Source organism: Chiloscyllium punctatum, chromosome 2 (assembly GCF_047496795.1).
Source record: "Chiloscyllium punctatum isolate Juve2018m chromosome 2, sChiPun1.3, whole genome shotgun sequence".
Taxonomy (NCBI): domain Eukaryota; kingdom Metazoa; phylum Chordata; class Chondrichthyes; order Orectolobiformes; family Hemiscylliidae; genus Chiloscyllium; species Chiloscyllium punctatum.
The window spans coordinates 85,487,163-85,775,520 of record NC_092740.1 but is presented as its reverse complement, the minus strand read 5'-3'; the positions used below and the strand labels follow the sequence as shown (position 1 = coordinate 85,775,520).

Here is a 288,358-nt window from a genome sequence, read left to right as displayed (position 1 = left end):
GCGTGAGTCTTCAACTGAGTGTTTTAGTCTTTGGTGTAGTTCCTTGGCCAATCTTTCAGTTGGTGTTCTGGGTAGCAAGACTATGGGTCTGAGGGGGGGCTCCTGGTTTGTGAATTTTGGGTAATCCGAAGAAGCGTGGTGTATTGGATCCATCTGGTTTCAATTTTTGGAAGTTGGTCTTAGTATTTCTCCAGATTTCTGAAGTTTTTTGAGTAGTTTCCCAGTTACATTTATGGAATCTGTTGTGAGCATCATTAATCATTTCTCTCAGCATTCTGTGGCCATTTTGCGCTGCTATTCTTTTTGCTAGTGTGGTGTTAAGGGGAGGTTTGTATTTAAGACATTTGGGTGGTACCTGTTTCCTTAGGCATTTGTGTAGGAGGTACAGCTATATTTGTGGATGGCATTTGTGGATGCCAATTCGACGGCTGGCATTGGTTTCCTATTTCTGGGCCAGTTTTAGCGTATTGCACCCACAAATGAAGTTGCATTAGAACATTATTTCAATGAGCCAACACACACACTGCAGCACAGAAGAACTATGAAGAGCAGAGGAAAATCACCTATGCTGTCACAAAGCTGGTCCCTTTTCTTTCTAAAAGCTGATCCTTGGCTCAAGAATACTCTATCCTTGATATTTTTCAGAGGGGTAATAAACCAGGCCGGTCTCAGATCAGTCTGCTTTGGTACAGAGATGAAAAGAATTTTAAGAGGCTTTTTGGTTATATGTAAACACATGAGACTTCAGGCCAAAGTAGTCATGTTTTAGAAGTGACCTGTATAATAGAAGGGGAGAGGTCAGCTCTCTAGCTGAGCAGTTTAGTTCAGTCCTGAACTGGTGAGGAGTTCAACAGAGTGCTATGTTGAAAACCTCTCTCTCTCTTTCTGCCCTTCAACTTCAACCTGTAAATGTGTGTTCCATTTAAACTGGTTTTAAAGGGAGTTTGCTTATTGGGAGTGTTGTGTATAATCTGAACAGCATACATAAGTCTAGTTTTGATAGACTGAGTTCTATAGGGGTTCGTTATTCTGTTCTTTGTGTTTCATTGTGTAATTTTGTTAATAAATTTTTGTCTGTTTTAAAAGCTGGTAGTCAACTTTGCTAACTTACTCTGGGTAATTTTCACTGTACACTTACCGAAACAAATTGCAAAGTTATGGTCTGGGCTGCCTGCTTAAGAATATTTTGAGTGGTCTGGCCTAGTCCATAAAAGACTGGGGAACCTTTGCGGGATTTTAACCAGCAAGTGGTAGGTGCCAGTGTCTTTATTTTGGGTGTTGGTTTGGTTGGGTAGACAAAGCTTAGGATAGGAATGGCTCTTTCAGTCGCCAAAACTTTTCTGGATGTGGATGGGGTGACTTTGGAAGGTTTGCAAAAGGTGAGTAAGGCTGAGTTGCAAGAGTCAGTAGAGAAGCTGGAATTGGAACTGCCTGCTTCTGTGAGGTTAAAAATCACACAACACCAGGTTATAGTCCAACAGGTTTAATTGGAAGCACACTAGCTTTCGGAGCGACGCTCCTTCATCAGGTGGGAGTGGAGGGCTCAATCCTAACACAGAATTTATAGCAAAAATTTACAGTGTGATGTAACTGAAATTATACATTATTATACAATAATATTACACAAAATAAATTATACAAAAGTTTTCAATGTATAACTTCAGTTACATCACACTGTAAATTTTTGCTATAAATTCTGTGTTAGGATTGAGCCCTCCACTACCACCTGATGAAGGAGCGTCGCTCCGAAAGCTAGTGTGCTTCCAATTAAACCTGTTGGACTATAACTTGGTGTTGTGTGATTTTTAACTTTGTACACCCCAGTCCAACACTGGCATCTCCAAATCATGACTGCTTCTGTGAGGAAAGCAGAGATAATTACAGCAGTAGCTCAGCATTTCAACTTCTGGACAAACCATCAGAATCTATAGAGATGGCAAGAATTCAATTGCAAACAAAGCAGCTTGAGTTAGAGGTGAGAGATAAGGAAAGGGCAGCAGAAATGAAACAGATTGAATTATGATTAAAAGCCAAAGAGAGGGAAAAAGAGAGAGCAGAGAAAGAAAAAGAAAGAGCTTTTGAACTTCAAAAACAGACACTTAAAAAGGAAAGTCAGCTTAAAAGGCTGGAGAAAAAGGCTGAGGGTAGGCTTAGTGAGGAAGAGAGTGAGGAGGAGCAAAACCCCGGTAGTCAGAAGCCTAGTAAGAAATTGTTTAAGTATGTTCAAGCATTACCTAAACTTGATGAGAAGTCTTTTTCATCTCATTTGAAAAAGTGGCTAAACAAATGCAGTGGCCAGTGGCAATGTGGGTTTTGTTGATCCAAACGAAACATACAGGTAGGTCTAGTGAGGTGTTCGCCTCATTATCAGAGGAGGTATTTGGGGAGTATAAGGAGGTGAAAAAAGCCATTTTAAGTGCATACGAGCTTGTACCAGTAGCCTACAGACAATGTTTCAGGAATCTAAGGAGGGACCCTGGTCAAACCTAAATTGAGTTTGAAAGGATCAAACAGAGTAATTTTGATAAATGGATAAGAGCTTTAAAAATCAAGCAAACTTATGATGCCCTTAGAGAGTTAATTATTTTGGAGGAATTCAAAAATTCATTGCCTGAAGTAGTGCAAGCTCATGTGAAAGAGGAGAGAATTAAAACATCAAGGTTAGCAGCTGAAGTGGCTGGTGATTATGAGCTGGTCCATAAAACACAGTTTGGCTTCCAGAATCAAGTTCAGTCCATGAGGGATAGAAACTAGGTCAAAGAGAAATCCTCACATGGAAAGGGAAAGGTAGATCTCAGTGTAGATCATAAGGATAACTTACCACAGGGTAAAAACGAAACGTTCAAGGGGGACAAAGAAGTTAAAAGGCTCCGATGTTGTTATTACAATATGAAGGGACACAGGATCCTCTCAGTCTATGATGCTGAAGGGTGAGGATATATGTACTCCTGACTATTGCCAGAGAAGGTACTGGTAACAGGAATTCATGGTGAGACAAAATGTGCTCAGTTATGTAAGGTGGGGCTAGACAGTCTCGAGAAGAGTGGAGAATTTGTGGTAGGAGTATTAGACAAACTCACAGCACCAGGAATACAATATGTCCTTGCAAATGATATATCTGATTCACCAGTAGGTGTGCTACCTATTCTAGTTGAAAAGCCAGTGGAGATGCAGGCAACTGAAGACATGAAGAATGTTTATCCAGGAAATTTCCTTGATTGTGTGATCACAAGATCACAGACGCACAAGCTGAAGCAGGAGGGAACAAAAGGCACAGAAAAGGAAGCTGACATAGCTTTATCAGAAACTTACGTTGATCAGATAAGTGGAACAGAGAAGGAGCAAATAGGTAAATATGCAAGTATCTTTAACTCTGCTAAGCTGATTGAATTACACCTGAAAGATGAGTTAAAACAGTTATATCAAAAGGCATTTACAGAGAAAGAGAGTGAATGCTTTGCTGTGTGTTATTACTTAACAAATGATGTCTTAATGAGGAAATAGAGACCATCTCCTATTCAAGCAGATGAGAAATGGGCAGAGAATCATCAAATTGTTTTGCCAGTAAGGTATAAAAAGGAGGTGCTGTGAGTGGTGCATGAGCTACCACTTTGGGGTCATTTAGGGGTGAGGAAAACAGGCTAAAATACAAAGACATTTTTACTGGTCTGGACTACACTACGATGTAGTTGAAGTTTGCCAGGTGTGTCATGCATGTCAGCTAATCAGAAAAGCACAGGCAGTAATTAAACCTGCACCTTTAATACGTATTCCAGCATTTGAGGAATCTTTCACAAGAGTCTTGATTGATTGGATAGGTCCCCTACCTTAAACAAGAAGTGGGAATAAGTATTTATTAACAATAATAGATGATTTGACTAGATTTCCAGAGGCAATCCCATTACGCAGCATCACAGCTAAATGGGTTGTAGAAGAACTACTTAGTTTTTTTTTAACTAGATACAGACTGCTATTAGAGATCCAGTCAGATCAAGGATCAAACTTCACATCCAAACTATTCAAGGAGGTTATGGATAACTTGGGAATAAAGCGATTCAAATCTACTGCATACCATTCGGAATCGCAGGGAGTGCTCGAGACCATGTTGAGAGCTTATGGTCAGGATTATCCAGATAATTGGGATAGGGGAGTTCATTTGAATGTTTTGCAATCAGAGATGCACTGAATTAATCAACCAAATTCAGTCCATGTGAGTTAATGTTTGGGTATGAAATCAGAGGACTATTGAAATTGATGAAGGAAAATTAGTAAGTCAGAACTCAGAGACCACCCATTTGGACAATGTGTCAAATTTTAGAGAACAATTAAATAGAGCTGGAGAGTTGGCTAGACAGCATTTAAAATGATCACAGCATACAATGAAACAAGAAGGGGATAAGAAATCACAAATTCGCAATTTTGCAATTGGGGATAAGGGGCTGTCACAAAGCTAGTCCCTTTTCTTTCCAAAAGCTGTTCCTTGGCTCAAGGATACTTTGTCCTTTTTTCAGAGGGGTAATAAACCAGGCTGGGCTCTGATCAGTCTGGTCTGATACATAGATGAAACAGATTTTGAGAGGCCTTTTGTTTAACTGTAAACACATGAGATTTCAGGCCAAAGTGATCATGTTTTAGAAGTGACCTGTATAATGAAAGGGGAGTGGTCAGCGCTCGAGCTGTGCAGTTTAGTTCAATCCTGAACTGGTGAGGCGTTAATAAGGGAGTTATATGGAAACTCTCTCTGTCTGCCCTTCAATTTCAACCTGTAAGCATGTGTTCCATTTAAACTGGTTTTTAAAGGGAGTTTGCTTATTGAGACTATTGTGTATGTTTGGAACAAGATACTAGTTTGGATAGTCTGAGTTCTGTAGGGGTTCTTTATTCTGTTTTTTGTGTTTCATTGTGTAATTTTGTGAACAAACTTTTTGTCTGTTTTAAAATCTAGTAGTCAACCTAACTAACTTACTCCAGGTAATTTTGACTGTACACTTACTGAAACAAATTGCAAAGTTATAGTCTGGGCTGCCTGCTTAAGAATGTTTTGAGTGGTCTGGCCTAGTCCATAACAATACAGTTTATTCAAGAAGAATGAATACTGAATGAACACAGCCCGCCGATTTCTCAGCAACAAACTTGAACAAGCAGACAAAATGCATCCAGAAACCCGAACCACTCTCCCCTACATCAAAGACATCTTGGAAATGATTGCCAGAATACTCAGACCTCTTGGCATCATGGTAGCCCACAAACCCATCAACACACTAAAACAGCAGTTAATGAACTTGAAAGTCCCTATACTGACCACAAGCAAAATTAATGTCATTTACAAAATACCTGGCCAAACCTGTAACAAATACTACATTGGACAAACAGGCAGAAAACTAGCTACGAGGATACATGAACATCAACTGGCCACAAAAAGACATGACCCACTCTCACTACAGAGTGGGGTATTTACATACAGATGAGGAAGGACACCACTTTGACTGGGACAACACATCCATCCTCGGACAAGCCAAACAGAAACATGCACGAGAATTCCTAGAAGCATGGCATTCCAACCAGTACTCTATCAACACATGCATTGACTTGGATCCCATTTACCACCCCTTGAGAAAAAGAACAGGAAATGACATCACCAAATCCAAGAAAACCCAAACACATAAATGAGAAGCAGGCCATACCACCAGTGCTTCACTGGCACTCACTGATGATGTTACCTAGTATGGTGAGGAAAAGTCTGAAAATGAACCTTCCTGCTCAGTGAGCAAACTTACATCCAGAACCTCAACCTGAGCTTCATGTCTTCTTTGTAAAAAAAACACATGTCGTACTCAACAGTTTAATATATCTGTAAGTAGTTTGAGGTCATGATCCATTTTCATGATAATGTGATATAATAATAGCAAAAGGAAAGCTTGCATTTATATAGCTCATTATCTCATCTCTTCAAATAATTTGAAAGCTCTTCCCACATTGTTTAGATATTGTTGTTATCTAGATACATATATAATACATTTTCATACATATTATGTCCTCAAACCACAATGGAATTGATGACCAGCTAATCTGTTTTGATTGGTGTGGGAGAAGTATGATTGTTGGCTAGAACACTTTCTGCTTTTCTTAAGTACTCCCACAGAGAGTTTAGTAATCAACTGAAAGGCAAATGAGAACTTTGTTGGTAGATTTAAAATCATTTGTAGTATGTTATCTCCAGCAACACAATATTCTCTCAGTATTATACTGGATTAGTTTCAATTGTGTGTTCAAGTATTGGAGTAAGGATGCTCTGTTAAATACTGCACATCACTAACATATAACAGAATGTATTATATACAGATAAAATGGCCATTTTAATCAATGTAGTCACTTTAATATGACTCATCTCTGACACAATGAACTGACTGCTGATCTGAGATACTCAAACTGCTGTTGCTTCACATAAAGGCATGTTGCAGAAATTCCTGATATTCGAGCATCCGGAAATTGCAATGATGTATGCATTTCTATTGACCCTGCAAGGTCCTCCTTACTAACTTTTTTTTTAATATTCATTCATGGGATGTCAACATGTCTGGCTGAGTTAGCGTTAATTGACCATTCCTGGTTCCCCAGAGAAGCTGCCTACCCAATCACTACAATCCATGTGATGTAAATAGACCTACAATATCTTCAGGAAGGGAGTTCCAGCATTTTGACCCAGTAACAATTAAAGATCAGGTGACATATTTCCAAGACAGATAGCGTGTGGCTTGGAGGGAGACTTGCAAGTAGTGGTGTTGCTATGGTGCTCTTGTACTTTGACGTGGTGGTGGTCATGAGTTTGGAAGGTGCTGTCTATGGAGCCTAAGTGCGTACTGTTAATACTGAGCGAGGCTGATGGAGGGAGTGAATGGTTGTGGATGTAGTGCCAATCAAGCGGGCTACTTTGTACTGGATGATGTCAAGATTCTTGAGTGTTATTGGAGCTGTTTTTATCCAAGCAAGTAGGAATCTCATTTCACTACAGTGCAGCCCCAAGTTTTTCACTACTCTGTCTACATTATTCCATTACTTTCATTTACATAGTTATTGTAAACATTAACAGCATTATTAACATCACCATTATCATTAGCAACATTTCCGCCCACAAAGTCTGAATGTCACAAGTCCAGATGATCTGGAACAATAAAAAAGTCCAGTCTGGTTTGATTATGCGCCGCACCAGAGTAATAGTGTTGTACCATTTCTGGAATAGTTGTGCTAATCTGTGTCAAGATTAGAGTGGTGCTGGAAAAGCACAGCAGGTCAGGCAGCATCCGAGGAGCAGAAAAATCAATGTTTCGGGCAAAAGCCCTTCATCGGGAAGGGCTTTCCTGCTCCTCTGGTGCTGTCTGACTTGCTGTGCTTTTCCAGCACCACTCTAATCTCCAGCATCTGCAGTATGCACTTCCCCCCTGTGCTAACCTGTGTACTGTTTGATATATGATCAGTATGGTTGCCCTATGTAATCACAGTCCCACTCATAGTTAGAATAAGATCAATGCCTACTTATTCCTCCTGTATGTCCCTTTAGGCTTTCTGCCAATATCAAAAGCTCAATTGATTTGTTTAGAACATAGAACATAGAAGAATACAGCGCAGTACAGGCCCTTCGGCCCTCGATGTTGCGCCGATCAAAGCCCACCTAACCTACACTAACCCACTATCCTCCATATACTTATCCAATGCCCGCTTAAATACCCATAAAGAGGGAGAGTCCACTACTGCTACTGGCAGGGCATTCCATGAACTTACGACTTGCTGAGTGAAGAACCTACCCCTAACATCAGTCCTATATCTACCCCCCCTTAATTTAAAGCTATGCCCCCTTGTAATAGCTGACTCCATACGTGGAAAAAGGTTCTCACTGTCAACCCTATCTAACCCCCTAATCATCTTGTACACCTCTATCAAATCACCCCTAAACCTTCTTTTCTCCAATGAAAACAACCCCAAGTGCCTCAGCCTTTCCTCATAGGATCTTCCTACCATACCAGGCAACATCCTGGTAAACTTCCTCTGCACCTGTTCCAGTGCCTCCACATCCTTCCTATAGTATGGCGACCAAAACTGCACACAATATTCCAGATGCGGCCGCACCAGAGTCTTATACAACTGCAGCATGACCTCAGGACTCCGGAACTCAATTCCTCTACCAATAAAAGCCAGTACGCCATATGCCTTCTTCACTGCACTATTTACCTGGGTGGCAACTTTCAGAGATCTGTGTACATGGACACCAAGATCCCTCTGCTCTTCCACACTACCAAGTAGTCTACCATTAGCCCAGTAATCCATCTTTTTATTACTCTTACCAAAGTGAATCACTTCACACTTAGCTACATTGAACTCCATTTGCCACCTTTCTGCCCAGCTCTGCAGCTTCTCTATATCCCGCTGTAACCTGCCATATCCTTCCTCACTGTCTACAACTCCTCCGACTTTCGTATCATCCGCAAACTTGCTCACCCAACCTTCTAACCCTTCCTCCAGGTCATTTATAAAAATGACAAACAGCAATGGTCCCAAAACAGATCCTTGCGGAACACCGCTAGTGACGGCACTCCAAGATGAACCTTTGCCATCAACTACTACCCTCTGTCTTCTTCCAGAGAGCCAATTCCTAATCCAAACCTCCAACTCACCCTCAATGCCATATCTCTGTATTTTCTGCAGTAGCCTACCATGGGGGACCTTATCAAACGCCTTACTAAAATCCATATATACCACATCTACCGCTTTCCCCTCATCTACCTCCTTAGTCACCTTCTCAAAGAATTCAATAAGGTTTGTGAGGCACGACCTGCCCTTCACAAAACCATGCTGACTATCCTTGATCACATTATTCCTATCCAAATGTTCATAAATCCTATCCCTTACAATTCTCTCTAAGACTTTGCCCACAACAGAAGTGAGACTCACTGGCCTATAGTTACTAGGATTATCCCTACTCCCCTTCTTGAACAAGGGAACCACGTTTGCTAGCCTCCAGTCCTCTGGCACTACTCCTGTCGACAAAGAGGACACAAAAATCAAGGCCAATGGCTCTGCAATCTCCTCCCTTGCTTCCCAGAGAATCCTAGGATAAATGCCATCAGGCCCAGGGGACTTATCTATTTTCACCCTTGCCAGAATTTCCAACACCTCTTCTCTACATATCTCAAAGCCATCCATTCTACTTATTCGTGCCTCAGTATTCATATCAACAACAATGTCCTGTTCCTGAGTGAATACTGACGAAAAGTATTCATTCAGCGCCTCCCCAATCTCTTCAGCCTCCACACGCAACTTCCCATTACTATCCTTGATTGGACCTATTCCTTCCCTAGTCATTCTTTTATTCCTAACATACCTATAGAAAGCCTTAGGGTTTTCCCTAATCCTACCCACTAAGGACCTTTCATGTCCCCTCCTTGCTGCTCTTAGCTCTCTCTTCAGGTCCTTCCGGGCTACCTTATAACTCTCAATCGCCCCTATTGAACTTTCACGCCTCATCTTTACAAAGGCCGCCCTCTTCCATTTAACAAGGGATTCCAACTCCTTATTAAACCACGGCTCCCTCACACGACCCTTTCCTCCCTTTGATGACTGTGGGTTCTGACTTTCTGTACCTCAACCAGATCGTCTGCCCTTGCTTTAAAGTTGACATTTGTCGAGGTGGTTTACATTTTGTGGTCTTGAGAGGTTATGTTTGATTTGAGGTTGCGTTCTGAAACTGGTAAATCTGTTTTCAACTTGCTCCACATTAACCATCTCGCTGGTGAATAATTCTGACCCGTTCCCTAGCTTGTGATGTGCGGTTGCAACTTTATCTTTACAGGGTAAGCCCTTGCAAATTCAGATCTGAAAACCATGAATATTTACTTTTTTAAAACATCTGGCTCCCATGCCTTGGCCCCGATATGGTCCATGTCTGTTTTCTGAGGTTCTGAGGAAGGGTCGCTGGACCTGAAATGTTAACTCTGATTTATCTCCATAGACACTGCCAGACCTGCTAAGCTTTTCCAGCAATTTCTGTTTCTGTTTTCAGCTAGTCAGATTCAGAGAGCAGATGAACACTGGCTGTTGCTAGGAAAATGTTTTTAGGACAGTGTTTTAACGAGCCAATTTAGGAATGCAGTAAGTTTGAAGTCACTGTAATATTGTTGACACCAGAAAGAGGCATCCAACTTCATGATTTTGCCACCATCTTTTCCAGGGATCAGCTTCTGTTCCAGCCCATCACAGATGGTGAAAATCCAGCCCCAGGGTCAATTGAGCATTTCAAAAGGGAAGTTTATGAATTTTGTTATTGCAAACAATATGAAGATTTTGCAAGGACAAGAGCAATGTGCATTTAGTTAACAGATTTGACGTAGTCAGCTTCCCAAGGTCCTTCACAGGGATGTTATCAAACAAAACTTGACACCAAGCCAGGAGATATTAGAACAGGAAGGAGGTAAGTTTTAAGGAGTATTTTCAAGAGAAATGTTTTCTGGCCTGATGAAGCGATTTAGTGTGGGAAGTTCAGAGCTCAGGGAAGATGCAGCAGGTAGCACGGCAGGTAATGGTGGAACGATGAAATTCATGGATGCACAAGAAGTCAGAATTCAAGGGAAGCAGAACATTTGGTGGGTCAACACAGGGATTATTGTGGTCAAGGAGGGATATAATCAATGAGAATTTTGAAAACAAAGACAAGGATTTTAAAATTAAGGAATTTCTCAATCAGGACCCGACGTAGGTTAGCATACACAGGGATAATGAGTGAATAAGTTTTAAAATTATTTTATATTTATGGAAATTCGAAAGATGGGGCATTAATCTGGAGAGCATTCAAATATCCAAGTCTAAGTAACAAAAGCATGGATGAGATTTTCAACAGTAGATGAGGAGAAGCAATGTCAAAACAAACAAGATTCAAGTAATAGAAATAGGTAATAGAAAATTCAAGTAAATGGAAGTCAATCATGATCTAATCGAAAAGTGGAACAGGCCCAAAGCACTGAAAGGCTTCATTCTGTAATCAATCAAGGAGGCTAATGGAGCGCTATCCTTTATTACACGAGGAATTGAACATAAAAATAAAGATGTCATTCTTCAGTTATGCAGGCATTGGTGCGACCACACGTAGAATATTGTGTGTAGTTTTACTCTCTTTATTTAAAGAAGGATGTAAATATTTTGGTTAGAGACAAAAAAGCTGCAGATGCTGGAATCCAAGGTAGAGAAATTGAGGACTGCAGATGCTGGAGATCATAGTCAAGAGTGTGGTGCTGGAAAAGCACAGAAGGTCAGGCAGCATCTGAGGAGCAGGAGAATCGATGTTTCAGGCATAATCCTTTCATCAGGAATCAGATTTCCCAATGATGAGCTTAATGCCCGAAATGTTGATTCTCCTGCTCCTTGGATGCTGCCTGACCTGCTGCGCTTTTCCAGCACCACAGTCTCCTGGGATCCAAGGTAAACATGCAGGAGGCTGCAAGAACACAGCAAGCCAGGCAGCATCAGGAGGTGGAGAAGTCAACATTTTGGGTATAGCCTTTCTTCAGGACTGGGTCTAGGGTAGGGGGAAGCATATTTGGGATGAGGAGAGTAGCATCCCACCCCAAAATCCTATCCTGCTTATCTGTAGCTCCCCCTACCCTCACCTCCAGTATGTACATAATGTTAACTTCTCCACCTCCTGGATGCTGCCTGGCTTGCTGTGTTCTTGCAGCTTCCTGTAAATACTTTGGAGCAGGTCCAGAGGAGGTCAACTAGATTTATGTAAAATAAAAGAAAGTTTACAGATGTTGGAAATCTGAAACAAAAACAGAAATTGCTGAAGGAACTCAGCAGGTCTGGCAGCATCTGTGCAGAGAAAGGTCCTGGAGAAGGGTGCACTAGACCTGAGACATTCACTCTGTTTTTTCCACAGATGCTGCCAGACCTGTTGGTTTCTCCAGCAATTTCTGTTTCTAAGTGAGATTTATACCTGAGATGAACAGGTTGTCTTATGAGGATAGGTTAGACAGACTGTGCTTGTTTTCACTGGAGTGAGTGAGTGACTTGATTGAGTATATAAGATTCTGAATGGCCTTGATAAGATGGACATGGAAAGGATGGTTTCCTGTTGCGTGTGAGTCCAGAACTAGGGAGCACTATTTAAAAATCCTGGATTGTCCTATTAGAATATTGAAGAGGAGAATGTTTTTTCTCTCAGAGGATTGTATAATTTTGGAACTCCCTGTCGCAGAAGGCCATGGAAGGAGGGTCATTAATTATTTTTAGGGTGGAGCTATATAGACTCTTGTTAGGTAGGGGAATTAAAGGTTATCAGGAAGGATGGGAATGTGGAATTTCAAACATAAACAGATAATCAGTGACCTTATTGACTGATGAAGCAAGCTTGAGAAGTTGAATAGGTGACTTCTGCTCCTATTTTGTATGTTTGTAGAAAAGTGCTGGAAAGAATCCCATAACATATCAGTCAGAAAATAACAGATAAATTAATCTCAATTAACGCCTTTTTCCAAACTAAAAAATAAGAGTTGAAAAATGGTTGAACGGTGGAGGAGGTCTGAAGTATTGAATGGAATCTTCCGGTTCTTGTGCTTTGATAAATTAAACTCACAGATCAGTTTGAATTTGTAATAGACAGGAGCAGATGTAAGTAACAAAGTGTGTGAGTGACTGAGGAAGTGAGAATCTTGGTAGAAAAGAGAGAATAGGGGCAATAGAAAATATATACAGATAAGAAATTAAATGATGTTTAGAAATAACAATACCTAAAGTCATTTCTGAGGAGCTTTTGTCAAGTAATGGCAATGGGAAATTGGAGAAACCTTGACAATCAAAGGGCCACTTTTCCACCCCATATATTGTTAACTCCAACACGTTAACTGAGATCTATCAATCCTTTACTGAAACAAAAGTCAGGCATATGGTGGTGAGAAAGTTGTGAAAGTTGCAGCAAAAAGCAACTGTGGGTTTAAAGCTCTTCGAAACAACCACAGAAATTCCAGTGGGATGACATACCATCTGCTCACCCTACAGGACAGCTCAGAGAAGCAGGGCGTTGCTCTTCTTGCTGGGTGGTCCTTTTGGACTGCCATTGGTATAGGAACCTGCTTCCTTTGTGGTAATGGCTCTATCCTTGACATTTAGGAAATGGCTGGGGTGGGGGGGTGTGTGGGGGTGGGGGCAAGTGTTGCTTAAAGTCACGTGCTTAAAGCAGCAGTTCTGTCCCTAGCTCTAATGACACTGTAGCAATTTATCCAGCTTTAGGTATGTAATTATCCCAAAATAAACTTCAGTAAACATGAAAAACTGAAAAATACTTCATTGACTGTGAATGCTTTAAGATGTCTATTGCTGTGGAAAAGTACTCAATTAATGCAATTTTTTAATTAACTTCCTAAATCAGTTATCAGCTTGACTGAGTAGTAACATGCCAACCTTCAAATCAGAAACTGTAGATTCAATCCCTACTTCTTAATTTGAACATAATCTGATCTAATATTTATTTACAAAACTTCCACATCAAAATTTGGGAAAACAAATCCGAATGAGAGCAGAGACATTTTCTGGTTAAAACATTATCCCAAACCAAAACCATTGAAATAGATTAGTTATTGTTCAATTAAATTGATGTATGTGAAATGTCTATGAAAACTTTCCTAAATATAATGGTGTAATTATACAATCAAAACTTGGTGTTAAGTGTTTTGCTCATTTTTGGGCAACTCATCTAGTAGTTTAGTGAGAATATTTTGTCAGATGACACCCCCATAAAGGACCCTGGAATATTTTCTTATATCAGTAGTGTTACATTAATTTTTTTTAGCATTTCTTTTTTTTTCTCGGGATGTCAAAGGATGTGAAACACCCTAAATGAAGCCAATCAAATTGGATTAAAATCCCTCCTGGCATTTGTTCCAAAAAGCAGGTGTGTGCTTATATTCTGTTTAAAGCAGGTCTATGTTAATAGCCCACAGTGGTGTCTTTGTCAGGGAGAACTATTTTTCTATGTTTACCAGCTGTTGGTAACCAGGTGGCTCCCTCAGCAGCAATAACAGCAGAAGAATGTCAACTGAAGGATTCCCATCCAAACACCTCTCCACTATTCAGCACAGCATATATAAATAGTACAATACCTCCCAACATTCCTTGTGAAATACTTTCTGAATTATTCATTTTTCAACTGCACAGTTCAGATAGAAATGAATTTATTTTAAAACACTTTGTGTCCATGTCTATTATTTATCATTAACTGGTGTAGATGGAGAACAATAAGCTGGACAAACAGGCGAAGAGCTTCCAGGCAACGTTTGCACCTTGTCTATGATTTTACTTCATATTTGAATAGACAATGAAAACTCTTGCCATAGATAAGCAGAGGAATCATTCTAAGACTTCCATTTTCTTTTTCTCCTCCAAACAAATGGTCTGGATCACCCCTTTGTTAATTTGTATTTGTTGGTCGGGAGGCCTAAGGAGCACAGTTCAGTTGGAACAAATATCAATGAATTGTCAGCAAATGCATTTTCAGCTTTCATTTTGGCCAACTTTTCAGTTTTTTATGCTAAATTGTTGTATTTTAAACATATGTGGGTGGAATTTCCCCTCCCGGGTGTCACATGAGTAATAGCCAGAAAGTGAAAAATGAACTAATCTTATTCTCTGCATTGAGAATGATTTTTTTGATTTTCCCCTCAAGTTGTAAATGGTGAAATCTTGAATCTTACCACGGAGCAATGACTTAGAGCGACTAAGTCATAGAGATGTACAGCACGGGCCTATTGCATCCAGAGCTCCAAACTCCACTGCCAGACCAGGCTGTTCTCTCACCACTCCAGCTGCCCACCTTCCAGATGTTGCCTTGCTAGCATCACCACCATTGCACCATCTCTGTACACTGGCGTAGAAACAAAAGCATGAGGACTATAATGATCTAAAAAGATGGACGTCTTGAAAGACAAAAATGAGTGAAGTAAAAGTCATGATCGAAGAATTCCATGTTTTCTGAGTGGAATTTGAATCGGAAGAAAAGGCACCTATTTCCTCACAAGTGAGCAACACATAGGGCAATTGTTGGATGAGATGCTTAGTCAGACATCCAGGACTTACTGAACACTCCAGACTCAATAGCAAGTCTCATATAGAATGTATAACTTCCCTGGTGACCCTCCCATTCATACATCCTTTCCGTATTTGTGAAACCTGGATGTTTATTGTGTCCCAGAATACACTTCTGAGCACAATGAAGGCTCTCCACTTCTTGGAGTTATGCCTGACACAAAGGAACTTGGTTGCGGTTGTTAGATATCAGTCGACGCAGCTCCAGGATATGCCTGTAGGAGTTCCACTGGGCAGCATCCTAGGCCCAACCATCTTCAGCTGCTTCATCAATGACCTTCCCTCCGTCATAAGGTGAGAAATGGGGATCTTTCTGATGAGTACACAATGTTCAGCACCAAACCAGCATGATGGCTAGAGCAGGCCATGTGCAGAACAGAGGCTTCTGCCGGTGATCTCCTCTGCTTTTTTCTCCCACCATCTGTTCTTGTTATTATTTGTTTTGTTTGTATTACTGCTTTTTGGATGCCTAGTGGACTGTTGGTTTTCTTATGGTGAATTTTCAAGTCTGTAAAGGCTATGTGCTTATATTTGATTCAATTTTGCTCAAGTTAATCATATTGACAGAAATGTGGAGGACATATTGTTAAGGTGAACTTTATGTATTGAAACACTCCTAATTTAACTAATTTTGAGTGGGACAGATTTTTAGCTTCTCCTTCAGGCAATATTCAGGTCTAGTCCATCCCCTGTTTTCATTCTATTGATATGAACAGAATAAAGTTGGAATGGTGAACTACTCTTTATGTTTAGAGCTCAGACACCAAATCCTGTTGAACAAAGGTAAAAAAAATCCTGATACTGAAAATTTGAAATGGATCAGGAAATTCTGGAAATGTGTAGCAAGTCAGTCATTACCTTTGGAGAGGATAAAGAAATTAATGATTTGGGTGGAGACGGGGTTGAAACTGGAATATATTATAACATTTCAAACAAGAACATAACTAGACAGAAGAGGAGAAAAAAGGTACTAAAATATGCATGCAGGAAAAATCGGAATAGAATAATATGAAGTATGTAATTGGAGGACAGGAGATGGTCTGTTGGATGATGGGAGCTTCGTAGATCACAATAGAAGATAAAATGGGAGTAATCTAACTATAGAATATAGACAAGTGACAGAGGACATTTGAACTGGTAAAAAAGATGAAAACTCAACAGGTGGAAATGGAAGCATGAGAGTAGTCTAGGAACATGATAAAAGAGAGCAAGAAGAGCCTCAGTTATTTGAGCAATTCTATTATGTCAGGTCAAGGTAATTGTCATCCATATTTTGAAACCTGATACTCAGATCATAGGTGCTAAATACAAACTTATAAGAAAATATAAAATGCATTCTATGTAACATGCATAAATCTTATGTAAGTAAAGACCAGAGCTGAAAGAGAAGACATTTAGAAATTCATTAAATTTTTAAAAAGTCCTTGCTGTGTCCCCAAAGGTTCAGCATGTAAACAAAATAACTTTTCTCCTTATGTTTGACAATAAATTATATATCAGAGAAGTTATTCCAGTGTGCTGTTTTCTCCCGCAGCAGCATCACATGGAGCATGGCCAAGGGGTCTTGATGCCAAGAGTCGTAGAACTCATTTGATGACTCATTGCCCACTTCTGGCAATAAATCTCTCTTTTGTTTTGCACCACCTGCTCACTGTGTTGTTAAACACAATTAACTATCTCTTCTGGAGAAGCAATCAACTGTTCTATTACTTTGAACACTTTTATCTTACACGTTTGAAATATTTCTAACATTCTTGAAATGAGTTAGATCCTCTAGTTCAAACAAGTGTAATTAAACAAATAAATAAAAAAAGTTCAAAAGGCACAGCAGATCTATAGACAAAAAGAGGATTAGAAAATGGAAAGATTAGAGAAAGGATAGGAAAGTGTTTTGAGATCGGAAGCATTGATGAAGACATGTTCTTTGACAAACGCTGCCTGAAGTCTCAATATTTTCAGCCCTTACTGTCGGCTTTTTGATATTTGTTGCAGATGAGCAACAGGCAAGTGAAATAGACATAAAATCAAATGATTGGAAAACTCAGGCAACATCTGTGGGTTGAAACAAAATGAACATTACTGATCTGGTAACCTTTCATCAGAAAAGAAGCAAGATGGAAATGTAAGAATTTTTACATCAGTGCAAGGAGGCAGGAAAAGCAAAGGAGGAGATTTGTGAGGGGGTGGAGTGCAGGGGTGATTAAATGATAAAAAGGTTTAATGAGACAACAGCCGAGAGTGGCATTAGATTAGCAAAAAAAGGTTGTGTTGACAAAAGGCATACTGTAAATGGCTATATAAGAAAGCCTGAATGTAACATAAAGGAATACAGACAAAAACAAAATATGACCACCCAATCCAGAGAAAAACAGAAGCAAAAAGCACAGAACAATTTAAAGGCAGAGATTATAATCTGAGGATATTGAACTCGATATTGAGTCCAGAAAGGAAGATTCAACCAGGCTATGGATAGAAATTGAGGTCAGTGTGGGAGATTTAAAGTGGAGAATTAAGTGATAAGCAACGGAAGCGCGGGTTTCTGATTGTGGACTGAACTGAGGTGTTATCAGTATGCATTTGGTTTACCTAGTGTGGATGAAATCATATTTTGATCAGTAAATGCAATATAGTAATTTGCAAAAAGAACAAGTAAATCATGTTTCACTTGGAAGAATGCTTGCGGCCTCGGATAATTGAGAAGGCTGTAGATGAAAGGACATCTCCTGTGCTTGCGCAGAAAGGTGCCTTGACAATGGGAGAGTATTGGAGTGAAGGAGAGGGCTAGTGTTTCTCAGAAGGAATACCTCATACTGAACGTTGCAAGGAGAACCCAGGGGAAGATGTATGTGGTAGTGGGATCATGCTGAAGCTGGCAGAAAGGGTGGAGGATGATATTTTGAATACAGAGGTTAGTGAGGTTTCATGAGGATAAGGGGAAGCCCTCCATCTGTTCTTGTTATTATTTGGGGCTCCATATCATGGAGCTGACTTGTAAGGGATTGCATTTTGCTTTAGGTGGATGGGATCCCAATCAAAGGGACCATTTTACTTGGATGATGTTGAGCTTCCTGACTGTTGGTGGAGTTGCATTCATCCAGACAAGCAAAGAATATTCCATCACACCCCTGACTTGTGCCTTCTAGGTGGTGGACAGATTTGCAGAGCTAGGAGGTGTGTTACTTGCTGCAGGATTCCTAGCTTCTAACCTGGTCTTGTGTCCACCTGAAGAACATAAAATGTTACTAACTTATCCTCTTCTGGCCACTTTGCTGCATCCATTCTCTAACACCAAACAATTCCCTCATCCTCATAATTGCTGGTTAAAATCACATTGAAACATGAGTAGCATCAATAATTCATAACTTTTAGATTTAAATTAGCAACAGGACACTTATCCAACTTCAAAGATGTCAAAGATAATGGCATGGTAATATCTCTAAGGTGCATTGGGAAATCCAATTCCAATATTGTGCAGGAAATCCCAAAATAAGTTCAATGTAATTGCCATTGACTTTTTAATTTAACTAGTTCGTTTGTTTTTATCTTCAGGTTTGTTGGCCAAATCTTAGTAGCATTTGACTTGCAGACCTGAATAATGCAAATCTAAGGTTTAAAGAGTCAAACCAATGCTAATATGAGGAGGAGTTGAGAGTTAGAACATAGACAGCAAACCCCTATAAGCTGAAAGCAGGAAATTGATTGTTTGCACCCCTCTTTAATAACATCTCTTTTCATGTTCTGCTGGCGGCTGTAAAGTAAACCACAGCAAAATATTGCTCCTCAACAAAGCGAGAGAAAAACCTAAAGATATAGTGCAGGTATCTCAGAAGGACAGCAGTCTCTTTTTGAAGGATTCAGTGCAATGAGAGCTTTAATGGTGTAAATACATATGAAATTCAAGTATAGTTACACATTTGGTTATCTTCATCTGAAAGCTTCACTCTCCCTTCTCAGATCTTTTATCCACTCATATTCCTCTGTCATTGCACTCCCTTCAGATGTCCATCACACCTTCCACTCACACCCATGCTGAAACTGTTTCCAATCTCCCCCTCTCCCAACTGCCTCATGGTTGATCTGGCAATTTTTGGATTGCCACCTGCACAGGCAATGCCACACGGCACCTGTGGCAAACTAACCAAAATCACAAGCTGAGTGCCTAATCATGGTCATCACAAGTTAGTTGACATCCCTTTGTGAGTTGACATAATTGCTGACATTAGTAAACAAGCCATCAGCTGACTGTCAACCGACCACTGGCTGGGAGACTCTGAACATTTCTGCACAGGAAAAGGACACAAAGACAAAAGAGTTTGAGTAATGGAGTCTTTGATAGCCACTGGAAACACACGGTCGCAAGGTCCAGCAGGAAACCAGTCGTCTTTGAGAAAGCTGCTGATGTTTGTGGCCATGTGATATAAGATTCCAAGCCTGCTGAGGCATTACTGTTTGAACTCATCAAGAAAGCTAAGCTTGTGCCCATGCACCCTATTTTCCTGGGGTGGGGGGTTGGGGAGGGGCGGAAATGGTCCTGAAAGCTACACTTCCCTGCAGTTCTCCCTGCTGCAGCTATAGGTGTCTGAACACAAGCCTGCTTCTGCTTCTGCTGCTCCACGTTTGATTGTTCCTTATCAAGGTTCAACCTAAAATAGGCAGAGCACTACCCATTCTGATGGGATGCATCAAGCATCCAAAAGGTAAAAGATTGTCTCTTAGTAAAAGTATTATGGACATCGCCAGCTGATGATAAAACAGCCACATGAGAATTGGTGATTTGTTTCAGTATTTCCACATTTTGAATTGGTTCCTTCATTGCTACCGTGTTCTTGTCTTGTCACTGGTGAGTTCCAGTAAGCCCAGTAAATCTCTGCATGGCCAGTTAAATGTTAAAGTCAGTTGAAACATTACACCAGTTAAACATTTGACACAAGCAATCTGCTCTTCCTGAGTTTGTTTTATATGAGCTTCCTAATGCACTGCAGGTAGGAGCTGCTTCCAAAGTGCTGATGTTTTGCTGGATATAAGTTTTACTGCTGTCTGCACCTAAACCCAAGCATTTTGCCAGATTAAATGCACCGTGCCAGCATTGGTTCTACCAGGCACAGTTGAAATTGAACCCTACATCTCCTCAGCTTTATCAGGGACAATAGCTCCTCTAATTGTACAATGTCATGAGTCTTGCAATTATATAATTAATGTTTCCATTGCTTCACAATTCTGCCCAAGTTGGAGTCAGTCCAATATGTTAACCTGCCTTTCATTTTAAAGCACATGTGCTCAAACAGAAAAATTTGGAAAGACCTGTCAAATTATAATGGGAAGGTATGGTTGGATTTTTCAGGTTGATGCCTCCACATATTAGGATAGGAGACATGAAACTAATATGCACACAAAACCAAATCAAAAACGATGCTCATGTTTACTGCTGCAGCAAAGGTTTAAACAATAAACTCAAATGTTGGGAGATTAAAACATATCATCCATGCTAATACTCTCTAGATTGTAATTAAGTAGCTTTTCTCCTAACTACTTTTGCTGTAGTTTCATTCCTATTCAATAGTTAGATTCTGAGAGTTTTCTTTTTTTCCTGTGTGCATCATTAGGATGCATTATGATCTCTTTTCCATCCTATTTACGTATTTCACTTACATGGTTGATGTATGCACAAAGCAGTGTAAAGTGCAGCAAATTGGAAAACTGAATTAATAAATGCTTTAAAATGTGGTCAATATACATCAGCATCAAAGATATAGATCATTTTATTTCAGATAAAGGTTACACACTTGCAGTGCATAATAAAAGAGTATAGTAATATTCAGGTGGTATCTTGTACTTTGTGCCAATAAATTGCTGATCATTCATGAATCATTATATCCATAATTCATTAGAAGAGTTTGTTCACATACAGATGCATAAAACAACATCAAACTTATATCGGATGCAATTACATTATGAGAGGATCGAAGGTCCACATGCAGAACTATTTCCAGTCAAATTATTAGCATACGTCATCTGGACAAAGCACATAACAAACATTTGAGTAAATGAAGTAGAGGAGAGCAATCAAACTTAAACACTTCACCCAGTCAAAAATGGGATAGGTGCAATTTAAAACAGCGACACGAATACTCACTGCAAGGTTCCTGTTCCATTAGTGCCCATCATAAACTTAGCTGGATATTTAGTTTAAGTAGATGAGGCACTCACCAAAGTGGGTAGTAATCTCACGGTATATTTTAATTAGGGTCTAATGCAGTCTATAGAGCTCTAATATTATTTTAGCAGCCCTTTAATCAAGTCTTTTTTTGTTGTTTGGCAAGGTCAGTCAATCACTAGGACATAAATGAGACCCAACTATTAAGGTCAGCAGAAACTGCCAGGTGTAAGACTGACAAACAACTTCTGGATTTGAACTAGAAACCATCCTTTCAGGGAACGATTCAGTGGTCTCCAGTCAAGAGTCATAGAGGTACACAGAAAGGATGCTGATCCTTCAGTCCAATTTGTCCATGCTAACCAGATATCCTAAACTGATCTAGCCCCATTTGCGAGCATTTGGCCCATACCCCTCTAAACCTTTCCTACCCATGTACCCTTCCAGATGCCTTTTAAATGTTATAATTGTACCAGCCTCCACCCACTTCCTCTGGCAGCACATTCCATACACGCAGCACTCACTGCCCCTTAGATCTCTTTTAAATCTTTCCTCTCTCACCTCTCACCTAATTTCATTGTTATGTTTGTCCTTTAAACAAACAACACAATCCACGCCCAGTGGTGCACAATGTGCTTCTGCTCCTGTGCTTGAATGCAGCCATAAACATAAGCATACACACAGAAGCAGGCAGACATACCCAGGTACTTGCAGCAAGTAGTCTCTCTCTCTCTCTCTCTCTCTCTCACACACACACACGTACACACACATACACATTCACTCATGCACTCACGTCATGGAGGCAGTAACAAAGGACTTGCAAACCTTAAGCTACTACTCTGAGGGGATGAATTCAATCTTACTATTCAGCTGAGGAATTTTAAATAAAAATAATAAATTAAACTTGGGCAAAATGCTATTCTCATTAATAATTATCAGGAAACTGCTGCATTGTCTTAAAAATAATCCATCTGGTTCACTAATGCCCTTTAAGGGTGGAAATCGGCCACGCGTTCCCTCTCAGGGCAACATGTGACTTCAAACCCACAGCCATATAGTTGACTCATTGCATTCGGAAAAGGCCCAGTAAGCCAATGAGTTCTATCAAACATGCACAGGATAAAGCATTGCAAATGTGTCTAGCCTGTAGAGAAGTGATGGTCTCATAGTATTGTTGCGAGAGCTAGTAATCCAGACACGTGTAATATTCTGTGGATTTGGCTTTAAATCCCAAGATGGGAGATAATGGTTTGAACTAAATAAAAATCTGGAATTAACAGCCTGATGAAACCATTCCTTTAGGGAAGCAAACTGACAACCTTGCCTCCATGTGACTCCAGATCTGCAGCAGTGTGGTTGACTCCTAACTGTCCTCTGAAATGACCGAGCAATCCATTCAGTTATATCCAGGGGCAAGTAGTGATGTTGAATTAATGCTGGCCTAGGCAACAATGTTTACATTCAGTGAGTGAATTAAAAAATAAATTGAAGCACAGAAAAGATATCACCTTCTCAAGAAGATGTAGGGGTGGTCAATAAATGCTGGCCTTGTCTCTGACAGTCACATCCCAAAAACACATTGTTAAAAATCTTGCATTCAAACTTACAGTCACAATCACACAGATTCCCATGCACTCACATGTGTCTGATCACTCACATATATACATATGGGGGATATGTTTCCTCAGAGTTTCCTTTGCCCCTCTGTTGTAATTGCAGAGGAGGAGTCACCAAAATCCTGGAAGAAAACAGCATTACTCTGTTTTGCCTGGATTTCTGTGGTTCTCCTGTTTAGGTTTTGAGTGAATTCTGGCAGAAAACCAGCCCCATGAGTAAATACAAATACATGCAGGCAAGCAAAAACTCACAGCCGAAACACAAACACAATTCATAACCCAATATACACAAATGTGCACCTAACATGCACATAAGTACAAAGAAAGAATACTGGCTAGGACGCCAACAGAAATTCTGTCTACATCAAAGACTCTCATGCAAGAGATTTTGATATTTTTGGTACAATGGTCTGGACTTTATATTAAAGTATGTGCAGATTTGTTCAAAGGTGTCACTTCCACTTCGGCCTGTGGTGGGCTTTCTTGCATGACTACACACTTTTCAACTCATCACATATGCAAGTATCCTGGAAAGTTAATTACATACAGAATCCCCCGTGACTAGTGGGTGAAAGTTCTTGTCCCTGTCAGGACTTTCTTGGCTTGAAGGGTCTGAAATGGGCATCTCTGCACTCACTGCACCACAGGAACATCAGAGGTTGTTCTGTTACACCTTAGTCAGAACCAGTGAGAACAGTTGCAAAAGGAAATTGCCAAAGATGACCACAATAAGAGTTGCAAAAGACCATGATCCAGGAATGAGAGTATTAAAGACGTTACTTTGGATGTTTGTTTATTTTGGTTGCACAGAATAATTTTCGCAACAAGTCACTTTCAAGGGCAAACATGCCCCAATACTAAAAACGTTACGTGTGAATATCATGTCGATGTTACCAGATACAGGGTATTGAACTCACCAGACAACCAGCAAGTGAGTCTGTGCACTGGCCAAGATATTCAACAACTTGAGAATGATTGTGATGCATGCCAACTATAACAACACAAGCAAAGGCAGCCTTTACAACTATATGATGTCCCATCAACTCCTTGAATGAATATAGCAACAGGCCTATTCACAGTATGAGGGGAAGATTACTCTATTGTTATGAATTACTTCTCCAAATATCCCATTGTTCGAAGGCTTGGCAACACATTGAGTGCAACCATCACTAACACAATGACCTCTGTTTTGAGTTTATTCTGCATCTCAGGACGGATAGTATCTGACAATGGACCACAACTCACGTCAAGACATATATTAAGTATGAATGATCCCCACAAACCTCACTCAAATGATCTAGCAGAATGTATGGTACTCAGTATCAATTCAATGATCATCTGATGGCGAGCACAAAGCAAGATTTTCACACTGCATTGCTATAATTTTGTGCAGGACAAATTACCATCCCCAGCAGAATGCTTGAATGATAAGTTGAACAACAGTGCCCAGCAACAAACTGTTCTAACCATTCAGAGACACAGGACATTCATTTTCAAGGACAGAGGAGAATGAAAAAGATAAATAACAATTCAGAAGATAGAGAACTACCAAAACTGAGAATTGGACAGAGAATATATGGTGGAAATACAAACATAAATACATGGATACCACTAATTATAAAATGTGTAACCAGTCCAGATTATACAAATTTATTAGTTATCATTGTACTACACAGTGAAAAACAGAAACCAGCTCAGACCAATCAGCAATGCACTAATCAGACATGAAGAAAGTGAGAGAGGAATCTGTGATGATAATAAGTGTGTTAATGTTGAGTAATAGCGAGCAGAAAGAAAATGTCTAGGTTGTCAAATATGTGCAACAGAGAATAGAATGTCCCTCTTCAGATGGATGCTACAAACCCTAAAATGGGATGATTTATCAAGCTTCCAAATTGTGATTTGAATAGTTAATCTGCTCCCTGTTTGTCATATGCTATTGGACTTGGTGATATTCCCAGTAGACAATGTGCTAACTGCTTGGATGCATTGATTGCACATTGGCAGCACAAGTGAGGAGTGGGAGAATGAGATAGGAACGGGTGGGAGTATGCATAAAATTGGGTGACATGGCAGGAACCATTATACCTGTTGCCTTCCTGCCTTTGTTGATCCATCCCCACTCATGGACAGGACCAACCCCTCACTCCACTGACTGGACCCATGCTGACAGCAGCTAACTATTCCCTGACCCAGCAACCTGAATTCTCAAGCTATTCTAAGGACACCTCCACTTACCAGACACACTATCTCCTCATCCACTTGGAACCCTATCACCCGACCCTCCACAGCAACCTGCAACCTTACTCTCAGTTACCAGCCTCCCACCCCCATGCTTACCTTCCACACTTACGTTCTCTCAATGCTTTGCAAATTAACTGCAGGACCTTGAAATCTACTATAAAAAAAAGGGGAGGGGGGGCCCTGGATGACGTGTCAGAGTGGGGTAGCTGAGAGTGGTTTCCACATTGATCCACTCAGCCCCTGTCCAATTGTCTTTGCTGCTTTCAGTTAGAATACTCCTGGCCAGAAGCTAGTGAGCAGGACTCCTAAGGTGAGGAATTTTTTTGTCTGATCAGGATTGGAATTAGTGGGTGGAATTTTCTGTGCCTTCTTGAAGCTGTTGGAATGGCAGCTGGGGGGCTTGTTTCTCTTGGTCAGATAATCTAAAACAAGGAAGGACAATTTCACCAAAACAGCCTAATTGTTTAGAATTAAGATGTATTGAATTCTATTCGTTTAAGTGTGCTGAATCTATGAAATTCAATCCCCAGACAGTACAGTTGCACTGTCATTCAATATAGTTAAGGCTATGCAGTGCCTAGAGATGTCCTGAGATCATTAAGGCTCCATATCAATGCAATTATTCCTTTTATAACTTATTGTGTTACATGATAACAATGCTGTCATTTGAGAAGGATGAAAAATTGACTTGAACAAGTGTATCATTTCATAAGGGATACACCAGGAACTGCTTGAGTGGTGGACATGTATTTTCCTCATCCCTGTTCATCAACATCATGCCTGAAGTACCAATACCACCTAGTGGCAAATACCCCTGACTAACTCCACTTGTACTTCTAGGCACTATTAAATCCATCCTGAAAGCATTTACATTGTCATCTACAAGGTATGCGTATCTACACATGAATTAATAACAAAAGGGAGAGTGTAAACTACTATTTTTTAAAAACTCTTCCAGGAGGAATCAGACAGCAAGAGAATCAATCATTCAGATAATGAAAGGGAGGTTCTGATTTTCCCTACTCTTTGTTTCCCTCCTGCAAGTCTTGCTCACAACTTCCATCCTACAAAATGCCTTCTTGCCATGGGTCTCAGAGGTTATGAGTTTAAAAGTAGCATCTTTACAAATATACATATAAAAAATAAAATACTGTGGATGCTGGAAATCTGAACTAAGTACAAGATTGTGCTAGAGAAACTTAGCAGATCTGCCAGTGTTTGTAGAGAGTGAAATGTTTTGAGTCTGAGTGACTCTTCTTCAGCACTGTTATTGTGAATTGAAGTATAGGATTGAGCCTTCTTCCAGTGTTTGAAAGACTGTTCTCACAAGGAATGAAATCTTTTTAAGTTGTCGGTGTTTACTCCTGATAGCTAGAGAGCCAGTGAGAGAGCTATGCTGCATTTTCCAGTGAAAATTGTCAAGCCAAGTGCATTGGCGAGGAGGAGATTGGCAGGCCATTCATTGGAAACAAGACCAGGGGGATACACAGTCATCCTGCCCAGAAAGAGTTGCCTGTCAATCAGAGAGAACCTGCATGCTGCATGACGGACGGGGTTGTGTCTGCTGGCAAAAGAACTATTTTCCAAACCCTTCAAGTCCCAGAGCAAGTTAAATAATGTCGTACAGCTAGGGAGTATTGTCATGTGGGGTTCACTGCTGAGAAGGCAGGTGAGTCAGAAACAGGTTCTGGATTAGTGGTGCTGGAAGAGCACAGCAGTTCAGGCAGCATCCGAGGAGCAATAAAATCAAAGTCTCAGGCAAAAGCCCTTCATCAGGAATAAAGGCAGAGAGCCTGAAGGGTGGAGAGATAAGCTAGAGGAGAGTGGGGGTGGGGAGAAAGTAGCATAGAGTACAATAGATGAGTGGGGGTTGGGGATGAAGGTGATAGGTCAGGGAGGAGGGTGGAGTGGATAGGTGGAAAAGAAGGTAGGCAGGTAGGACAGTGCTGAGCTGGAAGTTTGGAACTAGGGTGAGGTGGGGGAAGGGGAAATGAGGAAACTGTTGAAGTCCACATTGATGACCTGGGGTTGAAGTGTTTCGAGGCGGAAGATGAGGCATTGTTGTGGTTCTGTTTGCTGAGCTGGGCATTTGTCTTGCAAACGTTTCGTCCCCTGTCTAGGTGACATCCTCAGTGCTTGGGAGCCTCCTGTGAAGCGCTTCTGTGCTGTTTCCTCCGGCATTTATAGTGGCCTGTCTCTGTCGCTTCCGGTTGTCAGTTCGAGCTGTCCGCTGTAGTGGCCGGTAGATTGGGTCCAGGTCGATGTGTTTGTTGATAGAGTCTGTGGATGAGTGCCATGCCTCTAGGAATTCCCTGGCTGTTCTCTGTTTGGCTTGCCCTATAATGGTAGTGTTGTCCCAGTCGAATTCATGTTGCTTGTTGTCTGTGTGTGTGGCTACTAAGGATAGCTGGTCGTGTCGTTTCGTGGCTAGTTGGTGTTCATGTATACGGATTGTTAACTGTCTTCCTGTTTGTCCGATGTAGTGTTTTGTGCAGTCCTTGCATGGGATTTTGTACACTACATTAGTATTGCTCATGTTGGGTATCGGGTCCTTTGTTCTGGTGAGTTGTTGTTTGAGCATGGCTGTTGGTTTGTGTGCTGTTTTGAGTCCTAGTGGTCGCAGTAGTCTGGCTGTCAGTTCAGAAATGCTCCTGATGTATGGTAGTGTGGCTAGTCCTTTGGGTTGCGGCATGTCCTTGTTCCATTGTCTCTCCCTTAGGCATCTGTTGATGAAATTGTGAGGGTATCCGTTTTTGGCGAATACCTTGTATAGGTGTTCTTCTTCCTCTTTTTGTAGTTCTGGTGTACTGCAGTGTGTTGTGGCCCTTTTGAATTGTGTCCTGATGCAACTTCGTTTGTGTGTGTTGGGGTGGTTGCTTTCATAGTTTAGGACTTGGTCTGTGTGTATGGCTTTCCTGTAAACCTTTGTGGTGAATTCTCCGTTCGATGTTCTCTGTACCATCACTTCTAGGAATGGGAGTTGGTTGTCCTTTTCTTCCTCTCTAGTGAATCGGATTCCTGTGAGTGTGGCGTTGACGATCTGGTGTGTGTTCTCTATTTCTGTGTTTTTAATTATTACAAAGGTGTCATCCACGTATCTGACCCAGAGGTTGGGTTGAATTTGTGGTAAGACTGTTTGTTCTAACCTTTGCATTACTGCTTGTGCTATGAGTCCAGAGATCAGTGAGCCCATGGGTGTGCCGTTGATTTGTTCGTATTCTTTACAACTCCCACAGCTACCTAGATTACACCTCTTCACACCCTACCTCTTACAAATTTGTCATCCCATATTCCCAATTCCTCCGCCTCCGCCATATCTGCTTCTAGGAGGACCAATTCCACCACAGAACACACCAGATGGCCTCCTTCTTTAGAGACCGCAATTTCCCTTCCCACGTGGTTAAAGATGCCCTCCAATACATCTTGTCCACATCCCACACCTCTGCCCTCAGACCCCACCCCTCCAACCGTAACAAGGACAGAATGCCCCTGGTGCTCACCTTCCACCCTACAAACCTTCGCATAAACCAAATCATCCGCCAACATTTCCGCCACCTCCAAAAAGACCCCACCACCAGGGATATATTTCCCTCCCACCCCTTTCCACCTTCTGCAAAGACCGTTCACTCCGTGACTACCTGGTCAGGTCCACGCCCCCCTACAACCCACCCTCCCATCCTGGCACCTTCCCCTGCCACCGCAGGAATTGCAAAACCTGCACCCACACCTCCTCCCTCACCTCTATCCAAGGCCCTAAAGGAGCCCTCCACATCCATCAAAGTTTTATCTGCACATGCACCAATATCATTTATTGTATCCGTTGCTACCGAAGCGGTCTTCTCTACATTGGGGAGACTGGACGCCTCCTAGCAGAGCGCTTTAGGGAACATCTCCGGACACCCACACCAATCAACCACATCGCCCTGTGGCCCAACATTTCAACTCCTCCTCTCACTCTGCCGAGGACATGGCGGTCCTGGGCCTCCTTCACCGCTGCTCCCTCACCACCAGACGCCTGGAGGAAGAACACCTCATCTTCCGCCTCGGAACACTTCAACCCCAGGGCATCAATGTGGACTTCAACAGTTTCCTCATTTCCCCTTCCCCCACCTCACCCTAGTTCCAAACTTCCAGCTTAGCACTGTCCCCATGATCTGTCCTACCTGCCTATCTTCTTTTCCACCTATCCACTCCACCCTCCTCCCTGACCTATCACCTTCATCCCTTCCCCCACTCACCTATTGTACTCTATGCTACTTTCTCCCCACCCCCACCCTCCTCTAGCTTATCTCTCCACCCTTCAGGCTCTCTGCCTTTATTCCTAATGAAGGGCCTTTGCCTGAAACGTCGATTTTACTGCTCCTCAGATGCTGCCTGAGCTGCTGTGCTCTTCCAGCACCACTAATCCAGAATCTGGTTTCTAGCATCTGCAGTCATTGTTTTTACCAAGTCAGAAACAGAGTCAGCCACCAGCAAATCACCTCCTCCCGGCCCAATGTCCAGACCTCTGATCAGGTACTGAGTGCATTTGATCGAGGATTTTCACTCCCGCCTCCCCCTACACCCGCAAGGTAAGAGGCTGCTGCATGTGAGCAGCTGCTACATGTGCTGAATGTGAGGCTAAACCCGGTGATGGCAGGTCGAGAACCCTTAACCAGCCCTTCATTGGCCATTAAAGGACCTTAGATGCTAGAAGGGTGGGAAAATTAACCATGGGCCTTCCCACATGGAACATAATTCTGGAGGAAGTGGGAAGACGGTGGCATTTGGATATACCATCCACCCTCCCTAAACTAATTGACCTTCCTGTTGTTAATCTCACTGCCTCTGGGATTCCATTCAAGATTTTCTGTGAGTGGGAAGGCTGTAGGCCAACTGGAATACAGTTAGTGAAGAGTAGTAGATAATGAATGCAGAGGCAGGCTGAATTTCAGTGTGAGGCACTGATTATACATTATTTCATATAATCCATGTAAAAGCTGCATGTATGTTTAGAGTTTTGTGCTCATTCTTATTAGGTACAGGTCTTTGAGTTTTGGCAGCTCTGAGGTACAACCTAGAAGTAATAATAAATAACTTTTGCATTGGTAGGGTAGAGCCAGAGAATGGGCCCAATGCCCAATGGAGTTGATTTCAGGATCTGCCCCACCTCTGATCCCAGCATTGTCAGGGACTGTAACTCCAGCCACAAGAATCTGCTTAATAAAACACATGAATGATAATTACACATTATTTGCTTCCAAAATAGTTTAGAAACTGCACCCTCCCTAAAGCTCCTGGATATTTCCAATTACATTCAATTAGGATGTACAAACCTACCATTGTCTGGGTTAGTAGCAGTTTCCTGAACATTTGAGGACTTGCCAAAATCTAAATTTAGTTGTGAAGCAATTTTCCCTGTGTTTTATATAGACCAGAATTGAATTCCTTCCCAACTTAAAACATATTTATCATCTGCATCCTGTTTCTTGGAGACATCATCCAAAAACTTGATGTCAGGCTCTACTTGTACACTGACATCACCCAGCTAAACCTTACCATGACCTCTCTACTCTTCCACAACATCTTTATTGCCATATTAAAGAAAAGCCATTCAGAGAATGTGGGTGTCACTGACCAGGCCAGCAGTTATTACTCATTCCTACTTAACTTTTAGACTGTGGTGATGAGCTGCCTGCTTGAACTGTTGTAGTCCATGTGGTGTCAAGGGAGGAGTTCCAGGATTTTGACCAAGCATCAGTGAAGTCAGATTTATGTGTGGCTTGCAGTGCGATTTGCAGGTGATGGCATTCCATATATTTACTCCACCTGTCCTTTGGGGTCATACAGATTACAGGTTTGGAAGACACTGCTGAAGAGGCCTTGGTGAGGTGATGAAGTGTATCTTACAGATGTTATATACACTGTTGCCATTGTGCATTAGTGGGGAAGGGTGTGAGTTTGAAGGTATTAAAGGGAACAGATTGCTTTGTCCTGGATGGTGTTTAGTTGCTTGAATGCTGTGCATGCTGCACTCATCCAGGCAAGTGGGGAGTGTTCCATTACACTCCTGACATGAGTCTTGTCAGTGATAGACAGGTTTTGAAGAGTCATGGAGGTAATTTAATTGCTGCAGAATTGCCAGTCTCTGATGTGCTCTTACTGGTACAGTCCAGTGGCAAGTCCAGTTTGGTGTCTGGTTAATAATAACCATGAAATATTCATATTGGGAATTCAGCGATGATAAAGCCACAGAACATCAAGGGGCAATGGTCAGATTCTCCCTTTTCAGAGATGGTCATTCCTGGCATTTGTATGGCATTAATGTTATTTGTTACTTATCAATCCAATCCTAGACGTTTTCCAGATGTGGCTGCATTTGTCCAATGACCAATCCTGGATGAGTAGCAATTTCCTCCAACTAAACACTTTGAAGATCAACTGTCATCAGATTTAACCACAAACTTCAATGTTTTGTATTTGATGCTATCACTTTGTCAGACTACTAAAGTAGGTTGTTTGAAATCTTGATAATCTTAGCCTCCAAACTCATATTTACTATCTTACAAAAATCTGTCTGCTTCTGTAATATCTTCTATCCTTAGCTTTCTGCATCCATGCTTATATTATCGCCATACTTAATGACTCCAATGTTCTCCTAAATAGCACCTCATCATCCACACTCTTTTGGCTTGAACTCAACTAAATCCTTGCTATGCATGTTCTATTTTCCATCGAGTGTGACCCATTACCATTGTGCTTCAGAAAATTAGATGAGTTCATCATGGCTGCTTGTGCTGAGAGCCCAGGCTCAGGAGAGAATTTTTTTCAGCAAAATCACTTCCATCACTTAAGAAAATAAGAACATACACGCATGATAGGAAATAGGAACAGAAGTAGACCTTTTAGCTCTTCAAATCTGCTCTGAAATTCAATAATATCATTATTGATCTTTTACCTCAATGCCATTTTCCAACACTATCATATCACTGCATGAATATATTGAAAGCTTTCAGTTTCTGCCTTGAATGTATTTAATATCTGAACTTACTCAGCCCTCTGGGGTAGAGCATTCTCATGTTTCGCCATCTGAGTGAAGAAGTTCCTCCTCATCTCTGTCCAAAAATAGTCTGCTTCTTATTCTGACACTGTGTCAAGTGGTTCTAGGTCCCACAGGCTAGGGAACTATCTATCCTGTCGACCCCGTATGAAATTTGCATGCTTGAATGATATGATCTCTCATTTTTCTCATCACAGTCTTCTCAGTCTCTCCTCGTATGAATATTCCACCATCGCAGGGATCCATCTTGTGAGCATTTATTGCACTCCATCTATGCTAAGTATATCTTTCTTTCGGTAATGCGACCAAAACAGTACATAATATTCTAAACTATACACAATGTATGAGGTACAGTTTTAACAATGTGGTGAATAGCAGTGCAGATTTCAACTTGACAGTGCAAGCCCAAAGAAACCAATTCCACGAACATTATTGACATCTGATGAGAAGAAACTGGAATAAAAACTCGAGTCAAAATATTGTGAGTGCATCTTCCAAGTCAGCAACTTAAGGGGGCAGATTTTAAAATGAAAGGAGAAAATTTTGAAAAAGACATGAGGGGCAATTTTTTTTTAACGCAGAGCACGGTTCATCTTTGGAATGAACTTCCAGAGGAGGACGTGGATGTGGGTACAGTTGTACCTGTTGATGCCTGCATGTGTCCAGCAACCACCAGCTACTGTCTGAGTCCAGCAATTACCGGCTGCAGCTGCTGGTGTGCGCAGAGAGGAGAACAATTTACAAGTTACTTTATTAACGTACACTTATCTCTTATATATTCTCTTCCAAACTAGAGCTTATATATTTTCCCACAAACAGAATTAAAAACCTATTTATACACCCACTCAAGTCCCCTGACATTCCCTGAGTAGTCATAGAACACAAAATATAAAACTGGATCTGGTTAACTGTTTTGTTGCTGCTGAGGATGGCTGATGTTGGCCACAACCTGTTTTCTCTCTTTTCATGTCCCTGACGTAGCGTCTTATTTCTGTGATGATGAGTCTCCAGTGTTATCGCTGCCTGTATGCCTTGAGGGTCTTCTTTCACCCTTTCTCCTTATCTTTCTCTAGTCGTGGTGTCTTTTCACCGTTGGCCCAGGCTCATTTGCTTATCGCAAGTCTTTACCTTATTGGCTCTGGATCAAGGAGCTAGATAACATTACCTCATTGCCATTCGACCAAATAAGAGTTCTGCATTACCTCATCTTTCTTATCTTTTTCTGAAGAATATGGTTTTTACAAGAGCACCTGGATTCCAGTCATTCTCAGTTCACAAGCTGGTTTCCCAAGAGGGTCAACAGTTTTTGAGCGTTCCTAGCCCCCGTCAGTGACTGGCACCTCTCGGCAGCCTCCTGGATAACATTTCATTTTCAGGAGCATGTCACTGACTGGCCCCCCTGTCTCTTCCTCTGCAGCAGCCTGGCTAAAAGACATTAAAAGACATTTGATAAGTACTTGAATAAGAAAGGCTTGGAAGGATATGGACCAAGTGTAGGACCAAGTGGGTAGGACTAGTTTCGTTTGGGATTATGGTTGTTATGGACTGGTTGGACGGAAGGGCCTGTTTCTATACTGTATGACTATGACTCTATAAATCTACTCAGACCCTGTGAGTGGAAAGACTGCAGGAACTATGGAAGTTTTAAGCTGATCTGTGAATGCTCAAATAAGCCAGAAACAGTGCAAAATATTTTAAAAGCTGGTAAGCACCAAGCAGAGTCTTATAAAAGTTGCAAGGGGGACAAAATTGTTATTGCAATCCTGAGTACAGCAGTCAACAATGAACATGTAATTTGAGTTAAGTTGCCCAGTGGAAGGGTGAAACAATTTGTATTCAAAAGGAAAATTCAGATGGAAAGGCTGAAAGGAATACTTAATGTGCTTTATTTAGAAAATTAGCTTTGTATTAATGCTTTTTTTAAAAAATCGGGAAACTTTGCTAGAAAAGCTATTGTGAGAAACATATACTTGTTGAGAAAATTTCCAAAATAGCAATATTAATAACTTTTGAATATTGAAAAATTGAAAACAGGAGTTCAGTTAAAACAATGGTTTGAAGTGAAATGATTGTTCAACTGAAATTATTGCTTAAGAGGCAAGATCAATCCAAAGTCATTTTCTTTAATGTAAAATTGTGTGAAAAACTGGTAAAAGAAGCAAGAAGCATGTGAATTCTCCATTGTGCTAAAAAAAAGGCAGGAAACTCAGAGAGGAGAAGTGGAAGACAATATTCAGCTACTGGTTTTCCACCATTTTATACAAAACTTAAAATGCAGTTTCTCTTCACTTTAGTATTTCAATGATATTTAAATGTTGGAAAATAATTTTTACAACAAAACAGGAGGTTAATTCTGAAACATAGAAGTTTTCCAACTTTAAAGAAAAGAAATGAAGGAGAATTTCTGATAAGGAAATCAGGGAGATCTTAACAATCTTAAAAGTCAGCAAAGCTCTTAAAAACAAAGTGCAATTAATCTTCATAATCCAGCAATTAAAGGAAATAATGACTGTATTTGAATGTGATAATTTTGCTGAAGACTGAACATTTAATACAATTTAACTAATTGTAACAATTTAAAATACTGAAGTGTAAAATGAGTTGTATTTACAAAGTTTTTTAAAAAATTCTGCAATTGCTTTCAAACAAATCATTTTAAACCAAATTAGCAACAATAGTTAAATATACGAGCAGCCCTGAATTGTGAATGGGTTCCATTCTGGAGTTATTTTGCAAGTCAGTTTGTATACAAATAGGAACACAATGCAGGGCCGGAAATGTTCATATGTGCTGGACATTTAAAATTGCACCCTCCACTCCCATATGGGATAGCATTCATAAGTCGGATATTTGTAAATTGGGGACCTTCTGTAATGACAGGGGAGAAAGATATGATACCTCCAAGCAGATTTTAAATCACAAGTAGGGAATTAAACTGGATTGTACGAAATAAAAAGACTTCACGAGATACGAAATTGCTTCAGAATTTCAGAAGAAACCCTGAGCAGATCAAGTGAGCACATTGTCTTACTCTGTACATCTGATAGCCCAGCACATTTTAAAATGACAAAATATACAAAAAGTGAGGTACCTCTGAAAATATTCCAACAGCATTTGAAAATTAGGTTAAATCACCACCCCTGTATCATGGAGAGAGTAAGATTGAAAGCAAGAGTACAGCTACCTGGAGAACCTGTAGACAGCATTGAATTCAGGTTGCACTGTTCTAAGAAAATATTCCCAAAAAAGCGAATGAACTTCTAGGCTACTCGTGTAGTCTGCTTTTCCAGCTTGTATGTTGATTAAATTCTGCACGATTATCAGTGAGCCTTCCTTAATGCTTCATCCTACTGGTTGCTTACTGTTTGGAGGGGAGAGGGGTGGGGGGAGTTAGAGCATGTTCACCCCTCCCACAAGTGACTTCTTGTCATTCTGGCTAAGCTGCTGGCATCAGAATTAAAGCTTAATCGCATGCAATTTCAGATCCTGCAAGCAAGCAATAACTTATCAAACTGTAGTGCTCACCACTGATGTTAGAAGATGTTTTTAAGACAGGGATATGGAGCTTCTGGTGGATACATTGATGGAAAAGAGGGCAGTCCTGACAGTGCCAAGTGCCTGGACCCAAACAATAACACAGATCAGTCCTGTGTCCTTCATCAAGTGGGATGCTCATGCTGACCCATGCTGACCAGATATTCTAACTTAATCTCATCCCATTTGCCAGCATTGGCCCATATCTCTCGAAACCCCTCCTATTCATATACCCATCAAGATGGCTTTTAAATGTTGTAACACTTCCTCTGGCTGCTCATTCCATACATGCACCACCCTCTGTGTGAAAACCTGTCCCTGAGGTCTCTTTTAAATCTTTCCCCTCTCACCCTAAACCTATGCACTCTAGTTCTGGACTTCCCCACTCTAGGGAAAAAACCTTCTCTATTTACACTATCCATGTCCCTCATGATTTTATAAACCTCTATAAGACTGTCAGCCTTCGACAGTCCAGGGAAAACAGCTCCAAGCTATTCAGCCTCTCCCTATAGCTCAAATTCTCCAATCTGGCAACATCCTTGTAAATCTTTTCTGAACCCTTTCAAGTTTCACAACATTCTTCCTGTAGGAGGGAGACCAGAATGGTACACAGTATTCCAAAAGTGGCTTAACCAATGACCTCCTAACTACAATGTCAATGCTGTGACTAATTAAGGAAAGCATACCAAATGCCTTCTTCACTATCCTATCTATCTGAGACTCCAATTTCAAGGAGCTATGAACCTGCACTCCAAGGTCTCTTTGTTCAGCAACACTCCTCAGGCCCTACCATTAAGTGTATAAGTCCTGCTCTGATTTGCCGTTCCGAAATGCAGCACCTCACATTTATCTAAATTAAACTCCGTCTGCCACTTCTCAGCCCATTGGCCCATCTGATCAAGTTCCTGTTGTAATCTGAGGTAACCTTCTTCACCGTTCACTACACCTCCAATTTGGTGTCATCTGCAAACTTACTAACTATACCTCTTATGTACACATCCAAATCATTTATATAAATGATGAAAATCAGTAGACCCAGCTCCAATCCTTGCGGCACACCACTGGTCACAGGTCTCCAGTCTGAAAAACAACTCTCCATCACCACCCTCTGCTTTTTGCCTTTGAACCAAAGTTGTATCCAAATGGCTAGTTCTCCTTGTATTCCATGAGATCTAACCTTGCTAACCAGTCTACCATGAGAAACCTTGTCAAACACCTAACTGAAGTCCATATAGATCACATCCACCACTCTGCCCTCATTAATCCTCTTCATTATTTCTCCAAAAAACTCAATCATGTGTGAGAGAAAATACCCAATTGAACAGAGACGACATAAGCACAGATCGGGTGAAATTGACAAGCTGTTCATTACAAGTGATATTGCTGGAAGAGAAATTGATGAAGCTGACACAGAACTGACAGTCCGTATGCGTAGAGCAAGGGTTCTCTTCCTCCAGCAGTGGGCACAGGCAAGTTTATAGGGGTACAGTAATGTGGTGTGAACTACAATACAATCAAGTGGAAAACATAATCAATGGGAGGACAATCAACTGTCTGGATAGTAACAATCAGTCCGTGGTTGAGTTAGGCAAAAGTAACGCTGCAGCTGCTGGAGATTAGAGCCAATAGTGTGGTGCTGGAAAACCACAGCAGGTCAGACAGCATCCGCGGAGCAGGAAAATTGACCTTTCAGGCAAAAGCTTTTCAGCAGGAATCATGAGTGAGTTAGGAGATTACAATCCTCTCTGAGAGTGGGTGCTAATATCTCTCATCCTGGCATCAATGGGTTTCCACTGTGATTAGTCTGCAATTTAGCTACATTGGTGCCTTTCAGTCTGAGCATCTTTTGTGGAGTTCCAATCTGTGTGAGGAGTGAGGCTGCCCTTAGGGCTTCAGGAACAGTTGTACTTACTGAGGGCTAGGAAGTCTATCATCGGGAAGTGTATTTCCCAGTCTGGAAGTGGCTTGAGTCATCTCCGGTTTGCTGCCTAGTGTCTTTGCCTGTTTGGTCAAGACTGAGGAACTCTGGGTAGTTTCTATTGTGGCTTGGGTTCCTTATGTTCTTTGTGGCCATGCTGTGGGTGGACAGGGAAGCAGATATTCTCCCACATCAAGTTAGTGAAACATGATATCCCACGCACAAAACCATGTTGACTATTCCTAATCAGTCCTTGCCTTTCCAAATACATGTACATCCAGCCCCTCAGGATTCCCTCAAACAACTTGCCCACCACAGACGTCAGGTTCACTCGTCGAAAGTTCCCTGACTTTTCCTTATCATCTTTCTTAAATAGTGGCACCACGTTAGTCAACTTCCAGTCTTCCGGCACCTCACCTGTGACTATTGAATGATACAAATATCTTAGCCAAGGGTCCAGCAATCACTTCCTTAGCTTCCCACAGATGTCGAGTGTACACCTGATGAGGGCCTGGGGATTTATCCACCTTTATACATGTTATGACATCCAACAGCTCTTCCTCTGTAATATGGAAATTTTTAAATATGTCAGCATCTATTTCCTCACATTCTGTATCTTCCATGTCCTTCTCCGCAGTAAACACTGATGCAAAATACATGTTTTGTATCTCCCCATCACCTGTGGTTCCACACATATGCTGCCTTGCTGATCTTTGAGGGGCCATGTTCTCTCCCTTGTTACCCATTGATCCTTAATGTCTTTATAGAATCCCTTTGGAATCTCCTTAATCCTACTTGCAAAGCTATCGCATATCCCCTTTTTGCCCTCCTGATATATCTCTTAAGTATACTCCTACTGCTTTAATACTCGAAGGATTCACTCGATCTCTCCTGTCTATACCTGACATATGCTTCCTTCTTTTTCTTGACCAAATCTAGCATTCCCTACACCTACCAGTCTTGCCTTTCAACCTAACAGGAATATACTGTCTCTGGACTCTTGTTGTCTATTTTTGAAGGCTTCCCATTTTCCACCCATCCCTTTACCTGCAAACACCTGCCCCCAATCAACTTTTGAAAGTTCTTGCCTAACACCATCAAAGTTAGCCTTCCTCCACTTTAGAACTTCAACTTTTAGAACCAGTCTATCCTTTTCCATCACTATTTTAAAACTATTGGAATTATGATCGCTGGCCCCAAAGCGCTCCCCCACTGACACCTCAGTCCCTGCCCTGCCTTATTTCCCAAGAGTAGGTCAAGTTTTGCACCTTCTCTAGTAGGTACATCCACATAGTGAATCAGAAAATTTTCTTGTACACACTTATCAAATTCCTCTCCATCAAAATCCTTAACACTATGGCACTCCCAGTCTATGTTTAGAAAGTTAAAATCCCTTACCATAACCACGCTATTATTCTTCACAATCTTTTTACAAATTTGTTTCTCAATTTCCCGCTATCTATTGGGGGGTTAGGAGTAAGGGCCACCATTTTCTTTCTAGTATTTCTTCACACTCAGAGTGACACCATTCACTCCAACACAGTTATTGTGCACACATCTCAACAAGGTTTATGGACCCCAACTCACTTGCATGCATCGTGTTCATTCAATGGCTGTCATCCACCACATCGTCTCACTCAATCTACTATTTCTTTCCTCTATGCTTCTTAATCACCGACTGGGGACATCAGAGTTCTTCTCCTGCTTGCACATGGCCATTAACTACTGTTGCGTCCAGTTCCATCAGACTCAATCCCTCCATTTTATTAAAATGATATCAAAATTAGGTTCACTACTGACCCCTCTCTTGTAGGACTTTCTACATGCTGACTTAAAAAAAACCTCCTCAGCACATTTTAAGATTTCTGTCCTTCTCAAGCTTCTACACTTGTTTTTCTCAGTTAATAATTAAGTTGAAATCCCCTACTATTATGATCCTATTCATTTTACACTTCCCTGAGTAACTACCCTTCCATTCCAACCTCAGTGTTTAAGGGTCTATAGTAAACTCCAAGCAATGTGATTACCCCCTTATTATTTTTAAGTTTCACCCATAAGGCCTAATTTGAGGAATCTTCTATAACATCATCCCTTTTGCAGTTAGATTAGATTAGATTCCCTACAGTGTGGAAACAGGCCCTTCAGCCCAACAAGTCCACACCGACCCTCTGAAGAGTAAACCACCCAGTCCCATTTCCCTCTCACTAATGCACCTAACACTATGGGCAATTTAGCATGGCCAATTCACCTGACCTGCATATCTTTGGACTGTGGTAGGAAACCGGAGCACCCGGAGGAAACCCACGCAGACACGGGGAGAATGTGCAAACTCCACACAGACAGTCGCCCGAAGCCGGAACCGAACCTGGGACCCTGGTGCTGTGAGGCAGCAGTGCTAACCATTGAGTCACCATGCCACCATGATTCTTTGATCAATACTGTGCCATCACCTCCTCACTTACACCCATTCCTCCTCCAATGTGCTATTTGAAGATTGTATATCTTGGAATGATGAGCTGCCAGTCCTGTCCCTCCCACATCCATATCTCTGTGATAGCACTGATGTCAGATTTCCATGCAATAATCAGCACTCTTGACTCATCTCCCTTATTTGCAAGACTTCGTGCATTAAAATATTTACATCCAGCTATACTCCCTTATTCCTTAACTTCACCATTATGCTCTGCCTTCCAGACTGACTTGATTGTTCCTCTATACTTGACTGACCATCACCCCTTATTGTATCTTCACTCTACATACCATTCCCTAAATAGCTTAAACACCAACCAACAGCACCAGCAATCATCCCCACCTTGGCAAAGATGTTGGTCCCATTCCAGTCCAGACGCAACCTGTCAGGTCCCACCTTCCCCTAAAATAGACCCAATGTTCCACAAATCTATAGATTCCCCCCCTCCCACCAATCAACTCTTCAACCACCCATTCATCCACCCTCTCTGCATGTTTTAACACCCACTAGCATGTGGCAATGCGAGTTATCCAGAGATTATACACTTTGTGATCCTGCTTTTCAATCTTACTTAATAAAATAACTCCACAGAGGCTGATATCCAATCACCAAGTCACCTGTATTTACACATGAACAATTGTTAACTTTAGTACTGCCTCTTCTGAGTCAGCTATCAGAGTGTCAGTATCGCTGACACTCCTCATTTTTATCTGTCAGCCAGGGCTCCCTGATTGGACCAGATTAACAGCCCCAATCAGGGAACTCATATTTCATGAGGTCCAGCTGGCTGACTTCATGACAATCATTACATCTAGCTCCCCAACGTTTTGATGCAGGACATGATCACTTTTTTTTTGTTTTATGTCATTGATACCAATGTATACTATGACTGCTGAATTTTCACTCTCCCCCTTCTGAATGCCCTTCAGCTATTCAGTGACATCCTGGCCACAGGGAGACAAGACCCATCTTAGGTTAAATCTGCTACTGCAAGACTCCCTGTTTGTATCCATCACTATTGAGTCTCCTACCACAATTGTTCTTCCTCTCTTTCTCCTCCACTGCCTTATGCAATTGGGTTCTGGCTGCAGTCTCCAGAGGAAAGGGCACTCGTCATTTTTCAATATATGCTCCCAGAAGTGTCTAAAATGTCCACCTCCTTGTCTAACTAATCAATTGACAATGCAGCATTCCCCACTATCAAAGCTGCCTGCCTCTTTTTCTGCACAAAAAGGCAATTTAAATCATAGAGGCTGGCAGAGTATAACAGAACATTAAAGATCCGTGTGCCAAGATAACAATGCAACCAACACAAAGATTGGCAGCCTGTACATGAGTGCAGATGTCAGTGTGAGTTAAGAAAGCAATATGAAATTGTCAGAAGCTAACAGCTTCTAAATAAGCACTAATGTCATTAGGTCTTGCACTGTGAAAGCAAGCCAAATCTTAAGATGCATGTGTCAATGTCAAACACAAAGGCATCCGACATATACTCATGAGACACATTTCTGTCTCTGCACACAAAACCACTTGGCAATCTTATGTAAGTCTCTGAAGTCAAAAGTAAAGAGTTGAAGGGCTGAAGTGATGTGTGATTTGGTCTGAGAGTAGACATGATAATGTGGTTTGCCAATATCGATTTACGTAGATGAAAGGTAAAGGAGGATGGTGACCATGGAGAATGCCGGGACATCGTGGCAAATAAGTAATTGGATGACACCTGGGACAAGAATTCAGTGAAATGCAATTACCAGGTATCTGCTTTCATTTAAATGCCAAAAATTTGCAATGTCGAGTTTCTTAGTGAAGGAGGAGGGAATTGGAAATTTTAAATTGGGTGAATTGGGATTATGATGAGGTGCAAATGCATGATTGTAATGTAATCTCCATCCCAGGGTGAGAATTTGAAATTGCTTGAGGTGAAAATCAGGAAAATATTTCTCGTTGTTGAGAATCTGATTTTTAAAATTCACTTCTTGACATTACTGTCATCACACGGGCAGGCACAGGTCTGTCCAATATGCTGGCAGTGATGTTACAAAAATGGAGTGCAAGCCTGAATCTTTATTCCACATCAGCAAAAACCACATGGGCTCATAATGGGGCTAGATATCCCAGTATTGTTATTATTCATCATTTTGAAATGACTCTGGGGTCTTTCCAACTCTGTGAAAGTCTGTGCCAGAGAAACAGAAAACATACAATCTAGAAGGAGGCCATTTCGTTCATCATGTCTGCAGAGAGTGGGAAAAGAACATTTTAACCAGTCCCATTTTCCAGATCTTTCATTTGTTATCTCCAAATATTTTTAAAAACAAGATTCGTGTTTCCATTGTCCTTTAAAGCAGTGAGCTCCAATCCTTCATTACCTGCCTTAGTGAAACAGCAAACAGTCTCCACTGTCTCCCCCATTGCATCCTTAGCCTTGAGTCTCTTCCCTTTCAGATACCCAACAGCACAAACTGGATGAGAATGGAGGCAGATCTAGAAGACAATGCTGGTGAAGATACAACATCTCCAATTTTACAATCACAGCTATCTGTTCAGACTCTGAGCCTGTGCATATAGTGGATAGAGGTTGGATCAGCACATGGTGAGACGTCCAGCACAGAGGATAACAGACCCCAGCCCCAGGGAGGGGGAGATCAAACTCAAATTCTGCTTCCAGGGATTCATGCTCATTTTGATCTGCTGGGTTAAGAAGAAAACTGCTGGGTGTAAATAATGAACTGCCTGATGCATTAGGAAGTCTCCTGGAAGCTCACATTCAATATCAAAGACCATGGACTCTAGGACTGACTTTAAGGACTGACACAGGTTTTAAGTAAAGCTTGGAGTTTATCCTACAAACATTATTTAGTTTAAAGCCCTACCCATAGCACCAGGTATATGATTCACAAGGACATCCGAACAGCTCACTCTTTCCCCAGTACTGGTGCCAATGTCTCAGAATTTGCACCTGTTTCTCCCACACAAATCTTTGAGACACACATTAATCTCTGTAATCTTGTTTGCCCTGTCCCAATTTGCTCGTGACTCAGGTCATCATCCAGAGATTATTACCTTTTTGGTTCTGCTTTTTAATTTAACCCCTATCTGCTCATATTCCCTCAGCAGAACTTTTTTCCTCTTTTTACCTATATTATTAGTACCTACATGGACCAAGATCCACTCGATCTTTCCCTTCCAACTCCAAGGTCCTCTGCAGCCTAGATGAGATATCCTGAACCCAGGCATCAGGCAGGCAACACAGCCTTCGGGACTTTCCCCTGACTATACTATCTTCGATTACAACTACATTTCTCTTTCTCTCCTTTCTTGAATGGCTCCTTGTACCACAGTGTTATGGTCAGTTTGCTTGTTATCCCTATAGCTTCTACTCTCATCCACACAGGGAGCAAGAATCTCAAACTTGTTAGACAAGCTCAAAGGCTGAGGCTCCTTCAACACTATCTCCTGGATCCCACAACTTGCTTTACTGCAGTCACACCCTCCTTCCCTGACCACTGACCAAATTCAAGGTTGTTAATTTAAGGGGTGTGACTACTTCTTGAGACACGGTGTCCAGGTAACTCATCTCTCTCCCTGATATGTCACCATATGCAAAGCTCAGACTCCAGCTCATCAACTCTGAATCAGAGTTCCTCAAGCAACCAACACTTACCACAGATGTTGTTATTAAGAACCACAATGGGGCCCCACATCATGCAGGTGCAACACATCACCTAACCTGGCATCTCTGTCTTAGTTACTTAGTTGTTAATTTGATTCTCAAAAATTTCATTTGATCTTTTAGTTTGGAACCTGCAAATATTTCTCCTATTTACCTTCAGTCTGAGAGTAACATACAATAGATAGTCAAATTAGTAGATATCAACAAGTAATGAACTTAAATTAGAATTGGCTTTCAGAATCAGATCTGGCTTTATTTTCACATGCACTCAAATGAGTGCAGTGAAAACTTTGGAATGTCCATTGCCTTTGATGCCATTTTAGGCAGAGGATACCCAGGTACTTAACATTTTACATAGAACATAGAACATAGAACATAGAAAAATACAGCGCAGTACAGGCCCTTTGGCCCTCAATGTTGCACCGATCCAAGCCCACCTAACCTACACTAGCCCACTATCCTCCATATGCCTATCCAATGCCCGTTTAAATGCCCATAAAGAGGGAGAGTCCACCACTCCTACTGACAGGGCATTCCATGAACTCACGACTCGCTGAGTAAAGAACCTACCCCTAACATCTGTCCTATGCCTACCACCCCTTAATTTAAAGCTATGCCCCCTCGTAATAGCAAAGTTACAGAATTGAAAAAATAATACATGTGGTGTCACACTTTTGTGGTGAGCCCCTGATCCTGGGCTTCAATTTATCCTGTTAATAAAAACCTTACAAACTATGAGCCAATAAATAGCAAACAAAAAGCTTCTCCTCTGCATTGAATTCGGGGTATGTCAACTCTGGATGTGATCTCTCCTTCTTGACCATGAGAAGCTTACTTTTGATCAAATCCCATTTTAATATGAAAAACAGTTCTATTCTCATTTTGCCTACAAATTCCATGAACTATATACTCAGGCTATGATCTGTGTGACAAAACCCCTTTCTGTCTGAAGGTGGAAAGATGGGGATTTCCTGAGAATCTTCCATTAGATTAAACTATCACACATCCAAGTGGTATACAACACTCACTCAACTTCATGGCAGCAAGTAGTTAAATACGGTTATGTGCATAATTGCAGCTCCTGAACTTGTCATTTGTAATTCTAGTATTTCATCTCCCACATGCCCTTCATGAGTCTCACAGGAAGTGGTGCAGGAGGAAACAAAGAATGTTCCAAGGATGCCAGTCAGTATCTCTGACAATGCACCATCACACCACAAAAGCAGACTATGCATCAAGGTACACACACTTTGATGGGACTAGCAAGACCAGTATGTGATACCCAGTAATGAGTTAACTTCATTAGCAGAGACTGCTGATCACATTCTTGAAGGACAATTAGCTCATTGGAAACAAGTTGTCCTAAATGTGGTATTTCCTGGGTATTGTACAGTAACAACACCACAACAGAACTCATATCTTTTGGAGCCGGGATGTCTCCACCAGGAATGGACAAGGGAGAAGAGGTGATAACCACCAACCATTTCGTAGAATGGGCCCATGTAAAGAAGCAATTAACAGCACAATGTGGCTGACATGTTGGATTTTACTGAGTGGAAGGGAAGAAGGATAAAAATAAGTTTTTTAACCGTTTAATGCAGGAGCTTCAGGAGACAACCCAAAGCTGGGACTTCAAGAAGAGAACCCCTGGGCCTGATTTGATTGCCCTGAGGAAAGATGGGTCATACTATATAAACACTCAATGGTTGTTTAGTTTGTATAATTGCAGTATTTCGTTAGTAAGACACTTCTAATGTAATAAACCATTGCAATTGTGAAAACAGTCATTTGTTTCTCAGGTTTGTGAAGATAGGGACAAAACTGAAGAGCCCTGTCAGAGGGCAAAGATGCTGTAAGCTCTGCACAGTTGGACACAGATTTAAACCTCGAAGACTACTCAGGAAGATGCTAATTCCGGAGGAGCAAAGAAATTGTGTAAGGAACTGTTAATGTTTCCATAGACATTGTGCAAAACTGAAGGGGTCCACCTGTATTATGAGTGTCATGATGTTACAGCCTTTGAGGCTGATATCTATGTTTGCAAGTGGTCAATTGAATGGAGTATCAAATACATTATTCATATGAGTGTACAATGACCCTTGCATTGACTTCCGTACTCTGAATGTCACTTTAAACAGGACTGATGATAGCCCAGTCTTGACCCTTTAGTCTTGCTGTGCAGAACAGTATTCTCCAGGACATTGTTAGCCAGGAGGTGTGGGTAAACTATGAAAGAAAAGATGGAGGAAGAGGATATGGAAATGGAAATGGGAACATGCTGAAAGCTGTTACCCTGTATTTCTCAGTTGTTTCTTGTCATACCGCAATGGCTGAGTCTGTCTTCATTCAGCTGCAGATGAGTAAGTCTTTGGCATAAACTCCCAAGATCTCTAAATTCCAAAGAACAGCAGCTAAGATCATCTGCACAGGGACCTGAGTTGCCTCCATCTAGCTCTGCTGAAACCACAGTGTTGCACTACCTAGGAACAGGTGAAAAAGAGTAAGGAGTTGCATAAAAGTATACGCAAGAGTGTTTAAAGGTAGATAGGCAGTAAAAGAGTAGGAAGACAGTGCAGGTGTCCCCTGCGGTCATCTCCCTCCAAAACAGGTATATCATTGGAGGAGATGGCTCACCAGTAGAGGGCAGCAGTTGTCAAGATCGTGGCACCGTGGCGGCACTGCTGTTCAGAAGGGTGGGAAAAAGACTCGTAGGGCCATAGTCATAGGGGATTCTTTTGTGAGGGGATTAGATAGGCGGTTCTGTGGCCAAAAACGGGACTCCTGGATAGTATATTGCCTCCCAGATGCTGGGGTCAGGGATGTCACCGATTGGCTGCAGAGCATTCTAAAAGAGGAGGGTGAACAGCCAGTTGTCTTGGTGCATGTAGGCACCAACGATATAAGTAGAAAATAAGATGAGGTCCTGAAAGAAGAATTCAGGGAGCTAGGAAAGAAGTTAAAGAGGAGGACCTCAAAGGTAGTGATCTCGGGATTACTACCAGTGTCATGTGCTAGCCAGCATAGAAATGAAAAAATAGGCAGGATGAACACGTGGCTTGAGAGATGGCGTAGGAGGGAGGGGTTCAGAATTGTTGGACATTGGGACTGGTTCTGGGGAAGGTGGGACCATTACAAAATGGACGGTCTACATCTAAACCAGACCGGAACCAATGTCCTTGGGGGAGTTTTTGCTACTGCTGTTGGAGATGTTTTAAACTAATGTGACAGTGGGCTGGGAACAAGTAGGCAGCGAGGTGGAGACTGGAGACTGTAAAGAATCATAAAGATAACATTAATAAAGGGAAGAATAGGCAGAGAGCAGATGAATGCAAAAGAACTTGGGCAGCACGGTGGCACAGTATTTAGCACTGCTGCCTCACAGCGCCAGAGTCCTGGGTTCAATTCCCACCTCAGGCGACTGACTGTGTGGAGTTTGCACATTCTCCCCGTGTCTGCGTGGGTTTCCTCCGGGTGCTCCGGTTTCCTCCCACAGTCCAAAGATGTGCAGGTCAAGTGGATTGGCCATGCTAAATTGCCCGTAGTGTTAGGTAAGGGGTAGATGTAGGGGTATGGGTGGGTTGCGCTTCAGCGGGGCGGTGTGGACTTGTTGGGCCGAAGGGCCTGTTTCCACACTGTAAGTAATCTAATCTATCTAACTTGTGGCCTGAAATGCATCTACTTTAATATAAGGAGTATAGTGTGTAAGGCAGATGAACTTAGGGCTTGGATTGGTGCCTGGGAGTATGACATTATTGCAATTATTGGGTAGAGACTTGGTTGAAGGAGGGGCATGATTGGCAACTAAATTTTACAGGATATAGACGCTTCAGACAGGACAGGGAGGGAAGTAAAAGTAGGGGGGGGGTGGAGTTGCATTGCTGGTCAGGGATGATATCATGGCTGTGCTAAAGGAGGATACTATGGTGGTCTTGGGTAGTGAGGCATTATGGGTGAAGCTGAGAAATAAGAACGGTGCAGTTACATTGTTGGGGCTGTATTACAGGCCTCCCAACAGTGAGCATGAAGTAGAAGAACAAACAGGTAAACAGAATATGGAAAGATGTAGAGGCAATAGGATAGTGGTGATTAGAGATTTTAATTTTCCCAATATTGACTGGGATACACCTAACATCAGAGGTCTGGATGCGGTAGAATTTGTAAGAAGCGTCCAGAAGAGTTTTCTAGAGCAGTATGTCAATAGTCTGACGAGGGAAGGGGCCATATTGGACCTGGTACTGGGGAACGAGCCAGGACAGGTGGTAGAAATTGTGGTGGGGGATTTTTTTGGGAACAGTGACCACAATTCTGTAAGTTTTAGAATGCTCGTAAATAAAGATGACAGTGGTCCTAAGAGAAGAGTACTAAACAGGGCCAAGGCCAATTACATCAAAATTAGGCAGGAGCTGGGAAATGTGGATTGGACACATCTACTTGAAGGGAAGTTCACATTTGAGATGTGGGAGGCTTTCAAAGATAGGTTAAAGATAGTGCAGGATAGGCATGTCCCATTGAAAGCAAAGGATAGGAAGGGCAAGATTCATGAACCGTGGATGGCAGGAGAAATTGTACAACTAGCCAAGAGGAAAAGGGAAGCGTACATAAGGTCTAGGCAGCTAAGAACAGAACGGGCCCTGGAGGAATATCGGAAGAGTAGGACGTCTTAAAAGAGGAATCCAGCAGGCTAAAAGAGGTCATGAAATAGCTTTAGCAAGCAGAATTAAGGAGAATCCCAAAGTATTTTATTCTTATATAAGAAGCAAGCGGGTAACTAGAGAAAGGATTGGTCCACTAAAGGATAATGAAGGAAGGCTGTGTGTCGAACCTGAGAGAATGGGTGAGATTCTGAATGATTACTTTGCATCAATGTTCACTGAGGAGAGGAACATGATGAACCTTGAGATTAGAGATAGAAGTTTGATTAGTGTGGATCACGTTGACGTAAATAGAGAAGATGTGTTGGGTAGGGTAGAGATTATTAAAGTGGACAAATCCCCAGGACTAGATGGGATCTATCCCAGGTTGCTGAGGGACGTGAGAGAGGAAATAGCTGTGGCTCTGATAGATATCTTTGTGGCATCCTTAATTAGATGAGGTGCCAGAGGACTGGAAGGTTGCTCATGTTGTCCCCATGTTCAAGAAGAGTAGTAGGGGTATTCCAATTAACTACAGACCAGTGAGCCTGACGTCGGTGGTGGGAAAGTTGCTGGAAAGGGTACTGAGGGATAGGATCTATTTATGTTTAGAAAAGAACAGGCTTACCAGTGATAGGCAACATGGTTTTGTGTGGGGGAGATTGTGCCTTACCAACTTAATAGAGTTCTTCGAGGAAGTGACCAAGTTGATAGATGTCGGAAGGGCTGTTGATGTCATATACATGGACTTTAGTAAGGTGTTTGATAAGGTTCCCCATGGTACACCAATGGAGAAAGTTAAGTCACATGGTATGCAGAGTGTTCTAGCTAGGTGGATAAAGAACTGGTTGAGCAACAGGAGTCAGAGAGTAGTAGTTGAAGGGAGTTTCTTGAAATGGAGAAAGGTGGCCAGTGGTGTTCCACATGGGTCAGTGTTGGGGCTACTGTTGTTTGTGATATACATAAAGGATCTGGAAGAGGGCACTGTTGGTATGATCAGCAAGTTTGCAGATGACACGAAGATTGGTGAAGTAGCAGAAAGCATAGGGGACTGTCAAAGAAAACAGGAGGATATAGATAGACTGGAGAGTTGGGCAGAAAAGTGACAGATGGATTTCAATCCAGACAAATGTGAGGTGATGCATTTAGGCAAGACTAATTCTAGAGCAAATTATACAATGAATAGAAGAGCCTTGGGAAAAGTTGATAGGCAGAGAGATCTGGGAGTGCAGGTCCATTCTACCCTGAAGTTTGCTGCACAGGTGGATAGAGTGGTCAAGAAGGCATATAGTATGCTTGCCTTCATTGGACGGGGTATTGAGTATAAGAGCTGGCAAGTCATGTTAAAATTGTACAAGACATTGGTTCAGCCGCATTTAGAATACTGTGTACAGTTCTGGTCACCACATTACCAAAAGGATGTGGACACATTGGAGAGGGTGTAGAGAAGGTTTACGAGGATGTTGCCTGGTATGGAAGGTGTTAGCTAGGAAGAGAGGTTGAGTAGGTTAGGTTTGTTTTCATAAGAAGAAAGGAGATTGAGGGGGGACCTGATTGAGGTTTACAAAATCATGAAGGGTATGGACAGGGTAGATAGAGATAACCTTTTTCCCAGAATGAGAGGTCACGTATTCAAGGTGCGAGGTGGGAAGTTTAGGGGTAGATTTGGATCGGCTCAGACTTGGAGGGCTGAAGGGCCTATTCCTGGGCTGTAAATTTTCTTTGTTCTTCGTTCTTTGTTAAAAATGGGTGTCTTGTAAATTAATGAATTGTTGATTTTGTAATTGTTTATGTTGTGTTTGTCGGGTTAGGGGTGGATATGACTGCCAGACAGATACACTGTTTCATTCAAACTAAAACACGCTCTAATCAGGCTAACCCAGCAACCTCCGTTTGTAGACATTTCCCCCCACTATATCCCTCTCCCTGATACTCATTATGGTCCTCCTTATCCAAAGCAGTAATGTACTCACCACATTCTTGCCCCTGAAGCTATAGCCCTCACTCCTAAAATAGAGTAGAACAGAAATTTATTGTTATGCGTACTTTTATGTGAACAATGTAGTGAAACATTTTATAATTCTCTCCACCATGGCACCTACATCAATAAGGAAACTGCAAACATTCTAGTTACTCAAGCTCACACAGTCTGATGAGCACCCTGTATCTGACCAGACACCTTAGTGTCGCAGTTGTTCACTTGATGGTAGCTCTTGTGGTCAAGTCACAAAGTTTATCTTTCCTAGACATCATTGTCTGAGTACCTCACAAAGCTCTTCTCTCCACGGAGGCATCTGTTAACATCTGCTTCTAGAAGTAAAGATCTGAGGATGGTTTGATTGGCTCAGGATGAAAGAATCATAGAAGTTCCCTGGTAACCTTGCACAAACATGCCTGATGAATTTTTTGAGTGATTACACACGTCTTATCTCTAGGTAAATAAACTTTTGCAGTTAACAAAGGCTCCAGAGTGATCCAGGAGGTCATCGATTGCCATATGTGCAACCTGGTCCTTTTGGAAGTCAGCAAGAGCCACAAAACTGAGAACTCATCCATTTTGACCAATATCACCAGCTGAAGTGTGCAAATAAGTCTGGGCAAACATGACTTGGTATGATGGACCAAATAGTTTCTTTTATAGCATAATTATCTTCTAATTCAGTTACCTGTGTGAAAAAATGACCAATTAAAAGAGTATTTGCAAGACTCTGCATATATATTCTGTAGACCTTAGAATGAAACAAAGGTAAAGAAATTAAGGTTAACTTCCACTATGACTAGTAGTTGGTTCAGTTGACAGAATGTCTTCATCTAGGAGGTTACTAATATCCACAGCTATCTCGCAAGCCACTCTGGACCTCCTGAAGCACTGGTGCTTGCTCATGTCTGGAAAACTGATCCTTTTTATATATATCCTCTTTGTATATATCCTGTCTTGGGGTAATACACTCCTATTAGGTAGAATTCTATACTTATCCTCTCCTTCCTGGGAGGTAGCTGACGAGTGAAGGTGAGGATACTGCAGTTCATTCAGGTTCTCCATCTGAGTTCCACAGTAAAATGGCACCCATACTGAACTGAAACTTCAAATTCACTAAAATCCAAAGTAGCAAAAATGATCTTGAAAGTACTAGAAATCTCCTCCAAACCAGTTAAAATACATTCACAGGTAGACAAGCAGGAGGCTGGAAGAACACAGCAAGTCAGGCAACATCAGGAGGTGGAGAAATCAACTTTTCGTGTGTAATCCCAAATACATTCACAGGTAAAACATATGAGAAGGTTCTTTTCAGCCATGATAGAAAACAGTTATGAGGTCTTTAGCTTTAAAGGATTTTTTTTATCTGTTATTTGTTTAACCCCTTCAAATTCCATTCTGCTTTCATTTGGATTTCCTTGGTGAGTCAGCAAAGGTTATAAAATGCAGATACATTTGTTGTATTATGTCTCAGTATGTCAGTTCAACTTTAAGAGACACGTTCATGGTATCAGCACTGAATCATAATATGTGAGCTGAGAGTATAAAGGTCTTATTCTCAATCTTGACTAGGGTCACTTGAGGTATGACATGTTAATGGAAGCATGTTGCCTTTTTGTTACTCAATAGCTAAATATGAGTCCAGATGCTTATGTGCCTGTGAAGTGTTGTTGTATATAATAACTATCCATTATAAACATCTTTAATGTTAGACTTTTTAATACCACAATATCCAAGCCTAGTTTCTTATGTTAACATTAGCACCGCTGCATGTTGTACAGTACTCTGCTGGAGGCAAAAACTCACAGCAACACACAGTTATATTTGAAATTCACAGTTAACCAGCTGTAAATAAGCTTAATTTGTATATTATAATTACCAATACACCTCTCCCAGTGGGCTTTCCCGCCTTTAATCAAATACACAGAAGTTAACTGGTTGCTGCAGGCTTCCTGATGTGCTGTCAATTGCAACTGTTTTAAACATCTGCCTATGTCTGAAATCACTCACTTCTTCAGGTTAAAATGTCTTCCTCTGTGTCTCTTTATACAGCTGATGGATAACATGCTGAGTGTGGCCAAAATCTTCTGTGTTTAGTTGCAGATTTGAGCACTTTAACTCTTTTCCTTTTGGATTGAGGTTACTGTGGTATTTCAATTACTCAAACAAATGCAGCCTAAGGTAAGAAGACACTGCTGGTCCCTTTGCTTTTCTTCCTTTTCCACATCCTCATCCTCATGGTCCTGCTTCTTAATTTTTCATGCTGGCAATGGCCATCTTATGAAGGCAAGGTTTTGTAGCAAGCCTCCAACAATCTTAGCTAAGTACAAGAAGGCTCCTCCAGGACAGTCCAGGCTGAAGTATTGTTCATTCAGCATGCCTGTGAGTGCTCTATCACATTTCTCGCGTACATGCGATTGTGAAGTAGTGATAGACTCTGCAGCCCAGTAATGCTCTCTTAGGCTAGCTTTGGATCAAGTACATCTGGTACCATTGATTGCTACACAAAGAAGGCATTATAACTACCTCCTTAACTCTTGATCTACATGATAATATCTCACATATGGACTGTACATTGAGGAACAGCCAGTGTTATTGACTTTATTACAGGGTTAAGTTGAAATGTGGCATCTACAACTCAATGTGCAATGGGGCCGTTTACAAACTTTGTATTCACTTTGTCCACTTCTGTCCTGAAAAAGTGAATTGAATGAAGCTTTCTCACTTTGCCCAAAGATCCTCAGTGACCTATTTTATGTAACAGTGGGTACAAACTGTAGGATAGTAAATTCTCCAGTGCCAATCTAGAAAGAATGAGACTTGTAAAAGATCACAGCAATGGTCACTTTCACAGCCACTAGCAATGTAATCCTTTGTGTACTTGGGGGTTTCCATTGTGACTGCAGCAAGGGTGGATGTGATCTCCTGCTGAGAAGTCTTTTTCTCCTCTTCCTTCTGCTTCTTGTAGCTGTTTCTTTTACTCTGTGTGTCACTCTACCAGAAATGCTCATTTCCAAATCCCGCATGTCTGACAGCATCAACATTGTAAGTCCTAAAGTCAGCAGAAACAGTTTGAGCATCGGCCACATTCCTTATTGACTTAGGAAGCTTCTGTAGGAAGCACCAAATGACTTAATTGGAGTAACAGCCAGAAGAAATCAACCTAAACTTGCTGATCATGATCCCTTGAACCAATGCTGTCAGATGGTTCTCATGCTCTTTTACACATTTAATTATTTAATTGTGTGAAATTAAGAGAAAACCTCGGGTGAACCCAAAGCTTCAAAAATTGAGTCAAATCAGCTTTGCATGTTTGTGGCGAGTCATTACTTTGCATGAGAATGATGTGTGTGTTTGTCATTTTTAAGTGCATTATTGTACCCAAATCCTTACTCTTTCCCTTCCATGTATTTGTGCCCCTCTTAAGGACTTGAAAATGTAGCCCAATCTGATATTCCCAATATTGCATTAATGAGAGAGTGCTGTGTTGGCGGAGGTGTTATCTTTCTGTATGAGATAACACACGAAGGTGTGGTCTACCTTCCCTTATTAGGCTGCACACATGTCGGGAAAATGTGAGTGGGACAAACTTAGTAGCTGATATGCTCAGGGCAGCTCAAATTTAGAAAGGCCCTTTAAAACCTCCCTCACATATCCAAAGAGATTAATGTTTGCTTTAGGTGGCTGCTATGGATACCTGAAACCACCCCCAACACAGCTTCATACTTTAGTTTTGACTATTGTATGAACAGATACTGAATATTATGAGTTAACTCTAGCAAATAAAGGATGGGGCATTTTCATATGGAGGTGAAAATGCCACTAAACCCAGGAAAGCACACCCAAGTTTCTTACAAGACTTCATCGCATTCCTGGCCAAAAAAAACAGCAGAAGAATGTCATGGAAAAAGAACATTGTTGATATTATGTTGACAATTTCATGTACTAATGGTTTTACTCTTCTGCTTCTTATTACAAACACAATTACGGCCTACTGAGCAAAGGATTTTGGTATGGGTCATGTGAGCAATATACCATGAGTTGGATTTCATGTGATAGCGACTGTTTGCATTTGGCTGTTGCCATGCAGAGTAAAATCATCTTCCACTCAATGAAAACGGTCTACAGTCTGAGCTATTTTCTTGTTAAGCATAAAAAAGCTAAACTATCATTGTGCAGCAACATTGTAGCCACCAGAGCTCCATACAATATTCTATTATTTGGAAACCATAATGGATTCTGTGGAGCAGGATCAAGCCACACCAGTCAAAGTCTGGGTTATACTTTTTTCTAATTATTCTCCAATCTTCCAGGTTAAAAACAATGACTGCAGATGCTGGAAACCAGATTCTGGATTAGTGGTGCTGGAAGAGCACAGCAGTTCAGGCAGCATCCAAGGAGCAGCTAAATCGACGTTTCAGGCAAAAGCCCTTCATCAGGAATATGAAGGGCTTTTGCCCGAAACGTCGATTTCGCTGCTCCTTGGATGCTGCCTGAACTGCTGTGCTCTTCCAGCACCACTAATCCAGAATCCAATCTTCCAGGGTTAATTTAGAACAAAGATCGTTGAAAATCTGTTGAAATATGCCAAATCAAATAGAGCAAAAAACTTTAAGTGCATCAGTAAATGCATATCTTTGGAGCAAAAAGAAAGATTAAGAAAGAGAAATTCACAGACATCCTATTGAAGTGTCAGGTGGCATAATATACACATTGCTGGTGGAGACCTGGCATCCAATATATTGGTAAAGAATTACACAGAGATAGGACAAAGGTGGATATATTGAGTTAGACCATAAAGCAGTCATGAACTCATCGAGTGTCAGAACAGACTTGAAGAAATGAGATTTCCTATTCCTGTCCCAAAGTTCCCCTACAGTTTCCATTATTAGTGGCCAGAGTCCACATCTGCAACATAGGTTAGGCTCTTTGCATGTGTTTACTATCTGTTTGAGGCCCCAATTTCAAAGAATTGAACTGTCCAAAAAAGCCAGCACCACGTCTGCAGCATTCTGGATAGTTGCATCAATTGCAGTCAAATGAGCAATCCTTAGGTGGAAGTTTTAATATTGCTCAAGCTGTTTAAAAATCTTGCCTTGTATTAATTCTGATTCTTCTGTTTGGCAGTGAAGTTGAAAATCAGCCTTCATTTATGTTGCAACTTCCAGATATAGTTTATTCTTTGTAACTCTGAATCCTGATAATATGTTGTTACTTTGCTCTGCAGAGTCTTCTTAAATTATCTGAGTCAAGAAAAGGGTGACTATAATTATATTGAAAGGAAATCAAATAGAGCATTATTTGTTGTCAACTTTTTTTATTTGTAACTTAAGCTATTCTGATTTGAATTCCATTGAAACAGCATGTCCTATTTTTCTGCTATCTTTTGATACTACAGAAATGTAATCAACCTTAAGTTTCATCTCATTCAATTAAGCATTATGGAGTTTATTGAATTACAGAATTATAGAGTCATTGAGGGGTACAGCACCGAAACAGACCCTTTGGTCCAACTCATCCATGCCGACCAGTTATCCTAAATTAATCTAGTCCCATTTGCCAGCACTTGGACTATATCCCTCTAAACCCTTTCTATTCAGGTACCCATCCAGAAGCCTTTTAAATGTTGTAATTATACTAGCCTCCACCACTTGCTCTGGCAGCTCATTCCATACACGCACCACCCTTTGCGTTAAAAATTTGCCTCTTTAAATCTTTCCCCTCTCACCCTAAACCTATGCCCTCTAGTTTTTGACTCCCCCGCCCTGGGGAAAATACTGTCTATTTATCTTGTTCATGCACCCCTTGATTTTCTAAACCTCTATAAGATCACCCCTCAATCTACGACACTGTAGGAAAAACAGCCCCAGCCTATTCAGCCTCACCCTATAGCTCAAACCCTCCAACCCTGGCAATATTCTTGCAAATCTTTTCTGAACCCTTTCAAGTTTTGCAACATCCTTCCGAGAGCAGGGAGCCCAGAATTGTGCACTGTATTCCAAAAGTGGCCACACCAATGTCCTGTTCAGCCGCAACATGACCTCCCAATTCCTATACTCAGTGCACTGACCAATAAAGGAAAGCATACCAAATTCCTTCTTCACTATCCTATCTACCTGTGACTCCACTTTCAAGGATCTATGAATTAATTCAATTATTTGAAACACAAATTTCCGCAGTTGTAAGGCTGACTGGCCAAATACTTGGACCAAAACGATTACAGGGTAAGATCAAAGGGCCATAAATTATGCAGAATCAAGAGCTTTGGGAAACTGGAAGCTACACTTCTGATTGGATTACTAATCATTGACTATGCATTCATGTGCTGTGGTTGCAAAAGATGTGAAACAGATTGCCAGAGTAAACACAGGAGGCAGATAGTGTGGAAATATTAACTGGACAATTGGATGGATATTTGAGAGGCTGATTGGCTCAATAACTGAGGCCTGGAGCTCTCGGGGTCATGCTGCGCTTCAGGTCAGGCGTGACACCACTGTGAGACTGCTGTTCTTCATGCTGGGATAGGATAATTTGTGTACTGTTTGGGTGGGTGGGCTCTGCGCTCGGGTTGGGGACAAGGAGGCGATGCTGTGGTCCAACGATTTCTGTCATTAACCCCTTATAGACAGCAATAAGATTTGGAGACAAAATAGAGAGATTGGTCAATATTTTCTGCCCCATGCTATTCAGCATGTTCCTGATGTGAAAAAGCTAGCTTGAAAGTTAATCACAGATTAGGATACATGACAAAGGCATTTGGAAGTAATTTGAAAGACTCAATGGTAACTCTGTGCAACTTGCTGATGAGATCACGTTTGGAATATTATGTGCAGATTTGGGTATTCATTCTTCAAAAAATGTTTATTCTTTGGAAAGTGTTCAGAGAGGAAGAACAATAAGGATGAATTCAGGATTTAAAGCACCATGTCATGAATAACTATACTTGCAATGTAGAACTTGTTTTAACTGGAGACTAGAGGTCAGAGGGGAACATGATCTGCATCTTTAAAATGTTCAGAAGTATAAATAATGATGAAATAAGTATTTGACTTGGACTCTGAGCACAGACATAGGTCATAGGTTTCAATGAACAAGTCTTAAGCAAAAGGAAAGAAAATTACATCAAAGCAAATGCAAAATGCAGTAGATGCTGGAGATATGAAATTAAAACGGAAAGGGCTGGAGAAATTCAACAGATCTGGCAGCATCTGTGGAGAGGGAAACAAAGTTAATATTTTGAGAAAACATTTTGAAACTCAATTCTGAAAACATCACATTAGATCTAAAACATTAGTTTAATATTTTATGTAAATATTTGTGTAAAATATGACGTGTTTTCTCCTGAAAAGTGAACAAACAGACATCAAGGAAAAGCAGATGATGACTTGTTGATAAATCTTTCAAAGCTGCCTGCCAAAACATTCAGATGAGATCAAGGTTAGAGGTTACACTTAAGAGAATCTGATACTCTACAGGATGCAATGGTTTCTGTGATCTAGGGTCTAAAACAAAAATGTCTGGAAATATCTGCAGAAGAAAGTAGGCTTGTAATTGAGTTGTAGACATGTGTGAACTAATCAATATTCTGATATTTTAGCTTGAATGTATTTGAGGATCTGAGATTATTTATGTGAGAATTTCAGGAGATCAAATGCGAGTGGTTTTAAAGTTCATTATGAGATCGATAACTAATGGACTGTGGAAAGATGGGCTGATTTGGATTTGTTTCTTATTTCCTTATGCTGCATTGAAATTAAATTTGGGCAATTTGAATAATTTTCAAAATGCTGATACTAGATCAGAAAGTCTGATGTACACTCTTGAGATTTTGGGCCCACTTATGGGGAACTTGGGGATTTTACTCACCCCAGGCTTGCTTTGAAAGCTTTGTTGGTAATAGTCTGGGCACTTGCCTATCTCTCTTGGTCTCTCACATCTGCTCTTTTGTTCATTTTACCCCAGTTTATTGAACTTTGAAGTAACGTTTATCACTTTCTCATCATTACAGAATTGTAGCACCATTGAATGGTTAGACAAAGGGGCCATTCAAGTCAATCCAGCTCTTTAGATTAGATGAGATTCCCTACAGTTTGGAAATAGGCCCTTTGGGCCAACAAGTCCATGTCGACTCTCCAAAGAGCAACCTACCCAGACCCATTCCCCTACTCTATATTTATCCCTAACTAATGCAGCTAACACTATGGGCAATTAAGCTTGGCCAATTCACCTGAGCTGTACATCTTTGGATTGTAGGAAGAAACTGGAGCACTTGGAGGAAACCTATACATGGGGAGAATGTACAAACTCCACACAAACATTCATCCGAGGTGGGAATCGAACCTGGGTCCCTGGCACTGTGAGGCTGAAGTGTTAACCATAAGTGAGCCACTGTGCCACCCATAAAGAATATGCAAGAGTAACTCAACCAGAACTATTCCCTCACTCTCGCTTTAAAGCCCTCTCAAATGTTTCTCCTCAGATAGCTATCCAACTTTTTTGACAGCCACAATTTAGTCTGCCATCACCCCACATCCAGTGCATTCCAAATCCTAATCACCTCAGAATACAACTCTCTGAAATGATTAAAATTTTGCTATGCAATATTAGTAATAATATATTCAGGCTGCTATACAAGGTGTCATTATCTGCCTTTATGACAGCAAGTTTAACTGTAAAAAACACCAGCAGAGGAGCATTTGATATGATATAATAGTAACTGGTGTTTTAATATTTAATGTGAGTCATGAAAACCTAGAGTGATATCATAGAATCCCTTCAGTGTGGAAACAGGTCATTTTTGCCCAACAAGTCCACACCGATCCTCCGAAGAGTATCCACCCAGACCCATTCCCCTATCCTATTACTTTACATTTCCCCTACCTTAGGCAACTAACCTACACATTGCAGAACACTATGGGCAATTTAGAATGACAAATTCACCTAACCTGCACATCTTTGGACTGTGGGAGAAGGTGCTGGAATCAAACCTGGGTCCCTGGAACTGTGAGGCAGCAGTGCTAACCACTGAGCCACTGTGCCACCCTATGGTACAAAATAAAACTGACTCTTTGAAAAGTTTTGTCCTGCCACCCCTGCCCCCCCCTCCCCACCGCTCCTCTTTTTCCATAGTGCTGCAAACATTTCTTCTTCAAGCATTCATCCAATTCTGTTTGAAACCTATCATTGAAACTTCCATGTGACCAGCACTCCAGATCATAACAAATTGCAATGTACTTTTCCCCTTTATTTTGGATCTGCCGCTTTTGTAAATTGAACTAAATCTGGCTTCTGATTATTGACTGCTGACAGTGAAAACATTCTCTCCTTTTTGTTGTATCTAAACCTTTCATGATTTTGAGCACTGCTGTTAAATCTCTTAAATTTCTTTGCCTGAAAGAGAACAACCCTATTCCCTTCTCTCTCTCCACATAACTGAAGTATTTGTCTCTGGCACCTTGTTTCACATAGTGCCACTAAAAATGGTCATAAAGCTGTCAACCTGCTACTTTAGACCGCAATAACCAGTATATGGTGGCTTATTTTCTGACAGTCACCACTCCATTCTGAACAAAGTAATAATTCTGAGAAAGACTTGTTCCTTGGCTGATAAATATCAGTGAGGGGACCTACTGCAGATTGCAAATCCAGTGAACTCTGCTGGTAAATGCTATTCTGTGGATTGCAGGCAAGGAGAGGACTGTGTTCAATTGTGAGGTCCTCCACAGATGAAGAGCTTACCAGCATTCATTGCTTAAGCTCATTTCTTGGAGAATGCCTCTGAAACTGTACCGGAAACAGATATACCGTTATCAAGTCAAGAGATTAAGAAAAAGAGTATAAAATGTGGGAAGGGCTCTTGTGGCAGTGGTAATGTCCCTGTCTCTGAGCCAGGAAGCCTGGGTTTATATTCCACCCGCTCCAGAGATGTGTAATAACATCACGGAACAGGCTGATTAGAAAATATCTACAAACGTGGGGAAGGAGTCATAAAAAGGATCTAATGACCAGTAATGAAAATCACAGAAACTAGACCGGAGTAGAAAATTGTACCCTGTAGCAACATTGTGTACATTATATATTGAAAACCAAGTATGCAATTTTCTCTTACAGCAATAACTTTAACAGTCACAAAGTTGAAAGCTGCCTCAGTCATCTTTTATGCTGTAATCAGCTAGGTTACCTTTGGTTTAAACAGTTTTTTAGATGTTTTATAGAGTAATAAAGGTCTACGTCACAGAAGGGTCTCTCCTAGTCAAAAACAAGCAACTAACCATTCTAATCACACTTTCAAGTACTTGGTCCTTAGCCTTGCTTACCTTGCAAGTGTACGTGTAAATTATTCTTAAATTTTATGAGGGTTTCTGCCTCTACATCTCTTACAGGCAGTGAGTTCCAGATTCCTACCATCCTCTGAGTGTATTTCTTTCCCCACAGCTCAAAACATCCCATTCTTTACCATAAATCCATAACTCCTGGTCATTGACCCCTCTACCAAAGGGAAAAGTTGCTTCACATCTACTCTGTCTATGCTGTTCATATTTTTATGCATCTGAGTCATGACCCTCCTCAGTCACCTCTGCATCAGTGATCATAACCCCAGTTTATCCAACTTTTCTTCATAACTGAAACTCTCCAGTCAAGGCAATAGCTGGGTGAATGTCCTCTGCACACACTGCAATACAATCACATCCCTCCTATAATGTAGCTTCTAAAACTGCACACAATAGTCTAATGTGGCTTAATCACCCTTTTATACAAGTCCAGCATAACCTCCCTGCTCTTAAACTCTGTGCATCACCTAATAAAGACAGGGTGCCTCCTTAAACACTTTATTCACTGCCCTGCTACCGTCAATGACTGGTGGACATACTGCCAAGGTCCCTTCGATTCCTGGTCCTTTCCAGGGTTATTGTGGCCTAGACAATATGTTAGTGAGTCAGGTCCCATTGCAAAAAATATTAATAGAAAAAAGTTAGATTTTTATGATTTTCAATGTAACAGCATTTTAAATGAGTTTTGAGATTAGCATAAAAGAATATAAGAACTAGAAGCAGGAGTAAGCAATTAAGCCTCTCAGGCCTGCTCCGCCATTTAATAAACCATGGCTGATCTCATCTTGGCGTCACTTCCACTTGCCTGCCTGCTCTCCATAACCCTTCAACCTATTACTCATTACAAGTCTGTCTAGCTCTGCCTTAAATTTAGTCAATGTCCCAGTATCCACTGCACTCTGGGGTAGCAAATTCCACAGATTCATGTCCTTTCGAGAGAAGTAATTTCTCCTCATCGCTGTTTTATATCTACCACCCTTTATCCTAAAACGATCATCTTTCATTCTAGATTGTCCCCCATGTGAAAACATCCTCTCGAAATGTAATTGTTCAATCCCATTTAGCAACTTATAAATCTCAATTAGATCAGCTCTCATCTTTGTGATTTCCAGTGTGTATAGATCTAAACTGCTCAATTTCTCCTAATAAGACAAGACTTCCATCTCTGGAATTAATCTAGTCGAACCTTCTTTGATCTGCCTTCAGTGCAATTAAATCCTCTCTGAAATAGAGGTACCAGAGTTGGACTGGGGTGGACAAAGTTAAAAATCACGCAACTTTGTCCAACAGGTTTATTTGGAAGTACTAGCTTTCAGAATGCTGCTCCTTCATCAAGTAACTAGTGGGGTAGGGTCATAAGACACCGAATTTATAGCAAATGATCACAGTGTTATGCAATTAAAACCAATACTATTATTAAGCTTTTCATCTTTTAGAATGGGTTGCAGGTTTTGGTTCATTAATATGTAAATCCAAGAACTTCTTAAAAGTCACCTTCTCGAGATAACTTATGATTTTATTTAAAAAAGTGACATTTCAGCTCAGACTATATATTAAAGGTGTAAGGTTAGAGTCTGCCTGTATCCCAATCTTGAGTCAGACTGGTTCTCTTTCCAAAGTAGAAATTTATAAAATGTTACATGGATTGATTGCCTGCATTGACTGCGTTTTGTGTGCTTCTTGAGCAAAAATAGAATATATCTGCAAATACAATTTCCACTTTGGAAATAAAACGAGTGGTACGTATATGGAATGAGCTGCCAGAGGATGTGGTGGAGGCTGGTACAATTGGAAAATTTAAAAGGCATTTGGATGGGTATATGAATAGGAAGAGTTTGGAGGGATGTGGGCCAGGTGTTGGCGGGTAGGACTAGATTGAGTTGGGATATCTAGTCAGCGTGGAAAGCTTGGACTCAAGGGTCTGTTTCCGTGCTGTACATCTCTATTACTCTATGACTCAAGATTGGGATTTACATATCAATGAACCAAAACCTGTAACCCATTCTAAAAGATGCAAGACTTAACAGCAATCTAGCTTTGTCCAATATATCGTTTTAATTGCTTGACACTGAGAGCTTTTGCTATAAATTCTGTGTCTTATGATCCTGTCCCACTAGTTACCTGATGAAGGAGCAGTGCTCTGAAAGCTAGTAATTCCAATTAAATTGGTTGGATCATAACCTGGTGATGTGTGATTTTTAACTTTATCCTCCCTGAGGTAGGAGGATCAAGGCTGTACACAATACTCTAGACGTGGTCTCACAAACACCAAGCATAATTGCAATAATACTTCACTCCATTCCTTTAGCAATAAATCCCAAAGTTCAGTTTACCCTCCTTAGTACCTGCTGTACCTGGGTACTAGCTTTCTGTAACTCATGCACGAGTATACCCAGTTCCATCTGCATTGAAGCATTGTGGAGTTTCTCTCCATTTAGATAATAGGTTGCCTTTTTATTCTTCAGACCAAAGGGGATAACCTCACATCTACCCTCATTTGCCAAATTTTGGCCCCATGCACCTAACCTGTCCTTATTAATTTGTAAATTTCTTCTTTACTCATTGTCACTTACTTTCCTACCTATTTTAGTGTCATCTGCAAGTTCGGCATTAGTTCTATCCCCACATCCAAATCATTAACATGGATTGTAAACAATTAGGGCTTGAGAACCAAAGCCTGTTTCAACCCACTAGTTAAAGCATGCCAACTAGAAGAAGACCCATCTACCCTGACTCTTCTTTCTGATGGTCAGCCAATCCTCTATCCAAGCTAATGTATTGCTCCTAATCCTGTGTATACCTTGTGTGTTAACCTTTTGTGTGACACTTTAGCAAATGCTTTCTGGCAGTCCAGATATACTACATCTATAGGACCCCCAATTATCTACTTCACTTGTTTCATCTTTAAAGCACTCTAGCAAATTATTCAAACATGATTTACGTGATTTCATAAAACCATGCTGACTTTGATGAGTTGCTTTTCTGCTTTTCAAAAGTCCCTTTACAACTTCCTTCATAAAAGATACCAACAATTTCCCAACGATAGATGTTAAGCTAACTGGCCTTAAGTTTCCTACTTCCTCCCTTCAAAGAAATACCCAGAAAGAAATGGATGGTAAAATATAAATTATTTCTGAAAGAATCTGATGGCGTTTATCAGATCAATATCTGATAATTGGCCATTACTTGGCAATGATAAAAAGAAAATTGTTTAAATATAAAAGTATAAATTGTCAACCTCACAAACTCCAGATGACTAAAGAACTTAAAAAGGTAAAGAAAAAGCTGGCAATTGCATAGAACCTTTCACAACCTGAAGGTGTCACAAGATTCTTTACAGTTAAAGTATTTTTGAAGTTTACATACTATTGTTATGTAGTTAAAACATCAGTTTCAAAACTAAATAGAGAGTGTGGAAAGTTGTACGCCAGCTAGTAAACTGATGTGGTGTAATGGCCACCATTACAGACAGGGACAAACAAACTGCAGATGCTGGAATCCAAACTAGACTAGTGGGAGGCTGGAAGAACATAGAAAGCCAGGCAGCATCAGAAGGTAGAGAAGTCGATATTCTGGGTATAACCCTTCTTCGGGACTGGAGGTGAGGGTAGGAGGAGCTGCAGATAAAGCAAGGGGGGAGGGTTTTGGGTGGGGAGAGGGGCAGAAGGGTGACTTAGTGATAGGTTAACATAGGTGGTGGATCCGACCTGGTTGCCCAATGGGAGGGTTGAATCCAGTTGGTAGGTGGAAGGAAGGGTCAGTAGGTGGAATGGAAGGGAGGTGGTGGGGACTGGATAGGAAGGTAGGGTAGAAAGGTTATTTGAAATCGAGTTTATTTGAAATAACCTTCCCACCCATCCCCTGACTCCTTTTCCTCCTGATGCTGCCTGGCTTGCTGTGTTCTTCAAGTCCCCTGCTTGCCTGCCATTATAGATATAGTTCCAGTTTCATTGATATTCAATTCTTCTGGCCAATACAATTCGTAAAGTTAGCAGTTAATAACTTTATGTTTAAACAATATTTACTTTAGCCACTGTCGTACAATTCCTTGAGAACATGCAGGAGGCGGAATCTGATAATCTCAGAAAACAGATTATGGAGATCGTGATGCATGATTAGCTACTGCTATTCAGTAGAAGGTAGACAACAGAGAAATATTCTATTGCCTTAGTTACTGCATTAACTAACCAATACTAACCATGGTGTTCATTGGCTGGTTGTTTTAGCAAGGGTCTAAAGAGGAACCTCAATTATCTGAAGGTCATGGGCGGGGAATATTTTGTTTGGTTAATCAAACTCCAGATAATCAAATGCTGGATAACATAGTTTAGCTAAGCATCGGGAGCTTGCTATCTTGTTGGATAACCTGACATTCGGATAATTGAATGCCGGGCAATTGAGGTTCCTCTGTATTGTGAGTGATAAGCACAACTTAAAGTTACATAGTATTGCTTCACTCTCACCTGCACTTTTTTAAAAGGGTGATGCAGTGTATCTGATTGACATGCTGGGAATGTTAATTGAAGAGAAACTGATCTGTGAAACATTGGGTGGAATCTAACGGAGACCACAGACGTTTCAGCCATCAGCTGAAGAATGAGAGAGGGCATCCTTCCAGAAATCCTGTTGCATCTTATTGCATCAAGCATTTCACAGGTCAGTGGTGGGCCTTTCTCTGGGATCAAAGATCCCAGGAACAGAAATCCCTCTGCTCAATAATGCCAGCTAATCAGAGACCAGCAGTTGTATTGAAAGACAATACCATTGCGAGGCTGTGAGAGTGCTACCATTAGGACATATGTTCTAGGTCGATGTTACTGATCTCAGGAAGGGGATCACATAGTGGTAACAATATAGGAGGGACAGGACTGTCAGCAGTAAGGGCAGAGGTTGCATCCCTATAGGCATCCCCCACTTCCCAATGTCAGGTCCCTCAATCAGGCACTGAGTTCCTATGAGTATTTTTCCTAAGAACCCAGAAGCAATTTTACATTGGTTTGTGTGTCAGTATCTCCCCATGGTGAGCCACTCACCCACATCCGGTTAATTCAAACACTGGAAAGTAAAGTTCAATTGTTTGACTAATCATTAAGTCCTTATAACCATATTTGTTTTAAAAAAAAGGAATTATCCCACATGACAGCATGGCTTCAAAATGACTGTTGATTTTCCTTCTCCCTTCAGCTCATTATTAATTGTCTTTAAGGCAGCAAGTCATGCAAATGTGGATATTAGTGCAAGATTTGCCATGAATACTGATGCAGTCATTATGCCCACATCCCATCAACTGAATGTTTAAAAAGCACTAAGTAGATGCAAATGGCTGAAATTCAAACACTATTGTGTCTCAATCCTTAAATTATCATTGGTGTGGAGAATAGGAAATCAGATATGATACTCATCTGACCAAAAACACACTATGACAAGGAACCCTTAAGAACAAACATTTGGTGGCATGTCAGTCTGGGAGATAAGGAGGGGCTGAGGGAAATAATCCAGCCCAGATCCAACCCAGCCTAGAATTCAGTAACAGGTATAACAGGGGTGGGGAGCCTGCCTTTTATTGACCAATTTGTAGACTCAGGTGAAATCTTCATTATAGAGGTTCAACTAAACCTTGACTCAAGGAAAGCCAGAGACTAACTAGTAAGGCAGTATAAGTTCATCCCCAGAAACCTCCAAATACCATTTCTTCAGTGATCCAAATGGAAAGTATCAGACCTGCAATATTTTAAGACTCAAGTATAACAGTTTTGAATGTATTTAACGTGGAATCACATTCTACCTATTTGTTATCACGTTTTCTTGACTGCACTTGTGTCTGTGAATGAAGTTTGTTGTAAATATATTTGAATGTTAAGAAATAAAAATGATTTCTTCTATTTTTAAAAGAAAATTCCGAAGAAAAACCTGCCTTAGTCTGTTCTTAAGAGTCACAGCATTAAAATCAGTAGAACACTTCTTTTAAAATATACCCATCGCCAGTCAGTTGAGAAGTGAAGAAAGGAGGAAATATCCTATTATATCCCCCCTTTAAGAACAATGTAAGGCAATGGAATAAGTTATTTAGTCCAACTTGTCTGTGCTGGCAGTGATGTCCCACACAAGATTCCTTCCAACCTTCTCTATTAAATCCTCAGATTCTGCCCTTTTCTCCCTCGTGTGTTTGATTTTTTTTTGCTTCCCCTTATTCAGCTTCCCACATTACAACAGTGATCACAGCTTAGAAGTATCTCAATGGCTATAAGGCACTTTGAGACACTCAGTCATTGTGTAAATGCACCATATAAGTGTAAGTCTTTTTTCTTAAGTGCATGTATTCTATGATCCTTTATTCTTAGATTATTTGTCTTAAATATTGTTTGTAGCAGCATGCTTCACATTTCTGGGTAAATGCTTTTCTCTGGAATTCCACTCAGATTTTTAAGTGACGACCTTATATTTATGACCTCAAGTTTCTCAAAAAGAGAAACATTTTACCTTCATCTTGTTTTTCAAATCTTTCCACTATTTTATAGGCCTCTATTAGATCATTTTCTCTTTTCTACACATTAAAGTTCTTTAATATCTTGACAGTTCTGATGAATTAATGCTTTTTATACACACATTTATGTCTGCATTAAACAACCTCACAAGGCACTTAACCTCTCCAAAACCTGGTCTCTCCCAATGGGTATGTGCCATCTCCCAGTGGTAGAAAGTGAGGACTGCAGGTGCCAGAGATCAGAGAAGAGTGTGATACTGGAAAAGCACAGCAAGTCAGGCAGTATCCGAGGAGCTGGGGAATTGATGTTTTAGGCATTAGCCTTCATCAGGAATGAGGCTTGTGGACCAGGGTGCTCAGAAATAAATGGGAGGGGCTGGTAATAGGGGGAAGATAGCTGAGAACACAATAGGTAGATAAAGGTGAGGGGGAAGGTGATAGGTCGGAGAGGAGGGTGGAGCGGATAGATTGGAAAGGTGATGGACAGGTTAGGAGGGCAGTGTCAAGTTGGTGGCTTGGGACTGGAATAATGTGCAGGGAGGGGAAATGAGGAAACTGTTGAAATCCACTGATTGTCTGTGTTTGCAGGGTCCCAAGGTGGAATATGGGGCATCTTCCTCCAGATGTCAAGTGGTAAGGGCTTGGCGATGGAGGAGGCCCAGGACCTGCATGTTCTTGACAGAGTGGGAGAGGGAGTTGCAGTGTTCAGCCACAGGGTGGTAGGGTTGATTGGTGCGGGTGTCCCAGAGATGTTCTTTGAAACGATCCGTAAGGAGGCGTCCTGTCTCCCCGATGTAGGGGAGACCACATTGGGTGCAACAGATACAGAATATGACATTGGTGGAGGTACAGGTAAATATCTGTCGGATGTGGAAGGATCCTTTGCGACCTTGAACGGAGGTGAGGTGGAGAGCGTGGATCTGACAAAGGAGTCATGGAGGGAATGGTCTCTCCGGAACGCAGATAGGGGTGGGGAGGGAAATATGTCCCCAGTGGTGGGGTCTGTTTGTAGGTGGCGGAACGTAACGTGCCCTTAGTTTACATTTGGTGTCATTGAAGACCACATCAGAGCACCAGATACTGTAAACTAGGTTGGAGGAGAGGCAGATGAACCAATGTCTCACTTGGAAGGACTTCTTGCGCTGTCCTGGATGGAGCTGAGGCGAGTGGTGTGCCAGCAGGTTTTGCATCTTTTGTTTACTTTGGATTCCAACATCTCTAATTAAAATCCAAGCCCACAGTTAACTACCCTGCTATTCTTTGATTGATGCCCAAGAAAGTATCTGGAACCTCAATTTGACATAGTAATAATGGTAGTCCAGCATTCCCTTGGTGTTGCTCTGAAGTGTCACTTCAAGCCTCACAATGAATTTCTCAAGTGGGACTTCAAGCCAGAATATTGTGATTCAGAGGCCAGATTGTTATCAGCTGAGCCATAGCTGATATTGAATTGAGGCAAATATTTTAAAATTGTTTCGAATAAAAATGGACAGGTATTTGAAAGTAAGAACATAAAAGCATTGATAAATTTGATCAGAGTAAAAACGAGAACAGCCTCCTAGCAACCAGCCACAGAAATGTCACTGAAGGTTACTGTAACATAATCCCTGACTAAAATAAACTCATGTTCCTGAAGTTGAAATGGGGGGAAAAATGACTCTTGAATTTAGTTGCAACATTTGAGATGGTCTCAAATATAGTATGGGCAATATAGAGGTAAAATTCAACATTGGCAGATTTAAAAATGAGTGATGATATTCGGAAAATCTAAAGGAAGGGGAAGTCAGGCAGGGTCTGCAATTCGTGACCTACCTACCCATGCCTGTTTTGGGATTCTCCTGTGGCTCAGTTTTACCTGCTGTGAATTTTAGGTTGTTCACACTGTATCATTTTTGTTATTAGTACATGTGTAAAAAAAGGTACAACTTGTGTTTCTTAAAACATTAAATTTGTGTGTCTATTCATAAAGAGCTAGTGGAAACCTCTGTCAATCTACTAATGGTCTCCATCCAACTCTTGGTAATTTAGTGTCGGGAATTTTTCCAGTTCCTTAGTTGTGAATATATCTGCAATTCTTTAGCAGCTTAATGGTAGGTATACATAATCCTATTCCCTGTGGTTGAGCAATGGATATCTAGTTCCACTTGCACAGAGATGGATTACAGCAGTTTGATCATCATGCAGACCGCAGGGAAAGTTGGTAATTCATTCCTGGTGTCTAGAAGAAGGGTGTCTATGTATTCTAACTCTCCAGCCTTCAGACAAAAAGCGTTACTGGCCCACGGCGGCCAAGGAAGTTTTAAAGAGGAGTGAAAGTTTGAACATTCTTAACTTTACAGATTTAAAATTATCTAAATTTGTAGGACCGCAAATAAAAATTAAACTTTAAAAACCAATAGGCCAGTGTTGACAGGTGCCATTAGTGAGGTTTAATGAGAGAGAAAAAGATCAGGGAGAATTGAATGGAAAATGTAACTAAAAATACGGAGGCAGCTGCCTTCAATTTAGTTTATTTACTACAATATGATCATGCCAGATTCCCTCATCCCACTCTCAGTGACAGCTGGCATAAACTAGACTCTCAAGCTGGATTTAACTCAAAAATGTAAAGGTGAAACCATTAGTCTGAGACTCTTTCAATTCCTGTGAAGTTAGCCAACAAAATGCTGGAAGAAGAATGAGTATGAAATAAATGGATTGGAATGAAATGTGAATTACTGGAATCTGACCATCCCCTTTAGTGAGTCAGTAAATATGACAAGCAACTATATTAAAATAAATGGAAGGCAAATGTACTTATGGACAGAATTTCAATACAAAGTCAGGCGTTTATTTTAACTTAATGAATTCTGCATGAATCCTTACACATATGTTGTAAGAAAGCACCTTTGCATCCATAACCTTTGTAACCAAAAAGTCATGTAAGGGAGAAACACAAAATTTTATTAGTGCCATGAATGTTCACTACATGAATTGTGTTGGCCTGACTTTTGCAGTTAGTGGTGAAGCAAGGGTGCTCTTCCCTTACCTCAAAGAAAAATGTCAACAAAGATCAGCAGTCCCTGTGATGTGGTTTTCCCTTTCTTCAAGGCAATTTAATTCTGGAGCCAGGTCAAGAGGATATCTTGGCAAGCGACACAGTGATATCAGAAAGCAGCCAAGGAAACAATCACATTGATGTATTCACAGAACAAACAAACACTTAATATCCTCTAATTTCAACTTACATTTTCAAATTGTGAAATAAATTAAGACTGAATTAAGGCAGAAGCTAAAATAAAGATAAACAAAAATGAAAAAAAATTGAATGTTGAATCGTCTAATTATTATGGAGAAATTTGAAAATCCACAAATATAAAATTGACTTTTCACAGCCAGTGAGGATGGTTTGCAGTAATTCAGAAATTAGTATGCTTTAAAATTTCAGTTGCAACTTATCCAATAAGATGCTACATTTTCAATGGTTTTACACCCAAACTAATAATGTTTGAGTTGAAGGTGTGAGTTCAAAACATGATTGAAATAGTGATTGCAGTTTTTGAGAAACTCTACAGATCACTATATGGAGGGGTATGCGAACATGAGCACTAACTTTGTGTTTATGTAATATTCTGCCTCGTGTTGCCATCCATTCAGTGCAGTGAACAGAACAAGGATGGAAAACGGTATCATTGCCACAGCAAAATTCAAGACATTATCTTCTACCAGACAGTTCAAAAGGAGGTTACCATATTTGAAGATGATCTGTCAGCTCTTAGTTATTCATTAAGTCTCAATTTTATCTCAAAATGGCTACCATTCTCTCCATTTTTTTCTGTAGCATGGTCTCCAGTGCAAGATCAAGAGGTTGGAATACTGGAAAACACTCTACCACTTTGTAGCATTTTGTAATATATCGAAGTATAGATTCTTTACCAAGTGTCTCAAACCACCTCTTTATGCAGGACATAAAGCAGAGAAGCAAGTTATTTGAGCCAACCTGTCCATGCTGCGATTTATGCTGCATGTGGCTATCTACCCATTTTTCTCATCTAAATCCGTCATCATAATTGTCTCATTACTTTCCCATGAAACGTACCTGACATATTCCCTGTGGTAGAAAGTTCAACAATCTCACCACTCTTTGGGAAATAAATTTCGCTTAATACCCAATTGGATTTTTTGGCGGTTAGCTTATATTAATGATTTCCACTTCCCCATTGGACCAAACATTCTGTCTGTGTCCACTCTATCAAAATAGTTCGTAACTTTAAAAACCTCTATTAGGTCACTGCTCCGGCTTCTAGTTTCACAAGAAAAGAGATTCAGTCTCATCCTTTGCCTGGATTTTAAACATGCACATTCTTGGCATCATCTTTTGTAGAGTTTTGGTTTGCATACAGCAATTCACTGATTTTAGGTGGTTCAAATCATCCCCAGATCCCTGGTTCTAGACACAACTTATTTAGGGAATGTTAAAAAGAAGAAGGCAGTAGACAGGTGCTTCAGGGCAAAGAATCTCTGCATTTATTTAAATATGAAAGGTAAGTATAATATAACAAATGAAGGCAAATGCAACAAACAGTGAAATTATACAGAGGATAGTAATGAATACTATTCAATTAAACACAGATTAAATTAATCACTATTGGAAACTAAACAGCATTTTTAAGCACAGCAACTTTCATCAGACTTCCTACCCTTGGGGTCCCACACACGGCCGCCAGCTGCCTTTCCCTCCTTGCTAGCGAGGTCGAATATGAGGCCTTGGGTGTTTCAGCTCACCACTGAGGGAAACAGTTTTAAAATGCATCCAGTCGCTGAGATTCTTGCTGTCAGTTCTCATGGTTCGGAACAGGCCTGTGCCTAGAAGCTCTTGTTCAGATAGTGCTTAATTGGTTTCTCTCCCTCTCAATGTCCTTTGTTGCAATCATATTCATCGTTCAGCTTCCCGATTGAGCTTCTCTGTTCAGCCTTTGTAGTTCCTGGTTGAAAAGCTGCTTTTTAGGGCTGGAGATCTGTGGGGAAGCTGTTTCTGCAGAAGCTTGTTGTGAAAAAAGCTCTCTCTCAAGTAAGCTCAAGGCTGGCAGTTATGTGTGCTCCGTTATCTCCCCTCAAATCTGTGCCGTCCACTGTGTTTGTGGTGTTTCCTTCTGAAGTCAATTGGTTTCCCAATGGCTCGAGTATGTGTGAATGGATTTTGGTTGAGGTTAAATGTCCAGTATCTCTGAAGTTCCATACAGTCTGTATAGTGTGGCCCGACATGTTTCAGTCTAGAAAGTTAGGTTTGGTTGATTGTTCTCTTAGAGCGGAGGTGTAAATTGGAATGCCAGGCTGAACAATAGTCGCAGACTGAAATCATTCTGGCTCTGTGTGTGTTTGTTGCAGTCTGAGCTCAGGATATTGTCCATGTTTTTAGATGTTAGAAAGGTGTGGGGTCTTGTCCAGTATTGTAGATGAGGGGGATTTTTGCTCAGTCCCACACCTTTTAAATATGCTCTGCAGCCTTCCAGAGCCTCTATATCTATTTTGCAATATTAGTAAGGACAGGGAAGAAAGGAAAGTCAAAGTGTGCATTCCCTTTTAATAAGACAACTTGCTTTAAAAAAATATTTTAACATCTGAGTTATTTTAAGGACCAAGAAAAGGCAAGTGACAAGTTTTACTAAGTTTGATAAGGAAGAAAAATCTTTTATATTTTCAAGTCTTCTTTATTATATTTGCCTTTCCCTGAGATCATGACTTGAAGTGATCCAGGCCTGTAATCATTTATGCCCAAAAGCTCTGATCGTTTTGATGGACAGACTGATGGTAGTTTTACATTGGCAGTAGCAGATTTCCCTTACACTCCAGTCAAGGTGCAAAAGCAGAGCCCCAGGACAATTTCTCTGAGAGTTCAAGGCCGACTCGAGTTTCTGCCTACATGTGGGGTAGGAACATATATTCTCAGCTAGGGTCTTTTGGCATAGATTATACTGAATTTGGATCATATTGTCTTTTTAAACCCTTAAGTCAGAAATGTTGATTGTCATGTGATTAAAGCATTTTTTAATCATTGTCCTTATGCTCTCAGTGAATATCTCTCATCTTCCCACCATCTTGATAAGATAAAGCTTTTCACACACATTTGCTGAATCTTAATTGTTTTTGGCTAAATTCAAGTGTGTCAGGTTTTTTGGCGGGTAATTCACCTTGAGGTTTAGTGAATTACTTTGCGGTATCTTCCCAAACTCACCTCATTTGTTACCTACTATTCCCGTATGAAGTTGCTCCACAACAATTTGGCACTCAGCAGATATCCACCAATAGACTAACACCCCTTGTGCCCATGACATCTTTGAAAAATCATTGAGAAACTGTTCAGGTGCTGATGATCCTTCATTGCCCGTCACCAGCAGCGACAGGATGCCTCCTGGAAAATCAGTTTTGTCATTGACAAAAAAGGGAAGATAACATGCAAGCAAACAATTGACCAAATAAATGGATTGCAAACAAGGTGGACAGAGCCTGAAAATCACCCACAACGGAACCAAATGTTGTCATTATAACAAAAGATTAGTTTACAATCCACAACAAAAACAGAAGTTGCTGGAAAGCTCAGCAAGTCTGGCAGCATTTGTGAAAAGAAATCACAAAGTTAATATTTCAGATCCAGTTCCGAGGATGGGTCACCAGAACAACATTTTTAATTTTATTTCTCTGTACAGATGCTGCCCGACCCACTGAGCTTTTCCAGCAACTTCTGTTTTTGTTTCTGATTTACAGCATTCGCAGTTCTTTCGGTTTTTATTTTACAGTCCAAGATGGTCTGCTGCACACAGCTCTCATCTATTGAAAGCGAGTGACATTGTGGCTCTGACTAGCTTTTTGCCCTGATGAGCTGAGCTCTGTCATGGACAAGGAGAGCTCTCTCGTCCCCATTGTTCTCTTCCTTTCCTCTTCTCCTCTGAAGACAGCTCCCATTGCCCCATTCATCAGCATCCATTACATCATCTCATTGTTTGCTCCACTTGTGCACAGCACAACACACCAGGATGATATGGCACATGCTGCCAAGACTATACTCAGGGAACCCTTCAGACTGGTCCAAAGATTGGCACTGTCCCATTGTCTGCTCCACCGTGGCACTGGGTGAGACCATTAAACATGCATCCCACATTAACCAGGTGGTTGCACAAATATGTTGTGAGTCATGGCTGCAGTGAGTAGCCCTAGACCCCAGTAAACAGCATTGTATGGCATCTGAACCCTCACAAGTACTAGGTACACAAGAGTGTTCCAAAATGTCAGAGTCATAGCTGCATAATAGGTACACACCTCCAGGAAGTGGTAATGATGATCAAAGGTCACTTGACATATTAACCAAATGGAGCACTTTCCTGTTGATGAATTCCGCAGTGCTGTGATATGGCCTTCTCAGTGTTACAGGTGTGTGCATTTGATGGTACTCTATACCTGTGGAAAGGAGATATGACTAACGTGGTGCCACTATTTAAGAAAGGTGGTAAGGACAAGCCAGGGAACTATATACCGGTGAGCCTGACATCGGTGGTGGGAAAGTTGTTGGAGGAAATCCTGAGGGAGAGGATTTGTATATATTTGGAAAGGCAAGGACTGATTAGGGATAGTCAACATGGTTTTGTGCATGGGAAATCATGTCTCACTAACACAATTGAGTTTTTTGAAGAAGTAACAAAGAGGATTAATGAGGGTAGAGTGGTAGATGCGATCTGTGTGGACTTCAGTAAGGCATTCAACAAGGTTCCACATGAGAGACTGGTTAGCAAGGTGAGATCGCATGGAATACAGGGAGAACTATCCATTTGGATACAGAACGTGCTCGAAGGTAGAAGACAGAGGATGCTGGTGGAGGGTTGTTGCTGTGCCACAAGAATCGGTGTTAAGTCCATTGCATTTCATCATTTATATAAATGATTTGGATGCAAATATAGGAGATATGGTTAGTAAGTTTGCAGATGACACCAAAGTTGAAGGTGTAGTGGACAGCGAAGAAGCTTACCTCAGAGTACAACGGGATCTTGATCAGATGGGCCAATGGGCTGAGGAGTGGCAGATGGAGTTTAATTTAAATAAATGTGAGGGGCCACATTTTGAACAGGCCAATCACGGAAGAACTTATACACTAAATGGTAAGATCTTGGAGAGTGTTGCTGAACAAAGAGACCTTGGAGTGCAGGTTCATAGCTCCTTGAAAGTAGAATCGCAGGTAGATAGGATAGTGAAGAAGGCATTTGGTATGCTTTCCTTTATTGGTCAGAGTATTGAGTAAAGGTGTTGGGAGGTCAAGTTGCTGCTGGAGAGACCATTGGTAAGGCCACTTTTGGAATACTGTGTGTAAATCTGGTATCCCTGCTATAGGAGGAATGTTGTGAAACCTCAAAGGCTTCAGAAAAGATTTACAAGGATGTCACCAGAGTTGGAGAGCTATAGGGAGCAGTTGAATAGGCTAGGGCTATTTTCCATGGAGCATCGGAGGCTGAGGGGTGACTTTACAGAGGTTTATAAAATCACGAGGGGAATGGATATAGGAAATAGACAAGGTCTTTACCCTGGGGTAGGGGAGTCCAGAACTGGAGAACATTGGCATGAGTGAGAGGGAATAGATTTAAAAGGGACCTAAGAGGCAATTTTTTTCATGCAAAGGGTGGTACGTGTATGGAATGAGCTGCCAGAGAAAGTGGTGGAGGCTGGTATAGTTACAACTTTTAAAAGATATCTGGATGGGTATGTGAATAGGAAGTGTCTAGACGAATATGGGCCAAGTGCTGGCAAATAGGACTGGATTAATTTCGGATATCTGTTTGGCATAGATGAGTTGGACTGAAGGGTTTGTTTCCGTGCTATACACCTCTATGACTCTATGACTCAATGTTGCGGACTCTTTCTGCCCAGGCTATCGCACTGACCTCACCATCAGGAAATGAAATGAATTGCCATGAGCTTGTTCAGATAGCGTCAATCGCTGCTCTGATGCGTTTGTTGGTGCATGACTGAGAGAGCCCGCACAGGTCACCCATCGCTTCCTGGAAGAAGCCAACAGCGTAGAAGCTCAGAGCAGCAGGTTCACAGCCACTGGGAGAGGATGAACTCCCTCCCTGCAGCCATCAGATCCCATTCCAACATCCGGCACAAATCTGCCACCGTGGCCAGGAGATATAGAGCATGCATCAGCACTGCGCTTCTCTCATCCTTCGGAAATTGAGTCGGGACCAGAAAACTCTGGTCCACCCCCTATTCATCCTGAGGGTCCCTGCGGCAGCAGCCTCTCACTAAATTAGGTGCTTCTCATCTTCTGTGAGTTCCTGCTACTGCTCCTGGCCTGTCAGCCTTACTCCTCAGCCTGTGCAGTAGCATGGTGAAGGTACTGTACCAGCTGAGTGACCACCTGAAAAGAAAATGCCAGCAACATATCACCACTTTACCAACACTGGACCCACATTAGTAAGATGAGAACCTGTGGTGTTGGAGGTAGTTTTCAACATGGATAGAGGATTGGTTAACTCATAGAAGACAGAGTTGGGTTGAGTGGGACATTGTCAGTCTGGCAACCAGCAACCAGTGGTGTGCAACATGGATTTGTCTTGGGGGTGGGGGGGGTGTCACAAGTACTTATGTATTAATAATGTGGATAAGGAGAGTGCATATACTATATTCAAGTTTGTGGATGACTGATAAATAGTGGGGGAAGGGCAAGTGGTAAGAATGACACAAACCACCTGCAGAGGGTAAACGAGTGGCAATAACTTGACAGATGGAATATAATGTAGAGAATTATGAGGTTAAGCATGCTGGCAGAAAAACAGAGGAACTAAATATTATTTAAATAGAGAAAAGAAATTAAATGTTGGCTTTTATTTGAAATGGAGTGGAGCATCTAAGTGGTGAGATTTTGCTAAAATTGTATTAAGCAGTAGTCAGATCAGAGCTGGAATACTGTGAACAGTTTAGGGTGTCTTATCTTTGGAAAGATAAGAGTAGAGTAGAGAGTAGAGAAGGCTTTGAGTAGAGAAGGTACACGAGGCTGATACCAGGATTGGAAGAACTATCTTATGAAGAGAGGTTGTCTACTCATTAAAATATAGCAGAAGCGGTGATGTTATTGAATCATTAAAGATTCTTAGAAGACTTGACAGTGTAGATCCACTTCGACATTACGGTCAGGAAAGCACACAAATGCCTCTACTTCCTCAGAAGGCAAAGGAAATTAAGCATGACCACAAAGAATCCGATCAATTTCCATAGATGTACCATAGAAAACATCCTATTCGAATATATCGCAGCTTGGTATGGCAATGGCTCTGCCTAAGACCGCAAGAAATTACAGAGAGTTGTGAATGCAGCCGAGTCCATCATGAAAACTAGCTTTCTTTCCATGGACTCCATCTACACTTCCTGCTGCCTCAAAGAAGCAACCAACAAAGTCAATGACCTCTTCCACCCCAGTTATACTCTCTTTCATCCTCTTCCATTTGGCAGAAGATAGAAAAGTTTGAAAGCACATACCAATGGAGTCAATAACACCTTCTTCCCTGCGGTTAGCAGAATTATGAATGGACCTCCCATATATTCGAGTTGATGTTTCTCTATACGTTCTCTGTAGCTGTAACACTATATTCTACATTCTGTTCTGTTAACCTGACGCACTTATGAGAGGCATAGTTCGTCTGGATAGCATGGAAAACAATGCTTTACACTATGTCTCAGTACATGTGACAATAATAAATCAAATCAAATCAAATCAAAGATTTTTTTTCCCCTTATGGAGGAATCTAGGACCAGAGGATATTCAAAACAGTACCAGAGAAGAATTCTCCAAAATTTAAGGGGATATTGACTGCCCTACAAAGCTCTTCTGTCTTCCCTATTCTTTCAATCACTAACCCACTTAGTGCAGAGTTTGACAGGACCATATCTGACAGGTTCAGGGTGAAGAATGGAGTGAAACAGTCCTTCTTTCAGCTATGTTAAGTATCTTCTTCTCAATGCCCCTGATTTTTGTCTTTCCTGGAGGTATTGAGGGAATTTACTTGAATACTCGGTCAGTTACCAAAGCTGAATAAGATAGGGAAGGCGATGATCTCAATGGTATTATCGCCAGACTATTTATCCAGAAACTCAGCTAATGTTCTGGGGGCCTGGATTCAAATCCTGCCTTGGTTGAGAAGAAAAACTTATGGAAAAGGAGCCTACTGATTATCATGAAACCATTTCCAATTGTTGGAAAAATGCATCTGGCTCATTCAGGGAAGGAAACCGGCCATTCTCACCTGGTCAGGGCTACATGTGACTCCAGGTCCATAGCATTGTGGTTGGCTTCCAACTGTCCTCTGAATTGGAATAAGCCACTCAGTTAAAGGGCAGAGAGGGATGGGCAGTAAATACTGGCTAGCCAGAAATGCTCACATTGCATGAGCAAATAAAAAAATGCAAATTGAAAACAAACACAAAACCTCAGCATGTCTGAATCCAGAGAACTCCTCTGGGCTGATTATGCTCTGCTACTCACTCGCACAGAATCTCAGATTCTCAAAAAGAATCAGTGACTGTCTCTTCCATTCCTATAACCTGTTCTCCCTTATTATAAGCATCAAGAAAACCATAGTCAAAGGACAAGGTTCCTCCAGCCTGATCATATTACATAACACCAGTGACTGACAATCCCTGCCTTGATGCAGAACTTGATGTACGCATAGAGAAAGCTGCCACATTTGGCCAACATATGAAATGTGCATGGAATAATATTAAGTTAACTTTAGAACATTTTATTAACCAGCACCTGTGGGACCAGGTGTGCTCCAGTTGCTCAAATATTCCAGTTTGTCAAAAAATCCACATCATCAATGTAAAAACACACACTTAGTTAAAAAAACATAATAATGCAATGGGTATACACATCACTGTTATACTTTATTTACAACATAAATCATCTTAAATAATAATAAAACTTTGTCTTAAAGAAAACTTAGCAGCAGAGAGCTTTCTCTCACTTTCAACTGACTACTCAGACATCAGAGAGATTGTGACAATAAGTAAACTTACAGTGTTTGAGAAGTATAATTTTTGTCAGTTTATTGAAAGTGCCTGTTCATAGGTGCCAGTTAAAACATAGTTTGCTGCTTATAAGTTCCCTGTTCTCAGCACTTTCTGGTATGTCTGTAAATCATGGACATGTTACAACTATGAAGAAAGAAAACCCGAATGCAGCACATTCTGGGCAAATCATGGAAAAGCCAAAATCACAACTGGGACTGTACTCCCAAAAGCAAAACTCACAAGTATGCTGGTAATCATCAACAGACGTGATTTAACTGGCTGAAGCATGTTTAAAGGATGCAAGATAGTCGCATACCTCAGGTTTATATGCATGACAAGGTAACTGAGCCAGATGGCCAATAGTTTTCACTCAAAGTTGCACGTTAAGAATTTTTGCAAGCTTAACAAGAAGGCCCTAAACATTCATTCTCACACTTAACAGATACTAACTGATGCAAGAAGAAAATGGCAACATCACCTGTTGGTTGTTCTACATCATCTTGGTGATCGGTTGCACCAAAACAACACCATAAAATAACAACACTCTTTGATATCCGATAATCACTTCATTATGTGGCATTTGTGGCAGAACTGCCTCTCACGGATTGTTCTCTTTAGCTCTCTGCAAAAGTGTACTATGTCATTGTACCTTCATCACCAGTAGATCTCCTATCCATCACTGAGTGCAGATGGAAAATGCAAAAATGATGGCTTCAGAATGATAGCTTAGTATAATAAATTTCCCATCTCTCAAGATATCCCAATGAACTTATACAGCATAGTTTCAACATCCTTTACATAATGGGATAGCCAAAATAGAATAATTTGTTCTAGATGTTGCCACACCATGCCCTTGGTAAAGAATATAATTTTATTGGCTGGATTTGAACACCAAGGCAGTTGAAGATAATTAAATTCAATTGTTGGTTCCTATTCATTTTTCTTCCTTGACTTTACAGATTTATTTTGAAATTGTTCTTTCTTGTATTAGAAACATACTTTTCATTAACTGCCAAATACTAATATTTCGTCTGACAGAAATCTGTGCTGAACTACGCATTCAAAACCACAATTCAATGAATTAATCAGCATTTCAGAAAAAATACTGGACTGCATTTTTTTAATCACCAATTCACAGAAATAGCTCTCTTGTTAAATCATGATACCAAATGATCTGACTAATTCTCAAGTAAAATCAGTACTACTATGTAAAATGTAGTTAAAATTAAGAAAGTACATAATTCGCTGGTAATTAGTATGTACAGTGACAACTGGTTATGTCTGTGCATTTTCATAATTGTTTTAATTCTTTCTGTGACTACCACCTCATGTCAAAGAGACTGAGCTTTAATATTCCAGATGACATTCTCAAATGTTCTTTCTTCCATTATGTTCACGATCGGACCTTAATATTTGTCCTGTAAGCACCTTCCATTGTTTTGGCAAAGATCGATTTCTTGTCACCTAATTTGTCAGCAATACTGTCCCAATTTTCTGTACATTCCCAATAATTTAACCTTCTTGCCATACCTTTTCTTCAAACTGTCCACACCTTCTCTGTTATTACACGTCTGTTCACTCTTAACCTTTCTCTTCTTTTTTTCTTCTATGACTTTCCTATCCATTACTACCCAGTGCACCTATAAAGTGTACTAGGATTTCATTTTTTTAGAGGGAAAATACTATTTCAAATGAAGAATTATGATTGTAAAGTTGCATTTATCCTTTGGTTTCCTTTGTCTGGGACCAAATAATTTCTTACTACATCAAACAATTACCTTCAATTCTTTTTAACTCCTTTACTAAAATACAATAATGAAAGTATGTTGTATTTGTTAGAAGTCAGCCAACTTTACAGACAAGCCATAAGCTGTATCTGGTAACAGTGTCTGACACCAACAGAGAATTAATTTTGGATACTCTTGAGTTGTAATACTTAGGTAAATGTAAATTGCCATTTTAAGCATAATAATATCAATGGGTTTGAGTGACAAGTAGAACAAATATCACAATGCTCTTGATATAATGCATGTGACCTTATCTATTCATGCAATTATTTAAATTAATGTAATTGCAATACTTTTTTTTAAGATTAGATTACTCACAGTGTGGAAACAGGCCCTTCAGCCCAACAAGTCCACACCAACCCTCTGAAGAGCAACCCACCCAGACCCATTCCCCTACATCTAATACTACGGGCAATTTAGCTTGGCCAATTCACCTAACCCTGCACATGTTTGGACTGTAGGAGGAAACCAGAGCACCCAGAGGAAACCGCAGACACAGGGAGAATATGCAAACTCCACACACAGACAATTCCCTGAGGTAGGAATTGAACCTGGGTTTCTGGCACTGTGAGGCAGCAATGCTAACCACTGTGCCACCATGCCACCCACTTCTAACAATGAAGGTGAACAACTGCTCACTTGCAGTCACCAGAAGTTATGTTAGTTGTAATAAATGATCATAAGTATTTTGGAACAAGATTCATACCCTCATTCTACATTGCTCACCAAAGCAAGACATTGCTAAACTAGTTTATGCAGTTGACAACTAAATAAAAGGCAATTAATAAAACTCTCCACACAAACCAGCACCCATTTAGGCTCTTTATTGAATATTTCTCAATAATTCCCACGAAGTTCTGAGATATAAATTTTTACAGGCCATTTCTGCTGAACTTTGACCTGGAAGTAGAAAGGGAAACTCGTAATTTATTTTGAATGTCTGTAGAATCTAAAATTATATTTAAGAATATTTGAAAAGGACTTTTAAGAGTTCCCATTAATTGTAATTTAGATAGTAAGAGGTGCTGCCCCATGTGCCCTGACAACCCTTGACCTGAAAGCAGTACCAATAAGAAGGAAGTTAAGAAAAGAATCCTTGTGGCTGGCAGATTCAAAGCAGAGCTCTCAATATGAACATTTCAGGCAGAATGGGATCAGCACATTGAAGCAAATATAAGGAAAAAACAGACATAAATAGAAGTGGAACATACAAGCTTCTTCTAAGCGCAAGCATATATCTCTCAGGAAGAAATCAAATATTCTGTTTGTTAAGAAAAGAGATAAGAGCTTCTAGAAACATTATGCAATTTGACTCAAAAACCTAAAATGTGTGTGAATAGCTCAGTAATGCTAAAGAACTGAATGATTTTACAGAACTGAGCAAAGTGTGATCTGGGGTGTGTTTGGATGTGTTTTTTTACAAATACATTAAGGTCAAAAGGGTAACTAGGGAGAGAATAGGGCCCCTCAAAGATCAGCAAGGAGGCCTTTGTGTGGAGCTGCAGAAAATGGGGGAGATGCTAAATGAATATTTTGCATCAGTATTTACTGTGGGAAAGGATATGGAAGATATAGACTGTAGGGAAATAGATGGTGACATCTTGCAAAATGTCCATATTACAGAGGAGTAAGTGCTGGAGGTCTTGAAACACATAAAAGTGGATAAATCCCCAGTACCTGATCAGGTGTACCCTAGAACTCTGTGGGAAGCTGGAGAAGTGATTGCTGGGCCTCTTGCTGAGATATTTGTATCATCAATAGTCACAGGTGAGGTGCTAGAAGACTGGAGGTTGGCTAACATGGTGCCACTGCTTAAAAAGGGTGGTAAGGACAAGCCAGGGAACTATAGACCAGTGAGCCTGATGTCGGTGGTGGGCAAGTTGTTGGAGGGAATCCTGAGGGACAGGATGTACATGTATTTGGAAAGGCAAGGACAGATTAGGGATAGTCAACATGGTTTTGTGCGTGGGAAATCATGTCTCACAAACTTGATTGAGTCTTTTGAGGAAGTAACAAAGAGGATTGATGAGGGCAGAATGGTAGATGTGATCTATATGGACTTCAGTAAGACATTCGACAAGGTTCCCCATGGGAGACTGGTTAGCAAGGTTAGATCTCACGGAATACAGGGAGAACTAGCCATTTGGATACAGAACTGGCTCAAAGGTGGAAGACAGAGGGTGGTGGTGGAGGGTGCTTTTCAGACTGGAGGCCTGTGACCAGTGGAGTGCGACAAGGATCAGTGCTGGGCCCTCTACTTCATGTCATTTACATAAATGATTTGGATGCGAGCATAAGAGGTACAGTTAGTAAGTTTGCAGATGACACCTAGTGGACAGTGAAGAGATTACAACAGGATCTTGACCAGATGGGCCAATGGGCTGAGAAGTGGCAGATAGAGTTTAATTCAGATAAATGCGAGGTGCTGCATTTTGGGAAATCAAATCTTAGCAGGACTTATACACTTAATGGTAAGGTCATAGGGAGTGTTGCTGAACAAAGAGACCTTGGAGTGCAGATTCATAGCTCCTTGAAAGTGGAGCCATAGATAGATAGGATAGTGAAGAACGTGCTTGATATGCTTTCCTTTATTGGTCAGAGTTTTTGAGTACAGGAGTTGGGAAGTCGTGTTGCGGCTGTACAGGACATTGGTTAGGCCACTGTTGGAATATTGCGTGCAATTCTGGTCTCCTTCCTATTGGAAAGATGTTGTGAAACTTGAAAGGATTCAGAAAAGATTTACAGGGATGTTACCAGGGTTGGAGGATTTGAACTATAGGGAGAGGTTGAACAGGCTAGGGCTGTTTTCCTTGGAGCGCTGGAGGCTGAGGGGTGACCTTATAGAGGTTTACAAAATTATGAGGGGCATGGATAGGATAAATAGACAAAGTCTTTTCCCTGGGGTCGGGGAGTCCGGAACAAGAGGGCATAGGTTTAGGGTGAGAGGGTAAAGATATAAAAGAGACCTACGGGCAACTTTTTCATGCAGAGGGTGGTATGTGTATGGAACAAGCTGCCAGAGGAAGCGGTGGAGGCTGGTACAATTGCAAGATTTAAGAGGCATTTGGATGGGTATAATAATAGGAAGGGTTTGGAGGGATATGGGCCGGGTGCTGGCAGGTGGAACTAGATTGGGTTGGGATATCTGGTCGGCATGGATGGGTTGGACTGAAGGGTCTGTTTCCATGCTGTACATCTCTATGGCTCTATGGTCAGTCAGTTTAACAGGGATTTTGCAGAGCTACACCATCAGAACTGTCTTCACCTGGTGGAGAGAGGGTTTAGAGAAGTGTGCCATGATAAAAATTGTACCCTTGAAACTTCGAAATAAAAACTGTTGTCTGACTGTTACTCTGCCTGAATAAACAAAAATATTTTGAGGAGCTGTTTATCTAAATAATATCACACATCTCTGGGAAGGGATATGGTTGGTTATCGTGGAGCAAGATGTAACTGTGTTATATCAACAATTTAAGGTGACACTTTTATGTTAAATATCATTTTCCTGTTAATTTATCTTAACTTTATTATATTGGCTATGTTTTAGTTTTAAAATTGAAGTTACATAATATGAAATCTTGCTGGTATTTTTTTCTTTGGAAAGGATTCAATAAATTTGATTATCTTAAATGATGTTTGCCCTTGAGATTCACAACGCAATGCAGATCATAGTTTCATCATTCCTTGTGAATCATGTAGTCTTTACACTCCTAACGTAAAGGTCATAATCAACAAAACCAAATGCAGTACCTTAATTAACTGGTAACCAAGTACATATCTCAGTAATTAAATAGAATTAGAAGGTCAGCTTTCTTTTACCCTGGGATTATTTTGGGAAATCTAATTAAAGCAAAGCGCTATAGTTTGATTTTAATTATTCCTATCCCTTCTTCATCATGGTAGCATTATTCCCCAAGTACTGGAGGCTTTTCTAGGTTATCAACAGAGTAATGGCCAACTGAACACAATCGTGATTGCAATACAAGCTTGAATATTTCAACACCTTGACCTAAAAAAAATCTCAATGGCTATCACCAAAGGCAAAGCACATGAGCATTAAAAATTGGATGAAGAATTAGAGGAGGCAATGAAAGTTCTACGACAAGCAGAGGATTTGAGATTTTTCATGATTTTTTTGTGGTTAGGATGGGACTTAGGAAAGGAATACCTGGTTAGTGTAGCTTCTGCTGGTGATCCAGAGCCAAACGTAGGATTGAAATCTTAAGATGCAATGTTATTTGATGTATTGATAGCAAGAATGGATTTATCATAGGATTGAGAAATTCAAAGTAAATTCCTTGGATTGAAATTTATTGTGGAGTATTGGGAGATGGGGTGGGATTGGGAGATGGGGTGGGGTGTCGTGGTTAGCAAGAATTTGAAAGTGAAGTTCTTTACCAGATGGATGTTTGAGGGCAATAGCATAAATCCGCTCAAAGTGAAGTAAGATACACACATGGGGCAGAGAAAGGATAGAACAATATATTGATATGATAAGATGAGCTAAATAAAGCAGGAATGGACTTTTGTAAAGGAAAGATCTGTTGAGCTGAAAGGCTTGTTTCTGTAAAATGACATCTAGCCCTGTGTAAAAGTACAAATATTGTGTAGAATGCAGAAGTTGAAGGTTTTGTAGATTGGAATTAATCTTTTAACACAATAAGAGTGAAAAGGAAAGAGAGACAGTGTTACAGTTTATGTGATGTTAGTTTAGGTGAATGTCAACTTGTAACCTTTAGAATTGTTATCATTTTATAGATGTAGCTGATACTTGTTGGACAATATATAAACATAGACATAGAACATAGAAAAATACAGCGCAGTACAGGCCCTTTGGCCCTCGATGTTGCGCCGATCCAAGCCCACCTAACCTACACTAGCCCACTATCCTCCATATGCCTATCCAATGCCCGTTTAAATGCCCATAAAGAGGGAGAGTCCACCACTGCTACTGGCAGGGCATTCCATGAATTCACGACTCACTGAGTAAAGAATCTACCCCTAACATTTGTCCTATACCTACCACCCCTTAATTTAAAGCTATGCCCCCTTGTAATAGCTGACTCCATACGTGGAAAAAGGTTCTCATGGTCAACCCTATCTAAACCCCTAATCATCTTGTACACCTCTATCAAGTCACCCCTAAATCTTCTTTACTCCAATGAAAACAGCCCCAAGTGCCTCAGCCTTTCCTCATATGATCTTCCTACCATACTAGGCAACATCCTGGTAAACCTCTTCTGCACCCGTTCCAGTGCCTCCACATCCTTCCTATAGTATGGCGACCAAAACTGCACACAATACTCCAGATGCGGCCGCACCAGAGTCTTATACAACTGCAACATGACCTCAGGACTTCGGAACTCAATTCCTCTACCAATAAAAGCCAGTACGCTATATGCCTTCTTCACCGCACTATTTATCTGGGTGGCAACTTTCAGAGATCTGTGTACATGGATACCAAGATCCCTCTGCTCATCCACACTACCAAGTATCCGACCATTAGCCCAGTACCCCATCTTTTTGTTACTTATACCAAAGTGAATCACCTCACACTTACCCACATTGAACTCCATTTGCTACCTTTCTGCCCAGCTCTGCAGCTTATCTATATCCCGATGTAACCTGACACATCCTTCCTCACTGTCAACAACTCCACCGACTTTCGTATCATCTGCAAACTTGCTCACCCAACCTTCTAGCCCCTCCTCCAGGTCATTTATAAAAATGACAAACAGCAATGGTCCCAAAACAGATCCTTGCGGAACACTGCTAGTAACTGCACTCCAAGATGAACCTTTACCATCAACTACTACCCTCTGTCTTCTTCCAGCCAGCCAATTCCTAATCCAAACCTCCAACTCACCCTCAATGCCATACCTCCGTACTTTTTGCAGTAGCCTACCATGGGGAACCTTATCAAACGCCTTACTAAAATCCATATACACCACATTTACCGCTTTACCCTCGTCCACCTCCTTAGTCACCTTCTCAAAGAATTCAATAAGGTTTGTGAGGCATGATCTGCCCTTCACAAAACCATGCTGACTATCCTTGATCACATTATTCCTATCCAGATGTTCATAAATCCTATCCCTTACAATTCTCTCTAAGACTTTGCCCACAACAGAAGTGAGGCTCACCGGCCTATAGTTACTAGGGTTATCCCTACTCCCCTTCTTGAACAAGGGAACCACATTTGCTATCCTCCAGTCTTCTGGCACTATTCCTGTAGACAAAGAGGACATAAAAATCAAGGCCAATGGACGCAATTCTGGTTGTGGCAAAATAAGATTGAGTATTCTTATATAATTAGAAATCATTCACTGACAGTAAGGCTTTGAAGAATATAAATCCCTACACTTATTGTTTTTAAGAGTTGGAAGAATGTAGCGATTAATCAGCATCTAAACAAACACATATTAGCCATAGATGATTTCAGAATGTTTACAGCGGATGATACTCACCTAGTGCTTCCAAATAAACCTGTTGGACTATAACCTCGTGTTGTGTGATTTTTAACTTTGTCCACCCAGTCAAACACTGGCACCTCCAAGTTACAGGGGATGAGGCATCACTCTTGACAAGAGGTTAACTAGTGACGAAGATTTGGCAATGAACTCATCAAGAGAAACTATTTTCAGAGCATGGTTGGTTATATTGGAATGGGTAGGAGCAATATAATTCCGAGATAAATCACTTAATCTTTATCCACATTCTAGTACAAACTCGGAAGCAAACATTTAAATTTAGTAGTACTTTGTACTTTCATTTAATGAGAAAGTAACATTGAGTGCATGCAAAGCAACAACTATAATTTGCTTCTGCATCTAATACACTTAATGGTTTTAGAAACTTGGCACTGAATCTTAACTTTTTTGATAAAGTGTGAGTCTTGTCAAGTTCTGTGGAGCAACTCTTGCACTGAAGCCGAACAATTTTCTTGCAGTATTTTACCAAATTCGTCGCTTTAATTGCCATTTCAGGCCTTGTGTCAAGAATCATGTCAGCTTTCCACCCCATCTTATCACACGCAGTTCCTAGAGCAACTTACTGCTCAGCACACGTCCTCCAAAAGACCAACAGCCCTCGGGGCTGCGCCATCTTCCGAAGCACACTGCTCACCTGCAGGAAGCTGTCATTGGCAAGCAGTGCTGCTCAACTGAGGAAGGAACGAGGAGAGATGGTGGAGAAAGGAAAGTTGGCAACATATTTTCATGGAGGGCCTTGTGGATGAGATGATGGAGAGGAGAGGAATCCTTTTTCCCAGCAAAGCTCACACATCACCTATCATATTAACATTTTCAGCGATCCTCACCTGGATCAGTGCTACATCCAGGGTGAGGAGGATTGGGCAACAATGGAGGATAAAGATCTACAATCTCCCTTGCTCTGCCAGTGCAAGTGCAATGCTCTATCCTCTGCTACCTCACACTTACTGGTGCCACTGTACCCACCTCCCACCAATGTGTATGTTCTGATAGCCCCTCTGGTGCACGCAACACCTTCTCTCACTTGCTCTTGTAACCCTCTATCACCCCACCCCACTAACCCTACCTGCTGTCTGTGCTGCTTCCTCACTTCCTTGGAACACCTCGATACCCTTCCCTCACCCACACCAGCCCTAACAGATGTGTCATCCCATTGCATGTTACAAATTCAACTCCTTTATGTCATTGCAGACAAAAAGGTCCCATAACAAATAAGAACAACATAGGACAGGAGCTGAAAATTCGGGTCCTCAATCACTCAGATGAAAAGATGCTTGCTCTGGAGAAAACAGGGACTGCACCTCTCAGGATTAGGAGATATCTAGTCCTGACACATTATAAATGACAATTAACATCCCATTGCAATGGTTACATGAAGCGCGCATCTAACACCACAACTAACCAGTGGCTGCAATGTTGTCTACTTCTCATGCAATATACCCATCCTCCCAAGGATCAGCTCATCTCCCACAAAGTTCTTCAATATTCCCAGATGATAGTGTAGACACATTGGAGGAACCAAAATCACAGATAATGATATCTCAGTAGATTCCAGAAGGGCACACGGTGTGCATCTGCATCTTCTCAGATGGCCAAGGGAGAATTACTTCAGGTCACTGGCACCCAGAGGCCTGCAGAGACCAGGTATCGGCAGAGCCTCCCAGAGGAGAGAAGATTGTAGTCTCAGCAATGAGGGATTTCATTGAGATGCACAGGGAGGAGGAGCAGTGGCAGGCTGGTGTACAAGAGGCACATAACAGAGAAGCTAAAGCATTGCAGCCAGTCCAGCTATGTACTGCCCATTATCTCTCAGACGCTGCAATGCTGCATCCAGTCCTGTGACTGTCAGACTGTGTTCATGAATATGTTGGCAGTTGCCATGGAGAGGCAGGCTCAGTGCCTTCAGGTACTACCCAAAGAGAAGACCACACCTGCACTCCATTGCCCAATATATTGGTCACCAGGACCAAAGGCAAGGTGAGCCTTGAGCTTAGTCTAGGTGCCCCCTCTTCACGAGGAGGCAGGACAGTGCCACAAGATACCAGCCGAGGAGCGGCCTCACACAGGTTCCTCGATGGTCTCCACTCAGGAGACAGTGGAAGTGGCTGGGCTTTCCATTTCCACCCTGCCTGCCAAGGGGTGTCAACTTCCCATGGTAAAAAGACCCTTGACATGTCTGGCCCACCCAAGCACAAACACCCCCGGGGTTACCCCAAACAAATCTCCAGGGCCTATGGGGCTCCAAGGCTCTACAGAGCAGGTTTCCTGCAATCCATTTGGAGAGCAGGGGCGCTCAGTGCAAGACAGCAGGAGAGAGAGGAGAAAACTCTACAAATAGAAAAAGTGGGTGATGGCTGGAAAACTCATGTAAGTAGTTTATGCAGCATACAATGTCATATGAATTTTGTTCAGCATACAATGTGACGTACATTTCTTTACAAAAATTATCATATTGGAAGTTTGTTTTCAAATAACATCAGTTCATTAGTTATTACAAATCATAAACCTTTGTGTTTCATCGTTGATATGGTTATCCCTGTATCTGTTTTGCCTGTAGAGGCTTTGTAGTGTCTGCAGCATCACTCCTGGGCCATTAATGAGGAGAGTATGCTGAGTTCCAAATACAGCGTGGAGGAGTAGGTACTGCAATGTATATACATGCCATTAGCTCATTCCAACATCTTAGCTCCCACAACTCCCATCTGCTGTTCACACAACTGTGTGCACAGGAGTGTGTATCTGAAGGAGCTCCCCATCAGTGATGCCTACAGGGATGGCCAGAGGGTGCACTCCCTGTATAATACATTAGAGGAGAATGTTGTTCACATGTGAACGCCTAGTAATTATGCGCAGATGAAGACCATCCCTTACAAGTTGCCTCACCTACTCACCCTATTCCAAGTCCCATTGTTCTCCTAAACATTGCATGCTAATCATGTGCTCCATGATTACAATGATAGCAAATGGTCCTCTACCTGTGGCTTACAGTCTCAGCATTAATATGCTGTAGAGACCCCAAAAATCACCCGTAAATACCTCCTTCACACTTACAACAGACTCCTAACCATTGGCCACTATCCCTTTCACCACCCCCTTCTCCTTTAATTCTTGTGAACGAAGGCAACAGGATCACTGTGGTCCACCCCCTTGATTGACCTGAACTGTCACCCAGCCCTTAACTCTCCAGGCCCCCGACCGGTGGAAGTCATCCCCCTAGTTTCAATGGTCCTCCCTCCCACACTGACTCCAATGGCTAACTGACAAAAGATTATGACCCGCTCTCTGGAGCACAGAGGCACAGAGACCTGTGCAGTGCCACTCCAACCAGATACCTAATCATAGGCGAAGCAAGGGACTGGTATGGCAGGCTGCCTTTGACTAACTGTGCCTGGGCCCCCATGGATCTCATTATGGGCTCTTCCCTCGGACTTTCAGGCATAATGTACTTCCTGCTGAGATGCTGCCCATGTGCTTGGCTCAAACATTGCATGGTACAGGTTCTGAAGTGGCGTGACACACTGATGTAAGGCAAAATGCAGGTACTGTGATTGAGGACTGCTGCACATCAAGATCACTGACTGCATACAAGGCATGGTAGTGAAAGGCAGCAATGTAGGCTGTGGTTATGCTGCTATCAGAGAGCAAGGGAGGAGCCCTGCTGAGCAGCCTAGTACATGCTATGTAATAGAGTTCGTTCTATGCGCATTACTTGTACCTGATGCAATATACATTGCCCTGTTGTTGCCCTGCCCAGTCTATCCTTTTAGGGTGTCCAATGCAGGAGGATGCCAACGTGATTACATTGCCTCCCTTGAAATGACATGTGCTGCCGATGTTGGTGGATTGTGTCCTGTACTGCAGTTTGTCCATGGTTAGGATGGAGATCTATAAAACCAAGGTGAGTTGAAACCACCGTGTTTCCATGACAAGTTTTCCAAACAGTTTTTTCTGGTGAATTTGGTAAGGTTGTAATCCATGGCAAATTGGTCTGTTGACAAGGCAATTAAGAAGCAGTGATGATCATCAATTGGGAACTCCTCACTGACTAACAAGAATCTTTCCATGGTGCTTGAGAAAAGCAAAAAAGGTATACAGATCAACCTTAGTTATCCGAACATCAATTATCCAAATTTCGGATTTTCCAAACAAGGTCTTAAGGTCCCTGTACATGCATTTCAACCGAAGCAGGAAAATTCTATTCCTCATCCATCTAATGCATCATTTTGTAAATTGGAACAGGAATATAGATGCAAGTATGCTTTAAAAATAATTACGCACAACCACTTGATGAATAAGCAGCACTTCAAAAGCTAGTGCCTCCAAATAAACCTGTTGCACTATAATCTATTGTGTGATTTTTAACTTTGTCCATTCCAGTCTAACACCAGCACCACCAAATCATAACTTCAAATATGCACTCAGCAGCAAGATTCCTTTTCAACATTGATTTGCTCCATTTTGCAAACCCAACAATTTTTTTCCTCAGCTCATTTTCTGGAGATTTAAGTCAAAAAATGGGCTTGCATTTTTTGTTTCCGTTGCTTTTTCCTCCCGTTATCCCATGACGACTCTTTTTCTTCCAACCAAAAAATAGATCAACATCTTTCAGTTCACAAGAAAATTTATGTAACTTTTTTTTGATGGGGAGAGCAAATTGTAGTGAATTGGCACATGTGAAAATAAACAAGAGGAAAATTTGACCGGAGGAAAACGTTACCCCTCTCAAAAAAAAATTGATGAGTGTACGGAAACTGAAGTCAGCCAAGAAACCTTCCCTCTCTCTCATGTTCCCCAGTATTTTGCACCTCTCTGTCTCTCTAAGGGTTCAGCGGTCGCTGAGGAGGGAGGGACAACAATTGGTTAGTCTGGATGGCAGGACAGAAAGATGCTTGCTGCTGTCGAGGACTGGGATAAAACCGAAGAAAATGTCAGTGAAACATTTCACAGACTTCACTCAAACTCTAGCCAAAAAGAGATTTTATTTGTAAAATATCATGAATCTTTAAGCAATGTCCAATGTTTGTACACATTTTATCAATTTAATGAAATAAAAACTCTGTAAACATGCTTTTTTATGTAATTATGTTCAGTACTGTTTCCCTGGTTTACAATCAGATCAGTTATCTGAAAAATCAGTTATGCAAACAAAATACTCCCCACCTGTCTTGTTCCGATAAGTGAGGTTGTTCTGTAATGAGATGGTGTCCACATTGAGAAGGGACTCAGTGAGTATCTCACCTGATTCTACCACTCACATCCAAAAACACACATAAAAGCAAACAAACACCATTGACAAGATTTTCTGCTGCAGGTATGGAGCCACTGCCTTCTACATAACTATCCAGACGTTAGAATTGACCCTAGTATGAGTGGAAGATAGATGAGAAGATTGGAGAAAAAAAAGAGGAAGTTCTCTTAGTGAGCCAGAAATAAGCTGCAAGGAGGTGATGTAATGTGCTGGATCTCATGATCCATTTGTGGTGAAGGAACAGGGAAAGGATTTCAACACAGTACATGTGATAATGACACTTGGAACAGCATGCTAACAGCATGGGTGTAAATCAAAACAGGAGAAAGCCAATTTAACATCGTGTGCATATCAGGTGAACTAGATATCTCCGTAATCAGGTGAATATAAAGTGAAGACTCAAGTCTTGCTGATACACACATAGAAGTAGAGACAGGAAGTAAGTTTAGATGGAATAATTGAAGTACTGTAACAAAACAGATAGAATAAAGAAGAAGTGTTTGTGATGAAATAGGCTCATAACTGCAGCAAGGAGAAGAAATTATGGTAGAAAATTTGCACCAATAAGACTTGAAAAAGACTTGAACAAGGAAGACTCATACAGTCATGGAAACAGATGCTTCAATCCATGCCGACCATGTTCTCAAACTAAACTAGTCCCATCTGTGTGTGTTTGGCCCATATCACTCCAAACCTTTCCTATTCAAATATTTACCCAAATGTATTGCAACTGTACCAGCATTCACTACTTCCTCTGGTAGTTCATTCCACACACCACTCTCTGTGTAAAAAAGTTGCCTCGCATGTCCTTTTTAAATCTTTCTCTCTTATCATAAAAATATACCTCCTAGTTTTGAACTTCTCCCCCTTATGGAAAAAGACCTTTGTCATTCACCTTATCTATATCCCTCATGATTTTATAAAACCCTATAAGGTCACCCCTCAACCTCCTATGGTCCAGTGACAAATGTCCCAACCTATTCAACCTATTTTTATAATTCAAACCCTCCATTCCTGACAACATCCAGGTAAATCTTTTTTGAACCCTGTACAATTTAATAATGTCCTTCCTATAGCAGGGTGACCAGAATTGTACACAGTATTCTAGAAGAGACCTCACCATGTCCTGTACAACTTCAACATGACATCCCAACTCCTATACTCAAAGGTCTGAGCAATGAAGGCAAGCATGCTAAATGCCTTCTTAACCACCTATCTATCTGTAACACAAATTTCTAAGAATTATATACCTGAACCCCTAAGTCTCTCTGTTTTGCAGCACTACCCACAGCCCTACCATTAATTGTATAAGTCCTGTCCTTGTTTCTTTTACTAAAATGCAATGCTGCGCATTTATCTAATTTAAACCCCATCTGCCACTCCTCAGCACATTGACCTAATTGATCAAAATGGCTTTGTCATTTTAGATAACCTTCTTCACTATCCACTATACCACCAATTTTAATATCATCTGCAACCTTACTAACCAGGCCGCATATATTCTCATCCAAATAGTTTATGTAAATGACACACAAAATTGGACCCAGTACCACTCCTTGTGGAACACTGCTTGTTACAGGCCTCCACTCTGAAAAACAACTCTCCACCACCACCCTCTGTCTCTTATCATAAAGCCAATTATGTATCCAATTGGCAAGCTGACCCTGAATACAATGTGATCTAATTTCACTAATTAGTCCACTATGCAGAACCTTATCAAAATCCAAGTAAACAACATCTACCACTCTGCCCTTATCAATCTTTTTGGTTACTTCCTCAAAAAACTCAGTCAAGTTTGTGAGACATAATTTCCCTTGCACAAAACCATGCTGACTATCCCTAATCATTTATTGCCTCTCCAAATGCATGTAAGTCCTATCTTTCAGAATCACCTCCAACAACTTACCCACCACTGATGTCAGATTTACAGGTCTATAGTTCTCTGGCTTCTCCTTACAGCCTTTTCTTAAAATAATAGCACAACATTAGCCAGCCTCCAGCCTTCAGGTTCATCACCCATAGTTATGGATGATACAGATATCTCCATAAGGGGCCTTACAAGTTCCTTCCTAACTACCCACAAAGTCCACTTGATCAGGTCCCAGAGATTTATGTTTTCTAAGACCTCCACCACTTCCTCTTCTGTAATGTGAACTGTCTTCAAAACATCAATATTTATTTCCCTGAGTTCTCTATCCTCCATTGCTTTCTCCAGTAAAAACTGATGCAAAATATTCATTTAATATCTTTTCCATTTCATGACATTCAACATAAAGATGACCTCGTTGATTTTTAAGGGGCCCTACTTCTCTCCAGTTGCTCTTTTTCTCTTCATGTACTTGTAAAATCTCTTTGGATTATCCTTAATGTTATCGGCCAAACTCATATTCTTTCTTTACTTTTCTGATTTCCCTGTTAAGAAAGCCTCTGCACTCCTTATATTCTTCAAGAGATTCATTTGAACCCAGTTGTCTACATCTAATATATGTCTAGAACCTCAATAGCTTTATTCATCCATTGTTCCCCAATCTTACGGACCTTACCTTTCACTGTAACACTCCAATAATGTTTCTGAACTCTTATTATCACAGTTTTAAATGCCTCTTACTTTTCAATCCTCCCTTTACCTGTGAACAGTCTACTGCAATCAAACTTTGAAAGTTCTTGTCTCAGACCATTAAAATTTGCCTTACTCCAATTAAGAACTTTAACTTTTGTGGACGGCTAATACTTTTCCGTAATTATTTGAAAACTAATAGTATTATAAACATTTGCCCAAAGGGTTTCCCTATTAACAGTTCAGTCACTTGCCCTGCCATATTTCCCAAGAGAAGGTCAAGTTTTGTTTCTTCTCTAGTAGCAGCATTACATTATTGAAATGTAAACAAGGTCAGCGTTGGAACGAATAGTGAAAAGCAGTGCAGTGTGTTAGACACCTGAAGGGCTGCATGACATGTTAGTAGCGTATGGACTTATGGTATAAACCTCTTGTGCTGTGGTTGACAAGAATAGGACCTACTCCTGACAAATTTTCTCCTTGTGAGAAACTGTCTGGCTTTTTCTTTTTGCATCTCAATGGTAATAAAGTCAAGTTATTCTGTTGAGATACCCTCAGGATCATTTTTATGAACCTTTGCCCTATTATTAGTGGATTAGAAAGGGCACCACCCATGATGTCATCATATTACTGAGGAAAAAAATCTACTAATAAGACAAAACTGCACATCCATGTGTGAGAGAGATATGAGAAAGTATATGCATTATCCTACAGGGCTGCTGCATAATTCTTAGTGTCTACATTTATAGTATAGCCAAATCTTTAGAGCTGATGAAAATGTCAAGAGACAGTGCAGATTGAGAATCTCACATTAGGTTGTGAGACAGATTTGTTTGTGTGTCAGTGGAATGCTTGAATTTCACAGCTGATTGAAATGTCAGGAGACTAGGTTAGGAAATGAAAGTGACCTATGCTCACAGCCAACTGTTCAATTCCCTGACTCTCCAATTTCCTGTGAATTTTCTGTCAGACGCTGCTGTTCTAACAGTATGCAAATAGAGTGGAATCTCATGACTAATTTAACTGGTCCTGTCTTCTAAGGACTCAGGAGTTGAATTGGAAAATTGACTTTAACTATATTTGACAGACTCCTACATGATGAGTTCCACACTTCTGTCAGCATAAAGATTGTTTCGATTGGTTACAAATGATGAAGAATTTATTGCTGACATTTAAAAGTTTTTACACTTCTACCAGCGGATCAAGACCAAGCAGAAAATTTTCTAGCAATCCAACTAATCAATCACAAATTCCTGGTGATTCCAAGCCCCAGGGGTTTAGGGCCAAGTGTGGATAATGGTCAAGGCCCCAAATTTCTCAGCACTAACCTCAGAGGTGAGAATTATTGCCAGAGTGAAAGAGAAGCTGAACAAGGGAAATTTGAAACATAAAATAGAAACCTGAGAAACAGGTGTCGGGGTCTTTACGGAGGGAAGTTTTGCAGTTGGTGACAATCTTGTGAATGGCAACAGATATTTGATATTTGAAAATCTCCTTTCGTTGCTCAGTCTTTTGTTCCAGTGCAACCTTGTAAGAGACATCTGAATCCCTCTAAATAACCAATTTTTATCTCAATCGCTGATACCTCCAAGGTAATTGGTTGAGCACTTGCCCCAGTATGCTCACTTAGGCAAACATACAGTGAAATATTTCTCATCAACTTATAGCCCCTCAGGGACATCAACTACAAAGGCAACATCAGAGTCAAATGAAACACTGGTGAGACCTAGCTCTGCCTTGCCGGCACTTCCTTTCACAGTTCCATTGTATATCATTTGTCATGCTGCTAGCCTGATACTCAATATAAAATGAAAAAAGATTTCCTCCAAGTACATTTTGGCAGCTTAGGCCTTGATCCTGTCCTAAATTCTCTTCTCAACCCACCAATTCCATCCCCTTCATAGGACATTGAAGCTGAACCAGACTATTCACAATCTGAACAAAAGTGAAACTGTGATGAGTTAAATTACAGGAGATCTACACAGAAATTTGTGTTAAACAGAGTCTTAGGATAGACGAGGAGCACCTATGTAACACATTACAATTTTTTCTTGGTACACAGTCATTCAAGATGTGAGTGAGACCAGTCACTTGTCATTGCTGCCATAATTGTTCCAAATGCTTGAGCATCAGAATAATTGACAGACTCAATAATTGGACTTCCCACTCCTTTGTCATGCCCACCTTCTGTCACAGTTTTCCCTTTGCTTCGGTTTCTCTACAATTGACAACACAATTAACTTTCTTGCAGGTCTAGCCACTTGCTGGGTTTGAATGTTCTTCCACAGGGACAGCCGAGCATCAAATGATAGTTTACCTAGATCTCCATGAGTTCTTGCTCTAGTGTGGTCTAACTTGGAATCTGATTGGCATGGTCATATGAAAAGATTACATGAGGTCAGCTGGTCTGCAATTACCAGTCCACAAATTCAGTTATCGAGGTCATCATTCTGTTGGGTTTGTTATTCTGCTGGTAGTGCTCCTAGTCTGACAACTTCAATACACTGGAATTTTGGATTATTTAAACAAGATGCATCATGATTCCACTCTATTTGGCTCTGAGATAAACTTCTAATCTCATATCTTTCTTAATACCAAGATCCCTTTTGATCTCCATAATATTGCCTGCTTCTGCCCCTTCAGTTACTTACAGAATGGACTATTTAAGATTGACCTGCAGCCTCCCATCATCTAACTGCCATGAACTTCAGTTCATCCAAGCTCGGGTGTCTGTATCATAACTCAAACCAAATCCAATAACTCACACTCAACCATCAGCCTTTGATCTACATTGGTTCCAAAATCATTAAAAACAATATTTTCCTTTGTTGATGAGTATATATAGTATTGTTTAATTTATGAGATTTTGGCTCAGATCCAAATAGAATCAAAACAACAGGAAACAGAATGGTTATATATAGGAGCTTGACTGGAAAGAGGATATGAAAGGGAATCTACCTTGGGACTTCTGTTAACTTTTTATCTATATTAATGGCTTGAACGAAGAATTGGCAAACAATGGATGGAATTTTACCACCCTTTCCTTGCTAAAATACGGGGCCATTTCCAGATAGAAAACTTAAACTGATGAATTGTAGCTCTTTCTGTTGCTCTTTGCAGATGGCAACCACTTAATAAGCTGCCTCTGGGATGTTTTCAGTTAGGCAGTTTGATGCTTTAAAAATTCCATGATGTGGAGGAGCCAGTGTTTGACTGGGGTGGACAAAGTTAAAAATCACACAACACCAGGTTATAGTCCAACAGGTCTAATTGGAAGCATGTGTTTAAAGGGTCAATAGCAGCCTTTGGAGATGCAGCTGTGAATTGCCTTCATAGCTATCACAAGGAGCATTTGCTTCTAATTGTTGTCCAAAAATATGGGAGAAGGCAGAAGATCTCCAGGTGATTGTCTTCCAACATTTTTTTAAATGCTACCCCTCTCTGATCTCAGACCTTTAGTGGCCTGAGAAAATTCCATTTAATATTTCTAAATTTCTAATGAGACTAAAGTAGGACATGAAAAGGTACTATAAGCAATGAAACCAGAGGCTAGGAGGCTGAAATTTAGATTTAGATTACTTACAGTGTGGAAACAGGCCCTTCGGCCCAACAAGTCCACACCGATCCGCCGAAGCGCAACCCACCCAGACCCACTCCCCTACACCTAACACTACGGGCAATTTAGCATGGCCAATTCACCTAACCTGCACATTTTTGGACTGTGGGAGGAAACTGGAGCACCCGGAGGAAACCTACGCAGCTGCGGGGAGAATATGCAAACTCCACACAGTCAGTCGCCTGAGGTGGGAATTGAACCTGGGTCTCTGGCGCTGTGAGGAAGCAGCGCTAACCACTTTCAGATAATCAGGCCATTTGATGTCAAATGTAATTTAATGTTCATCAAATAAGATGATTTGCAGGAGAGGGAAATAAAGATGAAAGATATGTTAATGGTAACAGTGCCATTGTGTATTGCTCAGGAAAATGTTAAATCCTGAAATAATAAAGGCAAGTGAAATATTGAGTTAGAGCACCAGAAAACCTGCTACAATCCAAACTTGTTGCTAGTTGATATGTTAGGTTATATTCAGATAATTTGTATGGCTTTTCTCTTCAACTTCCAATCCAATGAAAGACAGACAGTGCTTAACTTGAAACCACATGGCCTTTACAGGCTTTCTTTGATTCATTCATTTAGTATTTTGTGAGTGCTCACCTTTGAAAAACATTTCTGCTTCAGACTTCATTCATTTGTGGGCAGAATATTGCATGTTTACGCTGGTTGGGATAAAGAAGAGGTGAATTGTTTTTGCATATGTTAGCAATACACAATCTTTTCTTGATACGTTATTGGACTAAGTATGGCCGAGGTGGAAGGCTGTTGACTTCATTGATGGGCAATCAATATTCAAAAAGAACTGCTCTTTGTAACCTATAAATGGGTGCCAATGTAAATGAGGTGCATATTATTCAGCAGATCAGCTGTAATTTGGAGAAATGACAAAAGGTCTCACCAAGTTAGGAAAGCTAGGGTGATTTACAATGCCCATCTTCAAGGCCTATGCTAATTTTCTCTGGAGTTGTCAATCTCCTGGCTTTGGACCAGCGTCATATTGGATAGCTCAGTGGCAAATTGCAGCTGGATCCCAGTGCACAGGTAATGTTGAAAGATTTAGAGTGAAGTGATGATATGGATTGACAATATCCCCCAGTGCTTTTGCGGAGCAAATAGGAGCATTCCTTTTCCATGGGTTAGCACTAAATTATAACAATGGAAAAAAAAATCCTTTGGGAACAATTTTGGGCAGCAAGTGGAAACCTTTCAACATCAGGCTGTTGAATGCTAGGATACTGCCATCACTGTGCTGCTGAGGGTGTCTCATATTTTGATTATAGAATAGATTTTTTTTTAATTGAAAGACAATTAGCTTCTTTACTCTTCTGTAACCAAATATAGCCGAGCCCAGGATTTATAACAGAGCAACTTTACTCTCATGGTATATGTTGTATGCTGCCATATATGTTTTCTTTCCATCAGATAGTTTACTGGACAAAAGCATTGATTTCCATCATAATATACTTCTAATGATCTGTTTAATTGTTAAAATAACCACAATATTTGCTTTCTCTCAGCAAAAAGAAATTGAAGATTGAAATATTATTTAACTGTACAAGATCCTGAGGGGATTTGACAGGGTGGGCGCTGAGAGGATGTTTCCCCTACTACAAGGGTATAGAGCTAGAGGGCACAGTTTAAAAATCAGGAGTCTTTCAGGTAAGACAGAGGTGAGTTTTTCTTTACTCTTAGAGGCTCATAAGTCTATAGAATTCTCTTCTTCAGAGAGCAGTGGAGGGAGCACATTAAGTATTTTGAAGGTTGAGTGGGATTCTTAATTAACAAGAGAGTCAAAGCGTAGGAAAGTGAAGATGAAGACACAATCAGATAAACCTTAATCTTGTCCAATTGTGAAGCAGGCACGAGGGTCCACTCCTTCACTGAATTCACATGAATGACATGACACATGGGAAGACAGTGCAGTGACATCTAGGGGTCCTGATTTGTATAGGAAAGGGGCCCATTACTTGAAAGCAATGGTGTTTCAAGACTTGCATGATGAAGTCACTTGTACAAATGGTAGCAGCTGAAGAGTTGATATGAAGAGGCTTGTGCATTTATCACCCGATATGAAAGCAGTACTGCTCCGTTAATGACTTAAGCTACAATCAACAAATTATTATTCACCCAGAGTGCAGCATTTCAGATAAGAAATGTAGATTTTTAAATCACCTGACCCAGAAGGGTTAGGAATTACTCCACACCGTGCAGTTTTAGTGCCATCATGTGTCCATCACAAACGTTTCACCAAAGTGAGGCATCAGCCACGTGGAGAGGCAGTGACTGATGGCAATAGCAGCAGTTACCACTGCAACAGGAACAAGGGCAGGAAGGGAGCAATAAGGAGGGTTGTGATTGTTATCACGGGTTCACAGGAGAGAACTGCAGCCAAAGAGGGTGGCAGCCAGGCGGGAAATTAGATGTTGCAGCTTGGAGTGTGATAGCATTAACTGGATAGTGTCAGCCAGAAGCTTAGTGGGGGCTCATTAGGGAATGATATTGTGGGGAGGGGGTGAAACTGTTGATATGGAGTCTGAAAATGAATGAGATTAAAGGCCTTGGAGGGGATAGCATGGACAGGGCCCTGGTTGTGGGTGGAAGAAGGGCAGAGGACAAGGAGGAGAGACAGAGGTCATGGTGATAGATTGTAAGGTAGTGAAAAGTTTGGAGGGCAGAGGCCTTTGGGAGAAAGTCACTGGGTGTCCAAAGAGTAGAATCTTCTCAGGCAAGACCCTGGATCCAAATCTTTATCTTAATGAAACTGACAGGTTCCCCAAGTGCAGAATGAGAATAGCAATGAAGGTCACAGCCTCCGAATATATTTTTCTATGATATCATCAGCTCTGCAAAAATGCCCGACACCACACTCGCAAAACAACGTCTCTGAGTGATATGGTTAAGGGTGTTTGTAGAAGATGTTGGAGGACTGGAGGCCTTGAGGAAGTGGTGCAAAAGAGAAGAGTTCTCTTCCTGGAGAATCAGCAGAGGAGGCCACTTCACCAGACTCTGATCCAACATTACCCCAGTCACAGGCATCTCAATGGACTTTTCCTCCATTGTCAACAACAAGTCCCAAAGATTAACTTGGTAAAAACAATGATTGCAGATGCTGGAAACCAGATTCTGGATTAGAGCGCTGCTGGAAAAGCACAGCAGTTCAGACAGCATCCAAGGAGCAGGAAAATTGACGTTTTGGGCAAAAGCCCTTCACCAGGAGTACAGGCAGAGTGCCTGAAGGGTGGAGAGATAAATGAGAGGCTCATTTATCTCTCCACCCTTCAGACACTCTGCCTGTATTCCTGATGAAGGGCTTTTGCCTGAAACGTCGATTTTCCTGCTCCTTGGATGCTGTCTGAACTGCTGTGCTTTTCCAGCACCACTCTAATCCAAAGATTAACTTGCCAAGGCTCCCTCCCATATCATCGGTTTCCTTGGTGCTTACCACCAACCTAACCCCACCCATTTAACCATATCCTTTACCTTTAGTCTTTGTGGGCAGACACAACTGACAGATTGTTGTCTAACTCCAAGGGCAGCTTAACTGGATAGTCCAGATGAGAGTTGCACAAATCCATGAATGGTTATATCCCCATGACCACATTAGCCTTAGCAGCCTCCAATCCCCAATTGACGGGTGACTCCATGGATTTTGGTGAGGACTATTCCGCTAAAACTTTAAGACATGGCTGCTCACTTGCTGCATATCTGCCACCAAAACTGCTGGCACACGGTGTAGGTGTGATTGACGTAGCACACTGGCATACAGCAAGACGCACACTCCATTGACATGACCAGCAATGCAAGCTCCTAGTTGTGTGTCCATACTAATTGGCACAGCAAAGCTGGCAAGGATGCATAGAGTTTGCACAAAGGCGAGTGTGGGAGTACCAGGAGAGAAAGTGAACCACCCTGAGATGCACCCTGGTCTAATCTGTGAGCTGGCTCCTTATCTGTAACAGCAAAGTTTGCCTGCTGTAGCATCTCAATGCTAAACCCTATAATACAAGGCTGTGCCTTGTGAGTGGCCAACACAATGGATAAAATCCTTGCAACTCTATAATGGGGTCAGTACAAATTCAACACAACATTCAGAAGGTCCTGATAAGTTTAAGTTTCCATTACATTTGAATCTTCTTTGTCTTACTTATAAAAATTGGATCTGTCAGAAATTGATGTGGGACTTCCACATCTGGTTCCCTTCCACCACTTTTTAAGGTCTGTGGAGTCTTCTCACTTCTGTTTAAATCTGATTCCTAAGAGTTTGAGTAATTATCACTGCAAAATATAAAATTAGTTTTGGTGTACTTGTGGGGTCAAACTCAGTAACTATGCTGGAAAAACTACACCATGCGAAGTATTTCTGTCTCATTATTAGCAGCAGCACTTGAGAATGGCTGGAGGCACACACTTATCAATGTTGTGCAGGTTTACCCAACTAATATCAGTTGATGTGAGTGGACTTTTTTTGAAAATCATACATTATAGTTTATGCCTTTAATTATAGACCTCAAAGCAAATTTTCTCACTGATAGCAGCTAACTGGAAACTTTTGATTTCACTTCTTGATGACTTGTCAAATATTTACATTATTTACTTTTGTTGAGTTATTCAGTGCAGAGTTCCCAGTCTCTCTCTAATCTGCCATAACAGTAGGTTGCAATAATAGTATTTTTATAGTTAAGCCAATCAATAAATTCAATTATGGAATACAAATAAGCAAAATGAAGTAATTTCATGTCAAAGAATTGAATAGTCAGCTGATTGAAAAATGTGACTTTAAATTAAGGATTGGTTATACTGTGTGACTTATCTAAATTACCCTAGTCTAATCTGTGAGCTGGCTCAGGGTGGTTCACTTTCTCTCCTGGTACTCCCACACCCGCCTTTGTGCAAACTCTATGCATCCTTGCCAGCCTTGCTGTGCCAATTAGTATGGACACACAACTAGGAGCTTGCATTGCTGGTCATGTCAATGGAGTGTGCGTCTTGCTTTATGCCAGTGTGCTACAAAACAAACTGATACACATCTGAGTCCATAAAAGTTCCAGTGGGAATTTCATATTTGAATCAGCTATTAATTACAGCTGGTCTTCTCAACTTTGAATGACTGCTTAAAGAAATTCCATGAGGATTATTTGCTCAAGCATAATTTTTGGAAAGAGGTTTTATTAGCTTGAGGTTGCCAAGACATTGCAAAAATCTGTGTAAATTCTGTGATCACTTCTAATTCATGTTTTAAAAAAACTGAAATGTACAAATTAATAAAAATGCCTCACCATCCTTAAATTGACCACTGCTCCTGCTCTACCTGGTTTTAAAGAAATGTTAAAAGAAAGGTAGTGTAAAAAACTGCAATAAAACACAGGTGCACCAGTATCAGGATCAGAGAAGGTGTATAGTCGTGCAGATGGAACTGGAAGTAAAAAAGCAATCACGTGCCTCTTCATAAATTTGATTGAGATTTTTGAAAAAGTAACAAAGAGGATTGCTAAGGGCAGAGTGGTGGACGTGATCTACATGGACTTCAGTAAAGCATTCAACAAGGTTAGCAAGGATAAATTGCATGCTATACATGGTATAAATTACACTAGACCTACGCCTTCTAGTTCTGGAGTCACCCATACCAGGGAAAATACCTTGTCGATTTATCCTATCCGTGCCCCTCATGATTTTATAAACCTCTATAAGATCACCCCTCAGTCTCCGACACTCCACAGAAAGCAGCTCCAGCCTATTCAGCTGCTCCCTATAGCTCAAACCTTCCAATCCTGGCAACATACTTGTAAAGTCGCTGTTTCGAGCATAAGCTCTTCATCAGGAATGAGGGGATAGCTCAAGAGGGTTGAGAGATGGGCCATACCCTCATTCCTGATGATGAGCTTATGCACAAAATATTGACTCTTCTGCTCTTCAGATGCTGCTTGACCAGCTGTGCTTTTCCAGCAACACATTCTTCAAATCTGATCTCCAGCATCTGCAGTCCTCACTTTCTTCTAACATCTTTGTAAATCCTTTCTTAGACATGGGGGTCAAATGCAACCTGACCAGAGATTTATACAGCCCCAACAATACATTTACACTTTTATGTTCTGGTCCTCTCGAAATGAATGCTAACATTTACCTTCCCAACTGCCAGTTAAAACTGTGTGTTAACCTTAAGATAATCCTGAACTAGGACTCTGAAGTCCTTTTGTGCTTCAGATTTCCAAATCATTTCCCCATTTAGAAATTAACTTATGCCTCTATAACTCCTACCAAAGTGTGTAACCTCATGCTTTCCCATATTGAATTCCATCTGTACTTCTTTGTCTAGCCAGTACAAATCCTTCTGCAGTTTCACTGCTTCTTCAACATTACCTAGCCCTCCATCTATCTTTGTGTCATTTGCAAACTAGCAACTGTTCCCTCAGTTCCTTTGTTCAGATTGTTAATATGTAACATGAATAGTTGTGGTCCCAACATTGACCCCTACGAAACTCCACAAGTCATTGGCTGCCATTCTAAAAAAGGTCCCAATTATTCCCATTCTCTGCCTTCTGCCCGTCAGCCAAACGTCTTACCATGTCAGTACCTTGCCACGAATATCATGGGCTCTTATCTTATGTAGCAGCCTCCTGTGTGGCTCCTTTTCAAAGACCTTTTGCAAATCCAAATGCAGCACATCCAATGGTTCTCTGTTGTCCAACTTGCTTGTTACCTCCTCAAAGAATGCGAATGAATTTCCCCTTGACAAAGCCATAATGAGTCAGCCCGATTTGATCATTCACTTCCAAGTACTCCACAATCTCATGCTTAATAATGGATTCTAAAATCTTATCAATAACTGAGGTCAGGCTAATCAGTCTATAATTTCCTGTCCTCTGCCTCCCTCCCTTCTTAAACAGGGGTGTTACATTCACAATTTTCTAGTACTCTGGGATTCCTGACTCCAGTGATTCCTGAAAGATCACCACTAATGTCTCTACAATCTCCTTAGCTATCACTTTAGCAACCATACAAGAAGGAGTGCCTTGATCGAGTTTTAAAGATATTAACAAGAAAAGACAGTGCAGATAAAAATAAACCATTTCCACAGGTTGGAGGTTCTAGAACTTACGAGCATAGTCTAAAAATTAGGACCAAATCAATCAGAAGAGATGCTAGGAAGCACTTCTACACACAAAGTGATATGAAGGACGGGGTTTTGGAGACAAGGTATTTGTGACTCTACTGCAGTTACATTTTTTGCAATAAAGTGCCCTTTGTCAAAGGTCCAGGCAAAGGCATTAACCCTGCTGACTCCTCACATTACTAAGGAATTAAGCTTCTCATGTTCTTCACACAGATTTAATGGATCTAACCGCAATAGGGGTTATCATCACTGAGGTTCTGGTGCTACAAAGGGGCAATGAAACGAAGGAGGAACAGATGTGACAGTAAAACCAGAAGTAGCAACAACCCCCAAAAGCTGTCGAAAAGATTCCACATGAAGAAGTCGCAGCTAAAGGTCCCCTCAAAATATAGAGAAAGTACAAGAGTTCCGTAGTCCATCATCCTTTAGATGGCACAGTGTCGGCAAAGACAAAGGATGTGCTGGAGCATTGCCACAGTAACTTGAGGGGATGGGAGGGTTTCCTGTACCAGTGGTCAGCAAGGTGACAGCTACGTTAAACTTTTTATAAAATACAATGTTTCCAAGATATGTGTAGGATTTCACAACCCTCAACAGAAAGGGATCAAAGCTGATCCCAAAGTGCTGAATCACAATGCTTTTTCTTGTTTTCTTGTGATGAAGTCATTGTTACAGCCCAGGCAATAGGTTGTGACAACCTATGCTGTGCTCTTCAAAATTGCAGCAAATGAAAAGAGGATTTGACGGAAACTGAAGAACTGGGAGAGTGGCAGCAGTCTTCCACTGAAGAAGATAATGACACCATGCAGGAGGAACATTACCATCAGCATGATAGAGCAGCGTATTATACACCTCTGGGCCAGGTAGGACTTGCAGCAATAACAATGGCATAAATATCAACATCTTTACTTCCCTGAAACTGACAGCACTTTATGAAACATAATTATGCAATTTATGACCAATGAAGCATGGAAACCAAGAGGTTGCTGTCAATAATCTTAATTTTTTGTTGAAGTGTTTTCAGATTGCAATGAATTAAAAGCCATTGAACGAACAAGAACTTTTCCTTTGAACTTAAAGTTATTAAAGTTTCCCTAAAAGTATTACAAATTGTTAATGAGGAAAAACTGGGTTTTTAGTGGTGGATTGAAGACTAAATATTAGTGAATAACCTCTTCAACTATGGAAGATTAATTCTATATTTATGCACCATCACTTTTCTCATTTTGATTAAAAAAGTCCAAACTTTTAAATTTTTTTTTTATTTCTCAAACTTTTCAGAAAATTCAGGTTCTAAGATTAATTGCTATAATTATTAAAATGTATTAATTTTTATTCTTTTTTCTTTGAAGTCCAATAAGAATTCAAATGAAATATAAATTGTTGTATTTTACTTTGTGGTGTCTTCTCTACAAGAATACTTCAATGTCTTTTCTTTTCATCCTACTTGATGGCATCACTGCTGCTGGACATCTGGACAGTTCATTGACTTGACAGCAGATTCAAGCCAATGTTGGGAAACGTGATATCCCTGCCATAGATGTTGCTGAATCATCATTGGGCAGCTTTGTCCAAAGTCAGTGACAAGTGCCATCACTGCTAACAAAATTTGAGCTGATAAAGTCAGTTCCATTACCATATAAGTCATATCAAAGACCTTCAACTTCATCCTTCTAGGAGAGACTCATGCAATTTTTGTATAATTTCAAAAATATAACAACTATATTACTATAATTAATAGGCTTTTGTTTTTATAATAAGTGCAGAAATTACTTTTCTAATTAAAATAATGCATTCTTAAGAATGTCTTTATTCAATAATTCATAATTAAAGTGGTTGGTCATATACTAATTCTGAGGAACTCAACAGATTTAATTTGATTTGATGTATTGTAGTCACATGTACCTAAGTACAGTGAAAAGCTTTGTTTTGTGAGCAGTACAGACAGATCATAACAAGCAAGGATATACAGAACATAGGGTGCTTAGACAGAGCAAGGCATACAGGTTACAACTGCACAGGAGGTGCACAAAACAAGATCAATGTTAGTAAGTTTGACATTACTTGGAATTAGAGAGTCCATTCAGAAGACTAATAATGGCAGGGAAGAAGCTGTTCTTGAACCCATTGGTTCAAGCTTCAAGCTTCTGTATCTTATGCTTGATGAAGGAGTTGTAATGAGAGCCCACCGGGCTGGGAGGTGTCTTTGTTGATGTTGGCAGCCTTGCCACGGCAACGAGAAGTGTAAATGGAGTCCCTGGATTGGAGGTGGCTTCCGTGATGGTCTGGGCTGTGCATACAACCTTCTGTAGTTTCTTACGGTCCTAGGCAGAGCAGAGTGACCAGTAAGAAATATGTTTACATACCTTACAAAATTCTCCAATTGTTGCTCTAATTCATGTGGAAAAGGTAGATTTTATCAATATAAGACTTTGTGGAAGATGTTTTATTAATTAAATATTTTGGGCTTGGTTAACTTCTGTGACTCTGCATTTTCTAATTATTTAATTGGGTTTCTAATTAATTTGTTTAACTTTGTGTTTTGGAACTTAGCATTTGATTTGGAATGATATTAAATGTAACTGTCAAATTATATTTAGTAGCAATCCCTCACATATGAAGCATGGGTCAAAATCCTGGAATGCCTTTCCTATTAGCATTATGTGTGTTCCTAAACCCAAGGACTGCAGCAGTTAAAGAAGATAGCCCACTGTAACTTTCTCTGGGGCAGTTAGGAATAAAAAAATAATTCTGGCCTAACCAGTGACTTCCACATCTGATGAATGAATTTTTAAAAATTATATTTGAACACTGCAATAATTCCTTAAATTAAAACAGCAATTTACTGTAAGTAACAAACTAGCCAGTTAACTTGGTTGGCATTTGCATTGGAACTGAAATATTAACCTATCTTTCTCTCTCAGATTTTGACCAACACACTGTCCAGTTCCAACATTCAGGTTTTGAATATTCGTCAGTTTTTTTTCTCATTTGTAGTTTATACTTCACATTTTGAAATATATTTCCCTTCTACAGGACTTACAGTGGCCCTGTCTTCAGCCATAAAGTTGTATGCTGGTTTTATGAAGGTTTTAAAAACATAATAAACAACTTTGACATTTGCCTTCATGACTCAATCCATGTGTAACACATTTTACTATCATATTTTACCACTGGGAATATATCATAATGGAAACAAAATTTAATATGACCCATTTAATGGAAATAATAAAATCCTGTTATCGTTTGATTCACTGCTACATTTTTATCACCTGCAAACTTTCAACTCTGCTGAAACAAATCAGTCCAGTGTATTTGTCAAATGATTAATTCTCAGTCTTACTCCAACTCTTGCTATTTTCGTCAGAGTTTCCTATGCAGTTCCAATGAAGTTCAACATAAGCTTTAGAAATAGCTCCTTATCTTTCAATAAGGCATTTTACAGACTTCCAGACTCAATACTGAACTCCACAATTTCTGATTATAAATTTGGACAGCAGTGGCTGCTGATGATTCTGATAATCCTTACACCTCCTCTAGATGCATTTTTTTTATTTGTCATGATCATTTCTTTCTGCACTTTGTTATTTAATGCCTTCTGTCTTCCACTCTATCAATGAATTTCCCTTTTGCTTTTTTTTTCATCTTTTTTCTTATCTTGTCACTGGGCTTGGTTATAACTGCTTAAATCCTGAATTTTATCCAGTTCTCACTGACCTGAAAGATGAAGTCTAGTTCTTTATCCTCATATGCTACCACTTACAGAGCATTTTCATCGTTTTCTGATCTTTAACCAGATTTCCAGCATCCACAGTATTTGGCTTGTCAAACTTTTTTTTGGTACAGAAATGTCCAAGATCCAATTAAAGCCATTAAAATTAAAAGAATTCAGTAATCTACGTATTTCAGCCTGAAATTTGATACTTCCTGCAGAAGGACCTTATTTTTATCAGCTGGCAGGGATAAAACATGGAGACAGTGAGGATTACAGATGCTGGAAGCCAGAGTCAATAGATGTAAAGCTGGAAAAGGATTCTGGGTAATCCAAGATGGAGGATGGGGAAAAGGTTGTGGCTGCAAGAGCTGCACTTTGTTAGATGTAATTTCCTTCAATTTCAGGAGCAGTAATGACTGTTTTATAAGCTGTTGCATTGTTTTGGAACTTCAGGGGAAAATTATCAAAACATCAGCACTTTAAAAAGGAGGAAGAGAGCAAAGGCTCTCTTTCACATGGTCAGTGTGAAAGAGAGAGAAATAAACCTACCTACCCACACTGTTGTCTGGCACAGCAGTGAATCTGCACAGCTACTTTCTTTGCTGTTTCAGTTCAAGTATTTCTGGACATCAGAGTGTGTCTAAGAAAAATTAACAAACAGTGAAATTCAAAGCTGACCTTGGAGGAAATTGTGCAGGAGAGCTTACAGCTCAGGAGCAGATAAGTGGATGGCTTTTAAGTGTAAACTTGCTGTTTTTTTAAATAGTGAGTGGAGTGGTTATATATTTTATTGAGATCTGTCCCTTGATTAAAATTAAAAAATATAAAACATCAGTGCTAAGTAAGCCTGGAGCAGTGTTTTTTTAGACAGTAAGGCTGTGCTATTTTCTGTAGATTGTTAAGGTGCAAAGATAGTCTTTAGTAGAGTGATGTGCTCTTCCTGTCAGATGTGGGAGGTTTGGGAGAGTTTTCATGTTACTGATGATTACGTCTGCAGTAAGTATGTTTGGTTACGAATCTTATCAGATTGTATGGATCGGTTGGATCAGCAGTTAGAGGCAATGAGGAATTTACAGGAGCAAAGGGGTGTGATGGATGGCAGTTATAGGAAGGGAGAAAAACTGCAGATACAGTTTAGTAGATGGGTTACCGACAGAAAAGGTAGGAGATGGAGGCAGATAGTGCAGGAGTCTCCTATGGCTATCCCCATCTCAAACAAGTAGGGAGTGGAAAATGTAGGGGGTGAGGGCCTCCCGGGGAATATAGCGCAAACAGCAAGTTTCTGGTACTGAGCATGGCTTAAATGTAATGAGGGGGATGTCAGGTTCCAAGTGATAGATTGTGATAGGGACTCTCTAGTCAGAGGCACGGACAGATGTTTCTGCAGCCGGCTGTGAGAAATCCGAATGGTGTGTTGCCTCTCTGGTGCCAGGATCAAGGATATCTTGGAGAGGGTGCAGAATGTTCTCAAAGGGACAAGCAGAAAGGGAAAAGGATGAGATTGTGAAGGGAGAATATAGAAAAGCAGGAATTTAAAAAGGAGGTCCTCGAGGGTAGTAATATTTGGATTACTCCTTGTGCTACGAACTAGTGAGGATAGGAATGGGAGGATAAAACAGGTGAATGAATGGCTGAGGAGCTGGTGCAGGGGAGAAGGGTTCACATTTTTGGATCATTGTAATTTCTTGGGTGGAAGTGACCTGTATAAGAAGGATGGAAAGCACCTGAGTTGGAAGGGGACTAATATACTGGCTGGGGAATTTGTTAGAGCTGTTCGGGAGGATTTAAACTGGGAAGGTGGAGGGATGGGACTTGGGAAGATAGTGAGGAAAGGGAGAAGTCTGAGGTTGGTACAGTTGGGAAATGGAATAAGCCAAACACTCAGGGGAGGCAGGAATAAAGCAGAGAGCGAGGTAATTAAACTGTATTTATTTCAATGCAAGATGCCTAACAGGAAAGGCAGATGAACTCAGGGTATGGTTAGGAACAGGGGACTGGGATATCATAACAATTACAAAGATGTGGCTCAGGAATGGACAGGACTTAATGTTCCTGGATACAAATGCTATAGGAAGGATTGAAAGGGAGACAAGAGAGGAAGGGGAGAGTGGCGTTTTTGATAAAGGATAACTTTACAACTGTACTTAGGATATTCCTGGGAATACATCTAGGGTGGAACTGAGAAATAAGAAAGAGATGATCACCTTATTGGGATTGTACTATAGACACCCCAATAGTCAGTGGGAAATTGAGAAACAAATTTGCAAGGAAATCTCAGTTATCTGTAGGAATAATAGGGTGGTAATGGGAGGATTTTAACTTTCCAAACATAGACCGGGACTGCCATAGTGTTAATGGGTTAGGTGGAGAGGAACTTGTTAAGCGTGTAGAAGAAAATTTTCTGATTGAGTATGTGGATGTACCTACTTGAGAAGGTGCAAAACCTTACCTACACTTGGGAAATAGGGCAGGTGACTGAGGTGCTAGTAGGGGAGCACTTTGGGGCCAGTCACCATAATTCTATTAGATTTAAAATAGTGATGGCAAAGGATAGACAGGATTTAAAAGTTGAAGTTCTAAATTGGAGAAAGGCCAATTTTAACGGCATTAGGCAAGAGCTTTCAAAAGTTGATTGGGTGCGGGTGTTTGCAAGTAAAGTGACAGTTGGAAGATCGGAAGCCTTCAAAAATAGATAACCAGAGTCCAGAGACAGTATGTTCCTGTTAGGATGAAAGGCAAGGCTGGTAGGTATAGGGAATGCTGGATGACAAAAGAAATTGAGGGTTTGGTTAAGAAAAAGAAGGAAGCCTATGTTTGGTATAGACAGCAGAAATCGAGTGAATCCAAAATGATAAGTAGGAAGAGAATAGGGCCCCTCAAAAATCAGCAGGATCACCAATGTATGGAACTGCAGGAAATAGGGGAGATACTAAATGAGTAATTTGCATCAGTGTTTACTGTGGAGAACGACATGAAAGATACAGAATGTGGGGAAATAGATGGTGACATTTTGAAAAATGTCCATATTACAGAGGAGGAGGTGCTGGATGTCTTAAAATGAATAAAGGTGAATAAATCCCCAGGACCTGATCAGGTGTATCCTGGAACTCTGTGGGAAGCTAAGGAAGTGATTGCTGGATCCCTTGCTGAGATATTTGTATCATCGATAGTCATAGATCAGGTGCCAGAAGACTGAGGTTGGCTAAAATAGTGCCACTATTTAAGAAAGGTGGTAAGGAAAAGCCAGGGAAATATAGACTGGCGAGTCTGACATCAATGCTGGCCAAGTTGTTGGAGGGAATCCTACAGGAATCTGGTGTATTTGGAAAGGCAAGGACTGATAAGGTATAGTCAACATGACATTGTGCATGGGAAATCATGTCTCACCAACATGATTGAGTTTTTTGAAGAAGTAAAAAAGAGGATTGATGAGGGCAGAGTGGTAGATGTGATCTACATGGACTTCAGTAAGGCGTTTGCCGGTTACTCATGGTAGACTGGTTGGCAAGGTTAGATCACGTGGAATGCAGGGAGAACTAGCCATTTGGATACAGAACTGGCTCAAAGGCAGAAGACAGAGGGTGGTGGTGGAAGGTTGTTTTTCAGACTGGAGGTGTGTGGAGTGCCACAAGGATTGGTGCTGGGTCCACTACTTTTCATCATTTATATAAATGATTTGGATATGAGCATAGGTGGTATACTTGATAAGTTTGCAGATGACATCAAAATTGGAAGCGTAGTTGACACCGAAGAATGTCAAGTGTACAATGAGATCTTGATCAGATGGACCAATGAGCTGAGAAGTGGCAGATGGAGTTTAACTTAGATAAATGCAAGGTGCAGCATTTTGGGAAAGCAAATCTTAGCAGGACTTATACACTAAATGGTAAGGTCCTGGAGAGTGTTAGTGAACAGAGACCTTGGAGTGCAGGTTCATAGTTCCTTGAAAGTAGAGTCTCAGGTAGGTAGGATAGTGAAGAAGGCATTTGGTATGCTTTCCTTCATTGGTCAGAGCATTGAGTACAGGAGTTGGGAGGTCATGTTGCAGCTGTACAGGACATTGGTCAGGCCACGTTTGGAATATTGCGTCCAATTCTGGTGTCCCTCCTCTCAGAAGGATGTTGTGAAAATTGAAAGGGTTCAGAAAAATTCTACATGGATGTTGCCAGGGTTGGAGGATTTGAGCTACAGGGAGAGGTTGAATAGGCTGGGGCTGTTTACCCTGGAACCTCGAAGGCTGAGGGGTGACCTTACAGAGATTTACCTTGGGGTGGGGGGAGTCCAGAACTAGAGGGCATAGGTTTAGGGTGAAAGGGGAAAGATTTGAAAGGGACGCATGGGGCAACTTCTTAAGGAAAAGGTGGTGCATGTATGGAATGAGCTGCCAGAGAAAGTGGTGGAGGCTGGTACAATTGCAACTATTTAAAAGACATGTAGATGGGTATGTGAATAGGAAGGGTTTGGAGGGATATGATCCAAGCGCTGGCAAGTGGGACTAGATAGGTTAGGATAACTGGTTGGCATGGACAAATTGGACCAAAGGGTTTGCTTCTGTGCTGTACGTTTGTATGACTATGACTGTGACAGGTCAGATAGCATTCGAGAAGCAGGAAAGTCAATATTTTGGACCAAAACCCTTTGTCAGGACTGGGGAGGGGAGGGGAGCCCAGAGGTAAATAAAGAGTAGGAGGTATGGCTGGGAGAAGGGTAGGTGAGATGGTGATAGTTGAAAGCAGGTAGGGGGTTATTGTGATTAGTTAGTGGGAGGGATGGAGCTGATTGGTGTGTAAGAGGATGGACGGGTTAGGTCAGATCAGGAAAGCGAGTAACGGGGGATGCTAGACATGGAATAAGGCTGGGGCTGGAGGGATTTTGAGGCAGCTGAAGTCAAACATATTCCAATTTCACTACCATCTATTGGACCTGTTACAGTTTACAAACACATCTTGCTGATGTGCAGAAATGTTAAAATATTAAGCAAACATTTTATTCCATAATATTTTCTCATTGTTTCTTTTCTTTTTATTCATCAATTTCCTGAAACAACTGAGATGCTAGGAGAGACATTAGCACAGATATCAGCAGCTCTCTGCAACTTGCCTCAAACAGAGACACTTTGAAGTTGAGCCTAGCTGATGAATTTCAGTACTGAAGGTATCAAAGCCTAGTGTTATGTTGCCCTTATGTTCAAACAGAACCAAAACAGTGCATAGAGTTCACAAAAAGCAATTAAACAACTGTCGTATTCCACCTCTGAAGAGCCTGAGATCAGGAATTAATTTTTATATTCTCAGTTTGTGTAGCTTAGATTCACATCAGGCACTACATTTTAACACCTAATAATGAGTACCTATACTTTTAACTTCTATGTTTTCATACAGATTGAAAATAAATCCCAAGCAGAAACTGACAGCGAGCTCAAACTCTGTTCACAATAAACTTGTAAATAGTTGAGTGCACCCCATCCTCTCTATTCTATTATTCCTTTTTCCAGATTAAACCCCCTCCTTAACATGATCTTAAAATAGCTGTTTGGTAGTACAGACATTGAGTAGTGTCTAAAAAAGACACAATTTTGATGAGGGTTATCAATCTGCATTCATCAAGACTTGTGTAAGAGTACCAGTGAGAAGGGGAACAACACTTTATACTGTATGAGAAGACTATTGATGTGTTGGCAAATGGCTCTGATTGGACAAGGTGATGACATGGAGAATATGCCAGTTAGATGATCACTTGTAATTAACTACTGGATTAGTGGAAGAGCACAGCAGTTCAGGCAGCATCCAACGAGCAGCGAAATTGATTTTCGGGCAAAAGCCCTTCATCAGGAATAAAGGCAGTGAGCCTGAAGCATGATGGAGAGATAAGCTAGAGGAGGGTGGGGGTGGGGAGAGAGTAGCATAGAGTACAATGGGTGAGTGGGGGAGGAGATGAAGGTGATAGGTCAGGGAGGAGAGGGTGGAGTGGATAGGTGGAAAAGGGGATAGGCAGGTCGGACAAGTCCGGACAAGTCATGGGGACAGTGCTGAGCTGGAAGTTTAAAACTAGGATGAGGTGGGGGAAGGGGAAATGAGGAAGCTGTTGAAGTCCACATTGATGCGCTGGGGTTGAAGTGTTCCGAGGCGGAAGATGAGGCGTTCTTCCTCCAGGCGTCCGGTGGTGAGGGAGCGGCGGTGAAGGAGGCCCAGGACCTCCATGTCCTCGGCAGAGTGGGAGGGGGAGTTGAAATATTGGGCCACGGGGCAGTTTGGTTGATTGGTGCGGGTGTCTCAGAGATATTCCCTAAAGCGCTCTGCTAGGATGCGCCCAGTCTCCCCAATGTAGAGGAGACCACATCGGGAGCAACGGATACAATAAATGATATTAGTGGATGTGCAAGTAAAACTTTGGATGTGGAAGGCTCCTTTAGGGCTTTGGATAGAGGCGAGGGAGGAGGTGTGGGCACAGGTTTTACAGTTCCTGCGTTGGCAGGGGAAAGTGCCAGGATTGGAGGGTGGGTCGTAGGGGGGTGTGGACCTGACCAGGTAGTCACGGAGGGAACGGTCTTTGCAGAAGGCGGAAAGGGGTGGGGAGGGAAATATATCCCTGGTGGTGGGGTCTTTTTGGAGGTGGCGGAAATGTCGGTGGATGATTTGGTTTATGCGAAGGTTTGTAGGGTGGAAGGTGAGCACCAGGGGCGTTCTGTCCTTGTTACGGTTGGAGGGGTGGGGTTTGAGGGCAGAGGTGCGGGATGTGGACGAGATGCATTGGAGGGCATCTTTAACCACGTGGGAAGGGAAATTGCGGTCTCTAAAGAAGGAGGCCATCTGGTGTGTTCTATGGTGGAACTGGTCCTCCTGGGAGCAGATGTGGCGGAGGCGGAGAAATTGGGAATACGGGATGGCATTTTTGCAAGAGATAGGGTGGGAAGAGGTGTAATCCAGGTAGCTGTGGGAGTCGGTGGGTTTGTAAAAAATGTCAGTGTCAAGTCGGTCGTCACTAATGGAGATGGAGAGGTCCAGGAAGGGGAGCGAGGTGTCAGAGATGGCCCAGGTAAATTTAAGGTCAGGGTGGAATGTGTTGGTGAAGTTGATGAATTGCTCAACCTCCTCGCGGGAGCACGAGGTGGTGCCAATGCAGTCATCAATGTAGCGGAGGAAGAGGTGGGGAGTGGTGCCGGTGTAATTACGGAAGATCAACTGTTCTACATAGCCAACAAAGAGACAGGCATAGCTGGGGCCCATACGTGTGCCCATGGCTACGCCTTTGGTCTGGAGGAAGTGGGAGGATTCAAAGGAGAAATTGTTAAGGGTGAGGACCAGTTCGGCCAAACGAATGAGAGTGTCAGTGGAAGGGTACTGTTGGGGACGTCTGGAGAGGAAAAAACGGAGGGCTTGGAGGCCCTGGTCATGGTTGATGGAGGTGTAGAGGGATTGGATATCCATGGTGAAGATGAGGCGTTGGGGGCCGGGGAAACGGAAGTCTTGGAGGAGGTGGAGGGTGTGGGTGGTGTCTCGAACGTATGTAGGGAGTTTCTGGACTCGGGGGGATAGGACAGTGTCGAGGTAGGTAGAGATGAGTAACTTGTAATTAACTGTCAAGCATTAATTCAATCTAAACCAGGCAGTGTACACAGTATAAAATATTGTTCCCCTTGACTTTGGTATTGTTGTAAAGGTACTCATAAGTGTGGGACAAAATGCTTTGACAAGGTATATCATTTTTCACATATCCTTAAAAATTGACTTGTCCTCTGCTTTAATCACTGATTTTCATAATCCATACCCAGCCATACAGACGACTTAGTGTGTAAGATCAATTGAAATTTGTGTGGATGCGGATAGCAAGTTAAATATAATCAGATACATATTTATGGTTGGCTTAACTACAATAATCTGACTTAATTGAACATAAGAATGGATAAAATACAATTCTGGAAATACAATGGCTTTTCAAAAGAACTACCAATAAACAGGGCAGCTGTATAAAAATGTGTAAAAACACCAAATTAACAACTCTAAATATACTCTATCTAAATGCATGGATCACTTGCGATAATTTTCAGCTCAAATAATTCAAAACTGTTGGTATGATTGTAATTACATGGCTGCAGCATGCCCAAGGCTGGCATCTAAACATTCAAGAGTATTCAACTTTTAGGAAGGAGAGGCGTAACGGAAAAGGAGGATGCTTGACATGGTCAGTATAAAATGAAATTGTACAATAGTAAAGAAGGATCTTGATGCAGGAAATGCATGTGTGAAATCTGTCTGGCTGGAGCTCAGAAGCAACACTGGATGGAAAACATTACTGGGAGTTATGTATTAGCTTGCAATCCATGTGATAAGATAGGAAATGGTGCTAAACAGGAAAATAGAAATACATGCTCCAAGGGTGCTACAGTAATTATGAGTGACATTAAGTTACATGTATAATGGGAAAACCAATCTTTTAGATCCAATTGTATGACTTCAAGATGATAAGGATTGATTACTGAGTATTGAGGGGTATAAAATATTCAAGGAGAATACAAAATACAATTGTCGAACCAGTTGGGGAATAGGCTATCTTAGATTTGGTTTTGTACAATGTCCCGTGGTTAATTAATAATCTATTAATAATCTTGGCGTCAGGAGTCCTTTCAGAAAAGGCAACTGTAATAAGAAAGAATTCTACATTAGGATAAAAAGTGAAGTCATCCAATCTGAAACTAGGGTTCTAAATCTGAACAAAGGAAACTAAAAAAGTATGGGATATGATTTGGCTGCAATACAATGGATTTCTTCATTAAAATGGATAGCAGTGGATAGGATATAGCTAATATTTATGGGAAGATGCCTGCATTACAACAGTTATACATTCTTTTTGGGTGAAAGAAGACAATCGGAAAAGTATTTCATCCATGCTTATAGGCCTAAAGACAATTCTCAGTAATGTTTTCCAGTCATTGTTTTCCTCATGCTCACCCAAACGGAATCAACATTCTGATCTCCTGATCATCACTAATTATTAGACATCTTTGATTGAAAGTGCTACACCTCCACCTTTACCCACGTTTGTATTTTCCTTGAATATTTTATACCCCTTTATACTCAGTAATCAATCCTTGTCATCTTGAAGTCATCCATCTATAATGGCTATCCAACCATATTTATTCACTTCAATGTATACTATCGATTCATTTACTTTGTTTTGAGTGCTACACACTTTTAGATATCGAGTCTTCAGTTGTGTATTTTTATTATCTTTGTAACATCTAATCTTGGTTGTTGATGGATTGCTAAATTTTTCTCTGAGCCTCTTCCTGCTATTCTCTGGTCTCATTTAACATATGACTGACTATTTTTCTCTTACTTTGTCCCATCTCTTTTCAATACATTACATCTTTCAACATTTGATTCCTTACCCCCATTATTCAGTGTAAAGCCCTCTCTACTTCCCCCATTATGCATTTTAATAGAACACTGGTTCCAGTAGTTTCAGGTATAGACTGTCCCAATGATATAGCCCCCTCATTTTCCCTAGTATTGTTGTCAGTGGCTCACAAACTGAAACTCACTTCTCCTACCTCAGGTGCTGAGTCACATTCATCATTCTAATTTTATGTATGCGATGCCAAGTTGCATATAGCTGAGGTAATAACAATCCAAAGATTGTAACTGCTGAGGTTGTGCTTTTTGATTTTGTGCCTAGCTCTTCATACTTTCTATGTGGCATCTATTTCCTCTTTCTATCCATGTAATTGTTACATGGACATTGATCAGTAGATCCTTCCACTTTCACAGCAAGTTCCATTCCAGCCATGAGCAGATGTCCCAAAACCTGGAACTGGGCAGATAACACAGCCAAATGGACGATCTCTCTTTGCTGCAAAGGATGGTGGCCAGTCTCTCTCACTAAATTATTAACTGCTTCTCCTAAATACATTTTAGCTTCACCCACTTGAATGGCTTCCTGTACTATTGTAAAATGGTCAGTTTGGCCATTCACCTGCAGTCCCGTTGTTATTCAAACAGGATGACACAATCTCAAACACGCTTCCCTCAATATGTTTTGCTGCAAGTTAACAGAGCTCTGTAAGGTGGAGACTGAGATCTTTGTAATTAGGTCATATGTCGTGATATAGTGATGACATCATAAACATGTCCTTTAAAATGATATTGCAAGTCTAATACAAAGTATAACACAACAGCCCCTCTTTTCTAAAGCAAAGGAATCTCAGCCAGAAAGGTATTGTACATTGGCATGTGTTGTCAATTCAATCATTATGTAGGCACATAAAAACAAAGTCAACAAGATTAATAGTTCAAACTTCAATATAAAGTTTTGGAGGCTTAATGACTCATTCTGATTTGAGCGATGACATTCCCGTGGAGATTGGCATATGTTGTTATTATTAGCTGCTCTTGGTTGACAACTGGATTGTTTTGCTGCTGGTTGCTGTTACTCAGCATTATTGGATTAGTGGTGCTGGAAGAGCACAGCAGTTCAGGCAGCATCCAACGAGCAGTGAAATCGACGTTTCGGGCAAAAGCCCTTCATCAGGAATAAAGGCAGTGAGCCTGAAGCATGGAGAGATAAGCTAGAGGAGGGTGGGAGTGGGGAGAGAGTAGCATAGAGTACAATGGGTGAGTGGGGGAGGAGATGAAGGTGATAGGTCAAGGAGGAGAGGGTGGAGTGGATAGGTGGAAAAGAAGATAGGCAGGTCAGACAAGTCAAGGAGACAGTAACTGAGCTGAAAGTTTGAAACTAGGGTGAGGTGGGGGAAGGGGAAATGAGGAAGTTGTTGAAGTCCACATTGATGCCCTGGGGTTGAAGTGTTCCGAGGCGGAAGATGAGGTGTTCTTCCTCCAGGCGTCTGGTGGTGAGGGAGCGGTGGTGAAGGAGGCCCAGGACCTCCATGTCCTCGGCAGAGTGGGAGGGGGAGTTGAAATGTTGGGCCACGGGGCGGTTTGGTTGATTGGTGCGGGTGTCTCGGAGATGTTCCCTAAAGCGCTCTGCTAGGAGGCGCCCAGTCTCCCCAATGTAGAGGAGACCACATCGGGAGCAACAGATACAATAAATGATATTGGTGGATGCGCTGGTGAAACTTTGATGGATGTGGAAGGCTCCTTTAGGGCCTTGGATAGAGGTGAGGGAGGAGGTGTGGGCACAGGTTTTACAGTTCCTGCGGTGGCAGGGGTAAGTGCCAGAATGGGAGGGTGGGTCGTAGGGGGGTGTGGACCTGACCAGGAAGTCACAGAGGGAACGGTCTTTGCGGAAGGCGGAAAGGGGTGGGGAGGGAAATATATCCCTGGTGGTGGGGTCTTTTTGGAGGTGGCGGACATGTCGGTGGATGATTTGGTTGATGCGAAGGTTTGTAGGGTGGAAGGTGAGCACCAGGGGCGTTCTGTCCTTGTAATGGTTGGAGGGGTGGGGTCTGAGGGCGGAGGTGCGGGATGTGGACGAGATGCGTTGGAGGGCATCTTTAACCACGTGGGAAGGGAAATTGCGGTCTCTAAAGAAGGAGGCCATCTGGTGTGTCCTATGGTGGAACTGGTCCTCCTGGGAGCAGATACGGCGGAGGCGGAGAAATTGGGAATACGGGATGGCATTTTTGCAAGAGATAGGGTGGGAAGAGGTGTAATCCAGGTAGCTATGGGAGTTGGTGGGTTTGTAAAAAATGTCAGTGTCAAGTCGGTCGTCACTAATGGAGATGGAGAGGTCCAGGAAGGGGAGCGAGGTGTCAGAGATAGTCCAGGTAAATTTAAGGTCAGGGTGGAATGTGTTGGTGAAGTTGATGAATTGCTCAAACTCCTCGCGGGAGCACAAGGTGGCGCCAATGCAGTCATCAATGTAGCAGAGGAAGAGGTGGGGAGTGGTGCCGGTGTACTCAGCATTATTGCCTAATCATCATTATCAGATTCTATTCCACACTCTGCGTGTCCATGATTGATCTGAGCTGACTTTGATTTCTTCGTAATGTAGCACCATGTAAGCAATGACTCTGTGACCTGGACAGATCGCATATCTTCAAAACCTTTGCTGGTTTCCCGGTAACTGACTTGCACTGTCTGCCTGAAGCAGAGAAACATAAAATAAAAGTAGGAGTCAGCTGTTTGTCCCTTCAAATCTGCCCTGCCATTCAATCTGATGATAGTTGAAAATCACACAACGTCAGGTTATTGTCCAACAGGTTTACTATACATGGAAGTACAAGCTTTTGGAGCACTGCTCCTTCGTCAGGTAGTTAGTGATAAATATGATCATCCAATACATACCCAATTTCCACTTTTTTTTCTGATCCCTTTGGCCCAAGAATTATATTTAACTCCTTCTTAAACAATCAATGTTTTGGCCTCAACCACTTTCTGTGGGTGAAGAAATTTCTCCTCTCAGTCCTAACTAATCATAGCCCACATCCCTTAAACTGTGGGCAATTGGTGACAGTTCATGGGCCTCAAGAGTAGAAAGCCTAAACTGTCATCAAAATGGTTGTTTAGGTTCTACTAGTATTTAATTACTGTCCTCTGTATAATTGTGTTAATCCCACCATTTAGTTGCATTTGCCTTTAGTTCTTGTATAATACCTACCCTTTTTGTATTTAAACAAAAACAGAGATTCTTTTGCCTTGAAACACCTGCCTACAGCCTTCTTCATTTCACACTCTAAATAAGTCCGGTGTCTAAAACCAGGGATCTGGGGTTGATTGAAATCACTTAAAATCAGCAAACTACCGTGTGCAAATGAGGGCCCTACATTTGTCTAGTCCTGTTCCTCTATTCCTGATGAAGGACTTTTGCCCAAAACATCAATTTCCCTGCTCCTCGGATGCTGCCTGACCTGCTGTGCTTTTCCAGCACCATTCTAATCTAAACTCCAGAATTTTATAGGTGTCTATGAGAACACCCCCTCATTCTTCTAAACATCACTGAAAATAGTCCTAACTGATCCAGTCTCTCATCAATCCTGTTTTCCTAGGAATCAGTCTGGTAAACCTGTAACTGTTCTCCCTCCATTACCAGAATATCTTTCCACAGATAAGGAGGCTGAGATACCTGCTCCTGGGTGATATGTCTCTTTAATTCTTGTCTGCCATTACAGAAGAATATCCTTTTGACTTTATTATTCTCATACACCGTTGTGGTTTGAATCTCATGGATGGTTCCAGTGCTATGATCTGTGCATACTGGCAATCTTGCACTATTAACCTGCACACATTAACTCGAACATAGGTTCATGTTGATGCATCTAATGGTTGTTTAGTGGTGTTGACGTATACTGGCAAGAAGTGGAGCTGTAAGTGTCAAACTATTTCATATAATCAGTCTCAACTGAATACCAACCACCTGGGAATTTACATCTGGGTTTTAAATAATAGATCTTTTTAAAAAAAAGACATGCATTTCCCAGAGGTTTTCATGATTACAGTATGATCAGTGCTGCAGATCATGGTCGTATAGTGATCTGCAAATATATGGAGCTAAGTCTCTCTCATTTTAATTTGACAAAAGTGGGTCTGAATGAAATGAGGTGGAAGAGAATGAAGTCAATGCCCTTTCATTGTTTCACTTTACCAAAGCTCCATTTTTGCAGACTGCTTGTTTGCAGCAAGTCAACACAGATGATGTTTACTTCCCCCTTAATATGTGATATCTGTTTCCATGGGAAATCTCACCTGGCAACCAGGTTAAAAACTGATGACACTGTACATATTTATGAGTATTTCAGCACAAAGCAATACTGAAACATTAACTATTGGTCTCTGAAGTTTAATATTAATCTCTTGTAATTTGCCAATATGTCAGTCATTTTACATTTGCTATATTCCTTTTTTTCTGCTACATCATTATTACAAGAGCTGTGCACTGAATCATAAAATCATGACTGGATGGAAGGAGACTATTCAGCGTGCCTTGTCTGCACCTATTCTCTGAAAGAGTAACTCAGCTCTCCCAATCCTCTGACTCTTTCAAAGGGAAACTCAGTAACATTTTTCCTTTTCAGTTAAGTATCAAATCCTTTTGAAAGCCACAGTTGAACCTGCTATCATCAGACTCTCAGTCAGTGCATTCCAAATCCTAATCACATGCTGCATCACCATCCTGTACTTTGTGTCACTTCTGTTTTTTGTTTGTAAATCACCTTAAATCAATATTTTGATTCTTGACCCTTTCACCAATGGGAACAGTTTCTTCCCATCTATTCTGACCAGAGTTTTAATGATTTCCAACTTTTCAATTAAATCTCCTCTCAAACTTGCCTTCTGTTTAAAAAAACACACCAAGTTTCTATTCATTTAATTGAAGTCCCTCATCCTTGAAACATTCCTGTAAATCTTTTTTTTTAATAAGCCCAAGGTCTCTATATCTCATTAATTGTTTATTCATCCTGCTTGGCCATCTTCATTGATTTGTACACAAATACCTCCTGAGTCCCCTGTTCATGCATTGACTATAGAATGTTATCCTTTGTTTTCTGTTGACCTCATTATTCCTTCCAAAATGCATTAACTCATACTTCTCGACATTAAATTTCATCTGCCTCACATCTTATGAACTTGTGACTTGCACACCAATTATTATTATTATTATATATCAAGAAAGGCAGTAGTTCTGATACCTGCTCCTGGTTAACCGCACTATATAGTTTTCTCCAGACTAAAAATCGAATGTTCACTACTACACTCTCTTTCTGTAGTAACTTAAAACAATTTTGGTTTGATGAAAATCAAGCCCGTGACATGGCACCTTTTGGAAGTGAATATACACCATAACAACAATATTACCCTTACCTATTCTTTCTGTTTCTTATTGAAAACTTCAATCATCAAGTTCTCTAAACACAATGAGGACATTGATTCCAGTTCTTTTCAGGTATAACCCATTTTGCTTGAACAGGTCCTACTACAATCCAGAATTGGTCCCAATGTGTTAGGAATCTAGATCATTCCCTCCTCCATCATAGAATCACAGAATACCTACAGTTTGGAAGCAGGCCATTCAGCCCATCGAGTCCACACTAACCCTGAGCATGGCTGGTCTTTGAGGTTCAATGCCCTAATCCCACCTTATCCTTTGATCCCTTCAGCCACAGAGCTGTATATGCTTACTTGAAAACAAAATGCTTTGGCCTCAACTTTCTGCGAAAAGAATGCCACAGGCTCACCATCTCTGGGTGAATAAATTTCTCTTCATCCCAGTCCTAAAACTGTGACTCCCTAGTTTTGGACTGACCCAGCACTTCTACCCCTAATCTGGCCAGTTCTGTTAGAATTTTATAGATCTCGATGAGATAATCTCTCATTCATCTGAATCCCAGTAAAAACAATTCTAATCAACTCAATCTCTTCTCATACGTCTGTCCTACCATCCCAGGATTCAGTTTGGTAAACCTTTGCTACACTCTCTCTTTAGCAATAACATCGTTCCTCAGATAAGGAGACCAAATCTGTGCACAGTTTTCCAGGTATGGCCTCACCAAGGATCTCTATATTGCAGCAAGACATCCTTCTTCCTGTACTCCAATCCTCTTGCTATGACAGCCAACAGACACTTTGCCCTCTTTACTGCCTGATGTACCTGCACACTTACTTTCAGTGACTAGTGCACAAGACACCCCAGATCTCGTTAAACATTCCCCTTCTCAATTTACAGCTATTTAAATAATAATCTGCCTTCCTATTTTGCTACCAAAGTGGATAACCTCACACTTATCCACATTATACTGCATTTGCCCACTCACCCAGCCTGTATAAGTCTCACTGCAACATATGTGCATCCACCTCACAGCTTAGTCTTCGACCAAGCTTTGTGTCATCTGCAAATTTTGAAATTTTACATTTAGTTGGCTCATTTCCCGGGTTCATTTCCCGCCTCAGGCGACTGACTGTGTGGAGTTTGCACGTTCTCCCCGTGTCTGCGTGGGTTTCCTCCGGGTGCTCCGGTTTCCTCCCACAGTCCAAAGATGTGCAGGCCAGGTGAATTGGCCATGCTAAATTGCCCATAGTGTTAGGTAAGGGGTACATGTAGATGTAGATGTAGATGTAGATGTAGGGGTATGGGTGGGTTACGCTTCGGCGGGGCGGTGTGGACTTGTTGGGCCGGAGGGCCTGTTTCCACACTGTAAGTAATCTAATCTAATTGTGAATAGCTGGGGTCTTAGAACTAATCCCTGCAATATCCCACTAGGCACTGCTTGACATTCAGAAAAAGACCCATTTTCTCCTACTCTTTGTTTACCGTCTGCGAACTGAATTACTTCAATGTTATACGGTCACCCAATTCCTGTCTATGCACCCTTAAACTTCAGGGTGACCATATCGAACAAAGGGGCGGCATGGTGGCTCAGTGGTTAGCACTGCTGCCTCACAGCGCCAGGGTCCCAGGTTTGATTCCAGCTTTGGCCAACCATCTGTCTGAAGTCTGCACATTCTCCCCGTGCCTGTGTGGGTTTTCTCCAGGTGCTCCGGTTTCGTCCTATAGTCCAAAGATGTGCAGGTTAGGTGAATTGCCATGCTAAATTGCCCATAGTGCTAGCTGCTAGTCAGAGGGAAATGGGTCTGGTGGTTTACTCTTCGGAGGGTTGGTATGGACTGGTTGGGCCGAAGGGTCTGTTTCCGATGTGTAGGGAATCCAATCTAAAAACATGGTCTTTAACAGGAAGTTGAGATTGGAGTGATGTTATGTTTTATTTACCACAAACTGTAGGAGGCAAATGTCCAAGTTCTCTCACCAGGCTACTCCTGAACATAGTTGGGTCTGACAATCATGTTATGCACACAGTTTGAAAGTACTCAGTTTATTTAAAGATTGAAGGATGTGCCTTAAGAAAAATGTTAATAATGGAAGGGCTTTTCTCTGAGAGGACTTCAAGTTTAGAAAAATTAATAACTTTACTATAACATTAGCTATATGTCAGAGCAAGACATTTTCTTATTAACTACCACAACTGATGTTTACAGCTTCTTCAAATGTTTCTTAAAACGCAAGCTTCATAAATAGCTCATCAACATTTAGTCAACATGCCACCAAGAAATTGGATTTAAAACCTGTTTCCAATTTTCTTTATCTGCATTGTCATCTAGAACATAATGCTCTTTATCCTGAGGTTCTCGGGTAAATAATCAATCAAAGAAGGTTGTGTTTTGAAACAATCTGATCCATAAGGGTGAAAAAATTATGATGCTGGAAACTTGAAAGAAAAAGTCTGGAGTAACTCAGCAGCTCTGTCAGCATCTATGGAGAGAGAAACAGTGTTAATATTGTGAGCCCAAATAATTCAAAGATTGGGCCTGGATTCTGGACTCAAAACAAACCTGTTTCTCCACAGACACCGTCAGACCTGCTGAGTTTCTCCAAAATACTTTATTTGTTTTTCTGGTGCATTAGAGGATAGGGCTTTGTAAGCATGTTAAAATGAATGACTCCTAATTAGAGACATTTCTTGCTCAATAGAAGATCATATTGCTGGAATGAAAGAATGATTTGCAATTATACAGTGCTTTTCACAAAGGGTTGTCCCAAATATTTTGCAACATTTGCTGAAGCACAATTAAGTACTTATGAAATGCAACATCACATCAAAAAAGCACTTCATACAGTGCGACACTTCCTCAGTTCTATGCTGAAACGTTAGCTTTGATCCCTCTAGAGTGGTATTTGAATCAATAAGCTTCTGAGGTAAGAGCACTATCGGGGAGGCACAGCAGCTAAAGAAAAATCGGCTGTATTTTGCTGGGGAAATGATGGTGAGGTTAACAAGCTTCACTGTTATTATCAAGTAACCAGGTCAGCAGCTTTTAATTACCATAGATGCACACTTAAGCATGGACTTCAAGGAAATTACTGTCCAATTTGAACTGCTCCTCTGAGTTATACCAGTAGCTCATTGAAAAACTTAAAGTATTTACAAAATTGGGAGGCAGTAATGGTAAGAGACTATATAATTAGGGGGATAGATAGAGTTTTTTTGCAGCCATTAATGTAAGTCCTAAGGGTTGTCTTGCTTATTTGATGCCAGGATTGAAGGTATGTTTTCAGAATCAGAGAGTAATTTGGAATGGGAACTAAAAGGTCTAGTTTTCTTCATCCACTTTGGCAGTAATAACATTGATAGGACTACAGAGGAGGTTCTGTAGAAAGATTTTGAACAGTTAAGAACTAAACTGAAAAACCTCCATGATAATACTCTCAGGATTACTAACTGAGCCACAGGCAAAATGACTCATTTTAAATAAAGTTAAGGAGTTGAATGTATAGATTAAGGATTGGTGTGAGAGAAATGGGATCACTGGTACAAACATTGAAGTAGAAGGGAGCTATTCCGTTCAGATGGGCTTCAGTGAAACCATGCTGGGACCAGTGTGCTGTAGAACTAAATAACTAAGGCTATAGGGGGTGCTTTAAACTAATTAGAGGAGAGGAGGGCTTAGGATGGGTGTTATGGTGACTAAGGAAGCAAAAGGATATGGTGGCATTGCAGGGCAATTATTTTGATATTGCTACTCAAAGTGGGATAGGAAGGGACAGAGTACACAAACATAAGAAAACAGTTGCAAATAGGGTCAAAGAGGGAAAAATGACAGCAGCAAAACTAATGACTCTTTACTTAAATGTGTGTTTTATTTGGAACAAAACTAACTGAATTGTTAGCACAAAGAGGTTAATGGGTGTGATCTCATAGCTATTGTGTAAACATGGTTACAAGGAGATCACAAAGTTGACAGCTAAATAGCTAAATGATGTTTCAATAAAGAACTGGCAGGAAAGAAAGGGTGATAAAAAGCTTTGTTAATATGAGATAGAATCATTGCAATAGCAAGAGGTGGTTTTGGATACAATGATGTTGAATTTGTATGGTTCAAAGAAAGGTATAACTGGGGAAGAAAACAGTGGTGGGAGTAGCCTAACAGGAGCTGAGATCTTGGGCAGAGACTAAACCAGGAGATAATGAGGGCTATTGAAAGGCAGTACACTGATCGTGGGTGACTTCAACCTTCATGTAGATTGGGAAAATTAGGCTGGAAAGTATCACCTTGAAGAAGAATTCATAGAGAGTATTTGGAACAGTTTCCAGGAATAATATATTGTGGATATAACCAGGAATTAAGTAATTTTGGATTTGTGTAATGACTCAGGTTTAAGGAATTATCTTCAGAATTATCCTCCAAGGAACAGTAACCATAACAGTTTGAAAGTGAGAAACCTAGATCAGAAACAACTATATTAAACGTACATAAGGATAATGACAAAGGAATAAGTGGTCACTTGGCCTGGTCTGCGAAAAGAGTTTAGTAGAAAAGTCAATTAGGAAATGATGGCAGATGTTTGAGAAAATAATTCATCACCCACAACAAAGATATACCTCAGAGAGGGAGAAAGGCTATCTATATTAGCTCCATCTGTACATCCTACTGCCTTGAGAAAGCAATCACAGAATCACCACGATTCTACTCTCTTCCACCCTCTTCTGTCAGGCAGAAGATATAAAATTCTGAATACACGTACAAATTTAAGAACAGCTTCTTCCCCACTGTTATCAGGCTTTTGAATGGATCTCTTTAATGTTAATGTTGACCTCTCTATACCTTCTCAGCAGTTGTAACATTGTAGCCTGTACTCTGTTCTGCTACCCTGATGCAATTTATATGATATGATCTGCCTGTATAGCATGCAAACAACACTTTTCACTTCATCTCAGTAGATGTGACAACGCTAAATCAAGCTCATATCTCAAATATAAGGTAGTAGAGGCAGTCCAGAGAAGGTTCACTGAGTTGATTTTGATAACAAAAGGTTCACTGAGTTGATTTTGAGAACAAAAGAATTGCCTAATGAGCAAAAGTCAACTAGTTTGGATGTCTACACATAGGAGTTTAGAAAAATGAGAGGAGACTTTGTTGAAACATAAAAATTAATGGGTTAATGGGAGATTGACAGTGTATTGAAGAGAGGTTGTTGCCCTTGTGGAACCTGAATCAGAGGGAATAATCTCAAGGGAAGGGCTCATCTATTTAAGATAGAGAAAATGTTTTTTTTTCTCTGAGGGTAATGAATCTGTGAAATTCTTTATCACAGAGGGCTCTCAGACTATGTCATTAAGTATATGCAAGGCTGGAATGGGCAGATTTTTAATAAGTAAGGGAGGCGAGGCTTATGGGGATAAGGCAAGAAAATGGAGTTGAGAATGATCAAATTGGCTAAGAGCTTACTGAATGAAGGAGCAGACTTAATGGGCCAACAAACCTACTTGTGCTGCTATATCTTTTGGTTCTGTGGCCACCAGACTGAGATGAGCTGAAATTTATTCACTAAGAGGGTGGTGAATCTGTGAAATCTTTACCACAGAAGGTAGTGGGGACAAAGTCACAGAATATATTTGACAAAGAATTAGATTTCTGAGAACTGGAACTGTCAAGTTGCATGAGGGGAGAGCTGGACTATGGCATTTGCAAAGAGGATAAGGCACGATCATGTTTAATGGTGGAGCAGTCTGATTAGCTGAATATCCTACTTCTAGTTTTCGTGTTTCTGAGTTCCCTGACTCATTATGGTACCTTTTCTTACAACAGTTTGATATCAAGCCCTTAAAGCAAAGATGTAACCTTGCTTCAAAGAATATGTCTTCACCCTTAAATACTACACAATGTGACTGTGACTCCAGTAAACTGTACTTCCTCATCCTTCTTAACTGTTTACAGTTAAGCCTTTGACATAGTTGACCTTGCCATTCTCCTCCAATCCCTCTCCACCATCATCCAGATCGAACAGTAATCACGGAACCATTGATCATAGCTGGGTTTCTTATTCATTATCTCTGGTTACCCTTGAGGATCTGTCTTTGGGACCCTCTTACTTCTCATTTCTCTGATGACCTTCAGTGGTCTCATTTGAAAATATAGAGGCAGGTTCTGCATATATGCTGATCACAGGCCACCTTACCTCACACCACCACTCTTAATCCTCCACTACATGTAAATTGTCAAAATGCTTGCACCTCATGTAATAATGAACGAGCAGAGGTTTCCTCCAACCAAATATTCTAGACTGAAGCCATTGACTTCAGTCATTGCCATAAACATCTCATCGCAATATCATCTCACCCTTTGACAACTGTCTGAGACTGAATCAGATTGTTCACAGCCTCACGGTCATATTTGAACCCAAGATGAGTTTTTAATTGCATTTTCACAACATCACGAACCTGCCTATATCCACTTTGATAACACTGTCTAATTCTGCCCCAGCCTCAGGCAGTCTGTGGATCTAGGTGCTGGATATAAGGTCCAGGAGGCAAGATTGCTGGAATCAGGTCACGTCTAAGGAGGGTTCCCTGTTCTGAGGGGTTGTTGTTGGCTGAAATATTTAAGGGAGGTACAATTTAGCTGTAGAGGGGAGCGGGTGGTTGGGGAGGTAGGGTAGGGGTGTTTGGAATCAGTGATGAGCTAAGGTTTTTGATAATTACTCTGGAGTTACAGTAAGATTCTAATGCTTTAATTTTTCTGAGGTAAGCTATTAATTATTAGGTTTAGGTGAGCTGACATATTCAAAAAATTCTGACTTTAATGGACTCTTTCAGAGGGTCCCAGAGGCAGGAAATTTTAATTTCTCAGCCAATTCCAATGAAGTCAGCTGTATCGTGGATTTTGCATGATCCCAATATGAAACTCTAGTCTGCTCTACTCCAGTGGATCTGTAGCATGGGCTATTACTTTCAGGGCTGAGTGAATTTCGACATTGGGTAGGTATTCTGCGCACCTCAGGTCATTGCCAAGTTCAATCCCTGGTCTTCGCAGAATTAATTGATCTCAACTAACCATGCAATTAACTGCAAGATTTCTGAGTCAAGGAAAGGAATATTTACCATGTTTCCCAAATATAATTGCTACTGGATGTGTATTTGTGTCAACATGAGGTGAAGACTGCATCAGACACAGCAGAGGTGCCCATATGATGAAATAAACTGCCAACATTCATTGTCCAGAGTCACCTATGTCTGTCCAACAGCCATGGATGAATTGCAGAGAGTGATTATCACTGATAGAACTGTATCCAAAGAAGCAATCAATGATTGGGAGAGGGGAGAGGGGAGAGGAGAGGATGGGACAAAAATGTGAGAGAACATTAATGAGAATTTTAAAAAAAAAACAAACAGAACCAACTGAAAAGCAGAAGAACTAAAACATTAAAAGCAATCAAATTCAAATTTGAATAAACTTTGTGCAAAATGGTTATTAAATATCAACTTTAATTTCAAAGTTAAAATCGATATATTGCGTCCATTTCTGGCCAAGCTCATCTTCCTGAATGTTTCTGCAATATTAAAGTTTCTCACCTTTAGTTAGGATCAGAAGAAAATTGTCAATCTGTAATTATTGGGACTGGATTTTTAATGTTATCATTAGCTTCTTCTAAGTCAAGCACAAATCCACATTTACTGCTGAATTTCTTATAGCATGGTACATAGTACAGATGTAAATCTGACATTTTATGTTTTATTTATAGTATGTCACCGAAGTTATGGTCTATTCTATGTAATTAAGGAAGCTAACACTTACACATTTAAATATTGACATTTAAATTTATTTTTATCATTCAAATGAAGACTGTCAGTGTTGGGGAATGTAGCAGTCTTCCATTTTGTGTAAACAGTATCAGGGAATTCAGTGTTAATCAGAGGAAACTAAAGAAAATGAGTTCTCGTTTTCTCATACTAGAGAAAATGTTTTCCCCCGTTCTGCTTTAACAATGGGTTATAATTTCACAGTTCATTATGGAGTTTTCTATTTTCTCAACCAATTAGGGCTCTCTAAATGAGATTGGAAATAAGAAAGGATTTCAAATAATGGAAGATGTCAGTGATAGTACAATCAAACAGGACTCAAATCTGTTCACAAATGCTCAGTCTGGGTTTCACTAGGGTCAATTGGTCCCAGATCTCCCTATTGTTTTGGTTTAAGTATGTACAAATGAATTAAATGTCAGAAGTGAGAGGAGAGTCACTGACTTTGACATCAAGACAGCAACTGACTAGATGTGACACTGAGGAATCTTAGTAAAACTTGAAGTCAAATGAGGATCAGGAGAAAACCTTTCCTACCAGATGCTTCCTGATGATTGTGCAATATTCAGCAACTTCTCAGACACTGAAATAGTCCTTATCTACCTGCAACAAGACCTGGACAACACTCATGTTTGGATTGAGAAGGGAAAAGATAGATTTGTTCGTACAAGAGCCAGGCAATGTCCATCTCCAACAAAAGAGAATCTAACCATCACTCCTTCAATTCAACAGCTTTACAATCACTGAATGTCCCCATTATCAGCATCTGGAGGGTTACTATTGACCTGAAACCAACTGGATCAATCATATCATTATCGTAGCTTCTAAAGTAGGTCAGATTCTGGGAAATTTGAGGCTAGTAATCCACCACCTGCTTTCCCTGAGCCTGTTGACTATCTACAAGGCACAAGTCAAGACTTAATGGGATACTCTTCACTTGCCGGATAAGTACACCTCCAATAACACACAAGAATCTCAAAGCTTCTAGAAAAAAGCAGCCTAATTGATTGTTACTTCATCCACCAACTTAAACATTCATTCCCTCCACCACTGATGCACAGTGGTAGCAGTATGTGCTGGTCAGTGGTTGGCACTGTTGCCTGACAGTACCAGGAACCTGGGTTTGAATCCAGCCTTGGGCGACTGTCCATGGGGAGTTTGCACATTCTCCCTGTGTCTGTGTGGATTTCCTCTGGGTGCTCTGGTTTCTCCCACAATCCAAAGATGTACAGGTTAGGTGAGTTGGCCATGCTAAATTTCCCATACTATTCAGGGATGTGTAGGTTAGGCGCATTAGTCAGGGGTAAATGTAGAATGATAGGGTAGGGGAATGGGTCTGGGTGGACTTCGGAGGGTTGGTGTGGACTTGTTGGGCCAAATGGCCTGTTTCCACACTGTAGGGATTCTATGACTCTACAAAGTGGACTTCAGTAATTTACTCAGCCCCCCTCAATAGCATCTTTCAAACCCTGATCAATACCACTCAGGAGGTTAAAGGGTATATGTGCATAGGCCCAGCACCACCTGCAAGTTTATGTACTATCTTGACGTAGAACTATATTACATTTTCTTCACTTAATTTGTTCAAAAACCTGGAAATCATCATCTAACTGTATTGTGAATATGCCAGAGACTCAATGGACTGCAGCAGTTTAACTTGTGGATTATTATCATTTTCTCAGTTGCTGGGCAACAAATACTGGCCTTACTGGTGACACGCACATATAGCATGGTGGCACAGTGGTTAGCACTGCTGCCTCACAGCGCCAGGGGCCCTGGTTCAATTCCCGCCTCAGGCGACTGTCTGTGTGGAGTTTGCACATTCTCCCCGTGTCTGCGTGGGTTTCCTCCGGGTGCTCCGGTTTCCTCCCACAGTCCAAAGATGTGCAGGTTAGGTGAATTGGCCATGCTAAATTGGCCATAGCATTAAGGTGCATTAGTCAGGGATGAACGTAGGGGAATGGGTCTGGGTGGGTTGCGCTTCGGAGGGTCGGTGTGGACTTGTTGGGCTGAAGGGCCTGTTTCCACACTGTAGGGAATCTAATCTAATCTAATCCAAAATACATGGATAAACAATTCACATAAAAAGCTAAGAACCTCAAGAATAGAAAACAAATTAAAGCCTTCTTTAAAATCTTATCCTATTAGTACTTTAACAACACCATTTTAGCATCTGATTTCATTTTATAAATGTTGTCCCAGTGATCGAATCAGGCAAACTCTTCTAAACAATTTAGCACAAAGGGCATCTGGATGGGTATATGAATAGGAAGGGTTTGGAGCGACATGGGCCGGATGCTGGCAGGTGGGACTAGATTGGGTTGGGATATCTGGTCGACATGGATGGGTTGGACCGAAGGGTCTGTTTCCATGCTGTACATCTCTATGACTCTATAACATCTTAAGAGAAGAACTTTGGCTAATGGCTATTTTAACTAATTTGTGCAGAGGAGTTATGTGATTGCAAATTGACGAGAAATAAGTCATGATTTTTAAAAAATTCATTTACAGACTATTGCAAACAGGAGATGAAATGATCCTATGAGTCTAACCAGAAAACTGCTTTTACCCTGTTCTCCTTTATAATACCTTGCAGGAAAAAAGAACTCTTCATATAAAATTAAGTACGTCGTGCAGTAACTTGTTTGGGTTGAATTCAAATGGCAGAAGCTTAAGTGAAAAAAAAAATTCTTGGCCAACTCAGCACCCATTCCCATCTTTTACTACATTTTATAGTAAAAGCAGCACAATGACTGATGTCGGTTATGATTTTTGAGGGTTGTTTTTGTATTTGAATTCGCATCCATTGGGAAAAGATAGGTACAACTTAAAGTAGTACAGGAAATATGGTTTAAAAGTAATTTTCCACTGAAAAGCCAGGTTTTATTTTGAACTTGACTAAAGCTACTTTAGAAAATAATATAAATATTTGACAGAAATTTTCTTTTGCTATTGCTCCAAGGAAGTTTTGTCTTTGGGGTGAAAGTTCAGCAGGAATTCTGGATACTGAGAAAAGGGTTTACGTTGACATTGTGGCAGACAAACAGGAAAATTCCTCCTGAGTGCATTTGCAGTGACATTATCAATGAGGGTCCAGTAAAGAACTGCAGTACAGTAGATGGTAAGGTATCAGATACAATGCAATACATAAAAGGAACAATAAGAAAAATTGAATAAACAGATGTGACTTGTTTATTTGTGGCTAATTATTTGGCAGCTGGGATTTTTGCTCACCCATTTAGGTTTGGATTACTGGAGAAAATACCGATTTAGATTTTCCAATGGGAAGGTCGTCGTTGCAGCAGAATAGATGGGAGTTGCACGTGGAAACCCTGATGCAGCTGATTCCATTGGATTATTGAGTAAATTGAGACTTTTGATGGGTAATTAGCCTGCATTTGGAACCCACCAAAAAGCTCTGACTGATTTAACTTCACAGTTACCCAGTAAAGATTAGAGGAATTTATACCAACTCTAATTCCTGACTAAATAAGTTCAGATCCTCCACTTTACCACTGAGTCCCCTCAATCCCTTCCCAGGACATTTAGAGCCATCCCAATCCCCAGATCCAACATTTCATACACAACTCCCTGATAATACCCACCCCAACTTGAGAACAACCCCAATGAATAGCCTGGGGTTACCAATGCTCAAGAACTGCTTCCCTGTTCAACAGCAGAAGAGAAAATAAAAGCGCAAAACCTGTTTACAGTTAATAAAGAATAAAACTAAAAGCTACTTCTTGCTACTTTACACTAGTGATAAAAGACAATTGTGCTTCTTGTAAAACCAGTGCACATGCACCATCTACTGGTGAGAATACAGACTTGCTCAAAACAGTCGTCCATGTGGACAGATGCAATTGTTCTATTTGCAGAACTGAAATGCTCATTGCAACTGAGTTTGACATTCCAACTTTCAGCTTCAAAAATCTAACATCCATACAGGGACTGTCATGATTTGAAAATCTTAAAACACAAAGGGGCAATTCTAACCTTGCCCACTTAGTAGAATCCAGGCACCAAGCTACACACCCACTGGCTTGTCATTCTTTTCATAGTCAACTTAGTATTTAAAGAATATGCCTCCTTGTCCCACAAGGGACATTCAGGCCTCCTCTTCCTACAGGGGCCTTCATCCCTGATGGCAAGACCTTCTGAAACACTCATGACAGACCCAAATGGCATCCTGGTGCACTCACGCACTGACTGCAGCTCAAGGTTATCTACACCCTTACTGTGAGAGGAATGAAGAGTATTAGCATAAGGAGCTAGGCTATAATGACACCTGATCACATGAGAATTGGACCTGCGCCTGTAGAGTTCTAGAGTTGTCCGTTCTCACCATTCGTTGTTTATGTATGAATAAAGTCTATTCATACTCACTTTATTGAGTGCAAAGCTGAATTTATACACTGCCAATGGTCATCTCAACAAAAATAAAGAAATTGGATTGATATCTTCTGTACTTGGTTCAAATGGTAAATTTGGCAAATCCCTTTATTTGCGTGGTTTTCCTTGAGTGACTTACAGTATTTTTAAAACTCCATTTCAGAGTAGGTAGCTGCCTACACTATCCACATAGCCAGATCTAGTGATGATCAGATCAGGTTTGTGCCAGTGCTCTGATCTCGGATGTCTCCAGATCACCATGTGGTATGTTTTATTCAAGAAGAAGACATTAGTTACACACAGCTCCTGGTAGCAGCAAAGTAGATTCACTGCCCATTCTCATTTCTCTTGATGCCACGATGTCTGAGGCAGGAGGACCATGCCTCATGGACCATGGTTACACTTGCGTTGAAATGAATCTGGAGATAAAGTTGTTCTGACTTAAGGATTCTGCTGATAGCAATGTCAAGCTCCTCATTCTTTCATCTCTGTAGTGCAGTACAGAGTGGAGCTTTGGAGTATAAGGTGCAATACTCAACACTAATACAACTGAGGGACAGATCTTTGGGGTTCAAATCAGAATAGAGATGGGTGGTCTAGAAAATGGCAGCAACATTGCGTTCAGACATTCTACCTCTGTTTCCAATGTCAAAAATTTCCCTATGGCTAGGATTTAGGGTAATTTACTTGCAGTCTGAAACAGGCCACAGTTGTATAAGAGCTCTTTAAAAGCCCAGCTCTGCTTTTTTCCATCTCTCTGGAGCTGCCAATTCAACAGCAAGTTACAAAGGCCAGAAAAGTTAGCTGTAAGTGCTGATAAGCAATTAAAATGCATATCCCTTTGAAGTTAAACCAGAAAGTTAGGCCTCAGGTGTTAGGTTCTGGACGCAATACAATAAGAAAAATGTGAACACATTGGAGAGAGTACAGGGTTGAGAAACTTCAGTTATGAGGATAGATTGGAAAATTTGGAATCATTTTCCTTGGAAAGGAGAAGCTTAAGGAGAGATTTGATGGAAGTTTTTGAAATCATGAAGGATCTGGACACGCATACACATGGTTAAAGAGTAAAAATAAACAGATTTCTAGTGAGTTTTGAGAAGATTTATAGCTCAGGTTGAGTTTCTAGATGTAGGTTTGCTCGCTGAGCTGGAAGGTTCATTTTCAGAACTTTCATTACCATACTAGGTAAGGTCATCAGTGAACCTCCGAATGAAGCTTCTGAAAATGAACCTTCCAGCTCAGTGAGCAAACCTACATCCAGAAACCAATTTCTCTCTGCAGAAGTTCACTTCGGGATTCATTTTTGAGTAATCGGTCTTTGTTCTTGAAGATGACTTCAGTAAGGTGTTCAACAAGGTTCCCCATGGGTTAGCAAGGTTAGATCTCATGCAATACAGGGAGAACTAGTCATTTGGATACAGAACTGGCTCAAAGGTAGAATACAGAGGATGGTGGTGGAAGGTTGTTTTTCAGACTGGAGGCCTGTGACTAGTGGAGTGTCACAAGGATCGGTGCTGGGTCCACTACTTTTCATCATTTATATAAATGATTTGGATGTGAGCATAAGAGGTACAGTTAGTAAGTTTGCAGATGATACCAAAATTGGAGGTGTAGTGGACAGCGAAGGAGGTTACCTCAGATGACAATGGGATCTTGATCAGATGGGCCAATGGGCTGAGAAGTGGCAGATGGAGTTAATTTAGATAACTGTGAGGTGCTGCATTTCGGGAAGGCAAATCTTAGCAGAACTTATACACTTAATGGTAAGGTCCTAGAGAGTGTTGCTGAACAAAGAGACCTTGGAGTACAGGTTCATAGCTCCTTGAAAATAGAGTTGCAGGTAGATATGATAGTGAAGGCGGCATTTGGTATGCTTTCCTTTATCGGTCGGAGTATTGAGTACAGGATTTGGGAGGTCATGTTGCAGCTGTACAGGACATTGGTTAGGCCACTTTCGGAATATTGCGTGCAGTTCTGGTCTCCTTCCTATCGGAAAGATGTTGTGAAATGTAAAAGGGTTCTGAAAAGATTTACAAGGATGTTGCCAGGGTTGGAGGATTTGAGCTATAGGGAGAGGTTGAGAGCATCAGAGGCTGAGGGGTGATTTATAGAGATTTATAAAATCATGAGGGGCATGGATAGGATAAATAGATAAAGTCTCATCCCTGGGCTTGGGGAGTCCAGAACTAGAGGGCTTAGGTTTAGGGTGAGAGGGGAAAAATATAAAAGAGACCTATGGGGCAATCTTTTCACGCAGAGGGTGGTACATGGAATGAGCTGCCAGAGGAAGTGGTGGAGGCTGGTACAATTGCAACATTTAAAAGGCATTAGGAAGGGTTTGGTGGGATATGAGCCGGGTGTTGGCAGCTGGGACTAGATTGGATTGGGATATCTGGTCAGCATGGACGGGCTGGACCAAAGGGTGTGTTTCCGTGCTGTACGTCTCTATGACTCTATGAAAAGGATAAAAAGGATAAGACATGGATTGCTCAGATGGCATTGGTCTGGTAGCCTAGCAAATATATACAGGTGTCACCAAACACAGGCAGTGTCCCTAGAATCTTGAACAATATAACTTGCTCAAGAAACATTGAGAGGTCCTGTAGTCTCACTTCAAGAAATTGCAATTAGCTTTCATGCTGGATTCACCACAGAGGGGCTTCAGAAATAAGTGATACAAGCTGACTAGACTTTGTTTTGCAGGCTCCCTCTCCACCTAAAAGTTCAAAACTTTGTCCAAGCCAATAAAATACTGTTCCAACAGAAAATACTTTAAAAATCATCCTAAAAGCAGTCAGGTGTTTTCAGGAAAGATTCTAGTCGGCCATATGATAGAAATGAAGTTTAACTTATATTATTATTAGACATAGCTCTGGATTTATCACGCATGTAAAAGTGTATGATACCACTGTCACTGGGACTCCCTGAATGATGCATAACGCCCTGTAAGAGCTGGGGTAAGTTGTTTCATCCAAATTATCACGTAACCAACCTTTATTTTAGGTTTGTCAGGACAGGAGTTTGGTCTTCAGGATTCAGCACTTAGGCTGTTCAATAGTCATCCAATAATTTAAAGAAACATCACATCTGTTAGCATTTGGAGCCCTTGGAGATCACAACACAAAAACATTGACGGGCAACCTCATTGAAGGTCACCACAACAGTTTGGGAAACTCCATGCTAAGCTTCTTAGAGTGATTGGCCCTGGCTGTAATATTTTGAGCACTACCTTTCAGGAAGTTTGTCAAGGCCTTAGATTCAAACAGATTAGAATGGTACCAGAGATGAATGTCATAGAATCAGACATGGAATGGAAACAGACCCTCCTGTCCAACATATCCATGACAACTAGGTTTCCTAAACAGAACTCATCACATTTCCCTGTGTTTGGCCTCGACCAGTCATTGAATCAGAAGGGAAACAGACCCTTCAGTTCAATTAGTCCGTGCCAACCATTTATCCTAACCTAATCTAGTCCCATTTGCCAGCACTTGGCCCATATCCCTCTAAACCCTTCATATTCATATACCCATCCAGATGCCTTTTAAATATTGTAATTGTACCAGCCTCCACCACTTCCCCTGGCAGCTCATTCCATACATGCACTACCCTCTGCAAGCAAAAGTTGCCCCTTAGGTCCCTTTTATATCTTCCCACCACAGGGAAAATACTTTGTCTTTTTATTCTATCCATGCTCCTCATGATTTTATAAACCTCTATAAAGTCACTCTTCAGCCTCCAACACTCCAGGAAAAATAGCCCCTTCCTATTCAGGCCCTCCCTGTAGCTCAAATCCTCCAACCCTGGTAACATCCTTATAAATCTTTTCTGAACCCGCTCAAGTTTCACAACATCTTTCCGATAGGAAGGAGACCAGAATTGCATGCAATCTCCAATAGGGGCCTAACCAACATCCTGTACAGCAGCAACATGACCTCCCAACTCCTGTACTCCATACTCTGACCAAGAAAGAAAAGCATACCAAAAGCCTTCTTCACTATCCTATCTATCTGCGACTGTACTTTCAAGGAACTATGAACACAAGGTCTCTTTGTCTAGCAAAATTCCCTAGGATCTTACCATTCAGTGTATAAGTCCTGCTAAGATTTGCTTTCCCAAAATGAAGCACCTTCCATTTATCTAAATTAAACTCCATCTGCCACTCCTCAACCCATTCCAAATGTATTTTAAGTGTTATAATTGTATTTGTGTCTACCACTTCCTCAGGCAGCTCATTCCATATATGCATCAGCGTCTATGTGAAACGTTTGCCCCTCGGGTCTCTCTCAAATCTCTCCTCTCTCACCTTAAAAACTATGCCCTCTAGTTTTGGACTCCCTTACCCTGGGGAAAGTCCTTGGCTATTCACCCTGTCTATGCCCCTCATAATTTTAGAAATCTCTATGAGGCCAACCCTCAGCCTCCCATACTTAAACCTTCCAGTTTCAGTAACATTCTTATAAATAATTTTTGCACCCCTTCCAGTTTGATAACATTCTTCCTAAAGCAGGGCAGCCAGAATTGTATGCAGTACTCCAAATCTGGCCTTACCAGTGTCTTGTACAGCTGTAACATGATATCCCAACCCCTATACTCAGACACCTAGGCGTGCAGGAGCATGGTTCCATGTAAGTGGAGTCACCGGTAGACAGGGTGATGAAGGCAGCTTTTGGCATGTTTCTCTTCATCCATCAGAGGATTGAATCCAAGGATGTTGCTGTAACTGGAGGGTTTGATTTGTAAGAGGAGTCTGGAGAGACTGGGATTTTTTTCCCTGGAGCATAGTCAGCTGAGGGTGACCATACAAAGGTTTTTAAATCACCAGGGGCATAGATAAGGTGAATACTCAAGGTCTTTTCCTCAGTATGGGGGAGTCCAAAATAAGAGGTCATAGATTTAGGGTGAGAAGGGAAAGATTTAAAAGGGTCCTGACAGGCCACATTTTCACACAAAGGGTGGGACATACATGGAATGAGCTGCTAGAGGAAGTAGTGGAGGTGAGTACAATTACAGCATTAAAAAGACATTTGTACAGGTACATCAATAGGAATGGATGAGAGGGATGTGATCCAAATGCTGGGAAGTGGGCTAGTTCGGTTTAGGAAACCCAGCATGGACAAGTTGGGCCAAAGGGTCCATTTCCGTGCTGTATGATTCTATGACTCAATGTACAGCACCAAAGAAATTATAGAGGTGCTGATGTTGGACTGGGATGAACAGTCATAAGTCACACAACATCAGGTTCTAGTCCAACGGGTTTATTTGACATCACAAGCTGTCAAGCACTGCTCCTTCAAGAGATGGAGAAGCACTTCAAAAGGTTGTGATGTCAAATAAACCTATTGGACTATAACCTGGTGTTGTGTGACTTCTGACAAAACAAAATTGACAGTTTTAAAAGGTATAGTTGAAAATGCAAAGGATATAGTCAATAAAATAAGTATGGTGTCATACTGTCAAAGTGTCTAACAGAAATTTGGCTTAAAGAGAGGCAAGGATGATAGCTAAATATTCTGGGATATAAAGATTGCAAGATGAATAGAGAAGAGGATTAAAAAAAGGTGATGTTTTCATATTGTTGGTTAAAGTGAGGACCTAAAATCTGGATTTAGGCTATTGTCAGGAGTTACCATTTAATGCATGCTTTTACTAACTACAAAATGACTTCTTAATGCAAGTAACATAAAATAACATAACAAAATGGCTTCTAGGAGCAAGTGCATTTAACTCTGCTGAAAACTGCATTCCTGAACTAATTGAAAGAATGCCGTGTTTATAGTATGAATTAACTAAGTAAAATATGACATTATTAAAGTATCCTAATTAACCTTGGAAACCAGGTGTCCCAGAGATAAACAAGCGCAAAACAAGTCAGTTCCCAGGAAATATCATTGGTTTAATTTTATGTCTATTTGCATATCATTTCATTTTATTGGATTAATTTTGCAATTAAGGCTGTTCTGTTTAAGAAACCTACAAAAGTTGTTTGTGTTTTAAGATTGTGCACAGCTTTTCCACAGTACACAGAGGTGCTTAAGCCCTGTGTTGCTGGATAACCTATGCCCGGCGTCGTAATAAATTGTTAAAAGAGACCAAACTGCTCGTGTTTGTTTGACCAACTGCGGAACTGTGAGGCCCCTCCTTGGGGTCCAGATTTACAAAAGAATCAGTTGCAGCTGGGAGGAGTGATGATGTGCTAAATGAAGTATCAAATGAGCACATAAGTTAAGCTCAGGAAAGAAGAGGGCAACTACACTGCGAAAGTGTGTAAAATACCACCAAATTGTGGTAGAGAATTTGAGGCGGCAAGAGTACGTGGGCAAATTTGAGAAGGCAGTAACAATAAGGTATTAAACACTTCAACTACCCAAATATTGATTGGGATACAAAGTGTTAAATGCACAGAGGGCATTAAATTCATGAACTGCATTCAACAGAACTTCGTTAGCCAGCATGAAACAAGACCAATGAGGGGTAGCATAATTCTCAATTTGTGCATAGGAAATTAAGCTGGGAAAGTGGTTGAAACAGCAATGGCCAATCACTTTGGAACAGTAATCATGATGCAACATTTTGGAAAGGTATAAAGAGAGGAGTAAAAGTTCTAAATTGAAGGGAAACAAACTTCATAAAGTTGAGACACTAGCAGACAAAAAGTGGACTAGTTACTACTTGTATGAAAGAATGTCAAATCAGTAGAAGGTATTCAGAAATTAGATTGCACTGTCACAGTGTAGGTATGACTCCACAAAGGAAAAGGGTGACACTGAAAATTCTCGACTCCCCTGGATACCCAGGCTAAGATGAAGCACAAAAATAGAGCTTTTAACAATCTCAAAGAGAATAATATTTTAGAAAGCTTAGAGGAGGAATGAAAATACAGGGTTGAAGTGAGAAATTAGGAAAATAAATATAAATAAAATCTAGCCATTTTTATTGAAAAGAATCCAAAGATATTTTAATCGGTACATTAAAACAGATTTGGTTAGGGCTCATAATAAAACAAAGTCTGCCTTCACAAAAGAGAGCAATGATGCAGACATCTAATTAAAGAGGCGTGTGAAACTTTGGATACATTAAGCAGAAAGAAAAGGGCAGATTTGGAGGAACTGACCCTTGAAGTTGGATAAATCATCAGGGTCAAACAAAGTAGAAAAGGAAAACAAAGCCAGGGACACTGAGAGTCATACGTCAATTGTCAGAGGTCGGCAAGTCACTGGAGAACTGAAAGTTTGCGAACATGGTAACATAATACAAAATGTTATGAGAGAGGTCAAATAAATGTCGGCCAGTCAATCTGACCTTGGTGGTGGACAACTTACTAGAATCAATGTGGGTAGGTAGGATTATCTGTTACTTGGAGAAATGTGGGTTTATTAGGGATAGTCAGCGTGGTTTTGTTAAGGGAAGACCATGTTTTACAACTTAAATTCATTTTTTGAGAAAATATCAAAGCAGCTTGATGACAATAGTGCAATGGATGTTGTCTACATGGATGTTAGCAAGGCTTTTGACAAGGTCCCACTTGTCAATGAAAAGTGTTTCCAGTGGGGGTTCAGTGGTGAGTGCTTTGCTGTTTGTAGTAGATATTAATTACTTATGCTTTGATGTGGGGGATATGATTGGAAAATTAGGACTGAAGTTACGTAGGATGCTTTCCTTCACAGGGGAGTATAGCCTACACAGCAGGGATATAATAACGGACCTTGACAAGACACTGGTTAGGATGACTATCAGAGAAGAGGTGGAGAAACCTGAAACAATTACAACATTTAACAGTATCCAGATGGGCATATGAATAGGAAGTGTTTAGAAGAATACAAGCCAAATGCTGGCAAATGGGACTATATTAATTTAGGATATCAGGTCAGCATGGATGAGTTGGACCGAAGGGTTTGTTTCTATGCTGTGTATCTCTATGACTCACATCTGGTGTTTTGTGAATAGTCATAGAGTCATAGAGATACACAGCATAGAAACAGACCCTTCGGTCCAAATCGTCCATGCCGACTAGATATCTAGTCCCATTTGCCAGCACTTGGCCCATATCCCTCTAAACCCTTCCTATTCATATACCCATCCGGATGCCTTTTAAATGTTGTATTTGTTTCAGCCTCCACTTCTTCCTTTGGAAGCTCATTCCATACACGTACCACCCTCTGTGTGAAAAAGTTGTCTCTCAGGTCCCTTTTAAATCTTTTCACTCTCACCTTAAACCTCTGCCCTGTAGTTCTGGATTTCCCCACCCCCCAGGGAAAAGACCCTGTCTATTTATCCGATACATGCCCCTCATGATTTTATAAACCTCGATAAAGATAACCCTTGAGCCACTGACACTCCAGGGAAAACAGTCCCAGCCTATTCAGTCTCTCCCTATAGTTCAAACCCTCCAACCCTGGCAACGACCTTGTGAATCTTTTCTCAACCATGTCAAGTTACACAAAATCCTCCATAAAGGAGGGAGACCAGAATTGCACACAATATTCCAAAAGTGGTCTAACCAATATACTGTGCAACCATAACATGACCTCCCAGCTCCTGTACTCAGTGGTCTGACCAATAAAGTATATGAAACGCCTTCTTTATCATCCCATCTACCTGTGGCTCCACTTTCAAGGAACTATGAATCTGCATTCCAAGGTCTCTTTGTTCAGCAACACTCTCCAGGACATTACCATGAAATGTATAAGTCCTGCTCTGATATGCCTTTCCAAAATTCAACACTTCACATTTATCTAAATTAAACTCTATCTGCCAATCTTCGGCCCATTGGCCCATCAGATCAAGATCCCATTGTACTCGAAGGTAACCTTCTTCGCTATCTACTACACCCCTAATTTTGATGTCATCTGCAAACTTACTAACTATACCTATGTTCACATCAAAATCATTTATACAAATGATGAAAAGCAGTAGACCCTGCACCAATCTTTGTGGCACACCACTGCTCACAGGCCTCCAGTCTGAAAAGCAACTCTCCACCGAAACTCTTTCTTCTACTTTCGAGTCAGTTCTGTATCCAAATGGCTAGTTCTACCCTGTAATTCATATGATCTAAACTTGCTAACCAGTCTACCATGAGGAATCTTGTTGAATGCCTTACTAAAGTCCAAATAGACCACATCCGCTTCAATTGTCTTTGTTACTTCTTCAAAAAACTCAATCATTTTTGTGAGACATGATTTCCCATGCACAAAGCCATGTTGACTATCCCTAATCAGTCCTTGCCTTTCCAAATACATGTACATCCTGTCCCTCAGGATTTCCTCCAAAAACTTGCTCTCCAATAATGTCAGGCGCACCCGGTATATTGTTCCCTGGCTTTTCCTTACCACCTCTCTTAAATAGTAGCACCATGTTAGCCAACCTCCAATCTTCTGGCACCTCCCTGTGAATATCAATGATATAGGTATCTCAGCAAGAGGCCCAGCAATCACTTCCCTTAGCTTTCCACAGAGTTCTAGGGTACACCTGATCAGGTCCTGGGGATTTATCCACCTTTATGCATTTAAGACATCCAACACCTCCTCCTCTGTAATATGGACATTTTTCAAGATGTAAAAACAATGACTGCAGATGCTGGAAACCAGATTCTGGATTAGTGGTGCTGGAAGAGCACAGCAGTTCAGGCAGCATCCAAGTAGCTTCGAAATCGACGTTTCGGGCAAAAGCCCTTCATCAGGAATAAAGGCAGTGAGCCTGAAGTGTGGAGAGATAAGGATTTTTTCATTTTTCAAGATGTCACCATCTATTTCCTCACATTCTGTATTTTCCATTTCCTTCCCCAAATTAAACATTAATGCAGAATATTTTAGTATCTCCCCATCTCCTGCGGTTCCACATGTAGGCTGCCTTGCCGATCTTTGAAGGGCTCTATTCTCTCCTGAGTTACGCTTTTGTCCTTAATGTATTTATAAAAACCCTTTGGATTCTCTTTAATCTCTTTTGCCCTCCTGATTTCCCTCAAGTATAGCCCTACTGCCTTTATACTTTTAAGGATTCACTCAATCTCTGCTGTCTATATCTTACAAAAGCTTCCTTCTTTCTCTTAACCAAACCTCAATTTCTTTAGTCATCCAGCATTCACTATACCTACCACCCTTTCCTTTCACCCAAACAGGAATATACTTTCTCTGCACTCCTGTTATCTCATTTTTGAAGGCTTCCCATTTACCAGCTGTCCCTTCACTTGCAAACATGTGACCACCCCAGTCAACCTTTGAAAGTTCTTGCCTAATACTGTCAAAATTGGCCTTCCTCCAACTTAGAATTTCAACTTTTAGATCCTGTCTAACCTTTTCCATCACTATTTTAAAACTAATATAATTATGGTTACTGGCACTTAAGTACTCCCCGCTGACACCTTATTCACCTGCCCTGGCTTCCTTCCCAAATGTAGGTCAAGTTTGACTGGTGCCTGGACTGGCGTGGGAGGAGGAGCCGGGAAAGGTGGAAAGAATCAGTGGAAAAATGGAGTCAATCTGGATTGGGACATGTCACGAACATCCAGTGTTAGCGCTTGACCTGAATTAGAAACTCTTGGTGACTCGTTTGGAGCAAATGGAGAAATGGCTGTGGGCCTCAGATAGCGATAGGTCCCAGGTTACTATCATTATTGGGTTAGAGACAAAGAAAACCGGATTGGAGATGCTGGAATCCAATTTAGACAAACAGGAGGCTGGAAGAACACAGCAAGCCAGGCAACATCAGGATGTGGTGAAGTCAATGTTTTGGGTATAACCTTTCTTCAGGACTGGGCATGGGAGAACGAGGAGTTACAGACAAAGGGGAGGTGGGAGTTGGTTGGAGTGGGGAGAGTAGCAAAGTGATGAGGTAGGGATGAGGGACACAGGTGGGGACTATGACCTGTTTGGTGGATGGGAGGAATGAATCCAGAACTGAAACCAAGACAAAAGTGGGCAGCACAGTGGCATAGTGGCTAGCACTGCTGCCTCACAGCGCCAGAGACCCGGGTTCAATTCCCGCCTCAGGTGACTGTGTGGAGTTTGCACTTTCTCCCTGTGTCTGCGTGGGTTTCCTCCGGATTCCCCCCACAGTCCAAAGATGTGCAGGTAAGGTGAATTGGCCATGCTAAATTGCCTGTAGTGTTAGGTAAGGGGTAAATGTAGGGATATGGGTGGGTTGCACTTCGGCGGGTCAGTGTGGACTTGTTGGGCCGAAGGGCCTGTTTCCACACTGTAGTCTAATCTTTTCTCGATTTGTATTCTGGACTGACAGTGATTTCACTTCTGTGAATTCATTTTACAGGATATTGCTTGAGACTGGGCTCTCAAAACAAGTTCTGATAGTCAGTGTAGTCATCAGGTTTTGAATGTGGATCTGAATATCATTGGCATTTAACTGTGGAAGGAAAAAGATTGTTCTTATTTGGGAAAGTATCTCCAAATATTTGTCAATTGAAAAGCAGCAAAGTTAAAAATCACACAACACCAGGTTATAGTCCAACAGGTTTAATTGGAAGCACTAGCTTTTGGAGCGTCGCTCCTTCATCAGGTGATTGCAACCACCTGATGATGAAGGAATGGCGCTCCAAAAGCTAGTGCTTCAAATTAAACCTGTTGGACTATAACCTGTTGTTGTGTGATTTTTAACTTTGTACACCTCAGTCCAACACTGGCATCTCCAAATCAAAAAAGCAGCAAGATATTCAAATTAGTGGTTAGATCTCTGCTAGGGTATATGTTCAGTTCTGGGCCCTGCAGCTGATGAAGGACATATTTGTCTGAGAGGGAGCACAGGTTTATCCAAATTACACCTTGTCTCTTTGAAAGAACTGTCATATTTAGTCCCAATCACCCATTTCATGCGTTTAACATATCAGCTCCTTATTCTCAAATATATATGACAATAGACAATAGGTGCAGGAATAGGCCATTCTGCCCTTCCAGCTTGCACCACCATTCAATATGATCAAGACTGATGATCCTTAATCAGTATCCTATTCCTGCCTTATCTCCATAACCCTTGATTCCACTATCCTTGAGAGCTCTATCCAACACTTTCTTAAATGAATCCAGAGACTGGGCCTCCACTGTCCTCTGGGGCAGAGCATTCCACACAGCCACCACTCTTTGGGTGAAGAAATTTCTCCTCATCTGTCCTAAATGGTCTACCCCATATTTTTAAGCTGTGTCCTCTGGTTTCTCTGTGCACGTTCTCCCTTTAAAATTCCTTATGGACTTGAACTCCAATATCTTATCATTGGAATGTTTGAGATCCTGACAACTCTGTTTATTGTGAAACTGATGAAGTCCACATTGAGTGTGGAGGTTACGAAGGGCTGAATTCTGACTGAGCTGCATTGGAATGGTGCAGGAGGTTGAGGCCAGTGTAGGAATGAGCAGACAATCAAAATGACAAGGCTACACTGTGAGTGGAGCTTGGCTCAATGAGAGTGCTTTGGTGTTGGGTGAAAACAAAGAGTGAGGTAAGACAAGGAGAGGTGAAGCTGAAAGATTAAGAGTGGTGCATCAGTCTCAGTTCAGGCCATTCAGAAAATAGGCAAAAGTGAAGACTGCAGATGCTGGAGATTAGAGTTGAGAATGTGGTTCTAGAAAAGTAAACAATGTGTAGGAAGTGCAGGTGAAACTTTGATAGGGCGAACCTACTACTGCTGCAGGCAAAGCATTCCATACCCTTACTACTCTGAGTAAAGAACCTACCTCTGACATCTGTCTTATACCTATCTCCCCTCACTTTAAAGTTGTGTCCCCTCATGTTTGCCATCCCCATACTTAGAAAAAGGCTCTCCCTGTCCAACCTATCTAACCCTCTAATTATCTTGTATGTCTCTATTAGGATCTGATAGGATTTCTGACTGGGTTTGCAAGCAAATACACTTACTGCAGACATAATCATCAGTAACACGAAAACTCTCCCTAATCTCTCACATCTGACAGGAAGAGCATATCAGTCCACTAAAGGCCTTTTTGCACCTTAAATCGACAGACCCAGAAAATAGCACAATCTTACTTTTGAAAGAAAAATCATTACTCCAGGCTAACTTAGTACCTAATGTTTTATATTTTAAAATTTTAATCAAGTGACAGATCTCAATTAAACATAACGGCACGGTGGCTCAGTGGTTAGCACTACTGCCTCACAGCACCAGGTTCCTGGGTTTGATTCCCGCCTGTCTGTGTGTAGGTTACACATTCTGTGTCCACGTGGGTTTCCTCCGAGTGCTCCGGTTTCCTCCTACAATCCAAAGATGTGCAGGTCAGGTGAATTGGCTATGCTAAATTGCCCCCAGTGTTAGGTGCGTTAGTCAGGGGTAAATGTAGAGGAATGGGTTTGGGTGGGTTTCTCTTCGGACGGGCGGTGTGGACTTGTTGGGCCAAAGGGCCTGTTTCCACACTGTAGAGAATCTAATCTAATCCAAATAACCAAAAAGAGCCCACTGTATTCACTATTGTAAATTTACAAAAAAAGTCAGCAGCTCTAGACAGAGTACAGGGAGAAAATTGTTGTACAAATGTTGCCAAGGCATGAATTTTGTAGGTATAAAAGGAAAGACTGGATATACTGGGGCTATTTTCCTTAGATAAGGAAAAGCTGATGGACAACTTAATTGATGTATACAAAATAATCAGCAGTTTCAATCAATTGGACAGGGAAGACCTGATTCCCTAGGCAGAGGGATGAATTTCCAGGAAAATCTTTCAATCTAGAGGTTGGAGTGTGTTTGGAACACACTGCCCGGGTTAGTGGCTGAGATGTAAATCTTACTTCATTTAAAATAAACCTGGGCCTGCATACAAAGTGTTGTAACCTGTCATGCTATGGATCAGATGTTATTAAGCAGGATTATAATGGGTAACTAGTGCAGATATATGGCTGAATAATCTCTTGTTGGTGTATCTTTTCAGCATTGGTGTATGTAACATTCAGCCCATGGTCTTTGTTGCCCAAGGAATAGAAGAAAAACTTTGAATGACCAAACCATTTGATTCAGTAAATTGTGAGGCTTTGCAAATTGTGTTCCTGGGATCTTAAGTTTTATCACAATTCTGCAATTGCTTCAGGTTGATAAATTACTATAACTGTCGTGAACTGAGAGATGTGAAAAACAGCTGTCTTCAAAATCCAAACAGTGGTCAAGTAAGCAGTGTGGTAGCCCCAGACAATTTACAACATACTCAACATTGCAGAACAACAGCTTTTTGTCAATACTAAGTACCTTTTAGAGGTTGAACACTTGAACCTCAATCACCTCTGTGCCAAAGCTAAACTAACTAATCAACACACAATCTATAGTTCGTAGTTGACTGCAGTATTTTGCCCCTTCTGTACCAGATGTACAAGTCACTCGATTTCTCAACCTGGCTTACAAATTGTTAGATCTATTCTTGAATACTGTACTGCTGAAACAAAACTCATAACAGACTTGATCAGCCAAACATTGCAACTCCCATATTTGAAGGGGGTGATTCCAGGATATGTTGAGAAATTCCCATAAAGCAGCAGACACCTCTCTCAAAAGACCATTGTAGATGAGAATATTCAACACTGGACCACAACTGTGACAGCTGTCCTTTTCCAAATTACAGCAGCAAATATTTAGCAACAAAGATCTTCACAAGTCATCAAAAGTCTTAGTATATGGAGTAACTATTAGCACCAAAGTAATTGCTCAAAGTAGCAGCATCTTGTCCCTCAAGCTGCATCTCACACAGTCCCAATATCTTAACTGGGAACAGAATGGTGGGAAACATGGAAAGCGTAGTTGTGAAAGGTCTAGTTTGTCTTGATATCTTTTAGAGAGGCAAAAGTAAGGACTGCAGATGCTGAAAATCAGAGTTGACATTAGAGTGGTGCTGGAAAAGCACAGCAGGTCAGGCAACATCTGAGGAATAGGAAAATTGACATTTCGGGCAAAAGCCCTTCTTTTAGAGCATGTGGCACCCAGGTGCTGAATGGTCAAGAGAAGATAAAACAACTTGTGAAGCCTTGGGGTTTTTTTTTTACATAACAGTTGGAACAATAGAAGAAGCCCGTATGGGTGTGGTCAAATTCCCATCCACAGAACCAGGGATTTTAGGTTTAGCTTTCAGTAATTGTTGAGATCTTTAAGAAGTAGAAGTTGTTTTTTGTTCCCCTTCTCTGTTACAGCCAAAAGGTGGGGGTTCTCTGTCTCACATGCAATTCCTGAGTAGGCAATCTGTTTTCTGAATTTACTTTTTGCCGAGGGTGGTTTATGAAATGTTACTAATTGAAACAATTAGAATAGTTACTATTATTCTGTTAAGTTTTCTAATAGAGTTAAGTTATTTGAGTTCCTTTTTTTGTTGTACTTTAACAATAGTGTTTGAATAAATTGGGTTTTTGCTTAATATTGAGTAGTTTGACTAATCAAATTGCATCTGGAACACAGCATCTCACGTTTACTTTTAGAACAAAACGTAAGGGTCGAGGCTACCTTCTTAATATATTTTAGGGGGTCTGGTCTGGTCAAAAGCAAAAGGAAAGGAAAGGAAACATGTACTACTATGTTGGATCACACTACGTAGGATAATCCAGCTCATGTACCCCCAAGATCTTTAGATCAAGATTCAGGTTGTTCAGTTATACAAAAACCCATGGCAGAAACTGATGACCCTTGAATTGCAGGACAACTAAATGTTAGATTTTACATACATGATAGCTTCTAAATGCTACTAAAAGAAATACTGATCTGAGTGTAATTATATACTGTATGCCTTCTGTACTGGTGTGTGTTATAAATAAAATTCAAATGCTATTTTCTTCAAAACGTTTATTCCAAGAACAGGAGTGGCAACTCAATGTCATATTTCTTAAATTATGTTATAAAATATTCAAAATGCATAGAAATTCACTTTGCAGTTCTTCCAAAACATAATGGACCTGAAGTTCAATAGCTATGAGGATATTTAAAGCATAAAATCTTAATTTATAGAAGAGTTATGTTTGCCCTATTAATGTCTAATTTATTTACTAAACTGTATCATCCACAAACAAGAATTTAAAAAGCAGAAACCTTGAATTTCATAGTAATCTAAAAGCTCCTAACATTCAAGCTCATTTTTCACCAATTCTCATATCAAATTTGTAATCAATTGGATTTTTATGTATTTACACATGGTCCCAAGTTGCATAAGAGATCAATTACAATAAAACAACTTTAAAATGATCAAGTGCACAGCGATGAGTGGATGGGAAAATGTCCACTAATATAGCTACAAACAAAACATTCCTTTCATGACATATAAATGTGATTTTGTTTTATCGGTCATTTAAACATAAAACCATTATTTTCAGTGTTGGTGCCTCAACTATTTACAATTTCTCACAATAACCTGGACAAAGGGACCATAATTATGATCTTTAAATTTGATGACAAATAAAACCAGGACAGTAAGTGGACACATGGTGTCTGCAAAGGGCCGTATATAAGATTGAGTGCAACCAAAATTTGTTAGAGCACATGGAATATAGCGTAGGAAAATGTTAACTTGTCTGCAGAAATAGAAAAACAGCATTTAATTAAATGCAGAGATTTTGCAGAATTCTGAGGTACAGAGGGATCAGGGCATCCTCATCTCAAAGATTATTTTAAGGCAGCATATTTTGCCACAGTTTCACAGATCATAGGTGAGACGACATTTGGAGTACAGTTTAGAGTTTTGGTCTCCTTAACAGACAATAGTTATATTAGAAGGTAGCTCACTTGACACCTTGAATTTCTGGGGCAACAGGAATGGAGAGAGGGAGGGGAAGAATTGGAGTACCTCCTGATGAAAAGGTTGAATAGCTTGGGCCGTATCCACTGGAGTTCAAATGAATGAATGGTGATGTTACTGAAACGCACAAGATCCTGAGGGAATTTGAGGTGGATGCTAGAATTATGTTTCCATTGCAGGGTCATTTAAAAAGCAAAAGGTCTTCCATTTAAGACAAAGTGATTTTTTTTCCTTCAGAGTGTCTAAGTCTTTGGAACTTTTTTCCGAGAAAACAACGGAGGCAGGTCACGAAGTAACTTTAAAGGCACATGTTAGATAGGTTCGAGGTTAATATGGAAGTCAAAGGACAGAGGTAGGTGGGAATATGGAGTTAAAGCTATAATCAGACAGACAGTCACAATCTTATGGAATGGTGGAGAAGGCATGAGGGACATTATGACCTACTGCTCCAAATTTGAACGTTCATTTCCATTGTTCTGTAAGTTTATATCTTCTCTACTGAGGTGGCCAAGCAAATAGCCTGTTCCCAGGTTGCCTCCAATTAAAAGGCATCAGCAACCACCTAGATAAGCCACTTAGCTTGAAATATATTTCATCCATTGAAAGCAATCTGCGCTGTGCCTTATCAACTGTTTGAAAGGCTGATCCTTGTTCTAAATCTGTGTAAGAAAAATTGAAAATTCTATTATCTTATTACAAATACCCAATCTATACTTAACATGATCAGGACAATCAAAATCAAGTACAAAATTCTAAATGAGTCATTCACCATCGACTAGCTTGATATTTATATTGATTTCGATATCCGATTGATGACATGCTAAAGCATAAGGTTCAAAACAAGTATTTTCCTTTGTCACCATCATATTGTGATAGTTGCTAGAGTCCACAGCAACAAAACAGTAATAAAACAGGGAACATATTAATGTCTAAACATAACATGCAAACATACAGGTGTATACCCATTCTGGTGGAAATCACAAACTAGCTTTTCAGGAAATTAATCTTTTTTTGATTGCCAGACAGCAAATGTTACACTTTCAAAGAGTCTCAACAAAGACTATTTTCAGCATTAAGTATTGCTATTAAATTACATTTGGAAATCCATACTCTGCAGGTTTCAAATTAGTTCAATTAGCATCAGCGGAGCGTTCAAATAAAAAGATTAACTCATTCATGTATGGTGGGGAGGAAAATAAGTTCAGATCACATTTTTCTGTGTAATCACAGCAGAGCAATATGGATAATGGAAACCAGGAAAACAAAAATGTAAAGTTTCTGGAATAATACTGCAATTCAGTACTGAATTTCAGCAACTTTGTATGTTTTTTGATTTACAGATGCCAAGATAATTTAAGCAAAATTGGGATAAAACAAACTAAAGGGAAGTATTAGTAAGTGTTTGATGTCTGAACTTTGAAAAAATTAATCAGAGTCTTCATCATCAAGATATTCTTCTGCATTGCTTGCAGTTCTTGTGATACCTGGAAAAGGAAAAAGGCAAGCAGATTTAGAATACAGGCTTGGAAGTACACAGCAAACATGTTACAACACACCTTTAGTATGCTTGCTAATCAGTACTAAAAGTGATTCTTAGGCTTATTGAAAAGAGGCATTTTGTCTTTAAGTTACTTTAGATACTGTTTCTAACCAAACTTCTACAAGATCCATCACTATTTTGTATATTAGAACAGAAATCTAGAAATTTTATTTGAATTGCCAAAAATATTCATTTGAATAGGAACAAATTAAGTGAACAGTAGCTATGAACTTCCCTTGTATTTTAAATAATGTGCTAAATGGTTATGTAATTAGTTCTCTGAGAGATTTCCTTTCTCGACCAGAGTTACTTCATTTAGAATTTTAACATGGTCTTCGATGGCTCCAGATAAAACCCATCACTTTCAGAAGTGGAAGTTAATAAAAACATTAAAAAAGTGTTGTTTGGTCCTTTAACAATTTAAACAACCAAATCAAAATCTTCTCCCTCACAGCACTGTGGCGTCTTAGGGACTGCAGTGGTTCAAGATGGCGGCTTACCACCTTTTCCAGCACATTTAGGAACAGGGAATAAATTCTGGCCAAGCCAGTGACACTCATGTTACCTCGAACAAAAAGAAAAATTCAAAAGGAAATATCTAGTCATGTGTATGTATGTATCACACATTATTCAGTCTGCTTACATTAAAACAGATTGCTTGGCATCATTCTCAAAGTCTTGGCTGACAAGCAAACTGACAGGTTTATGACAACAAAATAAGATGCCACATTCTTCTGACCAAAGTTCTTCTAAAAATCCTTGCATGTTTAAAAGAACAAGTAACAATTTTGTGCATAATTTTGCTCGCTAATTTCTGTCAGCCAATACAGAACATTCTAGAAGGGACTTGGTGAAATAAATAACAGTTTCGCAGAAAGCAGAGATATTTGGAAGCAAGTATTATCCCAACATTTCAAAAAGGAGAATAACAACTTCAGAGTTTACGTTTAAAGCTTTCAGCCCTGAGAGATGCAAGTATTTGAATACAAAATATTTTGAAGAAATATTTTGTACAATTTTTATTGATCTTTGATTTACAGCAATTATTCAATGCTAAGGATGGAATTCTCAGGACAGGGTGAGCCTATTCCCATGTTCGGAACCAGAACAGAAAACAATAAGTTAGCTTTACCAAGGCACTTGACTTGACATCATCGTGGCATCCGTTTCATGATCAATTAGCAATGGTGGACAGAGTGGCATGTTCATTTTATCAAAGGAAAGATTTCTAATTAGCAATTTAGAAGGGCTCACCAGCACTTGGATTTTTAAAGCTGCAGCAATCACAAGAATGGTGAAGATACCTGGGAAAACTACTCACCAGGTCATTTATTCTTAAAAAGAGGCCATCCTGAACGATGTAAAGGATAGCAGTGAGATGCACTCTCACAAGGATGTGAGGAAGCAGCCAGCCTCTTAAACTAAGCAGACATAGATGGAAATGGCTAAGGAAGGCTATGCATGAGGTGGCTCTCGCCTGAAGGCAGTACAAGAAGAGGACCTAGAACATGAAAAAGGTATGACAGGATAGTAGCATAACATCTTCAGGTACCAGCTAATGAGTTTGTGTGCACAAAAACATTATTTATATTAGCATTAATAATTTTGATTTTTCTTCCTATTAATGAATGTAAACTAGTTTGGTGAAGTTGTGTGTGGTGGGCTTGTCTCAAGACAGTTGAACAGGCAAGGAAGAAATTGGCACCCTGACTGAATAACTGCGTAATTGCATAAACCCCCAACAGCAGGATGGAAAGATAATGGTTAAGCCACAAATTTGTGTCAATGTCTGCAAAATCAACTTTAACTAAAGCACTGCTTGAGCTGTGAGAATACAGTCACTGATTATTCCTGTTGACATAAATATGCTGCCTTCACTCCAACACTGAAGGCAACAAGGAAGTTGGAGATAACACAGCAGACAGGGGTGCGTGTGTTCATTTAAAACACAGCCTTGAAGAATGTCCTGGAGAAAATACAGCTGGCCATTACTTGGAAAAAGTCAGTGGTGTACTTAAAAAAAAACAAATTAAAGGGGTCAAAACAAAGTTTAACCCTATATGGCACTCAAAGAAAGGAAGTAATAACATCTCTGAATAAGCTGATTAAAATACCAATCTGTTGTATGCTGTTGTTATCAGGGCCAGAAACATTCTTTTAAAAAAAAACAAACATATGCCAGCTCTAGATTTCAACATTCCCGACATTATATAGGTCACCACAACTTGCAGTTGACCCTCTCTCCAAACACTTCACATTCTCATCTAAACAGCCACACTTCTTCAACCCATTAATACTCTTGCTCTCTCACGCTTATGTCTGTCATCCTCTACAAACATGATTTCTTTCTCATCAAAAAAAAAGGCATTACCATAGAATCCCTACATTGTGGAAGCAGGGCATTCAACCCACTGAGTCCACACCAACCCTCCATAAAGCATTCACCCAGTCCCCCCGCCCAATCCTATCCCTGCATTTTCCATGGCTAATCCACCTAGCCTGCACATCCCTGTACACTACAGACAATTTGGCATGGCCAACCTACCTCACCTGCAAGTCTCTGGACTGAATACCTGCACCTCTGTTTTGGTTTGCAGAAGATGGCACACAACTTGCCAAGTGACAGGGGCCCCAGGGGAAGTGGAGAGGCTGGAAGTACCAACCTCCAGTGACAGTCAAAAAAAAATCCCAAGAGAACTGCAAATGCTGGATATCAGAAATAAAAGCAAAAATTCTGGAAAAGCTCAGTAGGTTTGGCAGCATCTGTGGAAAGAAAGCAGAATTAACATTTTGGGTCCAGTAACTCTTCTTCAGATCCTTCCAGTGATGGGCACCTTTTAAGTGTGCATTCTGAATGATCAACAGGGGTCTTATAATAAGAGTCTGCACAATAATAACAACCTATGTAAAAAACCCGAGCCTCCTGATAAACAAGCTCTCAGTAATGTCAGGAGAGCTGTTTCTGTGCCTCGAGACCCTGTATTGGTATTTCACCTGCCAGCTGTATCCATCTCTCCTGCTCAGTACAGAGGTTGATAGGAATTAGGGCAGGAGGCAGCAATTCAGCTCTTCGAGCCCACTCTGCCATTTAACATGATCACAGCTGATTTTATCCTGGTCTCAACTTCACTTTCCTGCCTACTCCCGATCATCCTTTATCCCATTGTCATTTTTTTAAAAAATTGGATTTTTAGAATCTATTAATTGATTCTGTTTCCACTGCATTGAGGGAGTGAATTCCACATATTCACAATCCTCTGAGGAGGGTCTCATCTCAGTGAAAGGAGGTAGGTTCAAAACTATGACCTCTTGTTCTAAACTGTCTCAAAAGGAGATCATCTCTTCGATACCTACCTTATCAATCCCTTTTGCATTTTATATGCCCCCATACATTCTTCTGAACTTCAAGTACTAGCCCAAGCTATTCAACCTTGAGGCAGCATGGTGGCTCAGTGGTTAGCACTGCTGCCTCACAGCACCAGAGACCCAGGTTTGATTCCAACGTTGGGCGACTTTGTGGAGTTTGCACATCATGTCTGCATGGTTTTCCACCAAGTGCTCCGGTGTCCTCCCAAAGTCCAAAGACTCTCAAGTTAGGTGAATTGGCTATGCTAAGTTGTCCATAGGGTGTAGGTTAAATGCATTAGCCATGGGAAATGCAGGAATAGGGTAGGATGATGGATTTGGGTGGGATGATCTTCAGAAAATTGGTGCGGACTTGTGAGGCTGAATGGCCTATTTCATAGAATCCCCACATTATGAGATGCTCCTCATATGACATCCCTGGAATTAGATTGCTGAACCACCTCTAAAGTGCCACATCTTTCCTCAAGTGCAACCAAAACCGGACACAATATTTCAGGTGTCGGCTCATCAAAACCTTATATAATTGCAACACCACTTTCAATTTTATAATCCAGTTCTTTTGTAATAAGTGTCAATTGCATTTGCCTTGATTATATGCAGAACCTGCATATCCATTTTCTGTAACACAAGGGACAAGTGCTTTAGGAGAAGGTAGTTGCTGCTGGACTTGGTGCTAGTGCTGTTGGTGATGGTACAAAGTACAACTGCACAGGCAATTTCCCTGATGAAGTGGAGCTGAGGAGAGTCAGGTACTGGATGAAGTATTTTAAGATGTTGTCATGAGTCAGTCAAGCAGTGATAGAACCCTCCGAAAACAAGTCTTTTGACTTTGCAGTCACTCAACTTCACAATTTTGTTTTTAAAAAAAGTAGTCCAAAGCAGAATAAGCAATGGAGATTTAATATTAAGGTCCCTCATGTAGACTGGCCAAGAAAGCAAGACCACACGAGATTCAAGGCAAAGTGCCACGTTCGATCCAAAATTGACCGTTAGGAAGCAAAGAGTAATTGTAGAGGGTTATTTCAGAGATTGGAATTCTGCTTTCACTGGGGTCCTGCAGAGTTTGGTACTAGGGTTCTTGCTTGTGGTGTACATAAATAATTCAAACTCAAACATAGGGGGCATAAGCATGAGATTCATGAATGGCATGAAACTTGGTAGGATGATAGAGAGGCTAGCCATACACTGCAGGAAAAGCAGTAGACTGATCGGGTAGGCAGGGTGAGAGGTGATGTACTTGGAGAGTGCTAACAAGGCAAGGGATTATATTATGACTAGTATTACCCTTTAAAGTACTGAAGGTCAGAAGGACCTGTCAAAACATTGAGCAGAGGAGTCAGGATGTCCTGTTTCAGTATTGGCAAGACCGCATTTGGAGCGCTGTGTACAATTTTGGTCACCCTATTATAGAAAAAGATATTAAAGGAGTACGAATGCAGAAAAGATTTACTGGGAAGCTACCTGGACTGGAGCATTTGAGTTTGAGGAGAGGCTGGATAGACTGGGACATTTCTCTTCCCCCCCCTCCCCCTACAATAGGAGACTGAGGAATGACCTTATAGATGTCAATAAAATCATCAGAGGCATAAATAACATAGATAGCAGACAACTTTCTCTCCCCCATTTCTCCTCCCCCCCCAGGTAGGGGAGAAGATGGCATAAGTTTAAGGTGAGAGGAAAGAGATAAGAGTCAAGAGTCCAGAGGAGTAATTTTCCAGAGGGTGGTGAGTGTCTGAAAGGGGTAGTGATGGAGGAGAGTATAATTTTGTTATTTAAGAAACATTTGGGCACGTACATGGATGGATGGTATGGAGGGATTTGAACCAAATGCAGATGAATGGGACTTGTTTAAACTGTGAAAACTAAGTGGTATGGACAAGTTGGGCTGAAGGGCTCGTTTCCATATCGCAAACCTCTATGATTCGATGACTCTGTCCTTCATGTGGTATCCACCAATCCCTCAAAGTAGGGAGAGGAGGAGGTTAGGTGCCATATGGGATACTTATCTTTATTACCTGAGGCATATCATACTGAATAAGATGATTATGCTGGGACTATATAAAATACTGGCTAGGCCATAATCAGAGTACTGCATACAATTCTTGTTAACACATTATAGGAAGGATACAATTGCATTTGAGAGGGTGCAGAGCAGATTTACCAGGGTGCTGCCTGCATTGGAGGTGTTGAGCTATGAGGAAAGATTGAATAGACTGGGGTTGTTTCTCTTGGAACAATTAAGGTTGAAAAGGGACGCAAGATTTTCAGCAGCATAGATTGGGTGGATAGAAAGGTACAGTTTTCATTAGTAAATAGCTTTTCATCTGTGCCCTAGTTAAGAGGCAAAAGCTTCAGGTCCTGAAAATTAATTTTATATTTGTGTAATGTCAAATGAAAATTCCATGTTAAAATAATAATACATATTTGAAGCACACAATATTTCAGCTTTTAATGTACAGTCTCATTGTGCAAAACTTTTAAGTGATGAATAAGTCTTTTCCTTTCTGATTTGTGATCAGAGAATGATTCAGCATGGTTGGCTACTAATATTCCTCTGACATCACTGTCCGTGGTATTCTGGAAAGCCCAAGCCTGGCATGATATTCAAATTGATGGTGGAAAAGGTGAAATTCATGCCAGAGATGGTAAGATCCTTGTAGGCAGCTTCTCTTTAAAGGAGATCTTTATTGACAGTTATCACTTTGCAACCGTCTACAAAATTCATGCTATTAATATTACTCAGATTTTATCTTGCAACAACCAATCCCTTTTGGATCAATACAAAACTTGATAAGATGGACAGGGAAATCAATTTCTCAAACTCAAGTCAGATATTACTTTCCCATCAATGTTTGATGATTTTTGGCTTAAAATCAGAGATCTTCAGTCAATTCCAAATAAAATGTCCTTTTTGGTGAAATTACTAGTAGTGTCAAGGACAAGCCACACAGTCCTTATGTGACTCCAAACTAATTAAATATGAATGTAGCTTTTTGTTGTATTGTAGCACAGCAAAGTATTTCACAGAAACACTATAAAATAAAACAATGAAACTAAGCCACATAGTTAATGTTTTGGTCATCTGAGCAAACATTCATTAAGTAGATTTGAAATGGTGTCTTTGAATAGAAAGGTAAGGATGCAGATTGTTAGTTCCTAAAGTCAACAATGTTAACATTACACTCATTCCCCTACTCATTTTGCAGATAATAACACCATTTTCTTAACAAGTCTCTTGCCTGGGAACAGGAAATGAGAATTCACACAACTTCCCTCAAGTTTAGAGCTCAAACAAAACAGTGAATATAAAGCAATTAGTTATTTTAAAAGCGTGCAAAATATCTCAAGGAAATGAAACTATTGCTGAACCAGCTGTACAAATCAGCAAAAATTTGTTTTGGAGACAATTCCAATAATCCTACACATTTCCCAGAGGAATAAATAATAAAATTATTCTGCAACCAGCTTAATCTGTAAAACATTAAAATTAGAAAATACATCATATAAAACTAGACTTGATTAAGTCCATACTAGCTCCCTGTGTACAGGATTCATCTGCCAAACTGTTTTCAAACATTTCCACGGAGACAGCATCAGAAGCACAAATTGAAAAGAGAAATAACCAGGTGGGGACCTTTTAGGTTTTCTCCCCCTGAATAAAAGCTAACACTAGGTAGCTAGACCTGAATTTCAAATTTTAAGAATTCAAACTAATTTTGCATTATACAAAAATATTGCATAGATTTCTTACATAGTATCTCCTGTATCTAATAGGGGACCAAAGTATAATTTGTGAACAGATGGAGATATTCACAGAGCAATATTAAGAAATCTCAAAGCACATATTGGCTCAATCTTCCTCTTACATGGTTAAACGTCAAAACCAATTATAGAAACTTCAAAAATATATCAATTGAAATTAAGAGGACATTTTGAAAGGATGCACAAATATCAAACAAAAAAACTGAGAAGTGAACATGGGTTGTAGGGACTTTGAACAGTAATAATTTCTTCCATTACTGCATTAACATCAAGATCATCAGGGAAGGAGTGAAAGCCATAAAGAATACCAGTAAAGACGAAACCAGCACTTGTTGAACACTAATACTCAGGGGACAGAGTTTCAAAAGAATTGTTACATTCAATTCCCACAACTGGTCGCAACTTTTCATTGTTGTAAAATATTAGTTGCATTTAATTCTACATTGCAATGGGTCCTAGGTCTGTTGCAAAGCTCATTGGTTACTGAAAGTCAATCCTGGATCACAGTTCTAACAAGATTAGCCAAGGTAAAGTTAGGAAAGATGTTCCTGAAGACTAGGGAATCCAGTACTAGGGGGTCATAGTCTAAAGATACAGGGTAGGCCATTTAGAACTAGAATGAAGATAAACTTATTCACCCGGAGAGGTTTGAACTGTGGAGTTCTCTGCCACAGAAAGCATTTGAGGCTGAAACAAAGTTTTCAAGAAAGAATTAGAAAATAGTTCTTTGACCGAAAGGGATCAAATGAACATGGGTAAACTGGGAGCAGGGTATATAGAGTTCAATGATCTGCCATTAGTAGGTGGAGTATGCTCCAAGGGCCGAATTGCCTTCTCCCGCTCCTATTTTCTATGATAGTTGGAAAGGGAGAGATGGAAGCAAGATCCATGCATAAAAGAACGATTTAGCTTGACTGCTGAAAAAGGCTGGGAAATCAGCAAGGTCTGTATTGGTGCACTTGCTATTTAATATATTTTGTGGAGTGTTCCACAATGGTTTGTTACCCCATATTTGCCTCATGTTAATATTGGCATGTTAACATCATGACCGTTGAAATGCTTTTGTCAATAATCTGGATATTTGCTTGGCTAAGTTTGTTTGTAACAAAGTAGTTTTTCTTTGTAGACTTAAGAAAACTGGCTGGCTTGTTTTTAAGACTAAACCTCAGGACAAATCAGGACAGTGCAACTGGCCATATTATTAACCTGATTTAAATTTAAAACTTATTGTGACCAGAGAAGGAGTAAGGCTAGAAAGGAATCAGTGCACCCCTCCAACCCCAGGAGGAACAATTAAGACATAGGAGTGGAAGGAAGGCCATTCGGCCCATCGAGTCCACTCCGCCATTCAATCATGGCTGATGCGCATTTCAGCTCCACTTGCCAGCATTCTCCCCGTAGCCCTTAATTCCTCTAGACAACAAGAACCTATCAATCTCGGCCTTGAAGACATTTAGCGTCCCGGCTTCCACTGCACTCCGTGGCAATGAATTCCACAGGCCCACCACTCTCTGGCTGAAGAAATGTCTCCGCATTTCCGTTCTGAAATGACCCCCTCTAATTCTAAGGCTGTGTCCACGGGTCCTAGTCTCCTCGCCTAACAGAAACAATTTTCTAGCATCCACCTTTTCAAAGCCATGTATTATTTTGTACGTCTCTATTAGATCTCCCCTTAATCTTCTAAACTCCAACGAATACAATCCCAGTATCCTCAGCCGTTCCTCATATGCTAGACCTGTCATTCCAGGGATCATCCGTGTGAATCTCCGCTGGACACGTTCCAGTGCCAGTATGTCCTTCCTGAGGTGTGGGGACCAAAACTGGACAGTACTCCAAATGGGGCCTAACCAGAGCTTTATAAAGTCTTAGTAGTACATCTCTGCTTTTATATTCCAACCCTCTTGAGATAAGAGACAACATTGCATTCGCTTTCTTAGATAAGAGACAACATTGCATTCGCTTTCTTGCAGCAGTCATAAGGGAAAGCTATAACAATATCATTCATGGAAATAATCCACACTGACATAAACACTGCCAAATTAGGTGAAGAGGTTCAAACAGGCTTAAAATGATACAAAATGAACATGTGTGTCAAGACTACACCCATCCACTCGTGATGGGAGAGGTACAGACTATCAGGGAGATATCATTATGTTGGAAAGATGATCACAAAATGATAAAACAAAAGCTATTCAAAAAAGACCATTTTAATTCAGGGAACATCAAATTCCAACAGAACAATGAAATTGATTCTTAAGAATACATCTGATAATTATACAAATGGCAATAATCAAGGAAAGACCAGTCATCCAGTCATGTGGCTTTGGAAAAGAATTGTTGACTAACCAGGTTCCTTATCAAACAGTGAAAAAAATTCATGTGGTGTGTTTCAGAATTTACAGAATACTCATGAAGTTTCTCACAAAACTGAACTGAACTGTTTCTAGAACTGAACAACAGAGAAGGGGAAAATTCAAAATAGATAAGGTTCTGGCCAATGAAAGAAAGCAGATCTGAACCATATATGTTGCAATTTCATTTAAACATGGTTATAGATTCATACAAACTATATTATGTAATAATCTGTTGCAAGACCCACAAACTAGCTAGCCCATATTCTTTAATTGAGTAACTATTCAAATAAAGTTCCCTTAGTTGACAAGATCAGACAAATCTTATACACTTTGTGCTCAGTTTTAACTCATAACAGAGGTGCTGAGCTAACAGTTCCTAATTGTGCCCAGAGGGCACTTCCTGCCAATTCCACAAGGGTGCTACATTGGGTTGAAACATTTCATGCTAATTTGTTCTCTTCTGGCAACAATGGAAATTCCACCCTTGTTTAACCAATATTGTTGATCACATGTGAGCTACGCAAGCGCTCAATTTAAAATCTTGTTGCAAGATCCAAGATGGTGGCAATCTAATAGGTCTGCCCTGCTGAGCTCTGCACCATAACACAGGCAAGATGATGCTTTTACCCTTCCTTGATTAATTATTTTGGAAAAGATCAACAATTTTAGGTCCCCAGAAGCTTTGTGAATTAGTTTTGGCGATCAGGAAAGATGACCAAGAGGAGTGCAACAAGCAGGGCATTCCCCTGCAGCAACAGACATGTCAGCAGCTGCAGCATCCATCTTTGCAGACGTTCCTTTGGACCTACCTGCGCAGCAGACCCTGGTCTGAGTTCGGGGAACTCAAAATAGAGTCAGTGATGGATGAGACCTGGACCAGGCTGGAACACATCTCGACCATGCTGCAGAAGCAGGAGCAGGAGGGCCAGCATCCTGGGCAGCGCAAGGTGGAGCAGCAGACCGCGGCAGAGTCCTCGGCAGGTTGGGTTCAGGCACTGGGAAGGCAGGTACAGGCCTTAGTGGAGTTGCTGAAACAGGAGTAAGGAAGCCAGCTAGTCAGTTCTCTGGAGCAATGGCTCCTGCAGTTCTTGGAAATAGAAGTCAAGGTGGGCTGGGTGTGAACCAAGCAGCCCGGCTAGGTCGCAGTGCGCAGGCCTGGATCAAACCAGCGGCCCCGCCTGGTCCTAGTGCAACTCCAGCACTGGAGAGATAAGCAAATGGTGTTGGCAGCTTCCAGAGCACTGGGGAAGGATCCACAGGTCTGATCTACAAGGAATCAAAAATCATTTTTTTCAGGATGTTCCTGTGGCTGTGAAACACATGAGGAAGGCCTTTGATGAAACAAAGAGCCCGAGAGACTTGAATATTCAGTACTCTAAGGTATCCGGCAGTGTTATGTTTCAGCCATGGAGGGTCCGTACATAATTCGGATTCATTAGAAAAGGCAAAAGACTTCCTGGGGACATTAAAATAGACTGGCTGGTTCAAGTAATATGGAGGATAGTGTTTCCTTTATTTTCTGTGTTGTTTATCTGGTTTTGCTCTTATGTGGGGTGTCCTTTCTTTATCCTCTTTCTCCCCTCCTGTTGTCTTTTTTTCCTATTATTCCCCTTTTTCTGCTCTCTCTCGCTTTGGGTTTTTTAAAAATCAGTAATGATTGGGGTGGGATGGGTTGAATTGAATGGCCATTTCAACTTTCTTGTTATAAGATAAATGTATTCTTTACTTTGTTTTGCCTAGGTTTGGGGCGCAGCTTCAGCTAGGAGGAGTCGTGGAGGTGTTAGTGGGTAGCGTGAGGGCTACATGTGTGCAAGGAGGAACGTCTCCTTTTTTTGTCTTTGTGTTGGTTCAGTGCAGTAGTTTTTAAAGAGATTTTGCTTTGGTGGTTTTTGTAGTTGTATTTTATAGTTTATATAAATCTTTTACTGTTTCCACTCAGTGCATTAGGAGTAGCATTCGTCCTTTCTGGGGGTCATGGGCTGTTTCGGATAGCTATGGCTAATTGTTCATTTAAATAGTGTACCTGGAACATTAAGGGGAGTCATTCACTGATATTTTGAAGTCTTCAAAAAGAAAAGGGTCGATGTTGTCCTGTTGCAAGAAACACATTTAAGCAACAAGGAGCATTTAAAATTACAGCAAGGAGTGTTCGGCTGGGTGTTTTTCTAGTCTTTTCATTCTAAAAGCAGGGGAGTTGCTATAATAATTCAGAAGAATCTTCCATTTCAGCTGTTAGACCAAATTGAGGACAATTTTGGGTGGTTTGTGATCCTCACAGCTTTAATACATGGGGAGGAGTACAGGATTTTGAATGTTTTTCACCCCACGCTTTTTTTGATTTGGTACTGTCCTGTAGAATTGGTAACATAGCCATTTCTGACCATGCGGAGGTGTATTTGGAGGTTAAGGCCAGGAGTTAGTGGGACAGGTTTGCGGCATTGGTCCATAGATCCTTTCCCCCTAAGGACAGTAAGTTTAATGAGTACTTTGTGGGAATTTTAAAAATATTTTAGGATATTAGTTCAGGTACAGCTAGTAACCCGGTGCTCTGGGATACTGCCAAGGCCTATGCAAGGGGTTTGATTATTTCTTAGTTGGCGACCCGGAAGCAGCAGAGGGGAGAGCAGTAGTGTATGCTCGAGGCTAAATTGAAAGCAGCTGAGATTGCATACCTTGATAGGCCGTCTGTGACCAAGTTGCAGTGGATTACAGCCCTCAGGGTGCTCGGAATTCTGCACTCACCCAGAGAGCCAAGAGGAAGATCTCCTTTCCACAACAGAAGTTCTGATTTTGGTGATAAGTCATAGATACTTGGCATATCTGGCCCAGAAGAGTAGTGTCTCTCTCTTCTTTTCCCCCCCTCCCCCCAAAAAAATCTATCACATCCAATTGTGTGTGTACTGGTTCTCTTACTTGAGTCTCCAAAAAGATTAATGCGGCATTTAGGAAATGCTATTTTGAGTTGTATCTATCAGAGGGCTATGAGGACAGGTTGGTGAAGGTGGAGTTTTTTTTAAGAAAAAGGAACTTGGACCTTCCAGGTCTAACTCTGGAGCAGGTGTCCCTTTTGAATGCCCCTCTGACAATCCAAGAGATACAGAAGGCAGTGAGGCAGCTTCAAAGTGGTAAAGTGCCTGGCCCAGATTTCAGAGTGGATTTTATAATTATGTTGGCTGGGCCAATGTTGGACATGTACAATTATTCAAACAGGCACGACTGCTTTCCATCCTCAGAAGGTAATATCACCCTTAATCCCAAGAGAGGGAAAGCCCCAGAAAACTGCTTTGTACAGACTCATCTTGCTGCTAAACATGGACTTTAAAATTCTGTCGAAAACTTTAGTGCTGAGGTTGGAGAAAGTATTGCCCCCTATTGTAAAGGAGGACCAGACAGGTTTTATTAAGGGTTGCAGGTCCTTTAACAACATTAGAAGAGAACTGAACATGGTCCAGGTATGCCAGCTAGGGTGGAGTCCGAGCTTGTTCATCTCCTGAGAGGCACAGAAAGTGTTTGACAGGGTGGTGTCGGCGTACCTTTATGTACCGGAATGGTTTGGTCTTTTGGGGGAGGCAGGAAGAAATGCCTTTGCTTGGTGGGTGGCAATATTATATAAAGATCTTAAGGCAGCGGTTATCACTAATAGCAGAAGGTCTGACAATTTTTGTATTGATAGAGGTAGCCGACAAGGGTGCCCTCTCTCACCGCCTCTGTTTACATTAGTGATTGAGCCGGTGGTGGAAGCTAACTGGAGGGACCCCAATTATAGTTGCTCTGGAGGTGGGATCGGGGGGCATAAATCACCCTTTATGAGAACGTTCTTCTCTATCTAAGCCAACAATCTGTGCCCCATTTAATATAAAAGTTAACTTATTTGGCTCTTTCTCAGGGTCTAAAATCAATTTTATGAAGGGCCATGCCTGTGGGGAGACTTGTCAGAGTACCTGATCTGGAGGGTGGAATCGGATTCCCTTTCAGGAACCTGAAAATACAGGGAGGTTTCCTGTATTGAGGCATTTTTATCACTCCAGCCTTCAATCAGTTATATAAAGCTAATTTTGTGCAGTTACTGGAGAATATAAGACAGGACCTTGAGCATTGGGAGGCTCTACCAATGTCTTGGTTAGGTAGAATTACTCTAGTTGTTCTTCAATGTTATTCCTTGTTATTTATATCCCATTCAAATGCTCCCTCTGATGCTACCTCAAGTGTTCCAGAGGCTTAACAGTTGACTTGGTTCTTTCATCTGGTGTTGCAGGCGACCTCTAATGAAGCTTGCTAAACTGCAACTTCCACAGGGAATGGGAGGGGTTTGACTTTCCAAATTTCATGAACTATTAATAAAAGTTCCCTATTATTCCATGTGAATAATCGGGCTTGCTAGAATTAGAGGTCAATATGGCTACATATTGAGGCCTCCCAGGCAAAATGGCCCCTTATTAATTGGTTGTTTATGGACAGGATGAGGACTGTCATGGAACATTGCACCAATCAGATTGCCCTTAACGTGGTTAAAAGCATGGAGAATGATGTGACAAAGCGAGGACAATTTATATAAAACATGCCTTTTCACTCGCATAGTAGGAATGCCAGGATTCTGGCTTTAGGTTTGGGAGGCTAGAGGAGTCATGTTTGGGAGACCTATTTGAGGGGGAAGGTCAGAATGTCTTTTGATATGTTGAGCCAGAAATATGAATTGTCTAGTAGGGACCGCTTGCTTTTTTCAGATCAGGGACTTTATACAGAAAAAGACTACATTATTTGTTAATCTGTATGTGAGATGGGTAGAGGAGTGTATTTTGGTCCACAGGTACGGAGTCAAATCAGTACTGTCTACCATTTACTGGGAGGTAGTGTCTCAAAAGGACATTGAATGGCTGTGCAACAGCTGGATTCTGGAATTGGGGGTGAAGATATCAGAGGCACGAGGGGGTATTTGGGAGAATGAGGAAGATTTCAATTTATAGTAGGATGCAGGCTGTGCAACTGAAGGTGGTCAGGATCAATGTGGCTCTGGAACAGCTTGCAAAATTTTTTTAAAAATCCACATTGTGTCCCAAATGTAAAACTGATATTGGTACTCTTACTCACTGCTTGTGGTCATGCCACAAACTTCATCACAGTGGGGCACTATAGAGAGTGTTTTAGAGATGACTTTGGGAACAGAGGTCAAGGTAAATCCTGTGTCCCTCCTTTTGTGCCTGCCGAATTTGCCCTCGTGAAATGTGTATGGGAAGGAACTGTTTAATATTCTCTCACATTGTCCAAGGAAGAACATTCAAATCAGCTGGATATTGGAAAATCCCTCAAGACTTTTGGGATGGTGTAGGTTAGTTATGGAACATATCCCCCTAGACTTCCGTACAAGTATGGTGCAGCACTCAGCACAATCCCCCCAAATCTCCCATTGCTGGGGACGTCAGTTGGCTTACCCACATTTATTCAGGATTCTCTCAAGGGCCTCCAGCCCATCAGACATAGCCCTCACGGCTATATGAAACCCTAATCAATATAGCCGACAATTCTGCGTCCAGTGGTGGTTAAAGCACAAAGAATGAGTCTCCAAAATTAGAAATTCCTGAATTGCGAAAGCTAAAGTAATGAAGTTATATAGAAAAAGGAAGTTCATTGTATATTCAGCTCTGTTTTCAACCGTACGAGTACAAGACAGCTCCAAGTGAAAGGAAATAAGGAAGCCAAAGAGATTGAGAATAGCTTAGCAGCTAATGAAGTGGAACCCAGATGTATTTTATAAATGCGCAAGACAAAAAATGTAGTCAAAAAAGGAAGACAGGACAAGTTAGGGATCAAAAAGGAGATATCCGTATGGAAGGAGAGAACAAGCTTGACATATTAAATGGAAATATCTTCTTTATTAGTGAAATTCTCAATGAGGCAGTCTAACAGTTTATAGAGCAATATTCAATAAGGAAGGAATAGCTGGAGTAGGTAAGTGAGCAGCCCTCAAATTAGAAAAGTTATCTTGTCCTTTTAGGACATGAGTGGGTGAAAATTCAACAATTGTGAAAGCAGTAAATTCCAGTAAAAGCCTTTGCAGCTTCTCCTTAGGGGACAGCACAACAGGAGAAGAGAACTGCAAACATTACACATACATTTTAAAACAGGGAGAGGATATACTTGGCAACCACAAGCCAATCAGCCTAGTGTCAAATAATAATCCAGTTATCACTTAGAAATCTTGGGCTAATAAATGAAGACAAATCACAACAGAATTGAGTTCACTGACATAGCAACAGAAGGCTAATGATGGGAGTGCATTTGATGTTGTGCATTGGTCTTTCAAATGACAAAGCATCACTTCACAGACTTGTTAGCATAATTAAATCAATAGTGGAACAAACAATAGAGTCAGTGTGGATACAAAATTGACGAAGAGGCAGAAAGCAGTGATAAAAAGGTTGCTTTTCAGATTGGAGAAAAACAAATTGGTATACCCAAGGGTTGGTGTCAAGCCAAGTACACTGTACTCCAAGAAATAGATGAATCATCTGGACTTGGTCATATAATGCATAATTCCCAAGTTTGAAGATATGTTGCTCATAAATATAGCAAACAATATTGAGGACCAGAAATTTTTGATGTGTGTTCTCAGCATTTGGCTATCCCTGGTTAGGGCAAGAATTCCCATACGAACAAAGAATACAACTAGATCACTCAACTCTTCACCTTTCTAAAAGATCATGGCTGATCTGATTTTAACCCCTTCTATATTTCCGCATTTCCTTCAATCTATTGACATCTTGATAATCAGAATCTACCTAGCTCTGCTTAAAGCTATTTAAAAATTCTCCATCCACTGCCTTTTGAGGAAGGTAGTTTCAAAGACTCACTTGGAGGAAAAAAAATATGTTTCTTCATCCTTATCTTAAATGGTTGACACCTTATTTTTATACTCTGGCTCCTAGTTATAGAAAAAAAGTGCCACAAGAGGAAACATCTTTTCCATATTCACTTGGTCATGTCCCCTCAGTATCTTATGTTTCAAAGTAGTCATCTGATTTCTAAATTCCGGAGGATACAGACAAATCCAGTCAAGCCTTTCGTCAAAAGGCAACCCACTCATTCCAAGTATTGGTTTAGTAAATCTTTTCCAACCTGCCTTGAATGCATTAACATCCTTTAAGACATATGGCAACCACTACAGTACTGGACACTCCAGGTGTAGTGTCACCAATGTCCTGTGTAACTGATGCATAACCTTTCTAATTTTGCATTCAATCCCTCTCACAATAAAGCATAACCTATTAGCTTTCCAGATTACTTACTGCACCTATACTAATCTTCTGCGATTCAAGAACTCAAACCCAGGTCTCTCTGCATCTCAGAGCTCTAACCTCTCATCATTTAGATGATTTTTCTTATTCTTTCTGCCAAAATGGACAATTTCACATTTTTCCACACAGTACTCTACTTGCTAGATTTTTGCCCTTTCACTTTTGCACTTGAATCGTCATCAAACTTAGCCCACCATACCTTGGGCTCTTTTATCCAAAATTATTTACATAAATTGTAAAGAGTTAAGGCTCAGCACTGACCCTTGGAGCACACTATTTGTGGCATCTTACCAGCCTAAAATAGACCCATATGCCTATTCTCTGCTTCCAGTTAAGACCTTTTTCTGGGTCAACATTATCGCCTACAGCATAAGCTTTAATTTTCCATAACCACCTTTAATGTGGCAAGTTATGAAATGCTTTCTTGAAATCTAAATAAAATACAATACATCTACAGGTTCCTTAGTCTAAAGCACAACTTCAAATAATTCAATAAATTAGTTAAACATGATTTCCCTTTGACAAAATCATGTTGGCTCTCTGTCTATTGTAATGCCTCTCTGTCGATTGTAATGTCTTTAACAATAGCTTCTAACTTTTCTTAAATTCATTTGTGGGATGCAGGTATAACATTCTCTCTGTGGAAAAGGTTGAGCTAGCTGGCCTGTGCTCTCCCATTTTCTGTCTGTCTCCCTCCTATTTTGAATAAAGGATTGACATCTGATATTTTCCAATCTAAAAGGAATCTTCCTGAGTCTAATGAGTTTTAGAAAATTAAAACCAACCCATCAACTATAACCACAAGCTATTTCTTTTAGAATCCTAGGATAAAATCCGTCAGGACCCAGAGTTTTGTCAATTTGTAGCTTCAACAACTTACTCATACTACCTCCATGGTAACTAACTCCAAGTTCCTTGTTCCCTTTCAATTTTACATTTACATCTATTTCCAGGATGTCACTGGTATCCTCTCTAGTGATGGTCAATGCAAAATACTGGTCTAAGTTATTTGCCATCTCTATCGTCCATTGCTAATTCCCTAGATGCATTTCCTGTCGGAAAAACACAATTTTAAATATCTGAAGAATCATTTCCTGTTTTGACACAGCTATCTTTTTTGGTACTCTAATTTTTCCTTGGTTAATCTTTCAGTAATTTTTTGCTGTTTTACATATTGTCCAATCTTCTGACCTGCCACCCATTTGCAAAATTATACCTTTTCTTACAGTTTGATACTGTAGACTCTCTCCCCCCCCCCCCAGTTAACAGATGTAGGGTCCATCTGTTAGAATTTTTATTAGTTGAAATGCACCTATTCTGCATTTTATGGAATATCCCATAAAATGTGTGTCACTGGGTCTCATTAGTCTATTTGATAGAAATCAATAGTGCATTTGTCCACTTTAGAATGCAAGCACAAGACAACACTTTGCCTTGGGTCTAGAATCACATGTAGGCCAAGCCACAAAGGACAGTAGATTTCCTTTCCTAAGCAATGGTAGTGAACCAGATGAGTTTATGATAAATTAGCAATTTCATGGTCATCATACTGATGTTAGACATTTACTCAAATTTATTTGTTTATTTCCTATGATCAAATTTAGCCAAAGTCAGTAAATGGGGAGAGAGGAAGAAATTAAATTTAATGTAAAGTAAAGTGGAGTGATGCAAAATAGAAAATGTAAATAATCGATCAGCAGTCTAGCAGCAGCTCTGGGGAAACAGATAAAAAATCATCACAACTCCCACAAGCATTTCCAGTATTCTTTATTTCAGATTTCAAGCATCTGCAATGTTTTCATTTTATGAAGTGATACACAGAAGCATAGAAAGTAGGAGTAGACTATTTTATCCTTTGAGCCTGCTCTACCATTCAATATGTTCATGGTTAACCTCCAACTGAGTACCCGCTTCTATCATTCACCACATACCCTTTGATCCCTTCAGCACCAAGCACTGAGTTTGTTCTGAAAACATTCAATGCTTTAGCCTTAACGATTTCTGCAGCAAATAATTCTGCAGGGTCATCACACTGAAGAAGTTTCTCATCTCTACAAATATTCAATATCAATGCTGGGCTGTTAATTTTTCAATACTCTCCGAGCTTCTATCTCTAACTTTTAAGAAGATGTGACCAGTACAGCTACAGAAAGTCCTAAATGATCTTTCCTGTATCCTTAGTGAATGATGGATGCTGACTTCGTGGTCACCAGATACAGCCTTTGTCCTGTTAGATTTCTAATGGGATTCCATGTCATTCTTCTGAACTGCAGTGAATATTGTCCTAATCAATCCAGTCTCTCTCTTTATAGATCAGTTGCTGCTGTCCCAGGAGTCAGTCTGGTAAACCTTTGATGCACTCCCTTCATTGCCAGAACATCCTTGCTCATATAAGGTGACAAAATTACACAGTGAGGGGTGTAGGTCTCACCAAGGTCCTATATGATTGCAGTAAGACATCCCTGCCCCAATGTTCAAATCTCCTCACAATGAAGGCCAATACACAATTAGCCTCTTTGCCTGTTGCATCTGCCTGCTTACTTTCAGCGACCAGTACATAAGGACATGAAAGCCTCTTTACAGCCCTCCTTAATCTATCACCATTCAAACATGAATCTGCCTTCCCACTTTTGTGACCAATAGGAATAATCTCATCTATTCATATAGATTATCATTCCACTGCCATGCATTTGCTTGTCCATACTTGTCCAAATCAAAACATTTTCTGCATCCTTTTCACAGCTCATCCTCTCACCCTGTCACCTGCAAACTTGGAAGTACTATATTTAGGCCCCTTCTCTAAATTATTAATATGGATTGTGAATAGTTGGGATCCAAACATTGATCCCTACACCACTAGTTACGGTCAGAAAAAGACCCATTTATTCCTCCACTTTGGTTGCCAGACAGGAAACAATTCTTTAAGTCAGAACACTACCCCAAATCCCATGTACTTTATTTTTTCACACTAATCTCTTGTGTGGGACCTTTAAATAGAACAATACAATGCAGAACAGGCCCTTCATCCCTCGATGTTGTATCGACCTGTGATCTATTCTGAGCACATCCCCTACACTATCCCATCATAAGGATTGTTTAAATCTCCCTAATGTGTCAGAGTTGACTACATTAGCAGGTAGGGCATTCCACACCCTTACCACTCTGCATAAAGAACCTGCATCTGATGTCTGTCTTAAATCTACCACCCCTCAATTTGTAGTTATGCCCCCTCGTACAAGCTGACATTGTCATCCTAGGAAAAAGACTTTCACTGTCTACTCTAGCTAATCCTTTAATCATCTTGTATGTCTCTATCAAATCCCCTCTTAGCCTTCTCCTTTCCAATGAGAAAGTCCAAGCCTTCTGAAAGTCCAAGTAAACCACATCCACTAGCTCCCTCTTATAAGTTTAGTTCCTTTGCATAAATCTGTGCTATGTTGATTAATTTGGTCATAGTTTTCCCAAATGCTCTGCTATTAAATTTTTCATAATGCACTCTAGTATTTGCTCTACTACTGGTGTCAGGGTAGCTAGTCTACAATTCCCTGTTTTCTCTACCTCCTTTTTAAAAAAAGATGTGGTACCAGATTAGCTACTCCAATCCATAGAAGCGGTTATAAAGTCTATAGAATCTTGCAAGCTGACCAATTCATCCACTATTTCTAGAGCCACTTCCTTAAATATTGTGGATCCAGATTAGGCCCTGGAGATACATCAGCCTTTAACACCAATTTCCCCAACACCACTTCCTAACTCATGCGAATTTCCTTCAGTTCCTCCCTCTCACTACAATGCGTTCCCCAGCATCTTTGGAACAAGATTTGTGTCCTACTTTGTGAAGGCAAAATGAAAAGATATATTTAATTGATTGCCATTGCTATTCTCCATTATAACTTCCTCCACTTCTAACTAGCAGAAAGCTTAAGGGAGCCAATATAAACAAAACGATACATTTCAAAGTGGGTACAAAGACAAAGTCCTGAAGAGGTGTAGAATCATAGAGTGTTGGCTTCAGTGCTTCAGCCCAACATGTCTGGGTCAAATCAGGTTTTCTAAACTGAACTAGCCATTTGCCTGCATTCGGCCCACATCCTCTAAATCCTGACTATCCACATCCCTGTCCAAATGTCTTTTAAATGTTGCAATTGTACTCATTTCTACAGTTTTCTCTGGTAGCTCATTCCATACATGCATCACCCTCTGCATGAAAAAGTTGCCCCTCAGGCTCCTTTTAAATCTTTCCCCAGCCTTAAACCTATACCTAGAGTTCTGGACTCCCCTACCACAGCAAAAAAAACCTTGGCTTTTCACCAGATCTATGCCTCTCATGATTTTATAAACATCTATAAAAGGTCACCTCCTCAGCCTCCTACACTCCAGGGGGGACAAAATCCCAGTCTCTCCTTATAACTCAAACCCTCCAGTCTCAGTAATAAAATAAAAGCAAATTACTGCAGATGCTGGAATCTGAAACCGAAAGAAAATGCTGGAAAATCTCAGCAGGTCTGGCAGCATCTGTAAGGAGAGAAAAGAGCTGACGTTTCGAGTCTAACTGACCCTTTGTCAAAGCTTTGACAAAGGGTCAGTTAGACTCGAAACGTCAGCTCTTTTCTCTCCTTACAGATGCTGCCAGACCTGCTGAGATTTTCCAGCATTTTCTCTTTTGCCTCCAGTCTCAGTAACTTACAAATGATCTATCGTAAGGCTTTAAGATTAGCTGAGAATACTATTTTATAAAACTGATTAAATGATTGCTTTTGCTCACAGGGGAACAGAGTGCAAAAGCCAGGTAGTTATGCTGAGACTTTAAGACCTTAGTTAGACCACAGCTATTGGATTCAATTTTGAGAATCACACTTCAGGAACATGATGGCTTCAGAGGGGGGCAGAAGACACCTGGATTTATACCGGCAGAAGGACTTCAATGGAGGTGGAGAGAAGCTAGAATCAATACAAAAGATGCTGAAGTCCGCAGAGATGGTTCTTCAGAACAAAAGATTCAGGAAAAACGCTGGGATTGACCTACTCTGAGCAGTAAGGTTAAAAGATGATGATTTAATAGGTGTTCAAAATTTTCAAGAGCTTTGGAAGATTAAATAAGAAATTATCTCCAGTTGCAAAAAGGACTGGTAGCCAGAAGATTGATTGAAGGTGCAAGCCAAAAGAATGAGGCGCAACAGGACAAACCACCTTCTTAAAATGAGCAGTCTTGTGACATTGACTTTATTGCCTTCAAGGGAAGTGGAAGCTGAATAAATACTAACCTTCAAAAGGAGGATTGAATAAACAATTGCAAGGGAATAAAAATCATGGGGTTATTAGAAAGCAGTTCATTGGATATTTGGACATAAAAGCTGGCATAAGAGCCGCACAGGAGACTATGGTTTAAAAAGAGAAGGAGCTTAGAAGCAGAGCATATACAAGCAATATCATTACCTCCGCTCTTCGGGTCTTCGTGAAATGGCGTGTTGCAACATTCGAGCCTACATTACTGTTTGATTCAGAAAAATGTATTCTTGTGTACAAAGTATCACCTGATACTTTCATGTTTAAATAACAATGGCATTCAAAAAAGGAGGAGAAATATGTCCATTGTCAAGCTCTAACACAGGGCTGATGATTTGTAATTATACAGGCTACTTAGTGATGCAAGTTGACGTGTTAAAAAGTTTCCATGGCAGTTCTTCCTTACCTTGGCCAGATTTCTTTCTAAGAAGAGAAGAACATTGTGGATTGGTGGCCATGTCTAGTGGCACTTTGTTCTCATTGTTTTTCAGATCTATCTTGGCACCTACAGATAAGAGACATAATTATACATATGACATTGTGTTCGTCCATATGGCTGGGGAGGTAGTTAAAGTTTGATGTGTAAGTTAACAAACCATTCAAAAGCTTCAGCTGACACTATGAAAGGTTGAGACTTCAGCAGGAATGGATGTCTCAGGGTAAAAGGTTCAATATATAAACACTTGGATAGCCACGATAATAGAAGTTGTCTTGTGTTTTGTACTTGGGACAGCAAATTACCACATCTTTCTTGACCTGTCGAACAGTCACCAACACTGAAATGCCACTGCTTCAAAAATAATCACTAGATTTCACTAAAGGGGATGCAGGAGGATGGGAACGAAATGTAATACTTCCACATATACAATTATTTTTGAAGGAATTGTTATTAATAATGTCCTTCCAATATCAAATACAAAGGCAGCTGGATTTCAGATTGCCATCAACAGCTGTCTGAAGTTTTCGTAAATTTCATTTTAATCCATTTCTGAAAAAAAGGAGCTATGCTGTTATGCCCTTCATAGCAACCTTGACCCACCACACCATGAATCAGTATTAATTGAATTCAAGGACAAGAACTAGTTCAGGTAGTGGAGTTCAATTTTAACACCAGCACCATGCATGCCCAAAGAGGTGATGATGCCATGGGATCCCCATTAGACTCAGCTCTCAACTACCTTTTAGCCCCATGAGAAACATATCTTCATGGAATGGCACCTAAACTAGTACCCCTTCCAGTTGCCAATAGGCAAATTAAGGTTTTACACAGTATTTGAATTATCAGCTGCACCCATGATCTTCGAGTCAGTCATAGAGGTGTACAAATGGAAATAGACCCTTTGGTCCAACCCGTCTATGCCGACCAGATATCCCAACCCAATCTAGTCCCACCTGCCAGCACCTGGCCCATATCCCTCCAAACCCTTCCTATTCATATATCCATCCAAATGTCTTTTAATGTTGCAATTGTACCAGCCTCCTCCACATCCTCTGGCAGCTCATTCTATACACGTATCACCCTCTGAAAAAGTTGCCCCTTAGGTCTCATCTTTTCCTTCTCACCCAAAACCTATGCCCTCTAGTTCTGGACTCCCCCAACCCAAGGAAAACACACTGTCTTTTTATTCTTTAAAAAGGAATACACACATCTTGAGGCAAATCCTGCCCTCAAATTCACCTCTGAAGTGTCACAAGCTCCCTCTCTTGACATCTTAGTTGAGAAGTGAGCTCTATTTGAAACAAAAGGAAACTCAATTACTGTCTTCAAGTCTGTCTTCACTGGCCAATACATGCATTTGAATTCCTACAGTTATACGCACTTCAAGGTTGGCATTATCAGCAATCTTAAATATAATTGGAACAATTTGTTCCATGTATGTTGGCATAGGAATACAGCCGCGTGTTGAAGAGGCAGGCAACTGGAAGTTCGGTGTCATTTTGGTGGACTAAAGGCAATCTCTTTGATCCTGGAAAGTGTCCAGTCTATCTCAGAAGGGAAAGGTACCTCAAAAGGATTGATGAACTGGCAAAAATAGATGTTTTGTGTTGAGACTGTGCAGTAGCATCATGAGTATTGTTTTCCATGAATAGGACACTGCCATTAAGCAAAAAGACACTTCATGCACCACATGAATGAGCAATATGATATGATTTTCAGTGCCCGTGAGATTCTAGGTATGCAAGCCGTACATCTCAGACTGGCAGACCTTGCCAAACATATTCCTTTAGTTGTCTGCAACAAGCTGTGCCTGACCAGACTGTCTGCAAATCTCAACAGTGAATTGTGATCCTGCAGTGGACATTTGCTAAACAGTGTTCCAAGAATTACGTGGACAAATTTAGAATGGTCAGCCAGACTCAACAGCAAAGAATACACATCGTGCCCATTTCAACTCAACAAAAATCAAGAATTAACAACTCAAACATCCTGGAACTCCCAAACAGCACTGTGGTGGACCTAAACCACTGCAATTTAAGAAAGCAGCACACCACTTCCTTTTCCAAAGCAATTAGAATACAACATTAAATGCTAGCTCAACAAGTGAAACCCACATCACGGATGAATAAAATGGCAATGGATACACTGGTTCAATTTACAAGCAAAACCTTAAATCAGTCAACTTGTCTGGTTTCAATCTCGATGGCAACACTGGTCAGTCCACTCGCCAACCAGTCAGCATCTTATTCAATAAAAAAAATGCTGTTTTCCTTGTACATTGGTATTTTTATAAATTGTCCAATAAGTGCAAAACAGTTGGCTTTTTTTAAATGCAATACTCAGTTAGGTCTTTGTGAATCAAGTCAGAGGGATTGGTGCATCTCACTTAGTAACAGAGTTAAACACGTGAAGATTGTATCAAATGGATGGAATCTCCCCCATTAATGGGCACGCTGAAATATCAAAATTCCATTTTCAGAGACCATCTGAAAGAAAAAAAAACTAATATTTCTTACAATCCTATCCTCCCAATGTAGGAGTGTCCCTTGGTGGGAAGGGTTAGGAGGAGGAGAAAGAAACTAAATGTTTAGATGCAAGTAATGCTCCATCACCAAGAAATCCAAACATAATAACAAAATGAAAAGTTAGATCAAGTTGTAGAACTCAGAACTGCGTAAGATCAAAAATCAACGCCCTGTCATAACTAATTGCCCAGGTCAGGTTTTCTATATCTTCAATAAGTCACTTTTTCCCCCTATTTACAATTACAATACCATAAATGTGTCATTTTCCAGCTAACAATTCTTACATTAACATTTATAACAAAAACTATTTAAAACATGCTGTAATTACTCCCTCCATCAAGAAATAACAGCACTTCAGTTTAGAATCTCAATACCTTAGCGTGAAGGCAAATAAACCCCCTACTTCAATCACCACTTTGTTGATTCCCAAGTAGATATTTCAGTACAAAATAGATGATCAAACAATATATAAAAACGGCCAAATATAACTTCATCCAGGAAAAGTGCACTGAAATACTTTGATCCAATTAGCTCATTAAAATCAATTCGGTTTCATCTGAAAAGTATACTTAGTTTACACCAGTGCGATGCTGAGAGGTAGACCAGGTAAATAGGACATTTCTTTCTCAAGTTGGTTTTAGGACAAAACATTGCAGGTTAACAAATTGCAATATTTAATTACTACATTTTGTAACTTGTCAAGGTGGAATTTCAGCTCTTGACCACAGGGTTATAATCACAAAACATCTGATTCCTGTTTCCAAAGCTGAACTAATAAATAAAGAGAAGCTGTGTCTATTAACATGCAATATTATTTCAACACATAAAACCAAGTAATTATAACCCTCTTAATCCATCTATTTAAGTGATGAAATCTCATTTCACAACATTTCACTAACTAGAATAAATTTACACCATTTGGTGGTATGCTCCTCTTCGAGCTGGAAAATTAACTACTGAAGATGGATTTAACTGCAGACTTCCAGCACTGATAACCCTTGTGCTGGACTTGGAGGGGGTCCAAAGGAGGTTCATAAGAATGATGCCAGAAATGAAGGGCTTGTCATCTGAGAAGCAGTTGAGGTCCCTGAATCTGCTCTGGAGTTTAGAAGGATGAAGGGGACCTGATTGAAACCTACAGAATACATACATCTAGATTGGTAGGTGGAGAAGATGCTTCCAGTTATAGGAGAGACTAGGACCTGAGGACACCATCTGAGTGAACGGACAACCCTTTTGAACGGAGATCAGAAATTTCTCCAGCCACAGGGTGGTGAATCTGTCAGGAGGGAACTCACTGATGCAGAAGGCTGTGGAGGCCCAGTCACAGTGCATTTAAGACAAATAGATAAGTTTTTGATTAATAAGGAGATCAAGGGCTACAAGCAGCCATGATCAAACATGCCAGCCACGATCAAAAGGCAGAGAAGACAATAGGTTGAATGAACCAATTCTGCTCTGGTACCTTAAGAAAAAAAAAAGTCTTATAGAGAGGACTCTAACCTGCCAGTGGAACAGACACTGGTGTCTGGAGGTTAGGGGGCAGTGGTTGTGCACATGTGACAAATCTTGAAACCCTGCAATTAATAGGTGTGCAAAAAATTCTCAGATTCTATCCTCAGGAATCAACCACAAGATGCGATCTTCACTCCCAGTGAGAATCTGATTCAAGACCTGTTCGCAGATCTCCAGATAGACAAATGAGACATTGTACCAGTGTACTGGTCAAGTTTCTACCGCTTTGAAAGTGACAGAATAAAATTGGACAAATGACTGGTCCAAAATGCCATAATTTCATCCCCACCTACATTAGTCATGCTACAATAAATGTAATTGCTAATCTCCCTTAAAAACAAGAAGCTAAGGTAATCTTTTCTTATGCTGTTGAACTTGCATTTTAGTTAATTAGTTGGGTCAAAATTTAATCCATCTATTTCTGCAAAGTCAGCACAAATAACAAACATTCATTGTGATTCCACAAATAATTATCACTATCATCTCCATTCCAAAAATCAAAAATTTTGTTTTGGAGAGTAATCAATTTGTGTTTGATCATTTGAAGGAAAACTACACTCCATTCCTTAACACCAGGTTATGAAAAGTTGGTAGCAAATTAAGATTAAGGAGTCATGATTTGGAGATGCCGGTGTTGGACTGGGGGTGTACAAAAGATAAAAATCACAACATCAGGTTACAGTCCATCAGGTATAATTGGAAGCACTATCTTTCGGAGCGCTGCTCCTTCATCAGGTGGTTGTAATGTACTTCACAACCACCTGAAGGAGCGGAGCTCCAAAAGCTAGTGTGCTTCCAATTAAACCTGTTGGACTATAACCTGGTGCTGTGAGATTGAAAAAGAATCCAAAGCCTTAAATAAGCAAGGTAGCCAGGGAAAGGGTTGACCCACTCAAAAGACAAAGAATGGAATGGGTGTGTGGAGCCAGAAGTAGGTGAGGTCCTAAACAAATACTTGGTGCCGGTATTCAGAGATGGAATTGGAGGAGGATGATGATCTCAAGGAAGGGAATATTGAGTTTCAAAGCCAAGTTACAATTAAAAAAAGGAAGAGATGTTGTGCATTAAGAAGTATGAAGGTAGATAAGTTCATGGGGCCTGATGGAATCTATCCCAGAGTATTGAGGGAGGCAAGAGAACAAATTGCTGGATATTGACTGACATCTTTGTATCCACTTTGGCCACTGGTGAGGTCCCAGAGGACTGGAGAATAACTAAAAGTTGTTCTGTTGTTTAAGGGTAGCAGGGATGGTCCAGGAAATGACAGGGCTGAGAGTCTCATACTGTTTGTAGGGAAATTAGAAAAGATTCTCAGGGAAAGATCAATATGCATTTAAAAGCAAATGGACTGATCAGCAATAAACAGCATACCTTTGTGCAGAGGAAGTTGTATCTCACTAACTTGATAGAGTTCTTTTGAGATGACGAAGATGATTGATGAGGGAAAAAGTGGTTGCGAACATCTATATGGACTTCAATAAAGCATTGGACAAGACCCCTCATGGCAGACTGGTACAAAGGGTGAAGTCACATGGTATCAGGGTGAGCTGGCAAGACTAATATAGAAATGGCTTAGTCATAGACAGAGGGTAATGGTGGAAGGATGCTTTTCGAAATGGAGGGTTGTGACTGTGGTGTTCCACTGGGTTCAGTGCTGGGACATCTTCGTTCATGGTCTACATCAATGAGGTGGAGGAAAACGGCTGGTGTAATAAATAAGTTGGTGGATGATACAAAGATTGGGGGAGTTGCTGACAGTGAGGACTGTCAGCAGATACAGCAGGATATAGATCAGTTGGAGGAATGGGCAGAAGAATGACAAATGGAGTTTAATCTGGACAAATGTGAGGTAATGTATTTTAGAAGGTCAAGTACAGGTAGAAATTATACAGTGAATGGCAGAAGCCTTAACAGTGTTAATATGCAGAGGAATCTGGGTGTGCAGTTTAACAGATCACGGAAGGTGGCAGCATGGATAAGTAAGGATTTAAAATAAAAGGCCTACATCATGCTTGCCTTCATTGGAAGGGGGATGGAATACAAAGATAGACAAATTGCGCTGCAGTTTTATAGAAATTTAATTAGGCCATACTTGGAATACTGCGTACAGTCCCGGTCACTGCACTGCCGAAAAGGATGCGAACGCTTTGGTGAGGGCACAGAAAAGGTTTACCAAGAGGTTTCCTGATGGGGGGATTTTAGCTATGAAGAAAGGTCCTATAGACTAGGTTTGCTTTCACTGGAATGCAGGAGGTTGAGGGGCAACCTGATAGAAGTTTATAAAAAGGTGCTGAATGGTATGCGTAGAATGCAAAGTATGAAGCTTGTTCCCAGGGGTCAATTTGTCAGGGGACACATGTTCAAAGTGCCAGGGTGTGGTGGGGGATAACTTAAAAGAGATGTAGGACACAAGTTTTTCACACAAAGGATGGTGACTGGGACATGCTGCTGGTGGTGGTCGAAGCAGACAATAGACAATTCCCAAGTACAAAGGGAAGAGAGGCATATGGATTCTGGAAGTGAAAACGGTTTTAGTATTTCTGGGCAAAATGTATCAGTGCAGGTTTGGAGAGACAAAAGGGTGTGTTCCTGTGCCGTATTGTTCTTTTGTTATTAACAGTTCAGACAAACCAGTTCACAAGTGAACCGATAGACAACCATTTGCGGCAGCTATGAACTCATCCAAATTCATTCTTCAAGTTAAAAAGAACACAGACCAGCAAAGCTAACTTGTGGCAGGAGCACACGAAGGTTGGGATTAAAGTTTTCTTTAAATATTCAAAGTTTGAGAGAAGATTTGTAGCTCGGGTGCTCTTCGTTGTGGTTCTGCGTGCAGAGCTGGGAATTTGTGTTGCAGACGTTTTGTCCCCTGTCTAGGTGACATCCTCGGTGCTTGGGAGCCTCCTATGAAGCGCTTCTGTGATGTTTCCTCCGGCATTTATAGTGGCTGGTCTCTGCCGCTTCCGGTTGTCAGTTCCAGCTGTCCGCTGCAGTGGCCGGTATATTGGGTCCAGGTCGATGCGCTTATTGATTGAATCTGTGGATGAGTGCCATGCTCTAGGAATTCCCTGGCTGTTCTGTTTGGCTTCTCCTATAATACTAGTGTTGTCCCAGTAGAATTCATGTTGCTTGTCATCCACGTGTGGGGCTACGAAGGATAGCTGGTCGTGTCGTTTCGTGGCTAGTTGGTGTTCATGGATGCGGATCGTTAGCTGTCTTCCTGTTTGTCCTATGTAGTGTTTTGTGCAGTCCTTGCATGGGATTTTGTACACTACATTGGGTTTACTCATGCTGGGTATCGGGTCCTTCGTTCTGGTGAGTTGTTGTCTGAGAGCGGCTGTTGGTTTGCGTGCTGTTATGACTCCTAGTGATCGCAGTAATCTGGCTGTCAGTTCGGAAATGCTCTTGATGTATGGTAGTGTGGCTAGTCCTTTGGGTTGCGGCATGTCCTCGTTCCGTTGTCTTTCCCTTAGGCATCTGTTGATGAAATTGTGCGGGTATCTGTTTTTGGCGAATACATTGTATAGGTATTCTTCCTCTTTTTGCAGTTCTGGTGTACTGTAGTGTGTTGTGGCCCTTTTGAATAGTGTCTTGATGCAACTTCGTTTGTGTGTGTTGGGGTGGTTGCTTTCATAGTTTAGGACTTGGTCTGTGTGTGGGGCTTTCCTGTATACCTTTGTGGTGAATTCTCCATTCGGTGTCCTCTGTACCATCACGTCTAGGAATGGGAGTTGGTTGTCCTTTTCTTCCTCTCTAGTGAATCGGATTCCTGTGAGTGTGGCGTTGATGATCCGGCGTGTGATCTATTTCTGTGTTTTTAATGATTACAAAGGTGTCATCCACGTATCTGACCCAGAGTTTGGGTTGAATTTGCGGTTAGACGGTTTGTTCTAATCTTTGCATTACCGCTTCTGCTGAGTCCAGAGATGGGTGAACCCATGGGTGTTCCGTTGATTTGTTCATATATTTGGTTTTTGAATGTGAAGTGTGTTGTGAGGCACAGGTCCAGTAGTTTGAGTATGCCTTCTTTGTTGATAAGTTCAAAGTCCTGTTGTCCGTTCTGTATGTCCAGCAGGTTGGCTATTGTTTCTCTGGCTAGGGTTTTGTCAATAGAGGTGAACAGTGCCGTTACATCAAATGAGACTGTGGTTTCTTCCTTGTCTATGTGTATATTTCTGTTGATGTCCAAGAATTCCTGTGTTGATTGTATGGAGTGTCTGGATCCGCTGATCAGGGGTTTCAGTTCCTGCTGTAGTTTTTTTTTTATATAAAGAACTACAGCACACACAGACCAAGTCCTGAACTATGAAAGCAACCACCCCAACACACACAAAAGAAGTTGCATCAAGACACTATTCAAAAGGGCCACAACACACTGCAGTACACCAGAACTGCAAAAAGAGGAAGAATACCTATACAATGTATTCGCCAAAAACGAATACCCGCGCAATTTCATCAACAGATGCCTAAGGGAAAGACAACGGAACGAGGACATGCCGCAACCCAAAGGACTAGCCACACTACCATACATCAAGAGCATTTCCGAACTGACAGCCAGACTACTGCGACCACTAGGACTCATAACAGCACACAAACCAACAGCCGCTCTCAGACAACAACTCACCAGAACGAAGGACCCAATACCCAGCATGAGCAAAACCAATGCAGTGTACAAAATCCCATGCAAGGACTGCACAAAACACTACATAGGACATACAGGAAGACAGCTAATGATCTGCATCCATGAACACCAACTAGCCATGAAATGACACGACCAGCTATCCTTCGTAGCCACACACATGGATGACAAGCAACATGAATTCGACTGGGACAACACTACTATTATAGGACAAGCCAAACAGAACAGCCAGGGAATTCCTAGAGGCATGGCTCTCATCCACAGATTCAATCAATAAGCGCATCGACCTGGACCCAATATACCGACCACTGCAGCGGACAGCTGGAACTGACAACCGGAAGCGGCAGATTCAAACCACTACAAATGCCGGAGGAAAGATCACAGAAGCGCTTCACAGGAGGCTCCCAAGCACTGAGGATGTCACCTAGTCAGGGGACGAAATGTCTGCAACACAAATTTCTTTAAATATAAAGACAATGTAAATTTAAAATTAATACAATTAAAACACAGCACAAGGTTAACTTTAAAAATTACCTTTCATGAGCAACAGCTCTAGAATATCTTCATATCCTTTCCATGCAGCAGCATGCACAATGGTGTCTCCCAGTTTATTCTGTGTAAATGCAACACAGACCAAAACTTACACAGGTGTATATTGTTATAAATGATACTCAATATGGAATAGTAATTTGTAACTGCATCAAGTGAACACAAAACCATTCTTAAAAAAAGAATTCTAAATAATGGACACAGACTGGAATTAGCTGCCAATTTGCCCCCGCAAGTGAAGTTCCTTTCCAAGGAGACATTAAGTCTGAAGAGAGGAACATTTCTTTCCACACAAGATAGAGAATGGATCATGCAGGAATTAGTGGCTGGGATTTTTAAAAACAATAATCTTGGTTGTGAAACAATGGCTCAAAAAAGGTAAGCTATGCATTACATTAGTAACCAGTCTAAATTCCTTGGGATACATGAATGTTGGGGGGGGGGAAAAAAAGAAAGAGGGGGTCATATCATTCAGCCTGGAAACAGCATCACTCTCCATTTCTCTTAACATTCCATTCAAATTCTGAACTGTATTTAACAAAGGATAAGTATCTACATCCTTTTAGCAGACAAAGACTAAAAGCTGTTGGTTTTTCTGAGTGTTATTCCGATAAAGGAAACATAATCAACCATAAACAGAAAAGCAATGGCTTCAGAAAAAAAAAGCTGGGTGCAGTCAGTGAAGTCTTATTATGTGACCTTTTTATCTGCATCTAACTGTCAGGTTTGACATTTAACACACTAAAGTTGTGGTGGCTTTCTGCAAGATTGGAAAGTATGCACGTCTGCCTGTATTCACTGCAAGTAGGAAGTAATGCTTATAACCTCTGAGAAAATTAGATCTTCCTAAAGAATAGTGATGCTTCTTTACAGAAAGAGAACCATCCAAAATGAACATTTGCTTTTTGACAGGATATTAAATTAGTGGTACAATTTCCAATGCATTTACTTGTCATGTTTTAGGAACATGGCATAAAAAAAAACAGGACAACAATTCAACCTTTCAAGCCAATTCCACAATTCAACTAAAACAAGGCCAACATTCTTTATCAAAGCCTACATCACTTAATATCACTCTTACAAATCCAATAATTTTCCTATTGAAATCAATGACAACCTATACAGCCACATCGGGTAAACACCACCACAGATTCATCACCCTCTGGGTTAAGAAATTCCTTATCATATTCCCAACTCTTATCCCGAGTGCATCCCTTGGTTCTCAGCCAACAAGCAGGGGAAACAGTCCATCCTGCACTTACACTGTCAAGTCCACTAAGAATTTTGTCTGCTTCAATGAGATCATCTCTCATCCTTTGAAACTCTTAGAGAACATAGATTCAGTTTCCTTATTCTCTCTTCACAAGCAATCTAGCCAACCCACAAATCAGTGGTGGATACTTCAGTGCACTCGCTCTAAGCTTACCTTGAGTAAATTCTAACGACTTTTCCTGATTCTTTTTCTAACATTCTAGTAGTCACTTTGTAAATCACAAAGTAAGGCAAATCATTGACTGCAAAACATATGGGCACAAACAGGACTCTGTACTTCTCCAAGCTTTTGAAAGTATAAGCCTCTTCAATTACATGGGCCCTTCAAATACAAGCCATTTCTTTGTGCAAATGCTTATAGGCAGTCCCTGGGTTGCGAGCACTCTTCGTTCTACAGTCTGCTCACAAATTAATTTGTGTGCAAGTCAGAACACAATAAGGACAATGGAAAGCAGCCATTTGTAACTGCAGGAAATTTTCATACATTGGGCCTTGATACTTACGAATATGATCCCATCTGTGATTGTAACTGAGTGTTTACAAGTTGGATGTTCAGAACTAGGGACCTCCTGTACTTTGCCAGTTAGGGCTGAAATCTCAGTCATATGCAGTACAGCTTGTTGCTAGAAATACTTAATATTAGAGATAAATTCTGACCATGTCACCATACTGATCCAGGTGAGACAACTACATTAGCCGATGCCAACAATTCTGACTAGGGCAAGCAAGCGGAGACTTGACTCAAAAGGCCATTTTGTGGTTGCGACCTTGCCCCAAGACAACCTTGAGGACAGATCGTGCACTGGAGCCACATTCTTGAGCTGACCATGGCTGACCTCCACAACCATCTTTGTCAAAGGCAGCCTGAACAATCAGAATAACCTCTTAATGCCACCCTTAAAAATCTTTCCTCTTCACAGGGACAGGTTTCACGAGAACCTCCATCAAAGCAGTGCTGCTCATATGACCGGTCTCTGACATCTCCAAGGGTGGGTGGGGCTGATGATTAAAATTTAAATGATGCTCCTGTGTTACATAGTGAAGTGCTGCTCAAATGCCTTTTAAATACAGTGCCAAATGGTGGAGCCACCAAAATACTTCAAATTACTGTCCCTTAAATATAACATTTCACCCATACAGGTGAAGAACAAATATGTTGGGAAACCTGCCTTGCCAGTGAGCAGAAGACCTCTTTGCTTTTCCAGCTTCACCATGAGACTTGGTCTTGGAAGAGAAAATTCTGCCTAATGCTTGGAAATGGGCCTCAGTCACACCAAAATAATCTCAGGATTGAATTTGATCCTTTCCAAAATCAAAGAATGAGTGCCTTGGCTCAATTTATGCCTTTGTCATCAAGTAAAATTTTGCCTCTTAGAAAATTTATAACAAACTCAAATTTAGTAAAGGAACTTCTCAATCTAGTTCTTCTTTCAGTTACGCAAATTTCTATGGAATTGAGACATTAAGCTACACAAAATGTGGCATGTTTGTCGCTCTGTTATGCAATTCAACACCAAAACATTTCCTGGGTGTTAACAATAACTGCCAGCCTTATTGATCAAAATTTGACCAAAATCTTGCCAGATGTATCTGACACTCCATGATAAATCTAAAGCTAAGTCTAATTGTCTTACCTGTTGATTTAATTCAACTTGTGGTTGGGAAAGCAGAATTTTCACTATTCCTAGATTTTAAAAGAAACAGTTAATTCAGAATTCACAAAACTATTGCAAGAATCTTCAATTTCAGCTGAAGAGATTTTGTGCTGAGTGACAGAACCAAAATATATGAATTTCTTCGTAAGGCTCAAGTTCAGCTAACTAAAACCAGGCTGTTTACCAGCACTGAAACATAAGTAACATTTCCACAAGTTGTTTATCTGATGTCACCCTACTTTTAATTAATTTAATGTTGAATGGTAAGTTTTCCAAGTTGAAATTCTAGCTCTACCAGAGATCCCATTAACAAGCCTGGTTAGCTGGTCAATTGGTAATAGCACCCAACATTAGAAAGAGAGAAACCCAAAATAGAAATTGTTGGAAAAGCTGAGTAGGGATAGCAGCATCGGTGGAGAGAAATCAGAGTTAATGTTCTGGGTCAAGTGACCTTTCCTCAGAACTTCAGTTTTTATTTAGAGAAACCTGCCCTGGCTCAGGTATAAACAAACATTTATTCATCTGTCATTATCCTAATTAACTACAACTTATGACAATATCTTAAGCTCAATATCACCTTAACTTCTCAATATTTCAAATCCCATGCATTTTATAAAAACTTACAGTAACACCATACACCTAAAGACAACTGCAAGTAAGCATTAGGCAAGAACTGTAAAAGCTGATTGGGAGCAAATGTTCACAGGAAAATTGGAAGCCTTCAGAAGTAAGATAATGAGTGTTCCGATACAGTATATTAGGCTGAAAGGAAAGGCTCGTAGGTTTTGGGAATGCTGGAGAATCGAGGGTTCGGTTAAGAAAAAGAAGCGTGCCAAATTTAGACAGGATAGATCAAGTGAATCCTTAGAAAAGTATAAAGACAGTAGGAGTATATTTAAGAGGGAAATCAGGACGGCAAAAAGAGGACATGAGATAGTTTTGGCAAATACAGTTAAGGAGAATCCAAAGGGTTTTACAAAAACATTAAGGACAAAAGGTTAAGTAGGGAGAGAATGTGGCCCCTCAAAGATCTGCAGCTTCACACAAATGTGGCCTTGCTGAAGATTTGGGGGGTGGGGAAAGGAGATAGTAAACGAGTATGTGGCATCAGTATTTACTGTGGAAAAGGACATGGAAGATACAGAATACGGAAGGGAGGTGGTGACATCTTGAAAAATGCTCATATTACAGAAGAGCAAGTCTTGAAACAAAAGTTGATAAATCCCCAAGTCCCGATCACTGGGCCTCTTACTGAAACATTTGTATCATCAATTGTCACAGGTGAGATGCCGGAAGACTGGAGGTTGGCTAACGTGGTGCCACTGTTTAAGAAGGTGGCAAGGACAAGCCAGGGAACTATAGACTAGTGAGATAGATGTCGTTGGTGGACAAGTTGTTGGATGGAATCCTGAGGGACAGGATGTACATGTATTTAGAAATGCAGGGACTGATTAGGGACTGTCAACATGGCTTTGTGCATGGGAAATCATGTCTCACAAACTTGATAGTTTTTTGAAACAAAGAGGATTGACAAGGGCAGAGTGGTAGATGTGATCTACATGGACTTCTGTAAGGCGTTCGATAAGGTTCCCCACGGGAGACTGGTTAGCAAGGTGATATCTCATGGAATACAGGGAGAACTAGCCATTTGGATACAGAACTGGCTCAAAGGTAGAAGACAGAGGGCGGTGGTGGAGGATTGCTTTTCACAATGGAGGCCTGTGACCAGTGGAGTGCTACAAGGATCAGTGCTGGATCCTCTACTTTTCGTCATTTATATAAATAATTTGGATGCGAGCATAAGAGGTACAGTTAGTAAGTTTGCAGATGACACCAAAATTGGATGTGTAGTCGATAGCGAAGAGGGTTATTTCAGATTACAACAGGATCTTGATCAAATGGGCCAATGGGATGAGAAGTGGCTGATGGAGTTTAGGTGCTGCATTTTGGGAAAGCAAGTCTTATCAGGATGTATACATTGAATGGTAAGGTCCTAGGGAGTGTTGCTGAACAAAGAGTCCTCGGAATGCAGGTTCATAGCTCCTTGAAAGTGGAGTCACAGGTAGATAGGATCGTGAAGGCGGCGTTTGGTATGCTTTCCTTTATTGGTCAGAGTATTGAGTACAGGAGTTGGGAGGTCATGTTGCGGCTGTACAGGACATTGGTTAGGCCAATGTAGGAATATTGCATGCAATTCTGTTCTCCTATCGGAAAGATGTTGTGAAACCTCAAAGGGTTCAGCAAAGAGTTACAAGGATTGTGCCAGGGTTGGAGGATAAATGGATAAAGTATTTTCCCTGGAGTGGGGAGTCCTGAACTAGAGGGCATAGGTTTAGGGTGAGGGGAAGGGGGACATAGAGATCTAAAGGGCATTTTTATCCACACAGAGGGTGGTATGTGTATGGAATGAGCTGCCAGAGGGTGTGGGGGAGGCTGGTACAATTGCAACATTTAAAAGACATTTGGATGGGTATATGAATAGGAAGGGTTGGGAGGGATATGGGCCAGGTGCTCACAGGCGGAACTGGATTGGGTTGGGATATCTAGTCGGCATGGACAAGTTGGACCGAAGAATCTGTTTCCATGCTGTACCGATATGACTGACTCTCTAGGCACATTTGTTCCACTGCTAAACCGTCGATCTGTTTGCTACTTTTTCTAGCCACTTAAGGGGTTCAGGACAAGGGCTGAAACAGACCTGTTACAAAATTATCAAGTGACTGAACTCTCAAGAGAGTATGTATTCAACTTATTAATCAGATCAACTTTCATCGATGTTGTAGATAACTATATTCACATATAAACAAACATTTAAAGATTATGTATACTTTTATTTAAAACATTGTCAGATTTTGCCATAACAGTGAGACCAACAGACTCAGTTATAACCAGGTAACTGTATATGGTTAACTACAAAAACATTGATGTTGCTTTCCAAGGTAGGCTGTCCCTTGGTTTTGGAGAACTGTTTGCAGTCCTCTATGATCAATTAGATAGAAAATTAAGAAACAACATGAGCTGGAAAGATTAGGCTGCGAGTGAGTGTTTTATTAACATGCTTCTGATAATTGTGAACTAACCCCTCTGGCCTCAAAAGCGTGACGTTTCTTTCCCTCAAAAGATGATTAGCTCTGATTAAATGTTTTGGACAAAGTTACAATCTTGGAGAACTGTGCTGTCTTCACTTGCTCAAAAACACCACTGATCCTTTGTGATCAATACTGCACTGGATCAAATGTCAGAGGAGAGCGAGTCTCCCTTACTAATGCTGCAAAAACTTTGTCGACAGCAGTCAGCAAACTGAACGGCAAGATACACGACTCCACCATAAAATCTGGGCTATTATTCCAAACCCAAGTCAACACTCATTATTTGATTTATTTTCGATTATTGGAGACAAGTATAATGCTGCCAAGTAGATTTTAAGTTTTTAAGTTCCATTAAGGCACAACAGCTAATTTGTTTGGCAATTTTACATTTAATCATCATATTATGAGACGCTAGGGGGAATTTGAACTCCATCTCCCAAAAAAGGTGCATTGGTTCAGAGGAGAAAGTTAAAATATTAAACAGGAACATAACCCACCCACTTCTTGACTAAATGGAGGGTGGAGAAGGAGCAAGCAGGCTGCTTTAGGTCTTGTGATGTAGGCTATATTTTTACTTGTGCTTAAGTTAATTGATAATGCTGTTACACAAATGAAGTGTGATGCTGTTTAAAATTAAGACCATCTTTTTGCTTCAGCCAACATCACCTAAAATAATTTAATCATATTATTTGTGGGATTGTGCCATTTGCATAATCATTGTCACATTCACCTTGAAGTCTCCCATCAGTCAAAACAAAGTAAAACCATGTCTTCATTTTAACATCATCTAATTAATCCAAATTGACTGTGGTCCCAAGGCTTGCCATAATTTAAATGTACAGTAATTGACAAGCAGCATTCATCTGTAATTCTCTAGGTTCATATATAGTAAAAACAAAAAACTGTTTAGCACTAAATAGTTGCAAACAGAGTATATTTCTTTCATATATATTCTTAAAGACATGCTTTCTCATGAAATGTGACCTGCCTCATTAACTTCAAAAGGACCGAGTTTGACAACCACACACCCCTCCAAAGCTGTAAATGGAATTCTATGAATTTTAATAAAGGAAAGCTGCTTATTCGATACACTTCGCCACTCACTCAACATGCTTTTATTTCAACTGAATAAACTTGCTCAGTCCTCAACCAAACTGCCCTCCAACTAATGGAACAGTGCAATTGTGTGTTGAATTAATCAGACTAAATTTATGATTAATCTTTCAATCTCTTCTGTACACAAAATTAAAATGTAGTTGATACTGACAAATTTAAAGACAAAATTTTATCATTTGCCCAACTTCTGCATCACCAGAAATTTAACCAAAGGTTTTGGTAAGCTAATATTTTGCGAGACGTTCAATGCTATACATAGATAAGAACACGTAACTCCACGAGAATACAGCACACACACACACTTTCTAATTCAATATTAGCATTACTTTCAGGACCGTCAATTTAATTGTTTTTGACATGCTATCCCTTAATTTCAAACATAACAATTTTGCAATCCCAAAAACAAGAGAACAATGATAACTTTTTAAGAATAGCATTATGAATCAACTCAAGCATTTAAATAGCCTACACAATACAAATAGGAGCAGACAAATTTGGAATACACCTTGGAAATTAAAAATAATGTAACAGGTTTTGCGTAATTATGAGCACTTTTTCAGCAGCAAGAGTCTTACCGATGTGTCCTCCATGACATGCCCAATAGAGAGCAGTGTTTCCAGCTTTGTCGAGAGCATTGACTGCAACCCTGTTGTCTAAACATTCTTTCAACCAACTTTCATTCCCTGAAAAATGCAAATATCAGCATGAGTAGATTTTTTCCAATTTGAAATCAGCTTAACAGTAATGTAGAATGCAAGAAATCAGATAGCAGTTTGACAGAAGGTGCACTGTATATCCCAGGAGAAAGTGAGAACTGCAGATGCTAGAGAGTCAGTCAAAAACTGATGCTAGAAAAGCACAGCAGGAACAGGAAAGGTGACATTTCAGGCATAAGCCCTTAGTCATTCCTGACCAGCTGTGCTTTCCAGGGCCATGCTTTGCAGCACTGTATATCTTCTCAGGTATTGGAAAGTGCAAAATCACAAGGATTGGCTTAAATGAATAAGCATTTGAAAGCTTTGAAGAAAAATCGGTTTGGCCAGAGCAAAGGAACTTCTAAGCAAGGCTGACAAGTACCTACTTGTTTGAATACATTCTACCTAATGGTACATTAAACTAGATTTATATCAATTTCAGCTATATAATTAGAGCGAAGGAGGAATATTGATAAGAGCAAAAATGAAATGTGGGAATTAAACAGTTAGAAGAATTTACAGACCTTTGTGGTTGCAGATGTAATTGGCTCTGAAATTCATAGCATGGCAAGGTGGAAGGGTGAACAACCAAAGGTCATGGTGCACATAACTCAAAGCACACAAGTGTGCCTTCCAAACTGGTGTCATTTACCACCAAGAAGCACAAGGCTAACAGATACAAGCGAGCCAATTTGCAGGTACTCCTCTAAGCCAGATACCATCCTGACTTAGAACAATATCACCATTCCTTCACTATTGCTGGGTCAAAATCCAGGAACTCTTCTCCTAATGTAGGTGTATCTACACCACAAAAACAAAAGGAGGAATAAAATAAACTTCAAATTAAGTACATCGCGTGTTTTGTAAATAAGCCTGGCGAGCTGCATCAGTCAAAAGCGGGCAGAATGGACTGCACCCGCATTGTAACCAGAACTTTACAAAAGGTTCAATATAATTCTCCCACTTTTGCATTCAATACCTTGATCTAAAGTTGCCCAAGCTTCAATAGGCTTTGTTAATTTTTCAAACATTTCTCCATCTTCAAAGATCAAACATATACACCTTAAGGTCCCAATCACCTTAAAGAGAACTCTGCCACTTAGTCTACACTGCCTCTTCCTGTCTCTTTTGCCATGACAGAAGGAGGAAGATGGTCACATAGAGGTATCATCACTGGCCTAGTCTCAAGCCAAAGTTTTGGGAACACTGGTTCAAAGGCCACCATGGCAGCTGCTAACCTACAGCTGCATTGCCAAATGGGCAGGTCTGCTCCTAGTTCATGGTGTAAATGACCTTGGGGAAGAAAATGTGCCATCCTTACAGGTTTGCTTATAGGCAAATCCAAACCCACATTAGTTGGCCCTCTGCTTAATTTTCCTCTGAAATGAACAAGCAAACCACGTTAGTAATGAGGTGAAGGCTTCAGAGAATTAACAGAAGATTTAAAATTAGTTTCCAGGAATGAAGGATTTCAACTGTACAGCTAATTCAAATTAACCAGGATTGTCTTTCTTATAGAAGTTTGAGAGGAGATTAGATAGTAGTTTTCAATACCAGAAGTCCAAACAGCATAGATAGAGAGAAGCTTCTCATCCTTTGAATTCAGAATCTGGAAGAGTGGAAACTGAGGAAAAAGGGAATCTATCCTTGTTCTGTGAAAGAAGGGAAAGGGCAAGGGCAGAAGTCAGAGCTGGCTAAGGGCTCTGGTAACCCTGATGGGGATTTGAGGCAATTGGTCATGTCGGAAGCATCCCTATGGAAGGTGCCATCACTGACACAGATTCGACCAAGACTGAGAAACTGGCACAGTGGAATGGAGCCCTTATAGGGAGCAAGGTGTGAGGAAATGTAGTCAAGGTAAAACATGGAAATCAGTGGGTTGGCATTGTCAATTCTAATCCCACTTTCCAGTGCCTTAGCCTTTCGCAGCCTTGCAAGTTCCAGTGCTTCAGGCACAGATCCAGGTTCCTTTTAAATATGCATTGAGCGTTTGTCTCATACACTACACTGGGAAGAGAATTCCAAACATCACTTGTTGGGTGAGATTTTCCTCCTGTCCGCTCAATCCTTTTACCAAACACTTGAAATCTGTCTCGGTAATTGATCTCTCCATTAAAGAAATAGGGCTTCCCTGTCCACTCCATCCAAGCCCTTGACTATTTTGAACACTTGGAAAAAGTCAGCCCTATCTCTCCCAAAGAAAATAAACCTCACATACCCAATTTTTTCTCATACCTGCAATTTCCAATTAGATGCTTGTCTATCTACTGAGCAATACTGTCCTTTCTGTACTGTGATGACCAGATCTCTCCACAAAACTCCAGCTGTGACCTAACCAAAGTTACTCTCAGCACTAGATCCCTGCTCTTTTATTCAATAACTATCCCAGGAAAGAAAGCATTCTACATGCTTTCTACCCAGCCTGGGATGTGAACATGCATTCCATTGTATCTCAATTCCTCCACTCCTTTCAATAGCCCATCATTTATCCAGTGGTCTCTTGCTTTGTTTGACCTTCCTAAAATGCAGAATCTCCAACTTTTCCAAACTGAATCTCATTTGCCAGTTTTTCACTCAAACAAATTACTGATATTATCCTGTAGTCAACAGTCCATTTCACTATCAATCACTTAGCCAATTTGAGTTGAGTTATCTGCAAATTTTGCAATCATACCTCATACATTTAAGTCTGAATCGTTAATCTGTACAACGAACAGCAAGGGGCTCTGTTGAACAACACTGGAAGCCACTTGCTATTTGCCAGAACATCCCATTGATCATTATCGCTTTTCTGTCAGAGTGAATTTTGGATCCAATTCACCATATTCCCTCTAACCTGTGGGCTTTAATGTTTCTGGCTAGTCTGCCATAAGGAACTTGTTAAATGGTCATATTCAAATCCATGTAGACAACATTCATTGCACTATCCTCAATCCTCCTTGTAAACAAAAAGTAATGCAGTTAGTAAGGCATGATCTTCCTTTAACAAAGACATGCTGACACCCCTGACTAATCTATGACTTTTCCAAATAATGGTTAATGCTATCCCTAAACATGGATTCTAAATTTTCCCACTAACATCAGACTGACTGAGGCATAATTAGCACATATTTTTGAGTAAAGATATAACATACAAATTTATCCAATCTATTGGTTCTTCACTTGTTTCTAATGGAGTTAAGAAAATCATCCTCACAGCATTTGTTATATCCTCCCTGGCTCCTTTAATGGTTTAGGATACAATTAATCTGATGAGTTATCCATTTTTGAGGTGGTCAATGTCTCCAGTACTTTTGTTCACATTATGTTTGTTTTGTGGGTCATTTCCTCCTTCACTGGAACTTTTATATCATCCCCCAACTTTGCAAAGATGAATGCAAAATATTCACTAAGAAACCTGACCTGTACAATTCTAATGGGCTCAACACTTAAAAAGCAAAATGTGGAGAAACCCAGCAGGTCTGGTAGCACCTGCAGAGGGAGAAAAACAGGATTTTAGTGGTTGGCGTGAATGGAAGATCGGTCATATTTACTAACATTCTGCCATTCAATATATGATCAGAAATCATTCAATTTAGTACCCTGTTTCTGCTTTCACCACATACTATTTGATGCTTTTATCTCAAAGGGCTATACCTAATTCTTCCTTGAAAACGAAAAGTTTTGGCCTCAACCACTTTCCATGACAGAATTCCACAAGCCTACCAGAGTGAAGAAATGTCCCCTCTCAGCTCAGTTCAAAATGGCTCACCTTGTATTCTCAAGCTCATTCTTGACTCACCGGTCATTAGGAACATCCTTCCTACATTTACCCTGTCTGGTCCCATTGGACTGTTTTACGTTTCAGAGATTCCTCTTCATTCTAAATTCCACCGTGAATATCGTCCTAACCGATCCAGGCTCTCTTCTCAAGTCTGTCCCCCCCATGCCAGGGATCAGTCTGGTAAACCTTTGTTGCATCACATTCATTACCAGAACATCCTCCTAAGATGACCAGGACAGCGCACAATTTAAAACTTTTGAAATGCAAAAAACTGTTACATTACAGGAAAATATGATAGTCAATTCTCATACACAGAAGGACCCATAAACAATAAAGAAAAGCAGATAATCTATTTTTGTAGCATTAGTTCTGGATAATGCTAGCCAAGATACAGCCAATCTTCTGCAGTTCTTTTTTGTCAAAAACTATGGCCTTATGTCCATCCGGATAGGATGGATTGACTTAACTGTCTAATTGAAAATCAATACTTCCATGGTCACAGCATTGCCTCAGCCTGCAATGAAATGTATACAGCTATGTTCAAATTTCTAGTAAGGATCTAGAGTTGGCATTTTTAACAGTCTCACTTTTTTTGCTCAGAGATAATGGAAGATAAATTGCAACTGTTTCAGTGCTGTGAAAGTTGCATTTATAAATATAATCAGAGAAAAAAAAAGTCATTAAAGATTGTAACAGAATCTAGTAGATATATCACCTTGTATTTGTAGGTTATTTCCATGAATACTTACCACGTTTGGCAGCTTCGTGCAATGGGTTGTCAATTGATTCTACATGCTCAGCCACTGCGGAAAGAAATTAGATCAATTATTCAGAAAATTGTAAGTTACAGTCACTGGACAGTAAATCTTCAAAGAAAACAAAATTGAGCAGTATCCAGCAAGTCAGAGGAGAACATTTCAACATCTGTTTGGCTTTACTTAAATAATCTTCTACCCATCCAAGAGTTTTTCAACATCCCTCTATTTTAGGACTTGCTATATGGTGCATGCAGGTTTTGAGCAGTTTGTCAGGAAACAAAAACAGATATAATGACAGCATAATTACAACACAATTTGGAAATACAAGTTTCAAAGCATGTTCCAAATGGAGAAGAAAATCTGAAAACTATATTATGTTGACAAAATAATGGTATGAAAGGAAAGGTTCTACAAATCAATATGCAATGTTTCATATTGAAGTAGTAACCTGGTTTATTCCAACGGACAATGCAAATTGCCCTTGCCCTCAATAAAACAAAATGCAGAACAAAATCAAATTGCTGGAGAAATGCAGCATATCGAGCAGCATCTGTGGGAGTTAACACTGAATCCAGTGAATCTTCATCACAACTGATATGTACTAGTAATATCAAGTAATACGCTAGCCAAAATCAGGGAGGGGCAGGGGAAGTAGTAAGCAGTTAGGTGGAGGTGGAGATGGAGCCGATAAGTGGGGGGGAAAGAGAGGGTGAGAAGGTATGAAAGGGGTTAGGGTGACTGTTCAAAGCAACCCATGTGATAACAGCACCAGTGTGGGCGTGGGTTAAATAAAACTGGAAGGATGGAACCAGTATCGAAAATTATTCAACTCGATATAGAGTCCTACAGGTTGAAGGGTCCCCAAGTGAAAAATGAAACTTTTACGAGCACTGCAGCAGGCTTGCGACAGAATTGTTGGAACACGATGGTGTCACAAAGCGGCAGATGACTGGAAGAGGGCAATTTGGGTTACTTTTGCAGACACACCATCGGTGTTCTGAGAAACGGTCACCCAGTCTGTGTTTCATCTCAACATAGAGAGGAGACTACTTTCTGACAGCAAATGCAGTAGGCTAGATTGAGTCATAGCATCATAGAGATGTACAACATCAAAACAGACCCTTCGGTCCAACTTGTCCATGCTGACCAGATATTCCAACCCAATCTAGTCCCACCTGCCAGCACTCGGCCCATATCCCTCCAAACCCTTCCTATTCATATACCCATCCAAATGAGTCTTCAATCTTGCAATTGTACCAGCCTCCAACACATTCTCAAAATGCAGCACCGCACATTTATCTGAATTAAACTCCATCTGCCACTTGTCAGCCCAATGGCCCATCTGGTCCAGATTCTACTGTAATCTGAAGAAGCTCTTCCTGATGAAAGGCTTATGCTTGAAACATTATTCTCCAGCTCCTCAGATGCTGCCTGACTAGCTGTGCTTTTCCAGCATCACACTCACGACTCTGATCTCGAGCATCTGCAGTCCTCACTTTCTCCCACAAAGCGTGAAGTACAGGTAAATTGCTGCTTCACTTGGAAAGTTGGTTGGCTGCTTTGGATGGGGAGGACGGAGGAGTTATACAGACAGGCATTACACCAGTTTCAACTACATAGCAAGGTGCATGGGAGTGAGAAGAGATGTTGAATAGAGGACTGGACCAAGATGCCCTGGAGGGAACAGGCCCTAAGGAATGCTGCCAAGGGAGGGGAGGGAAATGAGTGTTTGGTTGTGAGAGATGACACTGTGGCTTTAATGTGCTTTGTCCTGATTTCTTTTAGAAATAGATCAGGGGACAGGTATTGTGCAGACTGAGAAGATAAACATGAGGCTTTTATTTTTAAGAAAAACAGAAAAACAGAAGCAGCCCAAATGAGTGTGGTCACATTCAGATTCAGGATTATGGTTAGCTTTCAACTGTTTTGCTGGGGCTTTAGAAGGGTTGGAAGGCAGTGAATCTCTCTTGGCTGCTACTCTGTTGTCTTTGTATGTTCTTTCCTCCTGGATTGGAAAACTGCATGTAAGACAAACTGTTTTCTGCATGTGTCTTTTTGTCACAGGTGTTTATAGAAGGTGACTATACTGGAGCAGTTACTGGTTTGTAGTAAAATAATTATTCGCTTAATTTTTCCAATAGACATGAGTTATTCAAAAGTTCCTTCCTTTTGTTGTATTTTCAATAGAGTTTGAATGAACTTTTGCTTTATGTCAAAACATGTGTCCAATAGAATTGCATCTGGAACACAGCATCTTGCATTTAAATTAAATATTTAGGGTCTACATTACCTTAAATTATTTTGAGGGGTCTGGTCTGATCCATAAATTGGGAGCTAGGATCAAGATCAAAATCTCTAACTCCACATGGGTTTAAGATTATTGGACTCAAAGGCAGCAACTGATATAGGTACTAATGCCTTTTGGACATTGAATTTGGTTGGTTTAAACAGGGTGTGCCTTATGTAGTAATGACTCTGTCACCAAGAGTTATCTTGGAGTACAGGAATTCATTTTGGGAGATTTAAAAAATGTGGGCAAGGCAAAGCTTTTGAATTGGCTCAGTGGTTAGTACTGCTGCCTCATGCGACCAGGGACCCAGGTTCAATTCCAGCCTTGGGCAACTGTCTGTGCACACTCGATACATTCTCCCAGTGTCTGCGTGGGTTCCCTCCAGGTGCTCCGGTTTCCTCCTACAGTCCAAAGATGTGCAGGTCAAGTGAATTGGCCATTCTAAGATGGCCATAGTGTTCAGGGCAGCATTCAGTGGGAAATGGGTCCGGGAGGGTTACTCTACGGAGGGTCGGTGTGGAAGTGTTGGGCTGAAGGGCCTGTTTCTACACTGTAGGAAATCTAATCTAATTTGGCAAAAAATAGTGGAATTGGGGCTGCCTGTGTCTGTGAGAAAAAGGAGAAATAGGTGTAGCAATCAAGCAGCATTTACAATTGCCAGGAATGTCACGAACATCGTTGCAAATAGTTAAAATTCAATTGCAAATAAAGCAGCTTAAATTAGAGACAGACAGGGAGGGGGGGGGGGGGGGGCGCGAAGAGCGCGCGCACGTGAAGAAAACGGGGCAGGCACGTGCGTGAAGAAAGCGGAGCACGGGGGAGGGACAGGGTGAGACACAGACAGAGGAAAGCAGGGAGAGAAAATATGAACTTCAGAAGTTGGCGATTAGGTGGGAAAGTTGACCTAAAGGGCAGAGGTGAAGGTTCAAGGTAGGCATAGGTGAGGAGGATAGTAACGATGAGCAAATCTATCATAGCCAAAGGCCCAGTTGGGATCTGTTTAAACATGTTCAAGCATTGCCTAAGTTCGACAAGCCAGTAAAAAAAAAACAGACAATTGAGGTGTTACACGAAACATATCCTGGAAATTTTCTGGACCGAGATAACAAGGTCACAAAGCCACAGGTTGAAATAGGAGGATAAATCAAACAGTAAAAGATAAGGAAGTTGAAGTACAATTTAATCAGAGACTGTTTGATCAACTGGTTGAGAAGAAACAACAGGGAGGCCAGAGTGGATATTTTTAGTTCAGAGAAATTAACTGACAAATAGAAAAAGATGAAAAACAAAGTTGGACCAAAAAGCGCACACAGAACGAGTGTATCCTGAAGTGTTACTATTCAAAGCTCTAGACTACAGCATTCACTGTTCAGTGTGGTCTCCTCTACATTGGAGGCAAAACAAGTTGGGGGAAAAACGGCTTTGCAGAATGCCTAAACTCTATCTGCAAAGTGACAACATGCCTGCAACACATCATTACGTTTCCAGACTATCATTTCTAGTGCAGGCCAGCTGCAGTGTTCCAAGGAGCCTGAGCACAAGCTTGAAGAACATTTCATATTCTGCTCAGAGACATTGCAGCCCTTTGGAGTCATGGAGTTCAGTAACCTGATTCCATCTTCCACTTTTTCTTTAAAAGCCCACCCCACACCAGATCTTCTTCTGCCAAGGGTTGCTTTTCACACAGTCACCCATTTATATCCACACTCAGGCCTATTATCACATTATATGGGTTGCATTCAGCACAGCTAATTCATTTTCTGACTCTTCGATCTTAATATCTCTTATTCAGTTTTTCTACTGACCTGGCCACCTATCCATTATTTCCTTGTTTACTGACCCCTTTCATGCTTTTCTCTCAGCTGCATCTCTACCTACCTTTTCCCCCATGCTTCCAGCAAGCACATATTCACATTTTAATGAGCTAAGTTCGGATAAAGAGTCACCAAGCTTGAAATGTTAGGTCTGCATTCTTCCCACGGATGCTGCCAGACCTACTGAGTTTGTCTAAAAGTTTCTCTTTTTGTTTGAGGATGAGTCATCTGGTCATACAGACCCATTGGTTCAACTGGTCCTTGCCAACCACATTCCCAAATTAAACTAGTCCCACTTGCCCACGTTTGGCCCATTTCCCTCCAAACCTTTCCTATTCATGTACTTATCGAAATGTTTTTAGAATGTTGTAACTATTTGCAACCACCATTCCTCTGGCATTTCATTTCATACACAAACCATTTGTTTTAAATAAACCCTACGTGTCCTTTTTAAAAACTCTCACCTTAAAAATATAATCTGGTGTTGAACTCCCACACCCTCAGGAAAAGGCTTTTTTTCCACCTTATCTATGTCCCTCATGATTTTGTAAAATTCAATAAGGTCATCCCTCAACCTCTTATGCTCCAGTGAAGCAGTCCCAACCTATTTTTATCACTCACTCTCCATTCCTGACAACGTCCTGAACCCTCTACAACTTAACACTATCCTTCTATATGACAGCAACCAGAACTGCACACAATACTCCTACGAGGCCTCACCAGTGTAAGTACAACCTCAATTTCAAGTCCCAACTTGTACACTCAAAGGTCTGAGCAATGAAGGCAAGCATACAAAACACCTCCTTAAATGACTGTCTACATGCGATGTAAACTTCAAAAAAATTATGTTTCTGAACCTTTTGGTCTCTGTTCTACAACACTACCCAGGGCCCTACCCTGTGTAAGCCCTGCTCTTGTTCGTTTTACCAAGATGCAATACCTCACATTTATCCAGATTAAACTCCATCTGCCACTCGTCAGCTCATTGACCCAATTGATCAAGGTCTTTTTGTAATCTTAGATAACCTTCTTCACTACCCATTATACCATCGAGTGAGTGTTTGGGGAGGTCATTGAACATCGCCAGCACCCATTGTTCTTTCTTTTAAAGAAATATGGACTCCTATTTATAACTGCTGTCGAAAACCTGGTTAATTCAGAAACCCATGGGAGAGAAGAGCATGATTATAACTGCAATATAAATGAGATTGTCGGACAGAGTCTCAGAATGCTTAGAACTTGACTCTGGTTCTCAGCCTAAAGATGTAATATTAATTCAACGCTAGAGTCAACAATTTTGGGCTTCTATCAAACACATTAAGAAACACACCTGTTATTGCTAGTCAAAACGTTAAAAATTATTGAAAATATTAGCACAATCCACTATACTTGCCATAGTTACTTGGAATTAATCCTGTTCGGCCTTTGCATGTTCCTTTCCACCAATTGGGATCACTCTTATCAGAAAGAAATTATTTAAGATTACTGATCAATAAATCTAGAAATGTATAATTAAATAATGATATACAATTGACCAGGAACTTACAATATCTGAGATGTAAAGTACGTCGCCTTCTTCAAAGTATAGTTCATCGGGCTAAAAAGACAAAAACATTGAGTTAAGCAGTTATCAGTCAAAAGTTAACACTGAATTGTGGTGAACAAGTTTGGAGGGGTACAAGATTCTCTAGTCTCTATCCTTCTCTCATCATTAATTTAACCAGTGATAATTATACAGGTCTCAGACTATACTCAGAAAAAGTCACCAATCTATAAGATTTTACTCAAAGGACAAGCAATGTGAATTGTGCAAATATGTAACTAACTTTCCAAAAATTCAATACATGCCTGAGCTAAAACAAAGAAAACTGAACTTTGGCTGAGCAATAGCTAAACCGAGGAGAAAAGTTTAAACATCGATGATCCAAATGGTATTCTGTACCCAACATTATTCTGCACATACACATCATTGGCACAGGGGTATCTTCATGGAACAGGTATAATTGGCTCAACTCTGCTGAACATAGAGGTAGATTCCCAATTCCTTTCCAGGAATCTTCTATGAATGGTAACAAGTGGTAAATAAAAAGGAGAGATTTCAGCTCCAGCATCGAGATAATTTCCAAAGGAAGACAGGATACCAAAAGCTCTTATTCTTTAGGCAAAATCTCTTACTAGACTCAAGACCATAGTGTTACTTTTTTGCAACCACAACTAGATCTCATTATCTTTATCCAACAGCCTTGTTGACTGGACAAACAGAAGATTTGGCAGCATCTATCAAAGAGGAAAAAGTTGAGCCCAATCTAATTCTTCCTCAGTTCTGAAGAGGAATCAAATTAGACTCAAAACTTTTACTCATTTCTCTCCATAGATGCTGCCAGGCCTGATTTTACCAGCACAGCTTTCATCTTGTCAGCTGGATGTCTCAACCCAAACTCCTACTTGTGCAGATTCCATATGGTTATTGTCCCCAGTGCTTTTTACCCATTTACAAACCTTTTCTAAAGAGAGTTCTATATTATTAAAATCTAAATGAATTAGCCAATGTTATGAGACATAAATATTTGGCCCACATCTTAACATTTTCAAGTAAAATAGCTAATTGGATCATAAATATTGAATTCACACATTGTGGTTGTGTCATTAACAATTTCACAAACACAGAAGTTATAATACAAAACAAGCAATTCATTACAAAGTGCTGACATATATAAATACTTTTCTAATTACCCATCCTATTGTAAGTTTCTCTAAGCACAAAAGACACTAAACTACACATCAAAATCTACACACAGAAGGCCAAGGATTATTAGCCATGTTTATACAAGTGACTCATCGGCCTGACAAAAGGAAAATATAACAATTGTGCTGATTAATGTCAGTGAGGACAAAAAAAAACTTAAGCATTGCGGATGAAAAAAAAAAGACAGATTTTAGACTAAGAGCTTCCAAATTTGAACAGCAGCATGACCACCATATATCAGATTATATAGGTGGAATAGTGTCTATTTGATTAACTGCAATACTCTTGCTGATCTCCCATCCTCCCCAAACTCCAGCTGTTCATGATTCTGCTGTCTTGTCACACATGGCCAGAATGTGTTTGCTTATGCTATTTTGAAACCAACTATGTTATTATTAAACATTGAAAACCTTTGCAACAATACTTAAAACTTAAATACTACTTTCTAATTGTCCCAAGATAATCTTCTCCAATGTCTGCAATCTCTTTCAGACAGGTACCTCTTTTCATTCTGCTAATACTGTAGTCCTGTGGCACATACCCTGTGTGTAAGGTCTCCCTTTGCACCATCATTGGTAGTAGAGTCTTCAGCCATCTTGTGCCCCTTCCTTGAATTTCATTAACTTTCAACATCTTCATGTTTAGAGCCAAACTTTCAATAACACCACAAAATTCTTCCTGTGTCAGGATTGCTTTATTTCTATATTTTGAAGTGCTGTTAGAGAATTCTCTTTGACCTTACACATGATCTTGTCTGATACTGGTCACTCTTGTATGCAACCCAAACAGTTGATGTTCTGGAGTGATTCATTGCTATCCAATTTCTAAACACCCGATAGCACAGCACAGATATGCAACATTATTTCCTCTGAGCCAAAGTGAATATTGTGACAGTACATACATGAGAAAGACAAATACGACTTCAATAGTTTTGAAGGTAGATATTGAAAATTTTACAATGCAAAGTGGGATTTTTAAGCATTTTTTTCTCAGCTAAAGTCCAGTAAAACAGTCAAAACAAATTTACCTTTATTTCCATATAGTATAGAAACAGACCCTTTGGTCTAACAACCTTCTTTCCCTGACTGACTTGTTTAACAGCAGATTTCTTTCTGATTACTTCCCAAAGCAAAATCTGAACGCAAAAATGTTACTTCTAGCCCTAGACATACTTTGTCGCGTGTTTAAATCCTACCTGTTTCATCTTTTCCAAGTCAATTCTTAGACATGAATAGAATGGTCATGATTTCAGTGGATGTGAAAATAGGCTATGCAGAACATAGAACATTATAGTGCAGTACAGGCCCTCGATGTTGCGCCACCCAGTGAAACCAATCTGAAGCCCATCTAACCGACACTATTCCATTCTCGTCCATATGCCTATACAATGACTATTTAAATGGCTTTAAAGTTGGCAGTCTACTACTGTTGCAGGCAGTGCTTTCCACACCCCTACTACTGAGTAAAGAAACTACCTCTGATATCTATCTATATCTATCACCCCTCAAATTAAAGCTTTGCCCCCTTGTGCTAGCCATCACCATCCTAGGAAACAAATCTCACAATGTCCACCTGATCTCACCCTCTTCTCTTGTCTCAAGTCACTTCTCAATCTTCTGCTCTCTAACAAAAATAGCCTCAAATCCCTCAGTCTTTCCCCACAAGACCTTCCCTCCATACCAGGCAACATCCCAGTAAATCTCTGAACCCTTCCCAAAGCTTCCACAGCCTTCCTAGATGGTGACCAGAACTGCACAAAATATTCCAAATGTGGCTGCAGCATGACCTCATGGTTCTGAAACTCAATCCCTTATTTTAAAAGGTGTGAAAGTATGCAGAATTCTTCACTGTCTTTTGGTGATCTTAGCAAATGAGCCTGGAATGATGCAATGGATTCCTTTAGCATGGCTTGTTCAGCTTTCATGCACATTGTGTAATTTCACTTTTTATTTTAATTCCAACTATTTAAGTATTAAATTCCAAAATGCTTTTTGTAAAGAAAAAAGTGCAGTCAAATAATTCCAAAATGTGATGAATGCATTAGACTTGCACGTCTTGACAAGTGAAAACTTAGTTGTAATAGAAAATATTAATTTGCAGCATATTGCAGCTTTTTGGGGTAAAATGCTGTAGGTACTGGACAAATCTGACTGTTGAAAGATGTAATTCAGCTGTTAGATTTGCTGTTGAATAGCTGCAGTTAAAAATACAGTTTATTGTATTAATTTGTTAGCACAAGCTCTCATTTATGCAGTCACTCAGGACAGTTGAGTTATTTTGACAAAATACAATTTTCTAGTCTTTGTAGTATGGATACTGATGGCAGAGACTCTACCTGCCTTTTCATCATGACTACCAAGAATCTCTAATGCTTGCCACTGGAGTCTGTTGGAAGGATTTGATGGTTGAGGCTCAAACTGTTTGGCCACATTCTGAAGGTGAAGCTATAGATAATTACAGAATCAAACCAACCACGCTGAACAAGCTGTTTTGTACAAATGATCCACACTTATGCAGTACTGCTGATTAAGTGCATTATTTCAATTACCTTAAATTTTTCAACAATTTAAACCTCATTTTTGTCACAACTGTAAATTGTTTGTGTTTGCTAAGAGTCTGATAAATGCACTTCTGACCATACAACTGGAGATTGCAAAAGTCTAAATCTATCAAAATCCATTGTACTTGCATCTGTATCATCATTACTCCCTTTTCAGTTAAATAGATACGTCATATACCTGTGTGTCTAAATGAGGCTAGGATATACTAGCTGCAAATTGTTCCACAGTTGAAACTGTAAAAGTACAGTGGGAAGGACAGTCAATGTAGAGAAATAGTGTACATGAAAGTGCATACCAATGGTGAACTTAGCAGTTCCACAACATGGGGTGTATGTGTTGATTTTCTTAGTTGCAGAACTATGTTAGGGCTGTGACAATCCTTAGCATTTCAAGTAAAAAAAAAGAGGCAGCTATCTTAAAAAAGTCAAACTTTTGAAATATTTGCAAATGAATTGTTCTACTTATTTTTGAGGTGCACTCACATGCACATTGACAAGACACCCCCCCCCCAAAAAAAAAGCAAAAAATTGTCATCTGTTTTTGGTAGGACTGATCAGGATAGCAATGTTCAATCAGACAACAGAAGCAATTCTTTGCATTCTCTTCCAAAATACATGGGACCACAGTTTAATATCTTTAGTTTTTTTTCACAACGCCAACTTCTTATCCACTTCCTTACTCTAGCCTTAATCCCAACAGCTTTTCATTTCTTTCATGTAGATTTTTAGGAAGAGAATTCTGAAGAAACAATTAAAATGTGTCACATTGATATCTTCTATTGAATGATTTATATTATCTTCCAAGAAATTAAGGAGCAATCAGCAAAACATTTCTCTAGTAACCTAGAATACGCGCCAAGAAAATCCTATTACTTTTTCGTTAATACCATGTGAATAACTGGTCTGAAGTTACTGGATTATATTTGTCAACATTAGTAACAAAAATATAGCTGCTGGTTCTATCAATAAGGTTACAAATCACAACATCAGGTTTATCTGGAAGCACTACCTCTTCATCACCATCCGACGAAGAGGCTGCACCTCAAAAGCTAGTGCTTCCAAATAAACCTGTTGGACTATAAATTGGTATTGAGATTAACCTTGTCCACCCCAGTCCAACACCAACACCTCCAAATCATGTTGATCAATAAAGGTCAGAATCAGTGACATTTTATTCCTCAGATACTCAAGCAGTCCATACCCAAATGCACAAAGACTTGGACAGATAAGTAGCAAGTACCATACACACCACCCAAATGTCAGAGAGAGAATCCAATCACTATCCTTGACATCCCACAGCATTGCCATTACCGAATCCCCCACTAACATACTGGAGGATACTAGTAACCAGGAACTGTCATTAACCAACGAAACAAGTTAGGAGTGTGATGGAATATTCCCCATTTGCCTGGATGAGTGCAGCTTCAACAGCACACATCACAGAGCTGTACAGCATGGAAACTGAGCCTTTTGTCCATTTCATCATGCTAACCAAATATCCCAAGTTAACCTAGTCCCGTTTGCCCATATTCATCTAAACCCATCTTACTTCTATACACACCCAGATGCCTTTTGAAATGTTATATTGTATCAGCCTCCATCACTTGAATTCCCGATGAACAGCTTGGGCCTGAAACATTGCTCCTAGCTTACTGTGCTTTTCTAGCACCACACCCTCTAATCTTCAGCATCTGCAGTCCTCACTCTCTCCGGCAGCTCATTACATATATGCAACACCCTGTGTGAAAAGGTTATCCTTTAGGTCCTTTATAAGTCTTTTCTCCACTCCTCTTCAACCTATGCCCTCTAGTTCTGGACTCTCCCCATCCTGGGGAAGAGATCTTAGCTATTTACCCTATTCATGCCCCTTATGATTTTATTAACCTCTACAAGGTCACCCCTCAGCCTCCAGTGCACCAGGAAAAATAGCACCATCCTCTGCAGCCTCTCCTTATGGCTTAAGTGCCCTAACCCCGACATGCTTGAAAATCTTGAGCTCTTTCAGGTTTCACAACATCCTTCCATAGCAGGGAGATGAAAATCAATTCCATATTCCAAACCTGGCCTAACCAATGTCCTGTACTACCGCAACATGACCTCTGAACTCCCACACAACGCACTGACTAATCATAAAAGCATACTAAATGCCTTCATTATCCTATCTCCTATGACTCCACTTTCAAAGAACTATGAACCGACATGTTGACCATTAGTCAATATCATTCAGAATACCTGTAAATGGTGACCCTCGTGGTCCCCTCAAACACATATCATGCTACTTAAGGAAAGTGTAAGAAAGAGCCAGGGAATTAGAGGCCAGTGGCACCATGTCAGCCAATCTCCTGTCTTCTGGCACCTCACTTATGGCTATTGATGAGACCAATATCTCAGCAAGGAGTCCAGCAATCCCTTCTAGTGCCTGCTTCTATGCAATATGGACATTTGTAAAGATGTTGCGATTTAGCTTCCAAAGGTCTCGAGCTTCTATATCTTTCTTCACAGTAGATACTGATGCACGGTACTCATTCATATCTTCCCTATCACCTACAGTTCCAAAGAGGCATTCTTGCTGATCTTGGAGGGGTCCTATTCTCTCCCTAGTTACGCGTCCTTAATTTATTTGTAGAATCTCTGGATTCTCCTTGACCCTATTTGCCAAAGCTATGTCCCCTTTTTACCCTCCTGATTGCCCTAAAGTATACTTCTACTGCCTTTATACGAGAGCTCCGAGCAGCCTGAACCATTGATACACAGATACATAGCAGCAAACCACCAAGGCCTCTTCGAAAAAGCAGCACAAAAGAGCAGTTGCTTGGGAAAACTACTTCAAGTTTCCCCTCCAAGCAACATAGCATGATCGCAACCTGCAGTGAAAACAAAACTGCTCTTTGCCCTTCGCCACCTCGCTCCTAGACTCCCCCTCATGACCTTGATCTTTGGTGACATCGCTGCCATCATTGGCCTCCAACCTTGCACACTTGGGACCACCCTCACTTCCCATTCTCTAGCTGGGCCACAGCCAGGTCTCTAACCCTAGCTGCCAGCCTTGCCCATTTTCTTGTCCAGTAGCTCTGCCCACAATGCTCCACCTTAGGTTCTAGCCTTGGTAAATGCAAGCGTGAACCAACCCATGAGTGGACATCACTCCTGAGATTCTCTAATCCACTTACTGAGGCAACATTTTCCCCCAATGGTGACCCTCTTAATTGAATTGGCACAGTAATGTTGGAGCTACCAGCAACAAGTGTGCTTGCCATTGAGTAATTTGAATGTTACTAAGAACAATCATTCCTCCAGTCAACAGGTCGAGATCCAGATTCACATTTGTTAACAGCATTCAGAGTACATCTACACTGTAGAATGAATGCAGTGGTTCAAGGTGGCAACTCAGACCTTCTCTGACAGGTACATTGGAATGAGCAAATGCAGGTCTACCCAACAACCAATGAAAACAGCAAAAATAAATTCAGCTGATGGCACAGAATAGTGGTGACAACTCAGCCATTTGAAGGTGGGGGGGGGGGGGGGGGGGGGGAAGAGAGAAAGAGTTAGGGAAAGACAGGTTTCTGCATGCAGCATAATGCCATAAGACTGGTGTTTGCCAAAACAAGAATAAGACTCCTCAATTTCCTCTACACTCTCCCTCACAAATGTTATGAGGAAAAAGGTGAAAGCAGGGACACAAACTATTTTTCAAAGTTGTTCGGTCATCAGGACATTGAATAAAATTTTGGAACTACCCAGTCACACAAAATACGCAGGACCTAATACGACTGAATTTTCTGGAACTTTTAAAATCACTATCCTTTCTACAGTTTTTTTAATCACAGTTCCTATCTCAAGTATAGGATTTTTTTTCCCGAAATAAGTTTAAAGTTAATTGTGGACTCTTTGTTGCACCAGTTCTGTCTGGTACAGGAAGTATTTGCAGCAACATACATATCCGGCTTTTAGTAATCTACTCAAAGCACAATGGCAGCAGCACATTTTAAAATCTAATTGGGATAATGCACTTCTTGAGAGAAGTGCATTGCTCAACATTTTTGTTTGCAAGCCATTTGAAAAATTTGTTTGGTTTAAGCAGTCATTACATGACAAAACCAGTTATTAAGCAATTCAATTCAGTACCCTAGTTAAATCAGCAGTTCTCACGTCCTTTGTGCTGAACAACTTTGACTTGGGAATCTGTGCCTAAATGATACGTTACTGTATTTGCTTTAATTGCACTTAATTTTGAATTCTGCACTGTTGCTTTAGATATAGGGGAAGTAAAAGACTTTGATTTAGCTTCCAGTGATGCGTCATCCTGCCAACCTCCTCACCACATTTCGCAATTTTCAAAACCATCAAGTTTTAAATCAACAAGACGACGTTCGACGGATGTCTCCTTGTTACTAAGTTGGCTCCAAGGAGTCAAAGCACTTTGAATGAACATGGTCAGGAATGGCAGGCCATGATTTCAAATTGAGTTTAGCCTTAATCCAACATGTTTGGACACTGAGAATCAAACTTTTCTGGGAAATTTGCAACCAGTCTGAAATTGAATTGTCCTAAAAGCCCACAATTCCAATAGTACTAAAGCTAGCTGGAGGGTACATGTCCATTATTTGCCATATAATAGCACCCATTGGTAACAACAGTCTAGCAAGGGAGCCTTTAGGAGGCCTCACCAGAGATGCTATTTCTAATTAAAGACGCATTGCTTTAAATACTTAGCCAAGCAAAACTTTTGTTGAACTTATTTTGAATTAAAATCATTTTCATACCTCTCCTTTACATTATTATAATATTTAACAGCTATTTTGGATTAAGAATACCAAGATTTGAAACTAAGACTTTACACATTAGGTTAAATGAACAGAATCATGTCTGACAGTGAACCCAAAAGATTAGGTTGCTATGTCAAAACAAGAGAAAGTTACAATGTGTTATTGAAAGGGAGATAGAAATGGTTAACATCTGGAAACAATGAGAACTGTTCGAGTCCATAATAAAAATGGCCCAGGTCTCGAACTCAAGAGCGCGACAGGTATCACGTTGTAATCCATTGTGCTTAGATTTGTTCATTTGGTTTTAAAGTAAAAGCATTGGCAAACAAAAATTGTTATCCACAGCTCTTTCTGAACATAGGACTAACACATTTCCCATTGTCATGGGCAGAAGGGGAATGGAGAACTTTTCAGATCAGATGATTACAGGCTTCCCAACTAATCGAGGAGTTGCCAAGGAGGGGAGTTTCAGTTTATGCCATGGGTGACCTGCAGTCCATTGGGAAGGGAAGGGGAGAGTCAGAAGCTAAAAGGTGTAGTCTTGACCAACATCCGAGTTGAGAAAATGCTGACTATCATTCACCATGCCCATGTTCACTTTCAAAGCTTTTTTGTGTAGCCGTACAACACAGCTGGAAGCTAAAAGTTAAAAAGAAGCATCTCCAAGAAACTCAAGTGGAAGATACTATTGGAAAGGAAACAGAACTATACCCTTCGGAGCAGTGAAACACGTTGTATGGCTTCCAGGCGAAGTCAGTCAGTCAATGTCTACTTTAAGGGACTAAAAATGCAATAAAATTGAATTTTGGGTTGTCAGTGAAAGACAGGGCTTACATAATGAACAGTAGGGCCTTGGATAGTGTTGTAGACTAGAGACCAAGGGGTCCAGGTACATAACTCGCTGACAGTTGCATCACAGGTAGACAGGGTAGTTAAAAAAGTTTGGCATTTTCATTGCTTAGACCACTGAATACAAAACTTGGGATGTCATTTTGTGGCTGTACAGAACATTAGTGAGACCACGTTGGGAGTGCTGTGTACAGTTCTGGTCACCCTGGTATAGGAAGGACATTATTAAATGGTATTGCATGCAGAAAAGATATACAAGATATGACTGGGACTGAAGGGTTTGAGTTGTAAGGAAGGCTGGGACTTCTTGCGCTGGAGTTTGAAGGATGACCTTAAATCGAGCTTTATAAAATGACAAGGGGTGTAGATAGGATTAGTAGCCAAGGTCTTACCCCTAAGGAGAGGGGAGTTCAAAACTAAAGAGCATATGAGAAGAGAAAGATTTTAAAAAAAAAGGGACCAGAGGGGCAACATTTTCAAACACAGCGTGGTTTATATGTGGAACAAACTGCCGGAGGAAGTGGTAGATGCTTGTATAGTTCAACATTTAAGACATTTGAGCAGGTACATGAATAGGAAAAGTTTCAGAGGGATATGGGCCAAATGCAGGCAAATGGGACTAGTTTAGTTTGGGAAATTTGGTTGGCATTGACAACTTGCTCCAAGAGGGTCTGTTTTCATGCTGTAGGACTATGAATTATGTTCAATAGTTAAAAGGATAAGCTGTGACAAGGATTAGTGAGTATTGAAAAGGTTATTTTAAAACAAAATTTTGACATGTCACCTTTCAGGCTAGTAACAAGAAGTTTGAATTTCACTTTAACCATTACCAGTTGCAAAAACAAAACACTTTAATATTATTAAAAAGGAGATAGCTAAATTTTCTTTTAACAGATAACAAAAACGAAGAGCCAAAAAACCCAACAGTGTCTGCCGACAGAGAGAGAAACAGTTAGTACTTCAAGTCCAACATCACACTTCAGAGCTGAAGTGAGATGAAAATATAATGTATTTCACGTCAAAGTGTGGAGAGGGGAGACAGTCAGATATATTAAGAAAAGTCAGGAATAGGCTAGAGAGCAGTAGAGAGGAGATGAAAACATGTCATGGAACAAAAGGTGTAGGGGCTGGAAATAATTATAGAAGATAACAAAGCACGAGAACCAAAGAGTTACGGACAGCAGTGGTTTAAGAAGGCAGTTCACTACCACCACCTCATGGGATGGGGAATAAATGTTGGTCCAGCCAGTGACACATCACATGACTTAATTAAAAAATGACTGAATAAAAGACTGCACTGTCTAAAAGCAAACCATCAGAACATGATGCATTCTACAGTCAAAAATAAACTGATCAAACTAAAGGACACCAGTCATATGAGACTCAGTGTTAAAATGTTTCTCTCTTGATAAGTGTTTTCATACCTGAGTATTTTAAGGCAATGTGTTTTTATGCCAGATTTCCAGCATGCAAATTTTTTTTTAAAAAACAATAGCTAATGTTTAGATTGGAGATATCAATATCAATCCATTTTTAAGTGATGGTTGCAGTTGAGTATACCTAGTGTACTCAAGAGAACTGCAATACAAGATGGAACTTGAGTAGCAAGAACAAATTATTAAAGCTGCAGGTAGATAGGATAGTGAAGGCGGCATTTGGCATCCTTTCCTTTATCGGTCAGAGTATCGAGTACAGGAGTTTGGAAGTCATGTTGCAACTGTACAGAGCATTGGTTATGCCACTGTTAATTGCATGCATTTCTGGTCTCCTTCCTATTGGAAATATGTTGTGAAATTTGAAAGGGCTCAAAGATTTAAGGATGTTGCAGAGGTTGGAGGATGAGCTATAGGGAGAGGCTGAACAGGCTGGGGTTGTTTTCCCTGGAGTGCCAGAGGCTGAGGGGTGACCTTATAGAAGTTTACAAGGTTGACGGTCATGGATAGAATAAATAGACAGTCTTTTCCCTGGTGTGGAGGAGTCCAGAACTAGAGGGCCTGGGTTTAGGGTGAGTGGGGAAAGATATAAAAGAGACCTGAGGGGCAACTTTTTCACACAGAGGGTGGTACATGTATGGAATAAGCTGCCAGAGGAAGTGGAGGAGGCTGGCTCAATTGCAACATTTAAGAGGCATTTGGATGGGTATATGAATAGGAAGGGTTTGGATGGATATGGGCCGGGTGCTGGCAGGTGGGATTAGATTGAGTTGGGATATCTGGTCGGCATAGATGGGTTGGACTGAACGGTCTGTTTCCATGCTGTACATCTTCATGACTATGACTCCTCAAGATCCAAACCATGATACTCTACTCTGAAAGCATTACAGTTAAAAGTAAAGCAAATCAGAAAAATCCATTAAACTATAATAAAAACATAGCTAAGGAAGTAATAGAACAAATTTCATTTTGAATTAAACTTGAAATGCTTAAGTGAGACTGTCAAGAACACAAACTTACATAAGACATAAATTGTATGTAATCACATTTTAAGCATTCATTAAGTGTTTTGTAACTAGTGTATGGTTTAGAGATGTAGCAAGTATTATTTAAGCAACGAATACCCAAGTTGTACTTTTCTCTCCTCCAGACTGGATGGGATGTTACTCGACTGCACTGTAAGCCTTCACGAAATTTGGCCATGCATGAAGTGTAAAACTCAATTAGTGACTACATAAAAAAATACACAACAACCTTTGTCACAACTAATGCGCTGCTGGCAATCATGTGCTTTCCAGAACACAGTATATAATGCCTGAAACATTCACATTTAAGCTATTTTGGATCAGAATTCTCTCACAAATTAGCAAAATGGGCCATTTGGTACATGGAGCATGTCTCACCATTCAGTCATAGCATCTGATTATGGCCTCTGATAACTGCTGACTCCCTTGTTAGTCAAGATTTGGAGGCGCCAGTGTTGGACTGGTGTGTACCAAGTTACAAATCACAACACCAGGTTATCGTCCAACAGGTTTATTTGAAAGCTTGGAATCACTAGCTTTTGGAGTGCTGCTCTTTGAAGCAGCCCTCCAGAAGCTAGCGGTTCAAATAAACTTGCTGGATTATAACCTGGTGTTGAGAGATTTTTAATCTTGTTAGCCAAGGATTTATCTGCCTGTCTTTTGTAATCACAATGCAACCTCCCCTGTTTTCTGGAGAATATCATGCCAAAGACTCGCAGCCTTCAAAATGTTAATCTCATCTTAAAAAGGGAAACCCTTTACTTTTAAAGTGTGTCACCTCGTTCAAATCACTTCCACAAGGGAAGCTGACCATTCAGCATCATGTTTTGTTTGCTTTCCGAATCGTTTAGTGTTCTTGCATACTAACTTTTGTGGTGTGCGTGCACAAGGACACCCAAATCCTTTCAGTTCTGCCACTAATTTCAAATGCTACGCCCTTCAATAATTCCTGCTCAAGTGGACAAGTCCACTTTTTCATACATCATAGTTAATTTGCAAATTTTCTGCCAACCCACCTAACTTTTGCTTATGTCCTCTTTGCAACTTACAAATTTATGTAGAAAAAGTATGACCAGGAAATCAAGCAGACATCGTCCCTTCATCCAACTCATTTAGTCGGTTGTAAACGATTGAGGGCAAACATTAATCACTGTGGTACAACACCTGTCATATCCTGCCAGCCCAAAGATGACCCATTTATGCCCAACCACAATTTATGACCCGAATATTCCTAGACCCGTGTTGATATCTTGCCACTTATGCATGCTTATTTTGGGTCACAACTTGGGATTCAGCACCTTGTCAAGCGTCTTGAGAATAAGAACAGTATATCCAATAATTCCCCTTTATCCATATTGCTTGTTAATTCCTCAAACAAACCAGTCACAGACAGTTTCACTTTTACAAAACCATGCTGACTCTATTGAGATTTTCAAAGTGCTCCACTATAACCTCCACAGTAATAGATTGTAGCTTTTCCCCCATCATGGGCGTTTAGGTGAGCTGGCCTCTCGTTTCCTGTTTTTTGTCTCCCTTATTTCTTGAATAGAGGAATCACATGGCTATTTACCAACAGCAATATAGTTTTCAGTAGAAGTACTTACTGTTCTGGGTTCAAATGCAAACAGAGCTCTGTAAACTCTCACCTGACCTGGAAAACAAAGACAAAACCATGAACTCTTCAGTCTATTGTTAAATTGCATTACATGCAAATGAAACCCTCAGTTTAAGCAGCTATCATGTCCAACAATTCTTAGATCCTATGTTGCACCGCTGCTTGGAAACTTATAATTGTTCAGGCTTTGCACTGAAAAAAACCCTGCACTTAATGACCAGATATTTTCTTTGACCTTGAATATTTTTCACACATTGGATTCATTGTAGAGAGCACTGTCAAAACCAGTTGCTATCACAGGTTTAAATAAGATATTGCCTAAGTGGCAAACAAAGCTATTCAGACTGGAAAAGTGTGCACAAAGGGTAGAGAGCAATCATTGGGAAAACAGCTTTGACTCCGTGTACTTCATGGGAAACAGGGGGTGAATGTAAGCCTAAAGGCTTTTTAGCCTCAATGTGTTGAGCAGCGAATGGACCAAAGATGTTTGCATTCCAATTTGGTACAGGAAAGGCAAGTATCTTTCAGTAACTGACTACACCGAGAAAACAGGAAGTAATTTGGTTGGGCCAGAAAGGTGAGTGCTGGCTTCTGAGTTGTTTTTCCTCAAGTTATAACAATAGTAGCAGCATGAATGGGTGTAGTCAAGTTCCCAAAGACCAATTCTTTTTATTTGTCTTGTAATTGAGTGTAAGAATTAAGTGAGTTTCATTTAATGACCAATCAAATCACATCCAGAGCATAGCATTTTAGACTTGCCTTTGAAAAGGTAAAAAGTTAGGGTCTTGCCTACTTCTGCGATCTATCTGAAGGGGGGGGGGGGCGCGTTTGGCCTGGTCGGTAACAATATAGAACAGAATATATAATAAATCAAACTTTTACAATTGCATACTGAATGACATGAAATAGCATGGTAACATTTTGGTTTTTGTCGATAACACTTGAAAATTAACCTGACTGAAGATAAGTTGGGGTCATATTGGAAACAGTCAAAAGTAGTGTGACACTGGAAAAGCACAGCAGGTCATGCAGCATCAGAAGAGCAGGAGAAGAACTGACATATTGGCATAAGCTGCCTGACCTGCTGTCCTTTTCCAATGCCACACTTTTGGACTCAGTCTCCAGCATCTGTAGCCCTCATTATCTCCTAGTCATATTGGAAACAGTTTGTGAAGCACTGGGTAAAGCTTCAGGTCTTCCTTTTTGTACTGGCCCTAGGCCCTATAAAAAAACCACCAGTTTCAAAAGTCTGAAAATCTGAAGAGAGTTAACATCAATCCATTTGAATATTCAACACTTGAATGTCAAGAATAGCATACTGATAGCATCCACTGGCATTTGTAGGCAATTGTGTGGAAAATAGTTAGCATAGAATCGACATGGTACAATGCTAAACACATCAGAAGCTTTAAAGGCAGGCAAATGGTACCTCTAAATCAGACTTCAAGCAGTGGAACAATGTTCTTCCACTTAAAATAATTTGTTCATTAAACAGAATGGTGTGTATAATGAGAAATAGGAGCATTCTGACCAACAGTTAAGCACAAGGCCAGGACTTTGCTCACAATTTGGATCTTCTAATCACAACCACAGAACTCCATACAATGCAGAATAATGACAAATTGACAGAAAGAACTGCACACTGAGTCGTGAGTGAGGCATACAACCAAAGTACGCTACACAAAACAAAATACCTATGTGCTCAATAAAAATCAAATGCAGATTAGGAATCAGTTTAGGCTTGAATTCAGCTGGATATTGTTCTCTCTCTTTTAGCTGTGGGGTAGTTTTTATTGCTTTTCATGTCTGTGTCCTAGTGCAACATGCATTCTGGAAGTGACTTATTGTTTTACAACGAAAGCGTTCAGTTTCTAACATACCAGTCACCAGAAATGCCAGTGAAGTTCTTTTGCTCCAGAGAGCTGAGTCTTGGCTCCATCCTAATTTTTCGTGTAGATCATAAACTGCAGTCCAAACTGCAACCAGAAGTAAATTCTCTTCAGCTTCTGACTCAAATGTTTAGACGCCATTTTAAACAAATGGAATGGTTTTCACCAGAATGTCCAATTTTGTATTCTGTTGTACTCATCTCTGAAACTAAATATTCCTAGTAATACCATTTAGTATGCCGCCATGGTTTTCTAATGTGTTCAGTAGATTTTTATTTGCACTGAATGACTCTGTTCAACTCTAACTCCAAGTTTGCTGATGACACCAAAGTTGGTCAGATTTTAAACAATGACGACAGAATACAGGAAAGAGATAGAAGAAAAAAAAACAGTGGCTTGATGTAAAGACAATCTCTTAGAGGCCAGCGAAACAAACTAGCTGATCATCAACTTCGGTAAGTGGACTTAAAGTCATTCAACTATATCAAAGGTGGCAAGGTGGGAGATAGTAGAGAGCTTCCAGTTTCCCCAAAGTAAATACCACCAATCTGTCCTGAACATGACAGTCAAGAAACCATACCAACACCTCTGTGTCCTCAGAAGGCTATGGAAATTCAGGACTTGGAGATGCTGGTGTTGGACTGGGGTGTACAAAGTTAGAAATCACAACACCAGGTTATAGTCCAACAGGTTTAATTGGAAGCACACTAGCTTTCGGAGCGCTGCTCCATCAGAGAATTGCGTCCTCCACAATTACAAGGCACAGAATTTATAGCAAAAATTTACAGTGGTGTAACTGAGATTATACATTGAAAAATACCTTTATTGTCTGTTGAATCTTTCATCTGTTCGACTACCATGATAGTTTCATTTCTTTCATGTGTAAATCACAAAACCTTTTTAAAAAAGTTGCATTCTCAAGTTAGCTGTAACAATGGGTGATAGCTATGGGTGATATGTTGAAGGTGTTAGCCCCATGTGTTCTGTCAATGCCATTAGGTTCAGATTGTTATCTCACTTTTTCGATTAGAAAGCTAGTGTGCTTCCAATTAAGCCTGTTGGACTATAACCTGGTGTTGTGTGATTTTTAACATGGAAATTCAGCACAGAGTTGTGAACGCAGCTCAGTCCATCAAGCAAACCAGCCTCCCATCCATCGACTCTGTTTATGTTGGCTCCTTTTCCAAGGCAGCAGGAAGTATAGACAAAGACCACCCCCACCAATTTATAACCTTTTCCATCAGGCACAAGAAACAAATAAAGTTTGAAAAAAAATGTGCCAGATTGCAGAACAGGTTCTTCCCCAGTATCAGACTTATGAATGAACCTCATTTATTATAGTTCATCTTTCTCTGCGCCTTCCTTGCAGCTGTAAGACTATATTTTACATTCTCCTCTGTAACGCTGATGTACTTATTGTTATGACACACTGTAATCCCTCTGCTAATTTAAACCAGACACAGAAGCTCACCTTGCACCGTAATCTGTTAAATTTCAAATTTCTTCCAGATCTCACTAAGTAAAAATTAACAATTGCATTCTTTAAATCCAAATGCGATAATTAAAAACTTATTTACAACTCCTTTCTCTTAAACTTTTTTCTTCAGGAAGCGCTTATGCCCGAAACATCGATTCTCCTTCCCCTTGGATGCTGCCTGACCTGTTGCGCTTTTCCAGCAACACATTTTTAAGCTCAGCTTCCTGTCTTAAAAGGTACAGTACACATGTACACCTTCACAACATTATGTATAGTATGATTTGCCTGGATTAGCCCAGAACACACTTTTCATATGTATCTCAGTACATGTCACAATAAAAAGACCAATCAAAAAAGATAGTACTCTTATCAAATTGTGACCAAACTGGAACGTGTCCATGATGTGTGGCTGAAATGAATGGCTCCTGCTAGCTTCTTGGTTTTCCTGAAGGATTCCACTTTTTCATGTCTTTCGCAAAAGATTCCCCAACTTGCACTGCTGTGAGGAATTTTAGCAAACCATTTCCATTGAATCAGAACAGCTCACATTTTTAACTCAACACTAATTCACTTTTAATTAGTGAGTCCATGATTTCAACTCAGGGACAAGTTTCTGACAAAGCCCTATTCCTTCTTTTTCTAGCTGTACCTTGTGGTATCTACATACTATGGTAGCCATGCCTGATCTGAGCTGCAACTTTAAAAATGCATTATCCATTTAGCCCACCTTGCTGTGCTTCATTCTGACTATTTCACTTCAGTTCTAACCACCAGCTGAACTGTCACTCCAGACAGCTCTTAGCACCACCTTGTGATGCAGCCTGTGCCACTGATCAGAACTGCAAACTTCATCTATTCTCTTTTTGCGTTTCTTACCAATTCTGAAAGGCTTCTTGTCTTAATTTAAAGCATTCTGCAATTTTGATTGCGGCCACAAGATTTTCTTTGCTGAGGTTAATTAAATCCTCAGATCTGTACACATTATCTTAACAGCACTGCTCACAGTTTTGGAGGAGTAGGTAGATAAGTCTTCAAATCACCACTGCAGATTAGCATGTTGCACAGCAAAGCTAAAGCAAATCTTCAGCTTGCCACCGCTGCTCACCATGTTGTTTGCTACTAAGAATACATTCTGGTATGTATCCAGGACCCACAATCTTGTGCTGAAGTGGCTAGCTACCTTCCTAGTAGAAAAATCACTAGTCATAAACATTTGGTATTGCATAACTGCAACTACTTACACATTACAAAAATATGGCGTACTTTTATTCATTCATGGAATCAATGTGCCAATGGCTAGGTCAATATTTATCACCTATTCCTAATTGCTCAAATGGCAGTTAAGGGTCAACCACATTGTTCAGAGTATAGAGACACACATAGGCTGGACCAGGTAAGAATGGTAGCTACCTTCCCTAAAAGGACATTCGTGAACCAGATGTCTTTTTTTGACAATCTACAATGGATTGAAGGTCAGACTCTCAATCCAGATATTCACTAAATTTAAATGTCGTTGAGATTTGAATCTGGGTCCCCAGAACATAAGCTGGGTCTTTGGATTACCAACCAACAGACCTTGGCCCAAAAAAAAAAATACATTAAAAAGACTATTCAGCTGACTTGATCTTAGGTCAGACTCTTTCAATGTCAGTGTTTGATAGTACAGAACTTTCTGAAAAGATGACTCAAAGATATTCATCATAGCAAATCTGGAGGAAAAGCGATGTCAAGGAAAAAGAACACACTAACACAGCAGTGCATCATTGGTTGGCAAGTGAACGGATAGAGGTGTTGCCATGGAGAATGCATTTGTTAAATGTTGGTTGACAATGATGTCACTGTCACTCAAATCAGTATTAACCCTTCCAAACCCACTTTCCACAGGCTTTTATATCGTGTGATGGTAATGTTCCTACCTCTAGGCCAGGAGGTCTAGGTACATGACCTACCTGCTCTAGAGACATAACATATGAGCAGGTAAAATATAAATATCTGCAACAGTGCTTTGACAAATACCATTGTTCACATTGATTGTAATTATATGCCAGAAATTAGTTGAAAATTTTCCCCTGATTTAGTGACCACAACATCCATTTCCACCCGCTGTCGGCAGCCAAAAAAACATAGCATTTACACTGTCGTTAGTCTGAAACAGCCAAGTTGGAGTAGTACTTAGCATACATAAGCAGCCTTCTACTCAATGAAATACATGTCAGTTGCCCAGTTTAGAGTCCATGTAGATCAAGGAATTGAACAGAACTCACCTGGTAGGCGAATAGGTACAAAAAATATAAGCCACAACAGCTGATGAGATCAGTCTACATAACAGAAAAGCTACATGGGAACATACAAATTAGAGTCAGGGACAGGAACAGGCCATTTGCAAATCCACTTCAACTCGCTGTGCTTCATGCTTTTGCAATTGCCCACATTTTAGCTTAAAATACATCTCTTCTCTCACTCAAACTGATCATAAAATTCAATTGTTATGATCACAGCTACAAATGGATGCCTTCACCCTGAGGTCATGGATTAATCCTATTTCATTGCACAAAATTAGATCTAATCCCAACAACAAACATTCTACAAATTCCTCTTCAAGACTACTTTTGTCTATCCAGCTTTTCCAACACATTTAGATTGAAAGTCTACATGCCAACCTAAAATGCTTACTGCAGCATTGTTGTGTCAGGCTCCCAGTATACTCCATCTTATCATGTGGTTAATGTGAAGTTGATATTTTGCTAAAGCGACAGAAATATTTTGTTAAAACACAACTGAAGTCAGTGTGATCAAGTTTTAACAACATGGAAAGAGTGCCTTTTGCCCAGCTGTGTCCACATTAAGCACCTATCTTTCATGCCATTCCCAGCACTTGGTCCAGAGCCTTGCATGCTAGGGCAGACTGCACTTTCTAAGGATATATTGGGGTTCGGAGTGCAATGTTTCCCCAATGTTACTATTTTTAGGAGTGTATAGACTATGAAAAAAAAAGTGAAACATGAAACTGTTTGGACATTACTGGGTTGAAGATAAATTCTGATGCAATTTCTTGGAAACAAAAAGTTTAAAGTTTCAAGAGAAATATGAATTATTTGTCATTTACTAGAAAAATAATCTGGGAAAACGAGTCCAATAAATCGGAGAGAGAGGTGGATTTTATGATTCTTCAATGCTGGACAAAGAACTGGAAAAATCCTAGATTCTATGCTGTATGTTGCAACAGACCAAAGTTGCAGTTTCCTTTCACAGACAGAGATCGAGAAGCTTGCAGGCAACAGCAGATCTGTCTCTCTTTTGTTTCATGCTCACCAAGTAAAGTCAACTGGAAGAGTGCTCAGTGAAGCATGTGTGAAACAGTCTAAAGATCTTTCATCATTCTGAGACAGTCAACAATTTGATTCCATTGACAGGAAATCAAGGTACTGTAAAAAGCAAAGCCATTCTATCTTCTAAATTAATAAAAAGTACTTTGTTCCTTTTTCGGCTTTTTGTTACCTATATCTCTGCAGAACTGACTTGTCTGTGTATAAATCGCATTCAGATATACTTTAATTCTTAAGTGTGATATAGTTATTAACTATTTTTCTTACTTGACTGAAAAATAAAATTTTGTTGGTAATAAATGAATTATTCTGGAATGCATTAGAGAAGCCCATGTTGCTTATATTTTGGATAGTACGAAAGTCACAAATTAACAATTTTGAAATTTCAAATTGTTACATTTACGTTATGGCTTTTGGAATATGGGACTTAATTAACTGTGCACTTATCCTGGAAAAGTCTTTAGAATTTTCTATTCACATTGGGGTCTAACTCAATCCTCGAGATCTTAACTTCCCTACAAAAGTGGGGATTAACCGAGATAGTGAATACAAGGGAGAACACATGGTATATTTGGTCACCAGCTTGATGCTTGCCACACAAGATATGCCTTCCCAGAGCAAATCTTAAACAAAGCGTTTTCAAAACAAAACCTGCTTAATCCCTTACACCAGGTTATAGCTCACCAAGCTCCAAGTTAAACATCGTCAGGCAAAAAATGGAAGCTGACTTCAAATCAGAGTACAGCATGGTGTGGCTGGAATGGAGAGACAATTGAGAAGGCCAACGAACGCAAAGCGTGATTTTGGAAGCCTAGGAAAGAGTCATCTTAAATAAAAAGAAAAATTACAGGAAAAAAAAACTCAGGTCTGGCAGCATTTGAGAAAAAAAAGTTAAAGCACTTCGGAACTCAATTTTGTACAGAAACAGAATACAGAGGAACCTCAGTTATCTGAAGGACACGGATGGGGAGTATTTGGTTCGGTTAATCGAATGCTGGCTAATATAGTTTAGCAAAGTATCAGAACCTGACCATCTTGTCTGGACAATCCAAAATTTGCATAATCAAATGCCGTGTAATCGAGATTCCTCCGTAGTTAACAGAATCTAACTACAGAGAGGATTTCACTTAAGACAAATAATCACACTTACACTCTGGATTATTGTATAATAAAAATAAAAATGAAGTTATGGTCATACCATCCCTAGACTAAAGTGAATTTCACTGCAAGAGTGAACTAAAATTTTATGAATGCATCATAATTATTCATGCCGTGCTGGGAGTGTAACGACTTGAATTTGTTAATACAGACAGACATTTTCATTCACGGATTTTCATGCTGCAAATATCTAGTTTATGTTACTATTAAGTAACACTTAATTCTGGGAAGATTTTATGAAGCTAAGGTAATTAAAGTAATGAACTTTTGAATTATTTCCACCAAAATTAGTTGCCAGTGTGTTTAACAGTGTCAGAATAAGACACGCAGTATAAAATTTATCTAGAAAGATTCTAAAATAATTGATAACTAGTTTGAGTATACCCACAGCGTACCATTTCCACATTAAGACAGACCTTATGAAGGCTCTCAAGTTTCAATTTATATGGCTGCTTGCTGGAAGAGCTTTTGAGTTTCAATTTGCACTTTGGCTAACTTATGGGAACTGCAAACCAAAGTAAGTGACTGATTGTTAGACGGTACCGCACCGTAAGCAGAGTCAAACAAGAATTTCAGACAATGTGGAAAATGGGTCAGGTTTATTCTCTGCTTTATCGAGAATTGAAGCTTGCTTGCAGAATCTACAGAAGGCTTCATAATATCATTCACAAAATAGAGTAACTTGGAAAAGTACAGTAATCAGAGCAAGGACGGAGACCTACATTATCAAGGGTAAATAAAAGCTTCACTTCTAAAAATAGCTGAAACTAGAGAATTAACCAGAGAACTGCAGTATACTTTTGAGCAGTCTCTACAGAGGTAGAACACAAACAATTAACAGACCTCAAGGAAATTATTTTTGGTGGCCAGCGAAGGATGGCCATGAGTAAGAGGTGTACAAGCAGACAGATGTAGGAGGTAATACCGACTATATAGCATTTGTAATTATAAACCCTAATGTTAGGAAACTTGTTTTAACAAACAAACTGATAGTATAGTTCTATTGAAGAAATATGAAAACAAGGAATTCCCATATGTTTAAACTGTTAACTGTCTTTGACAACCTGTTTACAATTCCAATTTCCTTCGATATTCCCCAGGACCAGTTCCCAACTATCAAGGAACTTCACGATAGCACTCAGTCGAATGAAACCTAGCAAAAATGCACAACTAAGTTCATAAATGAAAACTTAAATAATGGAGGAACGTTGCGAGTTTAAAAGGAAAAAAGTATGGTTAGGTTTAGGAAGCTAAAAGTAGACAGGACGAGTGTGAGGAAAGACCTCAAGCAGGGAATTAGGAGAGCATGAAAGGACCACGAAATCACCTTAGCAACTAGGGTTAAAGAAAATCCCCTGGCAATGTGTTCCAGACTCGTACCACTGTGTGTACAAACAAAAACTTGCTCGTCACATCTCCTTTGAAACTCCCACAAGCCCCCTCAACCCTGAATGCCTCCTCGTATTAGACATTTCAACTCTAGGGAGGGGGGGAAAAAAAAAAAAGAGGAGAGAGATTCTGGCAGTCAACCCTGTCTATTTATCTCATAATTAGACTATTTAGCATCCACTGTTCCAGAGAAAACAACCGGAGTATTTCTAGCCTCTCCTTTTATAGTTCATTCCCTCTAATCTAGACAGCATCCTGGTCAACCTCTTATGCACTGTCTCCAAAGCCTTCACATTCTTCCTGTAATGAGGCAACCAGAATTGAACACAATACTCGAGTGTGGCCTAAACAAAGTCCTATAAAGCTGCACCATTACATCTTCCTGATAAATGCAACCCTGCTATATACAGAGGAACCTCAATTTAAGCAAGTTAAGATGTGACCTGCCATGCACAAAGCTATGACGACTGTCCCTAACTAGGTCATACTTTACCAAATATGCGTAAATCCTATCCCTAAGAATTTTCTCCAATATCTTCCCAACCACCGATGTGAGACTCACCTAGCGACAGTTTCCTGGATTATCCCTAATCCTTTCTTGAAAAGGCTAACAACATTAACTACTCACCAGTCCTCTGGAACCCCTCCAGTGGTGATAGATGATAAGATCTTGGTCAAGGCCCCAGCAATTGCCTCTTGCCATCACGATAATCATCAGACCTTGGGGACTTATGCATCTTTAATGCTCTTCAAAAGACCTAATACCACTTCTTTTTTTATAGAGAATTTTCTGATCAAGCTTGTATGCTCCACACCATTCTCACTGTCTTCCCCCATCTTTCTCCTGGGCGAATACAGACACACAGGGCACATTATATCTTGCCCACATCGTGTGTGCGCACAGTTTGTTTGGGGATTTTCTTTAACCCTAGTTGCTAAGGTGATTCCGTGGTCCTTTCATGCTCTCCTAATTCCCTGCTCAAGGTCTTTCCTGCTTTCATTATCTTCCTCACACGTCCTGTCTACTTTTAGCTTCCTAAACCTAACCATACTTTTTTCCTTTCTGAAGCTCACAACGTTCCTCCATTATTTAAGTTTTCATTTATGAACTTAGTTGTGCATTTTTGCTAGGTTTCATTCAACTGAGTGCTATCGTGATGAAGTTCCTTGATGGTGGTTGTCGAACAGAATACAACAGGGGCTTTTAAGGGACTTTTAGATATGCACATGAATGTGCAAGGAATGGAGAGACATAAACTAATCCTTTCTGCCTGACCTTTGTCTGATTTGGAGTCATGTTCGCACAATGTCATGGGCCAAAGGGCCCACTCCTGCGCTGCACAGTTCTATGTCACTGATAATCACATAGAACAATGAGAGTTTGAGAATGAGAGAGTGATAGAGAGAAAAGGACAACAGTGGTACGAAAATCACAACTAAAACCAGTTTCATGTCAACAGAAAGTGGAAATTTTTGTGCAAATATGAAAATTAATTTTCTTCAAATTTGGAACAAACATCAACTTCCACTGCAAAAAAAAAAGGTTATGATATAATTTGTCTCAAAAAAGCTTGAAATCCTCAGTATTTATAAATCATTTGAATTTTAGAATTGTAGTTAAACACAGATTTTAAGAAAGCAATAATTAGATTGAAATATATTCATGTAGTCACTGCAAAGAGACAATGAATACCTGCAGCTGTATTTAATAGCCTGTGCCTAACACGCCTTCATATTGGTCACAGAATATAAAGCTGAATGTAGAATTTTCCTTCCCATCCTCCCCAGCCAGAACAACATTTTCCCCAATACAAGTTAATTGATACCATTCTGTGGTGTGCCAAACGTTGGATTTCTTTTTGAATCATGAAAAGCTAAGGCAATACTTCTCAAACCTAAAAGCTATACAATTGCAGCACTTTCAAATTCAAACAGTTTGCCAATATTCAATGCATTGCCAGGACAGAAACTACTTAGGGAAGGCACCAGAGGTACACATCAAAAAAAAAGACCTTCTATATGTTATGTATCATCTTTCATAAGCTCAGAACTAAAGGACCTGACAGCCAATTAGTGACCTGAAGCACGCTCAGTTGTAGTAATGGTGTTCATACAAATCATAAGAAACTTTAAAACATTTCTGAAATTGATTGTTGCACTTGAATGGCCACTGACATTTGGACAGAAGCTCTGCAGTGTGATAAACCAAATGTCAAAAGTGATGAAAGCTAAATGGGACATTTTACTTTCAGAAATTATAAACAAATACAGATTCGTTTAGAATTCTGTAATTTGGATACATTGTTATATTCAGAGGATTAAGTGATTGAGAATGATTTGTTCTCAATGACCATTTAAGAGCGCAATGAAGGAGGAAACAAAATTAGCAGCTCAGTGATTTCATGTGATGTATTTTCAGGGAAAACAGTTGCTGATCTTATGAATTGTGTGCAGGTTTAACAATACAAAAATGTGCTTAATGTCCCATCCACATGAACAATGGTCCAAACCACTTTATAAAACGTGTAATAAAAATGGACACTAGACAGAAAAAGACACTTATTCAAGTTGATGGTGTTATGGCTGAATAGATTCAGCTAGTGGTGAATGTGTTTGAATATTGATCCATGTACCAGACTGGGAGGAGAGATGATCTAGGATATTTGAACATGCCACATGCTTCTTTCTCACTAATGTTAGTGTAAAAAGTGTGTTGGGTTTACTCCCTCCGATTTCCTGGAAGTATGTTTGAAAGTGATTAAAATGGCATGAAGAAAAAAGTAGAGATTTAAAAGAAAAAACTTCAAAAGAGCATAACAAACAGCAGCTGAAGGTTACTATCAATGGTTGGCAATGGTAGTGCACAGAAGAGAGGAGTTTGTTAAATACACTACTTGAGGATTGAAGAAATTTGCAGTCACAGTACAGCAATGCCATAAAAAGTGTGACAGATGAAGACCAAGACCTTTAATGTGTTATTGCTCGGGTGAAGGTAATGGATCGTGTCTGGGGTCCACCTCAGCAGAATCCACTGAGATTGATACAAAATGGAGATACTCACTTAAGTTGCTTAAAATCTACTGAAGTCAACATTTGCAGATGCAAGTCAGCATACACAAACTTCCCTCAACCGTGAAAGGGAACCACAGAGGAAATCACTTGCAAAATGGTCTCAAATTTAAGAGCTCCATGTTGTGACAAAACTATCCCATTCATGATTCCTGGCTGTTTTATCAGCAAAAGAAAAAGTGGATACCACAGAACCTTGCCACCATAGCAACTTGGCACTCTCATTCAATTATGACACCTCTAAGAAGGAGATAAGATTCTTTTCTTACCATGAGAGAACTTCCCGATTTCAGTAGATGCCTAAACAATTTCACTTTTTAAAAAGGGAAAAGCCTGCTTACCACTCTTCAAACTTTTGCATCTATGCAAATGTAGTTTTCCTGTAAACCTTGCCCCATCTTAAAACCACTGAAATCACTATTAGTATGAGAATCAATACCCATGCACAAAAACAGATACTGGTGAGACAGCTAGCAAAAGCTAATTGTGCTGGCAGCAAAGATCCATTTCGTGTTAGTGACAACATTGGAACAGAAGTCAATTTTGCTTTATCTGCCATGACAATAGTTTTTCCTCACCCAAGAGGAAATTGGAATCAATTTGAAATAACAAAAGGAGACCTAACTTTGTGCTGAGTGGACTTATCAAGTGCAAAACTGCCAACCTCAGGACAAGTCAGTGCCATATTTCAGGTCTTGCCAGATTTTTGATCTGGCATTTCAGGCTGTCTTCGCAGAGTGTGTTGAGGGTATGCTTTTCCTTATTTGAAATCTGCAAAAGGCAATTTTGAAAATAATGACAATGCTGAGACACAAGCCAACACATTCTTTGGAGCTACTTCAGCTCCAGTGTTCCTTCACCCAAAGCCTGGCTCATACAGGAGTGAGACCAGCTCAAAGACACTTCCTAGTCAGTTTAACCAAAGACGCCACTGTGGAAGGAAAGTCGAGTGATGGTGGTAAATTAAAACAGGAAAAAAAAAAGGAGATTGCTTTTCAAGGTAACCAGATTTGATACATTGTACCTATACAAGAACATTTATTGATTAATACTGTGCCATTTAAACCTTTGGTGTATTTCATACGGTTAAAATGTTAAAAATTGACAAACGTTGAGGGCAATAAGGTCAGTCATGTCCAACACAACTTAGTTGCCACATCCATACATTAAAGCCAATTCAGAGCTAAGCTGATACCAATAATATGCATCACTGTTTGGAGAACATCCACGTATGAATTGGAAATCATTTCAAATTAACATTTTTGCATGCTAGCACCATAAGTTACTCAAAAGGCCCAAAAGAATTTGGAGTTTCACATGTTTTGTCAGGATCCTCCCTGCTTCATGCATTGGCTGGAATAATTAAATAATGTTCTCCCAAAACTACACCATCTGCTCTGAGCAAATAAATGTCTTAAAATATTTCTGAGCATAAAATTTATCAAGGACAAGGGCAGATGAGATCTTCCAAATTTTAAACACCATTACTAGGCAGCAACCCATACTGTCGAAGTGTGATGGATTGGGATCAACTGTACGACACATCCCACAACCGGGTTCAGTGACTGAATCTGTGTAGTCTGCATTTCATACATACTTCCAGGAAACCAGAAGGAATAAACTAACACACACGTTACACTAGCATTAGTGAGAAAGAGGCCTGTGCCATGTTCAAGTATCCTAGATCATCTCTCCTACCAGTCTGGTACATGAATCAATATTCAGAGACATTCACCTTTAGCTGATTCAGTTCAGCAATAACATAATCAACTAAGTATACCTTCACAACCTGAGATTTTTCCCTCTTTCAGCCTGACTCACTTGATAAAACCCCAACCTGAATCACATTTATAAAAGCAATGCAGAAGAGCATATACCACTACCGTAACAACACGGATGAAATAAAAATGGCTCCCTTCAGCACAAGTATAAGCCATTATTCATTTGATTATTTCACAATTTGTCATTACTCCACCAATTGGTTTATTCTCATTTCAATAGCAATACCAACAGCATGGAACTTCTGAATGATCCAATCCAAAGATTTCACTTTGGATGATCGGAAGTTAATGCAGACTTGACTATGCTAACAAAAACATGCATGAAGGTTTCAGATGTGCTAATGTTTAGTGGGGTAGTTGGCCACCATTAGAGAAATGGAAATTTATGGTCTTAGGTGATGAGAGGATCTCAGTTGGAAGCTTACATTGGGATGAAATATGACAAGTTTGTTTGACAAACATTTGACTGAACCTCAGTGGTGTGGGGTGAAGGAATGAAATTGATCAAGGAAAACATATCAGCTTTGGCCCTCAATATCTCGTTAAAAATGTTTTTACTCTTCAGGACTGGATATCAGACAAAGTAAGCACAGTGGAAAGATCAAATGATGGAAGATATGTTATAGCAGGATTTCAGCAAAGTATAAAAATTGTTACGGCATTCTAAGATGATATTGTAAAAGTGTAAATTAATTTCTTGCATTTAGAGTCGGAGTCAGAGAAATACAGAACGGAAACAGACTCGTCCATGCCAACTAGACATTTTAACCTAATCGAGTCCCGTTTGCCACCATTTGGCCCAGATCCCTCTAAACCCTTCCTATTCAAAAATTATACAGATGTCTTTTTAAATGTTCTAATTGTACCAGCCTCCACCACTTCCTCTAGCAGCTCATTTTATTCCATACATGCACCACCCTCTGCATGAAAAACTTGCCCCTTACATCCCTTTTAAAATCTTTCTCCATCACCTGAAACCAACACCCTCTAGTTCTGGACTCCCCAACCCAGGGGGATTTATCCTATTGATGCCCCTCATGATTTTATAAACCTCTATAAAAGGTCACTGCTCAGCTTCTGATGATTCAGGAAAAAAATAGCCCCAGCCTATTCAGCCTCTCCCTATAGCTCAAATCCTCCAACCCTGACAACATCCTTGTCAATCTTTTCTGAAGGTTTTCAAGTTTCACAACATCCTTCCTACAGCAGAGAGACCAGGATTGCACACAATATTCGAAAAGTGGCCTAACCAATGTCCTGCACAGCCTCAATATGCCCTCCCAACTCCTACACTCAATGCAATGACCCAAAAAAGGCAAGCATACCTTCTTCACTATCCCATCCGCCAAGTAACTAAACCTATCAAAAAGTGTCTTTGTTCGGCAACAAACTCCCAGACCTTACCATCAAGGTGTTGAGTCCTGCCCAGATTTGCCTTTCCGAAATGCAGCATCTCACATTTATCTAAATTCAACTCCATGTGTCATTCCTAATAACAGGGAGTCCAGAAGTAGAGGTCAAAGTCTCAGGATATGGTGACATATCTTCACTTAGTGCTGAGCTTGCAGAATTCACCAACAAAACAGTAGAGGCCAAAACATGGTATGATTGAGGATGGGTTGGATATAGCACTGGATGCTAAAGGTATCAAAGGATTGTGGGGAAAAGCAGAAACAGGCTGTTGAGCTCATGATCAGCCATGATCATGATGATAAACGGCAGGGCAGACTAAAGAGTCAACACTACATATGCATACAAAATTGGAAATTCATTTGTTTTCCTGTCTGTTTGCACATGTGCAGGACCTAACATCCAGTTTCAGCATGTGGTATGATAGAGTATTGTATTCTTGGGATGAGAAAGAACTGCACGTGCAAACTGAAAAGGCACACATTATTGAACGACAACTGAACTGACCTGTCTGGACATGTTCCTACGTTAGCATGGATTTTAAGGGTGATTATTTATGGAACTCTTAGTTAAGCCACTGTTCCGAGTCTTAGAACAGAGTCTAAGAAGGAATGGATAAATTGCAGTCTGCAGTCTCTAGTAAGACTGTAACCAAAGGAAATGCAAGTAAATTCTGAATTGATGAACAATCAATTCAGCTGAAAAAAAAAGTGGGTGTCATGGAATTGTTAGTCTCTTTGAAGTGTGCCGTGATATTGAACAAGTTGAGAACCATTGGTTTAATCAGATATTGTGGTAAATAGCTAAATTAGTTGTTCACCATAGCTGTTCAAATCTCCTTCCCTTGAGTTAGAGAGGAGACCTATACCAGGGCAATGATCAGAGCAAAAGAGGATATTGGTTTTAACATGAATTCAGGTGCCTAAATGGAAGTGAGGTCACACAAAGCAAACTATTAGATTAGCAGTCCATCCAACTCCTTTAATATACACTCCTTTCACTAGGAAAGTATTGCAAATCCTTAAGCACCCATACCAAGATCCTATTCTCAAAAATCCAATCGGTTAAGCTTTACAATGCTTAAGCAGGTTGTACAACAATTGAATTAACATCCTAGGTCTCTTGAATGGCAAGTTTCATTACCTTCATGTACCTACTGTTAACGTTTTAGTTTGCCATTCTTAAACTAGCGACAAATGCTGCACATCACTCCAAATGCAAATTTGCTCTTTGAACCCTTAGTCCCCTTAGTTTGGTGTCCAGTTTGTAATGTTGAGCTTCCAACATATAAACACAGTCACTAGGACCACTAATTCATCTCTACATCACCCACTTACCCCAAAGTCTCAGCTCATCTGGTACAAAACTCTTTCATAGCTTTGTTGTTACTTCTACACAGGAATATTCCAATACATTCCCCCCAGTCAGCTCAACACATGCCTGACAAAGCTTTTGGTCACCTGACCTAATCTTGTGGCCCAGTGCACATTACATTTTGCAACACTCCTGTGATGCGCTTTAGACATTTTATTAAATTGGTTCTATTCATGTAAAGCTAAAGTTCATCATATGCAAAGTTAATTATTTTACACTTTTAAGTTTAAAAAGCCACACATCTTATCAAAAGCATTATTTCCATCCCTGATCATTGCTGATGTACATGTTTTTGCGCCATTGATCTAACGCGTAACATGAACAACACAAGGTCAAATACTTGGTTGTTTTGACAGTTTGACAACCACCCACTAGCCTTTCACCTGAGTAATACTTAAGAATTCATAGCTATTGAAAAACAGACATTTCCTTAGTTCCAGTATCTAAAAGACTGTTTTTAATTAATAGTTACAATGAAAATCCCTGGTCCTCAAAGAAAACAGCCCTCTTTTCAGAAGAAAGCCACTTTGGATGTGCTCTTCTCGAAAACAGAGCTTTCATATTTTGCCCAAAGACACATCAACTTGAAGCTCTGCATCATTGACTCTGCCTGGCGGGAATAACAGCTTAGATGTAGTCCATGATGTCTCACTCAGAACAGATCAACTTACTGAAACATGAATATTGAAGGTGTACATTGTCTAGGTGGCCAGCTGCTAATTAAGTTACTGAAGCAGATCACCTTCTCCACAAGGATCACCGCAGCGAAACACTGCCATATGTTTTATTTTAGACATAGCATTTCTTATCTTCCCATTCCACTACCATTCAATTGATATTGTCCATTAAAAAAAAGGATGGGAAGTGTTCTCTCTATGGCTTCCTTCAATTCCCAAGATTCCAAGTTATCTGCACTCATGCAATTCTGTTTGGTACTTTTGTTTGAAATTGTTCCATATCTTCAATTAATCCAGCCCCAAGTGTTAGAATTTCTTCCTCTCATCTGCCACCTTTCCTTTCTGCTTCAAAACTCTTTGGGAAAGCTGTTGGTCAACTGTCCTTGCATTTGCTTCCATGGCTCAGTTTCAGAGTCTATTTAATAAACAATCATATTAAGTGTCTCGGGATGTTTCACTAAAGTTAAAGGCAATATCCAAATACAGGCTTTGGTTGTATGTTAGGAATGAATTGCCATTACTATGAGCAAACAGAGGGACTGGCACTGGGTTGTGGATTTAAAAGAAATATCAATGGTCAACTCTATTTTTAGTCCTCTCACAAGTAAAGCTAGTGAGATAGTTAATGAACTGCATATATTACTATTCAGAGCGAATCTGGTAATTTACACTGCATGTCCAAAAATCTTTAAACTTGTCAGATGCCACTTAATTGCATAGTCAAAGGATGTAGCTCACTCCATCCCTTCAAAAATGGTTAAAAGAATATATTTCAAGACAAATGTTTGTTTTAATAGTGAATATTTGAAGAAATTCACATATGTAATTTTAGAATGACTTCCATTCATTGTTACAATGAATCTTAGACAAAACAGGCAACAGAAGTTAAATGCTACTACTCTCAAGCTATGCTGGTTGGAGGGACAGTGGTGAGATATAATTAAGCAGTAGTTCTATCTGGTAGCAAAAACATGATGATATATGGCATGGATAGTAAAGTGAGGAGAATTCATTTCAGGGGCAAAGTAAGCTGAATCTATTAGTTTTGATACTACAGTACAAAACAATAAATTATGAAAATTGCATTGTTAATTAATTTTATACAATAAACCTGTTTATTCATCTAAAAAGGGTGTCAATGACTCATTGGAGAGCTTATCAGCATGCACCATCAGAAGAACTGAATTTGGGCTCACATAAAATGCAAGGTATCCAATGATTAGAGATCATACTACTACATCTCAGGGTCACACTTTTGCTCAAGCCTCACTCCTGATGAAAGGCCTATGCCCAAAATGTTGATTGTCCTCAGGCTGCATGACCTCAGGCTGCATGACCAGGTGTGCTTTTCCAGTACCACACTCTTCAACTCTGATCTCCAACATCTGCAGTCCTCACTCTCTCCTCAGTTTTGTTTGCCAGGATATTAAATAAAGGCATGCATTTGATCAGTCTAATGGAGAGGCTCCAGGGATATTGAACAGCTAATACAGGCCTAAAGCAACCGAACTGTTTATATTTCAAGAATTGGTTTGGGTAGTAAAATTCTGCTATTATCCAATTGTTAAATTTCCTGTTTGCACCAGTCAACAATCAGTCCTATCGCATCTCTCAAGTAAATAAACCCCTTTTGGTTGTTGCACAAGCTTCTTCACAGCACGAATAAATAACATAAAATTTAGTTTAATTAATGCTTTAAGTCATATTTGGAAAAAAACCTCAATTATGATCGTTAGTGGTAACCCACAAATGCGAGTTGTGCATGCACAAAGAATGACAAACTGGCGTTTGAAAAGATATGCTACAGAACCATTTAACCACCAGACCCTGGAAGATGGCTGTTTTTATATTAACACGAGGTCACAACTTGACACCACAAATAAACACAACCTGGAAGATATTAAATATTTACAGTTTTCTTTTTCGCCAGAGAGGAGCTGCGAAATTGTCAATCACAAGAACGGCTACTCCTACACCCCACTCCTACACCCCACCCATGGAACGGAGCTGCTTTCAAACCAAGAGGAGGGGAAGGAAAGGAAACTTACCCACACTCAAACGCAAACCTTCACATTTATGGCGCAGCAAAGTACCAAAATATTGTCTAACTGGAAAACGATTAAACGAAGCAAGAATCAAGCACATGGAGAATTGTAATTGAAAACCACGAGCGATGAAAAGTGGATTAGACTGCGTTGAAAATTCGAGTCAGAGATATAATAATGACAGCTATAATGAAGTGTACTCTGGGGAGATGTGGCATCAACTTCTCTTTGGGAGGAAAAAAGACCCAAGTCAATCAATTTGACATTTAAGTTCTTTAAACCTGTAGGAAAAGGACACCTTACCTGGCTTGGCCGGTTTAGGCGGCGGTTTCGACATTATTACGGCAATTAATGTGCAACTTTTTCGACTTAAACAAAGTCTAAGGTCACTCCTACCACAGGATCTCCTCAAATACTACACCGGATTGAGGAAGTCTCAAGCGCGGGGTGGAACCAGGAAGTACGGACATTGACGCCCCGCCCATTACGCCGAGCGGAACGACGTCACGAGCGGAATCCCCACCCTTGCAACGTGCTGTTGATGTAACGAGACGCGTCCCGCCTTTCACGTCGTGTATTATGATGTCACCAAACGCATCCCACGCTCCCCTGTGGTACGTAGCGACGTCAGTCCCCGGGATTCTCACCCCTCCCCCTTCCCAAAATGTGTGAGTTGACGTCACCGGAGCTATGGGAGATTGAGATGAAACAGGTAAATGGTTGGCCGCTGAAGAAAAGCCAATGACCCGAAAAAATATCGGATTTTTTTTTGTTTTGAACCTTTCCGTGATCTGCTGAGTATTCCCATGTTTGTATAATAACGTTTGGGTTGGGGGGAGCTGGGGTATTAGAGCTCCTGCTGTCGAGGCCGCTCACCAGGTGCCTGGAGAGGAGTCACCTTTCACACAGTGAATTGTTCTCGAACTTACACTGATCCCATAAAACACAGAGTATGAGGAGAAGAACAATGTCGTCTATTAACTAAAAGACGTGAAAGTAGCTCGTTATTTAGCTTCAAGGATGTGATTCTGACGCTCTGGATGACAGGAAGGAGCGAGTTGAAAGGCAGGCGTTGTATTTCGTGGAAGTTAGCGTGGGCAGTAAGGATGGGTTTACTGCGTGAACCAGCCTAACAGACAGTGAAAGAGCTCTTCACAGTACTGGAGGAGAAGGGACCGTGTGTTCAGTGGCATCTTAGCATATTAATTAACTATGGCAACGGCAACTGACCTAATCAATATGGAATACCAGTGGAGTGGAGTTCAAAACAAGAACTCGAGGTTTCTGAGATGGGGAAGTGGTGAGGGCAGAAGTGTACGTAAGGTTGAGACAAGCAAGGTTGAGAGCCCTGACACTAGCTTTGCAGGAAAAATCCTCAATGGAGGAAAAAATAAAGTTCTATCTGAAGCACTAGTTGCATTTACTGAACAGGTATGCCAGCAAAAGAATGGAACAATCCACATTGGAATCAATTTATGAGGAAGTATATTCAATTTGCCGTGGTAAGTAGGTGGATTTTTAGTAAGCTACAGCTATTTCCCACGATTTGACATCTTAGAAGGTTGTCGTGGATATACTCTTGTTCCCCGTGCAAGAGTGCTGACCACGAGTGATCCACACTCTGGTGTTAGTTGTGAATAACTTATGCCAATTAATGTCTAAGTCAATCTATTTAAAAGCCCTAGAAGCCTGAATTCAATCTTAAATTTGAATTTCACCTTATTAGTAATATATCTCTCAAATCTGAAAGAAGTTCATCAACATGTATCACAAAATTATTTGAATACTTTGATACCACTAAAGCTTATTTTGATACCACTAAAACATTTGAGTTGAAGAAAGCCAACTTTCATTAAACCAGTCCTCATGAAATGTGGTTTTTTTTTAGCAACTTTAAAGCAGCACTTCTGTTGAAGGAGTGTTAGTCTTATCCCAGTTAATCATACCAGGCGATGACAGAAAGAGGATGTCACAGCTACAAAAGAAATAAAACATTTGTGAAGCTTGATTAGCTCTGTAGTCAAACAAGGCAAAATGTTCATTTTGATGTATTTGACAAGTACAATGGTGAGGCATGCTACTGTCAAAGATATTTCAAGGCTAAATAAAATATCAAAATGATTAAATTTTGAGAAATACATGCTTAGGTTTTTGTCCTTGGGTGATACAAGAACATTAAATTATTTTTGAGACACATCTCATGCTAATTTTTTTCATTATTCACATACAACTGGTTTTCTATATTTTTGGTGATAGAAAATTGGAACTTTTGCTCTTGACAAGCTAAGAAAACATTAAGGGATGTTAAGACACTTTGAAAACAGGATGTCATGTGGGAGGGAGGTTATATCATGAACAGGAAGTGGGTCATATCCCCCTATAGAAAGGCCTTTCAATCCCTCTTTTCTTTCTTAGGGTTGATTTATTTCTCATAACTAGTTCAAAACAATGGTGAAATGAACTTTAAAATACACATGTTGGCACCTCCAGCAGACTCTGCTGTTACACACAACCGCAATTTTGGGGCTAAGCCATTTCTTCCATCTTTGAGCTGCATCAATTTACCAGGTGTAAAGCATTCCCAAACGTTTTCCAGTTTAATGACCAATGAATGAAGTGAGCGGTGAGAAAATGCTTGCAGTTGACTCTGACAGGCTCAGCAGTTTATTAATTGGTGAGTTAATAATGATGGGCAAGCTTCTAATTTACACACCCTCTGTGATAAAGGAGACTTGTGTGCCAATGTCAGATTTGCTAATTTCACCTGTAGTTACTTGTGCATATAAGTTGATGGGTTGTTGAATTAGGAGCTATACATTTATAATGTCTCACTTCGTGAATTAATTTAAAACTGAGTGAGATTGAATTCTAGTCTCCTTCAAGTGACTGTTCAGAGGTTTAACTCTGTTGTGATGTTGAGGGTGAGTGGTCCTGTGTTCCCTCTGCTTTGTGTACAAGACATCTGGTCAAAGTGAATAAATTTGCAAACAAAATCAAAGAATTGCAGATATTGGGGATCTGAAACAATAGTAGAAAGTGCTAGAGAAACTCCCAGATCTGTGGAGAAAGACACAAAGTCAACATGACCCTTCTTCGCAGCTGAGGATTAAAATTCATATTTTGGCATTTTGTTGCTTGGAGATAAGGAACACTGATTCTGCATGATGCTCAATAGCTCAACTGTTACAGCATTGTTCAGAATAAGGTTCACGGTAAAGAAACGAGAGTGGTATTCAGAATCTGTTCTCGCAGTTGAGTATTAAGGGATAACAATGGGAAAGCAGTCAAAGATAATAAATTTAAACAATTCCTGAAGAAGTTATGTAAGATCTTCCCCTAAACAATTTAATGTAATTTTAAGTGTTTATGATTTTAAAGGGAGTAGAGATTAAATCTTAAAATGTGAAGAAATACTTGCATTTAAACAGTGCCCTTTACACCCTCTGGATACCCCAAAGATCTTTATAGCCAGTGCAGTACTTTTTGAAGTATTGCTCACAAAAGAGCAGGAACAGAGCAGAGATATGAAAATAATAGCAAAAGCAAATTACACATCGCAGATATTAAAACACGATTTAAATGCTACAAAAGCAGTAGAACCTGAGATTTTTATGAAATAAAAACCAAAAAGAATTGTGGATGCTGTAAATCAGAAACAAAAACAGAAGTTGCGAGAAAATCTCATCAGGTCCATCAATATCAGTGAAGAGAAATTAAAGTTAACTTTTTGGATCCGGTTCTGAGGAAAGGTCACAGATACTACCAGACCTGCTGAGCTTTTCCAGCAACTTCCGTTTTTGTTTCTGAGACTTTTATGGCAGGTTTATAAATTGTCAGCATACTAAGCATTTATGTGTTTCATATTTTTAGAGTTTGTCAAGAACTAAAACAGCAGAAACACAAAGGAGAGAGATAGAACTTCAAAATGAAATTGCACAGAAAAAGAAGCAGTTGAATAAATGGTGAGTTTTTTTTTCTTTCAGCCTTCAATGTGTTTATAAGTTTATAGCTTAATACATAGAGTGGCAGCTTTAAGCATGTGGACTGCTTATGCACAATGTGGGAAATCCAGGACATTTCATTAGTCCTTGATAACCAGGTTCAGGAAGTGTTGGCATCCAAGTTTCAATTTTCAGAGGTTGGGAAGTAGTTGGGACGACTGCAGTGCATTCGTGACATCATGATAGCGTTTTGGGAGTTAGTCGCAAATTAAAAATGTGCAGGCAGAGAGGTAATGGGGGACACAGCCATACAGATGAAAAGGATCAAGCAGATGTTGTAGTAGTCTTCAAAAGACATTCACTCACTAACCAGTATTCAGTTTGAGAGAGTTCGTTTAGAGAGTACAATCAGACCCATGGCACCATCCAGTGGCTGAGCTGTACATGGAGAAAGGAAAAATTGGAAGAGCAATGGTGATTGGGAATTTTGTAGTTAGGAGAACTGACATGCTTTTCTGCAGGTGCAGATGAGATTTGGGAATTTTGGGAATATAGGGAATTTTGAAAGAGGAGGCTGAACAGCTGACAGTTCTCATTTCCGTACCAGTGACATAAGCAGAAAGTGGATTGGAACTTCTGCAGCTTCACCTTTGGGAGGAAGGAAAAAGAATAATTAAGCAAGACATTAGAGATGGCAATTTCCAGATTTATCTTCATTCACACACGAGCGAGGATAAAAATAAAAGGTTAGAATAGATGTGTGTTTGGCTAATTAGATCTTGCAGGAGAACAAGTTTCGTAACAGGAATATTGGATCAGTTTTCAGGGATGAGGTACGGTACAGGCTGGACAGTTGCATCTCAAACAAGTCAGAACTAATGTCCCCATGGGTTGGATTGTTCATGTTTTAGGGACAGTTTAATCTAACTTGATTGGCGGATGATAATCAGGTTTAGTATTAGTAAAGAGAAACATGGTGTACCAAGGATTGGGAAAGCTCTGGTAGCTTTAAAGTAAAATGTAGTAAATTGCTGGATGGAATCAAGCCAAGATGGTACACAATAACATGGAAAGTAGTTCTTTTATTGCATGTTTGTAAATGCACAAAGTATGTCAAATAAATCCTGCCTGACCTCAGGATTTCTAGAATTTTCTATTTTTATTTCAACTTTCTGGAAGTGTTTACTGATGATTTGGTCTGCAGGAAGTGTGTTTGGATGTGAATCCTAGCATATCGCACAGATTGGTTGGACCGGCAGTTAGAGGCAATGAGGAATTTACAAAAGGTGGGGATATGATAGTTGCAGGGAGGGAGATAAACTGAAGCTACAGCCAGGTAGATGGGTTACCTCCAGGAAAGGTAGGGAATGGAGGCAGGTAGTGCAGGTGTGTCCTGTGGCTATTCCTAAAAATTATGCTGTTTTAGAAAATGTAGGCAATGATTGACTCTCGGGGAGTGTGACACTAACAGCCAGGTTTCTAGTACTGAGACTGGCTCTCATGTAATGAGGGGTATGCCAGGTTCCAAGCGATCGATTGTGATAAGGGGCTGTCTGGTAAGAGGCACAGACAGATATTTCTGCGGCCGACAACGAGACATCAGAATGGTATGTTGCCTCCCTGGAGCCAGGATCAAGGATATGTCAGAAAGGATGCAGAATATTCTCAAAGGGGAGAGGGATCAGCAGGAGTTTGTTGTACACATTGGAACTAATGACATAGGAAAGGAAAAGTACAAGATTCTGAGGAGAGAATGGAGGCGGTTAGGCAGGAGTTCAAAAAAAAGTTCCTCCAGGGGAACCTGCACAATTACTGCCTTTGCTGTTTGAATTCATGTATTGTTGGACTTTGGTGTGCGTCTGGGAAAATTAACACAGTAAAATTCACAACTGATCTTGGAGGAACTGTTTGGGTGAAGTTCACAGCACAGAAGCAGATAAGTGTATTTTTTTTTTAAGTGGGACCTACAGAAAGTCTACAGTGGAGAGTAGAGTGGGTTCTTTCTTGATTATATATTTTTGAGATATGTCTCTTGATTAAACTTAAGTATAAGCTGTAACTATTAATTTAACCTGGGGCAGTGTTTTGTAGAGGAATAAGACAGTGTTATTTTTTGGGTTTGTAGATTGTGAAGGAGCAAAAATGGCCTTTAGTAGAGTGATATGCGCTTCTTGTCAGATGTGGGAGTTTAAAGAGAGTTTAAGGGTTACTGTGCATTATATCTGCACTGAATGCTGTTTGTTGCGAATCTTATCAGATCGAATGGATTGATTGGAGAGACAGTTAGAAGCAATAAGGAATTTGCAACAGCAACAGTATTTGATGGATGACAGTTATAGGAAGGTGGGAAAGTCTCAGATACAGTCACATAGATGGATTAACTCCAGGAAAGATAAGAGAAGTAGGTAGCTAGTGCAAGAGCTTTCTGTGGCTATACCCATTTCAAACAAGTATGTTGTTTTGGAAAATGTAGGGGGTAATGGATTCTCAGGGGAACGTAGCACAAACACCCAAGTTTCTGGTATTGAGACTGGCTCTAAAGCAATGAGGGGTACGGCAGGTTCCAAGAGATCAATTGTGTTAGGGGATTCTGTAGTCCGAGGTACAGGCAAACGTTTCTATGGCCAGCAGCGAAAAATCAGAATGGTGTGTTGTTTCCCTGGTGCCAGGATCAAGGATGTCTCAGAGGGTGCAGAATGTACTCATGGGGAAAGGGGCCAGCAAAAGATCATTGTCCACATTAGAACCAACGAGGTTGAGATGCTGAAGGGAGATTACAGAGAGTTAGGCAGGAATTTAAGAAGGCAGTCCTTGAGAGTAGTAATATCTGGATTACTCCCTGTGCTATGAGCTAGTGAGGGCAGGAATAGGAAGATAGAGCAGATGAATGCATGGCTGAGGAGCTGGTGTATGGGAGAAGGATTCACATTTTTGGATCATTGGAATCTCTTTTGGGGTAGAAGTGATCTGTACAAGAAGGACGGTTTGCACCTAAATTGGAAGGGGACTAATATACTGATAGGTAGATTTGCGAGAGCTGCTCGGGAGGATTTAAACTAGTAAGGTGGCGGGATGGGGGGGTCAAGAACCCAGGGAGATTCAAGGAAAGAGATCAATCTGAGACTGGTACAGTTGAGAACATACGCGAGTCAAACAGTCAGGTCAGGCAGGGACAAGGTAGGACTAATAAATTGAACTGCATTTATTTCAATGCAAAGAAACCTTGGAGTGCAGGTATATCGTTCCTTGAAATTGGAGTCACAGTTAGATAGGATAGTGAGGAAGGCGTTTGGTATGCATGCCTTTATTGCATTGAATATCGGAACTTGGGATGTCATATTGCAGCTGTACAGGACGTTGGTTAGGCAACAGTTGGAATACTGCTTGCAATTCTGGTCTCCCTGTTACAAAAGCGTTCAGAAAAGATTTACAAGGATGTTGCCGGCGTTGGAGGGTTTGAGCTAAAGATAGAGGCTGGGGCTATTTTTCCTGAAGTTTCGGAGGCTGAGGGATGACCTTATAGAGGTTTATAAAATCATGAGGGGGCATGGATTGGGTAAATAGACAAGTTCTTTTCCCTGGGGCGGTCAAAAATTAGAGGTGGATTTAAGGTAAGAAGGGAAAGATTTAAAAGAGGCATAAGGGGCAAGTTTTACATATATGGAATGAGCTGGCAGAGGAAGTGGAGGAGGCTGGGACAATTACAATATTTAAAAGGCATCTGGATGGATATATGAATAGGAAGGGTGTAGATGGATATGGGCCAACTGCTGGCAAATGGAAATAGATTTATTCGGGACATCTCATTGACATGAACGAACTGGACCAATGGGTCTGTTTCCATGTTGTATATCTGTATGACTCTATGACTCTCTAATTGAGAAATTATGAAAATAAAAGTTATATTACAGCTATACACAGTATAATCATAAAAACAAGAAGCAAAGTTAAAAAGACAAGTCTCTCTCTAAAAGGAGTAGACCTGTACAGAGGCCTCCAAATGGTCTGACCCCTGGCTGCTGTCATGATCCGCACTTGGCTGGTGCCCCAGCTCCCACACCGGGGCTGCCACCCCTACTTCGCTTAGGGCCACTGGCGACTCCACTTCAGGCCATTTGTCACTGCAGTCCAACGTTGGTTCGGAGGTGGAGGCCAGGGCTGAGTGTCTTAAGTCCAAGAAGACAGAACAGAAGGGAAGCAAAGAGGAAGATAAAAAAAAAGAAAAAGGCAAAGAATGAGCAGAGTGGACGAGCTCCGGCTGGAGCTTTCTACTCTACTGCTATCTTACCGGAAGCAGAATGTCACTTCGGGGCACTAAGGATGGCAAGTCTACAGAATGAATTCCGGATGGGATGTTTCAGTGTCCACCATCCAGAGTTGCTCAGCAGCAGCACTACTGATTGAGCTGATTGAGTGCTAAAGTACATTGCTGCTGGATTAGGACTGCAGCAGGTGGGGAGAGAACCAACTGGAAAGCAAGACGTACTTGACCTTATCCTCACTAATCTGTCTGCCACAAATGCATTTGTCCATTATATTATTGCTAACTGTGACCACTGCATAGTCCTTATGGAGACCATGTCCTGCCTTCAATTTGAAAATTCCTTATATTGAGTTGTGTCGCACTTTCATTGCACTAAATGGAATAGACTTTGAACAGGTCTAGCATTCGTGAAATGTCATAGGCCATCAACAGCAAGAGACTCAGAATCCAACACATTCTGAACCTCATGGCCCAGCATATCCCGCACTCCAGCATTATCATCAAGCCAGGGGTCAAGCCTGGTTCAGTGAAGAATGCAGGAGGGTATGTCTAAAATTGAGGTGTCACCCTGGTGAAGCTATAAAATCAGATAACTTGTGCACCAAACAACATAAGCAATAAGTAATAGTACTCAGCAATCCCACAACCAGGGCATCAGATTTGACCTCTATTGTCCTGTTACATCCACTTGTAAAAGCTGGTGGACAATTAAACAACTCACTGGAGAAGGAGCCTGCATAAAAAGTTCCATCCTCAATGTTAGGGGCAGCCAGCAAACGATGAGGCTGAAGAATGCAACACAGTCTTCAGCCAGCAGCCCAACTGGATGATCAATCTTTGCCTCTTCTAGAGGTCCATAGCATCATAGTTGCCATCCTTTGGCCAATTCGGCTCACTCCATGTGATATCAAGAAACAGTTGTAGACACTGGCTACTGCAAAAGCTGTGGATTCTGACAACATTCCAGCAACTGTATTAAAAACATTGAAGTGTTCCAGAACTTGCCACACCCCTAGCCAAGCTGCTCCAGTTCTTCTCCAACATTGATATATATGTACACGACAAGTGAATGATTGCCCAGCCAAATCTTGTACACAAAAGCCAGGACAAATCGAACCCATCTAATTAGTGCTCCATTAGTTGACTCTTGATCACCAGTAAAATGATAGAAGGTATCAACAAGCAACACTTGCTTAGCAATAACCTGCTGACTGATGCTGATTTTGTGTTCTGCCAAAACCACTCAGCTTCTGATCTCCTTATGACCTCCTATATGGTTCACATATAGAATTCTGGAGGTGAAGTGAGAGTGACTGCTCTTGATATCAAGGTTGCATTTGACTGATTATGACACGGAGGAGCCCTGGCAAAAATGAAGTCAATAAGTATCAGGAGAGGGTAAATTCTTTAACTAGTTGGAGTCATAACTTGCAGAAGCAAAGATGTTTGTGATCAGTCATCTAAGTTCCGGCACACCTCCACAGGTATTCATTATTAGTGTCCTCGACCCAATCTTTTTCAAAGGTTCCCTCCCTCAATTGGTGTTTGTATAATGATCAGTATCATTCGTCCCCCAGTATCAACACCCTAGAGGTTACTAGTGAAGAGGGAGATGGCACGGGGCAGGGTGACAGACAAGATGGCCTCTGAGCCATCAGTTGGCCAACTTGACACATAAGATGGCTGCCGGTTCACAACATGAAGTGAAGCAGCAGAGCAGATACAGACACTGCCTGAGGCCACCAGAATGCCAGCACAATGCACTTGATTAATTTAAGGCGAGTGGAGGAGAAAATACACATGAGTAACGAACACTGCCTGCCGAAGTGTTTAGCTCCAGCCAGCGCCTCTTATAGAAATGCTAACAACTTGATACAGACTCAATACGAAATGTTAATGGCCAGGGCTGCAGTAATCGTCCTTCTCGGGAAGAGCAATTAGCGCCCATTACTACAGCAATGGAATTCCATGCAGACATTGAAGCTGACATTGTCTACCCTGAAACTGACAATGACTGTATCGAAACTATCAATGATTCTGTACCGATTGCTATAAACAAACCATGTACAAAGACAATAATCTCATCACTGACCTATTGTATCACAAGATGTATAAAAAATTCTCGAAATGTGCTCCGGGTCGAGAGAAGGATTCTGGGTAATTCAAGATGGAGAACGGGAAAAATTTCTGTCTGTAACAGCTGCTCCTTTTTTGAGGTATTTTAGGTGTTGGAGGTGATTTCCTCGAATTCCAGGATCAGCATTTTATATGCTGTTGCATTGTTTTGGAACAGCAACAGCAGCACTTTTAAAAGAGAGAACAGACAAGGAAGCATATGGTGAGGTAAGTGGAGGAGAGAGAGAGAGAAAGAGAGAGAGAGAGAGAAAGAAACCCACATTGCTAATTGACAGAGCAATGAACCTGCGCAGTTACTGCCTTTGCTGTTGAACTCATGTATCGCTAGACATCGGAGTGTGTTTGGGGAAAATTAACAAACAGTGAAAATCGCAACTGATCTTGGAGGAACCTGATCAGGAGCTGTCACAGCACAGAACAGATCAGCGAATATTTTAAGAGTGGCCTTACAATGTGTCTGTAGTTGTGAGTAGAGTGAGTTCTTTCTTGATTAAATGTTTTATTGAGAGATGTCTGTTGATTAAACTTAAATTATAAGCCAAAGGTACCTCAGATTACAATTAGATCTTGATCAGATGGGCCAATAGGCTGAGAAATGGCAGATGGAGTTTAATTTAGATAAATGTGAGGTGCTGCATTATGGGAATGCAAATCTTAATGGTAAGGTCCGAGGGAGTGTTGCTGAACAAAGAGACCATGGAGTGCAGGAGTAACCATAATTCCATAAGTTTTAAAATAGAGATGGAAAAGGATAGATCAGATCTAAAAGTTGAAGTTCTAAATTGGAGAAAGGCCAATTTTGATGGTATTAGACAAGGACTTTCAAAAGCTGGTTGGGGGCAGATGTTCGCAGGTAAAGGGATGGGTGGAAAATGGGAAGCCTTCAGAAGTGAGATACCGAGAATCTGGAGAAAGTATATTCCTGTTAGGGTGAAAGGCAAGGCTGGTAGGTATTGGGAATGCTGAATGACTAAAGAAATTGAGGGTTTGGTTAAGAAAAAGAAGGAAGCATGTGTCAGGTATAGACAGGATAGATTGAGAGAATCCTTAGAAGAGTATAAAGGAAGTATGAGTATACTTAAGAGAGAAATCAGGAGGGCAAAAAGGAGACATGAGATAGCTTTGTCAAGTAGAGTTAAGAGAATCCAGAGGGTTTTTATAAATGCATTCAGGACAAACGAGTGACTAGGGAGAAAATAGGGCCCCTCAAAGATCAGCAAGGTGGCCTTTGTGTGGAGCAGCAGAAGATGGGGAAGATACTAAACGAATATTTTGCATCAGTGTTTACTGTGGAAAAGGATATTGAAGATATAGAATGTAGGGAAATAGACAACTTGAAAAATGTCTATAATACAGGGGAGGAAGTGCTGGATATCAGTGGTTAGCACTGCTGCCTCACAGCGCCAGAGACCCGGGTTCAATTCCCGCCTCAGGCAACTGTCTATGTGGAGTTTGTACATTCTCCCTGTGCCTGCGTGAGTTTCCTCTGGGTGTTCCGATTTCCTCCCACAGTCCAAAAATGTGCAGGTTAGGTGAATTGGCCATGCTAAATTGCCCGTAGTGTTAGGTGAAGGGGTAAATGTAGGGGAATGGGTCTGGGTGGGTTGCGCTTCGGCGGGTCAGTGTGGACTTGTTGGGCCGAAGGGCCTGTTTCCATACTATAAGTAATCTAATCTAATCTAATCATGAAACGCATAAAGATGGATAAATCCCCATGACCTGATCAGGTGTAGCCTAGAATTCTGTAGGTAAATAATTGCTGAGCCTGTTACTGAGATATGTGTATCATTGCTAGTCACAGGTGAGGTGCTGGAAGACTGAAGGTTGGCTAATGTTTAAGAAAGGTGGTAAGGACAAGCTAGAGAACTATAGACCAGTGAACCTGACGCTGGTGGTGGGCAACTTGTTGGAGGGAATCCTGAGGGACAGGATGTACATGTATTTGGATAGGCAGGGACTGATTTGGGATAGTCAACATGGCTTTGTGCGTGGGAAATCATGTCTCACAAATTTGATTGAGTTTTTTGAAGAAGTAACAAAGAGGATTGAAGAGAGCAGAGCAGTAAATGTGATCTATATGGACTTCAGTAAGGCGTTCGACAAGGTTCCCCATGGGAGACTGATTAGCAAGTTTAGAACTCATGGAATACAGGGAGAACTAGTTGTTTGGGTAAAGAACTGGCTCAAAGGTGGTGGTAAAAATTGTGGTTCTGTTCGCTGAGCTGGGAATTTGTGTTGCAGACATTTCGTCCCCTGTCTAGGTGACATCCTCAGTGCTTGGGAGCCTCCTGTGAAGCGCTTCTGTGATCTTTCCTCTGGCATTTGTAGTGGTTTGAATCTGCCGCTTCCGGTTGTCCGTTCCATTGCAGTGGTCGGTATATTGGGTCCAGGTTGATGCGCTTATTGATTGAATCTGTGGATGAGTGCCATGCATCTAGGAGTTCCCTGGCTGTTCTCTGTTTGGCTTGTGCTATAATAGTAGTGGTGTCCCAGTTGAACCCAGTCGAACGGTGGTAAAAGGTTGTTTTTCAGACTGGAGGCCTGTGACCAGTGGATTGCCACAAGGATCGGTGCTGGGTCCTCTACTTCTCATCATTTATAGAAATGATTTGGATGTGAACTTAAGAGGTATAGTTAGTAGATTTACAGATTACACCAAAATTGGAGGTGTAGTGGACAGCGAAGAAGGTTACCTCTGATTACAATAGGATTTTGATCAGATGGGTCAATGGGTTGAGAAGTGGCAGATGGAGTTTAATTTAGATAAATGCGAGGTGCTGCATTTTGGGAAAGCAAATCTTAGCAGGACTTACATACGTAATGTTAAGGTCCTAGGGAGTGTTGCTGAACAAAGAGACCTTGGAATGCAGGTTCATAGCTTAGTGAAAGTGGAGTCGCAGGTAGATAGGATAGTGAAGAAAGCAATTGGTATGCTTTCCTTTATTGGTCAGAGTATTGAGTACAGGAGTTGGGGGGTCATGTTGCAGGTGTACAGGATTTTGGTTAGGCCACTGTTGGAATATTGTGTGCAATTCTGGTCTCCAAATCATGCGGGCCATGGATAGGATAAATCGACAAAGTCTTTTCCCTAGGGTAGGGGAGTCCAGAACTAGAGGGCATGGGTTTATGGTGAGAGGGGAAAGATATAAACGAGACCTAAGGGGCAACGTTTTCATGCAGAGGGTGGTACGTGTATGGAATGAGCTGCCAGAGTAAGTGGTGGAGGCTAGTGCAATTGCAACATTTAAAAGACATCTGCATGGGTATATGAATAGGAAGTGTTTGGAGGGATATGGGCCCAGTGCTGGCAGGTAGGACTGGATTGGGCTGAGATAACTGGTCGGCATGGACGAGTTGGACTGGAGGGTCTGTTTCCGTGCTGCACATCTCTATGACTCAATGATTCTAAGACTTGCAGCTGACCTCTGTTGGTGTCTTTCTCTCCCCGGAGCTTCGCTATTTCCTTGTGCAATAAACTCTGTCATTGCACCCCAACTCTGAGGTTGGTGACTTTCCCCACAACACAAGAAAGTGACTTGGATTAGCCAATGAATACAGTGGCTGCAAAGGAAGACCAGAGGCTAGGAATACTGCAGTGAGTAATTCACCTTCTGACTCCCGAAGGACATCCGTCGTCCACAAGGCATAAGTCACGAGTGTGAAAGAATATTCCTCAATTGTCTGGGTGAGTGCAACTCCAGAATCATTCAGGAAGTTTGACAGTGTGCAGAACAAAGTAGCCCGCTTGACTGGCACAACATCTAAAAGTATCCATTTCCTCTACCAGCAACATACAATAACAACAATGTATACCATTTCCAAAATGCACTGCAGAGGTTCACCCCAAGGTCAATGGGAATCTGGAATTCAAAACACAAATATTTCAGCAATGATCTTATTGAATGGTGGAGCAGATTTGAGAGGCCAAATTGTCCAATTCTGCTCTGAATTTGTATTTTCTATATAAAGTAGGTTAGCAATCACAGCTGAAAGTGAATATAAATTGGTTATTGTGATGCAGGAGCTCACATAGATTTTCAATTCATGATCTTATATAAATTACTTTGCAACGCCATCCACTTTTAACTACTATAATATGCCAGAAATTGTACACAATGCACTGATATGCATCATGTGTTTCTTAAAAATGAAAACAGCCAAAGATTTCTGATGGTAAAAGCATAAGATCAAAATAAAATCTGCAAAGGACAGTACAGACATTTGTATGATCTGACAAAAATTTCAAGAAATCTATGATTTGTCAGAAGTACGAAATCAGAAAGCAATTTGCAAATAGATTAATTGGTACTGAGAATGAACTTCAGCCATCCCTACATTCTCAGAATGATTTAAAACTCCTAAATTATCTTGAATTAACTACTGAACAATTATTTTGTCCAACGGCAAAAGTTGCTTGCCATTCTTGTTGGGTTGTTTTGTTGTCAGCCTGAGTTGACAGCACAAGAGAACGCCAACGAATAACAATAGCCTTGGAAGTCATACAGAAACAAGATAAATGTTGAAATCTTGCATTAGATATTCCTAATTAGAAAAGAAATTAATCTGATATACAAAATGGAATGTATCAGAGATCATTTTCAGAAAACCTATTTGGAGGATTTCTATATTTGGAATACTTCACATTTGATCAAATAGAAATAAAAGTGCAATGTTTTCACTTAAGAGTACCATTATTCAGACTGGCAAAAGCCTTATCATTTTATGGATTTTAAAAAGAGATGTTGGACTCTTGAAGGTGCGTTATCACTCCTCAGCACAAAAATCATTTTTGCCTATTCTTTTGTTCCATCAGCTTTAAAGATATCAAATATAAGCTGGGATTGGTACTAAAAATGATCTATCTACTCATTGTCAACAGAATGCACTGACCCCGCCTCAACAGCGTTTTCCCTTGTACATTAGTTTATTTTTATTGCCATTTCTAGCAATCATTGTGATTTCCCTTGAGTGAAAATTGCAATTTCATACCATGTGTGTTTTACATAGACACTTTTGTGATATGTTCTGAAGATCACTGATTTATCCTTGCAGTCTTTTTCGAGTTTAAAATCAGGCCTTAGAGATGAGATGCGCTGCATCATGCAACCACTAAAGTGATCCTTGTCAAAACCGCTATCTGTTCATTCTGTCATGGTAGAAATCAAAAGTCACACAATAAAGAGACCATTTGATGGGATGGTGCATGTTGAGATATGGATATCCAATGGTAACAAAAGAAGAGACATAGTTGTGTGAGCAGAATGCACAAATGAGAAACTGGGGTGTGTTTTACGTCCCTCTTTACATTTGAAAATAGGGAAGCAAATTCTTTTCTGTGACTAACTTTCCTGCTGCATATCCACACCCCCTCTGGCCCTCAAGGCCTGACATTAGTTTTATAGGAGGCAAATTATTGTTTACGTAAGGGCCTCAACTTGCCCTAACAAGTGCATTGACTGTAATAAAGAAGGGAGGTCCATTAGCTTTAACAAGGGAAGTGAGGACCACTTTTACAGGTCCCCTGGGCTACCTGGAGCGGGATGGGACCATTCGCCACAGCAGATTCGCCGCCAACAATTAGCCACTGCCCTTTGACCACCGAGGACGCTTAGCCACCGCCCATTGGCCACTGAAGATGATTCGCCACCACAAATAAGTTTAAAATGTTAGAGAATAAGCATAACTAAATTATATAAAATTGTCGTTATATTGGTTAAGGTAGTGTTTGCGTTGTTTCAGTAACAACTTATTTTCGTTACAGGAGAGTTTTTTTGAGCTTGTATTTTTTTTCCATTTACCCTCAAGTCTTCAAAATGGAAACAGAAATTATTAGTAAACATGGAAATAAGAAGTTTTACCATGATGGTTTTATATATGTTTTTGATAAACTGTCCAAGAGTGATTCAAGTATTACGTTTTGACGATGTGAACATTCTTATAGTGTTCTTATAAACGAATGTGTAGCTGATGTCCCTCAGTCAGTCCTAGCATCTTTACTGACGACAAACAGCATGAAAAATATAAGTCGACAATAAAGGAATGATAGGAGACGCAGATGATAGAATACAAAAAATTGTTCTTGAATACGGTGAAAGAGATTGTTTGGAATATCTTAGAGGGATAGCACATAACTATCAAATGAACTAAAATTTCATTGTTTAATATTAATGTGAGATTTTACTGCCATTACAAAGATTTTTAAAATATATTTCCTTTTTCTGGTTAACGTTTGTAACTCATTTTTATATATGAACCAATAGAATGATATTTATTTTACCTCTTTTTTGATCAATATGTAGTATGTAGTTGTGTAAATAAAGGGGAATAAGAAGTATGAAAGAACAGTTGGGAGGGAAAGCAGTCAGTACATATATATATTTCTGGTGGCGAATAGTCTCCAGAGGTTAAATGACCCCAGTGGAGAAACGCTGGTGGAGAACTGGCAGTGGCTAATCATCAGTGGCGAATCGTCACCAACCCAACTGGAGGCAACACCAACTGCCCATAATCTCATTCTTCCCATTTAACGTTCCTGCAGCCTCTTGAATGTGCACCACCCCACCCTCCCAACAGCAACTTCCCATGCGCTCTTCGCTAAGACCTCCAGTGCTGAGGTAATCTTGCTCCATAGCACTTGAGACTACCTGTGTTCCCAACTGTAACCATTACCCTGACTGGTGCTGCCAAGCCTATTGAGTTGCAGGTGATCTGATCGTTTGTCAGGAACTGCTCCCAAAATTGGGGCAGGTGTCTCTCAAAAAAACAATTAATACTGTTCCTGGTGTTAAGTTGCTGTGTAGCAGTATTAGCAGACTCCCTCATCATTTGGCGAGGGAATTGGTAGTGAAATCACACTGCCCCATAAAATCCAGTCCATTTAGTGAGTGTTTGCACCTTTTCTTTCCAAGAAGAGAATGTTCCCAATTTAACAGTAAGGTAGGAGGTTGCAGTGAGATTGGATAGTATAACAATAAAGATAATTAAAAGGTTGACAAGTAGAAAGTTGGGATGAGTTGCATCCTAAGTTACTGAGGTACCTAAGGTTGTGAATTACAGTGACACTAGTACTATCATTTAAGTTCTTGGAAATGAGAGTGGTGTAAGTACTGGAAGGTTGCAGATCCTACATCCTGATGGAAACTGAGGAGAGAGATTAACTCTGTCAACTAAGATGTAATGCTTTTAGAAACAAAAATCCAAGACAAGATTAATTAGCATTGGAAAAGTATGTGCTAATAAATGCACATCCACTTGGATTTTTAAAATGAAAAACGTTTGGTTGACTTGATTAAATTCTTCCATGAAACAATAGACTGAGTTGACGAGGAATGTTATATCAATGCCTATTCAAAATGCAATTGATAAAATACCATGTAATATGAATGATAGCAAAATTAAACATTTGTGTACCACTGATTGAGAGCTCTAAGATAAAGGAAGTAAGAAATGAAAAAGGAACAGGAGTTGGAGACTCAACTCAATTTCATTGAGCTTGCACAAATGCATAAGCATAAATATCCGTTTCTTTTTAGGTAACAGCAAGATTTGTATACCACTGCTTTCTGAATTCAGTCGCAAGATTAATTCAAGGTCATTTAAAAATCAAAATGAGAACATTTATTATTGGAATTGGAGGGTAAGTATAAGTGGATTTAAATTACTATTACTAAGTTTGTTGCTTACATGATGAAAGAATATGTTTGAGTTTACTTTCCCCGTATTTGTAAGATGAAACTATTTTCACATCAACTTTAAAAGAAAATAGAATTATTACTTACAACATATTACACAGTGAGGTAAAGTTGCAGACCATAGGTCTGCTGTCTTGTTTGAGAGAAACGTCTGATAGTGAGTTTAACCTAAAGGTCTCCATGTCTCAGGTGAGTGGCCTGGTTGAGAAGTGGGACCCTCATGTTAATCTCAGCTGGTACGCGAATTTAATCTATGCTGTTGGCATCCTTCTGCATTACAAACCAGCTGTCCAGCCAACTGAGCTAACCAACACAGAAACAGGCCAAAGAGATTTATACTAGTGCTTATAGTACTCCTCTCATCTTTATTTATTTAACCCCATCAAAGTATTGTTGTATTCTTGTCTCCCTCATACTTTCTACTTTAAAAACATCCATACTCAGGGTCTCATCTACATGTGGAAGCAGGTTCCATATTTTAACCACATTTTAGCTCTAGATAGCAAAGTCTTTTTCTAAACACTTTACTGGATTGGTTAGAATGAATCTTATGTTTATGGCCTTAGTCTAGGCTTACCAGATAGTGGATAAGCAGGTGGAATCTAATGCCGTCTTAACAGACATATTTGGAGGCAGGACAGAGGATACACTTTGTGGACTCCTCTTCCTCTGCTTCTGCTGATTAAAGTTTCTTAAATGTCCAGTTAAGGATCTAATCCAGCCATAGCTGTTATTCAACCAGCAGTGGGTGGGACAGGCACCACATGAGAAGCCCAAAGAGTAATCCTAGGGCTTGTGGTTTGGCAGGTTGAGAAGGGGGAGGTTTTACTTGTTCATGTCTGATTGAGAGACATGACATTGGGGCTATTGACCAACTGAAAACCCTTCAACCCTTTCTTACAGCTATCTGCTTTCCACTCCCTAGTCAGTGACCAGTGAAGAAGGCGTTTGGTATGCTTGCCTTTATTGGTCAGTGAATGAAGTACAGGAGTTGGCATATTGTGTTGCGGCTGTACAGGACATTGGTAAGGCCACATTTGGAATATTGCATTCAATTTTGGTCTCCCTGCTGTAGAAAAGATGTTGTTAGACTTGCAAGGGTTCAGAAAAGACTTACAAGGATGTTGCCAGGGTTGGAGGGGTTGACCTGTGGGGAGAGGCTGGAGCTATTTTCTCTGAAGCATCGGAGGCTGACAGATGACCTTATAGAAGTCTTTAAAATCATGAGGGGCATGGATAGGATAAGAAGACAAGGTCTTTTCCTCACGGTGGGAGAGTCCAAAACTAGAGCACATCGGTTTAGGGTCAAAGGGGATTTAAAAGGGACTCACAAAACAAGTTTTCACGGAGAGAATGGTATGTGTATGGAATCAGCTGCCAGAGGAAGTGGTGGAAGCGAGTACAATTACAGCATTTAAAAGGCATCTGTATAGGTACATAAATAGGAAGGGTTTAGAGGAATATGTGCCAAATGTTGGCAAATGGAACTAGATTTACTTAGGATATCTGATTGGCATGGATGAGTTGGACTGAAAGGTCTGTTTCTGTGTTGTATATTTGTATGACTCTCTGACTGTTCCTCATGACTTCCATCCTGTTCTCACTCTCCTGTGACCCAGGTCTCTTGGCTATCCTGTGTCTTTGGCAGCTGCATTGCCAGCAGCTATCATCACTTGATGCTGTCCACAATAGTTAGCTTGTGTTTTGCTGCGAGATGACGTTTCTCAGGATTATAAGACAGTGAAAAAAACCTATATGGGCTGCCTATGAGTTAGTCCCTGAGATATATAGCCAACAGTTCCTCAATTTAAGGAAGCTGAAGAATTCAAAAGTCCAATTACCAATGGATAAATGCATAACAAGGTGAAGGTATGTATGAAACTTTGGAGGAATTTAAAAACACGGGTAGATGAAGGATATGAAAGGTTTTCATCTAAAGAGAAGATAGCCCCTTTTTCTTCAAAGGAAGAATCGAAGCCCATAATTAATTTCAGTATTATAGGGGCTACTCAGAATTCACTTGCTGAAGAAGGATTGAGTTTTCCTCCAGAAAGTTCATTGAAATCAAAGTGTTGGGAAATGAGAGTGGCGAAAAGTATATTCTTGTTTAATTGTACAAGGTTCAACTGGAATGAGGCTTGGTGTCTGAATGAGTGGTATTGGGGTAGTTAAAAAATTTGTGTTGATGGAGTTGATTTATTACCGAAAAATGCTTTGGATGGAATCGAAGTCATAGCTTTGTCTATAGTTGCAGAAAGTCCAGTTGAGGCTAAAGAAATGGAACAGTTGCAGGAACATGTTTTGGGAATTGTTCCATTGTGTGTGGTTACCAGAGCAATGACTAAACAAACTCCATCATCAGAGATCATAGTATTACCACAAGCAAGTTGTAGGGTAGCCAAAATTCTATTTAAAAATGAGGATAGTTCAAAAGATGTGTTTGGCATGTGTTCATTAACTGAAGCTTGGGAAGCAGATGCAGAGTTAAGTAAGTTAGCAAAGACACTTACACTGAGGCCAAGGTTGAAGGGATTCCAGAATGTTACTTTATGAAAAACAGAGTTTTGATGAGGAAATGGAGACATCCTCACAGAGCTGCACACAAAGAATGGATAGTTGTCGTGGTCCCACCCAGATTGCTGAAGGACATATTGCAGGTAGCACATATAATTATTTTGGCAGGTCGCATAGATATGCAGAAAACCCAGCCATTGATAAACAGGTATTTTACATGGGCAGACTGAATGAAGATGTGTCGTCCTGCAGAACATGTCAAACATGTCGAGTGTTTGGAAAACCTTAGCACATCATCTGTTCTGCACTTTTGATACCTGTACCAGTTTTTGAAGAACCATTTACTTGAGTGTTAGTGTGTTGTGTTGGATCAAAACCAAAAGCAGGAGATCACTGTGTCCTTATAATTAAGAGTATGACAAATTGATACCCAGAGGCTATTTCTGTAAGGATGGTTACAATTATTGTAGTCATGGAAAAGTTAACATAGTTTTACTTGTTCTGAATTAACATGGTCTGTTGAGATATAGACTTTTCCAGGAAGTTATTAACAGTTTAGGAATAAAGCAATCGAAGTGATCTGCTTATCATCTGCAAATACGGGGAGCTTTGGATTGGTGCCGTAAGACACTCAAACCATGATTAAAGCATATTGTCGCAAATACCCACAGGATTGGGACAAAGGATTAGATATGTTGGCATTTGCGATCAGAAATTCGCAAAATTTAGTTCATTTGAATTGGTTTATGGTCATGAGATTAGATTGCTGCTAAAAGTAATTAGGGACAAGTTCTTAAATGAGAAAGGTGAACTTCAATGTTGAATTACACGTCCATGTTTCTAAAAAGACTCTGAGGAGCATGTAGGGTGGTACAAAATATTTAAATTTTCACAGGCAAAAATGAAAGAATGGGCAGAGAACGATTCAGCAAACCAAGTATTTCAAGTGGGAGATGAAGTATTGGAATTGTTACAAAATGAATCATTGAAAATCAAATTCACTGGCCTGTATAAAGTGACTAGAAGGGTTATTCAAGTAACTTAGCTGATTAATACTTCTGATTGTAGGAAGAAGAATCACTTTTGTCACATAAACATATTTATTGTAGGAGAGAGCATTAAAAAAAAAAAAAAATTATCAGATAATAAGAGTAGTGGAAGATGATGTAGCTAATGGGAATGAGATAGAAGGAGAGGAGCACTGTTCTCGAAGCGAACTTCATATAGTTCGACGAGCTAACACAGAAACAGTGACGGTTAAAAACTGCATTTTCATATTTAGAGAAAGGACAGCAGGAGGATCTTGTAAGATTACTGAAGAGGTATGAGGTAATCTGTAGAGATACTCTTGGTTGTACTACATTAGCTCGAGGTAATGTGGCTATAGAAGAGAGAACAGTTCCATGATTGGAAGACTGCTTTGTTTGGGTTGGAAACTCATGCACGAGAATACCTAGATCCCTCTACAGCTTCATTTTCTGATATTGTTTTCTTTTTAGTATTCCACATTTTTATTCTTTCTACCAAAGTGAACAATTTCACATTTTCCCATATTGTACTCTCATGTGCCAAAATTTTGCTAACTCTCAACCTTAAGTCCTCTTCACAACATACCTTTCTATCAATTATTGTGTCACGTTCAAGTTAGTTTTCACATCTAAGTCATTGATATAAATTGTAAAAGCCAAGTTTATTTTATTATTTTTGATTTTTTTTATATCACCACTGACTGGCATTTTCTTTTGGTTCTTTGAGCATGCTTTCTAATATTTTATTATTGCGTTCTGTCTTAGAGCTCAGCTTTCCTTCCTTCCTCATTAGTAACTGGTTGTCGGCTAGCTTCTAAAATTTATTGCTACTGATGTTGGTGTTTCTTTGCTTTATCTCACCAGGCATTGAATTTACATGTCATTAGTGTTTCCAAGGTAAACTCACTTCAATTTCATACCAAGTTTGACAGTGCTGGAGGGAGACTGCTTGCTCCTTTTAGATTTTGGCTTGAAGTTTTGTAAAAACGGAAAAGGTTTCTGGCTTAGTTGAAATGGCAACAGAGCCCCACTTCCCAGAAATCTTGCCGTTGAATTGGGCATCCATGAGTTTGGAGAAAAGAAAATAGGGACAGATTGTACTAGTTTAGAGAGGCATTTGCCTTAGTGTTGCTGCCCCGAAAGCAGAAACAATTTTTGTAATTGTAATGTCCAAAACCTACAATGTCCACTGACCTCTAAACCTGTTAGAAGATTGAAATCTGCTGGAGTTCTTTGGATAAGTAGTGGGCTATTTTGGATAGATTGAGGGACACTTCTGCAAATAGTAATCTGCTCTATAGGCGAGTTCAAGGATGCTTTCTGATTGTTAAAAGTAGACATGAATATGTGTAAAAGGTGATAAACTCTTTGGCACTATCAAGCTGATTTGAATTGCCAGGCTTTGCAGGGAAGTTCAAGCTCAATCGAACTATAAAGCTGTGATCATGAAAATATTCCCGAAATTCAGTTCCCAAAAAAAATGTCAAGTTGGACTCAAAAGTCTAACTTTGTTTGTCTTTTCACAGGAGCTTCCAGACCTGCTGAGTTTCTCTTGTATTTTATATTTCTATCTGTGAGGTGCATACAATGGATTGGTACATCTAAATTTCAAATATTAAAAATACTCTTACTATTAAACAAAGAGGGATGAACAGAAATACTGTTCCATTTCTTCATGCCTCGTCATAACCCTGTCAAGGTATTTAAGTACTATGGCCATTAACAGTGTAAAAAAGATCAGTGCTTTCTATCACACTACCTGTTGGCATAAACCTGAGGGCTTTCATTGCATTGGGCTGCATGATGATTTCACAAACTTTCATTGTAGAAGCAAAAAAGATAGGAACAGGAAATGGCCTTTTGGAGCAGCCTGTGGTAGAGTCCACTAAGGGAACAGGCAACGCTAGATGTAGTATTGTGCAATGAGGCAGACTTGATAAGGGAGCTTAAGGTGAAGGAACCCTAAGGAGGCAGTGATCATAACATGATTGAATTTACTCTTCAATTTGAAAGGAGATGATAGAATCAGAAGTAACGATATTACAGCTGGATAAAGACAACTACAGAGGCATAAGGGAGGAGCTGGGCAGAATTAATGAGGAGAGGAGCCTAGCAGGAAAGACAGTAGAACAGCAATGGCAGGAGTTTCCGGGAGTGATTCATGAGATACAGCGAAAATTCATCCCCAGGAAAAAAGAAGCATGGTATTGGGAGGATAAGGCAACCATGGCTGACTAAGGAAGTCAGGGATAGCATAAAAGCAAAAGAGAAAGCATATAATGTGGCAAAGGGCAGTGGAAAACCAGAGGATTGGAAAGCTTGCAAAACCAACAGAGGGCAACAAAAAAAACAAATAAGAAGGGAGAAGATTAAATATGAAGGTAAGCTAGCCACTAATATAAAGGAAAACTGTTGGAGTCCCTTTCGACATAAAAGGACAAAAGAGAGATAGAAGTGGACAGCTGGAAAGAGACACTGCATGGATAGTAGTGGGGAACAAGGAAATGACTGAGGAACTGAATAATTACTTCACATCAGTCTCCACGGTGGAAGACATGTAATATCCCAAAAATTCAAGAGTGTGAATGGGCAGAGTTGAATATGGTGGCCATGACCAAGGAGAAATACTAGAGAAACTGAATGGCCTGAAGGTGGATAAATCACCTGGAACAGATGGACCGCACCTTGGAATTAGAAAGGAGACAGCTCAGAAAGGATACACTGGTCTTGGAGCGTGTTCAGAAGAGGTTTATGAGAATGGTCCCATGAATGAAAAGCTTAACATATGAGGAATGTTTGAGGACTCTGGATCTATACTTAATGGATTTTAGAGGCATGAGGGGGGATCTAATTGAAACTTCCAGAATACTGAATGGTCTGGACAGAGTGGATGTTGGGAAGATGTTTCCATTGGTCGGAGAGATGAGGACCTGAGGGCACAGCCTCAGAGTAAAGGGAACACCTTTTAGAATGGAGATAAGGAGAAATGTCTTCAGCCAGAGATTGGCGAATCTGTAGGATTCACTGCCACAGAATGCCGTGGGGACCAGGTCATTGAGTATGTTTAAGTTGGAGGACATAGGTTCTTGATTGTCAAGGGGATCAAGGGTTACAGGTAGAAAGTGGGAGAATGGGGTTGAGAAACTTATCAGCCATGATTGAATGGCAGAGCAGACTCAATGGGATGAATGGCCTAAATTCTGCTCCTTATGTCTTATGGTCTTAAGGTCTTCAGCCCTTTGAGCTTACTCACCCATTCAATATCATCACGGTTCATCATTCTACTCAGTTCCCCACACCACCTTTTGCCCTAAACTCTATGATCCTTTTAGCCCTCAGAACTAAACCTACCTCTTGAAAACATTCAATGTTTTGGCCTCAACTGCTTCCTGTGGCAGAGAATGCCACAGGCTCACCACTCTCTCAGTCACAAAATTTCTCCTCACCTCAGTCCTAAATGGCCTGCCCTTGGACTGTGATCTCTGGCTCTGGACTCTCCAGTCATCATCAACGTCCTTCCTGCTCTACCCTTGTCGAATCCTGTCTAGAATTTTATAAGTTTCTATGAGATTTCCCCCTCATTCTTCCAGTCCTTCTTCGTAGTTCAGTTCTGTCATCCCAGGAATCAGACTGGTAAATCTTTGTCACACTTCATCCAAAGCCACAATATCCTTCGGAAAATATTCCAGGTGCGGTCTCACCATGACCCTGTACAATTGCAGCAAGACATCCTGCTACAGTACTCAAATCCTGTCACTATGAAGGCCAACATAGCATTTACTCTCTTCTTTGCATGCTGCACCTGCATGTTACTTTCAGTAACTGGAATACAAGGACACACAGACCTCATTGCACCTTACCCTTGCCCAATATATATGGTCATTTAGATAATAATCAGCCTTCTTGTTTTTGCCACCAAAGTCAATAGCTTCACATTTATTGGAAATAATTTCACTATCAAGAATTTTTCTGACCTCTCCAGTCCCAAATTGGCAGTTAAAATGCAGGTAAATCACAGACAACGCTGCAGTTGTTATTCTGTTTTGTCCTCATCGGTTGTTTTAGATCTTTTTGTGTTTTGTAATTTCCCAGTGCAGGCCAGAATATCTTTGAGGCTGCTATTGAATCAATCAATAATAAAAAAAACTTATTTAAATAATGGCACTGAGAGGGATCTGGATATTTTTCTACAAAAATCATGGAAAGTTAAAGTGTCGGAACAGGAAGCAATTAGAGAAACAAGAAGAGATTGAATAAACCAGTTCTGGATTTCCATAGTTGAGATAGAGGGAAATTTGCCTGAAACATCGATTTTCCTGCTCCTTGGACACTGCCTGACCTACTGTGCTTTTCCAGCACTGCTCTAATCTTGACTCCCAATAAAGGGTTGGCCATTTAGGACCGAAATGAAGGAAAATTTCTTCACTCAAAATGTCAAGGATATTTGATTTGTGGATCCTCAATTGTTGAACATATTCATATCAGAGATCAATATATCTTTCGATTCTAAGGGGATCAAAGGATATGTGGACAGTGTGGGAAGGTTGAATTGACTTAGATGATCAGTCATGATCATGTTGAATGTTAGAGCTGGCACAAAAGTTCAAATGGTCTATAACTGCTCCTATATCTAACGTTTTTATATTAACTGTTGTAATTGGAGTCATATGTGGACAAGTGTGAAGTGTTGAAAAGTTCCATTCCCTGAAGAACACTAGTGAGCCAGTTAGAGCTTTATAAAAATTGAGCAGGTTTTATAGTCATTACTCATGTGCTAGTGCATTAATTCTCTGATTTATTGAGGATGAGCCAGTGGCATCTGTCTGTTGTTTAGTACAATAATCTGCAAACGACCATATTGCTTTAGGATATGTGAAAAACTTCTGGATTCAGTATTGGTTTACACATGAAATGTAGCTGCCATGTTCTCATTTAGCCTATGTAAGTACTTCTGAAGCTTCTATGTAACTGCCTTTTAACTCCAGTTTGGTGTCAACAGCAAGTTTGGAAATATTACAACTAGTCCCCACATCCAATTAAGCGTATATGTTCTGAACAGTTTTGAATCAATGGGGAGGAATAAAATGTGAAGTACTAGCAACATAAAAAACATATGGAGAACCTTAATATATGTGATGAGATTAGAAAGCCAAAATCGTAGACTAATGAGACATGAGTTTAAATCCCACTACAGGAAATGGAAATTTTAAATTAAGTTAATAAATCTAGAATAAAAATTTGGTTTCAGTAATTGTGATGATGTAACTACTAAATTGCGAGAAGCTACAGTCTAATTTTAACAAGCTGTGGGGTGTCACATGAGAATCCCAATGAAGCTCCAGGTAATAACTGGCCAAGATGAGTATGGGATGGGGATAGGGGGTGGGAATGAGAGTATCATTGCAATGGAGGGGTCATCTGGAGCAAAAGCGCTGTAGATTATTTCTGTGAATTGTGAAGGTACCTTTCTATTACAACATTTAGTTATTTTGATGGCACTCCAGAGCATTGATGCAAGTTTGCAAAGTATGATCTAATTGCAATTTGCAATTGATGTCTAGTTGAGCGATGCAGAAACTCAAGCTACTCTTTGGAATCGTGAGTTCAAATTCTACAATGATGGAATTTTAAATCAATTAATAATTCTTGAATTGAAAACTCATCTCAGTAATGGTAATGGTTCGCCTATCATGAATTGTTGTAAAAGCTCATCTGGTTCATTAATGGACTTGAAGGAGAAAATCTGTCATCCTTACCAAGTCTGGCTGATATGTGGCTCCAGTTCTACAGTAATATGGTTGCTTCTTAACTGCCTTGAAATGGCCCAGCAAGCCATTCAATTCATGGGTAGTCAGGGATGGGCAACAAATGCTGACTATGCAGATGATACACACATCCCATCAAAGAACAAAAAAAAATTATTATGGTCTTTTTTAAATTCAGAATCACAAATGGTGGAAAAACTACACTTGCAAGGAAACTTAAGAAGGCTGTTCCAAACAGCATGTTACTATGTCAAGATACATTTTTTAAGGTAAGTCTTAAAATTTCTATTGTTGCTTAATTTCTATTATTATTTGAAATACATTAACACTGTTACATTATTTATGCGAGATGAGAAAAAAAAATGAAATATCCATTCACACTAATCTAATATTGAATAAACTTATTTATACATCCGGACTATGCTTCACCGATATCGCTTCTTCGGCAGGTGCCATCAAGTTGCCAGCCGAACACATTGCACGTCTTTCAACCAAATGGCCATGTAGGAAAATCTAAGGGACGTAATCTTAATCAAGTAAAGGGAAACTATGGTCAGTAAGAGCTACTGCCACAATCACTCAACGACTTCATCCAACCTCAGTCAGGGTGGGATCAGGAGCAGGTGTGTGGTTGTTTTGGGCCACAGTCAGTCCTTCAGGTCAGGTCCAACCAATGTGGGGATTATCAGTATGTAGTTGAAAAGTGGCATAGAAACCAGGCGGGATTCAATTGTCCTTAGTTGGGGCTGTTCTTCAAAGTTTGTTCAGGTGTAAGCCAGAATCAGTCCTGTGAGACTGGGCAGTAAACATTAAGAGCAAGGGTGTTATCTGTGGTACTGCTGTGTTTGGGGAAACAGGGAGCTCAAGTGAAGGGATTGAATGATTGAGGCATAATGATTAAATGACTGCTTCCTCTGCTTGATATCTCTTTGAAGAATTCTAATAAATTTGTCAGGCATGATTTTCCCTTCATGAAACCATGCTGACATTGTTTGATCATATTATACATTTCTAAATACTCGGTTATTCCATCCTTTACAATAGACTCTTTAACATTCTCTCACTTACAAATGTTAAGCTAATTGCCCTATACTTCCCTTTTATTGATCTCTTTACCATTTGTATAAGATGTTACAGTGGCAGTTTTCCAAACATCTGGCACTTTCCAGAAACTAAGGAGTCTTTGAAAATTCTTACCAGTGCATCAACTAATATCCTAGTTTGTATGTTATCAGGTCTAGGGGACTTAGTGGTCTTTATTTGTTTCAAGAGTATTTTTCTCCAGTGATTATTATTTCCTCTCATCCTTTTACCCCTTGAATATTTAGTAATCTTGGAATGGTATTCGTATCTTTTACTGTGAAGACTAATGCTTAGAATTTATTCATCTCCTCTGCCATTTACCAGCTCCCCATTATTGTTTCTCTATGGCAGCTCAGTGGTTAGCATGCTGCCTCACAGTGCTAGCGACCTGGGTTCGATTCCACTCTTGGGTGACTGTCAGTATGAGGTTTGCACATGCTCTTCATGTCTGTGTGGACTTCCTCCGATACTCCAGTTTCCTCTCACAGTCCAAAGATATTGTTATGGACCAGACCAAATAATCTCAAGATATTCAGAAGATTGTCAAGACCCTAACATTTTCTTATTTTAATTGTACTAAACATAGGTGGCACGTCAGAAGGTTGGGACAGAATACATCAAAAAAAAAGGTTGCATTCCAGGTGCAATTGATTTGGTTAATCTACCAGATTTAAAGCAAAACTTTATTCTTCTACTACAGTTAAAATACAATAAAAGTAAAAAGGAATTGCAATAACTTAACAGAATAATAGATACAGTAACTATGACTAATTAACTGTTCCAATAGAGTAACATCCCAAAGACACATTCTTGATAAAAGGCAAATTCAGAAAACAGATTATCTTGTATGCAACTCTAGCAGCCCAGGAGGGAAGAAGTAGCAAGAGAAAATCCTGAGATTTACTCCAACCCTGCTAGAACCCAGTAACAACTGCTGAAAGCTAAAACAAAAAACTAAATTGAAAGTCCTGGTTCTGTGAGAGCTTGACCACACCCATTCAGGCTACTTCTATTGTTCCAACATTTAATAAAAATTCCAAGGCCTCACAACCTGATAGACTGCTTGGTATCTCTGCCTTAAAACTTCTCTTTGAAAAAAGGACAAAATAATCTTTTAAAGCCATCGTATTATCACAGTGTGGGTTGGCAATGCTAAATTATCTGTAGTGTCCAAGATTGTACAGGCTAGGTGGGTTAAGCTATGGTAAATCCATGAGGTGGGGAACGTGGTGCAGTAGGGTGGGGTGGGATGTTTTACAGAGGATCGGTACAGACTAGCTGGACCAAATGGTGTCTATCTGCACTGTCGCGATTCTATGATGATTCTCGCCTCATTCCCTGAGGGGCCTTCTCTCTTCCTTTATATATATTTTAAAAAGCACTAGCTATACGTCTTGATATTACTTGCAAGATTACCCTCAAAGTTTATCGTCTCCGTTTTTTCCAGTCATCTCTTGTTGGTTTTAAAACATTCCTAAACCTCTGGATTACCACTAATCTTTGATACACTAGAGTTAGCACGATATTGATAACATTGGTAGAATCCTTCGATCTTTTAATTCTGAGGGTCTCTGACAAACCTACCTATTGCTTCTGTATTTGTTTATCCTTTTGCGCAAAGGTATTAAGGGCTGACACCATGGGGTCATCTTCAGCACAGAGCTGATCAGGTACCTGTTATCTGGGGCTTCACAGTGTCAGAGACCTGAAGAGTTTCTTCCTCGGTCAGCTGTGTAGATACGCCAGACAAACCAGAATATTCTCCAGCGTCTAATTTAGATAACGCCCCTACAGAGGTAGAAGTATCTGAACTTTTGAAATATACAGAAGACAGCCTTGCACAAGACAAGAGGGGGAATTGCATTGCACAATAGGTATAGAAGCTTGAGCAGGTCAAAAGGTGTTCACGTTGTTGATAATAGGGGAGTAGCACAGCATAGGGCAATGAAGTTTAATCAGCTGCCAGGATATGGAGATCTCAACAACACCACATGAGCAGTCATGGTCCTCTTTCACGAGTTCAGGAATTACTCCCCTTACGAAATGAGATGAAGGTTTACTACCCACCTTTGGCCCTTTCAGCCCTATTATGGCCTTTTTTTTTTCCTGCAGAGAAACAAAGGAAGGGATTGAGTGAAATGAAAGTGGTTGGAAGAGTTGTTCATGTTGCAAATGCCAGAAGGTAGTGTGGTGTCCCAAAAGAGTGAATGGAAAGTGCTGAGGGCAGGAGGCTTTGTATTTAGGAGGTTGAGTTGAGCAAGAGCTTTGAGGAAAGATGGTGCATGCATTAGTGGGAGAGGTGTGCAATGACAGAGTTAAAAATCACACAACACCAGGTTATAATCCAACAGGTTTAATTGGAAGCACTAGATTTCGGAGTGCTGCTCCTTCATCAGGTGGTTGTGCTTCAAAAGCTAGTGCTTCCAATTAAACCTGTTGGGCTATAACCTGGTGTTGTGTGATTTTTAACTTTGTACACCCCAGTCCAACACTCGCATCTCCATATCATGCAGTGACAGAGTTAGAGTGAATGTGAGTAACAAGGAGAACATGGTGGCACTTACCCTGGCAGAGTGCAGAAGTTCATTAACCTCTTGCAGCGTTGTACCATGTTCCTCCAAACTGTGGAGGCAGCACTTTTCGCCAGGCTGGAAGTGTCCATTCTATGGTCACTTTCATCAATCCTAATGAAAGAAAATGGCTCTCCTCTTCACCACACCAGCCATACGGGCCTCCAGATCCCTCTCAGGGAAGCAGAGTGCCAAATCCTCTCATGGGCCTTTGGAATTGTACAAGAGCTCTGGCTTGCAGAATTTGAAATAGGATGCACTTGGGGTTTAGATATGGTGCCTACAGCATGAACACCAGGAGTTCCTGGAATTGCCATCTGTTCTGCCTTTGCTCACGCAAGACTGCATGAGAATGGCCCTGTGAAGACCAGTGCATAATTAACAAGTTGAGTTGCACAGAATTGCATGAGAAAATTTGCCAGAGGTCGCAAAGAGAAAACACTAAAGAAACTTGCAGCAATTGACAGAGCCAAAATATAGGAAGGTTCAGCTCGTTATTACTGATCAAGTAATCCACATGCCCAGGATAATGATTGGGGTCCCATCCTTCAAATCCCATCACAGTAGCTATTCTTTTAGTCCCATGAATGGATAAAGAAAAAACTATTTGTTGCTTCATGATCATTGGGTCAAAGTGTTGAAACTTCCTAATGGCACTGTCAGAGCATCTACAATACATGTACATGGATTGCAACAGTTCAAGAAGGCATCTCATAACCACTTTCTCAAAGGCACCTAGGGATTGACAATATATGAAAACATTTACTGTAGCATCACTAATGACCACTTATTTCCTTTAACCATAGATAAATTAGGTCTGTCCTTGGTGACTGTTTCACATTAAATCTTAATTTAGCCTTCACGCTTTCCCTGATACAATATATTAAAATATGCTGAAATGAATTCATCAGTGAAATGAGATGTGCCTTTAAGAAGGATTTGTTCTGTCATGTTTCTTTTGAAAACAAATCTTGTAAACTTTCAGCCAAGTTGTCTGCTCGGACCCCAACTAGCTTTGGTATTTTTTAAAAGTTGGAACAACAGAAGATGTATGAAGAGGTGGGGCCAAACTCTCACGAACCAGGATTTTAGTTTTCTCTATCAGCAGTTGCTGGGGTCTTGAAGCTGGATGTGGAAGCTGTTATTCCACTCTCTGTTGAAACTGCAAGCTTGGGTTCTTTTCCTGCTGCTAGAATTGCATGTGAGGCAATCTATTTTATTGAGTTTGCCTTTGATAAGGGTGTGTTTATGGGATGTTACTATTTTGGAACAGTTGCTGTTTTGTAGTTAAATAATCTATTCTTCTGTAATGATTTCCAATAGAGTTGAGTTATTCCATTCATCTTAATTTTGTTTGTATTTTAACTAAAGTGTAAAAATAAAGGGTGTTTTTGCTTCAAGTTTAAGGTAGTTTGACCAATTGAATTGTATCCGGAACATAATACCTTACATGTACTATTAAAAGTAAGAGAAAGTTGGGGTCTAGGCTTCCTTCTTAATACATTTTGAAGGGTTTGGTCTGGTCCATAACATATGTGATACAAAAGTGATTAAAAGTAGAAACTAAATCCCTGAAAAGTCATGGGGTTCCACTATTGTGTTTGGCGTGAAACTGGCAGAAGTCTTTGGAAAATGACAAGAATCCTGATACAGCAGGTTTTTACCATTTTCAGGAAGATTTGGCGTGGCATAGGGTTTCAGTAGATGAATTCAAAAGAATGATGTGTACTTGTTGTTAAGGCTTTATTTGGAAGCCAGTATTGTTTTAGATGCGAATTAGTTACTGTCCCACTTATACTTCAAACTCAATTTGGGTCACCACCACAGAACATCTGCAGATGCAATGCTAACTTAATCTGTAGGATCACAATATCTATTAAAATGTACTTTTAAGCTGGTGGTACCATCTATAGTTCTGGCTGCATAATGTTTCAAGTCTTCTTTATTTTCTGTGAAGTGCTAAAATGAGCAAAGTAAATGCTTTCTTCTTGTGTTTTATTAAGTTGAATTGTGATCCTAATTTAATTTTGTTCTGCCTTTTTGTTTACATATTTTTGCCCACTGAAAGATATCTCTTAGAGCATGTTACTTAGCTAAGTCTCCATGAGCCATTGTGGCTTCCGCTTATTGCACACACTGTTCTTACAACTCTGCCATCTTTCATAATTTTGTTTTGAAAATGTCACATCTTCTTTGTTCATTGTAATAAATATCTCTTAAATCCTTTTTCTATTAATCCATTGGTAATTCTCTCTTCATTTTTTGGGAGTTGAACTTCTGAAAAAATTGAATCAGTATATCACCGTTCCTAAATTTTTAATAGCTCCAAGCTTCAAATCTTGTATGGACCAGAAGCTGAGACTAATTCCTAAAACTATGGATGAGGAATTTTATTTTGGACTAAACTTTTATATTTTTTTTCCAGCCTGCCAGTGAAGTAGAGGTCGGACAAGATGGGTTTCAGCAGTATGATGGTAAGATTTGTCACAGAGAGTCAGAGTCATACATTAAGGAAACAGACCCTTCAGTCCAACTCATCCATGCCGATCAAGTTTCCCAAACTAAACTAGTCCTATTTGCTTGCATTTGGCCCATATCTCTCTAAAGCTTTCCTATTCTGTATCTGTATCTTTTAAATGTTGGCACTGTACCTGCATCTACCACTTCTCCTGTCTGTTAATTCCACATATAAATCACCCTCTGTATGAAACCGTTTCCTCTTATGTCCCTTTTAAATCTTTTGCCTCTCACCTTAAAAATCTAGTTTTGAACTCCTCTACACTAGAGAAAACACCTTTGCTTTTCAGCTTATCTATGCTCATGATTTTATAAACTTCCAGAAGGTCACCCTTCAAATTTCTATGCTCCAGTTTAAAAAAGTCTTAGCCTATTCAGCCTTTCCTTATAACTCAAACTCTCCAGTCACAGCAACATCCTTGTAAATCTTTTCTGAACCCCCTAAAATTTAATAATATCCTTCTATAGCAGGGCGACCCGAACTCTTAATGATACTCCAAAATTGGCCTCACTAATGTCCTGTGCAACCTCATCATGACGTCCCGACTCATATACTAAATGGTTTGAGCAATGAAGGCAAATGTGCTAAATGCTTTCTTAACCACCCTGTCTATCTATGATGCAACTTTCAAAGAACCATGTACCTGAACCCTTTGGTCTGTCTGTTTGACAACATTACCTACCGGGTCCTACCATTAATTGTACAAGACCTGCCTTTGTTTGTTTTGCTAAAATACAATAGCTCTCATTTATCCAAACTAAATTCCATCTGCCAGTCATTAGCCAATTGCCATAATTGATCTAGATGCCTTTGTAAGCTTAAATAACTGTTTTGGTGTTATCTGCAAACTTACTAACCATGCCTCCTAAATTTTCATCCAGATATTTTATATAAATGACAAACAACAGTATGTCCAGCACTGATACGTGCGGAACACGGCTGGTCACAAGCCTCCAATCCAAAAAAAAACCCTCCACCACCACTCTCTGTCTCCAAACATCAAGCCAATTTTGTATCTAATTGACAGACTCTCCTTGAATTCCATGTGATCTAACTTCACTAACCAGACGACCATGCAGAATCTTGTCAAAGACTTTACTAAAGTCTACGCAGGCAACATCTACCATTTTGCCCTCATATATCTTTTTGGTCATGTTCTCAAAAAGCTCAATCAAACTTGTGAGGCACGTTTTCCCATGCACAAAGCAATGCTGAATATCCCTAATAAGTCCTTACCTCTCCTAATGCATGTAAATGCTATCTCTCAGAATCCCCTCCAACAACTTACCCGCTATTGCTGTCAGATTCACCAGTCTGTCATTCCCAGGCTTCTCCTTACAACCTCTCTTAGGTAAAGGCACAACATTAGCCATGTTGTAGTCCTCCTGCACCTCATCCGTGGCTGTACAGGATACACATATCTCTGCTAGGACCCTGTAATTTCTTTCATAGCTTCCCACGATGTCCTGGTATACACTTGATCAGGTCCTGGACATTTATCCACCTTTATGTTTTTCAAGACCTCCTGCATCTCCTGTCCTGTGATGTAGGCTGTTTTCATGACATCAATATCTAGTTCCTAGCATCCATATCCATAATAAATACTCAGCCAAAATAACATCTCTATGACAGGTTTTCAATGCAACTATCACAACATAGTGGTCATAGTTTTCAAGTCAAAGCAACAGAGACCCTATTGAACTGGACTTGGCCTAATTGTTCTGCATGATTCAACATTATAAGAACCTGTATGAATTAGTTATCAACATATACTGTAATAGATGGCGGCACATACTCAAGGAATTCTCTTGGTATTTGAATATTTAATTTCTTTGTCGCTACTTGCCTCTATTGGTAACTACAGTTCATCATTCGGAATTAAGCTGTATTACAGAGTACAGTGTGATCTATTCTAGGCTTTGTTAATAAGAGGACAGGATACTAAAGCAAGGATGTTATGCTGAACCTTTAGTCCTCAGATGGAGTAAGTGAGGACTGCAGATGCTGGGGATCAGAGCTTAAAAATGTGTTGCTGGAAAAGCGCAGCAGGTCAGGCAGCCTTAAAGGAGGAGGAGAATCAACGTTTCGGGCATAAGCAGGCTTATGCCCGAAACGTCGATTCTCCTTCTCCTCAGATGGAGTACAGTGTACAGTCCTGGGCATCACTTTTTAAGAAGGAAATGAATGCACTGGAGAGATTGCAGAAGAGGTTTATGAAATAAAAAAACACTTTAGTTATAAGGACAAATTGATAAAGTTGCGACTTTTCCTTGAGAGGAGGAGACTGAGGAGAGGTTTAGTAGAAGTTTTAAAATCATGAGGCGTGGTGGAGATTCAAGACGGTGGCAGTCTAAACAGTCTGCTGTGTTGGGCTCTGTGCCGTATCCCAGGCAAGGTGGGCTCCTACCCTTCACCCTCATTAGCCATCCCTGAGGAATGTTTGTAATATAAAGTAGGGAGAAACCTAGAGCCCTTTAAAATTAAGATTTGACAGATCTGGAGCTGAAATGAAGACTTCCAAGGGAAAGGGAGTACATCAGGTAGGTAACTCCCCTACTGTGTTGAGCACACCCACATTCGTTACCTCAACTCCTTTGGCGGCACCCTTAAGTTCAGTGGAACAACAGCATTTACTAACGGAATTTGCAAAACTCCATGAATATATCGAGAGACTGCTGGAACCAACTACTGCCATGCTGACAAAGTTTGAGCAGGCTTTGGATCAGCTTGTAGAAGCGGTGGAACAGAGGACCGCAGCCCCTGAGGCCACGACAGAGAGCTCCAAGGGGCGGGTCTGAACCTTGGAAGGCCAGGTTTGGGCTCTGCAGGAACAAGAACTGAGGTTGGAGAAAAAAAATCTATGGATCTTGGGCTTACCAAAGCATGAAGGTGAAAACCTTGCTGATTTTCTCGAGAGATGGCTTCCGGAGTTGCTGGGAATGGAGATTGAGTCAGGCGGGGTGAATGTGGAGCAGGCCAACTGGATCACAATGTGCAGGTCCGGGCCAGCCCAGCGTCCCTGCCCGGTCCTCGTGCAACTTCAGCGTTACGTGGAAAAGCAATTAATAATAGAAACAGCCAGAAGATAGGGCGAAGGTCCACTGGCTTTGGCTTATAAAGGTTCGAAGATAATGTTCTTTCATGACTTTTCTGGGGCCATAATTAAGAAAAGGAAGGCCTTTGATGATGTAAAGAAAATATTAAGAGTTTTAAACATTCACTATTCTCTGAGGTACCCAGCAGTGCTACATTTCAATTATGGGGGGACTGTTGACAACTTCGACTTGGCGGAAAAAGTACAAGAATGTTTGAACTTGCTGAAATGATACACTTTGGCCGAGGAGGAATGAGGAAAAGATGAGTGCGGGTAATGGCATAATATAAATTTTTTTTATCTTCTCTGTCTTTGTTCTTTTCCCTTTTGGAGTCTTGGGCCTTATAGGCTTAGTATTGCTTTGGTGTAAAATCCGTTATGTTTTATGTTATATCTGTTTGGTGGTTATTAGTTATTCTGTTGTGGGTTTTGCTGGGTGAGGGGTGGTTACTCCTTTGATGCAAAGATGTGTGGAGTTGAGATGTGGAGGGGGAGGGATAGGCATCCATTGTTAACTTGTAGAAGTATAAATAATGAGTTTTTTTTCCATTGCTTGGGTTTGAGGCGTGGCCTTAACTGCAAGGTGCTAGGATGGTTGTGAGGTTGGGAGTGAACGCCCCCTATGGGCAAGGAGTTGGGAGGGGGAGGGGGATCTCTGGAGATTTGTGTTTTTTGTGTTTATTTGTTCAAGTTAGGAGCAGAGGTTAATTTTTTAGTTTTAGTAGTTTTGGTAGTGTTTGTAGGAATAGTCTTTAGATTTGATAATGTTTTTCCTCCGCTCATCAGACATTGAATAGTTTCTTCCTCTTGGGGGATAACGGCTTGCAGAGGGCAGTCATCTGTTCAGGTGGTGCACCTGGAACATAAAAGGGAGCTACTCCCCCATTAAAAAGAAAAAGGTGCTGTCAAAACTTAGGAAGGAAAGTGTTGACTTCGTATCTTGCAAGAGACACATCTCACTGATGGGGAACATCTGAAGTTAGAGCAAGGGGGATACGATAGGGTATTCTTTTCCTTCTTTATGTTCAAAAGCAGACGAGTGGCCAGACTAGTATGAAAGAACCTCCCATTTCAGGGGACAGATCAAATCAAGGATAAGTATGGACGGTTCATCATTCTCAAGGCACTGATACACAGAGAAGAATATGGCATCCTGAACGTTTACTGTCTCCTGGCACATCCTGTCAGATTTTTAGTTGACGCAGTCTCTAAATTAATGGCTCTTGGGGTGCGCCATACAATTAGAGGAGGAGACTTCAATTGTCTCATGGACTCTGGGGATGCCAGGAGGACTGTTGGGTGTACCTCGGCAGTCTAGACTCTTAGTGAACTTGTGTGAGGAGTTGGGGCTAGTGGATTTGTAGAGGTGCCTCCACCCGAGGGACTTTACCTTTTACCCACACAAGTGCCACACAAGAATTGGTATGTTCTTTGTTCCGTCAGTTTGTTTGGACTTGGTGTTTGCCTGCAGGATTGGGAGCATAACTATTTCAGACCATGCAGCAGTATATTTAGATCTGAAACCAAAGGTAATGGAGTAGGCACGCGGCACTGGTGCATGGACCCGTTTCTATTGAAGGATGACAATTTTGTACAGTATATCACAATGGAGCTCAGGGCTTTTTTGGGACATTAATCGGGATACGGGCAGTAATCCATCAGTATTCTCAGAGACCACCAAAGCATTCTTAAGGGGTATGATTATTTCATACTTGAAAACAAGGAGGCGGCAGAGAGGAGAGCAGCAGCAGATGCTTGAGGTCTGGCTGAAAGCAGCTGAATCAGCATATTATGCCAGACCATCCGTGGTCAAATTGCAATGGGTTATGACTCTCCGGGCTGCTCCAGACTCAGCGCTCGGTGGCGAAGAGAGGGGTTTTCCTTTGCAAAGCAAAGGCTGTTTGAATATGGGGATAAGCCAGATAGGAAGAGAAGTGGCTAGGAAGAGAAGTGCTCCACACTCCATTGTGTCTATCAGGGAGAGAAATGGCAATGTCACTTGTGAACTGAGGAAGATCAATGATAGATTCCGGGAGTTCTATGCAGAGTTATGCTGGTCAGAGGGCTGTGAGGATTGAAAAGCGAGATGTCCCCTCAGAAAGTTACTGTTCATGGATAAGATGAAGTCTGTAGTTGAGCACTGTGAGAGTCCAATTATCATAAATATGGTGAAAGCATGGAGGATAATGTGGCAGGGTGAGCGCAATGGCTTCAGACCATTGGAGGGTAAAGGAATCTCTTGTCTGGGATGCTTATTTGAGGGAGAGGTCTTGATGCCTTTCAGCCAATTAGGTTAGAAATATGGAATCCCTAATAGGGATCTTTTCCTATATTTCCAGGTTAGAGATTACATACAGAAGAAGACTATACTCTTGGCTCAGCCCTACAAGTCAGCTCCAATGTAGGGGCGCTCTCCCAGTTAGTACCATATATCATCTGCAAAGAGGGAATGCCTTGGGGGATAAGAAAATTTCAATAAGGCACAAGCGAGGCAATTGAAGATCCTCCCAGGGCCCAAACGGTGCCAGAGAGGTTAGCAAAGTTTAAGAAAGGATCTTCCACAAAATGTCCCAAATGTAAAAACAGTATTAGCACCCTTACACATTGCTTTTGGTCCTCTTACAAGATCCGCGGATACTGGCGGGCCATTATGAATGAGCTGGAGAGGATCCTGGGAATGGAAGTTATGGAGGATTCCTCTTTTTAGGACTACCAAATCTTCCATTTTTGGGTGAGCACAGGAATTGGTTATTCAATATTCTTATACACTGTGTGAGGAAGAATATCCTTATGAATTGGATATTAGAAAAGCCTCCAGGTCTTGCAGGGTGGTACAGACTTGTGATGGAGCACCTCCCTCAAGATTACACTGTTGGAATATTGCGTACAATTCTCGTCTCCTTCCTATCAGAAAGATGTTGTGAAACTTGAAAGGGTTCAGAAAAGATTTACAAGGATGTTGCCAGGGTTGGAGGATTTGAGCTATAGGGAGAGGCTGAACAGGCTGGAGCTGTTTTCCCTGGCGCGTCAGAGGCTGAGGAGTGACCTTATAGAGGTTTACAAAGTTGTGAGGGGCATGGATTGGGTAAATGGACAAAGTCTTTTCCCTGGGGTCAGGGAGTCCAGAACTAGAGGACATAGGTTTAGGGTGAGAGGGAAAAGATATAAAAAAGACCTAAGGGGCAACGTTTTGACACAGAGGGTGGTACGAGTATGGAATGACCTGCTAGAGGAAGTGGTGGAGGCTGGTACAAATGCAACATTTAAGAGGCATTTGGATGGCTAAATGAATAGAAAGGGTTTGGAGGTGCTAGCAGGTGGGACTAGATTGGGTTGGGACATCTGGTCGGCATGGACTGGTTGGACCGAAGGGTATGTTTCCATGCTGTACATATCTATGACTTTACGACTCTAAGTATGGTGCACCACGGAACGGAGCAATTTTATAAGTCATGGCGGCCCTTTCTAAATTACATAGACATGGATCTGTCTGCAGTACTGATTAGGGCCTCTATATAGCCAGGAGGGCCATATGTGGTGGTCCAGGGACCCTGGGATGGGGTGGGGGCTAGTAAATACAGGTATAATAACTATTGCTCCCATGGTTGGAACCCTTTTTGGAGATGCGCCAATTAGATTAATGTAATATAGTACAGTATAGTGTAAGTTAATTTAATGTTATTTTATTTAATTTGAGTTTATTTTAATTTGGTTAAAGTTAAATAAATATGAGACAACTGTATCTTGAAGAATAGTAGGCGGTTTGTTGTCAATGTTACTGTCATATCTTAGTACGATATTGTTTTGACTTTTCTGTACTTGTGTACTTTTTATAACTTTTTGGTTTGTTTTCTTGGAAAAGAGTGAAAACATTTTTCAATAAATATATACATTTAAAACAAATCATGAGGGGCCTAAAGAGATTAAATCATGAGCTTGACAGGACAATTTGAAGCTTTGAGTTGTTGAAAGTTTAGGGATAGTGCTTTGCTGATGCTATGCTTTCAGAAGATCAGCTCCCAGAAATGAAGAGAAAATTAACAGTGGATTCATTGGAAAAGGACTTGAGAGACATTTAAAGTGTTTTGGAAAAGAAGCAAATATGAGTTTAGAGAAAAAGCTTTTTCACACAGGAAATAGTCAACAGTCTGGAAGTGTAGTGAGGCAAGTTTAATTAAATTATTCAAGAGGACATTGATGATTATTTAAATAGAAACAGTTAGCACAGTAATGGGGATATGGCAGGAAATTGGAATTTAATCAATGTGAATCTCCTGCCTGTAACAGTTCTGTGAGAATGCTTGCAGTTTCTTTTCTCCTTCGATTTCTCCAACCCTTTTTGATCTCCCTTCTGCCATTCTACAGATTTCCAGCATCTGCAGTCATTGTTTTTACCTCCAGATTTGAAATGTTGTACCAGGACATAATATTCCTTCAGTCCTCTGAATGAGAACAGGTTTAACTCTTGACTCCATTTATGCTCTAAATAAAATGATGATAATATTGGAATTCAAATCAGCAAGCTTCTGCTGGAAATGAATATAGCTCTAAAATACAACTAATAAAAATGTAGATATGTGTGTGCATCAACACCTGTCACATTAATATTTTGTTACATCAGTGAGCATGTTCATTTTAAGGGCAGTCGTTTCTCATCAAGCACAATTATTTTTTAGTTATCACAGCTTTGGACATGGAAGCAATGATGAATTCAGTTTATGCCTGGATGGAGAACATACCTGATGTACATCCTGAACAAGCATTTCCAGATTTATCAGTGAACAAAGTCAACATCCTAATAGTGGAAGGTTTCCTCCTTTACAATTATAGGTATATTTGCTGGAACTTGAAAAAGTTCACTTGGTTCCAATATGTAATTATTTGTCTTATATTTTTACTAAATTATTATGTAGGACCTATGGATTAACTGGGGGCTGTAAGGAAATTATTGAACTCTTCAAAGTCTTGCTAGTGGCTATGCATAAAATATGTAGCATGAACTAGTTTAGCAACAACAGTGTACAGTGCAAGTTCAGTTTTCCTCACTCTTATCAACTGCTAAGGCCCAAAAGTAAATGAATGCAAGAAAGTGGATATTTTTCTAAAATTCTACCATTCACATTCAAATTAACTCAGAACTGATTGTTTCAGTAGACCTTTACCAGTTTAGATAGTGACTGTATTCAGTCACTATATATATGTAAGAATATATATTGCTGTATAGTGCTTTACATACCGATATATGTTTTTAGGCCCTTAAATGATGTTTTTAATCTACGTTACTATCTGTCCATTCCATATGAAGAATGTAAGAGAAGAAGATGGTAAGTACGGACTTAAATTATTTTAAACTGGTTTTTTTAATCAAATGATCTAATTTGATGTAAACAGAATCTTTCTATTTAGTTTAAGAATCTATGATCCACCAGATCCACCTGGCAACTTTGATGGACATGTGTGGCCAATGTACCTCAAAAATAGAAAGGAAATGGAAGAGAAAGTGTCTGACATAAGTACATTTTTTCACTCATTTACATTTGTAGTTATTTTCTGACTTAAGCATGATTCGTTCTTGTGAAGGACAATTGATAGCCAGAATGCCTCCAATTTTAATTTTAAAGTACTTATACTGCCATTCAGAATTTTCGAAATAATAATTTTAAAAAAGATTAAAGCAATCTTTCAACTAAATTGATATATATGTACACATGTTTAAAAATTCTTATAAGAACAAAACATTATAAAGAATGAATTTACATAAACCTAATTCTATTCTCAGCTGTAATTGTTATGATGAACACAAACTAGGGTAAGATTTTTGTGAAGGACTCTCAAAGCAGAAATTGGGGAAATCTCAATTCTGTAAATTAATTCCAATAAAGAAGCCCTCATCTGCCAAAATTTCATTCTGGCGAAGTGAAAGTGGAATGGAATCAGTTCTCAAGATCTCTGGGGTCAGGCACAAAGATGCAACAGAGGCAGATGGATGGCAAGGCTGGTGTACTCGAAGGTCTGTGGCTGTTTACTAGGCAATAAACTCAGTTGTAATCATTATGATCATCCCTCAAACCTTACCCTTTACCTCCTCTGAACCTCCACCTAACCCCCACGCTCCCCCCGAATGTCCCCCTTCCACATGCCCTCTTATTCCCAAGACCTTTGGTCTCTTTTGCCTCCTCCATGTTCCTTCATATCCTTGATGACCCTCATCTCTCCCATACCATTTTCATATCACATATGCATCCTCCCTCACCCTCTCCCAGTATCCAGAACAGAACCAATGAACCACTAACAAGTCTTTGAAATGATCCTGTACATAAATAAAGACTTTGAAAACTGAAAAAAACAGCTGAGCTTACAATCTGTTATAAGTATGAATTTAAAAAGCACAACTTCAGTATTCTCATTTATTCTCTTCTCATAAAGCTGTCAATCAATTACAGCATTCATAGTCTGACATCAGAAGTTTGTCTCCACTTTCCACTTGTTAATCTTATGTAGATAAACACACAAACTAGATTAAATTTTACTGATTAAAATATATGAGCGTTTAAGAGGTGTAAAGTGGAGAGAAACTTCTGACATTGATAACATTTGATTGATTGTTATGAGGAAAAAAAGAGAAGCAATAAATTCCATTTTTTTAAAAATTGGTGACTTAAGACTAGGATTTTCTGTAGTTTACAATTCCTCAGAGAGACTGTGCATCTTTCCTGCTTATTGAAGGGGTCTACCTGCACCAAAATTGTAGAGGAGTCTGAATCATACATTCCATAATGGAGCCAGGAAAGGCAAGATAGCTGCATATGGGCTGAGTCTTCGTATTCATATCTCACACCAGTAAAACTTGCTAGAACAGGAATGGAACTTCCAGAATTGGAACCTACCCATCATTTTCAAATGCCTCCTAAATATCCAGACTTATTGGAAATGTGGGACTCGAAATGTTTTGATGTGTGAAAATAATTGATTTTTTTTGCAGTAATTAATAAGTAATTTGTGTTATTTATCATATTTGACGCTCATTTCACATTTGGCACCTCCTGTTTTTTCGAGGCTTTTGGCATTTGTAGTATTTTATATATTTTTGGCTCATGTTTATGAGAAATTACTGTAACTAAAAATTACAGATTTGGTCATCAGAAGCATCAAATGATGCAAGAATTTTTTTTGCCTCAGTTTACTTGGACGGAACAAAACCCCCAGAGGACCTGTTCACACAAGTGCATGAAGAAATTTTAAGACAAGTTCAAAAACTCCAAGGTCAGTTTTTTTTCTTGTGGTTCCTGCTTCTGTCTATAAAAAAAAGAAGAGACACAACAGAAGCTAAATGTTTTAATTTTGAAATCAGTACAGCAGCAAGACCTAGGTTTTGTCCACAGAAACATTTGGAGGTAGGACAAGTTGATAAAGCTGATAGATAAACACATGGGATCTTTGACTTTATAAACAGAGGCATAGAATACAATAATAGTGAAGTTATACAAAGAATTTATTAAGTCATTGTTCAGCCATTAGGCTGGGGCTGTTTTCTCTGGAGCGTCAGAGGCTGAGGGGTGACCTTATAGAGGTTTACAAAATTACGAGGGGCATGGATAGGGTAAATAGGCAAAGTCTTTTCCCTGGGGTCGGGGAGTCCAGAACTAGAGGGCATAGGTTTAGGGTGAGGGGGAAAAGATCTAAAAGAGACCTAAGGGGCAACTTTTTCACAGAGGGTGGTACATGTATGGAATAAGCTGCCAGAGGAAGCTGGTACAATTGCAACATTTAAGAGGCATTTGGATGGGTATATGAATAGGAAGGGTTTGGAGGGATATGGCTGGATGCTGGCAGGTGGGACTAGATTGGGTTGGGATATCTGGTTGGCATGGACGGGTTGGATCAAAGGGTCTGTTTCCATGCTGTACATCTCTATGACTTTATGACTCTATAATTGAGTTCAATTCTGGATATCTCACTTTTAAGAAGGATTTGCAGGCCTTAGTACAGGGTCGGAGAGAATTAACTTGAATGGTACTAGTAATTTGGGACTTAATTTATTTGAAGAGATAGATAAGCTGAGGTTTCTCTTCTTAAAATAAAGAAGATTAGCGGGCCATTTACTGGCGTCAAAATGATAAAGCATTTTGATGGTGTAAATAAAGAAAAATATTTCCACTGGTCAAAGGACTCAAATTTAAGGCACTGAATGTATCATAATAAATGGTTTTGTTGGTTGTGTCCTATTGATAGATGCTGACAAAATGACACCATCGAAACAGGATATTGAGAAATTGAAGATTCTAGTGGACAAATGACTTTCAGTACAGAGCTACAAATGAACTGAAGGAGATTTGGTGGAAATCCAGAAACTGCATTGGAATGTCAATAAACCAAGCTTTACAACAATCTGTACATTAAAATGTTACATTTGAACACCTCATTACTCTCAATTTCACGTCCTGTTGGTCAGTATAATCATGGTGGACCGAAGGGTCTGTTTCTGTGCTATATGACTCTATGAACGTTTGTATGATTTTCCATCTTAGGTTCATACTAATCATTCAAATTCTCTATTTACCTGTATCAATAATTGTAAAGAAATACAGCTATAATTAGAGGCTATAAGATCCTATAATAGATTGGAAAATGCTTCTCCTATGTTTTAAGGGTAAAAGCTGACTTCATCTGGTTTGGTAAAAATATGTCTGGGAAAACTTGGTACTCCTCCAGTAGAACATCCTGTGCTTATATAAAAGAAAATACACAATAATCCAGTGCTTATTGTGTTCATGTCCTAACACAAAGCAGTTTTCTGAAAACCATGAACATGATTATGGAAAGCATGATGGGTTAGCACAAATGATACTGACTGGCAGTGTGCTCATGAGCTTCCTGCTGCTTCATTCTTCTGGTATGAAAATAGGAATCACTCAGGTGTTTTTCAGATAAGAGATTCACACCAGGTCTTGCTGCTGTAATGTAACAATGATGCATCTTCTCTTCATTAGGATAGAACTATCTCACTAAACACAGTACATTTCTTTCCATGTAAATGCTGTGTAAATGTTGGCAGATTTCATTAATAGCTGTAACATTTAGTAAACTTACATTCTCTGGAAGAAACAAAATTATACTTTATTTTCTGAGAACTGTCAATACTGTGATTAGCTTCCCAATAAATGTGAAATGCATGTTCAGTTCTTCAATAACCTTCTGTATCATTTCAAAAATATATATTGTGTCATATAGTCTTCCATTTCCAAACTCAAGCACATTTTCGTACATGTTTCCTTGGAGAGTTAAAGTATTGAGGAGAGTTGTCTGGATACAAATATTCAGTTTTTAATAAGCTGGCTAAAACATGTTAAAAAGGCTCTTTGGAGAACAGTAATATTCTCAGCTGATTCCTTCAGAGAGTGTTAATTAAGTTCTTCAGACCTGCCTAAGTGACAGAAGGGTCTGTATTCTTAAACCTAAGTGAGAAAGATCATCTGAAGAACATGTGGGATCTAGAATAGTCCTAAGCGGAGTCTAGAATTATAATTCACTTTATAATCATCTGGCTTTTTGCTTTAGCCATTCTCTGATGAAGTAGATTGTGGTAGTTGTTCTTTGTCAATTACCTTTTTGTGGCTACAGATATGAATGGGCAATCTCCTGCATTACCCTATGCCAAGGAGTTCTTATAAGTTAATCACTTCAACTCCTGCTTGGTATTATCTTCTTCCTCACATAATCGAAATTTTAAAAATAATTCTTATTTTAATTTCTGAATATACCCTACAATTTCTACAAACTGTAGTCAGACCTCTGACATTCACTCCCTGGTCCAATCCTGTCCTGTTCAAAACTTCCAAGGACAATCCTCATATTTTTTGCCTCCTCAATGGCACTCCATAGCTCTGATTTGCAGTACTCCAATTTTTCTTAGCTGACATGATCAGATGGCATGGTTATCTCCATTGAACCCGAGGTTTTGTTTTTCCAAACCAATCACTTTCAAAGAGACATATTTTCCTCATTCAGACAGCAGTATTGTTATAAGACCTAACATCTTAACTCTTAAGGGGGAGACAATTCAGAAATCTGAAGTGCAAAGGTATCTGGGAGTCCTAGTCCAGGGTTCTCATAAGGTAAACTTGCAGGCTGAGTCAGTAATTAGGAAGACAAATACAATGTTGTCGTTCATCTCGAGAGGACTAGAATATAAAAGCAAGAATGTACTTCTAAGGCTTTATAACACTCTGGTCAGACTACATTTAGAGTATTGTGAGCAATTTTGGGCCCCATACCTCAGGAAGGATGTATTGGCCCTGGAGGGGGTCCAACGGAGTTTCATGAGGATGATGCCAAGAATGAAAGGCTTAACATATGAGGAACTTATGAGGACTCTGGGACTATATTTGATGGAGTTTAGAAGTATGAGGGGGCATCTGATCGAACCTTACAGAATATTGAATGGCCTGGACAGAGTGGACGTTGGGTAGATGTCTCCATTGGCAGGAGAGATGAGGACCCGAGGGCACAGCCTGAGAATAAAGGAAAGACCTTTTAGGATGGAAACAAGGAGAAACTTCTTTAGCCAGAGTGATGAATCTGTGGGATTCATTGCCACAGAAAGCTGTAGAGGCCAGGTCATTGAATATATTTAAAACAGAGGTAGATAATTTCTTGATTGACAAGGGGATCAAAGATTACAGAGAGAAAGCAGGAAAATGGGATTAAAAAGCTTATCAGCCATGATTGAATGACCGAGCAGACTTGATGGGCTGCTAATTTCTGCTTCTATGATCTTATGGTCTCTTAATTATAACAACGTTCTGTGTTTGTAAAATCTTCCTTACTTTTCTATTGTAACACCATCATCTTGATAACTTATGATCTCTCAACCTTGATTAGTTTGTACAGTTTTGGATTACTTGTTACTTTCGTTCGACCCTCATCATGCAATTCTTATACCTATCATGTTATTCCAGCCATTTGTTTTGTCTCCAGCACCATTTTACTTTTGACTTTTTGTAAGTATCTCTCAGCCGTAATTAATCGGATCAAAGGTCATCCCTTGCTATTCAGCTGTTGACACTTCACTCGCACCATTTGTACTATCTTTTGACACTCTTAGTTACCTGGAATTATCTTGCAGTGATTTCTCAACTGATTATTCTGTACCTGTTGGCTTCCCTCCACTTCACCTGACGAAGGAGCAACATTCTGAAAGCTTCTAATTTCAAATAAACACATTGCACTATAACCTGATGTCATGTGACTTCTGACTTTATCACTCCAGTCTAACACCGGCACCTTCACATCTGAATTATAGTGCCATAGCTTTACTGCGACCACAGTCAAATTCCTGCATGCTTGGAATAAATGTAGTGGATTTTATTATTTTAATAGAAACTAGCCATTCAGAATTACTTCTATTCGTGTGAGGCATTTTTGTCAACTCCAATTTTTCTTCTCCAGTTTAAGTATTGACTTTCCAGTCCAGCTTCTCATTTTTCTCATGTTACACATTAAAATTTGACACTATCTTTCATCTTTTTATTTTCTCACAATGCAGCCACATTCAAGAATTTTCTGTCAAACTTTTTATTTATTTATTTTTATTTGTCCATTACACATGTCATTGGCCTCAGGTTGTAAGTTTGCTCCCTGAGCTGGAAGGTTTGTTTTCAGACCCTTTGTCACCATGCAAGGTAGCATCATCAGTGAGCCTCCAGTGAAGTGCTGGTGTTATGTCTCACTTTCTATTTATGTGTCTTGTTCTCTGAAGGTGGGTGATATCATTTCTGGTTCTCTTCCTCAGAGGTTGGTAAATGGAGTCCAAACCGATGTATTTATTGATGGAGTTCCTGTTTAAATGTACCAACTATCCACCAAAAGACGGGAACCACTGACACTAGTATCTTTACGTACAGATGAAGAAGAAGGCCAATTTGCCTGCGGCCACACATCCATCCGAGAATAGGGTAAACAGAGACACGCACAGGAATTCCTAGAGGCCTGGCTAGAAAGCAGGATGTAACACCAGTGCTTCACCATATGCTCACTGTTGATGTTATGTTATGCTTACCTTCTTATGCTTTCTTCTGCCATTATGATCTAACTCCAGTCTAATATTTTATTACAATATTGCTTATTCTTTCCTAACCTAGATACCACAGCTCAGTCCTCATCCATGTCTTTTGCAATTTGCGATGTATTATTTAAACCACATATCACCTTTGGCCCAGTCCCAATTATATATTTAAACATTGACACCATCCTATTTCCAGCATAACGTTTTTGGACTTAATTTTATAAATGAGGCTCTTGAAATGGCTACCTTGCAATTATTATTCAGTAATCACAATCATAAAATCTCCACAGTACAGAAAAAGGCCATATGGGCCATTGAGTGTTCACTGACCCTCTGAAGAGCCAGAGCCAGACCCTTACCCAATTGCCGTAATCCTGCATTTACAATGGCTACGCCACCTAGCGTGCACAAGCATATTGTCAGATTTTTGTAATACCTTGAAAAAATTATTATTGCTAAATTAATGACCATGTTTAACTTGATAGCAAAAAATTGCTATAACTGCAACAGGACATAAAAACAATTATCTTGTTTGTTAAGAAGACAACATTTTACACTCAATTTGTCACAAGGTTTGTAGCTCAGGTTGAGGTTTAGGGTGTAGGTTTGCTCGCTGAACTGTAGGTTTGATATCCAGACGTTTCATTACCTGGCTCGGTAACATCATCAGTGGCGACCTCCAAGTGAAGCAAAGCTGTTGTCTCCTGCTTTCTATTTATATCTTTCTCCTGGATGGGGTTCCTGGGGTTTGTGGTGATGTCATTTCCAGTTCGTTTTCTGAGGGGTTGATAGATGGCATCTAGATCTATGTGTTTGTTTATGGCATTGTGGTTGGAGTGCCAGGCCTCTAGGAATTCTCTGGCATGTCTTTGCTTAGCCTGTCCCAGTCGAAATGGTGGGTTTTTTTGGGTTTTTTTTTCATCCGTGTGTCGGGCTATGAGGGAGAGGGGGTCTCATAGCCCTACACACGGATGAAATAAACCACCATTTCGACTGGGACAACACATCTATCCTGGGACAGGCTAAGCAAAGACATGCCAGAGAATTCCTAGAGGCCTGCAACTCCAACCACAATGCCATAAACAAACACATAGATCTAGATGCCATCTATCAACCCCTCAGAAAACGAACAGGAAATGACATCACCAAAAAACCCAGGAACCCCCATCCAGGAGAAAGATATAAATAGAAAGCAGGAGACAACAGCTTCGCTTCACTTGGAGGTCGCTACTGATGATGTTACCTAGCCAGGTAATGAAACGTCTGGATATCAAACCTACAGCTCAGCGAGCAAACCTACAACCTAAACTCAATTTGTCTTCTGAGCTTCATATCCAATTCATTATTTTTGAACTGTATTCACTTTTGTTACTTGAACATATAAGGCAACTAGTTTACAAGCCACAAATCTAATAAATGCTTAGTTAATCTGTTGTGTTTGTTGAATGATTTATGCCAGCTAATGTAAAGTAATGGGGTTAACATCAAAGTATGTGTGATGATGTATAATGATGTCAGAGTGACATGAGATGGTTGAGAGGTCAGGAAGGGAGCAGATGCGCTAAATTCACGTGAAGTGAATGTATGTGGAGCTGTATATAAAGAGTTGTTGCATAAATAGACCGTGGACTCCAACTGCATATTTTTAGAAGACTAAATAGTTCCAAGATGAGAATACACAGCAAAACATGAAGACAATAGGTCCTGTTCTTCAAATACTGATACGAGCTGTGGAACTTTACACCTACACACCCTCCCTCATTGGGATCAGACTGATGATCATAAAACTAAATGGAACAGTAAGAGTACTGTGCCTCCTGCTTATCCACTTCCTTTGATAGTTTACCAGTATTGGAGAAGATATCAAGCAATCTACCTGTTGTTGGTCCAATTGAAGCCTTTCAGTGGATAATTAGAAGCCATTTAAAGGGTTTTCTGCTGCTGCCAGCTTACTAGTGGAGGGTGTCCCCAGGTCACATGACAAG

The 288,358-nt window shown here is 40.4% G+C and overlaps 2 protein-coding genes across 3 annotated transcripts; one reads left to right on the top strand and one right to left on the bottom strand.

Annotated features, from left to right (window-relative positions):
* Window positions 1-152,433: 152,433 nt before the first annotated feature.
* On the bottom strand, window positions 152,434-238,165 carry ostf1 (osteoclast stimulating factor 1). The gene is made up of 10 exons (XM_072585104.1): window positions 238,009-238,165; window positions 218,100-218,146; window positions 204,660-204,710; window positions 204,507-204,570; window positions 199,001-199,054; window positions 194,369-194,476; window positions 189,568-189,617; window positions 186,647-186,725; window positions 177,401-177,499; window positions 152,434-154,878 (listed from the first exon to the last, which is right to left on the bottom strand). The coding sequence occupies exons 1-10, from the start codon at window positions 238,040-238,042 to the stop codon at window positions 154,820-154,822; spliced, it is 645 nt and encodes a 214-aa protein (XP_072441205.1). The 5' UTR covers window positions 238,043-238,165; the 3' UTR covers window positions 152,434-154,819.
* A 95-nt stretch (window positions 238,166-238,260) lies between these two features.
* LOC140486227 (nicotinamide riboside kinase 1-like) lies at window positions 238,261-283,500 on the top strand. Of its 2 annotated transcripts, none has more exons than XM_072585080.1 (10): window positions 238,261-238,417; window positions 241,576-241,667; window positions 255,579-255,682; window positions 265,223-265,313; window positions 271,123-271,171; window positions 278,986-279,139; window positions 279,562-279,633; window positions 279,716-279,822; window positions 281,489-281,572; window positions 282,542-283,500. In XM_072585080.1, exons 2-10 carry the CDS (start codon window positions 241,665-241,667, stop codon window positions 282,604-282,606), a joined length of 729 nt encoding a protein of 242 aa, XP_072441181.1. In that variant the 5' UTR covers window positions 238,261-238,417; window positions 241,576-241,664; the 3' UTR covers window positions 282,607-283,500. The 2 variants fall into 2 exon arrangements, with proteins under 2 accessions (XP_072441181.1, XP_072441191.1); XM_072585090.1 differs by lacking the exon at window positions 238,261-238,417 and adding an exon at window positions 240,360-240,379.
* The last annotated feature ends 4,858 nt before the right edge of the window (window positions 283,501-288,358 follow it).

Bases quoted from the DNA above. Each gene is read 5' to 3' on its own strand.
- ostf1 (XM_072585104.1), bottom strand. From the start codon at position 238,042: ATGTCGAAACCGCCGCCTAAACCGGCCAAGCCAG. The intron at 204,711-218,099 runs GTAAGTACTTCT...TTGTCTTTTTAG, and splicing joins TTGCATTTGAACCCAGAACA to CCCGATGAACTATACTTTGA. The intron at 154,879-177,400 runs GTAAGGAAGAAC...TTCCTTTTCCAG, and splicing joins TAGAAAGAAATCTGGCCAAG to GTATCACAAGAACTGCAAGC.
- LOC140486227 (XM_072585080.1), top strand. The intron at 271,172-278,985 runs GTAAGATTTGTC...ATTATTTTTTAG, and splicing joins TGGGTTTCAGCAGTATGATG to TTATCACAGCTTTGGACATG. The intron at 279,823-281,488 runs GTACATTTTTTC...TTTTTGCCTCAG, and splicing joins AGAGAAAGTGTCTGACATAA to TTTACTTGGACGGAACAAAA.